The 255,282-nt window shown below is 46.7% G+C and overlaps 6 protein-coding genes and 1 non-coding gene across 35 annotated transcripts; 5 read left to right on the top strand and 2 right to left on the bottom strand.

Annotated features, from left to right (window-relative positions):
- Positions 1–2,496: 2,496 nt before the first annotated feature.
- OGA (O-GlcNAcase) lies at positions 2,497–36,465 on the top strand. 2 transcript variants are annotated; one of them, XM_003825499.5, is made up of 16 exons: positions 2,497–3,120; positions 7,324–7,375; positions 7,803–7,900; positions 10,595–10,725; positions 13,001–13,172; positions 14,752–14,850; positions 16,861–17,145; positions 20,492–20,650; positions 21,437–22,050; positions 22,741–22,915; positions 26,872–26,957; positions 27,920–28,024; positions 29,449–29,534; positions 29,800–29,992; positions 33,372–33,531; positions 34,320–36,465. In XM_003825499.5, exons 1-16 carry the CDS (start codon positions 2,922–2,924, stop codon positions 34,454–34,456), a joined length of 2,751 nt encoding a protein of 916 aa, XP_003825547.1. In that variant the 5' UTR covers positions 2,497–2,921; the 3' UTR covers positions 34,457–36,465. The 2 variants fall into 2 exon arrangements, with proteins under 2 accessions (XP_003825547.1, XP_034787236.1); XM_034931345.3 differs by lacking the exons at positions 29,449–29,534; positions 29,800–29,992.
- A 996-nt stretch (positions 36,466–37,461) lies between these two features.
- On the top strand, positions 37,462–39,585 carry NPM3 (nucleophosmin/nucleoplasmin 3). Its single transcript, XM_003825508.7, has 6 exons — positions 37,462–37,636; positions 37,985–38,070; positions 38,312–38,431; positions 38,558–38,651; positions 39,055–39,182; positions 39,277–39,585. Exons 1-5 carry the CDS (start codon positions 37,519–37,521, stop codon positions 39,171–39,173), a joined length of 537 nt encoding a protein of 178 aa, XP_003825556.3. The 5' UTR covers positions 37,462–37,518; the 3' UTR covers positions 39,174–39,182; positions 39,277–39,585.
- Positions 39,586–44,809: 5,224 nt separating this feature from the next.
- On the top strand, positions 44,810–51,364 carry FGF8 (fibroblast growth factor 8). 4 transcript variants are annotated; one of them, XM_034931341.4, is made up of 6 exons: positions 44,810–45,056; positions 45,149–45,185; positions 45,709–45,795; positions 46,013–46,193; positions 49,359–49,465; positions 50,308–51,364. In XM_034931341.4, the coding sequence occupies exons 1-6, from the start codon at positions 45,025–45,027 to the stop codon at positions 50,596–50,598; spliced, it is 735 nt and encodes a 244-aa protein (XP_034787232.1). In that variant the 5' UTR covers positions 44,810–45,024; the 3' UTR covers positions 50,599–51,364. The 4 variants fall into 4 exon arrangements, with proteins under 4 accessions (XP_034787232.1, XP_034787233.1, XP_034787235.1 ...); XM_034931342.4 differs by having other exon boundaries at positions 46,046–46,193; positions 50,308–51,363; XM_034931344.4 differs by lacking the exon at positions 45,709–45,795 and having other exon boundaries at positions 46,046–46,193; positions 50,308–51,362.
- Positions 51,365–126,484: 75,120 nt separating this feature from the next.
- Positions 126,485–211,051, top strand: FBXW4 (F-box and WD repeat domain containing 4). Of its 2 annotated transcripts, none has more exons than XM_003825689.6 (9): positions 126,485–127,361; positions 145,252–145,347; positions 148,010–148,195; positions 148,636–148,768; positions 153,696–153,790; positions 196,931–196,996; positions 209,237–209,377; positions 209,948–210,089; positions 210,307–211,051. In XM_003825689.6, exons 1-9 carry the CDS (start codon positions 126,562–126,564, stop codon positions 210,424–210,426), a joined length of 1,779 nt encoding a protein of 592 aa, XP_003825737.4. In that variant the 5' UTR covers positions 126,485–126,561; the 3' UTR covers positions 210,427–211,051. The 2 variants fall into 2 exon arrangements, with proteins under 2 accessions (XP_003825737.4, XP_054949274.2); XM_055093299.2 differs by having other exon boundaries at positions 126,802–127,361; positions 145,252–145,351; positions 148,014–148,195.
- Positions 198,765–198,871, bottom strand: LOC112441052 (U6 spliceosomal RNA). The gene has a single exon (XR_003029034.1). It is a non-coding gene; the product is annotated as a U6 spliceosomal RNA (small nuclear RNA).
- Positions 211,052–212,046: 995 nt separating the features above from the next.
- On the bottom strand, positions 212,047–233,544 carry DPCD (deleted in primary ciliary dyskinesia homolog (mouse)). Of its 9 annotated transcripts, XR_008620022.1 has the most exons (7): positions 233,395–233,544; positions 226,980–227,060; positions 220,856–220,980; positions 220,382–220,515; positions 216,503–216,575; positions 212,772–212,874; positions 212,047–212,342 (listed from the first exon to the last, which is right to left on the bottom strand). XR_008620022.1 is itself a non-coding variant. In XM_055093308.1 (6 exons), exons 1-5 carry the CDS (start codon positions 233,456–233,458, stop codon positions 212,679–212,681), a joined length of 600 nt encoding a protein of 199 aa, XP_054949283.1. In that variant the 5' UTR covers positions 233,459–233,544; the 3' UTR covers positions 212,047–212,456; positions 212,665–212,678. The 9 variants fall into 9 exon arrangements, 8 of the variants coding, with proteins under 8 accessions (XP_054949283.1, XP_003825545.3, XP_054949284.1 ...); XM_055093308.1 differs by lacking the exon at positions 216,503–216,575 and having other exon boundaries at positions 212,047–212,456; positions 212,665–212,874; XM_003825497.4 differs by lacking the exon at positions 216,503–216,575 and having other exon boundaries at positions 233,395–233,543.
- Positions 233,502–242,911, top strand: POLL (DNA polymerase lambda). 16 transcript variants are annotated; one of them, XM_008950825.3, is made up of 9 exons: positions 233,502–233,593; positions 234,398–234,558; positions 235,644–235,938; positions 236,321–236,483; positions 236,881–237,198; positions 238,108–238,281; positions 238,898–239,026; positions 241,377–241,545; positions 241,976–242,911. In XM_008950825.3, the coding sequence occupies exons 2-9, from the start codon at positions 234,444–234,446 to the stop codon at positions 242,338–242,340; spliced, it is 1,728 nt and encodes a 575-aa protein (XP_008949073.1). In that variant the 5' UTR covers positions 233,502–233,593; positions 234,398–234,443; the 3' UTR covers positions 242,341–242,911. The 16 variants fall into 16 exon arrangements, with proteins under 16 accessions (XP_008949073.1, XP_003825542.1, XP_054949280.1 ...); XM_003825494.5 differs by having other exon boundaries at positions 233,523–233,593; positions 234,422–234,558; XM_055093305.1 differs by having other exon boundaries at positions 233,529–233,593; positions 234,422–234,558; positions 236,881–236,922.
- The last annotated feature ends 12,371 nt before the right edge of the window (positions 242,912–255,282 follow it).

Raw genomic sequence — 255,282 nt, 5'->3', positions numbered from 1 at the left:
CGTGAGCCACTGAGCCCGGCTGATTCTGTCATTTTAATGCCTCGCTGGGCCTATTTATTTATTTTTAATTTTTAAAGATTTATTTATTTTTTAATTTTTTTTTTTCTTTTAGAGGCAGGGTCTTGTTCTGTGGCTCAGGCTGGAGTGCAGTGGTGAGATCCTAGCACTACAGGTGCAAACCACTACGCCTGGCTTTTTTTTTTTTTTTTTTTTTTTTGAGATGGAGTTTAGCTTTTGTTGCCCAGGTTGGAGTGCAATGGCACGATCTCGGCTCACGCAACCCGGGTTCAAGTGATTCTCCTGCCTCAGCCTCCTGAGTAGCTGGGATTACAGGCATCTGCCACCATGCCCAGCTAATTTTGTATTTTTAGTAGAAACGGGGTTTCTCCATGTTGGTCAGGCTGGTCTCGAACTCCCGACCTCAGGTGATCCATCTGCCTCGGCCTCCCAAAGTGCTGGGATTACAGGCGTGAGCCACCACGCCCGGCCTATTTTTATTTTTTTTATAAAGACTGGGTCTGGCAATATTGCCCAGGCTGGTTGCAAACACCAACACTGCGCCCAGCCATCTGGGCCTGATAATTTAAAAGGACTCTCATTCCTCAGATAAAAGTTCTTTTCGGCCAGGTGAGGTGGCACGTGTCTGTAATCCCAGCACTTTGGGAGGCTGAGACTGGAGGATCACCTGAGCCCAAGAGTTCGAGACCAGCTTGGGCAAGATGTTGAGACCCCCCGTCTCTACCAAAAATGAACAAATTAAAAGAGTGTGGTGGCGGGCACTCGCCTATAGTCCCAGCTACTCGGGATGGCTAAGGTGGGAAGATCCCTTGAGAGCCCAGGAATTCGATACTTAAGCTATGATTGCACTAGCCTGTGTGGCAAAATGAGACCTCTTCTCTTACAAAAAAAAAAAAAAATTGTGTTCTCAACCCCAACGGACCACAATATCCAGTAAAGCTGCTATGGCCCCTAACTCTCAGCACAGGAGGTCCCTTAAGAAAATGCTTGTCCCGCCGGGCGCGGTGGCTCACACCTGTAATCCCAGCACTTTGGGAGGCCGAGGCAGGTGGATCACCTGAGGTCAGGAGTTCAAGACTAGCCTAGTCAACGTGGCGAAACCCCGTCTCTATTAAAAACACAAAATTAGCCGGGTGTGGTGGCGGGTGCCTGTAATCTCAGCTACTCGAGAGGTTGAGGCAGGAGAATAGCCTGAGCCCAGGAGGTGGAGGCTGCAGTGAGCCGAGATTGCGCCACTGCGCTCCTGCGCTCCAGCCTGGGCGACAGAGTGAAACACCGTCTCAAAAAAAAAAAAAAGTTTGTTCCTAACCCCCATCTCAACAATCCAGGACTGAAAAGAAGAGGGACCATGAAAGTCCCTGAAACTACAAGTTGGGCTACGGCTAAAGAAGGTAAATATCAGACTGAAGTGTAAGATGGACATTACTAAGTCTTAATCATCATTTCATGTTTATACCTCACAGGTTGAGACAGATTTCTCAAGCATCATAAATGTAAAGTGCATTAGGGTAGGTCTACAAGAGAGCTCTGAGAACATACAGCAAGGAGACCCAAACCCATCTAGGGCTCAGGGAAGGCTTCCCAAGGAAGCGATGCCCATGCCGAGGCCGAAGGGATCTCATGCCCCACTGCACACACCGCGCGCTCCCCATTCCCAAACAAGGCAGGCTTTTCATGCCTCCCTACCTTTGGACTCTGTTGTTCGTTCCACTTTCCTGGAGTGCTGTCTTCCCTCCCCTTCTGCTCAGTCAGGCTAACTTCACATCCTTTATAATCCAGCTGAAAAGTGAAGCCATGCCCACGGCCTCTCCCCAAAGGAGGAGTGAGTATCACCTGTTCTGAGCTCCGAAGTTCTTGGGGACACCTTGTGGGAACTGCGTGTGTGGTGGCTTGTCTCCACCACCGTACTGTGAGCTCATAGTGTTCTAGAGCCCAGCACGAGGCAAGCTCTATAGATGTCTACTGAATGAAGGAATGAACGAATGATTACATTTTAAATGGGATTAGGGGAAAATGATTCAAGGCAGAGGGGTGAGCTGAGCTCCTTGGAATGGTGTCTTTACCGAACCAAGCCTGGGTTAGGCAGATGTAATGAGCCCACCTATTACAAGAATCTCCATAGAAAGTAGGTCAGTTCTTTCCTATCTCTTTAAGAACGAGAGGCCGCGGCTCCGCGCCTGCGCACTGAGAGAATAAACACCTTTTCACCTTCCCCCCTTCTCCCTATTGCCCCAACCGGCCGCAGCCTCCTCCCATATTCCCCTCCTTCGGGGCGGGTAATGGTCTGTCCCAGGGTGCCAGGCTTGTTTCGGAGGGTGGTAAGCAGAAATGGTACATTCCACTGCCTTCATTACCTTCTGCTTTTCGCGTCTCCTGTTCTATTTCCCCCTACCTAAAGAAGCTTAATAGGCTAGCCCCAAAGAAGGCGGGTGAGCCGGGCGGAGGGGACCGGTCTGAGCCGGTCTGCAGCGCAAGCGCAGTGCGGATAAACAGGAAGCGGGCGGTGGAGGCAGCAGCAGAGGCAGAGCTCGGGGCTTGGAGGGGAAACAGCGGAAGACCTAAGATTATCGGGAGGGCAGCAGAGGCAGAGAACGAGGACAGGACCCTTGGCCGTCTTCTTCCAGGGAACGAGAGGTCACAGCCTCGCTCTCTCCTTAGGCTTCTGGCGCCCCAGCTTAAAGCTGAGGCTGCGGCTGACAAAGGGCTCGCGCCGGTGCCGCCGCCCTTCTCATCCGGGCATTCGGGTCCTTGCGGAGAGGGAGGGGGAAGGGCAGAGGGGGAGGGGAAGGAGCCGGAGGGGCGCACACTTGGAGCTGAAGCCCTCTCCAGGGCTCCGGGCCGGTGGCCCAACGGACGGAGGTCGAGGAGGACCCGCAGAGGTGGCGGCTGCCGGGGGCAGGAGGATGGTGCAGAAGGAGAGTCAAGCGACGTTGGAGGAGCGGGAGAGCGAGCTCAGCTCCAACCCTGCCGCCTCTGCGGGGGCATCGCTGGAGCCGCCGGCAGCTCCGGCACCCGGAGAAGACAACCCCGCCGGGGCTGGTGGAGCGGCGGTGGCCGGGGCTGCAGGAGGGGCTCGGCGGTTCCTGTGCGGTGTGGTGGAAGGTGAGCGCCCTCCTTCCCTCCCCGCTTTGGCACTAACACGTTCTGTCCTCGGGAGGAGGGTGGTGGCGGGGATTTTGGAGACTCTAAAAGGCCGGAAAGCCTCTGGGTCTGAAATGTGGCCCTCCTAAAGCGAGGGGAGAGACGAGATGTTGGGCGAATCTCCTTGCACGTCCTAAGACGGCGTCGAATTCCCCCCTGGCCACTCACAAGTCTGACCCCACCCGTCTTGGGCTTGGAGCCAGGCCACCTCCTAAGGAGGCGGTGGTTAAGAGCCTGGTTCTGTTAGCCTCTGAGTTCTACTTCTTTGTACCTTGGGATCTTATTCCCTAGGGTTGTCTGCGTTCCAGTGAAAAAATATGTGTAGTGCTTCTGTCACCACCCTTTGTGGAAAATCGGCCCACACTGACGTGCTTGTACTTCTGGAGTGAAGAGAAGCACGTTTGGCCTATAGTATTTCAAGTTCCACTAGGCTTAGAATATTTTTGTTGCTTCCCCCCACCCCCGCAAAGATTCATTTGCAACTTAGAAAATTGCCCTCTTTCCCAGCTACTGTACTTTGCTCTCGAGGGATGAAGCTTTGGCTTTAATCACAGATTCTCAAAGTATCTGAGATGCGTAATTTGAATTTAGTGACCGCAGAAGCGGCTTTAAAAATGCCCTTCTCGCCTTTTTTCCCATTTACAGTCGAAAAGAACGATGGACTTTTTGGTAGTGAGGGAAAATTACCAGATGCTTGTTTCAGTTTCTGGATGAGAATGGACAGATAGTCCACCTTGCAGCTCTATAGAGGCACGAATCGGTTACATTATTAGTCTTTCCGCAGTTACAGCATATATTTGAATTTTCTGAAGTATTTTGGCCGATTCAGAGTTTCCTAGATGTCTGTTTTATATCTCTCTCGTATGTAATGGCGTGGATAAGGGTAAAAAATATATATATTTAAAAAACCAAAAAGGTATGGAAAAAGGATTGCTCTCGACGTTGAGAACATCAGCTTTTCTATTTTTTTTCACCGCATAAATTAGAGTATTCTTTCGAAAAATGGGTGGTGGTTATGGTACAGACCTTAACAGGCTACTTTGCTGCTACAGTAAGGCATGAAAGAGTTCAGCGAAGTTAACTGTCTTGCAGAATTTGGGGGATTACAGAATGGAAAACTGCTATATAGTATTCATCAAAAATGATTGCATTGTGTGACTTATATCGTTGTATTTATTGGCTTGAGTGCAGGGAGATTTTAGAAAAAGAATCTGGTTTTTGTTATCAAAGATCTTGGAGTGGGGATGAGAGAGTGCTGGGAAATTTCGGAGCTAGACTGGAATGAGTCTAAGGAAACTTGCCAGTCCATTATACCTTCAGTTATAAAAGGAGAAAACTCATTTGGTTTAACATTAAAAGGCGATTCTTCCTATTTAAAGAACAGAGTTGTCTGCCATTCTCTCGTTTATTCCTCCTCCCTCCCGTGCCCTTGTATATTTTCTTAGTGACTGAGCACCTGAGCCAGCACTGATTTTTTGTGTGTTTTGTTGTTTTTGTTTTGGGAGACGGAGTCTCGCTCTGTCGCCCAGGCTGGAGTGCAGTGGCGTGATCGCGGCTCACTGCAACCTCCGCCTCCCGGGTTCAAGCAATTCTCCTCCCTCACCCTCCCAAGTAGCTGGGACTGCAGACGCGGGCCCGGCTAATTTTTTGTATTTTAGTAGAAACGGGTTTCACCGTGTTGCCCAGGCAGGTTTCCACCTACGGAGCTCAGGCAGTCCGCCCGCCTCGGTCTTCCAAAGTGCTAAGATTACAGGCGTGAACTACCGCGCCTGGCTTTTTTTTTTCTTTTTTTTTTTTTTCTTCTCTTTTTGATACCTCTTGGTTGGCACCAGCCGTAAAATGAATGAGCATAGAAATACTATAGTTACTGCTAGGATTTCTTTTTTGTTTCCTTTCCATCACAAAACTTTCTTGGTTTTTAACTTACATTAACAGCATTGCTTCCTCTTTGTGGTGCCAGTCAACCGAAACCATGAACCTGACTCTCAAAAGAGCCAAGGTAGGGTTTCTAAAGATTAAAATGTTTAATTAAGCTAGACATTTGAAAAGTCTTTTTTATATTGGAGCAACTCTGAAAGGATGTTTAATGCCTACTCCTTAAAAAAAAAATGATAATGCTAAGTGCCGTAGGGATGCTAAAGACTTGTATAGGTCTGCCTGATCAAGAATATTTTATGTTGGCCGGGCGCGGTGGCTCACGCCTGTAATCCCAGCACTTTGGGAGGCCGAGGCGGGCAGATCATGAGGTCAGGAGATCGAGACTAGCCTGGCCAACATGGCGAAACCCTGTCTCTACTAAAAATAGAAAAAATTAGCCGGGCGTGGTGGCGGGCTCCTGTAATCCCAACTACTCGGGAAGCTGAGACAGGAGAATCGCTTGAACCCGGGAGTTGGAGGCGTAGATTGCATTGAGCCGAGATAGTGCCACTGCACTCCAGCCTGGGCGACAGAGTGAGATTCCGCCTGAGAAAAAAAAAAAAAGAATATTTTGTATCACTTGTGAGAGGCTAACATTAGATTGTCCAGATGAAAGTGCTACAGTTATATACATTGGTTTGTAATGAATTTTAATTTGGTCTGTCATTGTCCTTTTTGTGGTGCAGAGGAGTCATTCTGCCTAGAGATTGGAGCTAAAATACATTGCAGAAATTTGTTTTAGACTAGTCTCTTATGTAGATTGTGTGGGTTTATGTAGAACATTTTGTGTTCAGAATGCTTTTATTAACCTTCTTCATGGTACTCTTGAGAGGCTGTCCTTATCTCTTACTGATGATTAGACTGAGACAAGTGGAAAGTAAAGGTTAGACAAGATGTAAAGTGTGTGGTTTGAGCTGTGATGAGCACACTAGGGAGTTCCAGATACCAGTTTGATGCTTATTCAACCATTTAGGTTATCGGTCTGCAAGTTTGTTTTCTGCAGTGTGTGCATAACTAGTGTTTTGTCCTCTTAGAGGATACTCTGGGGCAGGTCACATTCTTGAGTTTTCTTTGTTTATTCCTTTCCGTTTAGGACCAGAAGTAATATTCTTGAATTTTCATTTGTTCAGATCTTTGCTCTGTAATTAAGATTGCGTGAGAGTTTGTTGTTTGGGCCAGTTAGGCTGTTGAATTTCTTGGGAATGTGGTTTCAGGCATTTTTTGGTCCCTTTGATTATATCATTGTATCTGGAACTTTTTTTGAGAGAGAGAGTTTTGCTCTGTCACCTAGGCTGGAATGCAATGGCGCGGATCTTGGCTCACTGCAACCTCCGCCTCCTGGATTCAAGCAGTTCTCCTGCCCTAGCCTCCCAAGTAACTGGAATTCCAGTCCTGGCCAGGAACTTTTTTTAAAAAAGAGGAGCACGATCATAAAATTAAGTCAGATTCTTTCCTAATCCTATCTCTGATTTGTTTTTAATTGCTTTACCTGTTTATCTCCACTCACCCTTTTGTTGTTGTTGTTTGAGATGGAGTCTTGCTCTGTAGCCCAGGCTGTAGTGCAGTGATGCAGTCTCGGCTCACTGCAAGTCCGTCTCCCAGGTTCAAGTGATTGTTGTTTCTCAGCCTCCCAAATAGCTGGGATTACAGGCATTTGCCACCATACCTGGCTAATTTTTGTATTTTTAGTAGAGACATGGTTTCACCATGTTGGCCAGGCTGGGTCTGGAACTCCTGACCTCAAGTGATCTACCTGCCTCAGCCTCCCAAAGTGCTGGGATTACGGCCGTGGGTCACCTCACCCGGCCTCCCCTCACCCTTTCTAAAGCAGTTTTACTATCATTCTAGGAAGTAATTGTTACTGTTGGCAGCTTGTATTACATTGCTGCCGTTCCCCATTATAAGATTGAGATCTCTTAAAAAATTGGAATTAAATATATTTGGACTTTATCAACAGTGGAAAGATGATAGATGCTTGTTTTAAAATAACTATCACCTAAGTAACTAATGTCATGGTAGAAAAAATAAAAAAATTTACCTAAGCAAAAATGGAATAAAAGTCACCTTGTAACGTCACCACCCAAAGATTAAAGGAACCTTAGTATTTTATTAAATATCCTTCCGATTTGGTGTATTTTATGCTTTTTACAAAATAGGATTGTATTGTATGTTTTGTAACTTGCTTTTCTCAATAAAGCTTACCACATTTTAGAACTGAATATAATTTCATTCTTACTTTGAATCTAGGATTTTATGGAAGACCTTGGGTTATGGAACAGAGAAAAGAACTCTTTAGAAGGTAAATCTTCATTATATGAAGGAGAGAGGAGAACCTTAAACTCTTAACATTTTATTTTGTTTGAAGAAATACTAACAGTGAATAGCCCAGGTGCATTTTGATGGTTTCTCAATTGCAGCAGTTATTTTACCTTGGTCCCTTTTTTCTTCACCTAGGCCTTTGGTTTTCAAACTTTTCCTGGGGAGCTGAATAAGTTTTGGGCTTCACCTTACCCAGAGCTGTTGTGTTTTTTAAGAGTGTTTTATATGTTGGCATACATTGTAATACTTAATTTTTTTAAATTCCACTGATTACAAAAAGGTTAAAAGCTACTGTCATAGAATATTAGCTTTGTATGAGATGGAGATGCTCCAAGAAGAGGGAAATGGAGATTGACAGCCTATGAATGTTGCATGTTTATACATATGTAATTTTCTTTCTCCTTAAGGCTCCAGAAATGGGAATTAAATACATACTTGTATGCCCCAAAAGATGACTACAAACATAGGATGTTTTGGCGAGAGATGTATTCAGTGGAGGAAGCTGGTAATCTTTTTCTTTTTTATCCATAAATTCAAAATCTGTGAAGAAAACGGTTATATTTTAAATGTAGTTGTACAAGAATTTTATGACATATTTTATTTTTATTTTGTAGGTAGTTTCCTTTTCTTCTATCTGGTAACTATTCAGTTAGCTGAGATTGAAGGAGTGCTCTGCGCTAGCAAGGTCATGACCATATGTGTGATATCATGGGCGTGCTAGGCTGACTCCATCTGTTCTGTGGTCATAGATTGTGCTGCTTACTTCTGCCAGTGGATTAAACAGTGGGCCACTGGGCAAAGAAGTGCTGGAGCTGGGCTAGGCCCAGGGCAAGGCAAGTGAGGCACGTACCTTGGGTGCAAATTTTAAGGGACCCCCAAAAAGTAATCAAGATAAATAATATTTTATGCAATATTTTTTAAAAAACCAAAATTAATGCAGAAATTCATGATGTACACAATGCTAAAATTTTAGGTAAAGACAGGATCAGCACTACTGATTGTTCCTTTTGCTTCAGGCTCTAGTATGGCTTGGCCTTATCAGCAGTTACTGGTCCTTAAACCCTAGTCCAGGAAAGTGGGAAGCCATTAATAGGCTGTCTTTGGGTTTTGTTTTGTTTTGTTTTTTGAGACAGAGTCTTGCTCTGTCCCCCAGGCTGGAGTGCAGTGGTGCGATCTCGGCTAACTGCAAACCTCGCCCTCCCGAGTTCAAGAGATTCTGCTGCCTCAGCCTCCCAAAGTGCTGGGATTACAGGCTTGAGCTCCTGTGCCCGGCCGGCCTGCTATGGGTATACTTAACGTTGAGTTGGTTACATAAAATTGATAAAAAGTAGTATAGCATTGAACCGCCAAATTAGAGAGGTGCTTTTCTTTGGGAACTTGTAAATGGTGAAACATTTTTGTACTTGAAATTAAATGGTATACGCATATAGCTAACAAGATATTTGGTTACAGAGCCCAGCCAAGGCACGGAAGGCTGAAAGTTTTCTTGAATTACAAAGAAGCAATTACAGCTTACCCCATCTCCATCTAGTGTTGTGGTTTACTACTCTATTTAAGTGTGCCTTCAACTTAATTACTTTCTGGTGGTGCTGGTAATGAAACTTAATGTGATCAATAATCAAAATAGAGTAAAAATGACTATCTTGAGATACTACTGAAAATTATTCAAAAATATGTCTTATGGTATATACTAGTAGAGTAGTTAAGTTGATTTAGGAAAATTGTCAATTGATAATTTTAAAAGGTTAAAATCTATAATTAATGTTTTTCCCATAGATAGAAACAGGTCAAGATTGTTAAGGCCTTGACTTAACTCTGGTTCTTTTTCTTTTTCTTTTTTTGGAGACAGCGTTTGTCACTTTGTTACCCAGGCTGGAGTGCAGTGACTCACTGCAATTTCGATCTCCCCGGCTCAAGCAATCCTCCCGCCTCAGTCCCCCAAGTAGCTGGGACTACAAGCGCAGGTCACCACGCCCAGCTAATTTTTGTATATTTTGTAGAGAGAGGGGTTTGCCATGTTGCCTGTGCTGGTCTCAAACTCCTGAACTCAAGCAGTCAACTTGCCGTGGCCTCTCAAAGTGCTGGGATTACAGGCGTGATTCTTTTTTTTTTTTTTTTTTTTTAATTTTTTGAGATGGAGTCTTGCTGTGTCGTCCATACTGGAGTGCAGTGGTGCGATCTTGGCTCACTGCAACCTCTGCCTCCAGGGTTCAAGCAATTCTCCTGCCTCAGCCTCCCTAGTAGTTGGGATTACAAGTATGTGCCACCACGCCTGGCTAATTTTTGTATTTTTAGTAGAGATGGGGTTTCACAATGTTGACCAGGCTGGTCTCAAACTCCTGACCTCAGGCAGTCCTCCTGCCTGGCCTCCCAAAGTCCTGGGGTTACAGGCATGAGCCGTTGGGCCTGGCCTACCCTGATTCTTAAGAAAGCATTTTCTTTCTTTCATATTATAAAGTAGTTATGTGTAGGTTTATTTAGTTAGGAATTCCAGTTGTTCAGAGATGGCAAAACAAAAAAAAAAGCAAGATCCAGTACCATGGCTCATGCCTGCAATCCCAACACTGTAAGAGGCTAAGGCAGGCGGATCACTTGAGGCCAGGAGTTCGAGACCAGCCTGGGCAATATGGCAAAACCCTCATCTCTACTAAACAAAAATTAGCCGGGTATGCCTGTAATCTCACCTACTCAGGAGGTGGAGGTTGCAGTGAGTCAGGATCGTGCCACTGCACTCCAGCCTTGGGCAACAGAGCAAGGCTCTCAAAAAAGCAGCGGCTGCATTTTATGCCTTTCAAATGCTGCAGGAAATAGAAATGGCTTAAGTTCAGTAAGAGAATTGACAATTCAGTGTTTTTGAGAAGTGGCAATGAAAGGGAGGAAAATGTTTATTGATTTTAGTCTGTTTCCCCAAAAGGATAAGAAACTATTTGGAAGTGAAAAAGAAGGGCCTCTTATTTTCTGTTGGTTCAGATTTCAAAGGTGTGAAAACTATTCTTTTTCCCTTACTGTGACATTAAATCACTTCAGGCTTGTACCATTTTGTATGGCCTGTTGTTAAGTTGGACATGACAATTTGTAAAATGTGAGGATCTTTTCCTTTCTTGTAAGTTAGAAGAAATAACCTCTTCAGTTAAACCTTCAGTGAAGGTTCTTTTAGTTTTCTGTTCTGCTTTCTAAAAACATAGACTCTGTTCTTTAGAGCAACTTATGACTCTCATCTCTGCTGCACGAGAATATGAGATAGAGTTCATCTATGCGATCTCACCTGGATTGGATATCACTTTTTCTAACCCCAAGGAAGTATCCACATTGAAACGTAAATTGGACCAGGTAACTCCTTACTTTTTATTCATTTTTCCTGACTATGTACTTGAAACTAGAAGTTTACTCAGTTGCTTTTACGATGTTAAAAGGAAATCAAATTCCTATTTCTTTGTTTTCTTTTTTTGTTTGTTTGTTTTGTTTTTTGAGACAGAGTCTTGCTCTGTCGCCCAGACTGGAGTGCAGTGGCACAATCTCGGCTCACTGCAACCTCCTCCGCCTCCCGGGTTCAAGTGATTCTCCTGCCTCAGCTTCCCGAGTAGCTGGGACTATAGGTGCGTGCCATCATGCCTGGCTAATTTTTGTATTTTTAGTAGAGACAGGGCCTTCACCATGCCAGCCAGGCTGGTCTCGAACTGCTCACCTCATGATCTTCCCAAAGTGCTGGGATTACAGGTGTGAGTCACCATGCCTGGTTTTTTATTTCTTTGTTTCTATAAGAATTTTTTTACTTTGAATGCTTTTTTTTTCTTTCCTTTTTTTTTTGAGACAGAGTCTTGCCCTGTTGCCTGGAGTGCAGTGGCCCAATCTCGGCTCACTGCAACCTCCACCTCCCAAGTTCAAGCGATTCTCATGCCTCAGCCTCCTGAGTAGCTGTTACAGGCACACCACCATGCCTGGCTAATTTTTATATTTTTAGTAGAGACAGGGTTTTGCCACGTTGGCCAGGCTGGTCTCGAACTCCTGACTTTAGGTGATTCACCCACTTCAGCCTCCCAAAGTGCCGGGATTACAGTCGTGCGCCAGTGCACCCAGCCTTGAATCCTTCTGATAGAGGAATATTTTCCAAATTAAGTAAAAAGAGCTTTACTGGAGGTACTAGTTCTTCTCAAATTTCAATTTGCATAAGAACTGCCTTAAAAGAATGATTAGAAGTGAAGCTTGGAAGAATGCTGACTACTGGACTTTATTTCCCAAATGGATAAGGTGGGGACCGGGAATCTAGGTGATTGGTGGTCAAGAACCACATTCCGAGAAATTATATATACCCTAGGCTGCTTGGCTTGAATTTACAACTGAGATTATAGAAACAGGGTTTTACCTATTAGACATCAGTTTCTTGAATTATATGGACAAAGAGATGTCTGGAAATGGCTAGTTTCCCAAGATGAGAAGAAAAACAGACTAGGTGAACCTAATTGAGTGTAAAGTCTGCTTAATGTAAAAGCTGCAGACTTCCTTTGGTCCAATGTAGGGGGTTTCCATTTTCCTTTTTTTTTTTTGAAACTGAGTCTTGCTGTGTCGCCCAGGCTGGAGTGCAGTGGCGCGATCTCAGCTCATTGCAACCTCTGCCTCCTGGGTTCAAGCGATTCTCTGGCCTCAGCCTCCTGAGTAACGGGGATTACAGGCATGTGCTACCACACCTGGCTAATTTTTTTGTATTTTTAGTAGAGATGGGGTTTCACCATGTTTGCCAGGCTGGTCTCGAACTCCTAACCTCATGATTTGCCCGCCTCGGCCTCCCAAAGTGCTGGGATTACAAGCGTGAGCCACTGCGCCCGGCCCCATTTTTCTGTTATTTTAGTTTGCTGGTTTTTCTATATACATGTCTTATTTCTTTAGGCAAAGATTTATATGGGTGGCATTAAAATGTCTGGTAAAAAATTTAAGGCAGTTGAAATTTTCATGAATGAAGTTATTTTACTATTTGATAAAATTCTATTCTTTCTGATTCATACCTGGTTAGGTTTATCTGCAAAGGGATCAGTGTGCCTTTTGGGTCTAGGACACAGCCTGGCTTTTTCATGTCTTAAGGTTACTTACTCATGTTTCTGTATTTTTCTGACTTTGTTGGGTCTTCTACAATCAGCAGCAGCCCATGAGGACTAGGAGGCTAGGCCACTTTGTTGGATCATATTGTCATATAAGTTGAGTATCCCTAATTCAGAAATCTGAAATGTTCCAAAATATGAAACTCTCTGAGCTCCATAAAATTCAAAGGAAATGCTCATTGGAGCATTTCAGATTTTGGATTTTCAGGTTAGGGATGCTGAATATAATACAGATATTCCAAAATCCAGGAAAAAAAAAAATCAAAATCCATAACATTTTTGGTCCCAAGCATTTCAGATAAGGAATACTCAGCCTGTAGTGCATTCAAACCCAAATGAGAAATGGGTCCCAAAACTATTTAACTTACGATTTTTTAATTGAAAATGTAAAAACAATAAATCTGTCTTTGAACATTCTAGTAAGGAAAATACTGGATTTTAAGTATAACTGTTAACGCTGTAATGTTTGGAATTCTTAATTTTTTTACTCTTGATTCTTTTTTTTCTCCTAGGTTTCTCAGTTTGGGTGCAGATCATTTGCTTTGCTTTTTGATGATATAGACCATAATATGTGTGCAGCAGACAAAGAGGTATTCAGTTCTTTTGCTCATGCCCAGGTCTCCATCACAAATGAAATCTATCAGTACCTAGGAGAGCCAGAAACTTTCCTCTTCTGTCCCACAGGTATTGTATATAATGGCTTTACATTTAACTAGTCTTCTTGGAATATATAACTTATAAAGGACCATGGGCCCCATTCTCTCTCCACTTCCCTCCTCCCTTGGTGTGTAAAAGTAGGAATCTTTTTTTAGAAGACATTTTTCAAGATCCTAAATTGGAGAAATTTTAGGAACTAATAAATGACAACTGACTAGGCAAAAGATTTTTATGTATTTTTAAGTACTGGAAGTATATGAACATTACATTGTCAATATTAAAAGAGGGATAGTATTGAAATGAAAACTGGAGAAAAACCAAATTACATTGCTTTTACCTTAGTCACTTCTCATTTCCTCCTACTTGTCCCCTTTTTCTGCCCATGCATATCTGTCCCTTTTTGCACTCCTCCCACTCCCATCTGGGCTCTTATTTCAAGTAGTCAGCATAGAAAGCTTAACAGTTTTTCCCATTTTCCTTTCTTTTTGCCCCTCTGGTTTCTTTCATTGAAAATATTTTAGTCTCTTAGTTGCTTCTCAAAATTCAACTTACAGGAAGTTTTCCCCACACTTCCCTGTTCAGGAAGAATTTTAGATTAAATTATTTAACTTTCTTTGTGTGTATTGTGAGCCGAGAACCTTATTTTAGTTGAGTACTACATTAGTACCCAAAAGTTTTAAGATTATACTGGGAATTAATTAGCTGCAAGTTACAGTTTAAGTTGCAGTTGAGTACTAATAGCCATTGGTATATGCCTTTAAAAAAATTTTTTTTAAATTTTACTTTTAAGTTTGTATTATTTATTTAGAGACCGAGCTATAAAACTGGCTAATTTTTATATTTTTGGTAGAGATGGGGTTTCGCCATATTGCCCAGGCTAGCGTCGAACTCTTGGGCTCAAGCGATCCACCCGCTTCAGCCTCCCAAAATGCTGGGATTGCAGGTGTGAGCCACTGTGCCCAGCTGCCATTGGCATATTCTTGTATTAGTTCTATTATGATGTTATCAATTCATTCTGTTTGGCGTTTAATTGTAACTGAGAAAAGTAGGCAATTCAGAATTCTGTAGAAAATGCTACAGTTCTTGTTTTTTTAGTAAACTTGTATTTCTAGTAACTGTAGTATCATAAGAATTGATCTGTACTACTGTTGGAGGAAAAATATCAGATTTTATGAATTTCTTAAATGAACTGCCCACTTTAGTTCCTTGTAGGAGGCCTTTTATCATTTAGATGAAAATAATTTAGAATTGGCAGACATTTTTTCCACATTCAAAAACCCATGGGCCTTTTGGGAGGCCAAGGCGGGCGGATTGCCTGAGCTCAGGAGTTTGCGACCAGCCTGGGCAGCGTGGTGAAACCCCGTCTCTACTAAAATACAAAAAAAATTAGCCGGGCGTGGCGGCGTGCGCCTGTAGTCCCAGCTGCTTGGGAGGCTGAGGCAGGAGAATTGCTTGAGCCCAGGAGGCGGAGGTTGCAGTGAGCCGAGATCGCGCCACTGCACTCTAGCCTGGGCATCAAGAGTGAGACTCCGTCTCAAAGAAAACAAACAGAGAAAACCCATGAGCATTTTAATTCTGACTTTTTTACTTTTCTCCCTACATTTAGAATACTGTGGCACTTTCTGTTATCCAAATGTGTCTCAGTCTCCATATTTAAGGACTGTGGGTGAAAAGCTTCTACCTGGAATTGAAGTGCTTTGGACAGGTAAGTCTTTTAAGATTTATACAGTCAAACTTGAATTAACTAGGACTTACAGAAATTGCTTGTTCTTGTTAATTGAATACTTTTTTTTTTTGAGACAGAGTCTCACTCTGTCGCCCAGGATGGAGTCCAGTGGCATGATCTCGGCTCACTGCACGCTCCGCCTCCCGGGTTCACACCATTCTCCTGCCTCAGCCTCCCGAGTAGCTGGGACTACAGGCACCCGCCACCACGCCTGGCTAATTTTTTGTATTTTTAGTAGAGACAGGGTTTCACCGTGTTAGCCAGGATGGTCTCGATCTCCTGACCTCGTGATCCACCCGCCTTGGCCTCCCAAAGTGCTGGGATTACAGGCGTGAGCCACCACGCCTGGCCTTTTTTTTTTTTTTTTTTTTTTGAGACAGAGCATTGCTCTTGTTGCCCAGGCTGGAGTGCAGTGGCACAATCTCAGCTCACTGCAAACTCCGCCTCCCGGGTTCAAGCGATTCTCCTGACTCAGCCTCCCAAGTAGCTGGGATTACAGGCACACGCCACCACGCCCAGCTAATTTTTGTATTTCTAGTAGAGACGGGGTTTCTCCATGTTAGCCAGGCTGGTCTCAAACTCCCGATCTCAGGTGATCTGCCCGCTTCGGCCTCCCAAAGTGCTGGGATTACATGTGACCCACTGCACCTGGCCCAGAGAACTTGTTAAAATACGCTTTCTTTTACAAAGTTTACATATTCTCTTAATATGAAAAAACATCTATCATGGTTGGGGAGCCTGAGTGGGGAGCCTGAGGTGGAAGCCCCCAGGAGTTCAAGACCAGCTTAGACAACATAGAGAGACTGTAGAAAAAATAAAAAACTTAGCCAGGTGGGCTGGTGCACGCCTGTAGTCCCAGCTACTTAGGGGGCTGAGGTGGAAGGATCACTTGAGCCCGGGAGGTAGAGGCTGCAGTGAGCTGTGATCATGCCACTGCACTCCAGCCTGAGCAACAGAATGAGACCCTGTCTCAAAAAAAATTCAGTTAATAAATAATAAAGATTTATAGGGAATTGGGCTAAAGGGTATTGATCCCATCCTTAAGCAGCGTTAGGAAACTCTTCTATTTTATAAAACGAAAAAACTAAAGCTCAGTAAAAGACATGTTGTGTTTTCAAAAGAAAAATTGTGGCTGGGTGCAGTGGTTTGTGCCTGTAATCCCAGTGCTGTGGGAGGCTTGAGTGAGGCCAGGAATTTAAGATTAGCCTGGGCAACATAGCAAGCCCTTATCTGTACAAAAAAATTTTTAATTACTGTGACATGGTGGGGCACACCTGTAGTCCCAGCTACTTGGGAGGCTGAGGTGAGAGGATTGCTTGAGCTCAGGAGCTCAAGGCTGCAGTGAGCCATGATTACTCCATTGCACTTCAGCCTGGGTAACAGAGGAGACCCTGTCTCAGAAAAAGAAAAGTTGTTATAAAATGTACATGTAAGGGGCCAGGCGCAGTGGCTCACGCCTGTAATCCCAGCACTTTGGGAGGACGAGGCAGGTGGATCACAGGGTGAGGAGATCGAGACCATCCTGGCTAACACAGTGAAACCCCATCTCTACTAAAAAATACAAAAAATTAGCCAGGCGTGGTGGAGGGTGCCTGTAGTCCCAGCTACTCAGGAGGCTGAAGCAGGAGAATGGTGTGAACCCAGGAGGCGGAGCTTACAGTGAGCCGAGATCACACCACTGTACTCCAGCCTGGGCGACACAGCGAGACTCTGTCTCAAAAAAAAAAAAAAAAAGTACATGTAAGGAAAACACAATAAAAAGTTATATATGCAGTATATTTTAAAGAACCATGATTCTTTTTTTTAAATATATTTTTTAATTTAAAATAAAAAAATAGGGTCTCGCTGTGTTGCCCAGGCTGGTCCGAACTCCTGGGCTCAAATGATCTGCCCACCTCTGCCTCCCAGAGTGCTGGGATTACAGTTATGAGCCAATGCATCTAGCCAAGAACCATGATTCTTTTAACAAACGGTTGTCATTATTTCTAGGTCCCAAAGTTGTTTCTAAAGAAATTCCAGTAGAGTCCATCGAAGAGGTTTCTAAGATTATTAAGAGAGCTCCAGTAATCTGGGATAACATTCATGCTAATGATTATGATCAGAAGAGACTGTTTCTGGGCCCGTACAAAGGAAGATCCACAGAACTCATCCCACGGTTAAAAGGAGTCCTCACTAATCCAAATTGTGAATTTGAAGCCAACTATGTTGCTATCCACACCCTTGCCACCTGGTACAAATCAAACATGAATGGAGTGAGAAAAGATGTAGTGATGAGTAAGTAGCCTGTACTTGATCCTTCACCTTGGGAGGAGAGCTGGGGTTAACTAGAGCCAGTGGAAAGTATGCATTCCTTTGTCATCACAACTTAAACAGTTTTATTTATTTTTTAAAAAATGTATTTTGTTTTACTAAGGAGGAAACAAAACCAAGTGGTTTTATTACGGTATGTTGTTTCATTCTGTTGATGAAGATGTATATGATAGAAGAAAGGTTGAGTGTCTTTGGACAAGTCACTTAACCTCTTTGCCTTAGTTTTTTTTTTTTTTTTTTTTTTTTTTTTTTTTTTAGTATGATTCAGAAGCAGCGTGGTGGCTCGCTTATAATCCCAGGAAATGCACTCCAGCCTGGACAACAGATGAAAATCCTATCAAATAAATAAAAATAAAATATGGTTCAGTCTTTGAAGTCTGAGTACTAGAGGAGACAGTCTTTAAGTGTTTCCATTATCTCTAGAATCATTCGGATAAAATGTATTTTCAGGCAATTTTATTGAAAAGGATATTTTAGATAACTAGATACTCTTGAGTCACTTAGATCATTTAGATTCAGCTTACATTTATCTTTTATGGAACATACTCTTTTTTTTTTTGAGATGGAGTTTTGCTCCATCGCCCAGGCTGGAGTGCAGTGGCGCAGTCTCAGCTCACTGCAACCTCTGCTTCCCAGGTTCAAGCGATTCTCCAGCCTCAGCCTCCCGAGTAGCTGGGATTGCAGGCACACCCGGCTTTTTTTTTTTTTTTTTTTTTTTTTTTTTTAAAGTAGAGACAGGGTTTCACCATCTTGGCCAGACTGGTCTTGAGCTCCTGACCTTAGATGATCCACCTGCCTCGGCCTCCCAGAGTGCTGGGATTATAGGCATGAGCCACCCTGCCTGGCCGAATGGAATACAGTCTTATTTTAGACATTGGCTTACTAATTTTTAATTTATGAAAAATCTCTAATTAATAGAGTTCTAAGTAAGGTGCTTGATAATTATTTACATTTAAATAATCTGTCATGGGGCAGATGCATGTTCATGGGCACTGAGGGGGCAAAGAATAAAGTAGTTTTTTTTTTTTCTTTTTGAGATGGAGTCTTGCTCTTGTTGCCCAGGCTGGAGTGCAGTGGCGCAATCTCAGCTCCCTGCAACCTCCGCCTCCCAGGTTCAAGTGATTCTCCTGTCTCAGCCTCCCGAGTAGCTGGGATTACAGGCATGTGCCACCATGCCTGGCTAATTTTGTATTTTTAGTAGAGACGGGGTTTCTCCATGTCAGGCTGGTCTTGAACTCCTGACCTCAGGTGATCCGCCCTCCTGGGCTTCCCAAAGTGCTGGGATTACAGGCGTGAGCCATCGCGCCCAGCCATTCCTACTTTTGAGAAACAGTCTAGTGTTGGGTAAGGCTTATAGGCAATTGTACTATAGTGTGATAAGTGTTGTAATAGTTTAATTTATAAAGTGCTGTGTGAACACGGGAGAGAGTGATTATTTTTGCTAAGAGATTTCACAGACTTTTAAGCTGGATCAAAGTATGAGGAGAGTTTGCTGGGCGTTAAAGGTTTGTGGACTGGAGGTTAAAAACACTGAACACTGAAAATTTTTTTTTTTTCTTTGAGACAGAGTCTTGCTCTGTTGCCCAGGCTGGAGTGCAGTGGCGTGATCTTGGCTCATTGCAACCTCTGCCTCCCTGGTTCAAGCGAGTCTCTGGCCTCAGCCTCCTGAGTAGCTGGGATTACTGGCGCACACCACCCCATCTGGCTGATTTTTATAGTTTTAGTAGAGACAGGGTTTCACCATGTTGGTCAGGCTGGTCTCGAACTCCTGACCTGGTGATCTGCCTGCCTCTGCCTCCCAGAGTTCTGGGATTACAGGCGTGAGCCACTGTGCCCAGCCTGAACACTGAACTTTTGAAGTTCCCTGAATTTTGGCCCATTTTGGCTACTGAAGTGTCATGATAGTATGTAGTAATATTAATAGTTGTCGTCTGTTTCTCAATTCCATACCTCTGCTTTGAATTGTTTATTGAATTAATGTCTCCCTTTTGTTTGGCTCAGTCATTGTCATCCTCCTCCCCTCAATAAAAAACAAATTGGGAATATAATTTAAATGCTGTCAGCGTACATGGCACTTAACTCCTACTTCTTTTAAGGCACAGCATGGAACATATTAAGGGTGGCAGACACTATCCAAACCTGGGACATATGTAGGAAATATTAAGGAAAGCTAAGAATAGAGAGTTTTTAAGTACAAAATCAAAAAATTCAGACTTAATTTTCTCTACCACTATCCTGGCTCAGAGCTTTGTTGCCTTATGTGTGCTAATTTGTGGGTCTCTGTCGATTATCTCTTTTTTTTTTTTTTGTGAGACGGAGTCTTGCTCTTGTTGCCCAGGCTGGAGTACAATGGCCCGATCTCAGCTCACTGCAACCTCTGACACCTGGGTTCAAGCAGTTCTCCTGCCTCAGCCTCCCGAGTAGCTGGGATTACAGGTGCCTGCCACCACGTCTGGCTAATTTTTTGTATTTTTAGTAGAGATGGGGTTTTACCATGTTGGCCAGGCTAGTCTCAAACTGCAGACCTCAGGTGATTTGCCCGCCTCAGCCTTCCAAAGTGCTGAGATTACAGGCATGAGCCACCGTGCCTGGCCTCTTCTTTTTCCCTCAGTGCCTTTATTAATGAAGTTACGGTCGGATGTAGTGGCTCACGCTTGTAATCTCAGCACTTTGGGAGGCCCAGGTGGATAGATCACAAGGTCGAGTTCGAGACCAGTCTGGCCAACATGGTGAAACCCCATCTTCACGAATAATAGAAAAATTAGCTGGGCATGGTGGCATGCGCCTGTAGTCCCAGCTACTGGGGAGGCTCAGGTGGGAGAATTGCTTGAACCTGTGAGGCGGAGTTTGTAGTGAGCCAAGATCCTGCCACTGCACTCCAGCCTGGGTGACGGGGTGAGACTCCATCTCAAAAAAAAAAAAAAAAAAAAAAAAAAGAAGTTACAAGGCCCTGAAGGCTATGCAATGTTTTCTTCATACGAAAAGCATGGTACTTTTGACCTTGACTTCCCAACAATTAGTACGCAGTAGACGGTTAAGATTGACTCTTCCACTGATACTAAAATTTATATTTCTTATTTCAATTGAGATTTTACATTTAGCATTACATTTAGGTTACTATCCTATATGAAATGGTTTGGTGAAGGGTCTTGCTTTTATTTGAATTTTTATGTTTAAGGTTTGTTCTCATTCTGTTCTTTGTTTCTGTGGTTTTACTGTGAAAACTAGTTGCATTTATTCTTCTCACTTGTCAGAAGGCTTTTGTAATCAAAACTATTTTTGTGCTCTTTTTTTATTTTATTTTTTGCAGCTGACAGTGAAGATAGTACTGTGTCCATCCAGATAAAATTAGAAAATGAAGGCAGTGATGAAGATATTGAAACTGATGTACTCTATAGTCCACAGATGGCTCTAAAGCTAGCATTAACAGAATGGTTGCAAGAGTTTGGTGTGCCTCATCAATACAGCAGTGAGTTTGGCCATTCTTTGTTAAGGGGGTTAGATCACATAGTTGAGTCACAAAGTAAAGAACACTGTCTCCCGGGTGCCGTGGCTCACACCTGTAATCTCAGCACTTTGGGAGGCCGAGGCAGGTGGATCACCTGAGGTCAGGAGTTCGAGACCAGCCTGGCCAACATAGTGAAACCTTGTCCCTTCTAAAAATACAAAGACTAGCCGGGCGTGGTGGTATGCGCCTGTCGTCCCACCTACTTGGGAGGCTGAGGCAGGACAGTCGCCTCAACCTGGGAGGCGGAGGTTGCAGTGAGCCAAGATTGAGCCACTGTACTCCAGCCTGGGTGACAGAGCGAGACTCTGTCTCAAAAAAAAGAACACTGTCATGTGCCTTACCTTATGCCCACTAAGCAAAGTGAAATTAAATGAAATTGGGGGATCTAGAGAATAAGGATTTTTAAATCTTACTTTTGGTCTTAAATATTAGCTTTTATTTTGATGGAATGCTAATTTCTCTTAAAAACATATTTTTTGAAGTAATTTAAGGGTTTTTAGACACAAATTTTCAAAAGAGAATGTAATAGTAGATGTTGGCATGTTTACCTCCCAACGCCCTTCCATTCCTGCATCCCTAGTAGTATAGAGAAATCTCATTTTTCTTAGAGGTCAAATTAATTTGGATCTAAAATTGAGGTTCCACTTAACAAATATGATAAAGCATCTTTCTGAATCTAATGTGTTCTATCTCTAATTCTGATTATCTCTGTGACCATTTTATTTATACATTTATTTATTTTTGTAGGTAGGCAAGTTGCACACAGTGGAGCTAAAGCAAGTGTAGTTGATGGGACTCCTTTAGTTGCAGCACCCTCTTTAAATGCCACAACTGTAGTAACAACAGTTTATCAGGAGCCCATTATGAGCCAGGGAGCAGCCTTGAGTGGTGAGCCTACTACTCTGACCAAGGAAGAAGAAAAGAAACAGCCTGATGAAGAACCCATGGACATGGTAGTGGAAAAACAAGAAGAAACGGACCACAAGAATGACAATCAAATACTGAGTGAAATTGTTGAAGCGAAAATGGCAGAGGAATTGAAACCAATGGACACTGATAAAGAGAGCATAGCTGAATCAAAATCCCCAGAGATGTCCATGCAAGAAGATTGTATTAGTGACATTGCCCCCATGCAAACTGATGAACAGACAAACAAGGAGCAGTTTGTGCCAGGTCCAAATGAAAAGCCTTTGTACACTGCGGAACCAGTGACCCTGGAGGATTTGCAGTTACTTGCTGATCTATTCTACCTTCCTTATGAGCATGGACCCAAAGGAGCACAGATGTTACGGGAATTTCAATGGCTTCGAGCAAATAGTAGTGTTGTCAGTGTCAATTGCAAAGGAAAAGACTCTGAAAAAGTGAGTATGTTTAATGTACCTGCTGCTGAAGCCTGGGTGGTTCCCCATACTGGTAATGTGGAAAAGGTTCTTAAATGAGTACACTGTAACTGACAGAAAATTGACCATGTTTTAGAATATGTTCTTTAGGCCGGGTATGATGGCTCATGCCTGTAGTCCCAGAACTTTGGGAGGCAGAGGCGGGCAGATCACCTGAGGTCAGGAGTTTGAGATCAGCCTGGCCAACATGGTGAAACCCCATCTGTACTAAAAATACAAAAATTAGCCGGGCATGGTGACGGGCACCTGTAATCCCAGCTACTCAGGAGGCTGAGGCAGGAGAATCGCTTGAAGAACCCGGGAGGCGGAGTTTGCAGTGAGCTGAGATCGTGCCATTGTACTCCAGCCTGGGTGACGAGAGGGAAACTGTCTCAAAAAAAAAAAAAAAAAAAAAAAAGTATGTTCTTTACAGTGGATGTGGACTCTACTAAATCTGGTACCTTCAGTTTCATAGTTTGCCCTTCTAGTTAAGAATGAGGAAAGGTCATTATTTTAGGAATATTTGTCAGTTTGGGGAGACACAAAATGATACTTTAATGGTTAAGATAAATTGCCAGTACCTGACAACATAAGCAGCTTAATGTGTAACTGTGTCTCAGATTATTTTGTTAAGCTTACAATTTTTTGAGTCTTTTTATTGATCTTCAATAGATTGAAGAATGGCGGTCACGAGCAGCCAAGTTTGAAGAGATGTGTGGACTAGTGATGGGAATGTTCACTCGGCTCTCCAATTGTGCCAACAGGACAATTCTTTATGACATGTACTCCTATGTTTGGGATATCAAGAGTATAATGTCTATGGTGAAGTCTTTTGTACAGTGGTTAGGTAGGTGCACCAGGAATAATCTCTTCTCCTCAAATATATTGTCCCTTTAAAAAAAATTATCCCACAGGGAGAAAAACATTTAGGGAATTGGCACATTTCCAAGTCTCTTCAATTCGTTGCCTAGGTTTCTTTCAAAAATAGGCATTATTGAAGACTTGAGATGCAAGTCTTAGTAAATACATCAAGCACATTAATTTTTCTCCCTTGGGCTAATTCAGCATAAGTATCTTAAAAGTATGTTAGAAAGTACTGACTTTAACTTGCTCTGACTGAATGCTTTCTGGATGGAACCCTGTATACCACTTTTATCTGATTTGGAGATGAGACACTATGAAATGTGACTCCACAAGCTTTCTGCTGCTTGCTGTGTCTTGATAACATTAATGCTATGTTTAACAGAACAATTGCTGAAATGACCTAAAGGGCCTGGCAAGAGGAAGCCATCCTCCCAGCCCTGTGCGCATGCGAGCTTTAGTGTAAGGCTATTCTGGTGCTATTCAGTATTATTTCACGTGGCTTTTTCTTTATCCTTCTACCAAGTATTGGTTTTACCAGGGGATAGAAATTGTAATCCCCTAAACATCTCTGCTACATTAAATGGACTTTTGTATGTCTCCTTTGAACACTGATTTTTTTTTTTTTTAATTGTCAAACTTGGTAAAAAGCACCAGCATGGCCAAGTTTCTCTAGGGACTTCATTTCATTTTCAGGTTTTCAATCCAGCTATAAGGAATATGTAATGGACTTATATACAGCACACAGCAGGCAGCAAGGCTGACTGACATGTCATAGTTTTCATAGTAGTCACAAATACTATGATGGGTTTCATGGTCTTGGTTGTGAAATAGATATCTGAAACACCGTGAGCTTAGAATAAAAAGTAGTAGTGAGATTTTCCACTTTCTGCCTGTATACCTTTGAGCTCTTAAATATTAAAAAAAAAAAAAGTTTCCCTGTGATACAACTAATTAGCTACTAAAAGTAGAGTCTCAGATTGTTAATTTGAAAATAGATAACTTTTTTTGGATTGCTGTAATAACAGGTAGAAGAGAGTATTTTGACCTCATGTTAAAAGGCTCTGTATAGCTTCGGGTGCGGTTGCTCACCCCTGTAATCCCAGCGCTCTTGGTGGCTGAGGCGGGTGGATCACTTGAGGTCAGGAGTTCGAGACCAGCCTGGTGAAAACCAGCATGAGACCAGCATGGTGAAACCCTGTCTCTACTAAAAAAATACAAAAATTAGCCAGGCGTGGTGGTGCATGCCTGTAATCCCAGCTACTTGAGAGGCTGAGGCAGGAGAATTGCTTGAACTCAGGAGGCAGAGGTTGCAGTGAGCTGAGATCACACCATTGCACTCCAGCCTGGGCGACAGAGGGAGACTCCATCTCAAAATAAATAAATAAAGGAAATACTGGCCGTGCGCAGCGGCTCAAACCTGTAGTCCCAGCACTTAGGGAGGCCTAGGCGGGCAGACCACGAGGTCAGGAGTTTGAGACCAGCCTGGCTAATATGGTGAAACCCCATTTCTACTAAAAATACAAAAATTAGCTGGGCGTGGTGGCACGTGCTTGTAGTCCCAGCTGCTTGGGAGGCTGAGGCAGAAGAATCACTTGAACCCAGGAGGTGGAGGTTGCAGTGAGCCGAGATTGTGTCACTGCACTCCAGCCTGGGTGACAGAGCGAGACTTCATCTTGTGGGGCTGGGGGTAGGCTCTGTATAGCTCCTGTACATGGGAGACATCTACCCTTAGGCTCAAGAGACCTCAATATTGGTTGCTGGATGACAACATTTGCCTTCCAGCTTTCTGCTCAGGTTCTTATAATTCATTCTTATAGGGATTTAAACTTAAGTTTCTAAGGCCCTTAGGAATTTTGAACCTGAAATCTGGATTATTGAGCTTGAAATGTATTACAGAAAACATTTGATATTCAGTTTTTAATTTAAGAATTATTAAAAGTTAAATTCTTAATGATACACAGTATTGTTTCTTTCTCTTCTCAGGGTTTATCTCTGCACTGAGCATTTATGGTGGTAGCTTTCCAAAATTATATAGATACCTCTTACACAATCTCAAGCTCTTATAGCAAGCTTGTCCAGCCTGTGGCTCAACACAAGTTTGTAAACTTTCTTAAAACATTGTGAGTTTATTTTTTATTTTTTTTAAGCTCATCAACTATCATTAGTGTATTTTATGTGTGGCCCAAGACAGTTCTTCCAGTGTAGCCCAGGGAAGCCAAAAGATTGGACACCCCTTATAACATCTTAGAAGTTTTAAATAATTATCTTTTCGTATCCACATAGCTTTACAAAAGCTCACGACAGGGAGAGTATTTTCTTGGTTCTGTAGTAATTTCAGGGGGTTTACTGATTGGAACCCTTCCTTTTCCTCCTCTCTCCAGTCCAGCTGGCATTCAGTCCTTTAAACAATGTGGCTATGCAGTACTTTTGATTACTAATGACTTCTATTATCTTCTTCCCCATTGTGTACAGATGGGAGAATCCTCAGCACAAGTGTCTACTACTATTGGATGGACAGCGGCAGATGTTCACAGCGCGTCATGATTAATTAGTTTAAATTGCAAGGTTCTATCTGTGAGGTAGCTCAGGTAGATTTAAGGGCGGTAGACATGAACTGAAGTCACGTTTGCGCAGCGACTGAGGCATTAACCATGTTTTCATTTACACAGCTCTTCGTACATGCAGCTTTTTATTGTAATAGTTGGAAGTGCTAGTTATGTTGTAGTCTCAAAGTAGGGGGTAGGGGAAATTGGCTGATCTTAAAGTTTGAGAGGTATAGTTTTTTTCCTGCAGTGTAAATTACACTGAGTTACGGAATGGGACAGGTTCTCGTATAGTCTAAATTTTGACCCTGTTTCATATTTATTTTACAAATACTACATTTTATGTTTTTTAAAAGTACCCCTACCCTTGAAAAATGACAAACCAGATACAAACTCTTAATGGGCCTGAATTGTTAACAAAAAATTGGTTTGCTTTGGGACTGTCTGACTAGCACATTGTACTGATGAGACTGTTAACTTGAACAGGAGGTAGAATGCTGTCTTCCAATGGAAAAGAACTATATTGCGCTGCTTTATCTTGTCAGAAGACTAGGCAAGTGATTTTGATTTGGCCTCCAAACATTTGCCTTTATGTCTTACTGTTAGCTAGTGTTATTGCCTATTAAGTTAGTTAACTGGTGACCTTAAATAGTGACTTCTGTATTCCATGTGTATGTTCAGTGTATTGCAAAGATTATTATAATGGCTGGTCAGAGGAACCAGATACTGTCATACTTTTAAGAAAAGTATATTTAGCTCTGGGCAAAATAACATCAATTGGCTTTCCTTAGTTCTCAGAGTCTGTCAGACTGGTATTATTAGCCAAGTCTGATTTTGAATTGTTTTTGTCCAAAAAAATTTTTCTCATTATGTTTCATTTTGTCAACTTAATTTCTTGTATTTTATTCTACTGACCTTAGTTTTCTGACAAGATTAATCCTTCTCCCCCGCCCTTTTCCCTTACCTGTACCCTTCCTCAAAATGTAAAATGTGACTTCAGACAGGTTGAATTCCTTCATGGGCTGTGATAATAAAGTGTCTAATTATCTATCAGTCATTTTAGTTAATAGTTACTATAATTTTATGACAGCAAGCAGCTAGCTTGATTTGTATAATATATAAAGTTGACTCAGACAAACTTGGGACTTACTTTCCTTCCAGTAATTAAAGAGTAGAACTGATAATACTGATTATTCATTAATTGGAGGAAGGAACATTAGTATTGAAATGCCGTTAACATTTTAAAAAATAATAATTATTATCATAGCCTTGCCCTGAAACCCTGATTATTGTTAGAGAGTTATTTCCACGAAGTGTTTGTCAGTTTGTTGGACATTTGAGACCCCAGGAAATCCCCTTTCTCGTAACGTTCTCCGCTTGGATCTGATCTCAACAGGGTGTCGTAGTCATTCTTCAGCACAATTCTTAATTGGAGACCAAGAACCCTGGGCCTTTAGAGGTGGTCTAGCAGGAGAGTTCCAGGTATCAATATGAATTCACAACTGAATTGACATTTTCTTTGTTTTATGAGAAACCTTATGTTGCGCATCAGATGGCTGGAAGGATTGGTCTGCCGAAGGCTTTCTAGTCCCAAATTCAATTTAGTTACATAGCTGGATTTTTAAATCAAATTTTCCTCCTCTTTCACAGTAATTTCTGAAGGAGATGCTGCCAATCCCCCCCGCGCCTGCGAAGCGCAGCGGCTCTAGGTATACACTTCACATTGTTTCTTTGCAGGTCGCACAGCATTTTAATCTGCGCCCGCAATGCACAATGCGCGCATGCTTGTCTGCCAGTGGAAACTCCATGAACAAAAAATAGTAATTATGCCAATAAATGGTGAAAGAGCTTTTGGATATTTATCCAATTATTTTATAAATATGTGCTTGAAAGAATTGTCCATTGCTGAAAATATGAACAAAATAGGAAGTTTTTTTGCTGCTGGAATTTGTTCATGGACTTTCTAGGTGCTCTACTTTTCTCCCCTCAACAGGTGCTCTGCTGCGCACAGCAAACTGAAGCGCATTGCTTTGGGGATAAAGCGTCTCCTGGACAGATAACCCTCTTCAGACCAAACCTCTCCTCCTGACATTCTGTTCTGCCATCTTATCGTAGGGAGATGGTCTAAGATAGGTTTTTAAAAAAAATAGATTTGTCATAATTGGAATAGGTTTGTTTTTGTTTTTGTTTTTGTTTTTACTGTAAATTTAAATCCCCATTAATATGCCACTAAAGCTGTAACTCAGAGTGGGTAATTTCTATTCAGAAGCACTCCCCTCCCCCAGCAAAGAGGTATTTCTATTAGTAAAGCATAGTACACCCCTCTTCTTTAGGTCTGCCTGCAGTAGCCAGTTAATATAAGTTGGTAATCTGCAGTGCACACCCATTTAAAAAAATGGATACCTTCCCCACACTAATCCATCTCCTTTTTTTTCTTCCCACAGCGTTTGCTGCCAATTGATGGGGCAAATGATCTCTTTTTTCAGCCACCTCCACTGACTCCTACCTCCAAAGTTTATACTATCAGACCTTATTTTCCTAAGGATGAGGTAATTGTCTCTCTACCTACCAACTTGGTGTATGGGTATGGTGCACACTTAAAACTTAACCTTTTAACTCACTGGTTAAAGGAATCCTTCTGTCTTAAAACTGCAAACTTTAGATGGAGAAAGTTCATTAAAACATTCAATGTATCTTGAGAAATTTAAGGAAAAATTTAAGGAGTTTAGACTTTTTACATCTTGTGCCAAGTTCTTTAATTTCTCCCTTGAGAAAGTCAGATGAAATGTATTCAGAGTTGGAGTTACAAAATAGTTAATGTGTCTAAATGATGTGTTGTCCTTAGACTAATTATCTCTAATATATTGGTGTTCTGTAATTTTCTTTCAATTGTGAAGTACCTACAGGCTGTTGACAATCAGCTAAAGAAAAAAAGCAAGACTGTTTAAAGACAGTAACAGGGCCAGGCGCGGTGGCTCACGTCTGTAATCCCAGTACTTTGGGAGGCCGAGGTGGGCAAATCACCTGAGGTCAGGAGTTCGAGACCAGCCTAGGCAACATGGTGAAACCCTTTCTCTATTAAAAATACAAATAGGCCGGGCTTGGTGGCTCATGCCTGTAATCCCAGCACTTTGGGAGGCCGAGACAGGCGGTTCAGGAGGTCAGGAGATCGAGACCATGGTGAAACCTCATCTCTACTAAAAATACAAAAAAAATTAGCTGGGTGCGGTGGTGGGTGCCTGTAGTCCCAGCTACTCGGGAGGCTGAGGCCGGACAATGGCTTGAACCCGGGAGGCAGAGCTTGCAGTGAGCCGAGATCATGCCATTGCACTCCAGCCTGGGGCGACAGAGCGAGACTCCGTCTCAAAAAATAATAATAATAATAAATAATAAAAAATAATACTAAATTAGCTGGGCGTGGTGGCGGGTGCCTGTAATCCCAGCTACTCTGGAGGCTGAGGCCGGAGAATTACTTGAGCCTGAGAGGCGGAGGTTGCAGTGAGCCAAGATCGTGCCATTGCACTCCAGTCTAGGTGACAGTGAGACTCCGTCTCAAAAAAAAAAAAAAAAAAAAATTAGATGAGTATGGTGGCGTATGCCTGTAATCCCAGCGAATTGGGAGGCTGAGGCAGGAGAATCACTTGAACCCAGGAGGTGGAGGCTGCAGTGAGCCGAGATTGCACCACTGCACTCCAGCCTGGTGACAGCAAGACTTTGTCTCAAAAAACAAAAACAAAAACCATCCTCTGCAAAAGCCAATTCTCAGTATTCCTAAAACCTTGCTGTTTTTTGCTGGTTTTACAAATCTGACTCAATGAATAAATCTTTATTTTACAAAGAAGAGGTGATATTTCTGATAGATGTTTCTGACAGGCCATTTTGTTACTCCCTCCCCAGACTGACTTGTGAGTTATATTGTTAGATTCTGCTGCCATTTTTCTTGATGTGTTGCTTAACTAGATTATATTTTCAGGCATCCGTGTACAAGATTTGCAGAGAAATGTATGACGATGGAGTGGGTTTACCCTTTCAAAGTCAGCCTGATCTTATTGGAGACAAGTATGTGATAAGTATTTGGATTTGAGAGTAGACCTTTCATAGCGAGGCTTATCAAGGTTGAGGGGAGGTGATGACTGGAAATATATTTATTTATTTTAAATCCCACTTTGGCTTTAGTAAAATCTGAATATGTGTGCATTTCTAGTTTCTTACACCAAATGTAGCTTCCGTAAGTGCATGCAAGTACAGTGGGTCTTGCATCACTGAAGTCTGAATTTTATATTAGCAACTTAAAAGTTTACTGTGGCCTCTTTCTTCTGAGCAGGTTAGTAGGAGGGCTGCTTTCCCTCAGCCTGGATTACTGCTTTGTCCTAGAAGATGAAGATGGCATATGTGGTTATGCCTTGGGCACTGTAGATGTGACCCCCTTTATTAAAAAATGTAAAATTTCCTGGATCCCCTTCATGCAGGAGAAGTATACCAAGCCAAATGGTGACAAGGAACTCTCTGAGGCTGAGGTAATACACAGGTTAAGAATTATACTATGGTGTAATGGTCTTTTTTATTTATTTATTTTTATTTTTTATTAAAGTACTTACTAAAATGGAAAAGTACATAGATACATCATAAAATCTTAGTGCTTTCTAAATTAATTTTCTTGCAGAAAGAATTCTTATGGCTTATTCTTAGCATGACATTTTTCACTGTTTCCCCAATATTGGGACAGTTTTTTATTTGGGAGTACTATTGTAATATTTCCTCAGGTGAAAACACAATAAAGACAAAGAACATTTTTTTCCTCTTTGTTTTAAAGTTTCATACTTAAAGATGTTATGGTCTTGGTCAGGCACAGTGGCTCGTGCCTGTAATCCCAGCACTTTGGGAGGCCAAGGCGGGTGTATCACCTGAAGTCGGGAGTTCAAGACCAGCCCGGCCAACGTGGTGAAACTCCATCTCTACTAAAAATACAAAAAAAAAATTAGCCGGGTGTGGTGGCGGGTGCCTGTAATCCCAGCTACTCAGGAGGCTGAGGCAGGAGAATTGCTTGAACCCAGGAGGGGGAGGTTGCAGTGAGCTGAGATGGCGCCACTGCACTCCAGCCGGGGCAGCAGAGTGAAACTCTGTCTCAAAAAAAAAAACAAAAAACAAAAAACAAGATATTATGGTCGTTTTGTTGAGTACTCAGGACAATTTAAGTAATTTAAATCTATTTGGTGGTTTCTCAGAAGGTTAATAACTTGCCTTCTGAATAATGCATTCTACATTGTGATTTAAAAATAAGAGTGAGCTTCTCTTGAGAGTCTACTTTGTGATAGGAGCACTTCTTAATAAGTCTGTCCTGTCCCAACTTAAATACATTTTTCATCTCCAAAAAAGTTTTATGCCCCATGTTGGCCAACACATTACATGATTATTTTGGTTTATACATCAGTATATGTTGTTGTTGTTTTGAGACAGTGTCTCACCTTGTCACCCAGGAATGCAATAGCACAAACATGGCTCACTGCAGCCTTGACCTCCCAGGCTCAAGTTATCCTCTTGCATCAGCCCTGCAAGTAGCTGGGACTACAGGTGCAAGCCACTGCGCACCAGCTAACTTTTTTGTATTTTTTTTGTAGAGATGGGGTTTCGCCATATTGCCCAGGCTGGTCTCAAAGTCCTGAGCTCAAGCAGTCCGCCTGCCTCGGCCTCCCATACTGCTAGGATTACAAGCACGTGCCACTGTGCCTGGCCAGTATATGCATTTTTTAGATAGTTCCTTCTTGAGGATAGTTTTTATGCACAGTAAATAAGATATTTGGACCCCTACTTGTGATACTTTTTTCTTTTCTTCTATGTTGTTTCTCTTTTCCTTTTCTAAAATTCTCTATCCCTCTCCACCACACCAAAGTATTCATAGTCTTTTTATTTATTTATTTATTTTTTTGAGACAGAGTCTCACTCTTGTTGCCCAGGCTGGAGTGCAGTGACCCAATCTTGGCTCACCGCAACCTCCACCTCTCAGGCTCAAGCAATTCTCCTGCTTCAGCCTCTCGAGTAGTTGAGATGACAGGCATGTGCCACCACGCCCGGATAATTTTATATTTTTAATAGAGACGGGGTTTCTCCATGTTGGTCAGGCTGGTCTCGAACTCCCGACCTCAGGTGATCCGCCCTCCTCAGCCTCCCAAAGTGCTAGGATTATAGGCGTGAGCCACCGCGCCTGGCCTCATTTTCTTCATAGTTTATTTCTATATTTTACCTTCTGCCCTTAGTCACATGGCTGTGTAACAAAAGGCTGGTTTGGTGTTGCCTCGCTTACTTGGGATTACACTGACACTATGCTGGTGATTGAGCTGCTGATGTATTGCTGTTCCACATCTGACACTTTTCAGCATAAGAACTTTTTAAAAATTGTGGTAAAATATAAATAACATAAAATTTGCACATTTTCATGTAAGGAATACGTTAATTTAAAATATTTTATGTATTTTAAATGATTTTAGATTTACAGAAAAGTTGCAGAGTTAAAACAGAGTTTCTGTATACTCCTTATCCATTTTCTGTATTGGTGAAGTCTAAGTAACCAACATGGGTATATTATTAATCAGACACCAAACTTTATTTACCAGTTTTTTCTGCTAATGTCCTTTTCCTGTTCCAGGATCCAATACCACATAGCATTTAGACAAATTTTTATTTATTTATTTATTTTGAGACAGAGTTTCCCTCTGTCGCCTGGGGTGGAGTGCAATGGTGCGATCTCGGCTCACTGCAACCTCCGCCTCCCAGGTTCAAGCGATTCTCCTGCCTCAGCCTCCCGAGTAGTCGGGATTACAGGCGCCCACCACTAGGCCCAGCCAATTTTTGTATTTTTACTAGAGACGGGGTTTCACGATGTTGGCCAGGCTGGTCTCAAACTCCTGACCTTGTGATTCACCTGTCTCGGCCTCCCAAAGTTCTGGGATTACAAGTGTGAGTGAGCCACCACGCCTGGCCAGACAAACTTTTTTTTTTTTTTTTCCCGCCCAGGCTGGAGTGCAGTGGCAGGATCTCAGCCTACTGCAACCTCTGCCTCCCGGGTTCAAGCAATTCTCCTGCCTCAGCTTCCCGAGTTGCTGGGACTACAGGCGCACGCCGCCATGACTGGCTAATTTTTTATGTTTTTAGTAGAGATAGGGTTTTACTTTTTTGCCCAGGCTGGTCACAAACTCCTGAGCTCAGGCAGTCTGCCTGCCTCGCCTCCTAAAGTGCTAGGATTACAGGCGTGAACTACTAGACCCGACCCAAACTTTTTTTTTTTTTTTTTTTTGAGACAGAGTCTCGCTCTGTTGCCCAGGCTGGAGTGCAGTGGCGCCATCTCAGCTCACTGCAAGCTCCGCCTCCTGGGTTCACGCCATTCTCCTGCCTCAGCCTCCCGAGTAGCTGGGACTACAGGCACCCGCCAACACGACCTAATTTTTTGTATTTTTTTTTAGTAGAGACAGGGTTTCACTGTGTTAGCCAGGATGGTCTTGATCTCTGGCCCAAGCTTTTAAAAGTGAAAACGGTGGCCAGGCACAGCAGCACACACCTGTAATTCTAGCACTTCAGGAGGCCGAGATAGAAGGATCACTCGAGCCCAGGAATTCGAGACCAGCCCTGACGATATAAATAGGGAAAGAGAGAGAGAGAGAGCGCGCGCGTGCACGCGAGAGAGAATGCCTGCCCCTCTCCAGCCTGGCCAACAGAAGGAGATCCTGTCTCAAAGAAAGTGAAAATGCTTCAGCTAGAATTATAGGATAATCCTGTGTGAGATAATTTACATAGTGACTGGAAGAGTTATTAAATACTGCTTTCTTGTTGCTAAGTTCTGTAGTTGGGTTAGATATCTAATGCGTAACTATTGTGAAAGTCAAGAGATTCTAATTTTTCCAGAAAATAATGTTGAGTTTCCATGAAGAACAGGAAGTACTGCCAGAAACTTTCCTTGCTAATTTCCCTTCTCTGATAAAGATGGACATTCACAAAAAAGTAACTGACCCAAGTGTGGCCAAAAGCATGATGGCTTGCCTCCTGTCTTCACTGAAGGCTAATGGTGAGTACATATTTGTGGAGTTGGTGGTATTTGGGCAAGATAGGGAAAGAACTATATATTTTTGGATATAAAAGGAAAAAAGTGAATTGTAAATTTATACTGCTTTTCCCACCTTTTATGATTTGGTTTCTGAATTAATTAGTGGTGAAGAATCGCATGTGTATTAATAATTGAGAAATGCTGGTTGGGCTTAGTGGCTCATGCTTGTAATCCTAGCACTTCGGGAGGCCGAAGTGGGAGGATCACTTGAGTCCAGGAGTTTGAGACCAGCCTGAGCAATATGGCTGAGACCCCATCTCTACCTAATTAAAAAAAAAAAAAAAAAAGGCTGGGCGCGGTGGCTCACGCAGCACTTTGGGAGGCCGAGGTGGGCGGATCATGAGGTCAAGAGATCGAGACCAGCCTGGCCAACATGATGAAACCCTGTCTCCACTAAGAGTGGTGGCAGGCGCCTGTAATCCCAGCTACTCGGGAGGCTGAGGCGGGAGGCTGAGGCAGGAGACTTGCTTGAAGCCGGGAGGCGGAGGTTGCAGTGAGCCGTGATCTTGCCACTGGACTCCAACAGAGCAAGATTCTGTCTCAGGTGGGGGGGAAGCTGGGTGCAGTGGCTCACGCCACTCATTATTGAATTTTTTGAATATGAATTTTTTTAATTGTGTGAAATGTAGGAGCTGGTATAGACAGACAAGCCCTGTTTATATTAACCATCTCGAAGATTATAGTTTTATATCTATAATTATACTAATTAAGTGACTTATTTATGTTTTGAATATTTGTTTTATTTCTAGGTTCCCGGGGAGCTTTCTGTGAAGTGAGACCAGATGATAAAAGAATTCTGGAATTTTACAGCAAGTTAGGATGTTTTGAAATTGCAAAAATGGAAGGATTTCCGAAGGATGTGGTTATACTTGGTCGGAGCCTGTGACATTTGTTGACACTGTGAACTGTCCAAAAGTCTCTTAACTGCACCTTGTGAGTGGTAGTTGAGGTCTTCATACAGTTCAGCCTCTAGAATGGTAACAAATCAGCCAATTGGATTCGAAACAAAGACGACTATGTAAAACTCACCCATCACACTTTCAGACTACTCACTGGTTGGAAGAATATAGTATTGCAGCAAATCCTGTATGAAAGAGAGATGTGGGTTTCCTTTTTGAGTCTTGTGTTAGGTGCTGAGACCTTTTACATGGGCTTATACAGGGAGAGAGTCTTCAATAAATGTAGTCAGCACTATTTTCTGCATCCAGTGTGGTTGCGTTTCTCACCTGAGAGTAATCAAGATAACATCTGTCATCTTCCTTGGTTTATTGAGTGAAATGCCTCTCAGTCTTAGGGGACATGGCAGAGATGAAAGAAAGATAAGAGTGGGTTTCAGAAGTGTCAGGGTGGAGTGATTCCAAGTGGGATGGTTGTGGCATTAGTTTAAGCTGAATAAATAATTTCAATTTGGGGCAGTTATTCTGCTTTTTGTAAAGCCGTGGCCAATTGTCTCCTGTAATGACTGTTGGTTCAGGCATGTTGTACTTTGTAGGGACAAATGTGCATTTGTTTGTGGCAAAAGCCTACAATTGACAAACTTGTAAATTTCTTTGTATATAAACTAGCTGTAACCTGACTATCCTTTGTGTTTACTGTTTTTGTAAATTTTTTTCCTCTATAAATGAAAGGGTGTTGGTTCAGAATGGCACTTTGAATAATGTAAACCAGTGAAAAGTGGATTTTCTTTACTTTTGTCTTTGGGTTTGGGGTTGTTTTTGTTCTTTTTGAAGTTTTATTATTTTTAAAGTGCCTCCCACCTAGGCGTAGGCCATGACCATTTGGGGTACGAGAGCCTAATTTTGTAGGACTTAATCTGTTGAAAAGTGCAGTTACTTCTGGAAATTAACCTCAATATTAGGTCAGCATGTGAAATGTTGGATTTGACATGTCAGGTAGGGTTCAGGGACTGATTGGTCCCATTTGCCCTCAGGTCAGTTGTTGTTTAATCTCAAGACCTGTTACTACTGATTTTATTAAATCAGAGTCTTTAATTCTTGCATGTTTGTATCTAATTTCTGAAAGAATGAGCACACTTTAACCAGTTATTTACAGTTACCTTTTTCCTTTAACCGGATTGTGAAAGCTTCATGTATTTTAATTTAGATTCTGTGTTTTTAAGGGTTCTGAGCATGAAGCTGGCAGATAGTCTGCAGGACTCATTTTTTCATCATGGCTGGCTGATTTCTCCATAGATTGATAACAGTATTTTGTTATCTTGCTTCGCTGTAGTTTTGCATCAGCTGTTTAACTTTGAGCTGAGTGAGGGGAGAGGGGTAAAGAGAAAGAAACTTAAGTTTTCTTTCACAGAACTCCACCAGTGTGGGCTTTGAGAGAGCCCTAAAGCATTGTACCTAGTGGTACCTAGTGACTTCCAACCAAAGCCTTTGAGTATGCACTAAATAGGTGAGAAGAAAGGAGAGAAGGTTTTTAGGTTAGAAACCTTTAACCGATAGAAGGATATGGTATGTTGTAAAGCTGGAACCAAGTTTGCATTTTTGAGGGCTTGAGATGAAGGGAAGATTCTTACCAGATAGTAAGACAGCTGAGTTTTCCTCAGTTTTCTCGTCTTAACACTAGTGGACAATTCTAGCATTTTGTTTGGAGGATTTCAGAGTTAACCTCATGGAATCAGGATTTTTTAGCAAGTTTACTTTTGGTTTTATCTTGGCTTTTAGTAATCATGTTGGCTGGTCTGGTCACAGGTGACTGTGAAACAGATGCCCTGGTCTTGCTTTCATCACTCTAGGATCATGAAGTGCTATGCTATTTCCTGGTTATGAATATTAAGGTTGGAATGACATTTTTATTGATTGTTTGGATCAGAGCTCAGTTCCTGTAGAAAACGAACTGTAAAAGACCATGCAAGAGGCAAAATAAAACTTGAAGTGAATGCTTGTCGTGTTGTATTGTGTGAATCTATTTCCTGTCTGCCCCCTACCTTTTCTCCTCTTTCGTGCCTCACCTACAAGCAGGTATTCTCTCCTCTCCACAGCTGTTCCAAGTTAAAGATTGGATCTTGAAGGCAGCCCTCCCCTACCTCCATCACCAGTAAGACTTCCAGATTTTCATTAAGACAAGAGCTAAGAAAAGTAGACTAGTTCTTAGCCAAGCCACCCCACCTTCTTGCCACAGTTATAACCTGGATGTGAAATAGGGCCTCTAGTTTGAGTTTTGCCATCTATTAGGATAGAAAGCACACAGTTTGCCTGATTCTTAAAAGGCGAAAGATGGCGCGAGTAGCATAAACTGACAAAATAATCCACGGCGCAAAGATACTCCTGGATGATTTGGAATTAAAAGCTCAAAAAGCGTGGGTGGGCCAGGAACAGCCAACACACATGAGCTAACTAGTCCTCTGCTAGCAAGTGCCAGCCGCTAAGTCTCAGTGAAGGCATAGCAAGTTGCGGGGTCTTTAGAGCAGGAAGAATAAGAGAGGCTTAGCCGAGAGGACAGACAGGACAGACGTGTTGGGATGGAAATTCCTAAGGCTCCTCGGCTCTCTTGAGGCAAAGACAATCTGAGTGCATTTCCTTTGCTTGTAGCAGAAAAGCACTGCCCTGAACCCCACCTTTGCTGGGAGGAGTAAGAAGGGTTTACATTTTTGTATCTATAACTCCTTTAACGAAAGCTTACCCTGGGTTGGAAGAGTGGGAGACACTCTTCCGACACAGAGCGAGGAGCTTGGGGAAGTGGACACCCTCATGGTCGTGGAAATGAGCAAGGATGTTAACATAAACCCCAAATCCATTCTTCTGTGATGTTACTTCCTTTCTCTTCGGTCTTGATAAAATATGAGCAGAAGCTGCGGGCTCCGGGTAGGGCTGCGGGGTCTCGGCGCCTTTTCTTTTCCAGGACTGTGCGTCTCCTTTAATGGGCGGGGCCGGAACTGGCCGAGGGTCCCCGGCTTTGTGCGTGTCGGGGGCGGAGTTTGAAGAAGGCCCTTACAGCATGGCCGCCGGTACTGCAGCTGCCTTAGCGTTTTTGAGTCAGGAGAGCCGAACGCGGGCCGGGGGTGTCGGGGGCCTACGGGTCCCGGCCCCGGTCACTATGGACAGTTTTTTCTTCGGTATTAGTGAAGGGAGAGGCTGAGGGTGGTACTAGGGCGGTAAGAGGTAGGGATGTGAGGCGGAAATGCGGAGGGTTTCACGGCGTGGGTGTGGGCGGAGGGCTGCTTCGCTGTTCCCGCAGGAGAGGGGGCCTCGCACGCACAGCCAAAGGGGGCGGCGAGATCCCTGCCCCAGATGTGTTGGGCGGGGCCCACGGCAGAGCGTCCCAGGTGTTCTGAGAGAAGAGACGGAGGTGGACGTGTAAATGACCCGTCCGCCCAAGGTTACACGTGACGGCGGGTTGGTGACATCCCCCGCTGCCCAGCCCCGTACACACGCTCAGGCATACTCACTGTTATTTCTACCAGGCTGTGAGCTCTCCGGCCACACCCGCTCCTTCACCTTTAAGGTAGAGGAAGAGGATGATGCGGAGCACGTGCTGGCACTAACCATGGTGAGGGGCAGGGGAGTGGGGTTTTAATGAATAAGCCCAGGCAGGCAATATAGGTCTCTACCCAACCTCCGGATCCCCTTTACTTGGAGACACATCCTCAGCCTAACCCCCCGGCATGGGCGGCTCCCCTGGCCAGGTGAACCGGGACCTCTGAGGCTGGGCAGGTGCTAGGGTAGATGCCTTTAGTTGTGGTGTCAACCCTCACTTGAGGAGACCCTGAGGCCCTGTGTACCGTTCCCAGCTCTGCCTCACCGAGGGAGCCAAAGACGAGTGTAATGTGGTAGAAGTTGTGGCCCGGAACCATGACCATCAGGAGATCGCAGTCCCTGTGGCCAACCTCAAGCTGTCCTGCCAACCCATGGTGAGTTCCCCAGCTCTGCCTTGGTGGTGGTGGTGGTGGTGGTGAGGGGATTGAGGACGTTAGCACTCATTACAGTGTGGGGTGGGCTAGGAGTGGGCCAGGCCTTCATCCTTGTCTTCCTCCCAGCTCAGTCTGGATGACTTCCAGCTCCAACCACCTGTAACCTTCCGCCTGAAGTCGGGCTCTGGCCCTGTGCGGATCACTGGGCGGCACCAGATTGGTGAGAAGAGGGGAGGGCCCTCTCCTTTGCTTCCAGTGGACTCTCCCATCAGGCTTCCCCCGCTCCGCACTCCTGCCCCATCCCACCCTCATCTCCTAGTGCAGCCCTGTACAGGTCTGCGTGCCTTCCACGCTGTGCCCTGTGCATGACATGCCCTCTCCTTTCCGTCTACTCAAGCCTACCTCCTCCATGGAACATGGCCCAACTTCTCCAGCTCCAGTAATGAAGACTCCTTTGGCTCTTTGTGACCCAGTTTAGGGTCTGAGGTTCTTCCCACCTAGCCCATAAGCACTGGGAGGTCATGGTCCCTGTAAGCCTAACACCACGGCGTGAAGAAATGGCATGCAGTGTGAAACGGTCTGGTCTTAACACCCCATCCTTCTACTGCTTGTGTGTCCACCAGTTACGATGAGCAATGATGTTTCTGAGGAGGAGAGCGAGGAAGAGGAAGAGGACAGTGATGAGGAAGAAGTTGAGCTGTGCCCCATCCTTCCTGCCAAAAAGCAGGGGGGCAGGCCCTAGCCCTCCTTGGTGAGTTGCGGGGAGAAGTGCCCAGCAGGCTCTGGGAAGGGGCAGGAGAAGCAGGTGAGGGCCTAAATGCTGATTCCTTGTTTCCTCTTTTCAGGTCAGCTCCATGCGCCATGCACCGCCACGCACCCTGTTCGCTGACAAGTTTCAACAATTGTAAATATTTCTTCCTTGAAGAGGAGAGCTTGGGTGGGGGTTGGGTGGGAGGGACTTGGGTCTTTGGTGCTAGGAGAGGGCCTGTGCTCCACACAGCCCTGGTTTTCTGATTTTGCATCATGCCCAGGGCCTCCCTTCCCACCTGCCTGTGAGAATTGGAGGTTAGTGCCTGAAGCTCAGAACTACACATTTTTAATAGTTTTTACATTTTTGGATAAAGGTTGAAATAAAGTGGTGTGGAGTTTTTGCAGCTCTTGTGTGGCTTCTTCCTGTGCTGGGTGATGTTTCCCTAGGGACCGCCAGGTGGCACTGTGGCAGCACCCAGGGTGGCCCTGGGCCTGGGGGAGGGTGGAGAACTGTGGGATCCTCTACCCTCATGGCCCTGGGCTAGGACCTGGGGCCTGGGCCCCAGTTGCCTTGCTGGAAGGGGACCTCCCAACACTCAGCCCATTCCCAGTCTCTGCAGGTGGGAGAGGGTCATCGCAGGAGGTTATCAGCATCCAAACAAGGGGTCTGGGCCTCTGTCAGCACTCGGCTGATGGGCAGGGGGCAGATAAGCAGGCTTAGGCAGCCTGAGGAATGCGCGTCCCTAGCCCCACGAGGGTCTCTGGCCCAGAGAGGGCCTGTGAGGGCAGGGCGGGACCAGGCTTCGCTCCTCCTTTGAGCCTTGCAGGCTGTCTCTGAGCAGGGCTGGGCCCTTAGAGAAACCTGACTCCGGGGGCCAGATGGAGGGGACTGGCCAGATTGGGTGACAGGGAAACCAGAATCCGGGTGGCCTGGCATATGGGGGCAGAAAGGGGCCCCAGGGAATTGGCCTCCTGGACTAAGGGATTCTTGTCCCCCACACACCGTGGGGTCTGGGGGTCTTTGGTGCCTGGAATCAGGTAGTTCTGGCACTTGGCTGCCTTTGTGCCAGGAAGAACTGACACACCTGGTTTGAGGATGAGTGTATGTGACCAGCTCTGGGGTCAGCAGTTCAGCAGCAGTGTTGGTTGTGGGGGGAGGGTTGTCAATGCCCACAAACAAACAAACAAACAAAACATTGCCTCCCCAGACAACCTGGGGCCAGACAGGCTGAGGATAGACAGAGAACAGGGCCTGATGGGGGTCAGGCCAACTCCCACTCCCAGCCTCTAGTCAAGGGGGAGGGGCCCCAGGATATCGCGGGCTGGTGGTTCTGGGGCAGGTGAGGTCAGCTTTGAAGACCTTGCGTCCGCAGTACCGACCCGCACACTCTTCAGCGCATCCCTAGTGAAGGAGGTTCTCCCCCAGCCCGTGGTGAGGAACTAGGGGTCCAGTTTCCAACCTCCCTCTTCCTCAAGTTGAGGACAAAGGGAGATGACGCCCGTCTGTGTTGCGGTGATCTGGGTCGCAGGCGCCTTTCTCCGATCCAGGAGGACGCTGCTAAAAATGCTTCCCTGGAGAGCCCGGCGGAGGGGCGGCCTGGCTGGGAACCATGGGTCTCGCTGCGGAGCGCGGTCGGCAGGGAGAGGGAAGTCGGGGCTGGCGCCCTCTGGCGGGCGAAGTTGAAGCCGCTCGTGGTCGTACCGCTCCCCTGGCCTCTAGAGGCTCCGGGCGGGCGCCGTGGGGCCGGGGCCTCCGAGTCCCGCCACTGCTCTGGGCGGCCGAATCTTGGGCGGAAGGCGGGGGAATGCCACTGAGGCTTGCTTGCATGCATGCGTGCATACGTTCATTCATTCATTCGAACGACTGGAGTTGGAGCGGGGAAGTCTGGCTGTGGCCCTCACTCCTCTTTCCCTTCCTCTTCTTGGCCCCAGCCTCCAAAGTCCTCGGCACGTGCTTGGCAGGAGGAGCGGGAGACTGGCTGAGTCCTCTCTCCTGGGAGGCCTCCCTAGCTGACCCATCTACCCCCTGCGCGGCTCCGCCCCAATATTTACCCCACCCACCCCCCGCGATGCCACTGATCGCTCCTTGCATTTCTCGCCGGTTTTCCGGGTAGGTCTCCCGGTGGGCGCGGGCCTGCGCCGAGCACGCTCCTGCCCGCAGTGGGGGCCCAATCCACATCAGCCTCTCGGCCCAAGAGTTTCTCGGCCGGTTGGGGCGCCCCGCGGACACAGCTGGGTAAGGTTTATTCCTCTCTCCTCGCCCCAGCCTCTCCTCGAGCCCTCTTCTTTGCCCTTCAGCGCACAGTAGGAGCGCTGCCGGCTCACTGTGGCCTCAGACCCCTGGGGGATGAAGGCATACGCCGGGGTTTGCCGACTGCTGGAGGAAGGGCAGGCTTCTATTTGGGGGCCGAGGGAGACGACTCCCAGACAGCGGCCGAAGTGCTTAACGTAGTCTCGGCGATTTGCATTTGAACGGTCGGCAGTGAGTCCGCGGCGCTTTGAACGCCCGGCGCAGGAAGCGCGCGTCGAAGCGAGCTGCAGTCTCCGGCGGGTGTGGATTGGAGGGGCCGGGGGATGGGCTGGGATCGAGGGGTGCGTTTGGAAATAGGCTGAAGTAGTGTGTCTGGGTGCAGGCGAGGGCGTGTCTGCGGAGATGGGCCGTTTGTGTTGGCGAGGAGTGTGTGTTTGTGTTTGCAGGCGAGGGAGTTTGTGTCTGTGCGTGTGTGTGTTTGTGTTTGCGGAGTGTGGGGGCGACCAGGAAAGGTGGCCGGGCTGTCACTCAGCGATCAGGTTGACAGGCGCTCCCTCATCTGGGCCAGGGAGCTCTGATTGCAGATTCGAGGAAACAAAATAGCAATTGTAATTACCGGGCTTTGATAAGATAAAGGAGGGAGGGAGCTGGCCGGGAGGCGGGCGAGCCAGCAAGGGAGGGAGCGGCCTGCGGGGGCCCGGCGGGACATTTGCATCTGTCAGTCACGGGGCGTGCCGGGGCAGAGCCAGGTGCTTGCTCCCGGGGTGTCCCCATCTGCTCCTCTCCCCCAGAGAAACGGACTTTTGGGGAGATGAGAATTTCAACGAACTAGGTGAGGGTCCGCTTCTCAGGAGGGTCTCCAAATCCAAATGTAAAGGAATCCTGGTCCAGCACAGGCTCCCTGGCAGAGGCTGGGACAGGACTGAAACTTGACCTCGGACCCTTCAGATCCCAGGACGCCCATCTTCTCTGGGGCAGAGGAAGAAGGGTGGCTGAAGACCACTGAGGGTCAACCCAGGGCCCTCAGAATCTTCTGGGGGTTCCACAGCTGGAGCTGAATGCTGGTCTCAGCCAGGGGCTCTGCCCCTACCCCCATTCCAGGGAGGGGCAGGTACCCAGAGTGGCTCTGGCTGTGACCCCAGGACCATGCAAACACTGTTGGATGGGCGGGTCACCCTCACCCCTGCCTGGGGCCTACTCCCTGCTCTGCTTATCTCACTGATGTTCAGAGAGTCCATGGTGGGAGAAAGCCCATTTCTTATAGGAAGTGCCTGCTCTCCATCTCTCCATTCAATCATTTTTTCATCGACATACACAACTAAACATGCTTGAGGGCCTACTATGTACAAGGATGAGGGTAAGACCACAAGCAAACAGACATCACCTTTGCCCACTTGAAGCAGTGCAGAGAGGGAAACAGACACTCAATGAATTGTGACTCAGGCCTTACACAGAACACAGGGAAGGCAAGGGCTGGCCTGGGCTGTGGCCACTTGTGTCCACCTGACTTGTCTCCGCCTGATGGACCCACCTCCCCATGGGCTTTAGAGGAGACAGTGCCTGCCAAGCCTGTAGCAGATACAAGTGCTCACTAACTGGTGGTGTTCCTGGTGATAATCTGTTGGGAGGAGGTGAAGGCAGGTCTTCCTGGGGAAGTTGCAAATAGGCTGAAGTCTAAAGACTCAGCCACTTTCCCCATCATTCATTCCATTCATTCAAGGAACTCTTAACTGCAGAACAGCTCTGCCCAGCCTTGTGCCACGAGCTGTGATTTCTGAGCTCATAAGACATGGTCCTTGCCACAAGGTCTGTGTGGGCAAGAGCCCACTGAACAGACTCCTGGAGGAGGATGGCAGGTGTGCTCTGGAAGTCTACTTCTCTGAGAAGGGATAAGATCTTGGAATGCACCCTCTAACTGTTTTCCCATCTCTCCATTGCTCAGTGTTTGCATTTATGGCTGGGAGTTGGAAAGATGGGGCACAGGGAAAGGTGGGACACAGAGCAGGGAGGGAGGCAGGGCCTGGCTGTGCTGCTGGACTAGGGCTGCCGCTAATTTTGGCCTAATGGCTTCCTAGGACCACACCAAACCCTCCAGCCCTACCCCCAGGGGAATGGAGGGTCACTGGGGAAGGGGAGGTTGTCAGTGAAGACAGCAGTCTGGTAGGGCATCACCTGCTCCTCACAAGGCACCTGTCCCAGAGCATCTCTGTCCACCCAGGCTGCTCCCACAGAAGCAGCATGGGGGCTCAGGGTTTCCAGAAACCTCAGGGGGGAAGCCACAAGGTGAGGGGCTAGGAAAGGCTTAGACAAGTGCCTACCTTCTCCTATGCCCCAGGCCCAGCTGACCAGCCCCTGCCTAGAATACAGTAGGTGTGTAAATACCTGTGAAATGAAAAACGAGTGGGGCTTTGAGGGAGAAAGGGCTGGGTGGCCTGGATGGAAGTCCCTTCCCCCAGTAAAAGCTACTGAGAGTTTTTTTGCCCCTGCTGCCTACTGAGGTACGGGGACAGTGGGTCCTGCCAGGGACCTCCGGACTCTCTCTTCCACACAGGTGGCTCGGGGTGCTCCTCAAGCTTCAGGCTAGTGTGTGTGTGTGTGTGTGTGTGTGTGTGTGTGTGTGTGTGTGTGTGTGTGTGTGGTGAGGGGCACAGGGGAAGGGGTGATGGTGATAATGGGATGGGGGGAGGGGGAGGCATTTCTGGCTCCCAGGGCCTCCTCGGGAGAGTGAAGGAGACTGGAGAGACCGACAGGACGGGGCACGCGGCCGAAACAGGGGAGCGGGGTCCGGGTGGCACCGGCACGCACTGCGCGAGGGCCGGGTGCGCAGCCATTCGCTGCATGGTTAGCGGCCGCTCCCGGGGGCCCGGCGGGACACACAGTAGGTGGCTCGGAGACCACTGCGTAGCCGGCGGCGGAAGCGGCTGGGCCCGGAGGCGGAGACCCAGACCCGCCAGACTCGGGCGCTCCAGGCGGTCGGGGAAGCCCAGGCTCGGGGTCTCCCGGCCCGCAGAGCTTGCAGCCCTAGGCGCCCCCATCCCCGCGCGTCCGGGCCCGGGGAGCGCGCGAGGGGACAGGCCGGGGATAGGGGGAGGCGCCCAGACCGGCCGCCCCCGCCCCTCCCGCGGGTCCCCAGACCCCTCCCCTAGCCCAGACCCTCAATCCCGAACCCGTCGGCCGCCCCGCCCCGGCCGCCCCGCCCCCGCCCCGGGCTGCATCCAGGCCCCAGTTCCCAGCCGGGGGCTGCGGGCTCCCGCCGCCCGCCCCGCGCTCCCCCCTCGCGCCCGGTGCGGCGCCCCCCGCCCCCACCCCTCCCCGCCCTCCCACCTCCCCACCCACCCCGCCAGCCCGTGACCCTCCCGCCCGCTCCGGCTCCCGAGCAGCCAGCGGCCACCGGCTCCGGCAGCGGCGCACAGCGATTCGGTGCGGCGCGGCGAGCACGACGTTCCACGGGACCCGCGGAGCCGCGTCGTGATCGCCGCCGGCCTCCCGCACCCGCACCCTCTCCGCTCGTGCCCTGCTCAGCGCGTCCTCCCGCGGCGGCCCGCGGGACGGCGTGACCCGCCGGGCTCTCGGTGCCCCGGGGCCGCGCGCCATGGGCAGCCCCCGCTCCGCGCTGAGCTGCCTGTGAGTACCGCGCCGCCCTGCCCCGCCGCCCGCCCCCCGCGCCCCTCGCCTCACCCGCGCCTCTCTCTCCCGCCCGCTTTTGTCTCCCACAGGCTGTTGCACTTGCTGGTCCTCTGCCTCCAAGCCCAGGTGAGGAGGGGTGCGCGGAGGCGGGGGCCGGGCGCGCCGGTGGGAGACCCGGGTGGGCAGCGCCGGTCGGGGGCACCGGGACCGACTCTGCGGCCGGCGCGGGAGGGCTGAGGGCACCTTAGAAACCCAGCCCCGAGCCACCCCGAGGAGGGAGCTGAGGGACAGAGAGGTAGCACCCCGCCTGAGGTCACACAGCGAGTGAGTGGCCAGGATAGAAACGAAGGTCTCGGAGCCCAGCACTGTCCCCCATGCATCCTCGCCGGCTGGGGGCATAGGGAACACCCAGCCGCCGAGGAAGGGGGCAGCCGCGGCCAGGGGATGGATGTTCGATGCCAGGGGAAGCCGGGTGACTGCAGCAGAGACCCTCTCAGCGCCCCTCGGGGGAGGCTTGTGGCCGGTTTGGCCCAATGATCGGGTGCCCAGGTTCCCCGCACTCTCAACATTTGCTCCGTAAATTTGTCTTTATAAATGTCAGGGGTCGGGGAGGGCTGCCTCCCTACTTAAAAGCGCCCTGCTCCTCTAGGAAGGCCCGGGCAGGGGCCCTGCGCTGGGCAGGGAGCTCGCTTCCCTGTTCCGGGCTGGCCGGGAGCCCCAGGGTGTCTCCCAACAGGTGGGTCCAGCTTCTCCCTGGGGCTCGTTCATCCTGGGCTGGGTCTGCCCGACTTGCGTGGGTGGGGGATGGTGGCCTGGGCTGGCATGTTGGGGGAACCCCCAGCACCTGCTGGCGGCTTGGGGCAGTGAGGGGGACGCAGGGTGATGGGGCCACTCGGGCCCCTGGGCGGAGTAGCATTATAATGGTGTATTGTGTATTTTTCAATTTCCTAAAGGTAACTGTTCAGTCCTCACCTAATTTTACACAGCATGTGAGGGAGCAGAGCCTGGTGACGGATCAGCTCAGCCGCCGCCTCATCCGGACCTACCAACTCTACAGCCGCACCAGCGGGAAGCACGTGCAGGTCCTGGCCAACAAGCGCATCAACGCCATGGCAGAGGACGGCGACCCCTTCGGTAAGGCGCGCTGAAGGTAGCTTGTGGGATGCGCGGCGCCTGGACCGCCAGTCCCAACTGCACTGGCCGGGGGCCTGCAGGGTCCCCAGCTCAGAAGGGAAGGAGTTAAGGCAGAAAGGTGTCTTGAGGGTCAGCTGGGGAAGAGAGGGCTAGGGAAGGGGCCTCGGGGAGTACTTGGCCACAGGTGCCCCCTTCCCTGCCCAGCAAATGAATGAATCTAGGAATCTCCCTTTACACCTCCCCCCTTCATACACTCCTCCCCAGCTGCAGGTGGAGGCAGGGGGTTCAGGGGGAGGGGGCCTAGGTTTAAGGGAAGCGCTTGAAAGAGGATATGTCGCCAGGGCCCACAAAAGGAGAGTGGGAAAGAGAAAGGAGAGAAATCCCCTCAACTCTCCCAGTTGGAAAAGGGGGTTGCTGGGAACCCTTAAATACTTTAATCGGATGGGTCAATTTACACGTGGAAACTGGGCTTGGAAGGGGGCTCTCCCTGCTCCATTCCCTGGGGAACCCAGGCGGCTGGGGCAGGGCTCCCGGCTCCCTGTGGGGTGGCAAGTGCGGAGAGCTACTGCCGGCAGAGAGGCTGAGGACTGATTGATTTCTAAAACATTCAATATTCCTGCCTTGAAACGGGGCCAATTTCCAGAGTCCTGGATGTACCAAGAGAAAAGCAAGCCCTCTGGGCGGCTGGTGTTGTTTTTAGAGAGCGATTATTGTGAGTTTAAAAACCTTTAAATAATGACCACGTTAAACAAGCATGAAAGGAGAAGGGAAGACTCTATTAAAATGTAATAAAAAGGTGAGGCATTTTAAGAGCTAAGAAGAAAAATGAAGAATGATATAAAACAGAAAAAGAACGAGCTTTTTTTCAGATGTGGAGTTTGAAAGGAGTTGCAAGTCTGTAAATGTTAAAAAAGAGGTTCAAGATTGTTCTCTCTGAATCTCTGGAGAGACCCCTGCGTCTGGCAGAGCGATTAAAACTCTTCTTACTTTCACCTTTTTTAACATTTCCTGAATACTTTCTCCTCTTCTTGAGCCAGTTTGGGGGATCGAGTATGTCTCGCTGCATTTTTTCTGCATCGACGTAGCTGACTTCCCTTCAAAGCTGGAGGAGGAGACATAATTTTCCTGGGATAAATCTGTCACTGGGGTGGAAGAATAGGTTTGAAAATGTTAAGCTTTCCAAAAGCCCGGTCGGGAGAGCTGCCGTAAACTGCGGCCCCAGCTCCCCAGATCGGAGCAGATTCAACCGACATGGGAGAGAGGGGACTCTCTGGGGTGGGGGTGGGGGCGGCCTGCCCGGTGGCCGAGCTCCCCTACTGGGCTGGCAGAGCAGGCCTACCGTCCCTTTGTCCCTCCAAATTAGCTGCTTGCTGCCCTTCTCAGCTTCTAAGGAGAGGAGACGAATGCCTGGCTCTTCCAGGGTTTGCTCTATCAGAGCAAATGGCCCAGCATCCTTGGATTTTGGGGAGGGAAGCAGAAGTCAAGCTGGTGTGGGGGAATTCGTCTTCAGACATCAGAGGAAGCCTGATGTCCACTTCTCTCCGTGGCCATATAAGAGGTTTCCCGCCTTCCCTAGTCCCTGCCCCACAGCAGGATAGGAGCTGGAGGCCCTAAGAACAGAGGCTCAGGGTGTTCAGCCAGGACAGGAGTAGTCCGGGGAGAATAGCAGAGAGGTCTCAATGGCTTCTTTACCGGCCCCAGGAAGATGCAGAGGCACCTACTTCATCCCTGCCTGCCACATCTGGCCAGAATCCCCAGAGTGGCATCCTCTCACTCCTCCAGTCAGCATCCTTCCTGGCCCTTAAAAACAGCTGCCTCTTGCTGTGGAAGGCAGAGCGGGAGAGGGATGAGCAGACTGGCTAGGTCCAGGAGGAGGTGGGCGGGCAGGGAGGTGACAGCTGCATTTCCCTGCTGACTTGGGGCCAAACTGGGGGCTTGGCCACTGGTCCCAGCACTGAGCCTGTGTGAAGCGGGGAACATTACAAGCTGAGCAGTGATGACTGACTTGCTGACCTCGATGCCCCAAACCCCTGCCATGGGTTTCAGGGACAGAGGAGGTGCCATATGTCAATGCAGGCTAAGTCCAAGAACTGCTTTCTCAGGGAGGGGAGAGGCTGGGCTCTGCGGCAGGGACGGCAGGAGAGCCAGCGCCTTCTGTCCCTTCCCAAACAGTGAAGTCACCCTCACTACTTTCTTGAGGACAGCCTATAAGAGATCGTTGCACAGAGAGGTGAACGGGACAGGCTTCTGTGGCAAGTTGGCTGTCTAAGGGGAGGGGAATGGGAAAGGAGGCATAGAATTCAGCCCTGCCTCCTGGCCTCCAGACTAAGAGGCCAGCGGGCAGGATTCTCCCTCCTCCTCACCCACAGAAGCTATTTGGTCACTGGGCTGAGAAGCCCAGCTGTGATGAGGCTGAAAGAGAAAAGACAATTGAGTTGTTGATTTCTAGACACTGGGCTGGGGACCCTGGTGACTGGGAAGCCACAGGGAAGAGGCAGGATCCTCCTGGCAGGTGTCTGAGGTTCTGGGAAAGCAGCCTGCTTTGGGCTGTGTGTTTAGGGAGAGCTGTCCCCATCCCTAGCACCTTCTCAGCAGAGCAGAGCCTGGTGATGTTGAGGGGCTGGGGGTGGCCAAAGCTGTGAGTTAGAACCCAAAGTGGCAGAAACAGGAGACAATGCTTTCATCTTTGGCCTTGGGACTGGAGGTCACCCCTTCACCCAAGTGTTTGTAATGACCTGTGAGACACGCACACATAATATTTGGAGTTGGAAGGATCCTCGGAGATCTTTTGATTAGCTATGGAACTCTGATTCAATTAAATTTTACTTAGATCCTCAATCTAAGAGACATCACTGTCTGGTTTAAAAAGAGGGTGGAAGGAATGGCACTTCAGCCTTTTCAATTTGATGGTCCCAAGACCTCTCTTGAGAACCCAGTTTGAAAACCATAATCCCGTCCACTGCCCTCTGTAAACCCAGGGGTGGGGCCTGAGGTCCAGAAAAGCCCTTTCTCTGGATTGCACAGCATGTTAGTAGCTGGGCTGGAGCTGGAGTCCATGTTTTGGGTTCCTGGTCTTTGGAGCAGTTGCTGCTGGGCTGTGACAAGTGTGTGGGCCAGCTGGGGTCAGGGATCTGCCAATAGCCATCCTGCTACCTTCTCTGACAGCAAAGCTCATCGTGGAGACGGACACCTTTGGAAGCAGAGTTCGAGTCCGAGGAGCCGAGACGGGCCTCTACATCTGCATGAACAAGAAGGGGAAGCTGATCGCCAAGGTGAGGCCCCAGCAGGCAGGTGGGGTCTGCGGGACCTAGGGAGTGGCTTGGGCTGGCTGGACTCCTCCAAGACAGTCCTGGGCTCTGATCCCAACAAGGTAGGCAGAAGGCCACAGGGCCATCTTGGGGTTACCTCATGATTGGGTGCAGGAGTGAGGGAAAAGGAAGCTGTTTGAGAGATGAAAACTATAAAAGGCAAAGGAGGAAGAATGAAGGCTAGGGAAGGGGCTGGGGGGTGGTGGTTGGTAAATTCCATATATCTTTTTAACAAATCGCCAAATTGCTTTGCTATTATGTCCAATTACATGGTACCAGCATTTGGAATGTTCAGTAAGCCGCAGGCCCAGCCCCTCGGCCGAGCTCTGAAATGGCTTCATTAGTCACGGCTCCTCTCCAGCCTCGAGCTCCCCGCTTCCTGGGCTTCTGGGGCTGGGGTCTCAGCATCTCCTCCTAGGCCTCCCCTCCCCCATAGGGTGGCTGCCCTGGGGCCAGGGAACCGAAGTCCTGGGGGGGTGAGAGGGGCAGGTGGGGAGACGGGTGGCCAGACTGGTGGGCAGGAGGCCAGAGCAGGCAGGCTCTGGGCCCCTCTCTCTGTCTTTCTGCGTTGGGGCCCAGCCCCTCCGTAGACAACCATGTGTCACTGCTGCCTGGGAGGACAGGAAGTTGCCGGGTGGGCTGCGAGTTGTGAGGGATTAGAGAGCGGGTGCCCAGGCAGGGGGTGGGGCTGCGGCTCCTGCCCACCTCGCCATCTGCTGGGGTGCCCACCTGCTGTCTGGGGCCGCTCGCCCTCTGCCTCTGCTGGGGGGGCTCTGTAACGTGGTGTCTGGCTCCCCTACCTGCAGAGCAACGGCAAAGGCAAGGACTGCGTCTTCACGGAAATTGTGCTGGAGAACAACTACACAGCGCTGCAGAATGCCAAGTACGAGGGCTGGTACATGGCCTTCACCCGCAAGGGCCGGCCCCGCAAGGGCTCCAAGACGCGGCAGCACCAGCGTGAGGTCCACTTCATGAAGCGGCTGCCCCGGGGCCACCACACCACCGAGCAGAGCCTGCGCTTCGAGTTCCTCAACTACCCGCCCTTCACGCGCAGCCTGCGCGGCAGCCAGAGGACTTGGGCCCCCGAGCCCCGATAGGTGCTGCCTGGCCCTCCCCACAATGCCAGACCGCAGAGAGGCTCATCCTGTAGGGCACCCAAAACTCAAGCAAGATGAGCTGTGCGCTGCTCTGCAGGCTGGGGAGGTGCTGGGGGAGCCCTGGGTTCCGGTTGTTGATATTGTTTGCTGTTGGGTTTTTGCTGTTTTTTTTTTTTTTTTAACAAAAGAGAGGCTCTATTTTTGTATTCCACTTGGCTGTGGTGTCTGTCTTCTTAACTCTCAGAAAGCTCCATTAGTGGCCTAGACTGGGATTCCGGCTGGGGGTTTGCGGGGGTGGGGGGCTTTCTCTAGCCTGTGCTGCTGAGGCCCCAGTACCTCCAGGGCCAGTTGGCTGGGCAGCCAGGGACTCCACTGCACCCCCAGGTGGGGCAGGGAGGAAAGGACTGTGACATAGGGCAGTCCTCTTAGAAGTGGGTATCAGACTGGTGGCTATTAAATGATTGAAATATTTATTTAACTTGCATATTAAAAATGTGTGCTGGAGAGTGAGTCCTGCCGGGGTCAGCCCCTCCCTCCAACCTTGCCCCAGCTGGTGGGCGACTGGGAGACGCAGATGACCAGGTGCCAGCTCTGACCACAGCCTCCCTCCAGCCTAAAGACACCTGCCTGTCAACCATCCCCATCACTGTCACTTGAGGGGTTTTCCTGCAAGGACAGAAGCAGGGAAAGGGGCAAGAAGAGGCTCTTAGCTAGTCCTTGGAGCTCTCAGATGTGTACCTCCTAGCACTTTACAGAGATCATTGCTAACACTTCCCCAGGCCACCTCAGGGCCAGAAATAATGGATGTGCTAGGGCTAGAGCTGTAATCATGGATTTAATCCTCTTAAAAAGTGCTTCTCTGAGTGCCTAGGTCCATGTGGAAGACAGGTTGGAGATTCCAGAACTTGCTCTTTCTGAGACTCAGGCTCCAGAAAATGAAAGAAAAGAGCAGCTGCCAGGGTCCAAGGTGGGGGCATATTGGAGGGGGACCACCAAGACTGGTGTTGACAATGGTGATGTGGGACAAGTGTTAACCTTGGGTGATCTGGTGAGATAGCTGTGGGCAGAAAGCACTGAGCTGAGGTGCGGTGAGGAGCCTGGGGAACTGTCTTCCAGGAAGAGGCTGCCCACCTCGGAGGATGGGCCTGGCGGGAGAGGAGCTGGGCACCGGATGGCACCAGAAGGGAAGCTCATAGGCCTAGCGCAGAACTAAAGGCAGTCATAGCCTTGGGGAGAAGCAGGAGGCCATATGTGGAGGGAGGGAGGGCTGCTGTGGGAGTGGTGGAGCAGGTCATGGTGTGGGCAGAGAAGGGAATGGGCAAGGGTGCGGGTGTGTGTTTGCGTGTGGACTGGTGAGACTGGTGTCCCGCCACACCGAGGGAGAGCCCAGGCCCCACGGCAGTTTCCTGAGTGCAGAGCTGGCCCAGCCTTCATCGCTGAGGCCTCCCATTAGGGCTGCTCCTGCTTCCTTCCTTGTGGATGCCCTGGGCTGGTCCCACAGCCCAGCTACTGAGCCAGTCTAGAAACCTCGCTCCTCTAGGGCTCTGTCCATTGGCATCTCCTGGGGTAGGGAGCAACCCAAGGCTTCCTCCCACAGTTTCAGGCCCAAGTCCCAGGTTTAGCCCACCCCGGCAGATCAGGAATTTCGAGGCTTAGTGGGAAGCCTGGCAGTAAAGGCTGGCCTGTCCAGCCACCTCTCGTGGCCTGCCACAGGCGGTGAGGGGCTCTGGAGAGAGTGGGTTTCTGCTGGTGCGTAGACACGAAGGGGCCCTAGATGTCTCTCTTCCAGTTCCCCCAGCTCTTAGCGCCTCCTCCTCTGCTCCCTTCCCCCTTTAATTAATTCTGGGTAAGCAGCCTGGCTTTATTGTGCAAGGAGCTGGGGTCTCACTGTGGGAAAAGTCACACCTTCTGAGCAGCTTCTGATGCCATGCAAATGAAGGGACCGTCCAGGAAACGCTTTCATCTGCACGGTCTCCTGTCCAGCCCCTAGCCCAGTAATTACCCACATTTCATTTGTTTGAGAGCAATTCCTGGGGGAAGGCACTGAGTAGGAGGGAGTCTGGGGCAGGGGGTGGAATGTCAGGCTCTCTGCCTGTGATCCTGGCCACAACGTGGGGACAGGCTGGGCCAAGGCTGGTCACTGGCTAAAGCTAATCCTCATGCCCCCAGGTTGGGGAGGCCTGAGTCCTCCAGGGTGGTGGCAATGGGATTGTGCCATGTTTACATCTTGGAAGAAGAAGGGAGCTCTCCAGAGAGCCAGACCTGCCTTCTAGAAAGAGACACCTGGATAGGGAAAGGTGAGGTGGAGGGGGACAGAAGGGTGGGACCTGGTCCTTGAGGTTGCCTGCAGCTTTGGGAAGAGGTTGACTCCCAGTAGGACCCCAGGCCAGGGACCCATGGGAGCTGCGCCCAGAGCACTGGGGCTAGGCCGGGCTAGAGCACCCATCAACTTGTTTATCTTTGAGCCGCTGCCTCCACAGAGCCCTCACTAACAGGGTTTTACAGCCCACTCAAGCTGCAACTGGCCAAGAATCAATCATTACCGGCACTTAGTGGTTTGATAGTTAACAGCCTGAACTGAAGCCAAACTGGTTGTTAACTGTGATAACAACTGATTTCAAGGGGTTATTGCCGGCCCAATATGCTCAGCCCATTTATTTCGGGGAAAACAAGCAGGGAGCTGTTGCAAGGCCCAGAAAAGGGAGGAGGACTGGGCTTCTCTCAGCCAAAAGGCCCCGTGCCACTCCGTCCCAGAGTTGGTGCTGGCTGCGAGGGCCTAGGGGCGGGCTGAGGGCTGCTTCAAGGCTTGACCGTGCACACCCACTGAGGGCCTGCGTGTGAGCCCAGCCGATCCACACACTAGGCCCTCTCCAGCCTTCCCTCTCCCCAGTCCTCACTTCAATTCTCCTCCTGCCTCCTCCCCATGATGCCCCAGAAGGACGGTCTCCATGAGGAGGAACCCAGGCCCAGTGGCCAGGCGTCTACTTGTGCCCACTCAGCAGCTGGGGCTGCACCCTCTGGCTCATTCCTTCCTCACCCAGGGCTCCCAGAGTCCTGCCAAGTACAAGCCAGAAATGCCTTTCCTTTCAAAGCCAGCAAAGAGTCCACTTGGGTCTTGACTAGAAAGAATGAGCAAGAGTTCTCTCTTTCCACAGCACTAGGTCCCGCCTCTACCCCTCCCTTCCTCCCTCAGCCAAATGGAAGCAGGTGAGGCCAGGGTCAAGCATCATTCTAGAATGTTGCTGCTACAAAGGGCCTCAGGAGTTCCCCACCCTCCACAGATGACAACTGCAGCCCAGACGACCCATGGCTAGGGTCAAAGCTGGTGCTGTCCTAGAAACTGGGTCTCCCCTCCCAGATCCAGGCTGCCTCCTGCAGGCTGCAGGTCTTTCCCTAATTCCATTCATTCATTCAGTAAATGTTGACTGAGTGCCTATGATGTGCCAGGCTCTGTCCTGGGTGAGGGGACAGAGCAGAAAATAAGACACAAAAATGCCTGTTACTCTGGAGCCCATATTCTAGTGGGGGAGGACACATCAGTCAGTGACAACCGCCACATAGACCAACCCAGATTCAAAAAACACCTTCTTGGATTCTTCCCTGTTTCTAGCCTCTGACATCCAGCCATCTCAATATTCCAGAGAAGAGGATGAGTGTGAAGGGTGGTGGCGATTTTAAACAAGGTGATCAGGAAGACCTTGTGGATAACTTCGGGTCTGAGCACACTCCATCAGGGTAAGACATTCCCCTACCTGGGGGAGGACGATCCAGGTGGAGGGAGCAGCCACTGCAAAGGCACACTGCATTAGGGGGACAGGAAGGAGGCCACCACGGCCACGGCACAGCTACGGGAGGATCTAGGGGGTGTGCAGTTGGGGGTTGGGGGTAGTAGAGAATGACAGAAACTGAGGTGAGGTCACAGAGACAGAAGGGGTGCAGAGACCTTTTGGCAAAGGGCAGATCCTGTGGGGCCATTGAAAAGACTTCAGCTTGACTCTGGATGAGACTGCAAACCACTGAGGATTTTTTTTTTTTTTTTTTAAACAGAGTCCCCCTCTGTCACCCGGGCTGGAGTGCAATGGTGTGATCTCGGCTCACTGCAACCTCTGCCTCCTGGGTTCACGCGATTCTCTTGCCTCAACCTCCCAAGTAGCTGGGATTACAGGCATGGGATTACACACATAGCTAATTTCACTGAGAGTTTTCAACAGTAGAGTGACATGATCTGAATTAAGTTTTCCCAAGGTTGCTTTGGCTGCTGTGTTGAGACTAGAAGGTAGCAGGGCAAGGGAGACCAGTTATGAGGTTACCGCAATAATCAGGTGAGAGATAGTAGTGAATGGAAGATGGTCAGGAGAGAGTGGGGTTTTGGACATTTTTCGCAAGTAGAGATGGCAGGATTTGCTGATGGATTTGGATGTGGCTTGTGCGGAAAGAGAGGAGTCTAGGAGTTTCCCATGGTTTCCGGCTTGAGCAACGAAAAAGATGGAGGTGTCATTCACTGAGATGGGGGAGATTCCAGGATGGGCAGATTTGGAGGGGGAAGGGTAGGAGTTTGGTTTTGCACATGTTACATCTGAGCTGACTACATATGTATTCAAGAGGAGATGAGTAGGCAGTTGTGTGTGAGTCTGGAATTCAGGGGAGAAGTCTAGTGTGAAGATAGCAATCCGGGAGTGTTCAGCACACAGATGATTTTCAAAGCCAGGAGACAGGATGGATTCCTTAGGGAGTGAGCAGAGATGGAGAAGAGGAGCCGGCCAAGCCTCAGTGTGCTCCAAAAATTTAGAGGACAGGTGAAGAGGGAGAACTGGCAAAGAAGACTGAGACCGTGTGGCCCACGAGGTAGGCAGGGGGAAAAGCAGAGAGTGCTGTGGCGTGATGACCTAGGGGAAGGACAGAAGGATTCTGAGTCCGGAGCTTTACCTGGGGCTAGGGAAAATTTCATGTCATCCTGCCTCCCTACTCCTTACCCCCCACTCAACCCCAGGGCTGAGAGGAGGTGGCCAAAAAACGGGGCTGGTTTAACCTGGGAGCATCACCCTTGCCTCTCATCAGCAGTTCCTGCTGGCTTTCCCTCCAGAACATCTCTCCAGTCCAATCCATCCACCACCCACCCTATCTACCTATCTACTGCTACCACCCTGCTCCAAGCCATCATCAGTTCTTGTCTGGTTTATGGCAGTACCCACCCCCAACCTCAATTGCTCTTCCTGGTTCCTGTCTTATCCCCCTACAATCCATTCTGCACTCAGAAGCCAGAATTTTCAAGACGCAAATCTGATTGTGTTACTCCCACCATACCTACACTTGAATTCAAACTCATTTTCAGGCCAGCACAAGCCTCTCCATGCTCTGCCTGTGGAACTCCACTACTTCCCGCCCTCCCTCTTGCCTGCTGCTCCCTGGACACACTTCCTCCAGCTTCTCTAACAAGCCCAGGGAGCCTCAGAGCCTTTGCACTTGCTGTTCTTGCCACTTGGAATGTCTTTCCTCCAAATCACTGGCTGGCCGACTGCGTGATGTGGGTCTCTCCGCTCTCACTGTCTGCCTTTTTTTGAGGGGCGGGGGGATGGAATCTTGCTTTGTCGCCCAGGTTGGAGTGCAGTGACATGATCTTGGCTCACTGCAACCTCCGCCTCCCGGGTTCAAGCGTTTCTCGTGCCTCAGCCTCCTGAGTAGCTAGGACTACAGGCAGGCGCCACCCCACCCGGCTAATTTTTTTTTGTACTTTTATTAGAGACAGAAGTTCACCATGTTGGTCAGGCTGGTCTCAAATTCCAGACTTCAAATGATCTGCCCGCCTCAGCCTCCCAAAGTGCTGGGACTACAGGCAGGCGCCACCATACCCGGCTAATTTTTTGTTTTTTGTACTTTTATTAGAGACAGAATCTCACCATGTTGGTCAGGCTGGTCTCGAATTCCAGATCGCAAATGATCCGCCCGCCTCAGCCTCCCAAAGTGCTGGGACTACAGGCAGGTGCCACCACGTTTGGCTAATTTTTTTTTTTTTTGTATTTTTAGTGGAGATGAGGTTTCACCATATTGGCCAGGCTGGTCTCAAACTCCTGACCTCAGGTGATCCACCTGCCTCGGCCTCCCAAAGTGCTGGGATTACAGGCGTGAGCCACTGTGCCCGGCCTGTGCTTTATTTTCTACGTTACACTTATCACTGTCTGATCTTATCCTGTTTTTTTATTTACTTGCTTTTGGTCTACTCTACCCTTACCTCCCAGGAGAGCAGGAACTTTGTTTGAATCGCTCATTGATGAAAGCCCAGTGCCTATAATGGTGCCCAGCACATGGTGGGTGTTCAGCAAGCATTTGTGCAAGCAATCCACATAGAGCAGGTTCTGAGGCAGCTGCGGAGAAGGCAGGCTGGGAGTCCTCTGTATCCAGGCCATGGGTCAGGCGTTAGGAAATGTCTGAAGGGCAGGGAGACCTGAGGATGGTCCTGGGATGGGTGACTTCTCTTCGCCCATCCGACATGCACTGCTTACTGAAAAAGGTCCAAGGCTGTCTGGCACAGGCCCCCCATCATTTTCTCAAGCTGCAACAAATGTCTCCAAAACCTGGACAGGCAGACATCTAGGCAGGGCCTATTGGGCTGGACATCTCAGAACCTTCCCAAATTCTGCTTTCTTCATCGCCATCAGGTTTCCGTAGCAACCAGAGGACTTCACAGGAGAGAGTGAAGGGGAATTAAGAGCCAGAGAGAGCAGAGGAGAGAGGAGGAGTAAGTGGTAGCAAGACAGATGGGGAGCTGGCAGGAACTCCAGGGGGATCCCCAAGTCCCACGTTGCCATGGAGGGTTGTGCCAATAGGTTCCTTTGGTTGCCCCCTTCCCCATCTGGATCTCTTGCTGACCCTCAAGAAGTAACTCTCCATCTGGGCAGTCCCCAGAGCTGACCCCTCATGCAAAACCCACCCCCTCCCTGCTGGCAGGCCCTGAGCGAGGCTCCGGCTCCCTCTGCGGTCTAGCTCCCTCCCTAGCCCCTCTCTTGGCAATAGTGGAACTGGCTGCAGCCCCTGGGTGGGTTTGGGGAGCATTTCCTGCCATTCCTTCCCTGGCCGTGTATGGAGCAGTGGGTATTGGGGGAGGACAGTCAGCACTCTGCCCTGCTGACCAAGGTCCCCACCATTGGCATTTGGAGATATGGCCAGGTCCCCCAGTCATGAAGACTCAGATGGGCTGTAGGTAAGGGCCTGGCTGGAGGTGCTCAGAACAAGGGCCCAGGCCTGGGCATGGCATTCAGGGAGCACAGAGAAGCCTGAATAGAGCTCTGGCCAGTGTGCTGCCTTGCATTCCCTTGACCCCATAGGTCCGGAAGATGCCTGGCTTGGGACCCGAGAGTGGCAGAATAGCAAAGCCTGCAGCAGCCACAGCACTGTGGTCCTGAGACCCAGGCCAACTTCCTAGAGGACTGGTCGGTGACTTCAGAGGGTAGGGGTGGCCTGGGCCAACACCCAATTCCAGCTGTCCCTCTGACCCCATACATGCAGCCCCCCGAAAACCCAGATTCCAAAACCACCTTCTTGGACTCTTCCCTGTTTCTAGCTTCTGACATTCAATCATTTCAATATGACAGATATCACCAAGTCCTGCAGAATATTTCTTCACAAAGAACTGCCCCCTGTCCCATCATAAAGACACCTGGGCCACCCCATGCTCTTCCAACCCATCTCCCTGCCCAGTCTCTCCCTGGGCTTTTTCTATACCCTCCCCCTCCCACCCTCTGCAAGGAGCCCTTGGTAATGAAGAGCAAACTCATAAAACATTCATCCTGGGTAATACACCATGTAGGAGCTGCCTGATCTCAGTTCTGATAGAACAGGCCAGGTCAGCAGGACGCTGGGGCTTAGGCTTCTGAGGGTTTGGGCTGACTTCTCTACCTTGGGCTCAAGTTCCAGCCACTTCCCTTAAGGCAGGTCTTATCTTCCCTGGGGTGCTGGGGGTGGGGGCTCCTGAGCTGAGTGGCAGAGGAGGTTCCTGAGAAGGGATGAGAGCAGCCCAGGGAGGGAGGGTGGCTGCTAGGGGTGTCCTTAAATGAGGTGTGATGGGTAGCTGGGGCTCTGGGAAAAAGAGCTTGACGACAAGGTGAGCCGAGTGACCAAATGGCTAAAGCCACAGCTTTGTGCTGAGTGTGGGGGGCGGTCAGAGCCTAAGCAGGTGGTGTTTAAAGTTGCTATTTTGGCCTGGGCAACCCTGGTATGAGTGTGTACGAGTGTGTGAGGGATGAGAGAGTCTGGTATTGGTGGCAGGCCCTGTGCAAGAACCTGGCCCCAGGAAGCAGGCCCCCATCTGGGCACTTTCATCAGACCAGCGGGGTAGGTAGACAGAGGGAATGGAAAGAAAAGGGGATTTTCCTTTTTTTCACTCCCCCCCACCCCTGGCATTTGCTCTGACACTGCTGTGGCATCCTCCAGGCCTCAGCAGAGTCAGAGAAGGAAGTCAGAGGAATGGCCACAGGGACAGCCAGAAATCAGAAGTGGCTTGGTGTGAGGGTGAGGGGCAAGGGCTTTGGAGTCCAGCAGCCCTGAGCTTGAACCCTGGCTCTGTCACTGCCTGGTCATTTAACCGGGGCAAGTCAGCTCACTTCTCCCAGCCCCCACTTCCTCACCTGCACAACAGGGAATCACTCCACCATAGGAGTTGCCAGGACTGAGTTAAAATGAGTGTGTCAAGTGTCCAGCGGGTACCTTAACAATGCTTCCTAACAGTGATGGTGGCTACTGCCGGGAGGGAATCTGGGAGACGGGGTGGGCCACCTGAGCCAAGTCCCTGGGAGCCCAGGTTTGCACAGTGGCATCATCAGAGAGCCACCGAGGAGCAGAGTCTGTAAGGAGGCTGCTTCCCTGGGGAAACAGCTCTGGCAGCCGAGGGCCTAAGGCAGCCAGGAGGCTGGGAAAGAGGCTGGGCAAGGTCCCTCATGCACACAGAGACTGACTGGCCTCTCCCCATCCCTTCCACTCATCCAAGCAGGTGTGGCTGCCAAAGGCCCCGGCCCCTGAAGGCCTGGGAGAACTGAGATGGACGGATGATGTGGTGGCTGCAAGGGGGATGGTTTCCCTGCTTATCCTGGGGGCCAGTGTGCACGTTCTTGCCTCTCTATCCCTCAGACCTGGCTTTGCCTCCCGCCCCTCTCACTCCAAATAAGCCCAGGCAAATTGGCGAAAAGTCAAGCCTGAGTTGCTGGAGTTGGGAAAAACAGAACAAGAGAGAAGCACTGAGAACACAGCTGACATTCAAGGCTCTGACCTTTCCTCTAGCCAAATGCGAAGGCTTTCCTTTCCCTAGTGCCTTGCATTGATTCACGAAGGGTTTACTGAGCACTTCCTATATGCCAGGCAGTAGAGTGTTGGGAAGCAATGGTGCACAGCTTGGATAGATCCCTGACTCCTAAGGCCTCCCATGTAGCAGATGGCCATGGTTAGACAGGCCTTCCTGATGAGGAGTGGGAAAGGCTGAGACAGGAAGAGCAGGGTTAGTGTGAAGACGCTGGGGTTTAGGGGATGGGGGCAGGAATGCTGAGTGTGCTGGCCATGGCTGGTTTTCAGGCAGCTGAAAACTGGTGGAAGACAGGACCCTGGGCTGGTTCTGCTGGAGTTCAGCTCCACTTGGCTCAGTCCCAGTTGAATTCCATGCACACTGAGTATTGAATTACTGGAGAGAGCAGGGTGGATGTGGCAAGGTCCCTGCCTTCAGGCTGGCCCATGTATTGGGCTTCCCAGAGTAGTGAACCTGAGTCTACTACACAACATGGCGCAGGTAACACGTGGGTTAGCACCAGGCACTGTGCCTGCGTGGCTCACAAGCGCCTTCACAGAGAAGACAGACGAGAATGGAATTGCTGTAGGATCCTCTGGGAAACTTGTCTTTTCTGAACCTTAATTTCCTCATCTGGAAAGTAAAAGGTTTGAATTAGATTATTTGCTTAAAAATTTTTTTTAGCAACAGAAACTTTTTTCCTGAGCAAAACCTGTATGGAAGCCTATTTTATAAAATAGACTTAAACAATATTTGCTTTGGATGCCTCAGGGATCGGGGTCCCTTCAGCTTCTTGTGCCTGGTATCTCAACTGCAGCAGGTGGTAAAGGAGATGAAGGGTCTGAACCCTTCAGAACTCTCTTGGGCATCCAGGAGAGGATGATGGCCAGGACCTACCAGAGAAGAGATGGGTGGGCTCCCGGCCGGCTGCCCAGGGTCAGCCCCTGGGCCTGGATGGGAAGGTGCTTCCAGGACAAGGAGCCCAGCTCTGCTCCCTCTCAGAGCACCTGGACTAGTGGGGTTGTTCCCACTGCCTCCCAGAGAGGCTCCTGACTCTTCCTGCACTGACCACTCACACCCAGGGATTATCCCAACCAGAAACTTCCATTTGGAACAAAGCTCCCAGGAATGAAACCCGAGCTGCCACTAAGAGGCTCCCAGGCTAACTGGGAAGTGGCTGGGAAAGGGAGGGAAAACTTACAAAGCACTGGGAGCCTCAGGGAGGCTGTGAAACCTGAAGACAAACGACCAGCCAGCGGACTGGTGCTGCGGAGCTGCCACCGCCTTCTGCAGAAAGGTCAGGGCTGAGCAGAGTGGGAAAACGGGGGTGGGGGAGAAGTGAACCCCAGGCTTTCTTTGAGGGGAGAGTAATTGGTGCACCTGTGGCTAGGGCCTATATCCCCTGTGAGGCCCTCAGGGCTGGCCTGCAGTCACTCAAGCTCTCAAGCTGTCCCCTCCCTTCCCCTCTTCCCCCGACCCCTCTCCCAGCTGCTTCCACTTACTCCAATGGACTGCTGGAGCAGTCAGTGATGGGGCCGCCAGCAGCAATGGGGGCCTGCACCCGCTCAGCCAAGGGAGGGCAGAGGAGAGGAATAGCCATGGTGACCATGTACTGAGCACCCACCAGCTGCCAGGCATGCTGAGTGTGTTATTCTGATCCTCACAATAGCCCTGCAAGGTCAGAACTACTAGCCCCATTTGACTGAAGCACTTTGCCTGAAGCGCTAGAGCTAGGCAGTGGCTGACTTTGGACCTGAACCCAGGGCTTTTGCACTCTGAAGTACTCATGCACCTTCTGCCAGGCTGCATTCTGCACACTTGAAATCCTGCAGGAGAGCCCAAGAACCGTGGTTAATTTCAGAATAAATTCTTTCTTCCCCTTCAAGCCATTATGTGAGACAAAGGCTAGGAGTGGTCATTTGTCTAGCTGGGATCCTTGTGACCTTGGGAAAGTTTTTTCACCTCTCTAGGACTCAGTCTCCTCATGTGTAAAATGGGATTCACAATAGTGCCTACTTATAGGTGGAAGGCCAACAAGAAAGCACACCCAGTAGTCAAAACAGTGCTGGGCACAGCATCCGCTCAGTACTTGCTATGAGGGTTGTTGTTTGAAGAATTCCTTTTCCCCTTTTCCCCTTTTCCTAGGCAGCCCAGAGCCCTCAGAGGAAGCCCTCAGCAGGCTGAGTAGATTATCTTAAGCTCAACCCCTTCCCTGCCTGCCTCCAAGGATACAGATGCAGGTTAGAAGGTGTCTCAGAGGGGGTATGGCCTTTGAGGTTTCCAGGGATCCAACAGGGAAACTTCCGCTGCAGAGCAGCTCCAGGCCCTCCAGCGCTGACCCACCAAATTTTGCTGCATCAATGTGCTTGGCTGAGCTGTTATGTGGCCCTGGCGTGGCTCTGAAGGCCGACTGAGAATCCCAATCCATCTAGGAGGATCCTTGGAATTAAGCCAACTGGGGATGAGGGCAAAGAGAGGTGGTTGGGATGGGTCCCAGGGGCAGGGGTCTCCCTGTGCTACTGCTGAGTGGGCAGCAGCTTTGGACTCTGAGAAGGGGTCATTTTGCTGGTGCTAAGGCCGGGAGCTTATTCTGATGCTGCGGGCTCTCTGACTGGCCTTTCACCTGCAGCCCCCAAGCTCAGGCTTCCCAGAATGACCATCCTCTGGGGCTGGCACCAAGAACTGGCTCTGTGCCGCAGTTAGAGAGAGACCCTGCTGGTCCCTGCTCACTTCCTCAACATCTCAGCAGCTCAAGGCCAGGCCTCTGGCTGCCATTCGTGACTGGGGCCTGGGTTAAGAAGCTTAGGACATTATCTTCAAGACAAACGTGAAGTAAATTTGGGTGATGATTACACTTGACCTGTGTAAAGTCAGCAAAAGTAGCAACTGAAAGGGGATAGTGGGCTTGGCTGGAGGCAGCTCCCAGCTTGGGGACTGCTCCAAGTAGAATGTGGGGCTTGTGAATGATTCTTTCCACTCACATGCACAGAGCCCTAGGCTCCATTCCACTTCTCTCTACAGAGAAACCAATGATTCGTTCTTGTTCCCAGGGAGCTTGCAGTCTAGTAAGAGAAACTACATACATAAGTTATGGTTGAATGTCGAAGAGGCAATTACAAATGGGCATATTTTTCAGTTTTATTCCAGCTATTCAGTGCAGTAAGTCAGATAGTATCACTACCCTAAAGATAAGAAAACCAAGGCATAAATGCAGTATCAATACTGACACTAAGTCCACAATATATAAATGTTTTAAGCTAAGTGCTTAGGTACCAAGACTACTACTGTATGTGTGTGTGGTGAGAGGTCTATATTATGTTCACACAAATATTTTTTAGTGAGTGCCTTGGGTTTCAGGCACTGTTTATGTACTTTACTTATTTAATTTAATTTTTTTGAGACAGAGTCTCACTCTGTCTCCCAGGATGGAGTGCAGTGGCGCAATCTCGGCTCACTGAAAACTCTGCCTCCCGGGTTCAAGTGATTCTCCTGCCTCAGCCTCCCGAGTAGCTGGGATTACAGGCGGTCACCACCACGCCCAGCTAATTTTTGTATTTTTAGTAGAGACGGGGTTTCACCAGGTTGGCCAGGCTGGTCTCGAACTCCTGACTTCAGGTGATCCACCCGCCTCAGCCTCCCAAAGTGCTGGGATTACAGGAACGAGCCACCACGCCCAGCCTATACTTTCTTTATTTTTATTTTTATTTTTATTTTTTTTGAGACAGAGTCTTGCTCAGTCAGGCTGGAGTGCAGTGGTACAATCACGGCTCTCTGCAGTCTCCACCTCCCAGGCTCAATCGATCCTCCCACCTCATCCTCCTGAGTAGCTGAGACTACAGGTGCATGCCACCATGCCCAGCTAATTTTTGTATTTTTTGTAGAGACAGTTTCACCACATTGTCCAGGCTGGTCTTGAACTCCTGGACTCAAATGATCTGCCTACCTCGGCCCCCTAAAGTACTAGGGTTACAGGTGTGAGCCACTGCACCCAGCCGCTTTATTTCTTTTTTCTTTTCTTTTCTTTTTTGAGACAGTCTCATTCTTTCGCCCAGGCTGGAGTGCAGTGGCAGGATCACGGCTCACTGCAGCCTTGATCTCTTGGGCTGAAGTAATCCTTCCACCTCAGCCTCTTGAGTAGCTGGGACTGCAGGCATGCACCACCACCTTCAGCTCATTTTTTATTTTTATTTTGTAGAGATGGAGCCTTGCTTTGTTGCCGATGCTGGTCTCAAACTCCTGGCCTCAAGTGATCCTCCTGGCTCCTAAAATGCTAGGGTTGTAGGCATGAGCCACTGGGCCCAGCCATACTTTATTTCAATTATTCCTTCTATTGACCTTCTAATGACCCAATGTGTTAGGTATAAATATTCCAGACTTACAGAAGAGGAAATGAGAGTTCAGATAATTAGATAACTTCTCCAAGCCATACAGTTGGTAAGTGACCAAGCCAGGATTTAAAGCTAGATTTGTTGATGCCAGTCTCTTTCTACTCTGCAAAGCACAACAATAACTAATAATGCAAAGCAGAATGTAATGACAAAAGTGACCCCAGACAGGTGCCAAACGGTGCTAGGGAATTTCTGTCAGGGGAGAGTTCCCACCTGATGAAGGGAAGTGGCACTGAGGAACAGAGATTTACTTGCCCAAGCTCATACAGCCAATTAATTAGGAGTTAGAAGGTTGGGCGCAGTGGCTCACACCTGTAATCCCAGCACTTTGGGAGGCTGAGGCAGGCAGATCACTTGAGGCCAGGAGTTCGAGACCAGCCAGGCCAACATGGTGAAACCCTGTCTCTACTAAAGACAATACAAATATTACCCGGGAGTGGTGGCATGTGCCTGTAATCCCAGTCATTTGGGTGGCTGAGGCACAAGAATTGCTTGAACCCAGGAGGCGGAGGTTGCAGTGAGCTGAGATTACACCACTGCACTCCAGCTTGGGTGACAGAATGAGACTCTGTCTCAAAAACAAACAAACAAACAAACAAACAAAACCCATAATGACATAAGTAGGCTGAAAGTAAAAGGATAAAAAGTAATACAACATGCAAACACTAAGATCCGGGTGTGGGCTCACATATGTAATCCCAGCACTTTGGGAGGCTGAGGCAGGCAGATCACGAGGTCAGGAGATCGAGACCATCCTGGCTAACACGGTGAAACCCCGTCTCTACTAAAAATACAAAAAAAAAAAAAAAAAAAAAAAAAAAAAATTAGCTGGGTGTGGTAGCGGGCGCCTGTGGTCCCAGCTACTGGGGAGGTTGAGGCAGAAGAATGGCGTGAACTCGGGAGGCGGAGTTTGCAGTGAGCCGAGATTGTGCCACTGCACTCTAGCCTGGGTGACAGAGCGAGATTCTGTCTGGAAAAAAAAAAAATACACATATATATATATTTTAAAGTTAAAAACCACAGAGAAAGAAGTTAGAGACACAGAGAAAGAAGTTAGAGATAAAATTCAGATTTCCTGACCCCAAGATCAATACCAGTTTTTTGTAGGGCCAAGAAGAACTTTGAGAGGATGCCACCTCAGCTCTGTTTTGTGAAAGCAAAAATTCTGAAGTCTTTGAAAGTCTCTCAGAACCTTTGTGAAATTTAGATAAACTAAGAGCACATGCAAAAAGTGGAGAGGAAACTGACTTCTCCCTTTGGGAAACCAGAGCAGCAGCAGCACTTTCTCGCCTTTCTAGTGAGGCAGCATCCCCTTCCCTGTCCCAAAAGTTTGGGGGCTCCTTCTGCCATCATTCCACTACAAAGCATCCAGAAGAAAAATTTCTAAACAAAACCAAGGAGCATATCAAGTCACCCGCAGGCTCAAAAATCTCCAGTTTCCCTCTGCCCACAAGGTAAAGTTCAAATTCCTGAGCTGGGCATAGGGAGTCCTCCACAATCTGACCACAACTTCTCAGACTTACCTCCATCCGCATTTTTTTTTTTTTTCAGAGACAGAGTCTTGCTCTGTTGCCCAGGCTGGAGTGCGGCGGTGGCGGTGCGATTTCGGCTCACTGGAACATCCGCCTCCCGGGTTCAAGCAATTCTCCTGCCTCAGCCTCCCAAGTAGCTGAGATTACAGGAACCCACCACCACACTCGGCTAATTTTTGTATTTTTAGTAGAGACGGGGTTTCACTATGTTGGCGAGGCTGCTCCTGAACTCCTGACTTCGTGATCCGCCTGTCTCAGCCTCCCAAAGTGCTGGGATTACAGGCCTGAGCCACCATGCCCGACACCACTTTTTTTTTTTTTTTTTTTTTTTCTGAGACAGAGGCAGCTATATTGCAGGAGCCCAGAACTCCTGGACTCCAGTGATGCTCCCGTCCGGTCTCAACTAGCTGGAATTACAGGTGTGAGCCACAGTGCTTGGCTTCCTTCCTCTTTTGTGGAAGGTTCTAGTGATGCAGAACTTTTTAACATTTCCCAAATGCTACATGCTTTTCCATGCATTTGTTTTTTCATGTGCTGCTCCCCCTGCCTAGTGAACTCCTACATACCCTTTGAGACCTAAACTTTTCTACCCTCTATTATGTCTCCCAGGCAATCCTCTGGGCTTATACATTATTCTATTTACAACAGTGAGTTGTAACTTCTTATTTGTAACTATAATGTTTCAAGTAGCCTTGGAATATAGTAGGTGCTTTATAAATTTTGGTAAATTAATGAATGAAGTCGCCATTATGGGGCAAATAAGAGGGCTGCAAACATTATCTGGGGAAACTTGGCCAACCAGTCCCCAGAGTTCTGGACCCTTCTAAGATTAGAGATAGTTTGAGAAAAGATAACATCAACAAAAGCTACATACCATTTATTAAGTGCTTACTGTCTACTAGAGTTGTTCTAAGCCTTGGTACACTTCATCTCATCTCATCCTCATAATAGTACTATGAGGTAGTTATTACCTTCATGAGGGTTTTTTCCCCTGAATACATTATCTTCATTTTACATTGGGGAGACTGAGGTTCAGAAAAGCAAAGGAATTTCTTCCTTCCAAAGTTTTACAGCTAGGATTTAAATCCAGATCTGGGCCAGGCACAGTGGCTCACACTTGCAGTCCCAGCATTTTGGGAGGCCAAGGTGGGAGAATCACTTGAGGCCTGGAGTTCAAGACCACTCTGGGCAACAAAGTGAGACCCCGTCTCTACAAAAAATAAAAAATTACCTGGGAGAGGTGGTGTGCACCTGTAGTCCCAGCTACTTGGGAGACTCAGGTGAGAGGATCACTTGAGTCCACTGGATGACAGAGCGAGACCTTGTCTCTAAATAAATAAATCCAGATCTGTTGGCCTTTCAAATCCAGGTTTTTAACCCCTAAGCTTTTCTGACTCTGAATTGTCAAAGTGTGAACTTTTTCTTCTTTATCATGGGAGAACCGAATCCCATTGCTCCTTCTGCCCAGTCTTGGAAACTCCATTGTCAGATGGGTCCCAAACTGTATGGCAGGGGGACTGGGATTACCCAGACAGGCTGGGAGAGATCAGAAGTTCCAACCTGATCTTTGTGCTGAGATCTTGACCTGCACCCTTGGTGGGGTGTGGGGGGGTTACTAATCATTTACTTACTACTTATGAACTCTGCCACCCCTGGAATGGCCTAGGCTGTGGCTAAATTAGCAAAAAAAAAAAAAAGTGGGTCTGAGATTGGCTGGGGTTCACCTCTTCAGGTTACAAGGCACTTTGTTAGGAAAATAAAACCCTTCATTGGAAGCTTAGAAGGACTTCACTTTGAGGGTTGAACCCAGGTTCTAGCCTGGCTTTTGTTACTAACCAGCTGTGACCTTGGGCAAAGGGCTTAACCTTATAAGCCTTTGTAAGTGGGCAGGAAAATGGGCAAGAACACAATGCACTTAGGAAGAAAAGGGCCAGACAACACCCAGAGGATGGGAATCTGAGCCTCCAGGAAAGAGGCTCCAGAGATGCCAGTCAGTGGCAGCGTCCCAGTGTGCTGGGGGGAGTGAGAGGCCACTTAAGAGCAGCCACCAAATGGGAGAGGAGCATGGGAACGGGAGAGGCAACCAAAGACAGAGAAAGCAGTCTCCTCTCCTCTTGTGGGATGCCAAATTAGGTCCTATCAATCTCTCTGGAATGTCCAGAGGTGGGCATGGGGAAAGTCTCACCTTCAGGAAAAGCTGACCTCCCCCTTTTTTGGGCCTTCTTGTGCCCAATACATACTTCTAGCTCGGAAGTGTCTTCACTGCCTTCTATTTAAAATGTCGATCTTCTTAATAGAAAGTGAATTTCTTGAGGGAAGAAAACGTAACTTATTCATCTGTATTCCTCAGCTGCTACACTGCCCGACTGCCTGGTACCAGTAGAGACCACATAATTGACTGATGGAAGAATGAAAGAATGAAGGAAGGAAGGAAGGAAGGAAGGAAGGAAGGAAAATCCGATGATTAGGCAGAGGTCCAATGTATGTCAGAGTAGAGTAAATCTTTAAAGCTCATAACAAAAAAGGAGGTCCTATTTGGGAAGTAGAATCCCAAATGACATAGGGAATTTGGGAGCAGAAGAGCCAAGGAGAGCTGAGAGTACCAATACACGTGGTCCCTAGGGCCACCAGTGGCCACAGAATTCTTGGCTGGGTAGGCTCTTGCTTAAGCTCCTTAGAGAAGATGTAAAGACAGGTGGCACACAGAGATTGCACACAGAGCTCTCATTCATTGTCCTTAGCTAGAGTCACCATATGGTTTATACATATTTTCCCAGGGTAATTATTAATACTTCAAAAGTGTCAAAGTGGGAGGACTGCCTGAGTCTCAGAGGTCGAGGCTGCAGTGCGCCATGTTTGGGTCACTGTACTCCAGCCTAGGGAGCAGAGTGAGACCCTGTCTCAAAAAAAAACAGTGCCTCAGTCCTGGTTTGGATGACAAACTTTTTTTTAGGTGGTATTTTTTTCCTCCATCTTTTCCATTTTTGTTGTTGAGATATAATTCACATACCACAAAATTTACCCCTTTAAAGTACATAATTCGTACTTTTAGTATACTGAGAAACTTTTACAATCAACAGTATTATTTAATTCCAGAACATTTTCATTTATTTATTTATTTATTTATTTATTTATTTATTTATTTATTTATTTTTGAGACGGGGTTACTCTGTTGCCCAGGTGAGAGTACAGTGGCGTGATCATGGCTCACTGCAGTCTCTACCTCCCAGGCTCAAATGATCCTCCCACCTTGGCGCAAGCTAATTTTTTTTTTTTTTAATTTTTAGGAGAGTCGAGGTCTCACTATGTTGTCTAGGCTGATCTTGAACTCCTGAGCTCAAGCGATCCTCTCATCTCAGCCTCCCAAGGTGCTAGGATGACAGGCGTGAGCCGCCACGCCGGGCCAGAACATTTTCTTTACCCTACAAGAAACCCTGTATCCATTAGTAGTCACTCCCTATTCCCTGGCTCCCCAGCCCCTGGCAACTGCTATTTTCTGTCTTTATGGATTTACTTATTCTAGACATACAAATAAAATTATACAACATGCAGCCTTTTGAGTCAGGCTTCTTTCACTCAGCATAATGTTTTCAAGGTTCATCCATGTTGTAGCATGAATCAGTACACAGGACAATAAATTTTTCAGCCACTCTGTGTATAGACCTTAATATTTTATCTGTTGTATTGTGGGTGTTTCCCTGGAGCCAAGGAGGAATTGAGATAGGGAAGCCAGGCTGAGATTCTCTTACTGGAGAGGCCATTCTGTTGACTCAAGGCACAGAAACACTGGTGTGGGGATGAGGCCAAGGAGCCTGATTTAGGATTCTAGACTCTTGTGTTGGAATTTTGTATTAGCTTTGAGGTCTTGTCTTCCTGATAGTAGTTACAGACAAATGACAACAGTCTAATCTACTGCCAGCTTCTTGGAGCAAAGGAGCAGTCAATGAATTAATAGAATGAACCAGGAGAAAAATGAATCAGAGACTCTACATTTGAGCCTTTGCTCAGCTAGTGGCTTTGAGTGATTTAGGTCCCTTTACCTTTTCTAGTCTCTGTAAAATGAACACAGGAGGCTGGGTGTGGTGGCTCACGCTTGTAATCCTAGCACTTTGGGAGGCCAAGGTGGGTGGATCACCTGAAGTCGGGAGTTCGAGACCAGCCTGACCAACATGGAGAAACCCTGTCTCTACTAAAAATGCAAAAAAATTAGCTGGGCGTGGTGGTGCATGCCTGTAAGCCCAGCTACTCGGGAGGCTGAGGTAGGAGAATCGCTTGAACCCAGGAGGCAGAGGTTGCAGTGAGCCAAGATCGCGCCATTGCACTCTAGCCTGGGCAACAAGAGCGAAACTCCATCTCAAAAAAAAAAAAAAAAAAAAAAAGAACACAGGGACAAAGAGAAAAATCCCAATGCCATCATTAGGTGTTAAGACACTTCAAAGAATCACTCAGTATTAAAATGTTATGGATGTTTCTACAGATTCATGTCTACTTGTTTCATTTCTTTTTTTTGTTTGTTTTTGAGACGGAGTCTCGCTCTGTCGCCCAGGCTGGAGTGCAGTGGCGCGATCTCGGCTCACTGCAAGCTCCGCCTCCCGGGTTCAAGCCATTCTCCTGCCTCAGCCTCCCGAGTAGCTGCGACTACAGGCGCCCGCCACCACACCCGGCTAATTTTTTGTATTTTTAGTAGAGGCGGGGTTTCACTGTGTTAGCCAGGGTGGTCTCGATCTCCTGACCTCATGATCCGCCCGCCTCTGCCTCCCAAAGTGCTGGGATTACAGGCGTGAGCCACCATGCCCAGCCTACTTGTTTCATTTCTTCTAATGGATGGAGTTCCTAGGGCCAAGGGCCAATTTTTATACAATTCTGTCTGTCCTACAATACCTGACACAAGGCCTTACACATATAGGGGCCCAGTGTGTATTGCAAAAAAGAAAGAAGCCTGACTAAGTAACATTCATTAGTGTGTGGAAGTATTTCCTCATTTCCAGAACGATCTGGCAAGGACTCTGAGGCTAGGGTGAGGGGCCTCACACTTCTACCTCAGGCAATCAGAAATGGTTTTGAGGTGCCACTAGATTCCATACCAGGAGGGAGGCCACCGAGCAGCAGGGCCTGGGAGTTGGCAGTGCTGGAAGGCTGTCCTCAGGGGAAAACCGAGGAGGACAGGCGTGCTAGCCAGGCCTGCTGCGCTGAAAGCAGCAGACGGGTAATTTCCAAATGACCATTTCAAAGGAAGGTTGAATTTCTCCAAGATAAGAGGGAGAGCAGAGAGCATGCCTATATCTCTAACCCCCTGAGCTCACGGCCGTGATAACAGCTGTGGGGTTGGAAACTTAATGCTGATGAAAGAGTTAAAGGGTGGCTGCGGGCAGCTATCGGTGACACTGCTAGGAATTGAGCATGCTCCTGGAGCGCGGCTGGGGACTGGTGTTACTCCATGAATAGAGGCCACTCTCAGGGAGTTTTTCCAGGAACAGAATGGGGTCAGGGAGCCGCTTGGGGAACAATGGTTGCCACCGACTAGCTGAATTTCTTACAATCACACACCATACCCCCTGATCAAATAGCTCCTTTGTCCGGCTGATATAAAAACATGTCATACAATGATGATTTGGAAGAATGACACGGGTTTGCCTTTCACAGAGATCAGAAGGGCTTGTTGTGCAGCAGGGGGAAAAACATCAGAGTCAAGGAAAACCTGGAGAATAAAAGGAGCAAATGGAAACAGACAGCAACAATAAGAAAAGGGCTGGGTTGCTGGAAAGACAGACAAGGGCTTGGTTACCAGCAGGGAAACCAAGCAGCCAGGCAGCTCCAAGGAAAGGCCTGCTGGCTGCCCAGTAACCAGTTTCACAGCGCCCCCTTGAAACTCATGAGAAACTCAAGGAGGTAAAGAAATAACAAGAAGAATGGCCTCAATTGGCTAGTGAACGCAGGGCGGTATACACAGCCCATAGGAAACATAAAGGGACCTGAGAGATCATCCTATCCAAACCATTATTTTATAGATGGGGACACTGAGGCCTGGGGAAGGACGGTGGCTTAGTCATCTACCCAGATTGTCTAGGTTCAGGTCTTGTTTTACAACTGCTTCTCCTATTTCTTGACTTTGAAGATGGAAATGCTGGAACTTCTCAAGCACTCTCTGTTCAGAGAACAGAAGAGATGAACATTAGGAGTTGAAATGAGACTCCTGCCTGAACCAGGGATTCCAACAAGGAACTCAAGCAAAGTACTGCACTTCTGTGTGCCTCTGTTTCCCCATCTATAAAGCGAGGCCACTCCTGAAAGCAGGCAGGTAGCCAGCCACAGGCTCAGTCATCATTTATTAAATGCCTTCTGTGCATCCCACCCTGGAAGAGGGCACTGGAGAGAGGAAGCAGGGAGCCTCGCTGAAAGATAAGACACAGTCACTGGACCCAGCCAGCCAGGCAATCTAGAGAGACTGTGTGGACACCAAACCCTGATTCTCAGCTGAGGCCTGTAATTGAGGTGGGCAGCTTTCTTGTCTGTTTCAGGAAGGTCAGACTGAGACTTTGTTGTTCAAAGACAGAAGGCTCATATAGCAAGATTCCTGCAGCTTCCAGTCACCAAGTAGGTTTACAGAGAAAATGACGATTGTCAATGTCACTAATTAACATTCACCTCTAGTACAGCAACTGTAAGTGGATCCCAAGCCTTTATATTAGATTTCCTTAGAACTATGTGGGGTTAAAAAGCAAGAGTATTTTGTGTTAATATATTCCCTTTTATTCACAGATCCGGAAATCCTTTACCAGCAGATAGCCAGTTCTCAATGCTACCCCTGTGGGGAATGTGGCAAGTGCCACTCTCCTCGTTTTCCAGCTGGGAGGCCTGGGTCACAGAAAGGTTCTAAGTCCTGCAGTGGGGGAGGGAATGCAAGTCTGTCACCCTTTCCTTCACCACTCTGGCTTTGGACCAAAGAACAAGGTGCTGGAAGGCAAAACTGAAGAGTAAACCAACAATGGATGTGGTAAACTTCTGTTACTGGAAAGCAAAAATGCTTTCATATATATTATATACATATTGTATATATAATACATATACACATATTGTATATATAATACATATACACATATTGTATATATAATACATATACACATATTGTATATATAATACATATACACATATTGTATATATAATACATATACACATATTGTATATATAATACATATACACATATTGTATATATAATACATATACACATATTGTATATATAATACATATACACATATTGTATATATAATACATATACACATATTGTATATATAATACATATACACATATTGTATATATAATACATATACACATATTGTATATATAATACATATACACATATTGTATATATAATACATATACACATATTGTATATTATATACATATCATATATTATATACATATCACATAATATATTATATACATATATAATATATACATATTACATATTGCATACATATTATATATAATGTATATTATGTGATATGTATATTGTATATCATGTATACGTATATGTATATGTATATATGTATATGTATATCATATATATCATACATGATATATAATATATATTTTATATATTATATACTATATTATATAATATAGTATATATTTATATAATATATAATATATTACATATATTATATAATATATATTATATATTACATACATATATATTTTATATATATATTTTTTGAGATGGAGTTTCACTTTTATTGCCCAAGCTGGAGTGCAGTGGTGTGATCTCAGCCCATTGCAATCTCCACCTCCTGGGTTCAAGTGATTCTCCTGCCTCGGCCTCATGAGTAGCTGGGATTACAGGCATGCACCACCACGCCTAGTTAATTTTTGTATTTTTAGTAGAGATGAGGTTTCACTATGTTGGCCAGGCTGGTTTCGAACTTCTGACTTCAAGTGATCCACCCGCCTTGGCCTCCCAAAGTGCTGGGATTACAGGCATGAGCCACCGCGCCCAGCCATGCTTTCATATTTTAAAAATTTTGTTTAAATAGATCATATGTTTACATGGTACTTCAAAGGGTACAACAGAATATTGTACCCCTCGCAATCTCCCTGCAACCTCTGTCTCTACACACAGCATTTCCTACCCTGGAGAAGACCCAGTTATCAGGTTCTAAGAACAATTCTATGTAAAGTCATATGATGTTCAGTCAACGACAGCTGCATATCGGATGGTGGTCCCATAAGACTATAATACTGTATTTTTTACTGTATACCCTTTCTGTTTCCATATATTTAGATACACACATATTTGTCATTGTGTTACAGCTGCCTACAGTATCCAGTACAGTCACATGCTGTATAGGTTTGTAGCCTAGGAGCAATAGGCTCTACCATATAGGCTATGTATGTAGGAGGCTGTACCACCTACGTTTGTGGAAGCACACTCTGTGATGTTTACACAACAAGGAAATCACTAATGATGCATTTCTCAGAACATATCCCCCTTATTAAGTGACACATAATGATATTTATAAATACAAACATAAAATACTTTTTCTTGCTCACATATGATATATAAACTATTCTGCACATACAGAACATTTTAAGATGCATATGAAATGAACAGACACTCAGGGTTGAGAGGACTATGGGAGCCCAAAGTTTGGCCCCAGGTTGAGGAGAGAATGTCCGCCACACTCAAAATGAGTTGCTGGCTTGCTGTGCTCTCCTTTACAGAAAGCCACTCATAATACCAGAGGTGTGGTGTATGAGTTCCTCTGAGCTCCTCTGTTTTGAGACAGGGTCTTGCTCTGTGGCCCAAGCTAAAGTGCAGTGGTGTGATCACAGCTCACTGCAGCCTCGACCTCCCCAGGTCAAGCAATCCTCCCACTTCAGCCTCCCAGAGTGCTGGTATTACAGGTGCCCACTGTGGAGGGCTCCTGTGAGTTTCTTAAAGAGAACTACCCCCAAATGAGGGTGGTTGTGGTCTCACACAATTATTTTCTACATAAAAAATAGAAACTCAGGCCAGGCGCAGTGGCTCACACCTGTAATCCCAGCACTTTGGGAGGCCGAGGTGGGTGGATCACCTAAGGTGGGGAGTTCGAGACCAGCCTGACCAACATGGAGAAACCCCGTCTCTACTGAAAATACAAAATTAGCTGGGCGTGGTGGTGCATGCCTGTAATCCCAGCTGCTAGGGAGGCTGAGGCATGAGAATGGCTTGAACCTGGGAGGCAGAGGTTACAGTGAGCTGAGATCACGCCATTGCACTCCAGCCTGGGCAGCAAGAGTGAAACTCCGTCTCAAAAAAAAAAAGGAAACTTAGCCAGAGTTTAAAAATAAGAGGTCAGTGGCATCCCACCCCAGAGTCTTCCCTGCAGCAGAATCTCCTGTGATCTTCATGTAGGAATTGACAGCCCTTGGATGTGATGTGTCCTATATAGGTTTCAGAGGTAACATTTGAGTGCTTACTGTATGTTGAGCTTTTAAAAAGTGATAAGCTCTTTTCATACATTATTTTGCTTAATCCTCATGGCTGTTATCTCCATTGTACCTCTGTGGAAACGAAGGCTTAACTAATAAATGGCAGAGCTAGGAAAACTTGACCTTTGGTCTGTGTCCTACCTTCACACTGAGTCCCATGAGGTTCTTGCCTCTGTCTAGTACCCGAAGAATTAAATCCAAACTCCTGAGCCTGGAATTTCAGCCCCTCGACCATCTGTACACATTTCCCTCCCAGGCTTCTGTCTTCTTGCTCCTCGCCATGCATTGCATGCTTGAGTCACACCAGATCACTCGCTGTCATTGGTCCTTGTGTTCTTCCAGCCTTTTGCACGGGCTGTTCTTTCCCCATGGAATCTTTTTCTCTCCTCTCTGCCTGGCAAGCTGCCAATGTGATTTTTTCCTAAAACTCAATCTGACTGTTACTTCCCTGTTTAAAGCCTCTCTGTGTTTCCTCACCACTTTCCGTGATCAGAATGAAGTTTCTTAACTTCACACAGAAGATCTTCAAGTTGTGGGTCCTGCTGACATTGCAGGCTCACCTCTCCCACTTTTGGCTCCTGCTTAATCCTCCACACCATGATCTACTTGGAGTTCCCTGAGTGTTTGGGGCACTCGCTGTTCCAGGCCTTTGCACAAGCTATTTCTTTCCTAGAACACTCTTCACACCTCCTTCACTTGGTTAATTTTTACCTGTTCTTATCATAGCTTGGGCGACATCTCCTCAGAGATTTTTTTCCCTTACCCTTCCAGCATACCTGTGCCCTCCCTCCTCCCCCAAGGTATCTGTTTTAAAATATATTTTTTCTATACTATGACTTCCTCAACATCAGTGACCAAATCTAATTAATGTCTGGTTTTCCAGAGCCTCCCATAGGGCCTGGTATCCAGACAGTCTCAAGAAATAAGTGATGGGCCGGGCATGGTGGCTTACGCCTGTAATCCCAGCACTTTAGAAGGCCGAGGCGGGCAGATAGCTTGAGCTCAGGAGTTCAAGACCAGCCTGGGCAACAAAGCAAGACCCCGTCTCTACTAAATAAAAATAAAAAATTAGCTCGGTGTGGTGGCATGTGCCTATAGTCCCAGCTACTCAGGAGGCTGAGGTGGGAGGATGGCTTGAGCCCAGGAGATCGAGGCTGCAGTGAGTCATGATTGCACCACTACACTCCAGCCTGGCTGACAGAACAAGACCCTGTCTCTAAAAATAAAATAAAGTTAAAAGAAAGGAAAAGAAATAAAATGGGCACGGTGGCTCCTGCCTGTAATCCCACCACTTTGGGAGGCTGAGGTGGGTGGATCACTTGAGCCCAAGAGTTCATGACCAGCCCAGGCAACATAGTGAAACCCTGTCACTACAAAAAATACAAAAATTAGCCAGTCGTGGTGGTTGCATGCCTGTGGTCTAGCTACTCAGGAGGCTGAGGCAGAGGATCACTTGAGCCTAGGAAACAGAGTTTACAGTGAGCCAAGATCACACCACTCTACTCCAGCCTGGACAACAGAGTGAGACTTTTGTCTCAAAAGACAAAAAATAAAATAAAATGAATAAGTGGTAAATGAAAGAATTAATGAATGAATGGAAGGATGAGCTAGAATTTGGAGCCCCTAAATGGAGCCTGGGTACTCAGTCTAACTTCAGACCCTTCCTTTTTTGCCAGCTGCCGGATAGTCTCACCATTACTCCCGTTATTTGGAACCTCTTCACTGCAATGTGACCTTGTTTATGTGAGTTTAGCTCTCTGAGACTCAGTTTCCTCAAATGCAATATGATAAGGTAGGAGTATCTGATCCCTACTGTCCCTTCCAGATAAAATATTATGCAAATCCATGCTGTTTGTAAAAAGGAAGGAATTTTCCAAGCACTGTATGGTGGTGTGTGGGGAGAGCACCAATGGTATTGGTGGTTGAAAGAGATTTTCAGAGACTCCAGCTCAACTCTAACTTGTGGGTTAGTAAACTATGGCCTGGAGGCCAAATCCCATTCACCACCTGTTTTCATATAGCCCACAAATTAAGAATGGCTTTTACACTTTTAAGTGATTGGGAAAAAATCAAAAGAAGAACAATATTTCATAATGTGAAAATTATATGAGATTCATATTTCAGTGTCCATAAAGTTGCACTGGAACAAAGCTATACTAATTGTTTACGTTATTGTCTATAGCTGCTTTTTTACTACAACAGCAGAGTTGAATAGTTGCAACAGAGACTGTATGGCCCTCAAGCCGTAAAATACTTACCATCTGGCCCTTTACAGAAAACATTTGCCAACCCTTGTTCTAATTCGAGAATCCTTAATGGCTTCCCACTATCTACAATGGCACTATCCAATAGAAATATAACGTGAGTCACACAAGCAATTTTAAATTTCCTTTCTTTTTTTTTTTTTTTAAGAGATGGAGTCTCACTGTGTTGCCCAGGCTGATCTGGCACTCAGCAATCCTGTTGCCTTGGCCTCCCAAACTGCTGGGATTACAGGTATGAGCCACCACGCCCAGTTCATTTTATAGACTTTTATTTTATTTTGAGTTGGGTCTTGCTATGTTGTCTGGCTGACCTCAAACTCCTGGGCTCAAGTGATCCTCCTACCTCAGCCTCCTGAGTAGCGGGGAATACATGCATGTGCTACTATGCCCTGCAAATAAACATGATTTTAAAAAGTAACACTAATAATACATTTTATTTAACCCAATAAACCCCAAATGTTATCATTTCAAAAGTAATCACCACAAAAGTTATTAATGAGATATTTTACATTCTTTTTTTCACCATGTCTTTAAAATCTGGTATTTCATGCCTACAGCACACCTCAATTTGGGCTAGCCATATTTTAAGTGCTCAGTAGACACATATGGCTTGTGACTATTATCTTTGACAGCTCAGAGCTATAAGATGAAGTCCAAACTCTTTGACGTGAAATTCTTTGGCCCTTTGTTGTTTGGTTTCAGCTTCATTCTTAACTGCTTCTTTAAATGCCAGCCAGACTGACCCATTCTATGCTCCCTAAATTAGATATGATACCACCTCTACTTCTTTGCTCCCTCCTTTCTTTCTTTGCTTTCTTTTTTTTTTTTTTTGGTAACAGCTTTATTTGGATATAATTCACATATTTGGCTGGGTACATTGGCTCACACTTGTAATCCCCAGCACTTTGGGAGGCTGAGGCGGGTGGATCACTTGAGGCCAGGAGTTTGAGACCTGTCTGGGCAACATGGTGAAACCTTGTCTCTACAAAAAATACAAAAATTAGCTGTGCATGGTGGTGTGCGCCTGTAGTCCCAGCTACCCAGAAGGCTGAGGTGGGAGGACTGCTTGAGCCTGAGAAGCAGAGGTTGCAGTGAGCCGAGATTGTGCCACTGCATTCCAGCCTGGGCAACAGAGCCTGGGCAACCCTGCCTCCAATAATAATAGTTCCATACAATTCACCCATTTAAGGTGGGTTTTTTGTGTATCCACAGCTGTGCAACCATCACCACAAGAATTTTAGGAATATTTTCATCATCCCCCAAAGAAACCCTGGACCTTTTTAACAGTCACCCTCATTCCCCTCAATGTCCCCCAGCCCTAGGCAACCGCTAATCTATCTTCTGTCTCTATGAATTTTCCTATTCTGAACAGTTCACATGAATGGAATCCTACAATATATGGTCTTTTGTGACTGGCTTCTTTCTCTTAGCATAATTTTTTCAAGGTTTCTCCATGTTGTAGAATGCATCAGTTCTTCATTCCTTTTTACTGCTGAATACTATTCCATTGCTACTTCCTTTCTGATATGTTCATGTCTTCCAATAACATTCCTTCAAGAAATTGAACTCCAGGGCCCCAGCAAAAACCCAAGAAGGAAAAAAAAAAAAAAAACCTGCCCTTCCTAGTCCACAATGTCTAAGATCAAACACAGGATCTGATCAGATTTTTTAGAGGAAAAAAGATAAAGACTGTGAAACAATTACATTAGTAACAAAATACATCTTTTTTTTTTAACCAAAATCCTACAAACCACAACATGATTCAAAGGGAAAAGAACTTTAGATGAAACTGTTGATGACTCTGCAAAGATGTGCCAGGTGAGCCCATTCAGTGCACCAATAATCTGAATATGGCAATCCCGCCTCAACTGTAAGCTGAGACCGACACGGTTCAAGCCATAAGGAGTCAGAGCTCAGTACCAGCTTCCCTGGGGCAGACATTCTTGCCATGCTGAGTAGTTGGCTGATAGCTCCATGTATAATAATCCCCATGGTCCATGCTTTCACAGCAAGAAAATAAATCACAAACACCAACTACACTCCAACCCTTGCTCCTCAGCGCCTAGGATCACAGTCCAGCTGATTCTGACTCTTCAGAGACCCCACTCCATTTCCTTCTCAGTCTTCTCCAGGCTCACCCTCAGGTCCCACCAAGGCTCCATCCTGTCTTCTTCTCAACGGACTCCTCTTTTCCTATGGCTCCCCCTCAACGCTTCTTTGTCCTCCTCACTCTCCATCCTTTTTCAGTCTCGTCGCCATTTCCTATCTCTCTCAACCTCTTCCATTCTCTTACCTTTTTTTTTTTTTTTTTCTGAGACGGAGTCTCGCTCTGTCGCCCAGGCTGGAGTGCAGTGGCACGATCTCGGCTCACTGCAACCTCCGCCTCCCGGGTTCAAGTGATTCTCCTGCCTTAGCCTCCCGAGTAGCTGGGATTACAGGCGCGTGCCACCACACCTAGCTAATGTTTTATTTTTAGTAGAGACGGGGTTTCACTATGTTGGCCAGGCTGGTCTCCAATTCCTGACCTCAGGTGATCCGCCTTCCTCGGCCTCCCCAAGTGCTGGGATTACAGGCTTGAGCCACTGCACCAGGCCTCTCTTCCCTGTCTTGATTGCTCCCTCCTTATCTCTCCCGCCGCCATCACCTTTCCTTCTGTTCGTATTTTCCCTCAGAGCGTTCCAAGCGCTCGTGTGGAGCTGGGGAGGCCTTCGGGGCACCTCCCGGGAGACAGCCAAGGATCTAGGAGTCAGGCCCAAGGTTGAATTTGGCTCCGTCACTTAACAGCTGTGGAACGATGAGCAAATTGACTCAACCTCCCTTAGGATTAAATGCACGTAAAGCGGCATACAGCGAGCACTCGCTAACCATTCCTCATCCTTTTCAAGGCCACATTTTCCAAGGAGAGCGTTTTCCACAGGTCCCAGAACCGCCAGTCATCTCTGGGGTCTTTTCTTCAGGTCCTGTCCTCATCTTGGTCCTCCCCAGCCCTGCACGCATTCATTCTCTCAGCCTCTGGGGCCGTCTTACAATTTCCCACCCTTTCCACAGCTCTGCCCCTCTCCCCTTCTCCTCCCACTTTCCCAACGATTTCGGGGGCCCTCCCAACCAAGAGCCTTGGGGGCAGGCACGGGTGGTACCCGGAGCCGAAGTCCTTTAGGTTACGTGGTTCCTCAGTGACCAAGGTCGCCCCAGCAACAGAGAGACCCGACTCCCCTGAGCGCCTTCTGATTGACTGTCCTTTCAGAGGAGATTTCCTAGTCCCGCTGCTCCCTGCCGCGCAAGCGCACGAGTCACACGGCCCAGTGGTTTGAGCCCCAGGATGTGTGGTTTCTCCTGGGTCCGGAGCTCAGTTTCAGTGTTTTGGGATTTTTGTTGTTGTTGTTTTCTAGACGGAGTCTCGCTCTGTCACCTAGGCTGGAGTGCAGTGGCATGATCTCAGCTCACTGCAACCTCCGCCTCCCGGGTTCAAGCGATTCTCTTGCCTCAGCCTCCTGAGTAGCTGGGATTACAGGCGCCTGCCACCACGCCAGGCTAATTTTTGTAGTTTTAGTAGAGACGGGATTTTGCCATTTTGGCCAGGCTGGTCTCGAACTCCTGACCTCAGGTTATCCACCCACCTCGACCTCCCAAAGTGCTGAGATTACAGGCATGAACCACCGCATCTGGCCTCAGCTTGAGTTTTTAAATTTCTCCCTCTCCCCTTGCTTCTCTGTTCCTCCTTTCTCATCCCTTACCCCCGACTCCTCTCCCTTCTCCTCCTCCCTCTCCTCTCCCTCTTTTGAAAGTTTTCTATATTACCTAGTCCCCAGTGCTTGCTAAAGAAACCTTTGAAAGTACATGAAAGTGAAAATAAGCAATTTTTTTCCACAGCCATGCTGCTCCTTCCTGAGTATGTCTAGGTAGGAATGTGAGCTATATATGGATTATTGTGAAAACATTGGTATCTGGCTGTAAAAATAATAGAAGTAGTGATAATAATAGATAAAATGTATCTATATTTTCTGTGTGCCAGGTACTATGCTAAGAGCTTTTCACATTCAGCACTAGTACTGTCATTGTTCCCAATTACAGATGAGAAAGTGGGCTTACAAAGGCCAAGTAATTTGCCCTATGTCTTGCAGTTAGTACAGAAATGGGAGAGCCAAGATTTGAATTTGAGTCTGACTCCAGAGCCCCCGTGCAGCCTCTCCTCTGTGTGGAGTTAAGTGTTTACACACAGTGTCCATTCTCCCTCTGCTTTGGGAACAGTTCCTCTGGGCATTAACGCCACTATCATTGATGGCCTCTGTGCAATATTTGGAGACAGGGGAACTGGTGAATATTTGGAAATGGGAAATCCCAAGTGAGGACTCGATTCACTCCTTTGGAAAAGGCCTCACTGAAGCCTGAGAGCCAGCCATCCTAACCTGTGTCCAGGGACCAAGGGCTAGCCCCCAAAGAGGCTGCCCTTGGGGATGAGGGGTTTCCCTGTAGCCCTGGATGCAAATGGTCGGTTGTAACCGTGGCCATCTGTAAGACATGGGCTAGATACCAGGTGATTTATAGGCATTATTTCAATCACCTCACAATAACTGTACAAGGTGGGTGAAGTGATTTGCCCAAAGCCAGTGTTGTTAGGATTCAAACCCAGGCCTGTCTAATGCTGGAAGCTGTGGTACATTTCCATTTTGCCCTTTGATTTTCTGTAAAAGTATAACAGGCATTAAAAGTGAGCCTCTGTTACATGCCAGGTACTCTACTGGGCTTCTTACATATATTATTGAATTGAATCTATGCAGTAATCCTTTCGGAAGGATATTATGAGCTGGACACAGTGGCGCACATCTGTAATCCCAGTTACTCAGGAGGGGAAGATGGGAGGATCCCTTGAGCCCAGGAGTTGGAGGCTGCAGTGCACTATGACTTGCCTGGGAAACAGAGCGAGATCCCATTTCTCTCTCTCACTTTTTAGAGATGGAGTCTTGCTCTGTTGCTCAGGCTGGAGTGCAGTGGTGTGACCGTGGCTCAATGTAATCCTCCTACCTTGGCTTCCCAAGTAGCTGGGACCACACGTGTGTGAACCACACCTAGCTAATTTTTTTCTTTTTCTTTTTCTTTTTTTTTAGAGATGTGATCTTGCTGTGTTGCCCAGGCTAGTTTTATTTATTTATTTATTTTGAGATGGAGTCTCGCTCTGTCGCCCAGGCCAGAGTGCAGTGGCATCATCTCAGCTCACTGCAAGCTCCGCCTCCGAGGTTCATGTCATTCTCCTGCCTCACCCTCTCGAGTAGCTGGGACTACAGGTGCCTGCCACCACGCCCAGCTAATTTATATTTTTAGTGGAGACGGGGTTTTACCATGTTAGCCAGGATGGTCTCGATCTCCTGACCTCGTGATCTGCCAACCTCGGCCTCCCAAAGTTTTGGGATTACAGGCGTGAGCCACCGCGCCGCCTGGCCTGCCCAGGCTAGTTTTAAACTCCTAGCCTCAAGCAATCCTCCCACCTGAGCCTCCCAAAGTGCTGGGATTACAGGCATGAGCTACTGTACCTGACATTTAAAAGACTTTTTTTTTTTGTATTTTTTGTAGAGACAGGGTCCCACTATGTTGCCCAGGCTGGTCTCAAACTGCTGGTCTCAAGTGGGCGTCCCTCCTCAGCCTCCCAAAACGCTGCAATTACAGGCATGAGCCGCCATGCCCAGAGCCATCTCTTTTTAAAAAATAAAGAGAAGCCGGGGGCGGTGGCTCACGCCTGTAATCCCAGCACCTTGGGAGGCCAAAGTGGGCAGATCACCTGAGGTCAGGTGTTCAAGACCAGCCTGGTATACGTGGTGAATCCCCGTCTCTACTAAAAATACAAAAATTAGCCAGGCGTGCTAGTGCATACCTGTAATCGCAGCTATTCAGGAGGCTGAGGCAGGAAAATCACTTCAACCCGGGAGGCAGAGGTTGCAGTGAGCTGAGATTGTGCCACTGCATTCCAGCTTGGCGACAGAGCGAGACTCCATCTCAGCAATAAATAAATAAATAAAGAGAAAAAAATAAGGATATTATGATTTCCCTTTTACAGATGAAGAAGCTGAGGTTTAGAAAAGTCCAGTAATGAGGTTGGGCGCGGTGGCTCACGCCTGTAATCCCAGCACTTTGGGAGGCCAAGGTGGGTGGATTACCTGAGAACCTGAGGTCAGGAGCTCGAGACCAGTCTGACCAACATGGTGAAACCCCGTCTCTACTAAAAATACAAAAATTAGCTGGGCCTGGTTGTGGGCACCTGTAATTCCAGCTACTCAGGAGGCTGAGGCAGGAGAAATGCTTGAACCTGAGAGGTGGAGGTTGCAGTGAGCCAAGATCTCGCCATTGCACTCCAGCCTGGGAGGCAGAGCGAGACTCCGTCTCAAAAAAAAAAAAAAAAAAAAAAAAGAAAGAAAGAAAGAGAGAGAAAAGGCCAGTAATTTACCCAAGGTTGCATACTCTGTAAAAAGGAGTAACAAAATTCACATTGGAATTTATTGACTCCTAAATGCATGCACTGTCTTCTACCCCATGTCAGGGGCCAAAGTTTTCAATTTGGATTGAGGATTTGGACCAGTGCTGGCTTTAACCCAGCAAGCACTTGTTTAGGGAACAGGTAAGAGCTCAGATTTGTCTGAACTTCCCTCAGGACCCCAGGTTCTTGCTTTGACACCCACTATGGGGTAAACCAGAGCAAAGCCCTGAGAGGAGGCAGCTGTTCCTCTTTCTGCAAGAGGGTCACAAGGAATCTCTGTGATGTTTCCATTGTTGTGCTTTAGTCCCCCCATCCTGTGCATCTAGGTCCTGCTGAGTCTTTGGCTCTCTTGATTTTGTTTAAAAGAAAAATACCCCATGCCACAGACTCACAGGGGTGGAAAGGACTTTGAAGGAGAGTTATTAGTACAACCTTCCATCTGATGCTTCACGGTGCCCCAGTTTCTTCCTCTGTCTCTCAAGATTTCACAAGGTAGGAGAGGTAAAATAGTGGGGGTGGCAGCATAAGAACTGGAATAAATAGTTTATGGTCCTGAACACTTTAGATCAGTAGTTCTTTTTTATTTTTATTTTTTTTGAGACAGGATCTTGTTCTGTTGCCCAGGCTGGAGTGCAGTGACACAATCATGGCTTACTGCATCTTCGACTTCCTGGGCTCAAGCAATCCTCCCACCTTAGCCTCCCAAGTAGCTGGGACCACAGCACACACAACCACACCCAGCTAATTTTTGTATTTTTTGTAGAGATGGAGTTTTGCCACGGAGATTTGCCCAGGCTGATCTCGAACTCCTGAGCTCAAGCAATCTGCCCGCCTCAGCCTTCTAAAATGCTGGGACTGAGCCACAGTCATGAGCCACCACACTTGGCCCCTAGCAGTTCTTCAAGTGTGGTTCGGGGACCCCTGTGAATCTCCAAGATCTTTTCAGGGGTCTGCAAGGTTAAAACTATTTTCTTATTAATACTAAGATGTTATTTACCTTTTTCATTTTCATTCTTTCACAAGTAGACAGTGGAATTTTCCAGATGCTACACAATATGTGACGTTGCAACAGATTGAAGAAGCAAATATGAGAATCATATCTTCTATGGAATCAGAAACTCAATTTGCAAAAATGAAAAACAATGTGACTCTTCTCACTATTCTTTTGGGATATACAATTATGTTCAATTAAAATGTTATTTATGTCATATATAATGGTTTATTATTTTTAAAAATGAATTAACTGTCTTTAAAAGTTCTCAGCTTTAATTTCTGAGCAAATACTGATAGATATTATCCACAATAAACAAAAGCTTTGTGGTGTCCTCAATACTTTTCATGAGTGTGAAAGGATCCTTACACCAAAAAATTTGAGAACTGCTGGTTTAAATAATCATTAGCATCACATTGACATTATAGGAGACCTAACTGTGAGTGCTGAAAAAGAATTTCTAGAATCATAGGCCTCACTAATTGGAATTTCCAGTGAGAAAAACCAGTAACAGCTAGGTCCTCTCACCCCAACAGGACCCAGAGACAACAGCATAAAAGTCTAAACCTGGCTGGGTATGGTGGCTCATGCCTGTAATCCTAGCACTTTGGGAGGCCGAGGCAGGCGGATCACTTGAGGCCAGGAGTTTGAAACCAGCCTGGCCAACATGAAGAAACTATGTATTTTGTATTTCTACTAAAAATACAAAATTAGCCAGGCATGGTGGTGCATACCTGTAGTCCCTGCTACTTGGGAGGCTGAGGCAGAGAATTGCTTGAACCCAGGAAGTGGAGGTTGCAGTGAGCTGAGATCGCACCACTGCATTCCACCTGGGCAACAGAGTGAGACTGTCTCAAAAATAATAATGGTAAAATAAAATAAAAGTCTGAACCAGAGCCTGGCTAAGCCCTATGATATCGAACATAACAAAGAGTACATGCATTTCTAGAAATGATTAGGGATGGGATATTTTATGCTTTTTTGGGGGAATGATTTCATTTAGAACATGATAAGGATCTGTACATTTATTCAATGTCCCAAGGATTTGCATGTAAACCAGATTCACATCACAAAGAAGATTGATAAAGTTACTCCTATGCTTTTTTTTTATTTTTTGAAATGGAGTTTCACTCTTTTTGCCCAGGCTGGAGTGCAATGGTGCCATCTCGGCTTGCCGCAACCTCTGCCTCCCGGGTTCAAGCGATTCTCATGCTTCAGCCTCCTGAGTAGCTGGGGTTACAGGCATGCACCACCACGCCCAGCTAATTTTGTATTTTTAGTAGAGATGGGGTTTCTCCATGTTGGTCAGGCTGATCTCGAACTCCCGACCTCAGGTAATTGGCCAGCCTTGGCCTCCCAAAATGCTGTGATTACAGGTGTGACCCACTGCGCCCGGCCCCACATGCTTTTTAAAAAATTAACAAATAATAATTTAGATATTAATTTAAATAATTTACATATTTATGAGGTACATATTATAGTGATCAGATCAGGGTAATGTTCAGCTTTTTTTTTTTTTTTTTTCCTGAGATGGAGTCTCACTAAGTTGACCAGGCTGGTCTTGAACTCCTAGGCTCAAATGAGCCTCCTGCCTCAGCCTCAGTTGCTGGGATTACAGGCAGGCACCACTGCATCCAGCTTTTTTTGTACCTTGTTTCAATCTTATCAAGATATACTTGAGGCATATTAACTTGCATATATATAACATGTACAATTTGGTCAGTTTTGACGTACGCCTAGACCTGCAAAACCATTATAACAATCTTATAACAATCAAGATTATCAGCATTTCCATCATACCCTAAAGTTTCTTCGTGCTCCTTTATAATCCATCTCCCCTCTGTTCCATCCCTAGGTAACCACTGGTCTGCTTTCTATCACTATTGATTAATTTGCATTTTCTATCATATTATATACACGAAACCATACAGTACATACTCTTGTTGTCTGGCTTCTTTTGCTCTGCATGATGATTTTAAGATTCACTCATGTTATTGTTGGAATGAGATTTGAACTGAGTGACTTTGGGGAAATTGCTTAACCTGTCTGTGCCTTAGAAAAGAAACAATAAGGCCAGGCGCAGTGGCTCACACCTGTAATCCCAGCACTCTGGGAGACCAAGGCGGGCAGATCACAAGGTCAGGAGATCGAGACCATCCTGGCTAACATGGTGAAACCCCGTCTCACAAAAATTATTAGCCGGGCGTGGTGGTGGGCGCCTGTAGTCCCAGCTACTCGGGAGGCTGAGGCAGGAGAATGGCGTGAACCTGGAAGGTGGAGCTTGCAGTGAGCCAAGATTGCTCCACTGCACTCCAGCCTGGGAGACAGAGCAAAAAAAGAAAAGGAAAGAAAAGAAAAGAAACAATAAATAATTTCTACCTTGCATAGTTGTGAAGATAAAATGAGTAATGTAAGTAAATAAAACATGTAGCTCAGTTCCTGGTACTTACTGGGTGTTTGACAAATAGCTATTTTTGAATATATGTTTGGGGTAGGAATTGAGGAGGGTAACTAGTACAGCATGGGGTTAGGGGAGAATCTTGTTTAGACTAATTTGATTCATAGCTCAGGTTTAACTATTTGTTCAGCATTTCTCACCTGCTGCACACCTAAAACTTCCACACATGCCAGCCTAACCAGGAAATTTTTCTTCAGTGAGGCCTGGGGACATGGAAATTTGTAGCTTTGAAAGCCCTGCCAATTTGGAGTTACCCTGTTGGAAAAAAAACAAAATCCCACTAGGCTGCTTTGAAAAGGGAAAATGTGTATTCCTCCTTCATACTCATTGATTTCAAGTCCAACGGGCCAGATTTGCTCAAGCTTGGAATGAAAACTCTTTGCTTGGGGATGGGGCGAACTTCAGAAGGTTCCTGGCCAGAGGAAGTAGGAAAGCAAGGTTTTCTGTGTGACTCCTTGCAGCCAAACCTTGAGACAGACGTGGTCAAGCTGAGAAGTTTCTCAGAGAATCCAAACAGGATCCCCTGCTTGTCCACCTTTCCATGCATCAAGGGCCATGGGGACCTGTTACAATCACGTTGTGTTTGCTACAGGCAACTGCAGCTTCTTGCATCTTCATGCTACTGGGAGGTATCTGCTTTTTCCTAAGCCTGAAGACACAGCCTGAGAGAAAAAAAAACAAAAACACAAAGAGGACATGAGAGAAGAAGAGAGAAGGGAGGGTGAGAGAGGGTTGAATTGATCGCCGTCTGTTCAGGTCTAGCTGGAAAACACAATGAAGTGAAAAGGCTTCTTGGTTGGTGTGCTTCTCTTCATTTTTTTTTCCCAGGGTTTGAAGTGGGGAGGGAGGGATGGGAAAAAAAAAAGAAAGGAAGAGGAGGAGGACTGGCATGGCCTGAGCCCAAGCAGAAGCAGCACGGAGCCTTCAGCCTTAGGAAGGGGAAAGTCATTTGGGGATTCTGGTACCCCCTTGGGTCATCCCTTATTGACCAATCCCTTCCTTCTATAAGCGACTGTGGCTGAAGGTGATGCTGCCAATAGTGCATTTTAAATGAAGAAAAACCAAGTGGCTGAAGCCTACTCATCTCTGCCTTAGGAAAAAACAAAACAAAACAAAACACCATACAATTTTTCTTCCACTTGGTGGTGGGATGAGTGTTTATTCTGGTTTTATTTTTTTCCAGCATAGAGTATTTGCCAACTTTTATCATGTTCTTAGTTTGTGTTAAACATTATCCTAAGTGTTTTACATGTGTTATCTCCATTAATCCTTGCAACAACCTTGTGAGGTGTTGGTTCTATTATTAGTCCCATTTTACAGATAAAGAAACAGAGGCTCAGAAAGATTAAGGAAAGACCCCAAGGTCATGTAACTAGTAAGTGGCAGAAAAGGCTTCTTCCCCGTCAGTCTGGTCTCTTAAGCCTGCACTCTTAGGTGCTGCACCATGTGGATATTTAGATATAGTCTCTCAAATAGCTCACAGTTTATTATTACTAGGGGAGGAGGGTTGGAGCTAGGGAGGAGGGAGATGGATAGTCACACATGGAAGCAGCCACAGTACAATGTGTTATAGGCAATCCTAGCAAGTTGAAATAAGTTCTTGAAATAAAGACCAAAGAAGAGAATGATTTTTCTAGAGGCCTGGGATGATAGGGAAAACTGTCTTTTTACTTTTTAAAAGGTTAATAGGTGACTTTTATTTTCTTATTTACTTATTTTTTTAGAGACAGGGCACTACACTGTCACCCAGGCTGGAGTGCAGTGATATGATCATAGCTCACTGCAGCCTAAACTCCTAGGCTCAAGTGATCCTCCTGCCTCAGCCTCCTGGGTAGCTGGGACTATAGGTGCATGTGCCACCAAGCCCTAATAATTTTTTTTTTTGGTAGAGAATGGGCCTTGCTATGTTGGTCAAGCTGGTCTTGAACTCCTGGGCTCAAAAGTCCAAAGTGCCTTGTCCTTCCAAAGTGCTGGGACTATAGGCATGAGCCACCACACCTGGCCAATATGTGACTTTTTAGAAGGCTAAAAGTGCCAGAGAAGATCTGGGGAAGAAAAAGGGGTTCGGGGGGTGGTTAAAAGTTCAAGCTGTAGAGCTTACTGCCTGGCATCCAGCTCAGCTCTGCCACTTAGTAGCTCTGTCAAGTTACTTGCCCCCTCTGAGATTCATCTACAAAATGAGGACACATGCCCATGCCCAGTGGCTCAAACTTGTAATCCCAGCACTCTGGGAGGCTGAGGCGGGCGGATCACCTGAGGTGATTTGGGAGGCCGAGGGGGACGGATCACCTGAGGTGATAACTCAACAACAAAAAGACAAACAATTCAATTTAAAAATGGGCAAAGCAAAGCCAGGCATGGTGGCTCACACCTGTAATCCCAGCACTTTGGGAGGCTGGGGTGGGCAGATCACGAGGTCAGGAGTTTGAGACCATCCTGGCCAATATGGTGAAACCCCGTCTCTACTAAAAATACAAAAATTAGCTGGGTATGGTGGCGTGCGCCTGTAATCCCAGCTACTCTGGAGGCTGAGGCAGGAGAATTGCTTGAACCCGGGAGGCAGAGGTTGTGGTGAGCCGAGATCGCGCCACTGCACTCCAGCCTGGGCAACAGAATGAGACTCTGTCTCAAAAAAAAAAAAAAAAAAAGGGCAAAGGGGCTGGGCATGGTGGCTCACACCTGTAATCCCAGCACTTTGGGAGGCTGAGGTGGGTGGATCACTAGGTCATTAGTTCGAGACCAGCCTGGCCAATATGGTGAAACCCCATCTGTACTAAAAATACAAAAATTAGTGGGTGTGGTGGCACGCGCCTGTAGTCCCAGCTACTCGGGAGGCTGAGACAGAAGAATTACTTTAACCCAGGAGGCGGAGATTTCAGAGAGCCAAGATTGTGCCATTGCACTCCAGCCTGGGTGACAGAGTGACACTCTGTCTCAAAAAAAAAAAAAAAAAAAAAATGGGCAAAGGACTTGAATAGACATTTCTCCAAAGAAGATATTCAAGTAGCCAGTAAGCACATAAAAAGATGCTCAAGGCCAAGCGCAGTGGCTCACATCTGTAATCTTAATACCTTGAAAGGCCAAGGCACAAGGATGAGACCAGAAGTTTGAGACCAGCCTGGGCAACATACCAAGACCCCATGTCTACAAAGAATATATTAGCGGGGCCTGGAGGCACATGCCTATAGTACCAGCTACTTGGGAAGCTGAGACGGGTGGATTGCTTGAGCCCAGTGAGCTATGATTGTGCCACTGCATGCCAGCCTGGCTAGAGTGGTTACTATTTAACAAACAAACAAGCAAACAAACAACTCAGTGATATGGTTTGGCTATGTCCCCATCCAAATTTAATCTTGAATTGTAGTTCTCATAATCTCCATGTATCATGGGAGGGACCCGGCGGGAGGTAATTGAATCATGGGGGCGGTTACCCCCATGCTGTTCTCATGATAGTGAGTGAGTTCTCGCGAGATCTGATGGGTTTTTTTTTTTTTTTTTTTTGAGACGGAGTCTCGCTCTGTCGCCCAGACTGGAGTGCAGTGGCGCAATCTCGGCTCACTGCAAGCTCTGTCTTCCGGGTTCATGCCATTCTCCTGCCTCAGCCTCCTGAGTAGCTGGGACTACAGGCGCCCGCCATTACGCCCGGCTAATTTTTTTTTATTTTATTTTTAGTAGAGACAGGGTTTCACTGTGTTAGCCAGGATGGTCTGTGTCTCCTGACCTCGTGATCCGCCCGCCTCGGCCTCCCAAAGTGCTGGGATTACAAAATGCGTGAGCCACCACGCCCGGCTGATGGTTTTATTAATATAAGGGACTTTAACCCTTTGCTCAGGACTTCTACTTGCTGCTGCCATGTGAAGAAGGACATATTTGCTTCCCCTTTCACCATGATTGTAAGTTTCCTGAGGCCTCCCCAGCCCTGCAGAACTGTAAGTCAATTAAACCTCTTTCCTTAATAAATTACCCAGTCTTGGGCAGTTCTTTATAGCAGCGTGAGAAGGGACTAATACACCCAGAAAATAACAAGTGTTGGTGAGCATGTGGAGGAATTGGAGCCCTTGTGCACTGTTGGTGGGAATTTAACATGGTATATATTATATGCTATGGAAAATAGTATTTTATTTATTTATTCCTCAAAAAATAAAAAATAGCCATATGGGTACCATGTGACCTAGCAATTCCACTTCTGGGTATATACACAAACAAATTGGAAGCAGGGTAACAAGCAGCCATTTGTACACCCATGACCATAGCAGCATCATCTACAGTAGCCAGAAGGTGAGAGTGACCCACATGTCCATCGATGGATGAATAGATAAATAAAATGGGATATATTCATACAATGGAATATTATTCAGCCTTTAAAAGGAAGGAAATTCTGATACATGCTACATCATGGTTTGAGGCTTTTCCTATCCAATTCTGCTTCCTTCCTCATTTGTCTTTCACAGGGGTTACTGCCCCCAACCACCAAAATCTTATTTTGTCTCTGCATCTGCTGCCCAGAGGACCCAACTGACACAAAGTTCAATAATGACTCCTTTTGCAGGATTTGTCCAGCCTGTCTGAAAATAGAAGGCCTAATTTCTCCGTCTTGTCATTCTACATCTTTCTCTCTCTCTCTTTTTTTTTTTTTTTTTGAGATGGAGTTTCACTCTTATTGCCCAGGCTGGAGTGCAGTGGCACCATCTCGGCTCACCTCGACCTCTGCCTTCCGAGTTCAAGCAATTCTCCTGCCTTAGCCTCCCGAGTAGCTGGGATTACAGGCATGCGCCACCATGCCCTACCAATTTTTGTATTTTTAGTAGAGATGAGGTTTCTCCATGTTGGTCAGGCTGGTCTCGAACTCCCGACCTCGGGTGATCCCCTGCCTCAGCCTCCTTTGTATATGTATGTAAATCTATGTATGCATATCCCAAAGTGCTGGGATTACAGGCATGAGCCACTGCTCCCAGCCCATTCTACATCTTTCTAAACATATTCCTAATATCTTAAATGATAGATTAGTAGCACTCTATTATTATTTTTTTAATTAAAAAAAACTTTTGGCGGGACGCAGTGGCTCTCGTCTGTAATCCCAACACTTTGGGAGGCCGAGGCAGGTGGATCACTTGAGGTCAGGAGTTCAAGACCATCCTGGCCAACATGGTGAAAGCGTCTCTACTAAAAATACAAAAATTAGTTGGGTGTGGTGGCATGTGCCTGTAATCCCAGCTACTTAGGAGGCTGAGGCAGGAGAATCGCTTGAACCCGGGAGGCAGAGGTTGCAGAGGCACCATCCCGGTTCATTGCAACCTCCACCTCCCAGATTCAAGCAATCCTCCCACCACAGCCTCCTGAGTGTCTGGGATTACAGGTATGCACCACCACACCCCACTTTTTTGTATTTTTGGTAGAGATGAGTTTTCACCATGTTGGCCAGACTGGTCTCAAACTCCTGACCTCAAGTGATCCACCTGCCTCGGTCTCCCAAAGTGCTGGGATTACAAGCATGAGCCACTGCACCCGGACTGTTAAAAAAAACTTCTGACTTTCGTTCTTGATTAAAGCACTCGATTACACCCCACTAACTTTTTTGTATTTTTGGTAGAGATGGGTTTTCACCATGTTGGCCAGACTGGTCTCAAACTCCTGACCTCAAGTGATCCACCTGCCTCGGTCTCCCAAAGTGCTGGGATTACAAGCATGAGCCACTGCACCCGGACTGTTAAAAAAAACTTCTGACTTTCGTTCTTGATTAAAGCACTCGATTATTTAGCATTTATTAAATATTCACTGTTTAACATTATTCACGCTAACCTGTATTAGGAGGGCTTCCATTTCTTATCTCATTTAATTCTCAGGTGAGTCCTGTGAGATGAGGTGAAAGGAGAGTCTTGAAAGGTTAGGTGATGTATCCAAGGTCACATTGTCAGAGGGTGACAGGTAGTTTATTCAGATCTGGTTTTCACCCCCTTAGAGAGCCCTGCCTTCCTGTCTAGAACCTTCCCTGCCTCCATTATTCTCTATTCCTCTGCCAAATTTTCTATTTCACCATAGCATTTACCGCTGTCTGAAGTCACCATTCTCTGTGTTTATGGAGGACAGAGGGTCTGTCTTACTGACTGCTGTATTCCCAGAACCTAGAACAGAATCTGGCAAAGAGTCATTGAAAGGATGCTTAAACTCACCTTTTTTTTTTTGAGACAGTCTCACTCTGTCGCTCAGGCTGGAGTGCAGTGGTGTGATCTTGGCTCACTGCAACCTCTGCCTCCCAGGTTCAAGTGATTCTCCTACCTCAGCCTCCCGAGTAGCCAGAACTACAGGCGCCCACCCCCACGCCTGGCTAATTTTTTTTTGTACTTTTAGTAGAGATGGGGTTTCACCATGTTGGCCAGGCTGGTCTCGAACTCCTGACTTCAGGTGATACACCCTCTTCGGCCTCCCCAGGTGCTGGGATTACAGGCATGAGCCATCCACCGGCTAAGCTCACCTTTAAGGCATGTTTATATTCATTGTTTTAAATAATAGGTCACATTTGAATAACACTCTACAGTTTACAGAAACTGTGTTTCTGCTGGCTGTCACCTCCCTTGGTCATCCTCACAGAAGCCTTTGGGGCAGGCCCAGCACAGGTTACTCCTTCTTCAGGGTCTGCTCAGACTTGCTGGTTCTTCAGCCGGGGATGCCCCCAGTTCTTTGCCTGCATCACTCTCTGCCTCCTTCTATGTCCATTCCTCAGGAAGGCTGGCCCTGGTCTTGCAGCCCAGGTCAGGAACCCTGCGACATACTCTCTTCTCCCTTTGTAAGTCTATTTGTGGCCCTAATCACAATGGCAGTGAAATCATTATGCCAGTATTTTATGATAGGCTCCCTGACTAGCCAGTGCTCCACGGGGACAGGGCCTTGTCATGCCTATATACCTCACACACCCCTCACTGTGCCTGACACAGAGTAGGTGCTCATTAGATGCATGTGTATTTGTATATGTATGTATATCTATGTATGCATATAAAATGAATTATTTCCAACAAATAGACTAGAGATCGAAGCTCTATGGTCTCAGCCAGGGGTCCCCAACCCCCTAGGCCATGGACTGGTATCAGTCCATGGCCTGTTAGGAACCTGGCTGCACAGCAGGAGGTGAACATCAGGCATAACTGCCTGAGGTGTACCTCCCATCAGATCAGTGGCGGCATTAGATTCTCATAGGAATGCGATCCCCATTGTGAACTGTGCGTGTGACGGATCTAGGTTGCCCACTCCTTATGAGAATCTAACTAATGATCTGAGGTGGAAGAGTTTAATCCCGAAACCAGCTCCTCCACCCCATCCAAGGAAAAACTGTCTTCCGTGAAACCTGTTCCTGGTGCCAAAAAGGTTGGGGACCACTGGGCTAAGCCACTGGCTTGAAAACTTTTTGTTAGTTACCTATAGTAGAACGTTTATTGTTCATTATGACCCCAGGAATCATACATACACACGTGTACTTCCCCTTACTGTGGACTAAGCCCTGGTATTTTCTATTCTACTCAATTTATTTTATTAAAACATTTTTTAGAGCCTGGCGCCATGGCTCACACCTGTAATCCCAGCACTCTGGGAGGCCGAGGAGGGCAGATCACCTAAGGTCAGGAGTTCGGACCAACCTGGCCAACATGGTGAAACCCTGTGCCTACTAAAAATACAAAAATTAGCCGGGCTTGGTGGCAGGAATCTGTAATCCCAGCTTCCGGAAGGCTGAGGCAGGAGAATCGCTTGAACCTGGGAGGTGGAGTTTGCAGTCAGCCGAGATTGAGCCGCTGCACTCCAACCTGGGCAACAGAGCAAGACTCCATCTCGAAAAAAATTTTTTTTTTAGTTCCAATCTATTTCATTGATTTCATCACCCACTAACATCTATGGAAGCTTAGCCAATGTGACTTGTTCAAGGTCACTTAACTAGTAGAGTGGTGGAAGCCAGTATTCTCCTGCCTATTACATTCTGGTGGGTTTCTTGCCCTAAGGCAAAACTAAGTTTTGTGTCAGTTTTGATAACAAAGGAAAAAATTCATTCTTTTACTTCTCAGTCACAGTTCAGGCAAGGCTGGTCTCACCATCTGCAGGCATTTCAATTAGGTTCATCGAGGTACTTCAGCTTTCTGCAATGTAGCTATCCAGAAGGTTCCTCCTAGAAGCTCCAAAGGGAAAGCTTTAGTCCTAATGGGTGGCACACCCAGACTTGCTGGAATTCTCATCCGAATTACACAAAACATTAACATATGGACAAAGGCACACTGCATATTAAATGATTTACTGGGGTCAAAGATCAAGTCAATGGCAGGCTTAACGTTAACCTGCCGCAGATCCTCAGAGTCTGCTGGGCTAAGACACAGGGAAGCCTTGGCTAGGCTGGGCCCAGCAGCCCGGACCTGGTCAGTCATCAGCAAGTTAATCTACAACGGCACCTTCTTTTCCTACCAGAGGGAGGTTTGACTTGAACTTTTGGAAGACCTGCCTTCTTGGAATCCAGATTCCTCTGCTTCAGAGGCTAATTTAGCTGGTGTTGGATGCAGAAGCCTAGAGAAAGCCGAAACTTGTTTATTTGTTCTTTTATTCCTGGATTTATAATTTGACCTAATATACTGTACGTCTGTACATATGTTGATCTCAGAAAATGTTTGAGCTTGCCTGCTGCTCAGGCCACGTTGGCAGACAGCTGTTAAAGCCATCAGCAATGTTTGCTTCCAGTTACAAAAGAAAACATTCTCTATTTGGGGCTATGTTGTTGTTTTTTTCTTTCCTGATTTAAAAGGGGAAGTATGTTTCCCAGTAGAGATGTGGGGCTGCCCCCATCCCCTTCTAGGGTTAAGAATGACTAAGAAAACTTTTCAGCACACCTGGCTCATCATCTTTCTAATATTCATACTCTTTTTCTCTCCCTGTGGAAGTATCCTCAGGGGCTTTGGTTTGAAATTATTTGAGCAACTGAGCAGGTTTCTCTCCTTTCCCTGGGGACACCAGTTTATGGTTCAACATCTCCCTCAAACACCGGTGTGTTTTTAGCTAAGAAAGACTCAGGTTTTGTCCCATTATCAGGTGCACTGACAAAATAACTGCTGATGGGAGTAAGAAAACACGAGTAATTCTAACTCCTGCCCAGAACCTTTGAAGGAATGCACAAACTCTGACCTTGCTTTGGTGCTTTGGAGAGACCATCTGGGGAAAACTTCATTTCCAAAAACATATATGAATTTGAGAGTTCCTCTGGCTGAGATGGAGGAAAAGCCATATGGTAAATGGCGGGGCGGGGGAGGGTCACATATGCAAATATTTGTTTCAGAGAAAACAACTCAAATCAGAGTTGTCCATGATACATCCACCCTTGAATGCCTGACCTGTGCACTGGGGAGGAGGAGGGAAGGAGTAGAGATAAAGGGGAATGAAGAACAGAGAAGCCAGACAATGGCCGGGAAACAGGCCACAAAGGCAGGACACTTGCTGTAGGCTGGAGGTACTGTTGGAAATGTCAGACCGAAGTTCAGGAACCAGCTGGAAGCAAAAGAGGCAGGAAGGTTTGAAAATGAGGAATGGAAGTCTCTGAGGAAAATTTGGCTGCCTAAATGAAAGAGGCTTGGAGAAAAAAAAAATGTCAACAAATAGTACCTCAGAGGAATCCAGTGACTATTAGGACCGCTCAAAAATCCATTTTGACTCAAAATTGAAGATATCTGGGCTACTACATGGAAAGGTCTCAACAACCCCAGGATTTCTGGTTAAAGGGCACAGTCAAGTTGAAACTGCAAATCACCAAGCTAAGGTGTTCACTTGAACCACATGACGCCAAGAAATAAGGCTTATAAATGTTATCTTTTTTTTTTTAAATTTCAAATCCCAGCCAGGCACAGTGGCTCACACCTCTAATTCCACTTTGGGAGGCCAAAACAGGAGGAATCCCTTGAGCTCAGGTGTTCAAGACCAGCCTGGGCAACATAACAAGACCCCATCTCTATAAAAAAAAAAAAATTTTTTTTCCCAATGAGCCAGGCATGGTGGCATGCACCTGTAGTCCTAGCTACTTGTGAGGCTAAGGTGAGGATTGTTTGAGCTCAGGAGGTGGGGCCTGCATTGAGCTATGATCATGCCACCGCACTCCATCCTGGGTGACAGAGCAAGACCCTGTCTCAAAATAATAATAATAATAAATAAAATAAAATTCAAATCCCAATTGTTCATTGCTGGTATTTAGTATATGACAGAAACTGGCTTTTGTATATTGATCTTGTAACATGGACTCTCTCTCCATTTATTTAGATCTCTGATTTTCTTCACCAGTGTTATGTAGTTTTTCTCATATAGATCCTGTATTTATTTTGTTAGATTTGGGCCTAAGTGTTTTTTGTTTTGTTTTGATTTTTGTTGGTGCTATTGTAAATGGTATTTTTTTTACATTTCAAATTCCAATTGTTCCTTGCTGGTCTTTAGGAAAGCATAAAAAACAAGGCTTTTTTCTTCTTAACTGCCATTCTGAGTTTGTACCCAAAACTACTCCTAGTGAGGGAAAGCTGGGGCAGGATGGGTCAGTAATCACAGCTGTTCCCTTCCCATCTTTCCCTCCCCTTCACTCTGTAAATGTTTGTTTATTTCATTTGACTGAATTGATGTTATGCTAAAGAACAGCCAGGGAGGAGAGGTACTGTTAAGAAACAGGGGAAAATTCTAAGTCCAAGTTTAAGATCACTGGAGAAGAGATGTTTGAACTCTTAGTGTTTGAGACAGAATGGAGGGTGTGGGAAAATTAATAGGAATAGCACAGTGAGAGAGAGAGGGTGTTTCACCAAATGAGGTGGGCACGCTGGGCGAGGTGGCTCATGCCTGTCATCCTAGCACTTCAGGAGGCTGAAATGGGCAGATGGCTTGAGCCTAGGAGTTTGAAACCAGCCTGGGCAACATGGTGACACCTCACCTCTACAAAAAAATACAAAATTAGCTGGGTGTGGTGGTGCGTAACTGTAGTCCCAGTTACTCGGGAGGCTGAGGTGAGAGGATTGCTGAAGTCCAGGAGGCAGATGTTGCAGTGAGCTGAGATTGCACCACTGCACTCCAACCTGGGTGACAAACCCTGTCTCAAAAAAAAAGATGGGGAAATAGACACCTGGTAAATATGATACCTAGGGTTACATGTAACAATCTACAAAAATAGTATATGAATTGAGTTCAAACTCCCATTTTTGGCCCAGAATAATTAGAGTATAAATAAGGTTTTTGTTTTTTATTTTTATTTTTTTAAATAGAGATGGGGGTCTCACTATGTTGCCCAGGCTTGTCCCAAACTCCTGAGCTCAAGCAATCCTCCTGCCTTGGCCTCCCAAAGTGCTAGCATTATAGGCAAGAGCATGGCCTAAGTCATTGCTGTTACTGTTTATGCCAATGCTTGTTTCAGAAAAACAAGAAGATTGCAAATGTGATAGTCTCTGTGCAACTTGGAGTTTGCTGTTGATATGAGGCTTATTGGTTGTGAGAAAGTAGGACTTTCTGTGGGATGAGAAAAAAATGAGAAGATTCACCCTTTTACTCAAGTGCCTGGCAAGTTACCTAGGAAGTAGTGTTCAATAAATGCATATTGAACGAATCTGGAAGCAACTAGGCAACTTTGATCTTAGCATCCAAGTGTGTGATGGTGGGGACAGAGTTGAGTTTAAGCAACTGTTATCAACAGAATCTACAGTAACAGCTAATTCAGGATTCATTTGGCTTCCAAGAGTTGTTTGTTTGTTTGTTTTTAAGACACTTTTGGCCTGGCATGGTGGCTCAGCCTGTAATCCCAGCACTTCTTTGGTGGGGCAAGGCAGGAGGATTGCTTGAGCCCAGGGGTTCAAGACTAGCCTGGGCAACATAGCAAGATCTCATCACTAAAAAAATAAAAAATTAGCTGGGTATGATGGCACATGCCTGTAGTCCCAGCTACTCAGGAAGCTAAGGTGGGAGGATTGCTTTAGCCCAGGAGGTTGAGATTACAGAGAGCTGTGATCATGCCACTGTACTTCAGCTTGGTTGACAGAGCGAGACCCTGCCTCAAAACAAAAACAAAAACAAAAAATGAAACACACACACAAAGTAAAGAAAAGAAAATAATTTTTTTTTAGAGATAGGGTCTCGCCATATTGCCCAGGCTGGCCTTCAACTCCTGGCCTCATGCATTCCTCCCACATTGGCCTCCCAAAAAAGTGCTGGGATTGCAGCCTGAACCACCATGCCAGGCTGGCTTCTAAGAGTTTTTAATGAGACAAAGGGTAGAGCTATACTCTGTACAAAAAGGGTGTTGCTTACTCAGTGACCAAGGAAGCTGAGAGACATGGTTCTGCCTTGGATTGCAGGTGAACTATCTGTGGATTCGCACCTTCCCTAAGTCTGAAGAATGTCTGCTGAGCTGTCAGGATGAAATGTGTAGCTGGGAGGTATGCGGGTGTGCTAGAGAACCGGGTAGTGATAGGATGTCCCTCAGAATCTCTTCTAATCAGAATCACCTGTGATTCTTTTGGATCGTGTACAGCTGTACTCCAAGATGCCCTTGAGCTGTGGTGAGAGTTGTGCCCTTTGCTGGAGGGAGTCTAGTTCATGGTGACCACAGGGGGACACCTCCTGGCGTGCCAGAGCCACGGCTTGGAGGAGAAGTCCCTGAGCCTTAAGGGGTAGGGACAGAAGGTCACCAAAGAGATAATAAGTATAGCAGGGGAACCATTTCTAAAAGATCTGCTCTGAGTCACAATTAATTAAGGTGTAGGGGAAAGGGTACCTTCTTACCAAATGCCCAGGTGTCATTCTGGGCCCCAAGAAAATAATTTACACAAGTTTCTCACCTGGAGCGTTTCCCCCAAGAACTGGCATATTGTTTTTGTTCCTTTCATGCCTCCAAAAACACTGAAGAGGTTTCTTTAGGTGGTTACTATACCCAAGAACACCGGCATTTTCTTCTTAGGCAAGGACCTCAAATTCAACCATAATACTACTTTAGAGACTAACAAATGTTCATGAACAGTTAAATACAGAAGGAGGTTTTATGATGTGAAGCCATGAGCATGAACTTTGCAAGCAGTAGATCTGAGTTCAGTTTCCAGTTTTCCTGTACATTAGCCTTGTGTCCTTGGACAAATCACTTGACCTTTCTTAGTCTTCGAGAAATAGGGATGATGAGAATAATAATATCCTTTCTGTTAACTTTACAGGCTACTGTTGTAAGCTAGGAGGTGCTGTGCATTCATTTTAATTATTGTTGGGACAAACTGATATCAGGGCTCTCTGAAAACTGCCTCAGGAGAGAGTCCATTTAGAAGGACTGATGCAAGCCTTATGGACCTACTGACACAGGTAGGTCATGAAGCACAGGGAAAGTGAAAAGGGTCAGCATAAATACTTAGGGCCCGCACAGTGGCTCACGCCAGTAATCCCAGCAATTTGGGAGGCCGAGGCAGGCAGATCACTTGAGGTCAGGAGTCTGAGACTAGCCTGGCCAACATGGTGAAACCCTGTCTCTACTAAAAATACAAAAACAAGCCAGGTGTGGTGGTGTGCTTCTGTAATCTCAGCTACTTGGGAGCCTGAGGCAGGAGAATCCCTTGAATCCGGGAGGCGGATTGCAGTGAGCTGAGATCACACCACTGCACTCAAGCCTGAGCAATAGAGTGAGACTCCGTCTCAAAAATAAATAAATACATAAATACTTAGCATTTACTATGTGGGAAACATTCTTGATATGGAGGTGGAAAAGTGGGGTTGGGGGAAGAAATAGTAGATAGTAGATAGTTAGCCGGGCGCGGTGTGGCTCACGCCTGTAATCCTACCACTTTGGGAGGCTGAGGCGGGCGGATCACGAGGTCAGGAGTTCGAGACCAGCCTGGCCAACATAGTGAAACCCTGTCTCTACTAAAAATACAAAAAATTAGCCGGTCATAGTGGCGCGTGCCTGTCATCCCAGGCACTTGGGAGGCTGAGGCAGGGAATCGTTTGAATCCGGGAGTTGGAGGTTGTAGTCAGCCAAGATCTGCCATTGCACTCCAGCCCGGGTGACAGTGTGAGAATCCGTCTTTAAAAAAAAAAAAAATAGATAGTAGAAAGTTTGGCTCCTTGACAGGTCACTTGGAGAAGAAAAATACACTGTAAAAAGTATAACCAATACTAGGTAGTACTGACCAATGCCAAATCAACGGAATAGCCAGGGAGTGCTTAGGACTGGTGTGGGAAGGCTTTCAAGAGGGATAAAACATATCTGCTTTGATGGATGGGCAGGATTCAGATAAAAGAAGACTTTTCCAGAAAGAGAACAGTTTGGAGCAAAGGTTCAGAGGCCAAACAAGACCTTTGTGTTACCTATCAAACACTCAGTATATATCTGACATTGTGCTAGCTTCTTTTACATTCTGTTGTCCAGTTTAACATATACATAATAGTACAACAAATTAGGCTTTGTTATCCCTATTTTACAAATGAGGAAACCGAAGCTCAGCAAGATTCAGTATTTTCCCCAGGGTCCTAATAAAGCAATGGCAGACCCAGGGTTCAAATCCACATTGTCTAACTCCAAGTCCAAAGATTTTTCCAGAATATATGCTGCTTGTTTGGCAAAAAGGAAATAGGTCAGTTTGGATGGAATGGAAGGCTTCATGCTGGGGCAGTCAGGATGCAGAGAGGTCAGGGGAAACCAGAATACTGAGTGCTAGGCAAGACGGTTTGGATTGACCAGGAAGCCCTTGGGTGGCTCAAGCTATCTGAGTAATAGAATGACATAACTGAAGTTTGTCCAGGATTCCCAGGTCTAAGGCTTTGTCAGGGCATAAGCTATACCAATTAATAATTAGTTCTGGGCCGGGCATGGTGGCTCACACCTGAAATCCCAGCACTCTGGGAGGCAGAGGTGGAGGCTGGTGGATCATTTGAGGTCAGGAGTTTGAGACCAGCCTTGCCAAAATGGCAAAACCCCATCTTCACTAAAGATACAAAAATTAGCGGGGTGTGGTGGCGCACTCCTGTAGTCCCAGTGCATGCCTGTAGTCCCAGCTACTTGGGAGGCTGAGGCGGGAGAATCACTTGAACCCGGGAGACAGAGGTTGCATTGAGCCGAGATCGCACCACTATACTCCAGCCCGGGTGACAGAGGGAGACTCCGTCTCAAAAAAAAAAAAAAAAATATTAGTTCCAAAAGGAGAAAGCTACTACCCTGTCATTTATTCTTGGATGTTTCCTCCTATCGAACTTATTTTTCAGTTTATTTTCTCATTTGTGTTATTCTTGGGTACTCTTAAATACTTCTGCAACTTCCAGCACAGAGATAGCATCATATTTCAGTAGTGGACAAAGTAAGAAGGATTTAGATTGGTCCTGGATCCAGTAGTGAACTGCAGAGATGAAAGTACTCACACACAGACTATTTTAGCACCCCAAGTACCACTGAATCTAGCCTTCCATTAAGAGGCTCCTACATTCTTTTCCTAAGCTGAAGGTTTCAATGTAGGTCAATGGTGAAAGACAAATTGTTGGAGGACTAACAGACAATGCTCACTCTTTACATTGTGTGTGGGAATTTCTCAGCTGATTCAATAGATGTTTGCTTGGGTGTTAAGCATGTAACAGCAGTAGCAATTCCTTCTGTCCTCCCATCCCTCTTTTAAACTTCATTTTAAAATGGACATTGATTTCAAAACTTTAAAAAAGTTTATGTGCGACGACGCAGCAATATCACTGTTAGGAATTTATAAGCAAATGTAAAGCAAAGTCTAAAATGTGAATATGCAGCACTCTTATAATGCCAAACATTTGGAAACACCTAAGTTTCTAATGATAGGGAATTGGTTAAGTTATGGTACATCTTATCCAGTGGAATGCTGCACAGCCAATAAAATGACATTGTTGAAGAACATTTTTTTTTTTTGAGACAGAATTTCGCTATTTTTGCCCAGGTTGGAGTGCAATGGCGCCATCTCAGCTCACTGCAACCTCTGCCTCCCCGGTTCAAGCGATTCTCCTGCCTCAGCCTCTTGAGTAGCTGGGATTACAGGCGTGCACCACCATGGCCGGCTAATTTTTGTATTTTTAGTAGAGACGAGGTTTCTCCATGTTGGTCAGGCTGGTCTCAAACTCCCGACCTCAGGTGATCCCCCGCCTCAGCTTCCCAAAGTGCTGGGATCACAGGCTAAAGCCACCGCGCCCAGCCCTGAAGAACACTTAATGATGCAGAAAAATGTTAACATTACGTTAGTCACAGTTTAGGCCATTGTTTGTTTATTTATTTATTTATTTATTTTGAGACAGGGTCTTGCTCTGTTACCCAGGCTGGAGTGCAGCGGCGCAATCTCAGCTCACTGCAACCTCCACCTCCCGGGTTTGAGTGATTCTCCCTCCTCAGCATCCCGTGTAGCTGGGATTACAAGCATGCGCCACCATGACCTGGCTAATTTTTGTATTTTTAGTAGACACTAAGTTTCACCATATTGGCCAGGCTGGTCTCGAACTCCTGACCTCAGGTGATCCACCAGCCTTGGCCTCCCCAAGTGCTGGGATTACAGGCGTGAGCCACTGTGCCCAGCCTCATTGTTTAATTTTTAAAAGTATATAACCACTTCACATACATTATTATAAAAACAAAACATGTGGGCAGGGGGCTCACACCTGTAATCCCAGCACTTTGGAAGGCCAAGGCAGGAGGAGAACTTGAGCTCAGGAGTTTGAGACTAGCCTGGGCAACAAAGTGAGACCTCATCTCTACAAAAAACACAAACATTAGCCAGGTGTGGTGGTGTGTGCCAGTGGTCCCAGCTACATGGGAGGCTGAGGCAGGAGGATCACTTGAGCCCAGGAGGCCGATGCTACAGTGAGACATATATTGCACCACTGCACTCCAGCCTTGGCAATAGAGCGATACCTTGTCTCAAAAACAAAAAACAAAAAAACACAGGGCTTGGTTTGTGACTCACATCTGTAATCCTAGCACTTTGGGAGGCTGAGGCCGGTGAGACCAGCTTGGGCAACATGGCAAAAACACATCTCTACAAAAAATTAAAAAAATTAGCCAGGTGTGGTGGTGCGCACCTGTAGTCCCAGCTACAGGAGGCTGTGGTGGGAGGATCGTTTGAGCCCAGGAAGTTGAGGCTGCAGTGAGCCGTGATCATGCCACTGCACTCCAGCCTGGGTGAGTGAGACCCTGTCTCAAAACAAAACAGGAAAACAGCGTGTTGGCATGGATACGGAGAAATAGAAACCCTTGTATAATGCTGGTGGAAATGTAAAATGGTGCCTCTGCTGTGGAAAACCGTATGGTGGTTTCTCAGAAAATTAAACATATAATTACCATATGATTCAGCAATTCCACTTCTGAGTATGTACACAAAAGAACTGAAAGCAGGGACTCGAACAGCTGTTTGTACGCCAATATTCATAGCAGCATACTTCACAGTAGGCAAAAGGTGGAAAAACCTGAATGTCCATTAACAGATGAATGGATAAACAAAATGTGCTAAATGCATACAATGGGGTATTGTTTAGCCTTTAAAGGGATTGATCAGATACATGCTACAACATGGATGAACCTTGAAGACATTATGCTAAGTAAAATAAGCCAAACACAAAAAGACAAACATTGTATGATTTCACTTAAATGAGGTGTCTAAAATAGTCAAATACATAGATACAGAAAGTAGAACAGTGGTTACCAGGGATTGTGGGGTGTGGGGTGGAATAGGGAGTCATTGTTTACTGTGTATAGAACTTCTATCCGGGAGGATGAAAAAGTCCTGGAGACAGATATTAGTGATGGTCATACTAACAATGTGGATGTATTTAATGCTACTGAGCTGTATACTTACAAATGGTGAGAAGGGTAAATTTTATGTTATGTATATTTTACCACAATAAAAAAAATTAATTTTTGTTGTTGTTGAGACAGGGTCTCCCAGGCTGGAGTGCAGTGGCACAATCATGGCCCACTGCAGCCTTGACCTCCTGGGCTCAAGTGATCCTCCCATCTCAGTCACTCGAATATCTGGGACTACAGGTGCATGCCACCACACCCAGCTAATTTTTGTATTTTCTATAAAGACGGGGTTTAGCCATGTTGCCCAGGCTGGTCTTGAACTCCTGGTCTCCACTGGGTCTGGCTTCCTAAAGTGTTGGGATTACAGGCATGAGCCACCACGCCATTCCTTAATTTTTATAGTACATTTTAAATTTAATGTAGTACACTGAAGACTATAAAACATTAATGAAAGAAATTGAAGAAGGTGGCTGGGCACAGTGGCTCATGCCTGTAATCCCAGCATATTGGGAGGCCGAGGAGGGCGGATCACTTGAGGTCAGGAGTTCAAGACCATCCTGCCCAACATGGCGAAACCCTGTCTCTACTAAAAATACAAAAATCAGCCAGGCGTGGTGATGTGCACCTGTAATCCCAGCTGCTCGGGAGGGGAGAATTGCTTGAGCCCAGGAGGCAGAGGTTGCAGTGAGCCGAGATCGCACCACTGCGCTCCAGCCTGGACGACAGAGCAAGACTCTGTCTCAAAAAAAAGAAATTGAAGAAGACACGAGTAAATGGAAAGATATCCTGTGTTCACAGATTAGAAGAATTAATGTTGTTAAAATGTCCATTTTGGGGCCAGGTGTGGTGGCTCAAGCCTGTAATCACAGCACTTTTGGAGGCCGAGGCGGGCAGATCACGAAGTCAGGAGTTCGAGACCAGCCTGGCCAGCGTGGTGAAACCCTGTCTCTACTAAAAATACAAAAAGTTAGTTGGGCATGGTGGCGTGTGCCTGTAGTCCCAGCTACTCAGGAGCCTGAGGCAGGAAAATTGCTTAAACCTGGCAGGCAGAGGTTGCAGTGAGCCGAGATCGCACCACTGCACTCCATCCTGGCAACAGAGCAAGACTCCATCTCAAAAAAAAAAAGTCCATACTACCCAAGTGATCTACAGATTCAACGTAATCCCTATCAATATTCCAATGACATTTTTTACAGAAATAGAACAATCCTGAAATTCATATGGAACCACAAAAGACCCTGAATAACTAAAGCAATCTTGAGCAAAAAGAACAAAGCTGGAGGCACCACCCTACCAGATTTCAAAATCTACTGAAAAGCTATAGTAATCAGCCGGGTGGGGTGGCTCACATCTGGAATCCCAACAATTTGAGAGGCTGAAGCAGAAGGATCGCTTGAGGCCAGGAGTTCGAGACCAGCCTGGGCAACATAGGGAGACCTTGTCTCTACCAAAATAAATAAATAAGATAAATAAAATAAAATAAAATAAAATAAAATAAAAATTAGCCAGGCATGGTGGCACATGCCTGTGGACCCAGCTACTTGGGAAGCTGAAATGGGAGGATCACTTATGCCTGGGAGGTTGAGGCTACAGTGAGCCATGATTTTGCCACTGCACTCCAGCCTGGTCAAAAGAGTGAGACCCTGTTTTAAAACAAAACAAAACAAAACAAACAAACAAAACAGACACATAGACCAATGGAACAGAATAGAGAGCCCAGAAAGAATTCTATACATTTACGGTGAATTGATTTTTATTTATTTATTTACTTACTTATTTTTATACAGATGAGGTCTCACTATGTTGTCCAGGCTAGTCCCGAACTCCTGGGCTCAAGTGTTCCTGCCTTGGCCTCCCAAAGTGTTGGGATTACAGGCACGGGCCACTGAACCCGGTTCAGTTGATTTTTGACAAAAATGCTAAGAACCACACAATTGGGAAAGGGCAGTCTTTTCAAATAAATGGTGGTGGGAAAACTGAATATCCATATGCAGAAGGATGTAATTAGACCCTCATCTCACACCCTATACAAAAATTAACTCAAAATGGATAAAAGACTTAAACATAAGACTGGAAACTGTAAAACTACTAGAAAAAAATGGGAAAAGCTTTGTGACATGGGTCCGAGCAGTGATTTTTTTGGATATGACCCCAAAAGCACAGGCAATGAAAGCAAAAATGGACAAATTGGATTACATGAGACTAAAAAGCTTCTGCACAGCAAAGAAAACAATCACCAGAGTGATGAAAGACTGTATTTGCAAGCCACACTTCTGATAAAGGGTTAATATCCAAAACATATAAGGAATTTGGCCAGGTGTAGTGGCTCATGGCTGTAATCCCAGCACTTTGAGAGGCCAAGGTAGAAAGATTGCTTGAGCCCAGGAGTTTGAGGCTATAGTAAGCCATGATCATGCCACTGCATTCCAGCCTGGGCAACCCTGTCTCTAAAAAAAAAATTAAACAATTTAAACAAATAAATAAAATATAAAGGAATTCAAATAACTCAATAGTAAGAAAACAAATAACTTGATTCAAAAATGGGAAAATAAGCCCCAATAGACATTTCTCAACAGAAGACATACAAATGGCCAACAGGTATATGAAAAAATGTTCAGCATCACTAATCATCAGGGAAATGCAAATTGAAACCACAATGAGATACCACCTCACACCAGTCAGAATGGCCATTATAAGAAAATGAAAGATAATTGTTGGTGAGGATGTAGAAAAGGGAATCTTTGTACACTGTTGGTGGGAATGTAAATTAGTACAACCATTATGGAAAACAGTATGGAGGCTCCTCCTCAGAATTAAAATTGGAACTACCAGCCAGGTGCAGTAGTTGTAATCCCAGTACTTTGGGAGGCCAAGGCAGGAGGATCACCTGAGGTCGGGAGTTCGAGACCAGCCTGACCAACGTGGAGAAACCCTGTCTGTACTAAAAATACAAAAATTAGCCCGGTGTGATAACACTCATCTGTAATCCCAGCTACTCGGGAGGCTGAGGCAGGAGAATCGCTTGAACCCAGGAGGCGGAGGTTGCGGTGAGCCAAGATCACACCATTGCACTCCAGTCTGGGCAAGAAGAGCAAAAACTCCGTCTCAAAAAAAAAAAAAAAATTGAAACTACCATATATCTAGCAACCCCACTACTGGGTATACATCCAAAGGATATAAAATCAGCATGTTGAAGAGATATCTGCACCCCCTTCCCGCCCCTGCCCTGTTCACTGAAGCACTATTCACAATAGCCAAGATATGGAATCAACCAAAGTGTCCATCAAACGATAAATGGATAAAGAAAACGTGGCATATATACACAATGGAATACTATTCAGCCTTAAAAAAGAAGGAAATCCCATCTTTACAGCAACATGGATGAACCTGGATGGCACTATGTTAAGTGAAATAAGCCAGGCACAGAAAGACAAATAACACATGGTCTTACCTATATGTGGAGTCTCCATGAACTCTGAAACAGAGAGTAAAATGGTAGCTTCCAGTGGCAGGGGTTGGGGTGATTGGGGAGATGTTGGTCAAAGGACACAAAATTTCAGTTTGACAGGAGAAATAAGTTCAAGAAATCTATCATACATCATGGTGATTATAGTTAATAACAATATATTGTATACTTGAAAATTACTGGCAGGTGCCTGTAGTCCCAGCTCCTCAGGAGGTTGTGCCACCCACCAAAAAATGGTAAGTATGTAAGGTGATAACACCTGTTAAGTAGCTTGATTTAGCCCTTCTGCAATGAATACAGCAATTAAGACATGTTGTACACCATAAATGTTATAATTTTTACTTGCCAAATAAAGTATATATACAAAAGACTATATGGGAGGCTGGATAGTAGTTTTTTTTTTCTTTTTACTTATCTTCTGTGTGTTGGTTTTTAAAATCTTTTAAAAATTGTGTTTTGGCAGGGCACGGTGGCTCACGCCTGTAATCCCAGCACTTTGGGAGGCCACGGTAGGCAGACTGCTTGAGCTCAGGAGTTTGAGACCAGTCTGGGCAATATGGTGAAATCTTGTCTCTACAAAAAATAAAAAATTAGCCAGGTGTGGTGGTGTGTGCCTGTAATCCCAGCTACTCAAGAGGCTGAGTTTGGAGTTTCACCTGGGCCCAGGGAGGTCGAGGCTGCAAGTGAGCCATGATTGCACCACTGCACTCCAGCCTTACAGAGCGAGACCCTGTCTCAAAAAAAAAAAAAAAAAAAGTATGTTTTAATTACATTACATGAGAATTACATAAATACATTTGCCTTATAAAAAATAAAACATTACTGATAAAATTAAAGTCCTCTTAAATACCTCCCTCAATCCTGTATATCCCTGCATATATATATATCTGAACCCATGAAAATTATGATTCATTTGTACATATCATTTTAGTAATATTATTTTCAACTTTTTGTTTCTCTCAACGCTATTTATTTTTTCTCTTTCTTTTTTTTTTTTTTTTTTTTTTGAGACAGGGTCTCATTGTGTCACCTAGGCTGGAGTGCAGTGGTGTGATCTTGGCTCAGTGTAACCTCCACTTCAGGGCTCAAGTGATCCTTCTGACTCAGCCTCCCTAGTAGCTGGGACTACAGGTGCATGCCACCATGCCAGGCTAATTTTTGTATTTTTTTTATAGAGACAGGGTTTCACCATGTTGGCCAGGCTGGTCTCAAACTCCTGGGCTCAAGCAATCTGCCCACCCAGGCCTCCCAAAGTGCTGAGGTTACAGGCATGAGCCACCGTGCCCGGCCTCAACGCTATTTCTTAGACATGTTTTCATGTCATTATTTTCCACTTTTGTGTTCTCTCTTTTTTTTTTTTTTTTTTTTTGAGACAGAGTCTCGCTCTGTTGCGCAGCCTGGAGTGCAATGGCATGATCTCATCTCACTACAACCTCCGCCTCCCAGGTTCAAGTGATTCTCCTGCCTCAGCCTCCTGAGTAGCTGCGATTACAGGCGCCTGCCACCACGCCCAGCTGATTTTTGTATTCTTAGTAGAGACGAGGTTTCACCATGTTGGCCAGGTTAGTCTCGAACTCCTGACCTCAGGTAATCCGCCCGCCTCAGCCTCCCAAAGTGCTGGGATTACAGGCATGAGCCACTGCACCCAGCTTTTGTGCTCTCTTTTTAATTATTATATTCTTTTAAATTATTACATGTTATTCCATAGATAAATACATTGTCGTTTATTTAGCCAGTTTCCTGCTGATGGGCATTTAGGCTGTTTGCAGTTTTATGCTATTATAAATAATGCTGCATGGACACCATTTGTATTTTTTACATTTATCTGAATAAAGTGTGTTACATTTATAGAGAGAAAAAATATTTGTAAATATTTAAAAATATTTGTTTTAATTTGAACTGGAACAAAGGCCATGACTTTAGGTTTAATTCAGCGTGTGTCCCCATCTTTCAAGTGGCCAAGGTTGTCCAAGACACACATAATGCCTTTACACTGTTTATGTGTTAGAACTAAGTGATAACACTTGCCTTCCATCTATTATTTTTTCCCTCACAGAATTCAGAGCAGTATAAATCTTTCAGCTCCCCAACTTTCAGGATCCATAGGAGAACTGAAAAGACCAACCACTGCTACAGATAAGGGATTGAATCTCATTCCTTCTAAAACCTCAAGTCATAGAAACTGAGACCTGGAGAGAGATTTTTCAACCCACAGAGGGACAGGAGGTGATAAAATAGATATCTCAACCCCCATGGCAGATCAGAATTCATAGCTAGAATTGATATAATTTGATCCCTTGGATACACAATCACATTCGTTCCTGTCATCACTTGATCTTCAACTGTTATCCTTACACTTGGGATGCTGGAGACAGAATTAATGAGGAAATCAGCAAATTCCCAGCTACTTCTACTTGGTGCCATGTCATCCTTAACCAAAGGTGCAACTGAGTGTAAAATAAATAAAGTTCTTGTATTTGGTAAAATTAGTTACAACACAAAGGCTCTCTGGTAAAAAAAAAAAAAAAAAAAAAAAGAGAGAGAGAGAAAGAAAAAAGGGAAAGAAAACACTCCCCTCCCTTCAGCCTCCCCTCAAGCCTCTAATCTCATCTGTGAAAAAGAACTGTACTTTACTGTCCACAAAACAGTCTATTTTCAAAGTGAGAGGAGAATGGCCCTGTGAGGAAAGCCATCAGTAACTGCAGTTCCCGAATTCCTGCTTGTTTATAGAAAGTAGTGGCGGAGGATAGACACTTTGAAACCACCTGTGAAAGAATTAAAGACCAAGGGGGGCAAACCCCCATCACAAACAGAATCTCACTGATCAAGTGTGAAAGAAAAGGAAGAAAGAAAAAGCCAAGTAGATCTTTGCAGGCAACCACTAGATGGACATAGAATTCAAAAACATTCTTTAGCGAGATCAAGGATGGCAGGCTTTGAAGCCTGGAGAGCTGGCGAGTCTCAGAACGGCCTGGCCGTGGCAAGCCCCGCACCGAAGCGCCCGCAGTCTTGCACTTGCTGGAGTAAAGCATTTAAATTGGAACAATGTCAAATTTCACAGCTATCTTATGTCTAGTGACCTTACGGGACCCCAAGGGGAAGACAGATAAAAAATGATTGTTCTCGACAAGTTCCTGAAAGCAAAGAAGTCAAATAGGCAACCTCTCGAAATGAAATCGCCCACAAACTGTTGCATGCAGGGTGGCCAGCAAACAGGGCTTATTTATTTATTCATCTATTTATTCATTTTACCAAGGACTCATAGCGTGTCCCTTTCTTCATAGAACACACACAAAGATAAAGTCCCATCATCATAGTATATTAATTTAGAAAGAAGGTTATTGTGGGCAAAGAGGAGGTAACAACTATTCTGAATTATTCAATCAATTTGAAACAGGTTTTACTGTTGTTTCAAGAAAGCGAGATATAACTAGTGTCTGACACACAAAAAAACTATACATTACGTGAAAGAACAGTTTATGAGGACAAAGACGAGATCTCAAACTTCTGCTGTGTTTTTTAGACAAGAATTTCAATGACACTTCACATCCCCTAACTATGCCTAAGTGAGTCATCTTAGCTTAATGGCTTTTTTTCTTTTTTAAAAAAATAAACATTACAGAGGTAGCTAAAATTCCCTTTTACTACTACCCTAAATCTCATTTGCCTGCTTCCTTTCCAGAGGCAGCCACTACCATGAGTTTGAGGTGCATAATTCTATTTTTTGTACTTCTACGTATATATATATATATATACACACATATACATATCCTTAAAGAATTACAATATTGTTTTGTGTTAAATATTTTTGTATATATTGCTCTGAATGTATTTTGCTTATGTCGCTCAACTTGATGTTTTTGCCACCTATCCACATATATGTTTTGTTCCTCTTTTGGACTTAATGTTTTAAAGGAAGAAACCAAGGAGGAAGAGGTTTATTCACACAAGAACAGCTATCTGTACCTATATGTTTCCGCCTGTCTCTGATTGGAGACTAAAGTCAGGAGGACTTCTTGGAAGAAGCAAGGAACTGAATTTGGTTTTTGAAAGAGACTGAGAAAATGCTGAGTGAGAATGTTGTGGGGGCATTTCAGAGATACCCCTTACAATAATTCCATAGACTAGGAATTGTGAGATTTGTTGTATGATCTTTCTTTCATTATTTAGTTATAGATTCTATGGCTTTTTAAATATTTAGGTTAGACAAATGTTTTGACTGCGGAAGATACATTTAAAAAGGGATGCTAAACAAATCAAGATTTACTAAAACTGAACAACAGAAATCCTGTAAAACACTATCATTTAAGCCCAACAGGTGGACACACAAACCAATTACAAATCAAAGAGGCTTTGATCCATGGAGTCTTTGGTGTATGCCGAATAAAATACATTCAAAATGTATTTGTAGTGTGAGATAAAGATATAAAGGTCACTTTGTAAGTGCTGCCTATGTTAGTAGTTTTAATTTTACCTTGTCAGTGCCTCTGTGTACAAAACTGAAGAAAGCAAGACTTTGATTTGTTCAGGTTTCCTTAAGGAGGGACACAGAATCCTTGAAGCATGATTTGAAAAAGATGGATAAGATATTCTACCCAAAATTCAACATCACCTTTAATCTTGCCCTCTCCTCCTCTAATCCCTAGGTAATGTTTTGTGCTTCTTTTGCAGAAAAGCAATTTTGTTAATCACTTTAGCACCAATTCTTGCATCCCTGGCAATACTCAGAACTGCTTCCATCCAAGTCTTTGATGTGGGAAAGAAACACATACACACTCTTTCGCATGTAATCTGAAAACAATTCACCTCTTGCCAATGAATGCACAGCACTCCACTTTAATAGAGAGCAAGTTCTGTGGAGGTTTCTAATCCTTTCTGCCAAAGAAGAGAAGAGAGAGAATCACTCAGGTAGCCCAACCTCATTCAGGAGTTAAAATCACTTGGAATGTTTTGTGGTGTGTTTGGGGGTTTTTAGAAATATCACTTGCTGAAGATTACTGCTCTCAGGGGAAATCAAAACAACTCAAGATCAAAAAAAATAAATAAAAAATAAAAATAAAAAAAGATTTCCCAACTTAAACAGGATATTCTTCTCAACTTAGATAACTTAATCTAAGTGTATTACAATAAACCTACTTTAATCCCTCAAAGCAATGGTGTTATAGATAAGCGGTAACTGAGGTGGCTTAAATTCCAGAGATGTACAAAAGATTTGGTTAGAAACAAAACTAAAAAAGAAAAAAGCTCAATCAGCATTGCTGTGACTTAAAGAGGTAAATTTAGGGCAGTAAAAATGCAAAGAATGACCGTTATTAAAGAAATAGTCATAAAAGTCCAGAATTATCTCAATGCTCTCATTGGCTTTTTATAGTGTCTGTATGTGTGTGTATGTGTTTTGGGTGTGCATGTGTTTGCGTGTGTGTCAGGGTTCTATGAAATTGAAATTTTTTTTACTGATATGTACATATGATAGGGTTCATTTGAAAATTTATTTATTCATTATACTGTGATGTTACAACATGCTGAAGCTTTACTCCATAATTTTTTGTTCTTTTTATAATTTTTGGTTGAGTTATAGTATTTTCTTCCTGTTTAGTCCATTTCCTAACATATCATTGCTTACTTAAATGCACTGAATGAATTTTGTTCTGTTTCCTTCTGTCAATAATTATCCTATTTTCACAATCTGGGTATTAATTTTGATCTACCTTCAGATATCCCAGTTAACACACTGCAAATCCCCACTCTCCCTTCTGCACTATAGCTCTCTATTGCAAAATAAGGGCAATTTCTTTCATTATGGACTCTTCCATTTACCCAAAACATGCTCTAAAAATGCCCTTTCACTTTTTGGAGAGTCCCCTTAGAGATGAAACGCTTTTCAATAGGTAATACATGCAAATAGTTAATAAACATTTAAAAGGCATAAAATAGTATACAATTGACAAGAAATTCTGTCTCCCATCCACCCAAATTCCCCTCCTTACAGGCAAACACTGGTACTAGGTTTTTGTGTATCTTTATGGAGATATTTGGTGTACATGAGTCAAAGCACACAAATACAGTTTTCCCCTCCACAAATGGCAATATATTATACACACTGTTCTGAATTTTGTTTTTTTCTTCACTTACTGTATATTAGAGATCCTTCTCTAGTGATACATACAGTCTTTCTCATTTTTTTTCACAGCTGCTTATTATTCTGTTCTACGGATATTCCATGATTTATTTAAACAGTTTGGGAGACATTTGTTCCCAACACTTCTATTCTCTGTCAGTGTCTTGTTCCTTCTCAGGTTGTTTCTATGACTCTATCTTGGATACTGTTGAATATGTGATTTTATTTATAACATGGAAGACTACTGAAAAATAATTTAAATTTTATTTTCTAAATGTTTTAAAACTTCAAAAAATTGCCAAGAGTGATGTGGGTTTATAGTTTTTAAAAACCAGCATTGTGAAAGCTGTATGATACCAAGACTTTTTTTTTTTTTTTTTTTTGAGACAGGATCTCACTCTGTCACCCACGCTGGAGGGCAATGACACCATCTCTGCTCACTGTAACTTCTGCCTCCCAGGCTCAGACAATCCTCCTACCTTAGCCTCCCAAGTAGCTGGGACTACAGGCTTGGGCCACCATGCCCAGCTAATGTTTGAATTTTTTTTTTTTTTTTTGAGACAGAGTCTCGCTCTGTCACCTGGCTGGAGTGCAGTGGCTCGATCTCGGCTCACTGCAATCCACTTCCTGGGTTCAAGCGATTCTCCTGCCTCAGCCTCCCGAGTAGCTGGGACTACAGGCGTGCACCACCATGCCCAGATGATTTTTGTATTTTTAGTAGAGACTGGGTTTCACCATGTTGGTCAGGATGGTCTCGATCTCTTGACCTTGTGATCTGCCTGCCTCGGCCTCCCAAAATGCTGGGATTACAGGTGTGAGCTACCGTGCCCGGCCTAATTTTTGTATTTTTAGTAGAGATGGGGTTTTGCCATGTTGCCCAGGCTAGTCTTGAACTCCTGGGCTCAAGTGATCCACCCGCCTTGGCCTCTCAAAGGGCTGGGATTATAGATGTGAGCCACCATGTGCAGCCCAAGACTTTCAATTACTTCTTCTCAGTCTCCTCATAGATCCCACTTAGATTGGGTCATGACATAACTGCTTAAACACTTAAAATTCTGTTGTTCATTTATTTCTTATGTGGGCTAACATAAGACACACATAGCATCAATAATTTTCTTCTAATAGCTGATATTAACTTTAATTCTCTTACCCCTGCAAAATATCATTAAATATTACTTTACACATCTTTAATTAAACTCCAACATGCTATCTCATACGTGACTAAAGACTCAAATCAGAAAAATTGCAACATCTGGTTGACCTCAATTCTTTTACAGGAGTTAAGCAAGCTATTGGGTCTGACCATTGTGGTTCCTCTCCTATTGTTGTATGGTCCAAGAGATGGAGGTTTCTTTTGTTTGTTTGTTTGTTTGTTTTTTGAGATTTAGTCTCGCTCCATTGCCCAGGCTGGAGTGCAGTGGTGTGATCTAGACTCACTGCAACCTCCGCCTTCCGGGTTTAAGCAATTCTCCTGTCTCAGCCTCCCAAGTAGCTGGGACTACAGGAGCCTGCCACTATGCCCAGCTAATTTTTGTTTTTTTGTTTATTTTTGAGATGGAGTCTTACTCTGTCGCCCAGGCTAGAGTGCAGTGGCGTGATCTCAGCTCACTGCAGACTCCACCTCCCTGGTTCAAGCAATTCTCCTGCCTCAGTCTCCCAAGTAGCTGGGATTACAGGCGCTCACCACCGCACCTGGCTAATTTTTGTATCTTTTAGTAGAGACGGGGTTTCACCATCTTGGCCAGGCTGGTCTCGAACTCCTGACCTCATGATCCACCCACCTCGACCTCCTAAAGTGCTGGGATTACAGGCATAAGCCACCGCACCCGGCCTAATTTTTGTATTTTTAGTAGAGATGGGGTTTCACCTTGTTGGTCAGGCTGGTCTTGAACCCCTGACCTCAGGTGATCCACCCGCCTTGGCCTCCCAAAGTGCTGGGATTACAGGTGCGAGTCACCAAGCCCGGCCAGAGATGGAGATCTTGAGAGATTATAAAGGTGCTGGGTTGTGCCACATATCTGCTGAGCTTGGTGCAGTGTAGGGAATGCATGAGCACCTGGTCAAAAATTCCTCTCTACTCATTAGTTGCTGCATAGCATTTACAGACCCACACCCTTGCCAAGAGATAATTTGAGCTTTTAGCTCTGTCTTGCCAGGGCTGATATCGATGTAATTATTGTTTGATTCTACTATAAGACTGAATTCAGTTTCAGCTTTTTAATTTGTCCATTTCACTTCTCATTTATCGGCTTCTATTGCAGATGTGAAGTTTAGCATTTCTTTGCTCACTCTTTTACTGGGAAACTCTTCTAGCGGAAAGCCTGTCATCTGTTGTGAAGGAGAGCTGGTGTTGACTTGAAGCAACAGAGTTGGTGGTCCAGTGGCCATTGTCCTGTGTTAGGAGCAGGTGGTCTCGCTAAGCTCCATGTGTTTGGAAATTTCTCTGACCAGTGCTTGTTCTGCTAAAGGAAGAAGAGCTCAAGCTGCACTCCTTGTTTCCAGGTCAATCTACTGAACCTGGGAAAATCCCCAGGGGCTAGCTTGAACTTCTTCCTGCTTTTCTCTTCATGGTGGATTTTAAACATAGGGGATTTTCCTCATTCATCTATTTGTATTTCAAACAGCTGCTATAAGAAAGGGGAAAAGGCACATTTTATAGTACATATTTTTAGAAGCAGTGACATAGTTTCTCAAAGGATAACAGTTAAATTTTGGTCCAAAGACTATAATTGCTCTTTACTTGGTGGGTGGGTGTGTGTGTATTTTATATATATATATATACATATGTGTGTGTGTGTTATGTTTTTGAGTATGTGTGTATACATTTTTTACTAAAGTAAAAAACAAAAAAATTAAGATTTATTCTTATTCCATTCACATTAAAACTTGTGTTTATATTTAACAACTTAACACAATCCACCATCTGTTGAAGATACTGTATGAATGATACTCCAGAAAAGTTGTCCTGTGTGTTTTTCACATTTTTTTCCACATTTTTAACAGGACTTGAAACCTAGGACAATATAAATAAATGATATCCTGTGGTTTCATTCAGTGTAATAAATGTCTCAAATGAAAAAAATTTACTTAAACTTTGGCATTGTTAAATAGTAGTAATAACAATAGAATCAGAAATAAGAATTTTGTATTTAACCTGGCACTTTCTTCCAGAAAAACTAAAGATGCTTGGGAGCAAATTTTTTCTAGAACTTAATTCTCATTATTTTTTTGGAAAAGAACTCATAAGGTCATATTTGTACATATTCTATCTTAGTGGTGACTGATTATTTACTTATACTTTTAAAAAGAACCTAGAATCTGAAGGCAAGGTAAGAAATCCCCAGTGATCATGAAAATTTCACAAGGTTTTGTGGTTCCCTTCATCTTCAAGTTTTTTTTTATCTTCTATCGTCTGTTACCAAATGACTCAGTCTTCTGACTGGCAGAGACCAGAAAAATCACACAACCTTTTTTTTTTTTTTTTTGGAGAGGGTCTGTCTCCCAGGCTGGAGTGCAGTGGCATGATCTCAACTCACTGCAACCTCCACCTCCCAAGGGTCAAGCGATTCTCCTGCCTCAGCCTCCTGAGTAGCTGGAATTACAGGCGCCTATCACCATGCCCAGATAATTTTTATATTTTTAGTAGAGACGGGGTTTCACCATGTTGGCCAGGCTGGTCTCAAACTCCTGACCTCAAGTGATCTGCCTGCCTTGGCCTCCCAAAGTGCTTGGATTACAGGTGTGAGTCACCACGCCCGGCTTAGAAAAATCACAAAATCTGATGTCACATGGCAATGGCAATACAAGAATTTAATCTTAGATCTGAATGCTGATGGTATGCTCTATATTTTATTCAAAATCTCTTGGAATGTACACTGTTGACACAAAGAAGGCCATTGCATACTAATAACAGCATTACTAACTGGCAAAACCCCTGGAGATCTGTTTTTTTTTCCCCCCAAAAAATTACATTGTATATTTCTATCCTGCCCACCTGCCCACCTCCTTACTTACTCTACTGTTCATTATAGACATATGGTCCTTAACTTTTGTAGACAAGCTATGCATTTACATACCATATATTTAAATGCATACACATTTATAATTTATATAAAAATTAGTGATGGGAAATGTCTGTTTTTCTCAGTTATAAAATTAGGACAGTGTCTTGGAATGATGTTATGTGACCCTTTGGAAAACATCTTACAGCTGTTGTCCAGGCTGGAGCATAGTGGCGGGATCATAGCTCATGTAACCTCCAACTCCTGGGCTCCAGTAATCCTCCAGCCTCAGCCTCCTGAGTAGCTGGGATTACAGGTGCCCACTACCACACCTGGCTAATTTTTGTATTTTTTGTAGAGATGGGGTTTCACCATGTTGGCCAGGGTGGTTTTGAACTCCTGACCTCAAGTGATATGCCCTCCTCAGCCCCACAACGTGCTGGGATTACAGGTGTGAGCCACCACGCCCATTCTAAGATGAAACTTTAAAAAACTTTTTTAGGACAGTTTTAGATTTACAGAAAAATTGTGAAGATAGTAGAGAGTTTCCATAGACCCCTATTATCACATTTTACAATATTATGATTGTTATTATTAACAAACCAATCCAATTTCCTTAGTTTTTATCTAATGTCCTTTTTCTTTTCTGTTCCAGGATCCCATCCAGAATACATTACCTTTAGTCATCATGTCTCCTGTGGCTCTTCTTGGCTGTGACAGTTTCTCAGCTTTCCCAGTTTTAATGAACTTGCCATTTTCATCAGATTGTACCAAGACCTACTATCAATATGACTTATGACTAGTGGTGCTGACCTTGATCACCTGGCTGAGGTAGTTCTTGTCAGGCTTCTCCACTGTCGAGTTGCCCTCCCCAACCCCCTTTCCATATTGTAATCTTTGAAAGAAAGTCACTATATGCAGCCCTTCCTTAAAAATATTAAAATGAACTAGCTTAATTAAGTTCTTTCTTACATTTAGGTGTAAATACCTCTGAGGTTTTTTTCTTTTAAAAAATGATTATCTATGTAATACATACTCACTGCACAAGACTTTAAAAATGCAAGAAAAGTATAAAGCAGCAGCAAATAGAACTACCCATAATTCCATCTCTCACAAGCAACCATTTCTAGCTTTTTGTCATATTTCCTTCCAGTTTTTTTTCTTCTGCATAAAATAACTATTTTTATTTCTATTTATTTATTTTTTTGAGACAGAGTTTCACTCTGTCACCAGGCTGGAGTGCAGTGGCACAATCTCGGTTCTCTACAACCTCCACCTCCCAGGTTCAAGGGATTCTCCTGCCTCAGCCTCCTGAGTAGCTGGGACTACAGGCGCGCACCACCATGCCCAGCTAATTTTTGTATTTTTAGTAGAGATGGGGTTTCACCATGTTGGCCAGGATGGTCTTGATCTCTTGACCTTGTGATCCACCCGCCTCGGCCTCCCAAAGTGCTGGGATTACAGGCATGAGCCATCGCACCTGGCCAAAATAACTATTTTTAAATAGCACTTGCTTGAAATTATTTCATAGGTGGTAAAAATATTTTATCTTTGAATATGGCAAAGAAGATGGATTCATATAAAACCAGAGCAGATCTTGGTGGTACTTCAAGATATAAACTACCAACCCAATAGATAATTTCTGAAAATAACATTTTAGAGTCTCTTCCTCTATTTTTGAGAAGCTTGAATATTTACAAATACAGCATTCACTGTGAGACTTCTTGTTTCTTTTCCTTTCTAAGACTTTTAACTTGTTGTTTATTTTACTATTACATGAAACACATTTTATTTTAATTTTTAAAGTTTTAGTGTTTTTTGAGACAAGGTCTCATTCTGTTGCCCAGTTTGGAGTGCAGTGGCATGAACATGGCTCACTGCAGCCTCAACTTTTTGGGCTCAAGTAATCCTCTAGCTTCAGCTTCACGAGTAGCTGGGACTACAGGTATACACCACCACATCTACCTAATTTATTCTTACAGTTTTTAGAGACGGGGGGTCTCGCTGTGTTGCCCAGGCTGGTCTTGAACTCCTGGGCTCAAGCAATCTTCCTGCCTCAGCCTCCCAAAGTGCTGGGATTACAGGGATGAGTCACCACACCCAGCCTTATTTAAATAAGGTTTGAGGAAACTTGGGTAGCTGGTTAAAACTCTGGCAATGATCTAGGTTTCAAATCACCAAATTCCTTTTTGCATGGTGTATAGACTCATGACAACTCTTATTTTTTTAAAGACTTTATTTTGTACATGCTTCTTATTAAAAAATTAATACAGAAAAGTACAAAGTAAAATCCCAAAATTCTATCACCTAAAAAAACCATTATTAACATTATTCCACAAACCTTCCCTTTACATATATACACAGAGAGATAAATTTACACAAAAGGCTCACACATACCGTACATAGTTACTAAATGAGGATGAAGCAAAATGAAGAAATTGAAGAAAATGAAGCTGAAACAAAATGAAGGAATTACCAAATTTTAGCTAAATGTTCTTTTGCAAGACACTTTAGTTCCTAACAATCCCTTTGAAGTTTTGAAAAAAGATTATGAAAAGCATTAAGAGTTTGAAAGTCTACATAATTAACTTTTTTTTTTTTTTTTTTTTTTTGAGACAGGGTCTTGCTCTGTTGCCCATGCTGGAGTGCCTTGGTGTGATCATGGCTCACTGCAGCCTTGACCTCCCAGGCTCAACTGGTCCTCCCACTTCAGCCTCCGAAGTAGCTGGGACCACAGATGTGTGTCACCAAGCCCGGCTAATTTTTTAAAATTCTTTTGTAGAGACAGGATCTTCCAGTGTTGCCCAGGCTGGTCTTGAACTCCTGGAGGCTGGTCTTGAACTCCTGGGCTCAAAAATAATCCTCCTACCTCAGCCTTCCAAAGTGCCAGGATTACAGGTGTGAGCCACCGTGGCTGGCTGGAAAACTCTTCTAATAGTGGCTGGCATGTAGTAAGTGCTTATAGTAAATGTAAGCCAATGCTATTATAGAGGAATAATGGTGAGCATCTGGGCCCACGTATGATATTGAAATCTGTCACTCACAAAATAATCTCTTTGTCTCTCATTCATCTCAGAATAATTTTCCTGTTAAATCTACCAGCTCCTGAGGGGCCCTGAGGGTATAACCAATGAGTATGTGGGCACCAATGTAATGAATGTGTGAATAGGTGATTCTGTCATCTGTTTATAAGAATGACCAGAATACAAAATTCTAGCCTTTTTACAATCCTAAACATATACTATGTGCTACCAATAACAGCAACAATCACCATCATGCATGTCACTTACATGTACACACTAACATAAAGAACTTTATATCTCTGCTTTAAAATCCTCTTTAAAAGTAAACTATTAGCCTGGGTAACATGGTGAGACCTTGTCAATGAAATAAAAAAATTAGCCAGGCACCTGTAGGCCCAGCTGCTCTGGGGCTGAAATGGGAGGATTGCTTGAGCCCAGGAGGTCAAGGCTGCAGTGAGCCAAGATCATGCTACTGCACTCCAGCCTAGGTGACAGAGTGAGACGCTGTCTCAAAAAAAAAAAAAAGGTAAATTAATGTTAGTGTTTCTAAATACCGACAAAATTATGAAATTTATATTATGTCTTAGGTTTTTTTTTTGTTTGTTCGTTTTTGGGATGGAATCTCGCTCTGTCACTCAGGCTGATGTGAAGTGGTGCAATCTCAGCTCACTGCAACCTCCGCCTCCTAGGTTTAAATGATTCTCTGGCCTCAGCCTCCTTAGTAGCTGGGACTACAGGTGTGCGGCACCACGCCTGGCTAATTTTGTACTTTTAGTAGAGACAGGGTTTCACCATGTTGGCTAGGCAGACAAGCCTGACCTCAGGTGATCTGCCTGCCTCGGCCACCCAAAGTGCTGGGATTACAGGCATGAGCCACCACACCCAGCCAATATTGTGTCCACTGTTTTCAGTTTATTAATCTATAAATTAATTTTTTTAAATAAAAAAGCTTTATGAAAACAAAGGTAGATTTCACCTCCCTGCCTTATTTCATGATGATTCCTGAATCTGAACTTCAAGGGAGTTGATGACTTTTACTTAAAGATGTTCTGGGCCGGGCGGGGTGGCTCATGCCTGTAATCCCAGCACTTTCAGAGGCCAAGGCGGGTGGATGGTCTGAGATTGGTAGTTCAAGACCAGCCTGGCCAGCATGGTGAAACCTCGTCTGTACTAAAAATACAAAAATTAGCTGGTCGTGGTGGCAGGTGCCTGTAATCCCAGCTACACAGGAAGCTGAGGCAGGAGAATCACTTGAACCCAGGAGGCGGAGGTTTCAGTGAGCCGAGATCTCGCCATTGCACTACAGCCTGGGCAACAGAGTGAGACTCTGTCTCAAAAAAAAAAAGATGGTCAAGTCCACCAAAGTCTTTCTACCTTCCTCTTTTCTGAGTATTAATATATTTATTTTCTTTGATAGAAAAATGCTATTCAGGTCCTTCATGAAGACATGCATTTACTTTTATTACAAACTCATCTTTTCAGCCACATCTTTTCAGTTGCTTTTTTATTTTTGACACTCTATCCCGAAAAAGAATTTTAAAAGTAAATTTTATGATACAATTTTTAAGTTTGGTTACATCCCAAATTGGATTTTTCTTTGTTGGCAGGGAAAGGGAGAGTTGATGAAAAATTCTAGCTGCTTCTCTGAGCTAAGGCTAAAGGTTTTCTTCTTTGTTGTTTTCTTTATCACATGTTTGGTAATTTAGGGACACACATCACCACCAAATAACAGATTATATGCCAATTTTCCATTTTGGCTTTGCTTTTTTTCCTGCATAGTGAGTATGTTTTCTTTTTTGGAAATCATTACATTACAAATTCTAGGCTAAGAGTTTACCTGATCTCTAGTTTGAATGTGAAAGAGGATGATTTGATGTTTTTTTGTTTTTTTCTCTCACCCAGGCTGGAGTGCAGTAGCGCGATCTCGGTTCACTGCAACCTCCGCCTCCCGAGTTCAAGCAATTCTCCTTCCTCAGCCTTCCCAGTAGCTGGGACTACAGGCGCCTGTCGCCACGCCCGGCTAATTTTTTTGTATTTTTTAGTAGAGACGGGTTTTCACAGTGTTGTCCAGGCTGGTTTCGAACTCCTGAGCTCAGGCAATCTGCCCGCCTCGGCCTCCCAAAGTGCTAGGATTACAGGCGTGAGCCACCGCGCCCGGCCGCTTTAATGATGCTCCCGGCCGCTTTAACGATGCTCCCGGCCGCTTTAATGATGACCGCTAAATGATGCTTTAATTTCTCCATTAATGAGGGCCGGGGGCAGTGGCTCACTTCTGTAATCCCAGCACTTTGGGAGGCTGAGGCGGGCGGATCACGAGGTCAGGAGATCGAGACCATCCTGGCTAACATGGTGAAACCCCGTCTCTACTAAAAATACAAAAAATTAGCTGGGCGTGGTGGCGGGTGCCTGTAGTCCCAGCTACTCGGGAGGCTGAGGCAGGAGAATGGCGTGAACCCGGAAGGCGGAGCTTGCAGTGAGCCGAGATCGCGCCACTGCACTCCAGCCCGGGCAACAGAGTGAGACTTCGTCTCAAAAAAAAAAAAAAAAGGTGGCTCATGCCTGTAATCCCAGCACTTTGGGAGGCCGAGACAGGCGGATCACGAGGTCAGGAGATCGAGGCCATCCTGGCTAACACTGTGAAACCCCGTCTCTACTAAAAATACAAAACAATTAGCCGGGCATAGTGGCGGGCGCCTGTAGTCCCAGCTACTCGGGAGGCTGAGGCAGGAGAATGGCGTAAACCCGGGTGGTGGAGCTTGCAGTGAGCCGAGATTGCGCCACTGCACTCCAGCCTGCGCGACAGAGCCAGACTCTGTCTCAAAAAAAAATTCTCCATTAATGAAAATAAAGTAAATTACACTTGCATGATTATGGATTTTAATCCTGATTTATGTTGGGTTAAAGGAGTTTTAGTGCCTCCACTAAAAATGAGATAGAATATAGATGAACTACTCAGCTTTACTATGTATCCTGAATGAGTTAAGTACTCAAACAGTAAGAAATTACAAACATCTCTAACACAAATCTAAACACAAAATGCAGGAACCATATTCCTGCTATATCATTTGTCTTCCTTCTTGATTCGCTCATAGTACACAAATGTAGCAAAATCAATAAATATTGAACTCATGACATCACCTAAATGTGAAGTATTCCTGCCTTAGTAGTCTTCTAACAGTATGGTACCTGTGAATAAGTAAATTTCTTTATAATGATCTCTAAAACATGGCTTAAATTCTTTGGCCGCATTGAAATCTATAAAATAGTGCTTTCAATAAACCACTGCCTTGAGTTTGGAAATCGTTTTCTACACAAAGTCTTTGTTGCATTTGGAGGGGGGGAGGGATGGCATTTTTTGGTAACAGGATTTGACCTGTAACTATTATTAAGAATTTTCTTAGAGGAGTTCAAAGCATTTTACAGGGATCATCTCATTTATCCCTCGAAAGTAAGGCAGAGGCATTATCTCCACTACAGATTGAGAACACTAAAAGGCCAAGATAGGTGGGGCTTTTTGTTGTTGTTTTGCTAAGATCAAAAAGTAATTCTAGGGCAAAGCCAGATTCCGGTCTGACCTTGTTACATGATGCTTCTTGCAGCACCATAATACAATGTAGTTGCTTCCCTAGGTTTCTCTTTGGCTATGCTAGGTGTTGAATAATTTTCGGGGTCAATTTTTATTCTTCCCCTGCTCCCTGAAAATGAGTGTTAAGATGTAGATAAGTACAAAAGAAAACTCTCCAATCCTTCCTACCTGGATTTGGAGTACAGGATAAACAGACAGAAATTGGCATCTTCCTCCCCTCCTCCAAGTTTTACTGCCTAGCCCAATGCTAATAGAAAAATAACCCGAGCCACAAATGCAAGTCCCATGTATAATTTTAAATTTTCTACTAGTTACATTAAAATATATTGTATTTAGCCCAATACAGTGTATCCAAAATATTAACACTTCAACACGTAATCAATATAAAATTATTAATGAGATATTTTGCATTCTTTTTTTTGTATGGCTTCAAAATCTGGTGTGCATTTCTCACTTATAGCTCATTTCAATTTGTATTAGCCACATTTCAAATGCTCAGCAGCCACATGTGACGAGGGAGGACACTGTTGGACAGCACAGGTCTAGACCTCAGTAGCTCTCCCTTCAGATTAATGCCATGTGAATCGAATGGGTGGTATGAAGAATGGATGCTGAGTCCTTGGAGAATCCACTTGCACTTGGGTGGTGACTGATAAGCCCTAGCTGTGCCATTTCCTGATACATGACTGTTTTTGAAGTTATGGACTCAGGCTCTAGAAGACTGCAAATCCCCAAATACGTCTAACACCCAAGCTCACGCCAGGACCGTGCTTCCCGGCCTGTGTGAGAACCTAAGCTATGGAACCTGTCAACTTCTAGGGCTGCAGATTCGTTGGGCCCTCACATGTGGCCCGTGGAAAGGAGGCATCACTCGAGGAAGAGGAGGGCTTCTAGAGGGGCAAGGCCACCCAACTAGGGGCTTCTTGAGGGCAGGTGCTCCAAATGGCCGCTTCCTGAGGGCAGCGGGTCCTCTTGTGGCCTCAGGCAGGGCCCTGAAACCGGCCTCACGTGTTTGCAGCGCGAACTCCTGCGCTTCCACCAAGCGCTCTCGGGGATGCGGGGGTGGTGTCAGCGCCCCGGCCCCAGCCCGCACCCCGAAGTGGCTCCAAGGCCGCAGGTGTGAGGGGCGTGCCCAGGGCTCGGCCCGCGCCGCCCCATGTGACCCGGTCCGACATGGTGTCGCCTCCTCCCGGGGCGGCGGCGGTGGCGGCTCGGGCTGGGCTCCGCGTCGGGCCGGCCCCGCGGCCGCTCATGGGCAGCCAGGGCCGCTCGGGGCCCCCCGGGAACGGCGGGCCCGGCGAGGGCGAGGGCGGAGAGGCGAGGAAGCTGCAGGAAGGGAGGGTGGCGAGGGGGAAGCGAAGGAAGGGGAAGGGGAAGGGAAAAGCGAGAGCGGGGCAAGGCGGAAGAGGAAGCGGGGCGGAAGGGAAGCCCGGGCCGCAGACGGCGAAGGAGGCAGCCGGGCCGGGGGCTGACGCGGGAGCGAGGGCATGCCCAAGGGAGGAAGCAGAGGGAGGCAGAAGCGTGGAGGAAGGGGCGAGAGGCATCGTCAAGGGAGTCGAGGGGAGCGCAGGGGCCGGGAAGGAGGCACAAGGAAGAGAGTATGGGAAGAAGGAGGAATGGAGGGTCAGGGCTAGGCGGCGGGAGGGCGCCAGGCCGGGAAGAGCACAGGGACGAGGGGGTCAGGCTTGGGCCGACATCGCGGGGGCAGGGGTGGCCATGGCGGCGGCGGCCGGGGAGGAGGAGGAGGAGGAGGCGGCTCGGGAGTCGGCTGCCCGCCCGGCCGCGGGGCCTGCGCTCTGGCGCCTGCCGGAGGAGCTGCTGCTGCTCATCTGCTCCTACCTGGACATGCGGGCCCTCGGCCGCCTGGCCCAGGTGTGCCGCTGGCTGCGGCGCTTCACCAGCTGCGATCTGCTCTGGCGCCGGATAGCCCGGGCCTCGCTCAACTCCGGCTTCACGCGGCTCGGCACCGACCTGTAAGCGTCCGCTCGCCCGCCCGCTCCCCGCCCCGAGCCGGCCCCGCGTCCCGGGAAAGGGCGGGGCGCCGCGGCCTGGTCGGCCCAGGGTCGTGTCGCACCCCGAGTTTTTAGGCCTACACCTGACCTCCGCTTACACCCTTTCCCGAGCACTCTCGGGGACCCCTTTGCCCCTCCTCCCCAAGGCCTCCATCTGAGGCAGCCTCCCGAGAGCATCCCTCTCAGTAGGCACCCTCCCGGGTGGGCCGCTCCTCACAATTAGCCATCTTAGGCACTCCCTACAGCTTTCGATTGTGTGTTTTTGCAGAGGTTTAGCTGCCCCGGTTCCTTCGCCCCAGAGGAGCCAGTCTGGTACGGTGCTTTGGACGATTCCTTGAGTCCAGGTCTAGGACTCAGGTTCCTTAAGTGGTCTATCATAAATTTCTGTGGACTTTCATCTTTCATCCTCCCTACCCTTTTCTAAAGGTTGTTAAGCTTCAGGGCTCGGACCTTAAGGGAAGGCCCTCGGTCCCAGTGTTCAGCCATAGTTTATGACTTCATATAGGCAGAGCGACACGAAAAAGGGGGCCTGCTTGAGACAGGAGGCTGGAGTCTGTCCAGGATGTGTACAAGACATGGTATTGCAATTTGGCCTGTTTTTGGTAGGGTCTGAGACCTGTGAATGAAAAACTTTTCTGAACCACTTAAACTGTTAAATAGGAAGGAAAAAACATGTAGGGAATTGGGGGAATAAGAGCTTTCAGATTGCCCCCTATTCCACCCATTTTTTAAAAAGTAGTTCTTTCTAGTACATTATGACAACATTAAAGAACGTTTTTAAAAACATAAAAAGCCATAATACCATCACCTCTAGACAATTATTTTCATTTAAAAACCTTTTCAGTTGCACATATAATTGCTATCTTACTGATCCTAACAGAATAGGTACATAGTAAATGTTTGTGGGCTGTCGCATAATGAGATTAAAGAACATCCCTCTACTATTAAACTTACATGTTGTGTTCAGCTTTTTGTTATTATAGATAATAATGAAATAATGCATTTTTGAGTAACAGCTTTACTGAAATATAAGTCACATGTCATTACCATACATATTTTTAAAAAATCACTTCCTTAGGATAAAGTCTCAAGGTGGCATTATAGCAAAGGTTATGGTTTGCAGAGGTGCTGTACCAAATTATAGTGGGACCAGCACAGAGTGAACAAATTTTATGTGAGAATTTAGAAAATCTTTGCTATTTTAGTGGTCATTTAAGGTACCAAAGTTGTGTTATTTTGCATCTCTTTTACCACTGGCTGGGATAAATATATTCCCATGTGTTTGTTTCACCTGCGAGACTGTCTCTTCCCACTCTTTGCCCATTTATTACTGGGGTCTTCTTGTTTTTCCTATAAATTTGGAATCTTTGTGGGTCTTAGATGTTAGAATCTAGTCTGTCATCTTTGATCCAGATATTTTTCCCAGTCAATTCATTTTACTTTACTGTTTTACACTTTATTAGGCTCTGCCAGTCTTTTGTGATTTTTTTCTCTTTTTCTCCCCAAAGCTGAGAAATTTATAATTCCTCCACAGACCTGATAAATCTGTTTCCCACTGGTTTTCTTACAAATTTGATTTTTTTTTTTTTTTTTTTTTTTTGAGACAGAGTTTCACTCTTGTTGCCCGGGCTGGAGTGCAGTGGTGTGATATTGGCTCACTGCAACCACCTCCTGGGTTCAAGCGGTTCTCCTGCCTCAGCCTCTTGCATAGCTGGGATTACAGGCATGCACCACCACACCCAGCTAATTTTGTATTTTTGGTAGAGATAGGGTTTCTCCATCTTGGTCAGGTTGGTCTCGAACTGCCGACCTCAGGTTATCTGCCCACCTCGGCCTCCCAAAGTGCTGGGATTACAGGCATGAGCCATGGTGCCTGGCCTAATTTAATTTTTTAATAGTTAACACTTTCATCAATATCACTTTTGGTGCAAGAGGTGAATTCAACTTACTATTGTTGTCTACAACTTTGTTAAGTAATTCTCTTTTCCTTTGTTTTGGAAAGCTTCTTTTGCCATATAATAAGGTTATATATATATATAATATATAATATACACATGTATATACACATAGACATATATGTGTGTATATTGGATCTATATCTGAACTCTTCATTGTGTGTCACTGATACAGTTTTCCATTTCCATACTATTTTAAATATTGTTACTTTTTGATAGAGTCTAGTAATCTGTCAGGGTAAGATTATCCTGTTGGATTTATGTGTGTGTGTGTCACTTCTACACTTCTCTTCAACTCTCTGTCAAAAAAAAAAAATTCTGTACTTTTTCAAGGACTTTTGTGGTTTTCATGATAAAGTTCTTACATATCTGTTGTTGCACTTACTCCTATGTATTTCCGAAAATGTTATGCATTTCGTTTTTATTGCAAATACACTCTCTTCAGTATGTTTTCTGGCTGGGTATTACTGAATGTAGAAGATTACTCTACTCTTGTAAATTTTGAATTTGATGGTTTTTTATTCTAGGATGATTTTATTCATGATAATGGTTCCTTGGGACTTCTTGGGCATGCAGTCTTGTCACCTGCAGAAATAGTTTTTTATTCTCTTCCTTTCTTATGAGAATAACTCTTTCAAAGAATATTATCAGTTGACCTATAAGAGAAGTCTAAAGTGACTGTAACACAAGCTAGCTAAGGCAAAGTTTGGCTTTCTCTCTCTTCATATAGAGATTGAGTGAATGAATGAAAGAATTGATGTTTATTTTCAAATGCTCTAAAAGAGAGATATTGGGAATGAATCTACATTCTGTAGCAGTAATAACAACAAAAAAAAAGAAAGCGAATTTATGGTGTAAAATGCTTTGAGATTGCCAAATGATATGGCTTTATTATTTATTAGACATGTGTGTTTTGATTTCTCGCCCGTGTCCTAGGGTAAGGTGTCCTGGCCTTCTAGGGAAGTTATTTTGCCATAGCACTTGATAAAGAGCAGGGTCACTGCTCGGGTTTTCTGGATTGAGGGAAGAAGTTATGCGTGTTACAGCAGGTGGAGAGAATGTTTACCAGTGTGGTCCATTTCTGGACAGCTGCAGAGACTTAATAAGCCACTGAGAGAGGTGGTTGTCATCCCTGGAGGGAGAAGGCATGCACCCCAGTCCACTTAGGGAGTCAGCGAACCCGGGCCCAAAGTACAGCAAGAGTATGGCTGCTTGGATAGTGGCAGGGCTGTCGTTCATTGCTTTGGGCTAATTAACTGCAGACTAGATAAGTGAGATGAGTTTTTATCAGCATTACACAAAACTTGATTTGACCAGAAGCCACATAACCTCACTGGCCCTAGGTTTTATTACCTATAAAGAATGGGAATAACCTTGCCTGGTAAAATGAGGCTTAAATGTAGAATGCTGGCTAGTATAGCATTAAGCACATAGTAAGCACACAATAAATTGTAAAACGGAACTTTTTAATTGTTTGGGTTCTCCTCTAGTTAGTCTGTATATAGCAAAAGTGGGGATGGTTTGACTTAGAGGTGCTGACTAAAGACAAAGGGGAGAACACGCACACACACGCACTGTGCTTCGTTTCTCTCACCTGTCCTGAATGTTTTTGGAAACATGACAGCAGAACCTGTGGACTTATGGCCTGCACTCCGGGACGAAGAGCCTCTTGATTCTCAGAAACACAAACTGCTAAGGTTTACTGACCTTCCGGCCCAGGGCAAGTCCCATTCAGTTTGGCTGTTCCTAACTGATCATAGCTTTGTTGAGTAAGATGAACTGCTTTGGTTCCTTGTGATTTGCTAATGGTCTTATACTTGTGCTTGAAGGCATTCTGGCCACTTTAAAACCACAAACAAATAATTTGCTTCCCTTTAGGCCTCTTGCCCGAACAGTGAACACTAATAGATATCCTAAGCTTTCTTTTCTTTTTTTTTTAAAGGGACACAAAGATAGTTGGAGTCAGTCATCTGATTTAAAATCAGTTTTGTTTGGAGATTTTATGAAGCCTGTTGGAATAGAAATATCCTGAATATAACAATAAAAATCAAAGAAATGTTTCATATAGCAGTCTTTCAAATTTTCCCTAAAGAGTAAGAGGACAAACTAACCTAGTTCCATTTACAAGAACAAGACATTTACAAGAACAATTCAGCTGTCACTTGATAATGTAGACTGAATGCAAGAAGTAGACATTATGACAGGGGAAGAACAGGAGCGCTATCTGCAAATTCTGATACTGAAAATTAACAAACGCAAATAATGGAAAGAAAAAGTACATCTGTGTATGTAAAGCTATTTTTAAAAGATTCTATTGCCAGTCTTATGTTAAAGAAAGCTTACTTGATCCTCTTCCTCCCGAATTAAGTGCTACATATTCTCAAATAGGAATTTTATTTTAAATAGCCTTTGAGCAGTACCTGGGTGCTGTCTTGCATTTGCCTATGATAGATTTGCCTGGAATTAACAATAGGTGTTTAGGGAGTGAGGCTCCTGAGGTGTTTGTCCTGGCATGTACATTCATTTCTGTGGAGGGGTCCTGTAGCCTTGGAGCTCTTTGAGGCTGGGGGCCTGGGGTATCTATTTCAGTGATGATTAACGTCCAGAGTGGTGAGATAGACACAGATAAGCAGAGTGTGTTTATTTGTTTTAAAATGATTGTGCCTAAGAGCATTTTCTTGACCCAGAAAGCATATAGTTTCCTAACTAGTTTCCTAACTCTGAATGGAGATGGTATTGCTAACTGGTTACATTTCAGGCCTAAACTGTGATCTTCAGAAAACAATTAACAACTCAAAGTAGCTTAGGCTTTCTCCAGTTTTCTGCCTTACCCAGGGAGGACAGTCACTTATTTGTTCTGTAATTCACGGAATGATTTTGAATATGGATGTATTTATTGTCTTCGGCGTTTGGAAAGGCCTTATTTTTAATGGTTTCTATGAGTTAATAAAATAGAGTTTAGTTTACAGGTTCAAAATAAAACAGTACACCTGTGGAAGCAGGACATGGTCTAGTGCAATCACTACCTCCAAATGCGAACTGGAAGAATGGAAGAAGCCTTCTCTAAGACCATGAGAATACAGAAGCTGTTTATATGCTTTCCAGTCTTGTAAAACTTGAATGGTAGGGGCTGAATTTTCTAGCTTTCAAGGCAGAAACATGGAGAAACCCAATGTCTTCACAGTCTGTGACATGAGCAATCTGTAGTATGAGTTCATACTGGAATGAGAGCTCTGAAAATATTTCGGTACTCCATACTTTCATTTTTTTTTTTTGCACCTGGAACCTTCATCTAAGGTAAAGATTGTGCTTGAGCTGCTGAAATCCCCAACTGACAGTGAGGTCACTGAGGAAGTATACAGGTTTTTTAAAAAATTATTTTTGAATGTGTGACTTAGAAAAGAATTACGTGTGTGTGACAACTTAACCTTAGCTCTGGGTTGACCCTGGCACTGGATTAGTTTCTGGTCCTGACTTGTAACCATGGAACTGGGAGAAATTTAGGCAGATTCTTATTGAGACCAGGCTCCAAAAATATTTGAAAATTAAGATGAGATCAACTGTTTGAAAAAAAGAGGAGAAAATTGGGTTTTGAATTTTCAGTGAAAATTGGCAGACTCCCTTCTTTGATCTGCAGAAACTGACTTTTGCTAAGCTTCAGAATTTACCTCAGGTGTGTCAACCATGAGTCAAGGTTGAGAATCCAAAGATTTGGTTTACCCTTGAGGAAAGTCCTTCCTATTCAGTAGTCTTGCTCAGATGGAACTCCAATTGTAATCAATTGAATCAAAATGGTTATGGTAATTAAGAATATGTTTATGTACCCTGAATCATGTAAATATTTGAGCTTTCTCTAAAAATGAGTATGAGACTATCTGGAGAAAGAATTTATCTCCTGTTAGAGGTTTGGCTGCCTTGTCTCAATTTTGAGTCAGTTCTTCATTTTATCCAAACTGTCCACATTGCCCTCCCTGGAAGTCTGGGCCACCCAATGGGCCCCTGTGCCTGCCGCCCCTCTTTAGCCCACAATTAATTGCCAGCACATTCTTTCTTCTTCCTCTTCTTTTTTGGTATTTGACATGAGCTCAAATTGCTGAGAAAGGTGACAACTGTGAAATGAAGACAGGGCTTGGAGACACCTTAAAAAATACATGCAAAGGCCACTAAATGACAAGAGCAGACTGCCAGGCTCTTTCAAAACATCACCACGTCTGTTGACTTTCCATTCCTTGTCCACAGCACAAAATTGGAGGTCAAAGAATCATAGGAGTTAGAGATGGAAAAGACATTTGGGGTCAGCCAGTTCATCCCTCCGCCTTCTCCTGCCCCGATTCCAAATCATTCCTTACATTATATTTTCTCCCCCAGCCCTTGTACAGTTTTCACGGTCTTCACTCAACCCTGGCTGTCACCTTTGGGGAATGATGCTGGAGGTTCTCTCCAGTTTCTCCTCAGCAAAGAGAGATATTGCCTGTGCCCCCAGTTGACATTCATGGACTTCTTTGTTGGTGGTCTCAGCTGAGAGGCTAAAGGATAACTGGATGCTTCTCTGTTGCCTGGTGATGGGGCGTTTTTAGACAGAATTGAAGAGCATTTAGTGTATGATGATATTGGGCAAGGGATATTGGGCAAGGGCTGGGGTGTAGGGTAGCCATTGATGAATTTGTTCCTAGACTTTTGTTGTTCAAGTCTCTTGACCTGGAGGGGGATTCGTATTTGTATGAAGTGTGTGGTATTGGGACAGGTGGGCAGGGATGGGAAATTATAGTGAATAGGAGTTTGATAGGAACCCTAACTTGGAGATTGGTAGATTAAACAAATAAGAAATACTGGTCTTGTGAGGTGGTAGAGGATTGTTTTAATAGTTACATGTTAGGGGAGAAATAGAGTGGTGGTTACTGTACAGAAGCTTCAGTTTGGAGTCATATTGAGGAGAACAGATGGGCCGGAAGCAAGTATTTTGGATTAGGGTACGCTGTTGATTTTGTGGTCTCCCCTTGCTTTAAGAAAGCAGAGAAAGAGAAGTCTTATGCTCACTGGCTGTGTGGGTTGGAAGGGGGAATGGTCATTTTTAGAGGCAGCTTTGGAGGGATACCCCCAGCTCTCCCGTCTTTTTCCAGCAGCTGTTGGGAGCAGTCCGAAGGGGGTATTATATTTCTTCTGGTAACTCTGCCAAGAATGAGAGGAAATCCACAATCTGTGGGTTTTGTAGGGGGGATGAGGATGGGGTGGCAGGTGATGGGACAGGGAAATTAAATTGTTTTATAGTAAATATGTTGAGATACTTTTCCTGGAAAGCTGTTTCACTGAAAGGAATGATATTTCCCCTGCTCACTAACCCTGTAATGAGTTCATTCTCCTTAAAGAAAAGGAAATAGTCTTTGAGTACTTCTTTTCCTTTTTCCCCTGTAGTTCCAGCTTTGACCTCCCATGTTTCTTTGAGTTTCCTTTAGAAAGTCTACGTCAAAAAGTTGAATCAAGGTTCAGATATGGGTGGTATGTGTGTTTGTCCCCTCCAGAAGTGAGTTGCTAAGGGAGAACTTCATCCCTTATCTTGGATGCAGTTTGACTTTATCATAATGGCCTAGAAGCTGGAGATGTAAAAACTTGCTGGGTGACGTCTGGTTCATATTCTCCTCATCCCTTCATTCAGGCTGGAAGGTCACCAGGGATTTTGAAGTCTGGTCAGTTGGGTTGAGAACCTGTTTTGATGATTAATATAGAACACAGTTTCATGATTAAAAACAATAAAAAACAACCCTGGGAAGCAGAGCAGTGTAATTATTTCTCACATTTCAGATGAGTCTAGGGAAAAGTCATTTTGAAGGTATGAGAACAAAGTCTACCTCTTAGTCTGCTAGTGCCTAATTCATGACTCACTTAGAGGAAGGCCTGTTCACCGCTCCCTGCCCCCCAAAAATCGGCATCTTTCTTGCCATTGTTCATTTTTAGAAAGTACTAGATCAGCCTTTCCAAAAGTTGTATTGTGGGATTCTTGAAAAACTAATTCTGTAATCAAATGAGTGGGGAAAATGCCGTGCACCACATTCCCTCTCTTGGGGATCACAATGTCCATTGGGGATTAAAGGCACTGACAAGTCCTGTGATAGAGGGACCTGTTTACTTTTGTTTTCAGCCAGCATCGTGCAAAATGTTTTGACCATAAAATTCTTTTTTTCACTGCTAAATATCTCTTTAACATCTTGCAGAACACACATACTGGTCAAGTGCCGTGCAAATACAGAACCTAACCAATGCCAGGAGGAAAAGGATGTGAACACAGCCAAGTTCTGAATCTTAAGCTCATGCACATAAAGGACCCAGGGTTATGCTTAGTGCTTCTGAAACTGTTTAGACATTTTTGACATGTGGGTGCCAAGTTAAGATACTTTATCTGCTCAGATTTCTTCCCTTGAGCCTCTCTAGAATAAGAATTTAGAGGCTTTGGTTGAATTCTTGAAGATGTGGTATGTTACACATTTTAAGGAAGGGCCTTTGGAGCTACGGGTGTTGTTCAAAGTGTGACTTGCCAAAGGGAGGACCATGTTTTTGGAAACTCTTGCTTGAGCAGTTCCTAAGCAATGTCTATCAAAATACCTATTATGCTAGGACCATGGTTCTCACTTTTTGTGTTAAAGACATAGTTTTGTATAATGTTAGAATTTTTGATAGTACATTAAAGAATTAAAGGTAAATGTCATTTTTTTTTTTAAAAAAGCAAGTTTCAGAAAATTGAAGAACCTGTTCATGATTATTTACACTATTGTTCACCCTCTGGTGTGTTACTGTTTGAACAGTATTGTTTGCAGCCCTGACCTTGTTCTCTTATATCCTTTGAGGTAAAGTTCATATATGTTCCTCTGAACATGCAATCTTTATTTTATTTTCAGCAAATTGTATCATGGGCAATATTTTGGCTTAGTGTCTGATAGAAATCCCTGTAAAATTGTGGATTGTTAGTTGAACAAAAATAAATTCTATATATTGTTTAAAATTTGATGGTGCACTTATTCAGGGTTACTGCTATACCACTTGTCTGCACAGTGATGGTTGAGAGCCACTTTTAGAAGCACAAAGTGGTTTAAGACTTGATCCTGTGGAATTTATGACTAAATTAGCCAAAAAAGATGATGTATAGCTGTGAAAAGCTAGCAATGCCTAGGTGTATGGTAGGTTCCATCTAACAGTTCAGATGGCATGTTTGGAAGAGTCACAGAAGTAGAGGCTTTATCTAGATTTTAAAGAATGGATGAATTTGACTAGTCCCCAGAAGTAGCAGTCAGGGGCAAAGGTAGGCTGGGGCTGGCAGTATAGGTGAAAGTGTGGGTATATGAATGAACGTGGAAGAGATTGGCTTGGTGGGAGTCCAGTTGCATAGTGTGAAGCATGAAAAGTGAGTTGAATGGGTAAAGTGGGTTGACAGCTGGGGGTCTTTCAAGGGAGCTGTGGGTCAGTTCAGTCAGTTCCATGCCCTCTTTGTGCATGGTCTTGTCCTCATGCTGGCATGTTTCCTACAGTTTCTCTTCACTCTGAATTTTGGGGCTATTCTCTGTTCCTTGGCCAAAAGGATAAGCAATTTAACATGATATAAAGATTTTTTATTAATTTTGTTTGAACCTTAATTATAAACCTCTGCTACTGAAGCTATTGGAAGATTCAGGCTAATGCAAGTATAAATGAAAAGTTAGAAGGTTCTTATCTTTGGCTGCTTAAATACTTTACACTAAAGCCAAGTTCTTAGCATTGATAGAAGAACTGGTGAGAACAGGCAATCTGGGGAAAAATCTGGAGAGAAAGAAGATAAGAGAAATCAAGAGATAGTGTTAATATAAAATTCCAAGCCCCAAGGCCTGGTGCTGTGGCTCACACCAGCACTTTGGGAGGCCGAGGCAGGTGGATCATTTGAGGTCAGAAGTTCAAGACCAGCCTGGCCAACATGGTGAAACCCCATCTCTATTAAACATACAAAAATTAGCTGGGTAGGCCAGGCGCAGTGGCTCACGCCTGTAATCCCAGCACTTTGGGAGGCTAAGGCGGGTGGATCACAAGGTCAGGAGATCGAGACTATCCTGGCTAACATGGTGAAACTCTGTCTCTACTAAAAATACAAAAATAAAGTAGCCGGGCATGGTGGCGGGCGCCTGTAGTCCCAGCTCCTTGGGAGGCTGAGGCAGGAGAATGGCGTGAACCTGGGAGGTGGAGGTTGCAGTGAGCCGAGATTGCGCCATTGCACTCCAGCCTGGGCAACAGAGCAAGACTCCATCTAAAAAAAAAATTAGCTGGGTAGGAGTGGCATGTGCCTGTAATCCCAGCTACTTGGGAGGCTGAGGCAGGAGAATCACTTGAGTCTGGGAGGTGGAGGTTGCATTGAGCCCAGATTGTGCTACTGCACTCCAGTCTGGGTGACACAGTGAGACCCTGTCTCAAAAAAATTAATTAAAATAAAATAAAATTCCAAGCCCCAAGCATTTTGTGTAACCCTGTTTTCCCCTCCTTGGCCTGGTGCCCCTTGAAATGGCCTTGTTGTACACTTGGAGACACTTTCCTTTCCTGAGTTTCCTTCCAAATCAGCAGGATGTTATGCTTATGGAAATCATGCCATCCGTGCAGTTGGTCAGCATTGGTGGCTTCCAGGGGAATCAAGCTGTGAGATGGGACAGAGAGGGAAATTGATCTGTGTTCCAGGAGTTTTCTGATCTCAGAGATTATATTGTTTAAGACCTCTTCGATATACCTACACTTCCCCTTCCTTCCCCCCAGCCATTTTTCTTCAGACTAGGTTTATTTATTTGCTTTTGGTTTTGGGGTGTGAGCAAGGAGAGGGGAAATGAAAGGTCATTCTAGATAACTGCCTAGATTAATTTCTGTCCCTCTGGACTCACTTGCCAAGATTTGAAGGGGCCAGATAGCTTACTGTGGGTGCACGTTGTGTTGTTTTTGTTTAAAATAGGTCATATGCCCAGGAATGCAAACTCTAATGGTTACTAAGTGCCGGAAAGCTGAGAGAGAAGGGGCCTAGTGGAAAAATGAGCCTGAGGCAAGAGAAGGAGGGCTGGGAAAATGGCAGTTCAGCCAGGCCCACGGGGCCAGGTCCTCTGTGCATTAACATCCACGGAGAGATTTATTTACAGGGCACTAATCATTTTTTTGAGAGGAGCACCCTCACTTTACATTAGTAACCATATGGAGAAATGGCTGGCCAGAGGCCGCTTCAAGGATGGGAGCAAGGGTCCCTGGTGAATTCCAAGGGGTACCTGCTCCTGTCTTCTCAGGTACTTTTCTTCTGCTGCCTTGTTCTCCTGACCCCCTTTGACTGGCAGTGACACGTTCCCACAGGGATGGAGGGATACCTGTTTTCAGAGAAAGGAGATATATTAAAAATTTCTTTGGATTTTTCAGGTGCTGAAGCCAATAAAAATATAGATATGATTTGGCCAACAGCTAGGGAAACTGTAACCATCCAAGATGGTTAGACAAAAGATATGAAAAAGCTGAGTTGTTAAATTGTTTTTAACAAAGTAGAGCTTTTTCAAGTCAAAGCCAAATTGAACTTTTTTTTTTTTTCAAAGTCTAAATTTGAAGGACTACAGCTAAGTGTTTTGATTATGGTATTCTTCTTGGGAGGGGATGCCTGCACCTGCTGTTTGGTAGCAGCTTCTAAAGTTCAACTTTGAAAGTTTCTTGGTGCTATGATCAAACCCTCAGGGGAGTATTTTGACCCCTAGTAAAGTGTCACATGGCAGTTAAGTGACCAGGGAGGTGAGAGAAGTGCTGTCTTTATTCCAATTCAGGAAATATATCCATTCTTTTACTTTCGTTTTCTTCCTGCTATGATCCAGAGTACTCCCTTTTTAGTTTCATCACCACTCATTAATTTTAGACCTAATTCAAGAGAAGAGATACAACTGTAAACAGTTTCTTCCTTTATATCTGGGAGGGATTTGCAGATACGAGGAGCAGACAGGGAAGTCTATTTTTTTTTTTCATTTAGATTTCAGTTCCTTTGGCCCATCCTGTTAAGTATCTTTTACTGTCCTCAGTAGTAGTCTGGTAGTGTAGGTGGCTCTATAGTGATTTAAAACCAGGGACTACATTCACCCAACAGAATAATTCAGTAAAAGATTTTAGCCTTAACATGTGTATAGCCAAGTCCTAATTGTTCAGCCTGAAAAATAACAAATGTTTGATATTGGAGGAACAATTTCTAATAGTTATAACTAAACTAATTAGAAGAAAAACGAATGATTATTAGAGTCACATTAGTGACAACACCATTAATGGATATTATCTACTACCTATACTTATGTAAAGATAATCAACTTTTTTTGTAGTGATTTATAACATGTATTGTACTTCGTTTTAGGTGTCATTTTAAAAAACAATTGTGTGAAATATTATCCTCATTTTATAGGTGAAGAAATGGATAATTGGAGAAGTTAGTTACCTGGGTTGTATAATTAGTAAGCGGTAGAATTGGGATATAGATCCCAGTTTCCTAAGTCTGCCTTCTGTGCTTTTTCAGTTTTATTTAATCTGCTCTTTAGTTAAAGGTAAATAGGAAGACATAACTGTCAACAATTATGTGATATATTTTCAACAATTGATCACTTAATAAAGCACCATCTATTAACATCTTTAGACCTGTTATTATTATTATTATTATTATTATTATTATTATTTTGAGATGGAGTCTTGCTCTGTCGCCCAGGCTGGAGTGCAGTGGCGCGATCTCAGCTCACTGCAAGCGCTGCCTCCCGGGTTCATGCCATTCTCCTACCTCAGCCTTCCGAGTAGCTGGGACTACAGGCGCCCGCCACCACGCCTGGCTAATTTTTTGTATTTTTAGTAGAGACGGGGTTTCACTGTGTTAGCCAGGATGGTCTCTGTCTCCTGACCTCGTGATCCGCCCGCCTCGGCCTCCCAAAGTGCTGGGATTACAGGCGTGAGCCACCGCGCCCAGCCTAGACCTGTTAGTATTATTATTATTATTATTATTATTTTTTTTGAGACGGAGTTTCGCTCTTGTCGCCCAGGCTGGAGTGCAATGGTGTAATCTCGGCTTACTGCAACCTCCACCTGTCAGGTTCAAGCAATTCTCTTGCCTTAGCCTCCCGAGTAGCTGGGATTGCAGACGCCCACTACAACGCCTGGCTAATTTTTGTATTTTTAGTAGAGACAGGGTTTCACCATGTTGGCCAGGCTGGTCTCAAACTCCTGACCTCAGGTGGTCCACCCTCCTTGGCCTCCCAAAGTGCTGGGATCACAGTTGTGAGCCACCAAGCCCAGCCTAGACCTGTTATTTATGGAGACATAATTTTATGTAGTGTCTCCCCACCTCTACCTTTATAAATTTAACTTAGTTTTAAAAATACCATTACTTGCTATAGTTGTTGCCAAAATGTTTTGCAATCCTCACATTTGTCATTTCTAGTGGCAGTATATTCCATTGCATTAGTATACTATTCTCCTCCACAGACAGACCTTCGGGCTATTTCCAGATTTTAGCTCTAATATATAGCTGCAGCTATAAATATCTTTGTAAAAATTTTTTCTTTTGAATTATTTCTTCATGATACAGTGCTCAAAGTAGAAATGCTAGATCATAAGCTGTCATTTAATGACTTTTGTCTTAACAGAATTCCTTTCTGAAAGACTGTACCTGCTGAATGTGCTATAAGCAACATGTAACCAAATCCACACTCTTATATCAAATTAAAGCTAGTGTCAGTTTTTTCTACTTAATAGATGTGAGGTGTACTTTAAAAATTGTTTTAATGTACATGCCTGTAAACTATTCTTGGGGGATGTTTCCTCCAATGTTTTACATTGTGAACACTGTGACTGTCCTTATCCTCTGTCGGACATGGATGATATGGTATTGGAGACAGGGTGTTATCTTGATAGATTTTTATCAGCTCCCTAAAAGTTTTAGAGAGAAAACTTATATCTACAGTGTTAGTTAAAATTTTTCCCCTACTCTGTTGCTTTTAATCTTTTTTCCCTTCCTGTAGCATTTCAAATTTAATAGCATTAAACTCAAATACTTTATAATTGATACATTTCTATTGCTTCAATAGAATAATTTCTATTATCCCCATTTCAATTGGGAAATTATCTCTGCTCTTCATTGAAATATGTATATATTTTGTTTTCTTTTAGTTAAACTTTTAAATTCACCCTCATATTTTTGGAATTTATTATATTGTGGTATGAGATGGCAATCTAAATCAGTTTTTTTCTCTATTGATATTCAACAAGTTTTATCAACAGCATTTATTATTACTATTTTAATCAGTATTTGAATATTACTCAGCCATAAAAAGGAATGAAATAATGACTTTTGTGCAACTTGGATGGAATTGGAGGCCATTATCCTAAATGAAGTAATGCAGGAGTGAAAACCAAATACTGCATGTTCTCACTTATAAGTGGGAGCTGAGGCATGGGTACACACAGGCGTACAGAGTGGTGTAATGGACATTGGAGATTCAGAAGGGAGGAAGGTGGGGGGGTAAGTGATAGAAAAATTACCTACTGGGTACAGTGTACGCTATTCAGGTGACTGGCATACTAAAAGTCCAGACTTCATCATTGTACAATTCATCCATGTAACCAAAAACCATTTGTACCCCTAAAGCTATTGAAAGTAAAAAAATTTTAAAAAGGAAAAAGAAAAATTAGAAAATATGTAAAAGCATAAAGGAGAAAATAAAAACACCCAAAGTTGACTATCCACAGTTAACTATGGGTGTTTTATCCTTCCAGTGTTCTTTCTAGCCATGCATATTCTTATTCCCTCTCTCCTTTCCTTCTCATAAAGTCAACATGCTATACAAACCCAATAGCACTAATTAAAGTGATTTATTTCCTTAGTTTACAATTTTCTGTTTGTTATATATTAAATTCATATCAGTTTGGGCCATTTCTTGCTTTCTTTTTTTAAAATCAAAGACAGTTGCTTATTGCTTATTTCCAATTGAAAAGAATATACTTTCTAGAAATATAAGAATTATAATTGCTCTTTATGAGCACTTACTGATATGCGTAAGGCATTGGGCAAATGAAAACAGTGCCTGGCATATTGTGAACACCACATTAAATGTTGGTTAAATAAATTACAATTGGAATAATGATCCAGAGAGATTTATAACATTCTGTATAATTTAAAAATAGTATTCAGCTGGCCAGATGCAGGAGGATTGCTTGAGGCCAGGTGTTGGAGACCAGCCTGGGCAACATGCATATATACTTATCTACAGTGAATACATAGTTGCCTCTAGAGAGGGAGAGTCTTGGCTAGGGGTTTCGAGAAAGACTCACTTTTCATTGTTAACCTTTCATACTATCTGTGTGTGTGTGTTTTTTTATCCTGTGCATTTACTACTTTATTAACCAAAAATAATTATTCTATATGAATAAATAAGTGAAATAACACCAGGAGGCAGAATATTATTTAGCTAAAAGTGAATTAGGTATCTTCTTTCTGCCTGCCAAAACCATTCTTTCTAACCTGTGTCCATTAGAATCTTGAAAGCTGGACTTGCTTGCTGGCTTTTAGTAAAATTTGGTAAATGTGACGGTATAAGTAGAGGCTGGAAGAAATGAGTGTATCTCGCTGGGCGCGGTGGCTCATGCCTGTAATCCCAGCACTTTGGGAGGCTGAGGTGGGCGGATCACGAGGTCAGGAGATCGAGACCATCCTGGCTAACACGGTGAAACTCCGTCTCTACTAAAAACAGTAAAAAAAATTAGCCGGGTGTGGTAGTGGGCACCTGTAATCCCAGCTTCTTAGGAGGCTGAGGCAGGAGAGTGATGTGAACCCAAGAGGCGGAGCTTGCAGTGAGCTGAGATCGTGCCACTGCACTCCAGCCTCGGTGACAGAGCGAGACTCTGTCTCAAAAAAACAAACAAACAAAAAAGAAATTAGTGTATCTCTCCCTGGCCAGCAAATTTTCAGGCAGACATGGCAGTTATCACTCTTGTCCCAAGCAGTGTACCTTGTATGGGCAGTGGAGCAAGCTAAGGAGACACAGGAGATATATGGGAACCTAAAGTGGAATTTTCAAATTCTTGCTCATGATTTCAAAATTCTCTTCAAAGGCGTACTCTGTAAGGGGCTTAGAGCTCTTCTCCCTATTGCCTATTAACCCATCCCCAAACAGTGCCATTCCTGTAGCTTGTGTGCTCTCTTCTCTTATTGCTGTTAACTCAGCTCACCCAGAAAGTACTATTGACACTCGCCCTCCAATGTTTTGAAGAATTTAAAACTCAGAAAAGTTGAATGAATTGTACCATGAACACTCATATATGCACCACCTAGGTTCTACAATTAATATTTGGCTGTATTTGCTTTATCATGCATTTTAAAATAAGTTACAGATATCAGTACATTTATCCCTAAAGGCTTCAGTGTGCATACATATCATTGACTAGAGTATATTAGTTTATGGGGTTTTTTTTTTAAGAAAAAAGTATATACAGTGAATTTATATTTGAGTAAACCGCACAAATCTTGTGTATCATTTGATGTATTTCTTTTCTCTTTTTTTTTTTTTAGAGAGGGAGTCTTTTTCTGTTGCCTAGGCTGGAGTGCAGTGGTGGAATCACTGCTCACTGTAACCTCGAATTCCTGGGCTCAAGGGATCCTCCCATCTTGGCCTCCCAAAGTGTTGAGATTACAGTTGTGAGCCACTACATCCTGCACATTTGGTCCATTTCTGACAAATGCATATAAACTTGTATAACCCAAACCCCCTCAAGACTTAAATATAGACTATTACCTCAAAGTTTCCATATGTTCTTTCCTAGTCAGTCTCCATCCCTATCCTGGTAGTAATGACTGTTCTGATTTTTTCATCATAGGTTAGTTGTCTCTCTTCTCAAGCTTCATGTAAATGAAATCATACACTACTATTTCTTTTGTGTAAGATTTATTTCATTCAACATAATGTTTCTGTGATTCATCCACATTATGATGTGTATCAGTACTTCTTTCCTTTTTTTTGCTGAGTAGTATTCCATTATATGAACCTACTCTAGTGTGTTTATCCACTTTCCTGTTGATGGATGCCTGGGCTGTTTACCACTTTTGGCTGTTATGACTGAAATTCCTATGAACATTCTTGTGTAAGTCTTTTTGTTTCTCTAAGGTTATTGCTAGGTCATAGAGTACATATATGTTTAGATTTATAATAAACTGCCAGACCTTTTCCCAAAATGGCTGTACCATTTTGCTTTCCCACCAACAATGTAGGAGAGTTTCTTATTGGTCTTCTAAAAATATATGAACAAATACAAAGAGGACTTCCTCATCACGGTACAAATTCCTGTCAGATATACATTCTGTGAATCTTTTCTCCCAGACGACGGCTTGTGTATTCATTTTGGTGAGCAGATGTTTTGGATTTGATGAAGTCTGATTTACTGGATTTTTATTTTCTGTTATTGCTTTCTGTGTCCTAAGAAATCTATGTCTACCTTCTTAGTCTGAGAGATGTTTTTATATATTTTCTTCTGACAGCTTTATAGTTTTAGATTTTAAGTTTATGATCTGTTTTGAATTACTTTTCCTGTATGGTGTGAGGTAGGGGTCAGGATTCATTTCATTTTTTTTTTTTTTCCCCCAATCTGGACATCCAGTGGTTCCAGGATTGTCATCCATTCTCCATTAGATTGCTTTGGCATCACTGTGAACATTTTTGATAGTTTAAAGGACAGGCTTTTCTCCTTGGCTTTCTTAGTCAAGTATGGAGAGAGAACAGTTACTCCTTCCTGGTCTCCTAATCTCTTTACTTGTATTCTGGATGCTCCTGAATCCTGACTCAGTAAGCCCATGAAATTTTCTGTGGTTGGCAATAAGTTGTAGTGATTGGATTATCTGTTCTGTCTGGACATAGGATGACCAGTGTCCCAGTGAAGGAACGAGTGAAGGTGTCTCAGAACTGGAGACTGGGGCGCTGCCGAGAGGGGATTCTGCTGAAGTGGAGATGCAGGCAAGTAGCCTCTTGACTTTTTAAAAGCTACTTGGGACATAAAAGCATAATGGAAAGTAAAAAATCTGGTCCTACATAGAGGCTAATGGGGCTATCTTGGGTGGGTGGGCACTGGTGAGCCTTTGAATAACACAAAGGGGGCATCAGAAGGACAACTTTTTCACATTTAAAGAAGGGAATACAAGAAATGTACTTTAACAAATGACTTTTTTTATGATTATAAAGAAATCAATGCTTATTTTAGAAATTTGAAGAAAAAGAAAATTCTAAAGAAGAAAATAAAACTAACCTGTAACTCCACCACTCAGAGGTAACCTCTGTTAACATATGCCATCAAAGGAAATAAATCAAGGTTTCAATTCATCTTATTTTACAAGTATTTTTATTTAAATCTTCTACTCTATGGAGTTACTTCTTCATTCTTGGCTTCCCTGAGTCCTCTCCCCTACTTTATTAAAAGGCAGGGTAGGATCTAAAGGTTTGGATACATATGTTACAGGAGTTAGAGCTTAGAGCAAGTATAAGGAAATTTAGAAAATGCCTGTGGCACTGCTAATGCTACCAATTTTTATGCTTCATTGGTGCTAAATGATTTCATAGTTATTATTTGACTCTCTACCAAAAAATTGCTCCTTGTTGATTGGTTGCAATGGATAGGGAACATCATGATTCCACATTCCAGAGTGACCTGTACCTGTGCTGAAGACACAGGCGGCCCTCTTCATCTGATGAACCTTTCTTTCCTGCTTGCGTCCAGTTTGCACTGGTTTCACTGGCATCAGATGCTGTGAATAATGTGGTATTGGGTAGTGGTGGTGGTGATGGTAAAGAAACTACAGGAGAGAAAGACGGATTTTTATGATGAAGGACTTTACCCTCTGCTTCCCACATTTGCCTTTTGGGGCTAGTTTCAAGCAGTTTGGCAAATAAACACACAGAACAGTTACCAGGCTGCCCTGGGATTCTCCACTGTTCACCTGGCATGAACCTGGTTTCTTGTCCTAGGCAAATGGCTGTTTACCAGATGGCTCTAAGCACAAAAATTCCCACCCTCTCTGTTTGCTGCCTACTTGAGTGTGCCACACACTCACGCAAGGGGATATTGAAGAGGAATGTGCATAATGAGTGAGAGAGCAGGCATCTGTACACACTCTACACATGTTCCATGTAATATATGCACACACTTGTAAAAACCTCATGAGCAGAAACTCAGTTACTACAAAGTCCTAAGCTGCATTTAATGGCCCGTCAAGTCAATTTGCAGAACTTTTCCACATTCCCATGACACTTGTACGAGTCTGGGGAAGAAACACAGCCCAGTTTACTCAGACAGGCTTGGGAATAGGAGATGGTGGCTGTTCTTGGGGATGAGTCAGCTGTCCCTGTGCTTTTCTTGGGACCTGGTAACTCCAGAACCCCTATGTAGAATAGGACAGGTGGGATGTCCACCTTGGGAAAGGGGCTTAGTTTCCACCAGAGAGCCTAGTATCTGACAGTCTTCTTTCTTCTTAAGTCTCATTCCCTGCCACAGGACTTGTCTGTGGCTTCTAGCCTTTCTTCCTCCTGTCAGATTGCAGAGGGAATCTAACTATTTGTGGATTTCTCTTATCAGTTGCCTGTGAGAGCTGACTTTCTCTGTAGCCCCTGAACTGTAGCAGAATGCTCTGGGGCTGTGTTTTTCCATTGCCACACTTACCCTCTAATACAGAAATGTAGATATCCCTGTGAGGATCTAGGTATCTAATCAGTACATTAGCATCCTTTCCTAAATGGCTTCATTCCTTTCACTTATAAATGACCCCTTAGCTCTAACAGAATAAGGGAATGGGGCTTCCCTAGGTTTATTCTTCTCTTTTCTCCATCACACCTTAACTGATCTATTGCAGAAGAGGTATGTAAGGGAATCCTAGAACCTTGAAACTTCCCACTTACACTTCAAATTCATGAGGATGCAGAATGAAAGAAAGTTATTTCACCTGGCTAGAAGATTTCTTTCTTTTTTTTTTTTGAGACAGAGTCTCCCTCTGTCGCCCAGGCTGGAGTGCAGTGGCGCGATCTCGGCTCACTGCAACCTCCGCCTCCCAGGTTCAAGCGATCTCCTGCCTCAGCCTCTGGAGTAGCTGGGATTACAGGCGTGTACCACTATGCCTGTCTAATTTTGTATTTTTAGTAGAGACGGGGTTTTATCATGTTGGTCAGGCTGGTCTCGAACTCCTGGCCTCAGGTGATCCACCCACCTTGGCCTCCCAGAGTGCTAGGATTACAGGTGTGAGCCACTGTGCCTGGCTGAAGATTTCTTTTTGACCCTTCTCACCCCTTGACCGTTGAATTTTGTAAGCTCTGCGTACCCATGAGAAGTCTAGGTAGCCAGTAATTGAAATATTAAATATTCTTCAATTAAAAGTGGTATTTAGTTGGTCTTTTAATTTTGAGTCTCTTTTACAAAGTCCAGGGAAGTTTAGATCACCACAAGGCTCAGTTACTCTAGTTTTCTGAGGATAGCTGATGGGCAGGTAATTTTGAAGGAGGGTATCAAGTATAGATAATAAGCCTTGTTGGTTATCCTTACTAAGTTGGGGATTGGTCAGCTTCTTCAAAGATTGGAGTTGAGTTTTCATACTGTATCTTGATGACTTCTAAATTTTCTTTTCCATCATTTCAGTCAGATGCCCTGGATGCAGCTAGAGGATGATTCTCTGTACATATCCCAGGCTAATTTCATCCTGGCCTACCAGTTCCGTCCAGATGGTGCCAGCTTGAATCGTCGGCCTCTGGGAGTCTTTGCTGGGCATGATGAGGACGTTTGCCACTTTGTGCTGGCCAACTCGCATATTATTAGTGCAGGAGGGTAAGTGCTATAGGTTTCTCCTTCCACCCTTTTCCATCTTATACTTAGGGGACATTCTGCCTGCCTCTGACTTTTCTGTCTTAACTCCAAAGGGATGAGGAGGGAGACCAGAAGCGTTTTCCATTTAAAGCAGAGAGATTTTACCAAAAGGAGTTAATAGGGTTAGCTGGAGAAGGAAAACAGGAAGAGCTTCTAATGAAAAGTGAAGCTGGTTTTGATATTCTCCAGGGGAAAATATATTTTTTCTCTCAGCTCTGTTCAACCCCAGGTGTGCTGAAGAAGTAAAGGTATCTAGAAAGTCAGCACCTTACTGGGCTGAATTGTCTAACGCTTAGCAAATTTGGATGTCACTGGAGACTTGGGCTGTTTCTGGAGAGTTGTTCTCTTTCCACAGAAAGAATAATTGGTTCTTGGGGGTCGGCTCCTTATTTCTCTCCTAGAGATGGGAAGATTGGCATTCATAAGATTCACAGCACCTTCACTGTCAAGTACTCGGCTCATGAACAGGAGGTGAACTGTGTGGATTGCAAAGGGGGCATCATTGTGAGTGGCTCCAGGGACAGGACGGCCAAGGTGAGGTGGTCTCCCCCTTACATACTATTACTCCCTCCTGTCTATAGGGAGGGGGTGGATAGATCCCTGAGTCTCAGGATTGGCTGAGAGTATCGTCTGGGGACCGGGGAGAAAACGACACAATAAAGGACTCACTTATGTGCCTCTGGAATGCAGCTTGCCATGCCAGGCGTTGTCCCTGCCAGCTGGACTGGGAAAGGAGTGGACAGTGGCTGGGAAGGTTGCCACTCACTTGCAATGTGGCGTGAACTCAAAAACAGAGGACCTGGCAGCCTTTCCTCCCTGAGTTGCGTTTCCTCAAGTTTGTGGGTTGAGTTCTGACCCTAATATTTTATTTTAAAATCTCCCTCCTTTTGCCTGCTCTCTGTTTAGGGAGGTTAATTTTTCACCACCTTGTTTATAAGCAATCAGGCTGATAATTAAAATGTGTTTTCACTGCTTCTCTGGAGAGTGATGTGGTCAGTAAGCAGCAGAGATGATGAGAGAGGGGTGTTGTTTGTTGCATCTTTGCCAAATTGCCCGGTCCACAGATATCCACCAAGGCATAAAAGAAAGTAAGGCTGATAAATAGCATGACACTGGCTTCATGGACTCATCCACATCTGGATCAAATAGGCTTCCACCTGTGAGCAGAGAAGTCTTTCTCCAGGCTTGTGCCCAACAGCCCTAGCCAGGGCCTGCACAGGCCTGGTCCTTTAGGGTTGCTGTGGGAACTTTGCTGACAATTCAGTTGGTGGTGCAGGAGGCCCAATAGTGTCTTGTTATGTATTTCCTAGCATCTAGGTTCCATAGTGCTAACAGGAAAAAAATGCTTGCTGGTGTGTCAGCAAATGGGCCTCTAAAACACATAGGGAGAGGACTCAGGAGAGGGAAATTGCAATCTTAGTAACTTCTCTGACTGCATGTACCCTCTGGTGATTACACCTCCATATAGAAATATTGCTAATTTATGTAAAAAGAAGGGCTAAATATGTTCCCTTCTTTTTATGGAAGTTTCTCCTCCCTTTACTCTTTTCTGCCTTACTTTGTACTCACACCAGCACAGGAAGCTTGAGAAAAATCCAGCATATCTTTTGAACCAACACGGAAACTGAATTTCCTGTCACTTGCTTCCTATTACCCTACTTCATACTTACTTCAGGCTTCTGATTGGTCACTGTCTTTGTACCATTCCTTGAAAAGATTCTGGCCTAAACCTGTTATACTGCTCAAAAGTAAATTTGCATAGAAACCTTTTGTGGCATGTGTGACCTAGGTACTCCTGTCTTATTCTAGCCATCTTCCTGTCATGGCTTCAGGCTTACTCAAGTCCTCCTTTTCAGTGACACCTCTTTCTTCTATTCTCTGTGGTCTGACACCCAGAACAGTATAAAACTAAGCTTTATAACCACAGGTAGCAATCTGAGGGCATGGATTACTTACAGTTGAAGAAGAATAGCAAGTTTATTTGAGATATTGGGTTAATTTCATGTTTAAGTACTGATTTAGCCCTATTTAGTATCTTAGATTTTTAAAAAGATCTAAAATAAGTGCTTCCTTCTAAAATTGTCACCACAGTCCATCTTCTTCCTTCTGAGGATTTCTTTTAGGTCAGTGACAGAATTCTCTTCTCTGGTCCTGCAAGCTGGTCAGCTGGTTTGCAGCTCCCCTGTGACTTCTCTGCCAACTCTTCTTTCCTGGCTTTCCGGATGCTGCCTGGGTTTCCCTCCTTTCTGTTGTTGTCTTTGCATCCAGCCACCTTTGTTATCCTGAGCCATTTCTACATTACTGTTGTATTCAGTTTGTCTTTTATAACTGAAACATCATTTCTTTTCAGTGGCATCTGAAATTCTACAGCTGCTTCTCCAGGCTTCTAATACACCTGAACCTTCATAAGAATTTGCAGTGATATTTGCCTGTAACCATCTATTTTTGGGGAGTTTCCCAAATATGTACTGTATTTTAGGAAAGAGATTTATTTTATGGGGTAAAGGGAAGTAAAACAATCTCTTTGCAAGACATCTGAGCTAGGGACTGTCCAAAGAACCCTCTTCCTTCCCCTCCCCACAAGCCCAGTTTCAGGTTTATTGTGACTTAGCTTGGATTGTGTCTCTGGGCTTTAGTGGGGCCAGCCCCATCCTGAGATGTGAACAGCTGGTAGCTTATGTTCTCAATGAGCCTGGGCTGGTACTAACCATTCCTTCATTTCCTTCTTTATTTCTCTATTCTTTCTTATGAGTGCCTACTGTGTGTGAGGCTTGGTACAGAGGCACCTGGGCTCTTCAGAAGTAAGGGAGATAAAGCCTCTTATCCTTAGGATGAGAAGAGATGTGCGTACCTGGCCAGGGAACTGATTGGAAGTGGCTAGGACTGTGGAGTATAAAGCTCTAGGGCAAGAGCCAGAAAGTGTAGAGGGTGGAGAGATCAGATCACATCTGGCTTAGAAGGGAAGATTTATTGTAATAAGAATCACCATTATTGTTTGCCTGATACCTGCCAAATACTTTGCTGCTGTGCTAGATGCCTTATACTTATCTCCACTTTTCCACACTATAACCCTGAGATAGGCATCATTTCCCATTTAACACATGTGGACACGGAAGCTAAGAAGTTACCATTAAGATCAAAGATAATAAGTAGCAACTGGGGTTCAAATCCAGATTGATCAGATGCCAAAGCCTATGCATGCTTTCTCTGCAATTGCATGCTGCAGGGAATATTTTACCATTTAGGTTTTTCTTTTGTTTTAGGATTATTTTCTTTAGGATAGATTTTCAGCAACAAAATTACTGAATTAAAGGCTGTGGTCATTTTAAAAGTCGTGATGCATATCACCAGTCTGCTTTTTAAAAGAACTGTATAAATGTCCACTCCCGGCCGGGCGCGGTGGCTCACACCTGTAATCCCAGGACTTTGGGAGGCTGAGGCGGGTGGATCATGAGGTCAGGAGATCGAGACCATCCTGGCTAACACAGCAAAACCCCGTGTCTACTAAAAATACAAAAAAATTAGCCAGGCATGGTGGCAGGCGCCTGTAGACCCAGCTACTCGGGAGGCTGAGGCAGGAGAATGGCATGAACCCAGGAGGCGGAGCTTGCAGTGAGCTGATATTGCGCCACTGCACTCCAGCCTGGGCAACAGAGCAAGACTCCATCTCAAAAAAAAAAAAAGTCCACTCCCACTGAATCTATTCCAGGGATGGATCTGTTTTGAATTTGGCCATGGAGGGCAAAGATAGGATCAGCATATTGTTGTCAACTCTTGTCCCTCAGGTGCCAGGATGGAATCTCATGTTTCTGGAGGGTGATGTGCTGCTGGGCCAAGCCAGGAGGGCCACTTTCCTAAGATCTTGCTCAGAATTGGTGGCATGCTTCCTCAGCCGCTCCTGGAGACCAAGAACCTTGTTCTGTGGTTTGCAGAATCTAGGAATCAACCTTCCCTTTCCGTGGAGGACATTAGTGAATTCAGGCCTAGGCCTTCCCCATAGATTTTGTAATCAGAGTCCTTAGTGTTTCCTCACCCCCTAAGAAAGAATCTGCCTCCCAGGGAGTTTGTGTCAGGGAAAAGGCAAAGCTGTCTTTTTAGCCGGGCTGCCTAAAAGAGTACATTGGAAATGTATCTAGTTATTGCCAAAGAGGACTGACTATGGAGTCCAAAGAGTAGGCCAGAATCATGGCACTCAGGAAGAGTTGTGGTGTTTACCTTTGTTTTCTGCCCCTCCTCATTTAGGATCCTCTTAGTATGTTTATTTTCTTTTCACTGTGTTGGGAAAAGTAACTCACACAATCATCCCATCCCCCACCCCCATCATACACACAAACTCTAAAAAACACTTTCTCCTTTTATAGGGAAGAGTTATCATGTGACTCTAAGAAGGCAGGACCACCCCTACTCCATCACCTACCCTTTAAACTCAAGGAATGTTTCCTTTAAAGTTCTTCCATCTAAGGTCCTGCCTGAGTTTTGTGTGTTCCCCTTATAGCACTGCTGGGACCTTAAGAGGTCACTGATCCATCTGGCTGCCTCTGGATCCCTCTGTTGCTGCTGTCTTGGGATAGCCCTGTACGTCTGATATTTCCTTTCTGTTTGGTTAGGGGCTTATGTCCCTGTGTGTGTCATCTAGGGTAGGGTGAAGTGAGGGGGGAGCCCTGTGCTTAATGGGAGATGTCTAAATGCACTGACTGCTGAGAGGGCTCTGTGAGTGTTGATTAGAGTTAAGCCCAGAGTGGCTGCTAATGTACATTCCTGACTGATAGAGACCAGATAATGTGCTCCAAGCAATATTTTTAACCTGTAGGAGATATGGAAGCTTAAAAGAGTTAAGCTTTTCTGCTACTTTTGGTGACACTAGGTGCTAAATTCCCTGCTGACGTGAATAGTATTGGATCCTGGGCATTATCAACAAACAAACAACAACACACCACCTTCCCACTTGGAAGTCTCTCTTTTTCTTCCATTCTTTCCTTCCCTTGCATGTTTCTTTTTACTTCTCTCCCTAATTCTGTTGCTGTCCCCCTATACTATGCCTTGATCTTCTTCCCTCTCCCTACTTCTCCAAAGTAAAATCTTGGTGAGAGATGGGAGAAAGGAAAATCCACAAATACAGGAAAGCTGTCAAAAGAGGCAAGCCCCACCCACCCACTTCTTCTCAGTCAAGTCTCCGCTGAGGAATGTGGAACTTCTGATTCCCCAATGTAAAGTTGGCTGGTAAGTAAGGGCTGTCAGTGGAAGTAAAAGAGGGTAGTTAGGATGGAGAGCTAGGGCCTATCTGCGGGGGTAGGTGAGCCAGAAGCTGCAGGGGCCCCTCTGCTGATACCTGAGCTCTGTGTGTGCAGGGCATAAAGGATTCCCCATTTCTCCACCTCCAACAGTCACCTCTCCCGGAGCACCTCTCCTCCCCACTGATCCCAGGCAATGCCAACGAGAGCATCTCCTCTCCTGTTTCTAGGTGTGGCCTTTGGCCTCAGGCCGGCTGGGGCAGTGCTTACACACCATCCAGACTGAAGACCGAGTCTGGTCCATTGCTATCAGCCCATTACTCAGGTAAGGGAGACATATTTGGATGTGGTTTTGTCCTGTATAATAATGCTTTTATTTTACTAGATCAGGTGAGCTAGAAAATCTTCCTGTTGTGTATTCTAGGTTGCTTTGAGTCACTGTCTTGGAGATTTTTTAATCCTCCAGAGATTTGAGTTATTTAGGCCACTTCATATATGCGTGGGATTGAGATAACCTTCTAAATGTGAATTTCCTAAGCATCTAACCTCAGAAATGTTAAGGAAAGAGTACTATATGAGAATATAACTAAGAGTCCAGCTGTTAGCCAGAAGTGTCCCTTCTGAAACAGTTGTCCTCTGGGGTCATTCTCAAAGCAGAGGCCTCTCACCACCTCTCGGAGGTGACAGCACCAGCCAACCTGCTCTTACAACTCACATGTCTGCTTTGTTCCCCTTGGAAAATGTCCTCTGGAGTATCCCTTACAGTCTTAAGTCATCAGGAGAGGCTTGGGGCCCAGATCCAGCTGGGTCCTCAAACAAAGACATGTATGTGAAGTAGTAACATTGATTATTGTAGCAAAAGTGTGAAATTTTGATGATGGCTTTACTGTACCTTTTGGTCTGATTGTTACTTCTCTTTTTTATTATTATTTATTTTATTTTATATTTAGAAATGGGGTGTTTGGTTTTTTTTTTTTTTTTTTTGAGACGGAGTCTCGCTCTGTCACCCAGCCTGGAGTGCAGTGGCGCCATCTCAGCTCACTGCAAGCTCTGCCTCCCAGGTTCACACCATTCCCCTGCCTCAGCCTCCCGAGTAGCTGGGACTACAGGCACCTGCCACCACGCCCAGCTAATTTTTTGTATTTTTAGTAGAGACGGAGTTTCACTGTGTTAGCCAGGATGGTCTCGATCACCTGACCTTGTGATCCACCTGCCTCGGCCTCCCAAAGTGCTGGGATTACAGTTGTGAGCCACCGTGCCCAGCCCTAGAAATGGGGTGGTTTTTTTTTTTCATTCTTTTTTTGTTTCTGTTGTTTGTTTGTTTGTTTGTTTTAGAAATGGGGTGTTTCTATATTGACCAGGCTGGTTTCAAACTCCTGGCCTCAAGTGATCCTCCCATCTTGGCCTCCCAAAGTGCATGAGCCACTGCACCTGGCCCTGACTGTTATATCTCTAACTTTACCTATGGACAAGTGAGGTTTGCATCCCGACTTCTGCTTTCGAGGCTCTCTGGAACCAAGACAGAATCCCTCTCCTCCCCAGCAGAGTACATAGACTCTCCTGTACCTGTTCTATCACAACATTTTCCTAGGATCTTCGTCCACTTCCTTCACCCTACTCACATGGAAATGTGAAAGCTGTAGGGCTGCCACCCTCCAACATTAGGTTTAAGTCAGTTGCTTATTTTATAAGAGACTTGGTCCTACCCACTTCGTTTAGGCCCTTCAGCTTCTTTCTTCTCACCCCATGGAGCCTGCACCCCTCCTCCTACTCCCTTCCACAACTCCCTTTCAATTTTTTTTCTTTCTAAGAATTAGAGCTGATTAGCCACGTCATTAATTCTTCAATTTGACGGCTGATATAGCAGGACCTGAAACACATTGCTGACCCCGGAGAATGGAGACCCCGTTCCTTAGCATATTGACGATGAGAGAAGTTAATTAAAATTCCACAGAGCAGAGGTGTCGGCTAACCTATAAACCTGTCGCTGTTCAAAACAAATCATTCTAGCAATCGTAGGAAAGAGGGAAGGAAAGACCAGCAGGGAGTGGAGAGGCTAAGTGTGTGGGAGCGGAGAGTGGAAAATGGAGCCATTGAGCTTTGTCTCCTCCTCAGTTTCTTCCTAATGCTGCCCTTTTTAAAGCCAGTTAGCCAGACCTGGGTATCCGTGGGCTGAATAGAAGGAAAGTGCTATGGCCAGTGAGAAATGACAAGTGTGCTGGTGACTTTGCCTTAATGGTTGCTTGTGGACTTCTGCTGGTTTTGGGAGACTGGAGTGGAGGTGGTGGTAGAGAGAAGCTCTCAGGGCCGGAGATGGTCTGTGCGCTTCCTGCATATGGATTGAAGCCAAAGAACACAAACAGGCTCTGCCCTGCATCCCTACCCCACATTTCTCTATTCCAGCCTCCTCCTCTGGAATGTGTTAGGCTACCTCTTAACAGAATAGGGCACAACAACTATTGAAGATGGTGTCAATAAAAGAGGTTGAGGACAGAGTCTGCCCTCATCATTAAGAAGCATTTAAGATTACAGTAAACTGATTTTGGGTTTTTTGGCCACAACTTGGAGACTGACTTTGGGGAAGGGCCTAGCTTTCTGGCATTATTACTGCTACTACATGACTGCCACTACTACTAGCAGCTAACATTTAGTAGTCATCTGCTCTGTGCCAGACCCTCTGCTAAGGCCTCGATGTGTCTCATCTTTGGTGAAGACCTAGGCCTTATGTTTTCTTCCCATTCATCTTCAGGGTCTTCCTGTCCTCTTCTTGGCCCTGGGATGATTTTTTGAGAGGGGTCTCACAGTGTTACCCAGGCTGGTCTTGAACTCCTGGGCTCAAGCCATCTTCCCACCTCAGCCTTGGGATGATTCTTTCACTCTGTCAGCTCCTGACCAACAGTTTTTAAGATGGTCTTCCCCTAACTCCAGAATTGAGGTCTTGGAGTCTTTTAAAAAATAGTTTGTGTTTGAGATTCTGTCTTTACACTAGATGACCAGAGTGTATGCCGGTGTTATCTCTGCCTCTTTTTCTCTTACCCAAAGAATATACTGGGATAGGGTCTTTTTACCTCATTATTAGATCCATTTCTTCTCAATGTGACCTTGAATTTGAACCTTTCAATAAACTCAGCCATTTTCTCAGTCTTGAGAGACACTGCCTCCCAGCCTCAGGGTCTGTTCTTCAAAGCAGTCTGGGAGATGAGTTCTGTTTTGCCTTCAACTAGCAGTGTGGCCTCAGGCAAGTCATTCCCGCTCCCAGCCTCAGTTTCCTCATATTAAATATGAATACTATTTCCTTTACAGACCTTACTAGATTATTGTGAAGATGACCTGAAATAATCTATATGAAAATATTAATACTCTGAAAAGCTAAAAGGGCTGTAATATATGTGTTATGCATATTGAGACAGGGTTTCACTTTATCACCCATGCTGATTATGAACTCCTGGCCTCAAGTGATCCTCAAAAAGGGCTATAATGTAATGTCAACGAGAATCCTTTCTTGCCTGGTGTAGCATTTGCTTAGTGGCTTCAACTGCTGTCAAGTCTGTACCCTTTTCCTGGGCTCCTTCTGGCCCCAGGAAGTTTCCCTGCTCTTTTGCAGTCTTCTTGAGGTGGGGACTCAGTAGGAATCTCTCTTCCCCCTGTAGTGTTCCTGCCCTCAATGACCACCTTCAGTTCCCCTCCCTGCCACCATTCCTGTTGAGTATGGTTGTCAGTGTCACTAATATGATATGACCCTGGACTCCTCATGGAGAATATGAGGGGATGTGGCAGCCAGTGTACTGGCCCTAGGGCAAGTACTCCTGGTTTACCTGCCAATTTCTCAACCCTTTGTTGCTCCCTTATGCAGTTAGGAGGAACCTGGACAGTTAGGAGACCTAGCACAGCTCTTTTCTCAATTTATCTCTTTCTTCTATTTAAAATAATTTGTCAGATATATTAATCTTATTTATCTCTGATGCTGGGACTTTTCTACCTTCTCTTCTTATGTATGTACTCAGGCACTTGTATGAAACATGAAACCTCAATCCAGAGGCTTAATTTGAGGTCCTCACGACTGAGAGAAAGCAAGTATCTGTCTGTGTTCAAATGTCTTCTTTCCTTTCTTCCTTTACTTTGAGTTCTTGATTTGTGAAGAGTCATGGAGGATCATATTTAGTACTGGTTATGTGCTTAGAGCCATGTGTAGTCAGTCAAAAAACACAGAAGGAGAACCAGCAGGCTCCAAAGGAAAGTGGCAGGCAAGGACCATTTCTTCTGCCTCTCTCATACCCTTCTACCCATCTTATTGTTCAACACCGGTAATCCTGTTTTTAAGATTCATGACTTGGAAAAGAAGCCCTTCTCCTGTAGAGGAGGTCTCACCTGGAGTTGTTGGATGATTGATAGAAGGACAGGTTAAGATGGCCCAGGAATGAGATGCTGGAGGCGTGCCTGGGGTGGAGGGGCATATGTCTGAGTATAATTATGGGGCAGGAATACCTTCAGCTCACAGGCCTCAGAGATACAACCTCCTGAGGTCACATGGAATTCTGAGCAACTTCCCAAGAGTAACACAGAAGAGCAGACTCTTTCTTTTTTTTTTTGAGACAGGGTCTTGCCTGGAGTGCAGTGGCACAATTATATATCACTTGAACTATTGGGTTCAAGTGATCCTCCCACCTTGGCCTTCTGAAGTTCTGAGATTACAGGTGTGAGCAGCTATGCCTGGCCAAAAAGCAGATTTAAAAAAATGTGTAATATGTTTTATTGCCATTTAAAAATTATTTCCAGCTGAATACAGTAAATACTAAAGTATGAGGAAATGTAGAAATACTAAACACTTAACTTCATTCCTTTTGACTTTCCATCTCTTCCCTTCTCACCCTTTCACCTCACTCCTTGTGTATTTACTGAACACTTGATACGTGTCAGCTTCCCCAAGGATCTTATTCAGTGGTGGGGAGATGATAGGCACATGGCTGTAATGATTGCCAGATTATACTAAGTGCCTTAACCTAGTCTGTCCCTGGTTGGGGAGGAAGGGGGAGTGTCATTCTCTTCTGGGGAAAGGCAAAAATTGAGGCCCAGGGAAGATCAATGCAGGGCCATATGTGGAATGGGGCAGAAGAGGAGTAGTTTGTACCCAGTTCCCTAGCCTGTTCCCATGTCCTGTGTGCTGAGGGACAAGCAGGCCTTTGGTCATTGCTGTGCCTTATTCACCAGCATCTTGGATGGTAGCTGTGGCCCATAAAAGGCTCTGTGGGGACCTGTGAACATTCTCTCTTCCTGAAGGCCAGAGTTGAGACAGGGAGTGGTGGGAGAAGGCAGCATATGATTGAGGCTTGGGCTCACTCAGGTAGCTGTGAATGCTTGCACCATTCCAGGAGTGTGAATGCATATAGATCTTCAGCTTTCAGGGTCCCCTCCAAGCCACCCATGGGGGGCATGTGGTGAAGTGAATCTATAGATCTACATACCCTGTTTGCCTGGGAGGGGAAGGGAGAGGCGCCCACAGCTCCTCGTCCCTCTGCAGACACCATATGTATTGCCCTCCAAGAAAAAAAAGGTGCTTAGCAAAACCCTTTCCCTGTCTCCAAAGGACACTTGCTATCGTGTGAGAGAGTGTGGTCAGGAAGGCTTCCCATGACACTTGGGTTTTAATCCCTTCTCTCCCGCTTCTGTCATTAGGGAAATATATGAGTGGTATAGGTGTAGAAACTTGACTTAGCTGTGTTATTAAATATACAATATAATTTTGTGTAACTTTGCTTGCTGTGGTGGCCTGTTTGTTTTTGGGGGGATTAGTCCAAGTCTGCATGAAATGTACCGATTCAAATTTGTAAAGTGAGTTGCAGCCTCTGGGGGGTTTTGATGGAGGAGCTGCCCCTTCTTGCTTCATTTCTCCCAGAGGTGAGGGAGCGTCTGGAAGGAAAGCAATCACTGTGTACTGTTCGGTAAGCGGGTGGGTTTTGGGGAAAGGAGGGTGTTTGTTCCCAGTAGCTACAGGGTTTACTGTGTGTTGTGTGTGTGGTAGATGCATATTCAGCGGCCTGTTGAAATACATCTTTCTTTAGTGAAAGGTAATTGCATCTGGAGTTTTCTCTGACAGAGAGGTTTGAAAGATTGGAAAAGGAGGCAGCCAACTTGCAGTTCAGATTCTTTTGGTTGCCAGTGGTGCCGCAGTCCTTTGGCCCTGGACTTCATAACTCGCTGAGTACTTCTAGGGGAAGAAAAATCAAAAGTAAAGATTGTGCCTCTGAGTTTTTCTTTTTCTGGCTGGCTGTGGACAGCTGGGTGTAAAGGGGATGCTTGACCTTGATAACTTGAGGAAAAACTCAGGTGGATGACTATAGTGCTCTGCATTGTAGCTGGTCCTCCTGATGGCGTGGACTGTAGCTGACTTGGGGACCTCTCTCTTCTCCTTTCCCAGGGTCAGGGGCAGAGTGGGTAGTTTCTTCTGGGTCTTGTCTAGGGAAAGAAGACCTGAAGAGCTAGTCAAAGAGTGGCTTGGTGTCCCCCTTTGCGAAACTGCAGAGTAGAGAAGGGAGCTTCTTGCCTGTGGTGCCCTGGATGAGAGAGTTGCAGGGACAAAGACACCATGGAGGGCCCAGGGCTGGCATGGCTAGAAGGGGCGTCATGACACCCAGAGAAACATGGAAGCTCCAGGTAATTCTAGGTGGGCCCACTGGTTCAACTGGCAGCAAGCTAAAATTGGAAAGGGATCAGTGTGGGGATGTCATTGATTTGGAGTCAGGTCCTGCTAAATCTCAGTACAGTGCCCTCCACCCTGGAGTTCATTGCCCATGCATATGCAAGCCTCTCAGACAGTCATATCCATCAGTAGCAAGGACCAAATACCACAGGGGTGGGTTTCAATTCCTCAAGACCCTGGATTTCTGCCATTACCCAGGGCAGGATAGGCACAGGGAGGCTCATGTGCTGAGCTGCTGGGCTGAGACCAGCACTCTCCGAGCCCTGGCTGGCCCAGAACCCATTTGTGGGAGCAGCTCCTTCCTTGGCCAGCACGATTGGCCCACTTGTCAAGAGCCGACTTACATGAAACCCTACAAGTAGAAGCAGAGGCTGCTGCAGACGGCTGAATACTGTGGATACAGAGTTGATGTGTCCAGACTTGGCCCCCTGCTAACAGGGATGCATTTCTATCGCTCAGTCTAGTGTTTAAATTCTTTCTTTCTCCATCTCTGTCTCTGTCTTTCTTTCTCTCTCCCTTCCTCCTCAATACCCACCTTCCACTCTCTGTCTTTCTCTCTTCAGATACTCCTTAAGCATTACCATGTTCTGGTCACTAGAGAGACAACAGTGAACTAGACAGCATAGTCTGATGGGAGAGACCGACAAGTAAAATAGGTAGTAGAGTGTGGTAAGTTCTCAGATGAGGTTGAGACAGGGCCTTGGGAGCACGCTGGACGGATCAGTCGTCTTTCTCTTCCTCCTACTGCCTACACCTCCTGGCTCCAGTCCCTACCTGCACCACTCTTTCTTCCACTCTGCTCATCAGGAAGGGAAATGGGAATTTTCCTGCTTTAGCTGCTGCTGACTTTTCTGGGTTGTGTGTGCAACGTGCCTGTGTTTTTCCACCTTTGATCACTGTTCTGCCAACAGATAATTTAGCAATCACATCCCAAGGTGGAAGCATGGAGTTAATGTTAAAATTAGTTTTCTTTTTTTTCTGTCTTTAAATTTCAGTGGGTGATGAGGCAGAGAGGGAGGCGGGAGGGTGAAGGGGAGCCATAAATTCTGTGGCTGGTGTAGCTGTTCTCTGAGCAGCCGGGAAGCCTCTGATGTCTCCACAGCACTTTCATTAACATTTAAATTAAGGGTTTGTTTTTCAGTCTGTTTTATAGGCAGGGACCTTTCATGGCCTGTCACATGCAGCACCCATCCCCCCTCCCACCCCAACTTCCCAAGCAAGTGTGTAATTGTAGCCACTGCTGTATCCTAACTCTGGGTTGCAGTCGGAGGTTCAAAGGGAATTCCTGGAGCTGGAGTTTTGGAGGTACAAGATGTAATAGTCAGGATGTCGGTGTTACTCCTCAAATGAAGGTGCTGTGTAGGAGCTCTTTCTCCTCTTATCTGACCTGTGCTTTCTCAGCTTTTCAAGGGACACACACTTCAATCTGACTCCGACCCCTCCCACCCTTCCTTCCTTTGGGCCATGGGGCAGGTAGGAAAGGGTGCAGTCCATTCAAGTGATTTCTCCTTATATTACAAGTTAGGGCCGGGGACAGACTATTCTAAGATACAGATTTCCATGCTTATCTTCCTCCTTTTGATTATTATTATTATATTTTAGCCTCACAAATACTTCCACCTACCCCACTGACTCTTGGAGAAGTAATAAAATAAATGGGATTACCATCTGAGAATTTGTAATTACAGTAGGGTCCTTTGGTCCTAAAAAGTGTATTCTAACATGGATATGTGTATGCATACCATACTTAGTCACTAGCTCTGCATGTACCTTGTTGGAAATAGCTTACTGATTGAATTTGATAAAGCTATTCTTCCAGATCTATGCATTCAGAAGAAACTCTACTACAACCTTAGGTTTCTGAGCTTCCTTTCACACAGAAATATTTGGCAGCATTTGGGGAGGTTTTGAAAAGACATCCCTGCTCTGGTCTCCTTCCCATCAGCACCCTGTTGATCTGTAGATGACAAGAATGTGTACTAGACACACATGAAGCATCTCATTGCTTCATAACCTCTGAGGGCTTAGTTTTCCCACCACTGGTCTCTAGGTAGCTTTCTTCTCTGGACAGTGAAGAGAGGAGCATTGGGATCTTTCTCTCTTTCTGTTCAGAGACTGAGAGTTTCCTTTCCCTTGGAGCCTGGACTTTACTGCACGAGTCACTGCATCTTTCCTCCTTCCTCCACTAAGCCACTCAAACCATCCATGACTTATCTGCAGGGTTCAAGATGGCTGAGTGTTTTGCCCTTCTATGTCAGGTAACCTTGTGAACAGGTGGACACCCTCATGCCCTGGGGTCTTGCCGAAGGGGAGTGAGGGAGGTGCTGGGGCAACCCCTCTGCAGGTGCTGCTTGGGCTCAGATTGCAGGCTGGTGTCCAGGCCCCTCCTGGTGGTGATTAATCTGGGACACGGGCCGACAGAGGCCCAGCCAGGGCTGCTTTGGTCCCTCACTGTGAAGACCTTTGGCTTGGAGACTGAACTGATCTCTATAGCCTGCTTCGGCTTGGGGTTTGATCTGTCAAGGCTAAAGAGGAACCTGATGGTAGAGCGGAAACTTGTAGCCCTGTCTGACTTATGGCACTGATCCGTTCCAGTGGCCTTGTCATGATAATACTCGTATATTTAAGAAGATTTCCCCACCTGTTAGCTGTAACACTCAGATCAGTCAAAAGAGGGATCTTCATGAAAAATCTGTGCTTTTAGTTTTTTGAGCCAATGGAGCTTACTCTTGTAAGTAGACTAGGGGCTGGGTAGGGGTTTCTAATGAGAATGAGTAAAAAAGGCAATAATGAGGTTGTGGCTGGATTAGTAACAGAATGTATGTTTTTATGTGGAGGGGGGTCATATCACAGGTAGAAGGATCACTCCATCCTCCTGCAATTAGGTGGCTCTCAGGCCACTTGGAGCAGATTTTCAGATTTCAGTATCTAGAATCAAGTCTTACCTTCCTCATTTTCTTTTTCATTTCAAACCATTCCCCCCTGCCACCCAGACGAAGTCTTGCACTGTTGCCCAGGCTGGAGTGCAGTGGCGCGATCTCGGCTCACTGCAACTTCCGCCTCCTGGGTTCAAGCAATTGTCCTGCCTCAGCCTCCTGAGTAGCTGGGATTACAGGCGCATGCCACCACGCCTGGCTAATTTTTGTGTTTTTAGTAGAGACGGGGTTTCACCATGTTGGGCAGGCTGGTCTTGAACTCCTGACCTTATGATCCACCTGCCTTGGCCTCCCAAAGTGCTGGGATTATAGATGTGCGCCACCATGCCCGGCCTCAAACCATTTTTTTAATTTTTAAATAGGCCTCCCTCTCCCTTTCTATGTACCAGAGTCCTGGTCCCCAGGACTTCCAAGCGGCAGTACATGGTGCCAGCTATATTTCTTCTCTGAGTTCAGGACAATCACACATGGCTCCACTTGATAATGGGCTTAAGGCCCAAGAATAGGAATTCTGTTGCCCATGACAGTTTCTCTAAATCAGTGAGTCTTAGTGAGTTTCATCGTTACGGTAGTGCCATTTGGCAGTTAGAAGCTTGGGATTAAGAGCTAGGGAATTTTCCTCATACCATGGAGAAAGAGAATAGGCACCATGTTGTACACTAGTAGAATATGTTGACACTGTTGATGTGGGAAGCTGGCTATAGAGACCCTATGAATCATAAAGGTTGTGTTGATACTGAATTTTGCTTTGCTGACTAGAATTTTACACATGATGACAATAAAGAATACATGCATCAGCAGATCAATGAATATTTTTGGCTCTTCCTTCAGACTAGTACTAAAAGATCTCTGACTACAGATTGGACATCTGCTAATCCCTGTGCCTCTCTAGCAGTTTCTTGAACAAGACTCTTTAGAAGTTTCAGATAGTGAGCTTTTTTTTTTTTTTTTTTTTTGAGACAGAGTCTCGCTGTGTTGCCCAGGCTGGACTACAGTGGCGTGATGATGATCTCAGCTCACTGCAACTTCCACCTCCCGGGTTCAAGTGATTCTCTTGCCTCAGCCCCCCAAGTAGCTGGTACTACAGGCAAGCATCACCACACCCAGCTAATTTTTGTATTTTTAATAGAGATGGGGTTTCACCATGTTGGCCAGGCTGGTTTCGAACTCCTGACCTCAGGTGATCCATCCACCTTGGCCTCCCAAAGTGTTGGGATTACAGGCATGAGCCACCGTGCCTGGCCAGATAGTGAGCTTTTGGAAGCAGGCGTTTTATTTCTTGTCTCATGTAAGAGTTGTGTGCTTGTGTGCCTCAGATGAAATCCCTCTGCCTCTGGGGTGCCCTAGTAAAATGATTACCCAAGACCCTTGCCTCATTTCCAAGCTTGTTCTTACTCCTCTCTTGGGCCAGGACATTTTCCACAGGGAGTAATGGGTAACATGGTCTGTGGGATCCTGTCATATAGGCTTGGCTCAGGCCTATCTGAGGTGCTGACAAGGGCGGGAGGATTGGAGGGAGGAGGGAAGTGACTATGTGCATGCAGAAGCCATGGTAATTGCAAAGGGAATATTAGTCCAGGAGCTGCTGGCCCAGGAAATTGCTTTCTGTAGAAGCTTTCCTTTTCATGGTTTTCAATGCAAATTGAAAACATAAATGGGCACAGAAAAGTGTAGGGGGGACAGGTGGGGTGCCAGTTGGGATGTGATAACATCCAAAATCTTCAGCAGGGTCTTAATTTGCAGAAGAGAATTTCAAGTAACAAGAGAGAACCTTATAGGATATTAAAATAATGTTAGAGCATGTTTTGCTGTGACCTTCCCACCCCCATGTTTTCCATGTACTTGTGTTCAGGCTCGTCTCTGGGCCTGCTTAGCTTGCCCTGCTGCCTCTTCCTCCGCTCTTTCCCACAGCAAAGCCATAATCCAGCTTTTAGAACAATGGCCATGGTAGTCATGGCATAGTATTTTGGTTTTCACAGCAGGCTGGGAAACAGTAGCCCCATCCAAAGTCAGTGTGCTTTAGAAAATGTACACATTGGTCCTGGGGACTGGAGCCTCCACATGTGGGCTAAAGAACATGCCTCTTGAAGGCAGGAGCTTGCCTGCTTTGAGAAGGTGTTAAAGCCAAGGCTCATTTATGTGTTCTCTCTTAAGATCAGCGGGTAGGCTTGATGAAGTAGAATGTGAGGCCACCAGGCCTTTTTCCTCTCTCAATTTCCCACACCTCTAGAGAGGTGTGACTTTCTGGTTCCAGGCTGGAGACACTTATGTCTGTGTTGCCTCTGGATGCTTTGGGGATACTGGCCAATAGGATAAGCATGGGGTGACCACCACTTTGATTATGTTGGCATAGCAAGTGATCAGGTGAGAAGCTTCAGACTGGTTTCTTTCTAGCTGCTGAGCTAGACAAGAAGACACAAAAACAGGCCAAAAGGCAGTGTGGAGGGTGAGCTTTTCCAGTGTAAATATACCCAAGTAGTAGAGAATACTATGGAACTGTGGGGGCTTCTTCGCTTCCTTTGTGTGGGGTTTCAGTGCGCAGGTGACATGCATTGGCTGAAGAAAAAGCTGAGATGTGTGAGGTAAAGTGAAATGTACCCTTTCTGCCTGTCCCCACCATGAGTGTTCCTTCCTCACTTCTTCATTGATTGGGGAATTTTGAAAGAGAAATTAGCTTGATTCTTGCCCTGGGTCCAAGCTGTGGTGCCTGGTCAGAACTTGAGTTTCAGGAGCAGTCTCCCACTAGGATGCTGTCCAGATGTAATCAGCCACTGCTTAGCACATGCTCCTCATCCCAGACTTACGGCATCATGGCCCTTCCGGGCTGGAGAGGGTCCAGTCCAGAGCACGAGACTCACTGTCTCTTTCTCCCAAGGACTCGACTCATGCAGGGTGTTTCCTTCTCCTGCTATTTTCCGCCTTGTTGCAGCTGCAGCTTTAGCTGTCCTAGAGAAACGTGGGTCTTTCCTCCTGTGCCTGAATGAGAAGAGAACAAGTGAGTGATTAGGGTGGGGTCCTATGGTAAATGACCTAAGAGAAGGGTCAGCTGGGCATGATGGTGAGATTTGTAACATTTGGCAAAGAGGAAGACACACATGTGTTAATGCCTCTGAAGTGTTCTTTCCCTGCCAGTTGGACTCTTACTAGTATCCAGGGTGAGCTGTGGTTGAGAATTTACAAAAATTAATAGGAAAAAAAACCCAAATTATTCAAAGGATTCTTCCAGTTGTTAGAAGTCTTTGGTCCGGAAAATCCTTCTTTGCAGGCTGGTAAGGATGAGTTCAAGAATAAAAAGAGGAAAAGTTAGAGTTTTTAAATTGCATTAGGTTGTCAATGAGTATCAAAATTAAAACATGAAAACCTTTTGACACAGAAATTCCACTTCTAGGAATTCATTGTAAGGCAATAACCAGACAATTCTGCAAGATATATGTACAAAGACTTATATTAAGAACACATAAATAGGCCAGGCATGGTGGCACACACCTGTCATCCCAGCACTTTGGGAGGCTGAGGTAGGAGGTTCACTTGAACCCAAGAGTTCAAGACCAGCTTGGGCAACAGAGTGAGACCCCATTTCCACAAAAAAATCTAAAAACAAAATTAGCCAGGCATGGTGACATGCTCCTGTAGTCCCAGCTACTCAAGAGGCTGAGGTGGGGGGACTGCTTGAGCCCAGGAGATCGAGGCTGCAGTCAGCTGAGATCGTGCCACTGCACTCTAGCCTTGGTGACAGAGCAAGAGTCTGTCTCAAAAAAGTAACAAAACCAAAAGAAACCATAAATATCCATTAGTAGGGTTCTGATAAAATATTTTATACTACGTTCCCTCAATAAAATGCTATGTAGCCATTAAAAGGATGATACAGATGTACATTTATGGACCCAAAAGATGTCATAGCAGATTGTGGAATGAAAAAAGGTCAGAAAATAGTGTGACAGTTTATTTAAATATCTCTTCAGGGTTTTTTCTTATATGGTGGATTTCTGTTGATATTTACTTACTTTTTACTTTTAATGTATTTAAATTTTTTATAATGGTCCTATTTTATAATTAGAAAAAACAAATTACATTTAAATGTCTATTTTAATATCAGGCAGCTATGGAGAGAATACTCCCTTTTTTTCTTACGTAATTTTTAAAATTAAGGATGTATAGACCTACATTTACTTTCTATTTTTAAATAGCCTTATTGAAGTAGAATTTATATATCATAAAATTTACCCATTTAAAATGTACAATTTAAGTGTACAATTCCATGATTTTTAGAAAATTTATAAAGTTGTGCAACTATCACCACAATTCCATTTGAGAACATTTCTAACACTTTCAGAAGATCTTCCCTTACATTTGCTTTTGTATCATTAAACATGGTTTCATGCTTGGGACCTTTTTTGGGGAAAGAAATAAGTAAACATACTAGAATTTTTTAAAAGGATAATATAAGCTTTGGATTTTTTTTTTTTTTTTTTTTTTAAGACGGAGCCTCGCTCTGTCGCCGGTCTGGAGTGCAGTGGTGCAATCTCGGCTCACTGCAACTTCCGCCTCCAGGGTTCAAGTGATTCTCCTGCCTCAGCCTCCCAAGTAGCTGGGATTACAGATGCATGCCACCACACCTGGCTAATTTTTGCATTTTTAGTAGAGATGGGGTTCGACCATGTTGGCCAGGATGGTCTCGATCTCTTGACCTCGTGATCCACCTGCCTTGGCCTCCTAAAGTGCTGGGATTACAGTCGTGAGCCACTGCGCCTGGCCCCGAGTGCCTGTCTTATGGATGTATTGAATGCTGCTGTGTGCAAGATCACATGGGAAGTATGAAACACAAGAGACTGTTTGTTTTTACCGTGTAGGAGCTTATAGTGCAATTGCGGAAACAATGCATGTACTGAAACGATAATTTATTTGGTTATATATGCAGTGTAAGTGCTAGCAACTACTGGGGTTATTGACAGGAAATCAGAGGAAAGCTGTAGCCTTGTTATTAAGTCAGAAGAGCTTCATGGATGACATGGAAGTTGAAGTGGGACTTACATGATGCCTGTATTGAAATTGCATAAGGGAACTTCAAGCAAGGGGACTGGTCTGAGCAAAGGCATACAAAGAGATGGGGAAGCTAAAGGTAGGTTTGGGAGTTCAGAGTGGACAAGTCTGGCTCGCTGGAGGGGAAATTTGGAGTCTAGTTTTGGAGGGTGTTGAAGAGCAGAGTTTGACTTTAACTTGAGGAAAATAGGGAACTTTGGACTGTTTTGGGCCAGATTGAAGCAGTTAAATGGTTTATGTTGTGCTACAGCATATAGGATTCTTTGGAGGAGAGAGACAGGCTGTTCTTTTCCAGGAATACACTTTGTTAGCAGGAAGGGACCAGACTCGTAGGGACAGTGGGAAGACAACTTTCATTCAGGAAAACTATGTAGGAAAAAATCAGTAGTCAGACATGACTGCACGTCAGGGAGAGAGGGAAGAGACGAGTACCTCTCTGAGCCTGATGATGGAGGAGGCACTGGGTTTGAGAAGACTGAATTTTGTTTTATGGGACAGTCAGGTGGCAATGGCCAGAGACAGCCCAGGAATGGTTGCCTGGAACTCACACATGGGGTTGAGATGTAGAAGGCCTCAGCTTAGGGACAACAGTTGAAATAATGTGAGGGATTAGCACCAAAGGACAATTCAGAAATAAAGACAGTGGAGCAAGGAGAAACAAAGAGCCAACATGTCCAATCAGAGGCAGGAGGAAAACTAGGAGCCTGGAGAAGAGTAGATCAGCCAGCCAGAGTAGATGGTGGACAAATGAGTAATTCGGGGGCAACTTACATAAATGAATTTATCTCTGCCTTGCTTATTATGCCTTTTCCCTATTCTGATTGATAGATACCACCAATAAGGTAAAAATGTATACCCCTAATGTTGATGCATGGAGATTTATAAGCATTTTCTTTTCCTTGCTTGATTTTAGCATTTTGTTTTCAAACTATAATAAATTTGCCTTTTTTTTCTAGTTCTTTCCTCTGGCTCTTGTTGTGTTTTTTATTGTTCTACCCTGTCATTATTATTATTTTTTTCTTCTTGAGGGTTGCCTACTTTGGGCTTGGTAATTTTTCCCCCCTCAGCTCACAAAACCAGGCAGTGGGATTTGGAGGGTCAGCAACTGAGCTAGAGATGGTAAGTGACAAAGTGAGGGAATATTGTGGATCCCAGTTGTTCCTCCATGTGTACTGGTATCCAGGGCGAAGCAAGAGAGACTGATTTAGAATCAAGAAAAAAGCTACTGACCACGGATGTTGCCATTTGGAGAGGTTTAGCATCAGAGCCATAGGAGCTGCTCAGGTTCAGGGCTTGCTTGGGCAGCTATGGCTGTCTGAAAACTTTTTTTTTTTTTTTAAAGAGATATAACTAAAAACTTTCAAGTCCTCGGATTTTGGGGATAGTAATTCCACAGGGCTTGTCATTTGTGTTTGAAGCTGGTGGTGAGGAGGGCGGAGTGAGGAGAAGCGAGGGGGTGGAGATGGGAAGCAAAGAAGGAATCAGAGAGAGAAATTTTATTGAGGGAGAGTTTGCTGGGTTTATGGGAGGGAATCTCTCCCCTCCTCCCCATTCGGATTTGAAAGGGCCGGTGAATCTTTGATTAGGTGCAGGTCAAAAGAATTTACACATTGTGACCTTAATAACTAGAGGTGATTGGCAGGCGGGCTGCAGGGAGAGGGCCGCGGCCCCCTTTCATCTCACTTAGCACAGAGGAGAGACAATGGGCCAGCCGATTTTCCTTGTTGTCCCTTGTTTGAAAAGGTCTGGTGTCTCTACTAGGTACCTGTGACATGGGGGTCTTGATTGGGGTCTCATAAAGGCCCCTGTCAGTATGTCCAAAGGCCAAGAGTACAAAAGCAAGCAGTGGGTGGGGGTCTCAGCTGACCACTGAAGAAGGGAGGGGAGGGCCCGGGAGGCAGTGGAGGGAGAAGCAACCCCCGATGGGAGCCCTTATAGAGGGAGGGAAGGAGGGGGGCAGAGAAGGGCCATTTTTGTCCCTAACTCATCAAGCACATCTGCAGAATTGTCCAAGCTGCTGCCTCCTGGTTTCAAAAGAAAAAAATGATTGTTTGATAAACCGTCCCTGATTCACCACTTTCTCACAACGGTGGGAGACCCAGCCCTGACCTCTGTATGATTTCACGTCAGGACCAGGCTTTCTTTTCCCACCCCCAAATTGCTAGAGAAACTTTGAAATGTATCCTGTGGCTTTCTCTCCCTTCTTTCACCCCCCACCCATTTCCCACCCTCTCCACCCCACTGGCCTCTGTTTTCTCTCTGGGCGCTCCAGAGTGTAGGCGAGTAATTAGTCCCCTCTTTCTGGGGCACAATGAAGCCAGGGTGTTTGGCGGGCCCCTTCCCACCGCTCACAGAGCTGGGGCCTGGGGGGAAGGACCAGGTGGCATGTGCAGTGTGTTCCAGGCCTGTACAATCCCTGGGGGACAGAGCTGGGGGCTCAGAGACTGGTGTGCTCCTGTTTCTCGAAGGAATGTGCAGAGGCGCATGCATTAATGGTCCCCACACAATGCTTGCATTTTTTTCCAGGCAGAGGCATCTTCCCCGTGAAAAGGCTGCCGAACTCAGGGCCCAGGCGGGAGATTTGCCGGCATAGTGGCGTTATTTCCCACCCTGCGCTTAGTCACTTGGAGCTAACATGGGAGACCAACAGGCCGCGTCTCTCGAGAGCCCGATCTTTGTATCCGATGTGTGCTCCCCCTCTGCCCTGTCAGTTTTGTGTGTTCACGGAGTGTTGATTTTAATGCGGGCCTGTGTTGGGCTGGGAGGCCAGGCTGGGGGGCCTCAAGTCTTTGTCTTGCAGGGCTTTTTCTTCTTGGAGGGTCTTCGGCCCTAGAGGCTGGTGGCAGATTTGAGAGGTAGGATGAGATGCCAACTCTGGCTGGCAAAGGATTCCCCCATCCATGTGTCTGTCACAGACCACTGTAGGGTGCCTAGAAAACAAGACACCTTGGGATGCTCGAGCACACACTTGCTTGGCACCCCACCACCCCTTGAGGGGGGCGGTTAGTTCTACCCCATAGGGCTGCCAGCTTGAAGTGAGTTAAACCCCCCTTGTGACTGGGTCTGGCAGGAGCACAGATTGTGAGCCTCAGGGAGCCAAAGCAGGGCCTTGCTTGCAGGGCTCTGGGGGAGGTGGGGGCAGGCAGGAGGGGTGCTAGAGCACAGATCAGCTGCAGAGACTACTCTGCAATCATTAAGGGTCAGGAGAGAATAGAGACCAGACAGAAAAGAGGCAGAGTGTCTGGGGGAGCTTCAGGAAATTACAAATGCTCATCTCAGGCAGTTGAAGGGGAATGTCCCTAGGAACTAGGGCCTAAGTGGAGGCATTTTCCCCAGTGAGGAGAACTGGACATGGTCACAGGTAGAGCCACCAAGGACCAATGAGCAGGCTGTCTTCTGTCTTTACCACTCACCTTGCTGCAGTATAGCCTTGTGCCAGGAGCCTGGGGATGGGTTCTGGGTGGGTACCTTATCTCAAACCCTGAGTCTTGCGGCGAGACAAGATGCCTATGCATGACTCAAGGAGAAGGAGACTCTGGGGAGCCTCAGCCTGGGTGTGGTCTGCTCTGCTTCTGGGGAGAGCAAAACTTCGAGTACCTGGAGTCAGGAAGTCAGTGGATGAAGGCCTCCAGGCCCCCAACCATGGCCAGGCTGTAGCTCTGGCATCCGTGTGGTCCTGGGGCTGGGGGCCATCATCTGGAATCAGGCTTTTAGAAAGGGGCTGTGTCTTCACTTTCCATATGGATCGGAAGGCAGAGATGCAGGCTGGCCGCTGAGATGAGGTGGCCCTGGGGAGGCATTCTGCCAAGGTTCACCAAGCACAGGGGCTCCTCTGTGCTGCTGTTGGCATCCTTCAGACTGTCTTGGGAATTGGCGCCAGTCACACTGCCAGGCCTGACAAGGAGAAAGAAGCTGGAGCTCCAAGGTCTTTGAGGGGCCTAAATCCCAAAGGAACCCATCAGTAAGAAGCAGCTCCTGCTTTGGGTCACTCTGTTTCAGAGGACATTTCTTTCATTGGGAAATAGGCACTCCCAGCAATACCCACCCCTCCTTTTTCCTTTTACTGTTTTTTTTTTTTCCTTAATATTTCCAAATGTTGTTCCTCCCTTTCCTTCTCTTCCATTTTGTGGACAGCTCATAAAAAGCCTGAGAGAAACAGAGTTTATGTGTATGGATGTGATAATGGTGGGTGGGGCATGTCAGAGATGGTTAGGCTGGGGCTCCCGGATTGTAGAAAGCACTGTGACTTCCCTGGGCTGCCCTGCCAAGGCCTGGCTGGGAGGGCAATGGCACATCATAACCTTTAAATGCAAACTTGATGGAGGAGAGAGATGAAATCATAGAAACAAATTAGATGTATCTATAGGGGGTGTTCAACTGGAGAAAATGAGCATTTCTTACTAATTGGAGTTCAGCATGCTTCATTATTAGCTTCATTACAAGAGGAAGAGTACAGCAGCCTCTTTGGGGATTCCCTGGGCTGCCTTTTTCCTTTAAAAATATAATTGTATTTATGGTGGAGGAAGAAGCAGGAATTGCTCTTGGTAACTTTGTGGAGCACCCAGGGATTTAAAGCAGAATTTGGAGCACGGTAGAGGAGAGGGAGAGATGGACTAGTGAGAGGGCACTTAGAAGCCTCATTCCTTGATGATAAAAAGGAGGTGGGAAGAGCTCTGGTGGGGATGGGAACCTCCCTTCTCAGACTAAGATTGAGGAATTGGGAATGACAGGAACAATACTGATCAGAAAACCTGACTTTCTGGGAGATCTGATATTTGACTATTTTAACTTATGTATTAAAAGGGTAAAATGGTAGAATGCAGACACAGGGTAAAGGTCTGACAAAACTTGTTTTCCAGCATACACAGGATCTTCTCCTCATGGGCCGGGGAAAGGCTGGGGTGAGTGTGGCCTTAATTGGGCCTGGTTGGATGCACATTAACTTCTGTCCAGGCAAGGCGCTGGTTCTGTCCATGAAAGATTATCGACTGAGATAATGAACTTGGCTGTACAGTTCTGACTCCTTTTCCTGTTGCCACTGCTGCAGCCCCGGAGCTCATGTCCAAAGTATAATCAGTCCCCAGAAAACTCTGATCCAGGGTGCTTGCTCAAGGAAGTGACTTACCTAAGTTCTGTCTAGTCAATCAAATTATCTGGTATTTAGTGTTCTCAGGAAAGCTGAGAAAAGATACTGTTTTGTGATGGGAGAGTTTATACCCAAGAGCAGGGGGTAGAAAATCTCAATCATCTCAAATCAATGCTTGTTGTGACTTCATCAAAGGCCCAGAATTTTTGCTTTTTTCCTCCCAGCCTGTCCTTTGCTTTCACTACAAGTCTATGCTTAGTCCAACCTTCCTGGGGTACCTAGGACTTTAAATATACAGGATAAAAACAGGAAAAAACAAACAAACAAAAAAACCCAAATCGCAGGATATCTTCTTCTGGTTGGTAGACCTCATCCCTAATGGAGGCCTAATCCCTTTGCCTAGTGGACAGGGACCTCCCTGGTGATTGGGTGACCTGTGATTTATGAACTCACTGAGCACCTATAGGAGGCAGCTCATTTTTATCTCCCTCCCTGCAGATTCCGAGCAAGTTATCATCAGGGTCTAAGCTCTTTGGCTTTTCCACAGAGGGATAGCAGAATATTGGGGGTGGGATGGGAAGTTGGTTTTCTCTAGTAACTGGACTTGCAGGTACCTCAAGTCAGCAGCTAGCAGTTGTCTAGCACCTGGCACAGGTACTGTGGAGAAATGAAAGCCTGAAGTAAGATGGGTCACCCAGCCATTAAATCAGGAATATATACCACTGTCAAGTGTATTTGCAAATTTGTGACCTTTCTTATCATTCTTCTGAAAGGTTTGTATCCCATCCCAAGTGGCTTAGTGGGAAAGAAAGGAAGCTTCCAATGAAATGACTTTTTGGTCATTTTTTGGTGTCCTACTATTTTTCCAAAGAGAAAAATCTTCATGGTTTTACAGTTTGGGATTTCAGAAATGCAAGACAAAAACATGCCATTGGGGGAAAAAAAATCGATTCCAAAGCAAGTGTTGGTGTGGTGTGAGTGGGTGGAACTACACTTGAGGTTGGATGGGATGGGCAGGCAGCTGCCTAGGGAAGGGATTCCCAGGCTTTAGCAACTCCTTAAGTGCCTCTGTGTAAAACTCTCCTACTTCAAAGAACTACCCAGCAAGTAGTTCCTCCCCTCATCTCTCTAAGGTGGTAGTCACCCAAGGAAGGTGCAGGGTCAGCACTCTGAGGCCTGGTGGAAAGGAGCTGATGGGGGCAGAACGACCTGTGGGTGAGAGATCCATTCCCTAGAACTAATGAGAGGAACAGATAAATTAAGGTCACCATTGGAATCTCCTCACATTGTAGGCATCCCTGCCCAGGCCTGGGACCCAGAAAACATGATTCTTGAGAATACGTGGGTTCTGGCAGCCTCCATTGGGAAAGCCAGACATACACATGACTAGCAGTACTGCATGGGTGTGTGAAGACTTGGGGAACTTGAGGTCCTAGAGTTTTGTGGTATCGCTGACTGAAGCCATGCTTGCACCCCATTCCTAACCACCACCACCCACCCCGCCAGGCGATAGAAAACCTCCCTCCAGCCTCTTGAGACCAACTCCGGTTCCACTGGGACTTTAAATCTCAGAAGAGGAATAATGGGTATTAGAAGCTGTGGGATCACTGTAGGCTATTTATGATCTAAGTCCTGGGTTTGAAATTAATTGGATTGGAAAACAACTTCCTTTTATTATTTTTTCAAACCAACTAAATACCCCAAAACCAAAATGTAAAACCCCCAAACCTTTCATCCTTCTCCCTCTCCCTGTGGCTTTATTTGCTGGGTAGTGAAAAGTGCTCTCTCCAACCTCCTTTGGGTTACTGTGCTGAACAAAGTGAGAAACCCAGGGAAGAAGGAAGCTGGTGCCAAAAGGGCTGGCCGCTGCCCCTCCCAGCTCTGCGTCCCCTGGCCTTCCCGGCTGCCTCACAGTCTGGGCCCCAGCCCAAGCAAGCAAAGGCGCCTTGACCAGCAACAAGCCCCGGCTTTGTTGCTCCTGTGGGGGAAATGCTTTCTGGAGCCCAGGGATCTCCTCTGAGAACCACCTGTGCCTCTCGGCCTCCTGCCTAGCCTGGGCCTTCTGGCACAGGGACCCCTGCATTTCAGCCAGCAGGCTAATGGTAGGGAGTGAGGGTTGGGAGACAGCTAAGGGGGCTGTGGTCAGTTTGAGGGGGCTCAAATTCCAGTCTGCCCCTTTAAGGCCCCTGGTTGGCTCAGAATCTCCTGAGGCCCTGGCCAGGTTAAATTTGTCCTGTCTGTCGTTAGCCTTGACTGTAGCTTTCTAAAGTGGTCTACAGAATAGAATAGGGACAGGGGACCCAAGGCCTCACTTCTGACCCCATACTGCAGGGGAACAGTATAGGTTCCCTTTACTAGGCCATTTCCTTGATCAAGAATCCCAACTGATGCTCTATGGCCTGGCCAGTGATGATCACAATAATGACAAGAGTGATTAGCACTTGTAGAGTGCTGATGAAGTGCCAGGCACTATGCTGACCACTTTATACCTTATTTAATCCCCCCAGATAGGTACCATCATCATCCTCAGTTTACAAAAGGAAACTGAGACCCAAGAGAGGCTAACTAAACAGCCAGAGTCACATCTCTCATAGCCAACACAGCCAGTGTTGGAGTCCTGGCATCTGACTCCAGAGGTCATGCTTTTTCACTTCCGTGCTACACTGTCTGCTTGCCTGTCCTGTGCTGAGCTCTCTCATTTGGAATTAGAACTTGTTGATTATCTTGAATTGTTTCCAACTTTAAAAAAAATGAATTCAAGACTTGATTCTCTGGTTGGACCTTAAGCTGCCTAAGGGCAAGCCTATATGAATTTGGTTTTTCTTGAACACCCCAGCATCTATCACAAGGCTGGCTTGGGGAACCCCTGGGTACTTATTGAAGGAATGAAGCCCTGTCTTTGTCTGTTCCCCGCTCAGGGATTGCCCAGGCAAAATCTTGTTTTGTGAAAGGGGTGGTGAGTCCCAGAGCAGGACCTTCCGTTTGTCCCAGGGAGGCAGCCTGTGTGTGTCTGAGGAAAAGGTGACGGGGAGAGGGTGTCCTGTACAAGTGAGACACAGGACTGACACAGGGGCACAGGAAGATGGGAAGACAGAATCCAGGCCAAATGGGACTGGGGAGCCAAGCCAGTTGTTCTGAGCAAACCGTTTCATGAATCTTCATGGGCCTCTCATCTTGTAGGCCTGCTTGTCTCAGGCAGGTTGTTGGACTGGGCTGCCCCCCAAAAAGAAGAGGCTGTTCCATGCCGCAGGGGTGTCAGGGCAGGGTCTGGCTTCACATCTGAACTGTGGGTATTGAGACTAGCCACCCTTTTCTTTGTAGATTCTGCTATAGAGAATGACTCTGAAACTCTTGCAAAGGCTTGAGGTGGGGGTGAGGGTGTGGACAGTAGTTCTTAGCAGCCAGCCCAGGCCATTGAAGGAGCAGGCTGGGGTAGCACATCATAGTGCAGTAGTTTTCATGGCTAGATCTCAATGCCGAGCAAACAGGCAAAAAGTGTGACCTGACCACCACCTACAAACCATGTGCCAAACTGCTCCTACAGCCCATGGCCATGATTGCCCCTGAATATAGCTCACCTAGGCTGTCAGAGACTCCTCTGTATGTGGTGAGGTTTTGGGTGGCAAATGGGGGTATGATCTCATTTTTGTTGGCATGACTGGAGGGCAGGGCTGTAGAGCAGTGGCCTGTGCTATGGGCAGCTCAGCTGTGTACCTTTTCATCAGTCCTGGGTTCTGCTGGATCATAATGTTATTAGCAGAGTAGCATTGGAGAGTGCCTGGTTTTGGAGTTTCTAGACAGGGCTCTGAAAGGTCTGTGGCATTTCTGGGAGAATCTTTTTCCCTGAAGCTTCCTGACTGAGTTGCCCATGAAGGCCCAAAATATGATGTGAGCTCCAGCCCCAGGCCCTCTGGAGAGAGCAGAGCAGATCCAGCACTGTGGCCACCCTGCTGCATAGCCACCTCCCTTGGCCCATGGCTGCTCAGGTTCAGTTTGCCATCTTTTTCCTATTCCTTGCTTCATAAATGCAGGGCTGTGGTGCTAAGTATAAGTCAATTGTCTTGAGCGTCTCCACTTCCCAGAAAGCTATTTGGCCTACTGACCCTGTTTGGGAGATGCAGATTGGGAGGATGACAATGTAGGTAATAGATGGCAGCACCTTCTTTCCCTTGCCCAGGCCCCAGTCCCAGCTGCCCCCACCAGTCCTGCTCTGGCTCACCACGGGGCCCAATTCAGAGTCCTCTTTTGTTTGGCTTGCACAGAGCAGCTCCAGCTCACCGTTCCCACATGCCAAAGTTTCCCCACCATTCACTGGAAAGGCTGAAAAGCCCTCAGCTAATTGAGTTGGGCTGAAAATTACCATTTCCCTGTGTTCCCCTGCTGCTGAGGACATTTGTGTCACTGCTGTATTTAGGGGGAACAAAGGCCCCCTGTGGGGAGAGCCCAGGTACGAATGTGGGATGGGGGGAATAATTGCAGTCTCTCCAGGTGAAAGCCCCTGTTAAACTTCAGTAAGTCAATTAGGCTTTGCGGGGAGGGCAGAGACCCCCACAATAAACTGTTCCCACCAAGCAATTAAAGAAAATCATTTTAGCTTTGAGGAGAGAAACTGCTTATTAGAAATTTTGTGGGCCCCCCCACTTCCCTACCCCAGGCCCCCTTAGGGATGAAACAACAAAACGCCTTCCTCAATAGAAGTGTTTCTCCTCCTTCCACTCATTGTGTGGCCTGAAAGCACTTACCGTGGGAGGGAAGAGGGAGGGACAGAGACTGGCCTAAGGGGGAGAAAACTGCAGGGGCTTAACACCTGGGCTAGTGCAAAATCACAACTGCCCAGTAAGTTTAGGTAAAGAGACCCCTGTGGGCACAGTGTGTCTACAGGATCTGTGTGGAGTTTCCTTGTGTGGGACATGTGTGCCCACAGACCGCTATCTGCTCCTTAGCACAAGTGGAGATGTAATGCAAAGCGTGCATATGCCTGCGGCATCCTGGGTGCCCTCTTACCGAAGGGAGCAAACGCGGCTGCATGTATGTGTGTGTGTGCCTTCTCAGCAAAGGATGGCAAGGTCAGGACAACCCAGAGGGCATGTACCTCTTCCCAAGGCTGTGACTAGGCCCATGTTCTCTCTCTTCCCAGGGGCCAAATCCCAGCACCTGGGAGTTGAGCCACAGCACAGCTTTCCACCTTGGACAGTTGGCAACTGAAGGCTCAATGGCCAGCAGCCACCTACTGGGCCTGGGCTAGGAGTGATGTGTGGGGAATTGAAGGGTAGATACGCTAATCATTACAATCTTGCTCCCATGTTGTTTGAATGAGGTGAGGTGTGGAGACTCAGCAGTAAAGGAATCAGTGGCCTGGGCGGACACATGCTTTCTTGGTCTCTAGTTTGGCTGATGTGGCTCATGAGAGTCTCCTGTTGGCAAAGCCCTGCCTTCTCCTATTTCTGAGGAGTAGCACAAGTTGGAAAGATAAGGTGACCTTATTTTATATTATTTGGGGAGGATGGCAGGGAGGGAAGTTGACCTGTGCATCAGTAGTCTATAATTTGGTAGTTTACAGGTATGTATGTATGTGCGTACCCCCAGATCACAGGTAGTGTAGGCATCACGCCCAGCCCTGCCCTAAATCTTGGCACTTTAAAGGAGGGCCTGGTGGCGCTGATGGTGGGCATGGCATTGATTCAGGCACTGCCCTGGTCCCAGTGCTTCCCTGTGGCTCATGATGTGTTTGGCCTTTATTCCAATGTTCCAAAGAGGTGAAATTAAACATCGAGGGGCAGACTTTTCCCAGAAAGCAAATATGCTGTGTTATTTGCCTACCAAAGAGGCTTAGGAGGTAGAATTTGGTGCCTACAGACTGGCAGTGGGGAGGTGTGTGGGCTGTTGACAAAGTCCTGAGCAGGAGGATGGAGGGGAGGTTTTATAGAGAGTAAGAGCTGCTTGGAACTTGGAAGTCCCAGAGGGGTGTTGTAGCTTGGAGAGGAGCAGGAAGGGGCAGCTCACTGTGGCAGGCTCTGCATAGTGGCTGCCTGTAAGGAGATGGGACTTCAGAGGAACCTGAGGCTCAGATACTTGTCATGTTTTTTTTTTAATTAAAAAAAAAATAGAGATAGGGTCCCGCTATGTTGGCCAGGTTGGTCTTGAACTCTTGGCCTCAAGCAATCCTCCCGCCTCGGCTTCCCAAAGTGCTAGGATTACAGATGTGAGCCACTGTGCCTGGCCACTTGTCATGTTTTGCTTCAATTTTTAAATGTGTATATATTCGTAGACATATATCCTAAACACATACACGTGTGGACTATTTTATTTTATTTTACTTTTTTGAGATAGAGTCTCACTCTGTTGCCCAAGCTGGAGTGCAATGGCACAGTCTCGGCTCACTGCAACCTCTGCCTCTCAGGTTCAAGCAATTCTCCTGCCTCAGCCTCCCAAGCAGTTGAGATCACAGGCGTGTGCCACCACTTATGGCTAATTTTGTAATTTTAGTAGAGACGGGGTTTCACCATGTTGATAAGGCTGGTCTCAAACTCCTGACCTCAGGTGACCCACCCGCCTCAGCCTCCCAAAGTGCTGAGATTACTAGTGTGAACCACTGTGCCTGTGCCTGGCCACATGTGTGTCTATTGATATACTATACAGTGATATGTTTATAGAGTTCTTATGTAACATCTCATATATTATTTTGATACACAATAATGTGATTTTCCATAAATAAGCTTTGGTTTCCTCGTACCTGATTTCTGATTTACAACTTCAAATGTCTTTCTGATCTGGGGCCAGGTTCATTAAAAAAAAAAAGAGAGTGAGAGAGTTTGGGGGGACACACTTAAGGTGTATGTGTATTGTTTTGTTTTGTTTTTTTTTTTGAGAAAAAATCTTACATGCACTATGTGAATTTTCTGCTTGGTTTCTCTTGTGTTTTGTGTTTGTGTGCACATGTCACTCAGAGGCATTCAGAAGTAGAATATTTGAGTTTGCTCCTATAGTCAGATTTATTTTTCCCTTAGTTTTTGGGTCATTTGTACCAGGTCATGGTGGAGAAGAGATAAAAGAAGTTGTAACAAAGGAGTTGCTTGGGGTTACAAAGAAAGATCACAGTCAATTGGTTTTGATTGTGGATGTGTATTTTTAAACTTTAATTCTGAAAATTTTCAAAGATAAAGAGAAAAATAGTAAAATTAACCCCTGTGTTTTCCATCACCATCTTAATTATTTTATGCATGCTTTTTTCCTTTTTTTCCCCTCAAAGATTCTCCTATCCAATTGTGCATGCTTTTAATTAAAATTAGATGAATACGTGGAAAATATATTTAAATTATCTATCTCTTAAATGCCTGGCACTATGGTTGTTGAAAATGGAAGGGTTGGCTGGGCGCGGTGGCTCATGCCTGTAATCCCAGCACTTTGGGAGGCCGAGGTGGGTGGATCACCTGAAGTCAGGAGTTCGACACCAGCCTGGCCAACATGGTGAAACCCCATCTCTACTAAAAATACAAAAATTAGCTGGGTGTGGTGGCGGGTGCCAGTAATCCCAGCTACTCGGGAGGCTGAGGCAGAAGAATTGCTTGAACCTGGGAGGTGGAGGTTGCAGTGAGCCAAGATCACACCATTGTACTCCAGCCTGAGCGACAGAGTGAGACTTGGTCTCAAAAAAGGGGGAGGGGGGGAAAGAAAAGGAAGAGTCTAGGTTGGGCAGGGTGGCTCATACCTGTAATCCCAACACTTTGGGAGGCCGAGGCAGGTGGATCACTTGAGGCCAGGAGTGTGAGACCAGCCAGGAGTTTGAGACCATTTGAGACCAATACAGCAAAACCCAATCTCTACTTAAAAAAAAAAAAAAAAAATTAGCTGGGCATGGTAGCACATGCCTGTAATCCCATCTATTTGGGAGGCTAAGACACAAGAATCGCTTGAACCCAGGAAGCAGAGGTTGCAGTGAGCCAAGATCATGCCACTGCACTCCAGCCTGGGCAACAGAGTGAGACTCTCTCTCTCAAAAAAAAAAAAAAAAAAAAAGAGAAAGAAAGAAAGAAAAGAAAAGAAAATGGAAGGGTTTGAGAGTAAACCAAACTCTGCCCCATTAGAATGAGTCATGTGGTTTCCAGTAGAACATTCAGTCTCATCAGTCCATAAAAAGGGATTCAAGGGACCAAATCTCTGAAGATCAGGGCCTTGTCCCTTGAAGACTAGACTCCCATCCCTCAAGCAGCATCCTTGTTATTTTCTGTTGTCCAGACCATCTCCTCACCCCCTACTGGGAGTGGGCAGGTAGATTTTTCCTGGCACTGTTCTTAGGCATTGGTATAAGAGAACACCTCATCTCCTTTCTGAAGTTCCAGGCCAGCCTGTGTGGTTCTGTTTCATCTGCTCTCCTAGAAGACCTACCAGGTATTAATTTTGTGGTTGAAGTATCTTCTTAGGCCCCAAGGTGTCCAGTAGAGGCCTGGCAAAGCCCTTTGCTCATCTCTCAGTGAGGACATTCAGTTGGGTGAGAAGCCGAGCAGTTACTGAACAGAGGCTCTATATTACTCAGGACACATTTATTGTAAGTGACAGAAACCAAATTCAAATTCACATAAATAAAACAGAATATTTGGCTCATGAAATCCAAGGGAAAAGGTGAAAAACCAAGCCAAAGGCAGAACTGAAATACACCCTTGCGACTAGCTGAACCAGAGGCCATAGTGCTGCCATGGCTTTATCCTTCTGGGGTGCTCATCTCTTTCTTTATGGTTCTTAGCTCCTTCCTTTCTCCAAGCTGACCAGCTTATTCCATGAGGCTGCCAAGTGCTCCTGAGTTTGGCAGCTCATGGCTTAAATCAGAGAGAGTGACTGGCTTCCAAAAATCCCAGGCCGGTTTTGGGTCAGCTGCGCATCTCTTGATTAATTAACTGTGGCCAGGGAGGGAAACTCATGTAAGAACATGGTGGATCTCTCAGGAATCACATATATGGAGGGAGAATGTGGGCACACAGAACAATAGGTGTCTACTAGTTGGATAAAGGCCAAATGACTCCATGATGTCCAATCCCAAAGTGTCTATGTGAATGGTGACTGAGCTCAGAGACCTTGGCTACCAACTCTTAAACAAAGTGAAGAGTCTGATAGGAACTGTTGTACAGCCTTTGACCTCCTCCCCCTCACATTATTACTAGTCAGCAAATAAGGATTCCTCCTTTGTAAGCTGTTGATGGTGTCCTTAGCAAAACCCGCCATATTCTAATGTGACATGCACAGAGAAAGAACCTGGTTGCAGACACCTGAGGTTGTATGAATGAGCAGTGGCCTAGCACCCTCCCTGAGGGGCAGAGAGAGACTGGAACCAAGTCCTGGGATGGCACAGGTCTGGCCTGCCCAGGCTTCCTCCAAAGGAAAATGATTAGCAAGCTGCATGATTTGGGATTAAACTGCAGGGAGTTGACACGTGCACCAGGGCTTGCTGCTGGCACTCCTCTACAAATGGAGCACTCCTTTCTTGTGAGGGATAGGCTTTACCTATTGTGTACATAGATACAGTAGCTCTTATTGTCATGGATCCTACTTCTGTAGTCCTACTGTGTATAATTCATGACGCATAGCATCTCTTTACAAACAGAGTGGTTATGAAGCAGAAGTTTGGGGAAAAGCACTGTCAGAGCTGCCGGAAAACTGGAGTTCTCATAGGCAGCTGTTCCCAGGCTTTCACCACTCAGAAAGCCATCCAGGTAAAGGGTCTCTGTCAAGTCCCGGATGGAGCCAAGATATCATGTGGTTTGTGCAATAATCAGAATCACATTTAATTCAGTGTGCTACTAATATGCAACACATCTTTCAGGTAACTTCAAAATGAGTATTTTAATTACCATTCTTTTAATTTCTTAATTTCTGTTTTGTTGTTTTATACATAAGTGATATATAAATATGTTCTAATTGTAAAAATTCAAACAATTTAAAATATATAGAATAGAAAGGAAAAATCTCCTTCAGTGACCTGTGTCCCCTCCCGTTATCCTACTCTTTTTTTTTTTTTTTTTTGGCAGGACATCCAGTATGTGTCATTCCAGATCTTTTCATTTGAAGCAAATAGCAGATATCATATAGTTTCATCAATATGTGTACATATATAGATATATGGTTCTGCTTTGTTTTAGGCTCACATTATACATTTGTTCTGCAGCTTGAATTTCTCATCTCCCTACAAGGCTTGGAGGTGCTTTCATGTCAGAGCACCCCATCCTACCATGTTCTTTTTGACTGCAGCATTCTAGTTCCATGCCTTACAAACCACAGTTTGTAGCCATCCTTCTACTGATGGACACGTAGGTTGTTTCCAGTGTCTTGCTGTTACAAACAGTCCTTTGGGAAACATCTGTGTACTTGCTTATTTTTACATATGGTCAGGTATCTTTCCAGGAAAGACACTTAGAAAGAACATGCTGGATTGAGGAGGAAGCGCACCAAAAAGTTTTTAGACACCACCACATTGCCTTCCAGTTAGACCGTATCAGGTTCTATACCCGCAAACAGTGTGTACAATTACCCATTTCCTCTTATCAGTACTGGGTAATATCCGTTTTTTGAAAAATTTTGCCACTCTGATAGGTAAAAAATGATATTTAATTTGGGGAGTGAGTATAAAATAGTGATTAAGGGGTCGACTTTGCAGCCCACATGGCTGGGGTCAAATCATCAGTCCCTTTCCTACTAGCTGTGTAATGTTGGTGAGTTACCTCTCTATTCCTCATTTTCCTTATCTCTAAAAGGAGGAGGATAATTTTGGCTATACAAACCTCATAGTGACCTTTTTTTTTTTTTTTTTTTTGAGACAGGGTCTTGCTTTGTCGCCCAGGCTGGAGTACAGTGCCATGATCTTGGCTCACTGCAACCTCTGCCTCCCACAATTCTCATGCCTCAGCCTCCCAAGTAGATGGGATTACAGGCATGCACCACCACACCTGGCTAATTTTTGTATTTTTAGTAGAGATGGGGTTTCACCATGTTGGCCACGCTGGTCTTGAACTCCTAGTCTCAAGTGATCTGCCCGCCTTGGCCTCCCAAAGTGCTGGGATTACAGGCATGAGCCACTATGCCTGGCTCATGGTGGCTTTTTTTTTTTTTGAGACGGAGTCTCACTCTGTCGCCCAGGCTGGAGTGCAGTGGCACGATCTCGGCTCACTGCAAGCTCCGCCTCCCAGGTTCACACCATTCTCCTGCCTCAGCCTCCCAAGTAGCTGGGACTACAGGTGCCCACCACCACGCCCAGCTAATTTTTTTTTTTTTGTATTTTTAGTAGAGATGGGGTTTCACCATGTTAGCCAGGATGGTCTTGATCTCCTGACCTCGTGATCCGCCCGCCTCAGCCTCCCAAAGTGCTGGGATTGCAGATGTGAGCCACCGTGCCCGGCCCATGGTGGCTTTTTAAAAATGTTTTTATAACGGAAATTTTCAAAATATACAAAAGTAGAATAATTACCAACTCTTGGCTAACCTTGCTCCATTAACCCCTACACACTTTCCCGTCCCATATTATTTTGAAGCAAATATCAGACATACAATTTCATCTATAAATATTTCAGTCTGTACTCTAAAAGATAGTGATACTTTTTAAATGTAATCCTAGGCTGGGTGCAGTGGCTCATGCCTGTAATCCCAGCACTTTGGGAGGCCGAAGCAGGTGGATCACCTGAGGTCAGGAGTTCAGGACCAGCCTGACCAACATGGTGAAACCCCGTCTCTACTAAAAACACAAAAAATTAGCCAGGTGTGGTGGCGGGCACCTGTAATCCCAGCTATTCAGGAGGCTGGGGCAGAAGAATTGCTTGATTCCGGGAGGCGGAGGTTGCAGAGAGCCGAGATTGCACCATTACACTCCAGCCTGGGCAACAAGAGCGAGACTCCATCTTTAAAAAAAAAAAAACAGATAGTAATCATAATACCATTATCATACCTAGAAAAATATTATCAAATATGTAGGAATGTCTTGAGGGTTAAGTGAACTAATTGATAGAAAGTACTTAGAACAGCACTTGGGCACACACTAAATACTATATGTGTTTGTAATTATCTGTGTTTTTTCTCTAATTTGCAATTCTTTTTTGGTTTTTTTTTTTCCGTTGTTTTGTTTTGTTTTTGTTTTTTGGTTCTTTTTTTGAGATGGAGTCTTGCTCTCTCACCCAGGCTGGAGTGCAGTGGCTCAATCTCAATCTTGGCTCACCACAACCTTTGCCTCCTGGGTTCAAGCAATTCTCCTGTCTCAGCCTCCTGAGTAGTTAGGTGGTGCACGCCACCACCCCCAGCTAATTTTCTTTTTTTGTATTTTTAGCAGAGATGGGGTTTCACCATGTTGGCCAGGCTGGTCTCGAACTCCTGACCTCAACTGATCCGCCCACCTCAGCCTCCCAAAATGCTGGGATTACAGGTGTGAACCACCACGCCTGGCCTAATTTGCAATTCTTACTAGAGGCTTAACATTATTTCATATGTATTTGGCCATGTATATTTTTTCATAAATTACTTGTTCAAGTTTTCACTCATTTATCTACCTTTTTGCCTGTGATTTATAAGATCGCTCTTCCCTCTGCCCGCCCCCCCAGGGTGCTGGAGGGGTGCCCCTCCATCTCTCTTTTTTTTTTTTTTTCTGAGACCGGGTCTTGCTCTGTTGCCCAGGTTGGAGTACAGTGGTGTAATCATAACTCACTGCAGCCTTGACCTCCTGGGCTCAAGGGATCAGATCCTCCCACCTCACCCTCCTGTGTAATTGGAACTAAAGGTGCATGCCACCACACTCAGCTAATTTTTTTCATATTTTGTAAAGACAGGGTCTTACTTTGTTGCCCAGGCTGGTCTTGAACTCCTGGGCTCAAGCAATCTGCCTGCCTTGGCCTCCCAAAATGCTGAGATTACAGGCATGAGCCACCACTTCTGGCCTCCCATCACCTCTTTTAATATTCTCAGTATTAATCTTTTGACTATATATCAGCAGTCCCCAACATATTTGGCACCAGGGACTGGTTTCATGGAAGACAGTTTTCAATTTTTCCATAGCCTCGGGGGTGGGAGGGGGGTGAGTCAGGGTTTGGGATGATTCAAGTGCATTACATTTATTGTGTACTTTATTTCTATTATATTGTAATATATAATGAAATAATTATACAACTCACCATAATGTAGAATCAGTGGGAGCCTTGAGCTTGTTTTCATGCAACTAAATGGTCCCATCTGGGGGTGATGAGAGACAGTGACAGATCCTCAGGCATTAGATTTTCAAAAGGAGCCACAATCTAGATCCCTTGCATGTGCAGTTCACAATAGGGTTTGTGCTCCTATGAGAATCTAATGCTACCCCTGATCTAACAGGAGGTGGAACTCAAGGTGGTAATGCCAGTGATGGGAAGTGTCTGTAAATTCAGTTGAAGTTTGCTTGCCCACCACTTACCTCCTGCTGTGCGTCCTGGTTGCTAACAGGCCATGGACTGGTACAGGTCTGTGGCCTGGGGGTTGGAGACCCCTGCTGTATATGGTAATTCCTTTCAGCTTGTTGTTTTTGATGTCTTCTGTTGTGTAGAAGTTTTTGTTATTTGTAGGTTAGGTCTGTCTGATCACTACCTTCATGGCTTCAGAATTTTGTGTTTATCTTAAGAATGTCTTTCCAAGATTATAAAACTATTTTCCTATATTTTTTTCTTAGACCTTTATGGGTTTTCATACAGTTTAAAAATGTTTATCTCCTTAATCCATCTGAGATTGATATCTGCTGGGAGGTAGGCTTCTAATTTTTTTTTTCAAATGTGTATTCAGTGGACCCTATACCATTTATTGATTAGTTCATTCTTTACTCTCTTAAAGACCACACTTAGGATCTATTGATTTTCTACAAGTAGATAGGTGTGGCTTTGGATTCGTTATTCTGATCCACTGATCTATTCACCTATTTCAGCATGAATATCATACAAAGTATGTTTTGATCCGGTAGAACAACTTCTTTCTTATTGTTCTTTTTCAGATATTTCTGGGTTATTCTTGTGGTTTTCCTCTTCTAGATGAATTTTAGAATCAATTGATTAAGTAAAAATCTTGTGTAGATGGGACTGTATTGAATTTATAGATTAATTGGGGGAGAACTGACAGTTTTATAATCAGGATTTCACATCTGGGAATATGATGTTTCCAAACTTATTCAACAATTCTATCTTCTTTAGTAAAGTTTTATATTTTTATATGGATCTTTTCTAGTGATTTTTGTTTATTTGTTCATTTTTCTCTTGTTTTTTTTTTTTGTTAGATTTATTCTTAGATATTCTACAGTTTTTAAATTCTTTTCATGAATGGATTTTTATTTTATTTTTATTTTATTTATTTATTTTTTGAGACGGAGTCTCGCTCTGTTACCCAGGCTGGAGTGCAGTGGTGCGATCTTGGCTCACTGCAACCTCCCTCTCCCAGTTTCAAGTGATTCTCCTGCCTCAGCCTCCTGAGTAGCTGAGATTACAGGTGCCCACCACCACACCTGGCTAATTTATATATATATATATATATATATATATATATATATATATATATATATATATATTTTTAGTAGAGACAGGGTTTCACCATGTTGGACCAGGCTGAACTCCTGAACTTGGGTGATCCACCCCCCTCAGCCTCCTAAAGTGCTGGGATTACAGGTGTAAGCCACCACGCCCAGCCTGGATTTTTAATTACATTTTGGTTGCAATTGGTTATTGCTAGTATATAATAACACTTGGTTATTGCTGATATATAATAACACTTGGTTATTGCTGGTATATAATAACACTTGGTTATTGCTGGTATATAATAACACTTGGTTATTGCTGGTATATAATAATAACTAACATCCGTGGGTGTGTGCTATGTGTATATACTGTTCTAAGCATCTTTTCCCATATAATCTTTTTTTATTATACTTTAAGTTCTGGGGTACATGTACAGAACGTGCGGGTTTGTTACATAGGTATACATGTGCCATGATGGTTTGCTGTACCCATCCACCCATCATCTACATTAGGTATTTCTCCTAATGCTATCCCTCCCCTAACCCACTACCCCCTAACAGGCCCTGGTGTGTGATGTTCCCCTCCCTGTGTCCATGTGTTCTCATTGTTCAGCTCCCAGTTATGAGAACATGCAGTGTTTGGTTTTCTGTTCTTGTGTTAGTTTGCTGAGAATGATGGTTTCCAGCTTCATTGATGTCCCCTTTATAGTAGAATGATTTATAATCCTTTGGGTATATACCCAGTAATGGGATTGCTAGGTCAAATGGTATTTCTGGTTCTAGATCCTTGAGGAATCGCCACACTGTCTTCCACAATGGTTGAACTAATTTACACTTCCCATATAATCTTTATAACAAGCCAATGCCTAGGTACTATTATTATTTCTGTCTTATGAAGAAGAAACAGGGCTGTAGAGAGGTTGAATAACTCACTCTGGATCACATGATTACTAGGTGGCAGAGCCAGGGGTGCATACCTGCACCCCTTTCTACTGTTGTATGCAACATGCCAGCTACCTCATCTGACCCTGGTATTAATTGTGATAGTTTTTTGGTTGAGTCTTTTGGATTTTCTAGGCAGACAATTATATTGTCTGCAAGTAATTACCGTGTATAGCTTGTCTTTTTGCATGCTTCTTGTTGGGTACCTCATTTTGTGAATATTGTATCATCATTTCTCAGGAAGTCTGAACCGGTCAGTTTTTGCTTTAGTACAGGGACACCTTGCCATTTCTTTCTTTTAGGAGCACATGGAGCAGTTGTTTAAGGGGCCATGTAGATGGAAATCCAGTTTAGAAACTCTTCTCCCTGCAGCTCCCAACACCTTATTAAATTCAATAGGATTAATGAACTTATGTTATTCCACTGTACTGAGAGTTTTTGTTTTTTATTTCCTTATTTTTTCCCCTCTCTATTAATTCTGTGCTCCCATTGCTCAAGTTTATAAGTTTCTGATTCTTGAGTGAATCAGAAACCTCAGGCTTCCTTTTGTCTAGCCTGGGCTAGGCTCTCCTATCCTTGGTTAGGCTGACCTTGTACCCTTCGTTAAAATAGAGAATAATCATTTTGTGTTTCTCTGTAGGCATTCTCTGGCTGTAGGAATGCACTCCTCCACAGAAACCCTGCTTTGCTGGCCCTTATTTGTTGGAGTTGCAGTTGGGGGGCAGGGAGCAAGCAGTAAGAGCTCCAGCCTCTGGACACTATCCAGAGCCTGACCTAGGCACCTACTTGCACCATCCTGTCCTGATGCACTTGGGTTGAGAGAGGGGTGCGTGTGTGTGTGTGTGTGTGTGTGTGTGTAGAGAATATGTGTGGTATGTGTACTGGGAGAGGTGTCCCAGACCTCTGCCAGCTGTGGCCTAATTGGGAGAAAGAGGCCAGTGGGGCACCTCCCTTCTGATCTGGAGCTTCTTGGCCTAACCTTAAGCTACTGATCAGTCCCATCACTTCAGGGCAAGGTGTACCAGGGCCATGGTTGCTAACACTAGCTGTACCAGGTTGCTCACCTTCAGGTCTGCCTGCCCTTGGCCCTGAGTCATGGACAGGAGTGTTATGTTGTCTTTTCTCTTATAAAATGTAAATAATGGCTGGGCACGGTGGCTCACGCCTATAATCCCAGCACTTTGGGAGGCCAAGGTGGATGGATCACAAGGTCAGGAGATCAAGACCATCCTGGCTAACATGGCGAAACCCCATCTCTACTAAAAATACAAAAAATTAGCCAGGCGTGGTGGCATGCGCCTGTATTCCCAGCTACTTGGGAGGCTGAGGCAGAAGAATTGCTTGAACCTGGGAGACAGAAGTTGCAGTGAGCCGAGATTGCGCCACTGCACTCCAGCCTGGGCGACAGAGCGAGACTCTGTCTCAAAAAAAAAAAAAAACAAAAAAGTAAATAATGTGTTTTTCCCTTTAAAACACAGCACATGCTCATTAAATAATATTTGGAAAATGAAGAAAATTTAAAAGAAGAAAGAATTGCTTATCATTCTACTGCCCAGACACAATCACTTTTAACATTTTAGTTTTCTTCCACTCTTTCCTTTTCTCTGCATAGGCTCTTTGTTTTAGTAGTTGTAACAGTGCTGTTTGTACCCTGCTTTTTTCTCTTATAATAGTATGTCATAAGTATCTTGCTTGTATTATTTGGGAACATCATTTAAAAGGACTGTATAATATTCCATTAAGTAGATGGACCATCATTTATTTAACATGCTTTGGTCTTTATCCCTTGAAGGCAAGGCATATCCTCCTTTCCCTATTAACCCATTATGGTTCAGTCATCCGTGAAGTTGGCTAAGCTTTTGAATTTAAATTTTCTATCTGCACCGTCTCTTTGAGGTAATGGTATGCCAGTTGCTGTGTGAAATGAAACTTCTTTTTATTTGCTTTAAACTTTATTAATTCAAGCTTTAGCTAGGCATCTTGTTCTTATTCGGCTTTAGTTTGATAAAAAAAAAAGTTGTGTTTATCTTCCCCTGCCTGGTCTTGCAGCTTTGGTCCTAGGGCCTCCCTTCCTTCTTTCGAAACAGATGCCACTGTGGATGGTAGGTTCCACAAGCATGGCCCTGTCCACTCATCACAGATGTGACTCGAGCAGCTTCTGGAGCTGCGCTCTAGAGGGCATTCAGGTGGATGTTTCCCTACCTGCAAGGTGGGATGTTTGCTGGACAGGTAACAAGATTTGCCTGTTTTTTTCCCCTTCCCATCACACCTATTTCCTTATCCCTTTGGTGACCCAGGGTGCCCTGTTGGCTGGATCTTAGGAACTGGTTGTCTCACACTTTCACCTGCCCCCTGCCTGTGTCTTTCCCCTTCCTGACTTCTGTTGACCTCCTGTTCCCACTCTACTGGTCTCTCCCTCACAGTGCTGTCACTGCAGCTATGCTCCTGGCTTCCCCTCACCAAGTGAGTTTTTGTGACCTTCGCACTGTATTCATGCTTTGGGACTTACTGCTGTAATGATGTCAGTGGCGGAGGTTAGCAGATGGCGGCAGCAGCAATGAGACCTGACATGTTCTAATGACTCCCTCCTTCCTACCCTTGCTGGCTGAGCCAATGGAGGGACAGAGGTTTCCTTGAGGTATTTAAGGAGGGGGCCAAGGGAAATCGGGGGGCCCCCAGGTGCCGATGAGGCCTGTGACCTTTGCTGCTATAATATCAGTGTTTCACAAGCAGGGCGGTTCGGGAGCCCACTTGCAGCCCATCAAAAATTGATTTAATTGCAATTTTTCCTCCAATTAGGAGCACTGGAGCCTGACTAATTGGAGTAATAGAGAGTAATAAGGCTCAGATAAAAAGCCTTCCTCGGCTGCCTTTGTATCTCGTGTCAGTGCCTGTCAGAGGTCAGAGAGCTTGCATATTCTATTAGGCAGCCTGGCCTTCATTTGTACAAATTAGTTTACCCAACAGTAATTAAAATGCCAATGCGGGTTGAAGAGAACTGAATACACTTGATGGGCATGTTGGTGAATGATGTGACAGCTCTGGTGGCCTCCCTTGCCAAAGTGTGTCAGCCCAGGCTCAGAGGCTGCTGGGGCCTGGGCCAGCTGGGCGGCTCTAGGCCAGCCACGGGGCACAGCTGCTGAGCACGCCACTTGTGCTGCCCTGCCTCAGAGCCACTCAGTTGCTTCTTTCTTCTTCCAGGTGGAGTCATTTGTTCATTTGTCCATTCATTCATTCATTCATTCATTCAATCAATAAGCATTTGAGTTTTCAATATGTGTCAGGCATTATACTAGATGCTAGAGATTCAAACAAGACTAACTCTTGAAGTGTAGCCCACATGAGAACTTCTGGGCGAGGGGTGGTATAATAACTTGGGTCTGGAATCAAGACTGACTGGGTTCCAATTCCAGTCCACTAGTTGCTACCTGTGTGAGCTAGAGCAAATTAATTACCTCCCAGAGCCTCAGTCTCCTCATGTGTACAATAGGGAAAGTGGGGCTGGGTGCGGTGGCTCATGCGTGTAATCCCAGAACTTTGCGAGGCCAAGGTAGGTGGATCACCTGAGGTCAGGAGTTCGAGACCAGCCTGGCCAACCTGGGGAAACCCTCTCTCTACTAAAAATACAAAAATTAGCCAGGCGTGGTGGTGCGCACCTGTTAACTCACCTACTGGGGGTGCTGAGGCAGGAGAATGGCATGAACCTGGGAGATAGAGGTTGCATGAGCTGAGATTGCACCACTGCACTCCAGCCTGGGCGACAGAGCAAGACTCTGTCTCAAAAAAAAAAAAAAGGGAAAGTGGTACCTACTGCATAGTGTTATGAGGATTACATAGGATAATGCTTTTGAAACACGTGCTCAGCACCTGGCACATAGTAAGTGCTCAGTAAATTACTAGTGTTATTAAGAGGGCCTAAGCTAATGCAGAAGCAGCAGGAATCTACCTGCCTTTCAGACTGTCCGTGCCCAACTAATTTCCCTTCTTACCTTGCTTTCCTCTTTTCTATGTCTTGTTATTTTTAATCTCTCAACTTGAATACACAAACTCTAACTCCCTGGCATCTTCCTCTGGTGAGACAGGCCCCTATGTCTACTTCTGGAGCCTGATGATAGTCTGCATGATGCCAGGTTTGCCTGAGCTAGGGCCAGGGGACGAGTAAGGCAGGTTGAAGATCTGGTTAATGTCTGGGACAGTGTGAGAAATTATAGAAGGCTGGCTTCTGGTAAGGGCTTTCTGTTCCAAAAAGAGCTTATGGAGTCAAAATGACTTTTAGACCCTCTAGCTAAGAGGGGATATGTGTACTTGCATGAGTGTGCCTGACTGTGTGTGTTTTGATGTTAATTTTTAGGTGTTGGTACCTCTCATCTCTTACCTGATTGTGGTGCTTATGAGGGACTTCTCACTCCCCTGATACTGTATGCCTGTGTCATGTGTCATTCAAGTTTGAGCCTTTGGTATTTGGGAATCATTCCTTTAGGAAGCAGAGGGACCAACTTCACAGTGCACATGACTAGCTTTCCCAGCTGTGTAGGCTTTGGGCTCTGGAAGGCCCTCTTAGTTCAGTTCCACAAATTTTTATTGAGTGCCTTCTCTGGGCCAGGCACTGTGCTAGACAGTACAGTACCCAAGAGCCTCTAAAGGATTCTGATCTCAAAGGGGAGATGGGAAGATAAACCAGAAATGCCATTTGTCCCATGAGTATGGAAAGGACTAGGAGGATGGTCAGCCTACCTGGGGAGCCACCAGCTCTTGCCTCTGTCTTTTTAGCACAGATTTGATGTCCTTGTCCCTGGAATACCCTTGAGGGAAGAGATGGGACTGAGGGCAAAAGCCGTTTGAATTTTCTTTCTTTTCTGAGCCGAGCTGGGTTTTTCATCACTTTCAAACCCAAAATTGAAGTTATAGCAAAGGCCTTTAGTGGGGAAAAGTCACTGAGCAATCCCTTGGGAGGAGCCACGGAGGGAATGATACACGTTTTCTTTTCATTGATCTCCAAGTATTTATTGAGAGCCTTTGACACGCCTAGCACAGGAGCCAGCACCGTGAGGGATGTGATGAGAATCTGGTTGAAGACATCTTGCGGATTCAAATCGAACAGGTTATCAGAGCACAGCATTTTGTTTGGGTTAAATCACCTGGGTTAGAGAACTGAGGCCAGTGAGACTGCCTGTGATGCACAGATCCCACCCCACCAGCCCCTTTTCAAAGCACTTTATCCCGTGAGTCTCAAGGGAGGAGTCTGAGTGTGGGGGTAACAGGTCCTGTGTGCAGCCACAGTATTTTAAGTCCATTCATGGAAGCTTGGCCTTTGCTTCATATTTACTTTCTGCACAATGGGAATAATAATATCTATCTTGTGGACTCATTGTGAGATGTGACGCACCCTTTGGGTGTTGGAGAGTAGTGAATTCCTTTTCTTCCTCTGCTCCGTGTATCTGTTGTACCCTGAGATTGCATGTGCGCACACCCTTTCTAATCTTCTGACTTTGAGTGTGGCTGGTCTGTAGCTTTTGCTCATTCTTCCTAATGACCATGGGAATAAGGGAGTGGGGTGGGGGGCAAGAATGGCTGCAGGTAGTGGGGAGTAGTTGAAGGTGTGCAAAACTGTGTCTGCACCCAGCCTGACCCCCAAGAGTCCTGGGCAGGCCCCATGGTTTGGGTGTGAGTCCTGGTGAGTGTTTGCTCAAAATCTGCTTGACTATTGATGGTTTTTTACTGAGTGTTAAATTTGATTAAACTCTTAAGTCCTCCTAAGTGCCAGGAAGACACTCTGCTTTCTCTCCCTCTTTTTTCTCCTTGATTCATAGTGGTTAGGTGAGAGAAAAGGGCAGCTTTTGGAAAGAAACATTTATAGATGTCACATCTAGGCAGTTAAGAAAGCACTTCACAGGAGGCTGAGCGCCAGTGGTTCACACCTGTAATCCTAGCACTTTGGGAGGCTGAGGCAGGTGGATCAACTTGAGCCCAGGAGCTCAAGACCAGCCTGGGCAACATAGTGAGACCCCTGTCCCTATTAAAAAAAAAAAAAAAAGGCCCTGTACAGGGTATGAAGGTGAGGGGCACTCCTCCTGGTGGCAGATGATCAGGGCCAGATGTGGGTGGGCCAGAATAGAGGAGAATAGGAGTCCCTGGGAAGGGGATTTACATCCCCACCCCACCCTCATCCCTGCCACTCCCACAACTCTGATCTCCAGCAGGATTAAAGTTGCTTCCCTCTCTATTGATTTACCTTGATGCTAATTTAGGCCTGTGGCCAGTCAGAGGCCTGCCATAGGCCTTAAGAGATGCCTGGCCGGGCGCGTTGGCTCACGCCTGTAATTCCAGCACTTTGGGAGGCCAAGGTGGGCGGATCACGAGGTCAAGAAATCGAGACCAGACTGGCCAGCATGGTGAAACCCTGTCTCTACTAAATATACAAAAATTAGCTGGGTGTGGTGGTGCATGCCCGTAGTCCCAGCAACTCGGGAGGCTGAGGCAGGGGAACTGCTTGAACCCAGGAGGTGGAGGCTGCAGTGAGCCAAGATTGCACCACTGCACTCCAGCCTGGTGACAGAGGGAGATTCCTCTCAAAAAAAAAAGAGATTCCTGTGTCTGTGCTGGCGCCCTTCACCTGGCCCCCACTCCTCAAATCTGGAGAGTCCAATTGCCTGCTCGAATGATTTCCAAGTGGCTATTATGTTTCCAGCCCAAGGTAATTGGCTTTACCAGTTATTAATGGATTACCCTAAATAGAAAAATGTTGGGGGAGGGAGGAGAGGGCAACACCTCCTGACTTTGTAGTTTGGTTCTTCAGTATCCACTGGCTGCTTCCCAGGCTGGCAGTCACTTGGGGCATGGCACAGTGACTGTTTTGGCACTCCCACTCTATAGTTTAGTGGCTGCTGGCAGCCTTGAAGAAGCTAGGATGATGGGGCATGTCCCTGGAGGAAGTCTTGGCTTGAGTCATGAAAGCCCCAGGATAGCTCGTATGGCCTTTTTATCAGCCTAGGGCTGAAGAGCAGACACCTGCCCTGCAATTTTTATTGTAAATCAGTGGTTTGGCCAGTGCCTGCCCTAACATCTCCCCCATCAGCAACTGGCAGGCCAACCTCCCCACCCCAGCCAAAGCCACTGGCTTCTCCAGGGCCCTCTCTGTGGAAATCCATCTCCTCACTGACATGCTTGGGATCAGAGGAGCCACAGGTGCTGGGCTGGGCCACAGCAGATGGGCTGTTGCCCCCACATTGCTAATGTGTTATTAGTATGTCCAGTCTTCCTTCCCCCCCATGAAAGACATGTAGGGACATGGCCCATTCCTAACACCACTGCTTTCAACTTGCTTGCTTGCTGTTTAAGTTTCAAGCCCAGGTTTCCTGAAGGCTTCCCCTCTCCACCCTACCAAATCCTCTAACAAGAGTTGTCTGGCTCATAGGTTCAAGTGCTAGGCCAGCACTACAGCCAGCCTGGCCCACTGCGTGGATCCTTTATACCAGGCTTGTGCCTCCATTTAAAGTGAGACTCTGCAGATTGTATATGTTGAGGTTTTTAGGGCTCTAAAGGGACACTCTGGGCAACAGGGTCAGCCTGCTCCTTCTCGTGTGCCTCTCGGCGTTGTTTGTTATTGGCCTCAGAGGACTCTGGCGGACTCCCATCCCACTCTCCAGAAGCCCTGGCTGCCTGGCTTCTGGGGACTCCGCCCCACTTATGTAGTGGCATATACCCATCCAAGGGATTCACTCATCTTTCATATTTTTTCCTTTTCTCATTTTGGTGCCTTTATACCTGCCCTGTGCTTATACCACATTACCAGATTCCCCCAGCTCTTAAAACCTTCAGGAATGCCCCTCAGCTGCTCCTACTTCTGACCACGGGCAGCACCTTCCAGCCCCAGCAACCTGTTCCCTGGAGCCCTTTTCTGTGCCCTGCCATTGTGCTCTTGGGATTCCTAAACAGGAGCCCGACAGGCTCGCTCTCTCCTGGGCTCAAACTTGTCACGTCTAGAGATCTGTTTTTGTGGTGCGCAGAGACCACTCAACCTAGTCTGTGCAGCAGGCCCAGCTGTGGCTGAGCTCGTGGGTCTTCTGGCCAGGCACCACTGGGGGCTACACCCCTCACAGTGCTCCAAGATGTCTTCCCACAGCTCCTCTGATGGCTCCCTTGGCCACTTCTCTCATTCTGGCTTAACCCACAATCCCCTAGGGAATGAGCACGGCATTTCCCATTGTTAGCCATTTCCACCACAGGTTCTGACAAGCCAGATCTGACTTTGTTCTCCTTTTGTTTGGCAGCTCTTTTGTGACAGGGACGGCTTGTTGCGGGCACTTCTCACCCCTGAGAATCTGGGACCTCAACAGGTAAGAGATTCATGAGCCCATGCTGGCTTCCAGTCCAGGAGGTGAAGGAAAGCTTGCTGAGCCAGCCTCTGCCTCAGTTGGCTGAGTGGTCCAGGAGAAGGCTGGGAAGTGGTCTAGTAGGAGGCCTCTGCTGTGGTGCCTTCTCACATGGAATCATTCAGGGTTAGCTGGAGGAGACTGCTGAAGTAATTTATGATAGGTAAATAGTTTCATGTAGAATTTATGATAATAACAACAATTTGGATTTATGATACTCTTTCTCTGAGGAATGCCTATGTGGCTATATAAAATCCCATCTATCCCCAGAGATGATTTTGCTAAAATAAAGAAATTTTGAAGGTGGCCTACGGACCTATAAAAAGAATTATACAGAACAGTGAAAATACATGCAGGTTTTATTCACAATTCTCTGCCTTGGCAGGCTTGACATATTCCCATCTGATTATCTGCCATTCTGTTTTTTTTTTTTTTTTTTAACTTTCTAATTTTGAAATAATTATAGATTCACAGGAAGTTACAAAAATAAGATGGAAAGGTGTTTGTGTAACATCTTACATAATATGTAATAATCAAACCAGGAAATAGACTCTGGTACCATCCATGGACCTTTATTCAGATTGCACTCTGTGTGTGTGTGTGTGTCTGTCTGTGTCTGTGTGTGTCTAGTCCTTTGCAATTGTATCACGTGTAGATTCAGATAACCATCACCACAACTGAGGTACAGAACTGTTTGTTCCATCAGCACAAAAATTCCTCATTTACCCCTTGGTAGTCACACCCATCCTTCTCCCCTCCTCCTCTTCCCATTGTCCCTGATTCCTGGCAACTTCTTATGTGTTCTCCATCTCTATAATTTTGTCATTTTGCAAATGTTACATAAATGGAATAATACAATATGTCACTTTTTGAAACTGGCTTTTTAAAAACTCAGCATAATTCCCTTGAGACCCACAGATGTTGTTGCATATATCAATAGTGCATTCCTCTTTATTGCTGAGTAGTATTCCATGGTATGGATATACCAAAGTTTCTTTTCCCCATTGAAGGATGTTTGGGCTGTTTTCAATTTTTTGACTATTGCAACTAAAGCTATTACAACACGTACAGGTTTTTGTGTGGGCATACATTTTCATTTCTCTGGGATAAATGCCAAGGAGTACAAATGCTGGGTTGTTTGGTAAGTGTATGCTTAGTTTTTTTACCTGCCAAGCTATTTTTTGGAGTATCTTTATCATTTTACATTCCCACCACCAATGTATGAGAGATCCAATTTCTTCACATCCTCACCAGCATTTGGTATTTCACTATTTTTTTTTCTTTTTTAAAATCTGTATTTATTTATGTTTTTTAGAGATACAGGTTCTCATTATATTGCCGAGGCTGGTCTTGAACTTCTGGCCTCAAGCAATCCTCCCATCTCAGCCTCCCTAGTAGCTGGGACTACAGGCGTGTGCCACCATGCCCAGCTAATTTTTTGTGTGTTTTTTGGAGATGGGTTTGCCATCGTGCCCAGGCTAGTCCTGGGCTCAAGCGATCTGTCTGCCTAGGCCTCCCAAAGTGCTAGGATTACAGGCATGAGCCATGATGCCTGGATTCACTATTTTTAAACTATTCTAAAGGTGTTATATTTCATCATGTTTTAATTTGAATTTCCCTAATAGCTAATTATGTTAATATATTGTCATGTGTTTATTTGCCATATATTTCATATATGAATATTCTCTTTGGCGAAACGTCTGTTCATGTCTTTTGCCTGCTGGATTGTTTTCTTTTAATGGAACACTTCATGTATTTGCATGTCATTCTTGCATAAGAGCCATGCCAGTCTTCTCTGTATCATTTCCATTTTGGTATATGTGCTGCCGAGGCAAGCAGTTTGCTTTTTTTTACCATTGAGTTTTGACAGTTCTTTCTGTATTCTAGATATTAGTCCTTTGTCAAATATGTGATTTGCAAATATCTACCCCCAATCTGTAGCTTGTCTTTTTTTTTTTTTTTTTTTTTTGAGATGAAGTCTCACTATGTCGCCCAGGCTGGAGTGCAGTGGCGTGATCTCAGCTCACTGCAAGCTCTGCCTCCTGAGTTCACGCCATTCTCCTGCCTCAGACTCCCAAGTAGCTGGGACTACAGGTACCTGCCACCACACCTGGCTAATTTTTTGTATTTTTTAGTAGAGACAGGATTTCACTGTGTTAGCCAGGATGGTCTCGATCTCCTGACCTCGTGATCCGCCTGCCTCGGCCTCCCAAAGTGCTGGGATTACAGGCGTGAGCCACCGCACCCGGCTGCTTGTCTTTTTATCCTCTTAACAGGGTCTTTTGAAGAGCAAATGTTTAAAATTTTGATGGAATCTAAATTATTGACTTTTTCTTTTATTGACTGTGCCTTTGGTGTCAAGTCTAAGAACTCTTCACCTTGCCCTAGGCCCCACATGTGGTCTGTGTCTTAAATGCCACATTTGACAGCACTAGTGAAGATGCTCTTCTCACCTGCTTCCTCAGTTGCTATAGCTTTGTCTTCTCCATTTTTCTCCATCTCCCTAGGAAAGCATTAGCCATAGCTTTTTTTTTTTTGAAAAATCCATTCTATAGTCAGTCTTTTCAAAATTTTTAAAACAACATGAGATGTTTTAATCAATGAATCATGTTTTTTTTCCTTCAACATTCTCTTTTGATAGTCATCCAAGAACAGGGATGGGAAACTCCCTACTTCCCCAAACAACCATTCCGTCTTTCGGTAGCTCTGTGAGTGAGAATGCCCACCCTTTATCATGGATTGATTTGCTCCCTGAAGCTGTGATCCTAGACAAGAGACAAGCAAGTTGAACCTCTCTCCTGAAGAACAGACTTTTAAATATCTGAAAACCTTGGTTCTGCTCTTCCAGGGCCTCCTCTTCTTCAGGCCAAAAGTTCTAGGTCCTTCAGTTGTTTCTCATTAACATAGTAGATAAGTTAGCCATAACTTATCTGTGCCTCTTGCTGTGATCTGGGGCCCTCTGAGCTTCAGTTTCCTCATTTGTAAAGTGGAAATTAATTATCCCTACCTAACAGAACTGGTATGAACAAAGTTATCGTGAAAGAGTTTCCCATACAGTGCCTGTCACCTTGGAGGCATTCAACTAATGCAAGCTGTCTCTTTCCTGCTCTTCCTTCCCACCCAAACTAGTACCTCGGAGTTTGTGGAAGCTTCTTTTTTTTCTTGAGAGACAGGGACTTGCTCTGTCACCCAGGCTGGAGTGCAGTGGCATCATCACGGCTCACCGCAGCCTTGAACTCCTGGGCTCAAATGGTCCTTCTGCCTCAGCCTCCCAAGTAGTTAGGACTATAGACATGCCCCACCATGCTTGGCTAATTTTTAAATTTTTTTGTAGAGACAAGGTCTCGCTATGTTGCCCAGGCTGGTCTCGAACTCATTGGCTCAAGTGATCCTCCCACCTTGGCCTCCCAAAGTGCTGGGATTATAGGTGTAAGCCACTGTGCCTGGCTTGTGGAGGCTTTTAATTCTCAAAATATCCGTGTCTTAGTGACTAGTGGAGGCGGAGGTGAACCTGCTGAACTCCTGGCACAGGGAAGGCTCTTGACAATGGGCTGTGGGTCACAAAGATGGGCATTCTGATGAAAGTTTTTACTTGGTTACATAGCTGGGCCTTGTGTTTGGCATCATCACCTGCCTGGGCCCAGGATGACACACAAGCCGGGTGGCGGGCTGGGTACACCACTGTGACCCAGCATCATCTCAAATGTTGGGTAATCTTTGAATGGCCTCTTCTGCCTATGGTTGCCTTGGTGAAGGGTACTCTTCGGTACAGATTTATGGTCAGGATGGAGTTCTAAGGCACCATTTATTTGACTGTTATTCTCTTATGAAACCCCTAGATCTCATTAACCCCAAACACTGGGTCTTTATTGAAACCAGAATGGACTCTAATGAGAATAGGTATGAGACAGTGATTAGCCAGGCATGGTGGCTCATGCCTGGAATCCCAGCACTTTGAGAGACTGAGGCAGGAGGATCGCTTGAGCTCAGGAGTTTGAGAGTAGCCTGGGCAATATGGTGAGACCTTGTTTCTTACCAAAAAAAATTAAAAACAGAACAAAACAAACAACTATGGCCTCAGTTCTTCCTGGAGCCTGAGAAGAAACAACCCTGCCCGCTCTGGCCAGCCTGTGGGCTCTGCTGCTTGTGGCAGGGTTGCCCTGGGCACCACTTGGCAGTGCCTTCTCTCCAGCCCAAGGTTCATCCACTGGGAGGAACCAGGCTTTGTTTAAACATCTGTCCTGTCCCCAGAGAAGCTTGGAGGACCAAATGGTACAGCGATTGAGGAAAGATGCCCTGGTGGAGGCATTTGCTTTTGGTGGGAGGAAATGGATGGACAGGATGACTCTCTAGAGCTGTCTTTCCCAGAGAAGCCCAAGTAGATAATAAAGCCATGTAGAAAATAGGATTAAGGTAATGAACAGGCAGGACAAAGTTTGATCTTTCAGTAACACCAAAGCCTGACTGACAGGCCAATCCGAGAGGTGGAGCAGCATTGCCGGCAGGACTTGGGGTTGGGCAGTGAGCGGTGCTGGATGGATTCTTTGCTTTTAACCTGTCACTGCTGAAACTTGAGGAGCGCCTGGATTTTCTCTTTTATGTATGTGCTGGGGCTTGGGCAGAGAGCGGGGAGTACTGGAGGGGCAGTTTGCCCTAAGCATTGCTATACCCTGGATGATGGTGGGGGCTGGGACACATTTAAAGCTGTAGCCACCCACTGGGCACCAGCGCTCCCATCAGGGGAGCCATCACCCACGTCTATGTGTGTCTCTCAGCTACTCACCCTCAGGCAGCCAATGCTGCTTCTCACAGAACCTGGACCCCTTTCAGGGTCACCACTGTTCCCTCAGCCCCTCATTCCATCAAGACCACTAGAGACTGTTCTCCTTGCAGGCTGGGCTGGAACAGGGATGGAGGGGCAGTTGCTAGCTGGAGCACACAGGTCAGAAGGCAGCCACAGGCACACAGCCGTTGCCTAAGTGGCAAGGAGCTTGGCTGTCCCCTTCCCCCTTCCTCTTCTTTTCTTTTTTTTTTTTTTTTTGAGACAGTCTCGCTCTATTACCCAGGGTGGAGTACAGTGGTGCTATCTCGGCTCACTGCAAACTCCGCCTCCCGGGTTCACGCCATCCTCCTGCCTCAGCCTCCCGAGTAGCTGGGACTACAGGCGCCTGCCACCGCGCCCAGCTAATTTTTTGTATTTTTAGTAGAGACAGGGTTTACACCGTCTTAGCCAGGATGGTCTCGATCTCCTGACCTCGTGATCCACCTGCCTCGGCCTCCCAAAGTGCTGGGATTACAGGTGTGAGCCACTGCGCCTGGACTTTTTCTGCTTTTCTGTCTTCTGGAACTGGGTACCATGGGATTAGGCCCAAGGACAGAGGATTACTATCTAAATGAGAAAGAGTCCTTCACCCAACCTCAAAGTGCCAGAATATTTCTGCTTCTGATGGTAGGTGGTCTTCAAGCCCATTCCCTAACTCCCAAGTGCCAGGAATTCCGGTATCTTCATCTTGATTGACCAACCACTGAAGTATCCCTAGCTAGGCCCTGTGATCCCATCAGGCCCTGAGGAACTATGCCAAAGCCATCCTGCCCGAGCCTGGGGTTTGGAGGAATCAAGGCTCATCTTGTGTTCTCTGTCTATGTTTGAGCAGGACCCTTCCTTGGCTAGGCCCCAGGGAAGGTGCCATGTGTTGACTGTGTGGGGCCCAGCTCCTGGCAGCTGGAAGGCCCAAGTGGGTCTGACTGGCCTGACATCACAAATACCCCCTTCCTCCATAGGCTTCCTCTTGCTGTGGGTTTTATTTTTTTCTGCCAAGGGGCATTTGAGATGGACCTAGCACTGGTGCCCTGAGCACAGGGCACAGCTGGGCCCCTGATAGCCTGTGGGCAGGTGGGCTTCAGGATGGAGAGCCCTTTAATCCCAGACCTGAAGGTGTCATAGTAGGTCCAGCCACAGTCACAGCCCTAAGCCCCACTGGGATTGTGGGGTGGGGAAAGGGGTGGGGAGGTGGTTGGTGACCTGGCTGCTCCTAGGGTATTGAGTCCTTGGCCAGGTCCTGTGCTGCCCTGTGTGTGTGGCAAGCCCTGCACACATCCCATTGATTCCCCTTCCCCTTTGGGCCAGGGTCATCCCTGGTCCCCTGTTACACCTCCACTTCCACCTCAAAGCTCCCAAGTTCCCCTTTTCTCAACAAAGGCAGGGGCAGAATAGGCTTCTCACCCATCCTAACAGATGCCCTAGATTTTTCTCCTCTGAGCCTGTGCTCAAGCCAACCCCATGCCCAGAATACCCCCTCTGTGCCTAATGAAACCCTGCTTGCTCTTCAGTATAAACAGCACCTCCACCACGAAGCTCTCCTTGATCCTGACCCCTGTGGCTGGAGTTGGTGGCCCTTTCCACTGAACACAGTGTTGGAACACTGATAAGGGCCACCTGGTCAGCCATGGCTGTGGCCTGGTAGAACTCTCCCTCTGAGCTGGGAACTGACCTTGGTATCCTGAACTGAGCACAGGATATGAGTGAGTATCAGGGCATCTAATGACATTTGGAATAAATGGTAAGGGACATCTGGCTGGAGCCCCTTCTGTCTGGAGAAGGAAGCCGTGTCCTGCACACAGGCTGGGCCACTCTGAGAGCACTGTTAGTGCCCATCCTGCCCAGGTGTGGCTTTGTCTGCCCTGGCCCTCTGCCCCCACCTTGTGCAGGGGCCTGGCCCACAGTCAGGGTGATTACGGGAACTGCCCCTCTTTAAAGTACCTCCCTTCTCCTTTGAAAGCATTACTGATAGCTTTTTTTCATTCTCTTTTTTCTTTACCTCTTTAAGGAACCCTGTAATTTCTTTCTCTTTCTTTCTCCCCCCTTAACTTTTTCTTTCTTGTCTCCTCTGTCCCCCTGAACTCTTTGAAATTGGCTCTCTGCCTGCTGACACCAAACTGATACTCTGCGTTTCACTTCTCCTTATCCCTTTATGGCAACAGATGTTGAAATTTTGTATCCTTTTATCTACCCGGCTGCCCCTTCCTGTAATTATGGCCCCCTTGTTAGCAGTACAAAGTGGGCTGCCTGGCCTTTGAGCCATTGTGTCTGAACACATGTGCGTGGGCGGGTGCTGGGGGTGTGTGCACACAGACACATGCATGTGAGAGGCTGTATGCTTGAGAAGGCCCTTCCTTCTCACCTGATGGGGCTGAGGCAAGTGAAGCTTCCATAGCTCCTCCATTGTTAATGTTTAGAACCTATCTGTCCCCTTGATTCTCTCACTACCTCCACCAGAGGGCAAGCCTCTGGGCATCTGTGAGGTGGAAAAGCCTGCAAAGAGCTGGAAAGGGCTGGAGGTGACCCTGGGTAACTCTTGGGGCAAGTCCTGAGGATGTTGAGGGGCCAGTGATGGAGTGGCTGCATTGTCTGTGAAGGTGGGGAGTGCCACCACCCTGAAGCATATAGATCTAAGATTTACTAGGTGCGTGACCCCTGCACCTTCATTTTCTCATCTGTAAAATGGGGTTAAGAAACTTACCTCCAAAGCCTGTTGTGAGGATTAAATGGGCTGATACGAGTAAAACACTCAGCACGTTGCCTGGTACACAGTATGGACTCAGGATATGTGAGCTGTTGCTGCGGTGGCTACTCTGCCACCAGGTAACCTAAGCAGCCGTCTCATCTGGCTCCAGCAGACACAAAGAGAACAACAGGCCCTTCAGCTTACTTCCCTCTGTTCCCGTCATCCTGAAAGCTGCTACCAGACGGGATTTCCAGGAGCTCTGCCTTTATCATGGATTCAGGCTCTGCCTTTCCTTGCTATACGACATTGTCACTTTTTGTCTGTGACTCTTGGTTTCCTTATCTACAATCGGGGCCTGGACTAGGACAATCACTGTTTGTTCAAAAGCCTCATGGCTGTCTGCCACTCACGGAGTTTGTGCCAGGTGAGGGATGTGCACCCTAAGGCCCACTGTGGCCTGGAGGCCAGACCCTGCCAGCACACTCCCAAGCCTCCAACCAAACCAGATTGCCAGCTGCCGCCAAAACAGCCTGGTTGCCCTAGTGCTGCACCTTTGTTGTTGCTGCTCCTGCCACCTGGGCCATCTCCCTATCTTGTCATTGCCTATGACAGCCCTGTCTGTCAGTGAAGAATCAGTCAACACCCCCAGTCAGAAATGCTTGCTTTTCTTAGCTGCCCCCTTGTAGAACTTTCCGTTGTTCTCTGTGGTACCTACCAACTCACATTTTGATTTGTTAGTTGGATATATGTTGCAGACTTCTTTCTCTCCCTGGATTGAATACTCCTTGAAGGCAGGGACAAAGTCTTCTTGATCAAGTCACAGCTTACATCTCCCTGTAGTTTCCATTAAGCACAATGCTTTGTATACAGAAGATGCTCGACTGAAGGAAGGAGACAGAAGGGAGGAAAAACCTCCCATTCTCTTTGCAGCCATGTTGGGCCCAGCTTATACCTTCAAGCCATCTGTCCCCTAGGCAGCAGAGATGGAAGGTGGTCAACTCTTTTGTCACCCTTCCCTCCTCTCTCTCTCTCCAAAAGCCATTGTTGCATTTCAAGGTAGCACATGGCAGACAAGTGCACAGGTAAGCACAGACTCAAACAGATGCAGGAATGAGCATCCATAGGGTCTCCAGAGAACAGCATCAGGAATTCAGTATGTTAAAAATGACTGAAAAATGGTGTGGGAGCCACGGACATGCTGAGCTGTGGGTTGCGAGGTGGAGGAGGTGGTGACTCAGGAGTGCTCTAGTACAGGCGGCTGTTGGGGAGGCTGGGAGAAGTGCAGCAGGGCACCAGGCTTCCTAGCTCTGCAGACTTGGTGGGCAGGGGTAGGGTGCCAGGGACTGCCCCCTGTGCCCAGTCCAGCTTAGCACTCAGGGCCTGTCCCTGGCGGGCTATCCAGGTTTTTAGGGCCAGCCCCTACCATCAGTTAGCTGCCCCCACAAAGATGGTGATGGGTGTCAGCATTTCATGTAAATGTCCCTCCTCTCTGACTGGCAGGAAGTTCTCTCCCTCCAGCTGCAGTAGAGTCACCTGGGCAGCAGGATGGTTTGGGCCAGGGGGCCCTGACCTCTCAGGGGTGTGGCCGCACTCTGCTTGCTTCTTCTTGTCCAGGTAGTGGGGTTCCCAGGAGCAGCCTGCACACGGTCAGAGCCAAGGAAACAGGTCTCCCCCAGGTTGCCCCTCCTCAGCCTGCGTCTCATTCATCAGGCTCACACAGATGGCCCCATCTGTCTTTATGTTTCCCTGGGTGGAGAGAGAATTGCTGGACTTGACTCAGGGGAGGCTAGGGTGTGGAGGCCCCCAGCCCTTAGTGGCTCCTGGAGGCCTGGGCTTTGTCCACGGGAGTTGGAAGGGAATGGACTTTTTGTCTGGCCCTCTATAGTGACAGGCTGGCCCTTGCTCCCATCTTGGCCTGGGGCTCTGAGCAGCAGCCCTGTTCCCACACAAGCTGTGCAACAGCCAAGGCTCTGCACCCCCCTCTCGCCCCCCACAGTGAGAGGCCGAGAAGCATTCTTAACATTCTTTCCAGAGAAAAGGGGTGAAATGTCTGAATTTGGGGGGTCACCACGTTATACAAATTGCAATCTAATCGTTTTTATAAGAACACACTTGCAGTAAGAAAAGGAGCCCAGGAGGAGGGGATGAGGAGACAGACAGCTTGTTTTGTCCCCTTTTCCCCCAAAGTTTGGGGCTATTGTCGGGCCAATCTCTCCCTCTACCAGCGCAGTTGAGCTAGAGTTTTCTAGTTAAATAGGTCTTGGGGTGGGGGCCGAGAAGGGCCCACAGTGCCATTTCTGTTTGTTTTCCCAAATCAAAGCCCCAGCAGGGCTCCTGTGGCACTGCTGGGTTGCTATTAGAAGAGATGGGCCTTTTCCCAGAGCCTGGTGTGTCAGTTTATGCTCTGAACTTAACCTCACGGGCACCACACAACAGAGCCTTGAGGGTCCTGGGCCCAGGGGCAAAAGAAATTGTATCTTTTTATTGGCCCATTTAAAGTGTGTGTGGCCATTTTAGAGAACCAGAGAACAGCACAGCAGAAAGAAACTTCTCAGCCCCTGCCAGGCTGTGCGGGCAGACCAGGGGCTCTCAGGACTTGTGCTGGCCCCCAGGGCCTGGTGCTCATTGGGCCCTTGGCTCTCCCCCTGAGGGTAGGGACCCCTTGGGCTGTCCTGTATTTCTGACTGCAGATACTTATGGCCATGACATTTTCCAGTGGTGGCATGAATGCTGGGGTAGGGGCCCAGCTTGGCAGCCCAGTCTGGGTGGGCCTTTTATACTGCTGTCCCTGTGCAGCCCCATGAGTGCCCAGCTCTCCTTCCCTCTGAACCCAGGGACCAGGGTGGGCAGGTAGAGCCATGCTGGGCTTCAGTCCTCCCAACCCCCACTGCCTTTCATCTTCTATTTCAAACAAACATGAAATTACTTCTATAGATTAAAGGGGAGAGCTCCTCAATCATTCCTTAAGGCCTCACTAATGGAGGGGGCAGGGCCCCCAAATCTGGAAGAGGGAGGAGAACTGTGGAGCCAAACAGCCCCTACCCAGCATGCACCCAGTATACCTGTGAAAGAGAGAGAATGACTCCCCTACAGGGGCTCTGGCCTGCCCAGGGTGGCTGAATCTTGGCTGGTGGCCCATCTGGGAAGGCAGGGCTTCTCTGGGAGCCAAGGTTAGCAGTCTCTATGGGATGCTGATCTGGGGAGAAGGCCTTCTGCCTGATCCCTCTCAGGAGCCCCCCAACAGACAGAGGCTTGCCATCTTCTCCCCGCAGGCCCAGCTCTGGGCTACTGAGAGGAAGACCAGAACTTCCCTGAGGAGGCTGGTAGCAGGGGTGCTGTCTTGGGGATTAATTCCCCACTGGCAGCAGCAGTGCTCCTGGCCAGGGCCCACTGCCCAGGGCTCAAAGGGGGAAAGGTGGAAGGGGCAGAAAGGAACCCCCAGTCTCCTCCTTTGATTCCTTCGGCCTTCGGGAAGATGGCAGCTCTGTCGGGGAGAAGGGAGGTTGTGGGTCAGGGTCTCAATGAGGTGGAAGGACGAGAGCTGACATCTGCATTCAGACATGTGGCTGGCTGCCTTGTCTGCCTCAAGCCCTTTGCTGACATGCTACTTGGGCCAAAAGGGCTGGTGAGCCATGAAGTCCCCTCACTCCATGCCAGGGCCTCTTACCTGGACATCCCTGTGAAGTGTCCATGGCCTTGTTTCTCCTGTCATGGCATGGGGAAAGCCCAGCGTCTCACGGGTAAAGGAAGCTAAGGCATCAGGCCTGGAGGGCGCCCCTTTTCCTTCATTTCCCCCTGTCATTCTGTGGAAACTCCATACTTCTACCCATCCCCTGGCTGCAGGGATTAGCGGGTGCACTTGATGTTGAGGGGTAGTTGCTAGGGACAGGAGGCCCCCCTACATAGTTGCTAGGGGTCTGGCATCAGGGCAAAGGGTCTGCCCACTGCCGCGGTCACGGAGGGAATTACACAGTCACAAAGAAATTGTTCTTCTCAGTAATCTGCTCTCGGCCACCGGGTGGGGTGAGGGTGGGGGGAGCAGGCTGGAGCCCCACAGGCTGGGGGCTGTGATCACAGAGGCGTGCTAGCCCCGGGCTGGGGGCCAGCTAGACCAGGAACACCAGGGACAGCTCGCTAAGCTGCTTTCTCAGCGATTTTTCTCCCCAGACACAAAGGTGTTTACTTGTTTTAACATCTCCTGGGACTCCCCTTCTCCCTTTGTGTGGTCTTTATCCCCAATGAGGTTTGAGCCCCAGATTACAGGCAGGAATTAAGGCATTGGACTCAGGCAGCTCAGAACTGCATGACCTGCAGGATCAAGAAGTATAAAGTAACCAAGTGTGTGTGTGTGTGCATGTGCATGTGAATGTGAGGGGGGCCGACCCCTTCAGCAAGCCCCCCCATTCATTGTCCTGAGGAGGAGTGGCTGGGTGGGTGGCAGCCGGCACACAGGTGTGATGGAGGGGCTGCTGAGGGCTGGGATGCTGGGGGAGGGGTGGGGCCTGGGACTGGTTGCAGAGGCCTCATGGCAGGGGTGAGGTGGGTAGGAATTGGGCATCTCCTCCCTGAGCCCCCTTCCTTGAGTCTCATTCTAGCTGAGGAAAGAGAACATTTCCCCAAGGTCTGATGCCCTCTGAAGGTGGAACGAACGTGTATGACCCACGTGGAGCAGCCTCTCACTCCGTCCTTCCCTTCCCAGTGGGCAGCTGATGACACACTTGGGCAGTGACTTTCCCCCAGGGGCTGGGGTGCTGGATGTCATGTATGAATCCCCTTTCACACTGCTGTCCTGTGGCTATGACACCTATGTTCGCTACTGGGACCTCCGCACCAGTGTCCGGTGAGTGTGCTGGGCAGGGAGGACAGGTGGTGGGGGCCCTGCACCAATCCTGGTCCTTCCTCCAGTCCTGGGTTGGCCCATGGGAGAGGGCACAGAGACTCCATGTCAGGGCTGGGAAGGAAGAGGCCTGCAAGGTCACTAGACTTCCTACATTTGAGCAGCCCTGGTCCCAGTGGCTTGGCTATAGCCAACAGGCCTTGGCAAAGGCAGGCGTTTCCCAGAGCCTCTGGAGCCGTCAGGGTACTGTCGTCACTCAATATTCTCTCCCAGCCTTTCTTGAGGCCTGTGTTACTTCAACCTTTCTTGAGTCCAGTGACAAGTAGCTGGCCATGTGAAAACAGAAGTGCAGGTATAATCTGCTGTGTCGTCTGGGCCATGGCGAGAGCCCTCTACAGAAGATGCTTTCTCCCATGAAGTTCGGTTTTTGATGAATCTGATGATTTAGGCTTCTTTCTCTTCCATCCCGGAATGGCTCCTTAATGCTCCCCTCAGCCACTCTAGGCCCAGGAAAGCTGGGGTAGAGGTGGAGGGTACCCTAAACCTCCCTCTGCTTCTCCTCTTCCTGGACAGGAAATGTGTCATGGAGTGGGAGGAGCCCCACGACAGCACCCTGTACTGCCTGCAGACAGATGGCAACCACCTTCTGGCCACAGGTTCCTCCTACTACGGTGTTGTACGGCTGTGGGACCGGCGTCAAAGGGCCTGCCTGCACGTAAGTGTCCTGCCCACCTCTTCTCCAGCATGCCAGGACTCATGATTATGGGCTGCATTTGGGAGAGGGTGAGGTAGCCAAGGACGTGCCTAGAAAGGGTTGGAAGAAGCCTACAATGGCACATGTCCCTCTTCCCCTGGGCCTGGGGATCCTGGGTTAGGGCACACCCATGTCCCACTTGGAAAGCTCTTACCACTTCCTGTGCCCTCCCTTCCAGGCCTTCCCGCTGACGTCGACTCCCCTCAGCAGCCCTGTGTACTGCCTGCGTCTCACCACCAAGCATCTCTATGCTGCACTGTCTTACAACCTCCACGTCCTGGATTTTCAAAACCCATGACCGTCAGGGCCACCCCTGCCTCTGGGCCAGGGAAACCAGCTACTCAGGGACTTCTCTTGCCTGGAGGGTACAGTGATAGCTCCTCCTCACTGCCCCACTGTGCTCCTGGGCCTGTGACCCCAGTGCTCAGGCACCTTGCACTAGAGGCTTCTGACTCCTGGGACTTTGGAGCTTACCAGAGATGCAGTCCCTCCCAGGAACCTGTTGGAGAGGCAGGACCTGCTGCTTTAGAGTGTGGCTGAACCCGGGCCTTGCGTCCCTGTTTGGCCAGAGCAAGGATCTGGCCTGGAGAGGCCCACCCTATACCCCTTATTAGAGCCATGACAGCCTACAGAGTGAGGTGAGGTGCTCCCACCTTCCCAGATGGTTTCTTTCTGCCCCTTCCTGGAAGGAAAGGTGAGGCTGCCAATAGCCTCCTGGCACCAGCCAGACCTCACCCTTGACCAACCTCTTGGGGCTGGGGGTTCATTCCTGGGGCACTGTGGCCTGGTTTTGCTTTGAAACCAAGAAAGAGCAAAGGGAACCCAGCAGTTCTGAGTGAGTTCTGAGCCAGCCCTACCTCAGGCTGGCTGTTGAGACATGCTACAATTTTCATTTTTGTAAAAATAAAGCTTGATTGTTCACAGATCTGGTTCCTCACTGGCTGAGTAGTCCTAGGAGGCTCCAGGAGAAGGGAACAGCAGACCCAAGCTCAGGGTTGTATGTGCTGCTGAAACGACAAGAGCAGCCTCATGGCTCTGTGTCCCAAAGAACAAAGGTTTCTTTTTTTCAGGAAGAGTTCCCATTGACGACCTATCCCTTAGCCTTTGGGGTGTGGAGGGTCACCTGTGGGTTTGGAGAGGGGACTGTGGAAAGGGTACAGGCTGCTGGAAGCTCAGTTGTTACCTGTGGTGACCCCTACCCCAACACACACCCTTGGCAAAATTATGACCCTTATTCTGGCTTTTTAACCACAATGCCTTAACATCCTGTGTTCTATTTCCAAGGTTTCTGTTTTGTTTTTTGTTTTTGTTTTGTTTTGTTTTGAGACGGAGTCTTGCTCTGTTGCCGAAGCTAGAGTGCAGTGGCATGATCTTGGCTCACTGCAACCTCCGCCTCCCAGGTTGAAGCGATTCTCCTGCCTCAGCCTCCCGAGTAGCTGGAATTACAGGCATGCGCCACCATGGCCGGCTAATTTTTGTGTTTTTAGTAGAGACAGGGTTTCACCATGTTGGCCAGGCTGGTCTTGAACTATTGACCTCAGGTGAGCCGCCCGTCTCGTCCTCCCAAAGTGCTGGGATTAAGACGTGAGCCACTGCACCTGGCCGGTTTCTGCATTTTTAAAACTTTTCCCTTGCCCACACATCTTCAGGAGTTTCCTCTGAGCCACTTCTGCAAGCTATGGTAGCACAGGGTCCCTCCAGCCTGGTCTTCCTCTGAGTTTGTGTAAACAGGTTGCGGGGAAAGGCCAGCCCTGCCCTGCTAGGGCCATGTGCTCCCACCCTATTCTCCCTTTTTGTGGAAAGCTTTATGTTGTAGGTCTCCGGGATAGAGAAAGGAATGTCATCACACCCTCCCGAGGGAGGCCAGTGGGGTCTGGGGCCAGGCAGCATACAGAGGGGAACAAGAGGGCAGTCCCTGTGCAGTAAGTAACTCAGAATGACTTTACTCAGGAAATATGACCATGACTCACTGGCTAGGAGTGCCCCATGCCCAGTTCTTAGAGACCCTTGATAGCTCCTAGAAGACAGGAGGCTGCCGTGGTCAAGAAGGGCCAAGCCTTGAAGTCTCACGGCACCCCCTGTGGTGGAGGTATAAGGCTCAGGGGCCAACTACTGGGTCTTGCAGTCCCCATCGTTGCCGTGGGCTGTCTTTACCTTCTTTAGTTCCTTCTGTAGCTCAGACTCGGCCACCATAACCTCCTTTGGCTTCTGGTACTGTGGATGCAGCCAGGAATAAGAAAATAATTCAGTCACTGTCCCATCTCCTTCCACACACGCTTGGGGCCCCTTCTCCTTCTGATCCCCTTATTTGCACGAGAAAATTGAGGCCTGTAGGATTGAATGATTTGCTCAAGGTCATGTGACTGAGTAGGAGCAGACCTTGGACCAGAAGAACCCAAGTTCAGCAATTTCCACCGCTTCCCTTTCATCCTCTACCCTCTTCTAGCTGTGAATTATATGGTCAGGCTCCTCCCTGAGCCCCCTCCCTGCTCTCCCCCATGCTGAATTAGAGATGCCTATTCTCCCACAAGCATACCCTAGGGCTTGGGGCTAGAACTGAGGACTCTGATGGGATGGGAAGTGGGCAGGGAAAGAGGAAGACTCTCCCTGATGCAGTGTCCAAGAAGTCTGGGTGAATCTTACAGAGATGATCAGGGTGCAGTTGGCGTGGGCAAAGCTCAGCAAGGCGTCATCCAGAGGTAGCTGGTGTCTATCTAGATCAGGAATGGAGAACTTCTTGTAGTACCTGTGGGGACACCGAGAGGCCATTGGGGCACTCGGCAAGGTGACCCAACAGCCAGGCGTCAGGCCCTCTGCTGCCTAGCTTCTACCTAGTTCTCCCACACCTTCCACACACGCAGAGAGGGAGAAGGGAAACCAGTTAGAACACCAGTATTTCAGAGCTCAGTGGCCCTGGAAAGCATAGAATGCAAGCCTTATGTCCAGTCCAGTGGCAGAAGAGCAGAACCTAGTTATAATTCTGTGATTAGACCAGGGGTTGTAGTGACTCACATCTCAGAGCTGGGTCTCCCAAAGACAGGCAGAAGAAGCCTGGAACACACAAATAACTCAAGCAGCTTGGGACTCCTCTACCCCCAAAGCCTCATGGAGACACCAGAAAAATGGGACGTGTTCTAACAAAGGACAGAGTAAGGACATTCAGATCTGTCTCCCAAAGCTGGGGCCCTACTGTTACCATTTACATGGGAGGTCCACTGAAGGCCTCAACTACCTCTTCCTCTTCTGGGGCCTTTCAAGGCCTTGTTAGCCTGGCTCTACTTGTAGGCCAGAGGGAAAAGTATATCTACTAGGAGAAATCTCTTTGAGAGGACGAACCATGTTACTCATCACGGAAGCTGGACCTCTGGACTACTTGGCTGGCCCCAAGTCCCTACTCCTCCATTTTTACATATCACACATGGTCCTTATCATCTGCAGGTGCCGTTTCAGCGATTAATGATGCCTTTTAATTAAAAAAAAAAAAATAGAACAGATGGCAACACCCAGTCTGTAATGTGTATAACTAGACTTTGCAGGAAATTTGACCCCCCTTACCAAAAACGGAACTCGGGCTCAGAGAGATGAAATATCTTGCCTTGTTTCACGGCCAGTTGTCGGTAGGGATGGGAGTCAAGATTAGAGTAAGATTCCTTGTCCTTGGTCTGATCCTTACTACACCAAAGCACAATGAATGGCCTCCTCATCTCTAACAATACACCAATTTGGCATTTTCCTTGGTGGAAATGTGGCTTAGGCTCTGGCCAGGGGCTGCTAGACCTGTCACTTGGGCAAGGCATCACTTTCTGCTGCAGAGGTTGTATGGGCTGTGAAGGGAAACACCTCAGGCAGGTACAAACAAACTCAAGTGAGAGGCCTGGGGAGGATGGGGCTTTTAGTACTTCAGAGAGGCCTGGTCCTTGTGGTGACAGCTACCCTGAGTCCACTTCAAAAGCCCCTATGCCCTGGGGACTCAGAGAGTTGACATCAATGCAGCACTTCTGCCCCCGTCCTCCCTGCCCAAATCCCTCCGTTCAACAGAGGCTCTCGGGGCCCCTCTCCTCCCAGGTTCCCCACTCCCCACCAAGGTACTGGGACCCATGGCAGGAAAAGAATGTTTACTTAAAGGCTGACAGTTCAAAAGGAGTGGGGGCTGGGGGATCCTAATGGCATTGCAAGTTGCTTTATTTTCCAAAGCTCTGCCCCAGGGAAAGGCGATCCATCTGCCTGCAAACCGGGGATGGAATGCCTGCCTCATCCTCTTCCTAGCCAGCTCAGGCTGAGGGCTCTTCCTGGGGCCTTTGGTCTGGCCAGCAAAGGTGGCAGACACTGATAATAGGGGAGAGTCAAAGGTTAAACAGCAGAGATTAGATGAACACAAAGACTTGTTAGGAAGTGTTAACATCTTCCCTGCAAATATACACAAAAAGCAGAACCAGGAGGGAAGTAGCCCAGCAGAACCATTCCCCCAGGCTGGGGCAGTGGGACCGGAAAATGAATCCCAGGGCTTGGCCACAACAGCAAGGACAGGATCAGAGGGAACTTTAGGTGCATAGCTTGCACCTGCTTTCCTTGAACTACTCCTACCACCAGGCAAGAGGAATGGAGGCAGAGCAGGTGGAGGCTCAGCTTGGTTTTGAGTCTCTTGTAATAGATTTAGTTTATTGGTCGAGGTTAACCAACTTCTTAGAAGCTCCCGATAGGCTCAAGGGAGTAGGGAGCATCTGCCTTTTCTCCTCCTGGGGAAGCCCACCCCCTTCTCACACCCATTCCCCCAGACATAGGGTTTTTCCATGATAGGTACTGTACTTGACTTTCTCACCAGCACCTGGACAAGAGAGAGACCCACTGTGCTTCTGGAAGGGTCATAACGTTCAGCCTCAGGCAGCTGTAGGTAGGCAGCAAACATTTATTGGGCATCAACTGTGTCCCAGGCCTTGAGCTGTGAGCTGGGGATTTAAGGATGAAGAAGAGGGCGGGCCTGGTGACTCATGCCTGTAATCCCAGCACTTTGGGAGGCTGAGGTGGGAGGATCACTTGAGGCCAGGAGTTCAAGACCAGCCTGGGCAATATAGCGAGACCCTGTCTCTACAAAAAATTAAAAGAAAAGGATGAAGAAGAAACAAGGCCTCCAGATGCAGTGGCTCACTTCTGTAATCCCAGCATTTTGGGAGGCCGAGGTGGGCAGATCACTTGAGGCCAGGAGTTCAAGACCAGCCTGGCCAACATGGTGAAACCCTGTCTCTACTAAAAGCACAAAACTTAGCCAGGCGTGGTAGCGGCACCTGTAGTCCTAGCTACTTGGGAGGCTGAGGCAGGAGAATCACTTGAACCCAGGGGGCGGAGGTTGCAGTGAGCCAAGATCGTGCCACTGCACTCCAGCCTGGGCAACAGAGCCAGACTCAATCTCAAAAAAAGGAACAAGGCCATATGCCTGCTGATCAGACCTTGTTTTGTTTCTGCTAAAAGATGAACCCTTACAGCAGGATAGTTCCCTGGCCTCCTGCAGATGCCCCGCTCTCCCCCATTCCCACCTCCCTTCAATGTTCTATTTCAGCCATACAATGAAAGATGACATTTTAAAAGCTTATTCTGTGCCAGGTTCTAAACACATTTAATTGTCAAAACAACTCTCTCAGGTTGGTTACTTCTATTATCCACTTTTAAACAAAAGGAAACTGAGGCCCAGAAAAGTTAGATATCTTGCCCAACTCACAAAGCTGGTAAACAGAGAAGCCCGTATTAAAGTGAGAATTCCCCAAATCTCCTGACACCTCCATGTCTCCACATTCTCACCACAAAGTAATAGCCCTCCATAGTCTAGATTATTTGCATTTGTCCAATGATGGGGCAGATATTGAGGTGGGAGGTGGGGATGTTCAACAATGAACAGGTTGTCTCCCCTGGGGTCTGAACACTCTGCGGGTCCCCTGGGTACTCTCTCCAACACATCAGCGGCCTTCCTTTCTGAATGTCAAAAGTCTTCAAAAGATGTATGTGGAAGTAAAGGCTTGTAGCAGAACTCCTGGCCCTGCCTTGTGACCCCGGACAGGTCACTTAATTTCTGGGCCTCAGTTTCCACATTCCTGCTTCGAATAAAAGAGCTGCACTAGATGAACTTGAAGTCAATGTCAAAGGGCCCAGAACAGGCCAACTCTGTACCTGTCTTCTCCCTGTTTGACAGACGACTCCTCCATTTTGACTATTTCAGAAATGATCTATTGCCTCCCACCACTCTCTACTGTATCCCCTCCCCAATCCAGCCTTTCAACCCAAAAGGGCACCAGAGGCCAGGCCCTCAGAGGGAGAGAGACTCTGGAGGCTGAAGGCAGGAGCAGGGCTGCTGTGGACAATCACTTGGGTCATGCCTCACATACCTCAGAGGGGGTGCCATGCACACCTGCACACCGCATGGCCAGAGGGGTCCAGAGAAGCCTCCAACCAGTCCGCCTTTAGAAAAGCAGCAAGCAAATCTTCTTAAACATCAAGGCTCTGGGCAAACTTGGCACCCCCACCCACAGTCGCCCCCTGCTAGACAGTCACAATCACACACACATACTAAAGGCTCTCGGCCCCACCAAAGAGAAGCCTGTTTAATCCAGAGTTTCTTAAACTTATTTAACCACAGAATCCTTTTTTCTAGTGAAGCCTATTAACACCTCCCACAGTGTTACTATCACCGATGTCAAATCAGCCAAGCTCTCCTCAGATTCCAATTTCCAAAGAACTGTTGAGGACCTGCTTCAGGCCAGCCATTGTGCTGGCCTGTACATATATGATTTCATCAAATTCCCCAAAATCTGTGAAGTAGCTGTGAGTCTTCTCTGATAGATGAGGAAACCTTGCCTAAATTCTACAGCTAACACTGGCAGAGGCCAGATTTAACCCAACAACTTCTCACTCCTGCACCCTGGCTCATTCCACTTACAGCGGCCAACTTCCAGGCTGAGGCTAGGAGCCCTCTTTCTGCACAAACGTTATCAGGAATAGATGGTCCAACACTGGGAGCCTGGAAAAGCACTTTTTTCCTTCCCTGATTCATCCCTCACTAATATGTGAGGCCAAGGACATGATACACTGCAATCAATTCCTTCAAGTAAAGTCACCAACCCAGCTCTTCAGAGACAAGGCAAGTATGGGTAAAGAAACTCTGGCTTTGGTTAGTAACCACATTCCAGAATATTAGAACTGGGGCAGGTATGGAACCTCCAGGTGAAGGAAGAGGTCAAATCAGAGAGAAATGCCATGATGTGGTGGAAAGTGCAGATGTCTGGGTATCAGGAGAGACAGTCACTAACTTTCAGCAAGCTGGTTCATCATGCTGACTTTATATATACATTTATATAATCATCTATAACACAAGAATAAAAGTATGGATCCTGTCCACCTCCCGATAGAATGATGATCAGAAAACAGATTTTAAATGTACTATATCCTTAAAAAGCTAAACACTGTGGAAGGGAGTAGCCATTAAGTTTTTGGCTTCTGGCCAGAGGCCACACTTCCCCGCCTACCAGAATGGCCACCCTGGTCTGGGTGTGGTGGTTCATGCTTGTAATCTCAGCACTTCAGGAGGCCAAGGCAGGAGGATCACTTGAGCCCAGGATTTTGAGAGCAGCTTGGGCAAAATGGAGAGACCCTCAACGCTACAAAAAATTGTTTAAACTTGGCCAGATTGGGTGGTATGCGCCTATAGTCCCAGCTTCTCAGGAGGATGAGGCGGGAGGATCCCTTGAGCCCAGGAGTTCAAAGCTACAGTGAGCTATGATTGTGCAAGAAGTGGACTCTAGCCTGGGCAATAGGGCAAGACTCCATCTCTTTTTTTTTTTTTTGAGATGGAGTCTCACTCTGTCACCCAGGCTGGAGTGCAATGGCATGATCTTGGCTCACTGCAACCTCTACCTCCTGGGTTCAAGCGATTCTCCTTCCTCAGCCTCCCGAGTAGCTGGGACTACAGGCATGCACCACCACGCCTGGCTAATTTTTGTATTTTTAGAGAGACAGGGTTTCGCCATGTTGGCCAGGCTGGTCTCAAACTCCTGACCTCAGATGATCCACCTGCCTTGGCCTCCCAGAGTGCTGGGATTACAGGCGTGAGCCACCGCGCCCGGCCGAGACTCCATCTCTTAAAAAAAAAAATAAATAAATAAAAATAAAAATAAAAAAGAATGTCTATGCAGGCTGTAACCCCTGATGAGAAATAAATCTCTCCCTTCCAAATTAATAATAATAATAATAAAGGAATACCCATTGAGTTCTATATAATTAATGGGAGTAAAGGTATAAAACACATTCTTCCAGGTAGAAGGTAAAAATGCCACTAGGTTCGGGAACGATCTGGCTAAGGGTTCAGCGGCCTCTAGGTTACCTCCCAACAGAGAGACCTGAGGGCAGGGATGAGCCAGGCTGGGACACTGGACCAGAGGCTCAGTGTGGGTTCCAAAGTGGGCCCTGAAACACTCCTCTGTCCTCTATGGGAATCCAACCCTCAGCCCTGCCCCTCCAGGGGCATCACTCCCATCCCACCTGGCCTCACCCATCATTTCAAAAATGTCCAACAACCCCTGCTTGCCTTGAGAGCTAGCCTGGGCCTCCAGCCATGGAGCTCCTGGCCAACAGCGCCACCTATGGCTGGATGTGCGCAGGAGATGGGACCCAGAGGATATGCTGGCAGATGAATTTTTTGGTGAGCTAGCTAGCCTCTTTCCTCACTCCCTGGTAATCACATTTCTGTCTGATATCTGTATTCGACAGTGACCTCTGGGGGACAAAAAAGAGGCAGCAGCCAGCTTCACAAAGTGCTGGGCTGCAGATTCAAGTGCTATCAGAAGCACTTTTGTTCCCAGTTTGGACCCAAGGCCTCTTCCACCAGGGAATGCTTGCTGAAGCATGGAGTTTGTTCTCCTACAGGCAATTTCTCTGTTGTCTGAAATTGCTAAATTCCACTTTAGGCAGTGACTCCTGTTAATGATGAGAACAATAACGGGAATAAACTGCCTCTTATCTGAGGGCTTCAAAGTGCTTTATAAACACAAACCCTTATTATTATGACTTTATATTTATAGACAAGGCCCACTACAGGGGCTGCTGGCTGCATGTACAGCAATAATCCTGAAATTAATTCATCCATCTCCACCCTTTCCCCTGTCCTCTTAACCCTGCCAAAGCAATGGGATATGGGGGTCACAAGAGGATGGCAGCACCCAGGGCTGCGATGGGGGAGTCTGGGAGCTACCCTGCTTCCCTGTGGGCCTCGTGAGCCTGAGGGAGATGGAAGGGGAGACTGGCACCACATCACCTGAGGAGATGCACAAGGAGCTGCGTCCCCATTACTGCATGTAAAGCAAGAGATGGGTGGGGGCATCCCCATGAGGCATGTTGAATGGCTTCACAGCTTGCAGACAGGTAACTTATAAAACCTCCCATCTCGATGCCCAAATCTATTTTGTGGGAGTTGTCCCTAGACTGTATTCTCTCTAGCCCAGGTCAAGATTGATTCATTTCAGGGCCATTCCCTTCAGGCCTCACACAGGGCATTGTTCTTCTCCTGTGATCAGTCAGGGCTCCAGAAACCTAAATGAGATCAATGCATTTCCAAAATGGAAATGCACTGTGGCCACCTTCTGTCCTTTCAACCCCTGCAGTTTGCCTCCCCTCTAGGGGACCACAAAGGGAAGCTGAGTACCCCTTTTGAGGCATTATGCAAGAGACTTCCAAGCGGCCCAAGCATCTGCCCCACTGTCAGTCTGGGGAGGGATTAGGTTTACTGCTGCCCAGTCTGCTTTAAACTGCTGTCAAGTACTGCTTTAAAGGACTGTCACTGCCACTTCAGACAGGGGTGCCTTCCAAGCTATGGCTCCCTGCCAGCTCTGACAGTGATGTCACCAGGCCACCCTTACCAAGGCCTGGATCCAGTCAGGAGACCAAGGTCATAATAACCTTTCAGCAGAACCACCTGAGACCACAAGTTAATGGTCGTGTGATTTCCCTCATCATCTCATTCATTCAACAAATATTTACTGAGCCCCTATCTATGCCAGGTACTATACTAGATACTCATTCAAGTTTCTCTTCCCCGATGGAGCTGATTACATTATTCAGGCCGGTCCTGCAGAGAGGAAGCCCTTCCAATACCTGTAAGCAGAAGGGCTTCCTCTCTGCAGGACCGGCCTGAATAATGATCCTAACGCCAGATCAAACCCCACCCTACACCCTGCTCATACACAAGCACACAGGGTGCCTTCCACGCTACTCACTTCTTGTTGGTTGTTCTGACAATGATGCAGCGCTCCTTCTGGTCCACACAGACACTATAGACATCCTTAGGATAGGGGAGGTTTCGAATCCGCCACTGGAAACTCATCTTGGTGTCCTTGCGCATGAAGATAGGCTGCAGAAGGCAAATCCAACTGGAGGACTGTTCCTGGGGAAGGGAAGGCTCCACCCTCATCAGAGCTCTACCCCGGGGCACAACAAGACCCTCAGCTCTTCTCCACTGCTCCCCTCTGACGCTGCTATTGCTACAACACTCCAGGCCCTGAGCCCCCGCCCTGGGACGATCAAGCCAAAATGTCTGTATTCATTCAAACAAACATTTATAGAGTGCTGTGTCCAGGTGGCACACTGGAGGCGAGGAGGTGAACAAGACATGGTCCCTGCCCTCAAGAGCCAGCAGCCCACAGCCCACCCCCACCTCAGTCCGTGCAAGACACCTGGACAGATGGACGTACATTGGTATTGCTTTCCTTGATGAGTTCAGGCCCCAGGTTCCCTGCTCCTAGGGGCGCTGGGTCTCCTACTTCAAGCTGCCACTGGCCCATGGCTCCCAGGGCACTTTTCACACGCCACTTTCTCACTGGGGAGAGAAGCAAGCATCGGGATGAGAAGCAAGCATCGGGATGAGAGTGAAGAGAGGGTCTCTGCTCTTTTCTGCTGAATCACCGGCACCACACTAGGTAACCAGCACAAGATGAAAGTGGGAGTGTTGGGCCTTTACTCTCAGCTTTGTTAATCTAAGGAGGGACCTCACAACTTCTGAAATTTCAGTAGAGCATTTCAACATTAGACAACCCTCAAAGCGCATCTCATGGGTGCTCAGGCAAAAGGAACTGGAATGAAGCTCTGAGAAGAGCCAAGTGGAGTCAAGAAACCCTCAGGCGTGGCTTCAAGCAAGGAGAAGATGTGAAGATTAGGAAAAGGGTTGTTTCTGGTAATGGAGAAAATTTGGAACCCAAAAAGGAGTTGAAGCACACTTTTTCCCTCAAAAACATGCAGAGGAAAAAATAATTAAGAGGGTGAAAGCTGTTCTGCAGGTCTGTATCATGATTCAGAAAGTCCAAATATAGAAATTCACTCTTTTCAGGTATACCTTGCTTAAAAAAAAAGAAAAAAGCAAAAACAAAAAAACGCTCCAAAGCTGCATTTAAACAAAATCGTAGGCACATGCCATATTTTAAATGCACGGTTTATAAAAGATCTAATGTGAATTTTTTGTAAAAGGGAATCCTTCTAGAATGCAAATAACCATCTCTATTTTACCTTGTTTCATAACCCAGATGCTTGCATAAGATTTTAAGGCACATATATTATGAAAATTATAAATCAAGAAACTAGTTGAATGGACTACCTGAAAACCCCTGCTGAGATTTTCATTTTCAGGAACCATGCGGTCCATCACTGCAGGGGGATCTTTTCTGAGCCATGACCTCCTATCCCCCAGTTCCTTTCCCTTCCTGCTGCATTTGGAATCCGGGGCTGCCCACTATGGTATCCTCCAGCCTGAGGAGCCCAGTTGGTGCTAAAGACCAACAGCCTCTGTAGCTGTTTAAGGAGCTAAACAACTCAAAAAGTGCATAGTACTCAGTTACAGTTGTTTCTGTTTGTGTCTTTTTCCAGGTAGGAGTTGAGAGCTACAGTCAGGTTCTCAGCACTAGGCAGCCGGCGGTTTTACTTTAGACCTTTTGAGCAGCTGTGTCAAATCCAAACGCCGTCACCGCTATAAGTAAGGCACACAAGCTGAACACAAAAGTGTGCTGTAAAATTAGAATTTTCCCTTAAATATGTGCTTTTATAAGGTCTGCTGCATTCTGCAGTGTGATTTTATTACCTCTTAGGGCCAAAAATTCTCCCTAGAAACACATTTCCAAGTTTATAATGAAAATTAATAAGGAAGAGTAAAACTTGGAAATATGCTTTATAGGCAACTTTTTTCCCCCCACAAATACTTCTCTCTTAAGTGAACGGACTGTGACCAGGAGTATATCCAAATCTATTCAGTGTTAATACCTCACTTCACTGGAAGCAGCCTTCTGGGGGCCTCTGTCACAGTCGCAAACTCAGAAGTGACAAATGCCTCCGAGCAGCAGCTTATTGTGAAAAGATCCATGTACCCTACTCTATACTATAGGAAAGATCACTCTCAGATTCTCGCTCAGACTAGGTATAAAATGCTGTGTGTAGAATAAGGCAGGAAATTACTTTTTTTCTCAGGCATATTGACAATGGTATCGGGGACAACTCACACTGGACAGCAGTGTCAGAACCACATAAACACTTGGGACCATTTTAGTGTAAGGGCAAACATGCACCCTTAGACTCCAATGGTGCCACTTTATAATAGAACACAACCATCACAGATTTTAAAGGTGGAAGTTCCTTTAGAAAGCATCTACTCCAGGCCGGGCGTGGTGGCTCATGCCTGTAATCCCAGCACTTTGGGAGGCCAAGGTGGGCGGATCACCTGAGGGAGTTCGAGACCAGCCTGGCCAACATGGAGAAACCCCGTCTCTACTAAAAATAAAACATTAGCTGGGTGTGGTGGCACACGCCTGTAGTCCCAGCTACTGGGGAGGCTGAGGCAGGAGAATCGCTCGAACCTGGGAGGTGGAGGCTGTGGTGAGCTGAGATCGTGCCATTGCACTCCAGCCTGGGCAACAAGAGTGAAACTCCGTCTCAAAAAAAAAAAAAAAAAAAAAAAAAGAAAGCATCTACCCAATGTCTGTATTTTTAAAATGAGAAATAGCATTTTTTCCCTGACTGCTCTCTTTCAACCCTTGCCACTACTCTCTAGGAAACAGACTATGAAGAATTACTGAGGCTCAAGGAGACAATCTTACAAATGCCACGGCTAAACTCCAGGTCTCCTAACTCCAAATCCAGAATTTGAATTATTAATAAAACTATTCTGAAAGTGTTCAATAAGCACATGTAATATTTTGAAAGGTTTCTGTTTTTTTTTAAGTAGCTCAATTTATTTTTTATATTTGGCCTTTAAAGGGTAAGCTTTGATTATCTGAAAAAGTAAATTATGAGGACTACCTCACTACCTAGGGCTGGATAAGTGAGGTGCCCCTGTAAGTCATGGGCCTTGCTAAAATGGGTGTCCTAATGCATAATAATGCACCAAGGTGGCCTGGAGGGACGACAACCACCCCAGGGTTTTCTGTGCACTTTTACTCCAAAAAATTTTGAGTTTTACACAGAAAACTTCCCAAGAAGTACTCAAAGAAGGAAGAAAGTCAGCTGCTGATTTCCTTACTTCTGACCTTAAAAACCACTCAGGGAACTTGACACCTCTGGCTGCTTCACCTTTATTTTTTGTTTAAACACCTTTAGAATTAAATTCTTTGTTAGAATGTAGAAGAAAGTCTCCTTTCCCATTCCCTCTAGAGATAAGACCCAATAAAAGATTTTGGGGAAGTCCTTCTTATTTTTCCTATGCACAAGTGCATGGGTGTGAACACACATGTACAAATGCACACTTTGTCTTGTCTTTCTTGCCCCCGTCTTTGTTTCTGAACTCAAGGACGGCTCCTGCGGCAACAGAAGACTGTTTCCACCTGCTGTCACTCTGATTTGATTATATGTTAAACCCAAACTGGTGTGTGTGAGGCAGCTTCCCGGGACGCTATCATATCTTCCCAGCTGAGCCCCAGCCAGACCTTGGAAAAGAGACTTTCCACCCCGGTGAAGGGTCTGATGGGGAATATATAAAGGAGGTGGCGCCTGGGGGCTTTTTCCTAAGTCAGCAGGAAGCAGGCTGATGTCCCAGACTGCTGAAAGGAGGCCCCATCTTTCAGGTGGGCTGGAAAGTAGAAGTCCTAAAGGCCTCTTTCCCCAAAGCTCCAAACCCTGGCCCACTTCCAATGTGGATAATTACATTCCCCTTCCCTAAATACTCCCTGCAGCTTCAACTGGATGCAGGATTCTTCTTTTCTGCCTTAAAACACTGCAACATTGCTATGTGGCAATTAAACAGCTGCCATGTCCCATCCCAGAGGAGGCCGAATGGAATCGAGTGGGTCATTTATAAAGCCAGTGAAGTGCTTGGGGATGAAAGTGCTCAATATCCTCCAAATGCAGCCTGGGGTGGTTAGGCTGGCGGTCAAATACCAAAGCAGATTAAGTCGGTAATCCGAATGTAATCGCTGGGGGATGGCCTGCCCTTCAGCCTCAGAACCCCTTGGACATGCTGTGTTCTTCTCAGGCTGGTTTGATGTTCCGATCATTGTTGTGGGGCCTTCAGTTTTTTCCTCTATGAATACATGCAGCAATCATTGTGGGGGGTGGGAATGAATAGCACTGAGAGGGTAGGAAAAAAACAGGACACTAACATGCTTATTAACACCGACGGGAGGAACTCTGTCCCAGACTGACGCACACCTATTGGCAATTCTTCCTCTGTAAATTACTTTGAATTTTTCTAACAGAAAACCGGTTTGGCTAATTATCAAATTTGTATACTTAGCTAGAAAAATGGAAACTATTCCTATTTATTGCCACAAAAACCATGTCCCTACTTTACTTCATAGAATGCACAAGCAAAAGCCAGCTCAACCCCTGGGATTATTTATACTTAAAAATTAATAATGGAGAGTATTTTGCCAGGGCAGCAGTGGTGGATAGGAAGAAGAGTAAGAAAAAGATCTGCTGTTCTAGAGCTGGGCCCAGTGGCTCAAGTGAGGTCCTCCTGTCTGCCCATCAGTCCACACTCAGGCCTTTCTGGGGAAAGAAAAACAGTAAGAAGAAAAGAAAGTTGGATTTAAGTATTCTCAACTCCCAGCACTATGTTGTTGAGGACTAAAGCATGGGCTCTTAATTGGACAGAACTAGGCTTAAATCCTGGCTTAGAAACTAGCTACATAATTCTCAACAAGGTGCTTAACCTCTTTGAGCTTCCATTTTTTCCAAATGTAAAATGGAGACAAGAGTATCTACCTCATAGGGCTTTAATGAGGACGAGTAAATGAGGTAATTCACGTAGAGCACTTAGCATGGTGCCCAGTAAGAGTCACGCTATTAATATCATTATTAGGTCAACTTTAGCCAAACAGTGTTCTCCTGTGAACAGTCTTCTCCATTTCTGCTTTTAAGAAAGAGGAGTTTGGAAGCCATGGTCTATTCCCCACCTGCCACTAGGAGAAGTGACAGGTTAATGAGGGATATCAGGGCACACGGTGCTACAAATGAAGAAACCTGAACTTGTTTTTAATTTCAGTTTCATGTCCAAGCACAACAAAGAGGCCTGGGCTTTATTTGTTTGTTTTTACAGCCGCAGCAGCTATAGCTGTTTTATTTGCTCTGTGTGGAGGAGTAGAGAAGTGGCACGGGGGGCTGGGAGTGAGGAGCTGCGGCTATTCTCTGGCCTGGTTATGGTGGTGGCTAGTCCACGTGACCTCTGCTTTCATAAGTTCTCCCCTGTTAGGCATTCCAAGGCTGTCATCCCCTGGGAGCACTATAAATTACAATGCATTGTGAGGATATTACTACTGTATTGGTTTCCACCGAATCAGTGTCATATGCTAAACACATCAAGATTTTTAATAGCACCAGACTAAACCAACTGGGACTGGAGCCCAAGCAGCTCATAATAAGGAGGGATCAACACTTCACTGTGCGACTGAACATGCGCAGGACAAACATTTTAAGACTGGAGACTGAGGGAATGCAAGCCCGTGTAATCCATGTTGTCGGTTCAAGACATTTATGAGCTGTCAGAAAAAAGGAAAAAGAAATTCCCTCACCAATACTACCTGTCGATCAGGCCCAGGAAGAAATTAAAGCCAAGAATAATGACAAGAAAATAAACCAGCCTGTGATTCCATCATTGGTCTTAGCATTTCAGATGGAACTTAATAAAGAGACCAACTCCCACTGCTGACAGCCTTGGGCCCTGGGTCAAAGAGCCAGCCACCTAGCTCTGGGAAGCTGGTTAATGCTGATGTGCACACCTGGGAACAGAGTGGACAAATCAAATAATTCCCAGAAATCTGAGCTGGAGCCCCTACCCATGAGCCTGTTCTTAGAGGAAAGGCGCTGCAGGAATGAAAGTGACCACGCTGCAAAATCACTGTTTTGACCCTCTTTGACTGAGATGTTCTTCAAAATAAGGACCATATTTTATAGTGTTGCCTTTGAGGCAAGCTCAGAAGCTCTGCCTCTGATACTCGCTTGCTCCTGGTGTGGCTTTAGAAAGCAAAACAAACAAACAAAAAAACAAGGAAAAACAAATTGTGAAAGTCTGCCCTTATCCCTCCTAAACCTACAAGGCTCACTTCCAATACCACCTCCTCTGTAAAGTTTTTTCCCAACTGTTTCTCTGCATCTTAGAATTACTCACTCGCTCATTTGTCTGGGGTGAGGGGTGGGGATGAATTTTACTGGTCAAAAGGACTCGCACTCCACTTTTGGTGCCCAGATTATGCTCAGGAACATTGTTGTCTCGAGGGCTTCAGTCTCGCCCAGCCTCTACATTTGATCTGGGCTCCTACCTCAAGCCTAAGGCTAGGAGTGTTCACTGTGCTTATGTCAGCCCCAAGTATTACTAAAGGCCCACTGGGAGCCTCTGTCACTTACCAAGTAGTTCACTCGTCTTCTCGTCATATTCTTCAGCCATTTCCTTGCCGTCTGGGAATAAATAGTGAACCTTCCTTCTCCCTATGCACAAAACAGAGAATGCCTTACCTCAAAGTCTCCCCTTGCCCTGTCCCTTGCAGATCAAGGGGCCTACCTGGGAAACAGTGCCAGCCTTGGGAGTACTGAGGAACCCAGCCAGGACCTCCCCAAACTCCTTGCCAACCACCACCCACCATTACTTTAAAACATGTCCTGAGACTCTCTCCCTTTCTGAAGCTTTCCTTGAACATCTTTGCCCTGCTGTTTCCTCTACCAGCAACAGCTCCATATTTTTTCCTATCTGTGGAACTCTTCTTTGCCCTTCAAAATCCAGCTCAAATGTCACTTCCACTGGGAAGTCTTTCTCCACTATCACCCTCCAGCCACGTTGGTAGGATTAATCACATCCTCATGTGTGCCTCCCTAATGTTTTACTCATATCCATAGTGGAGCATTTACTACATACCATGATACTTTTAAAAGCATTTGTCTTCCCATGAATGACATCGTATTTATCTCTCTCCCCACTTCCTAAAACCAAACCTATGTGTTCAGGACATTGAATTGGGTTTCCTGACCAAGCACTCCCTCTAGCCATGCCAGTGCCCTGCCTTCTTCTGCATATCTCCAGGCCATTCCTATCACACAGTAACACAATGTTAAGTCCCCATGTATTTTCTTCATGGCACTTAATTTGGTTATGATTTTACATCTATTTATGTGACTCTTTGATTGTTGCCTATCTCTTCTACTAGATAGGAGGGGTTTTATCCCCATGCTACGGTTTCCTAAAGACCAAGTGTGGCTCCTGGCATATACTAGGAGCTCAACTAAATACTGATTGAAAGGATGAATAAACACTGATGCACTATCCGTTGAAAGAACAGAAGAAACTAAGGGAGGCCAGGAGTTCAAGACCAGCCTGGCCAACATGGTGAAACCCCATCTCTACTAAAAATACAAAAAAGTTAGCTGGGCATGGTGGTAGGTGCCTGTAGTCCCAGCTACTCAGGAGTCTGAGGCAGGAGAATTGCTTGAACCCGGGAGGTGGAGGTTTCAGTGAGCTGAGATTGTGCCACTGCACTCCAGCCTGGGCAACAGAGTGAGACTCTGTCTAAAAAAAAAGAAGAAGAAGAAACTAAGGGAGTCTCCTAGCCCAATTCCTCTACCCCTGGAGCATTTGCTTAAGAGTGGCTATGTAATTTCCCCTTTCTTTTTATAGGTAGGGAAGTAGATACAGGCAGACTCCTCAGTAAAACTAGTAACAGAGCACTAACATCCAGTAGACAAGTACCCTATGTATGCTTGATGAATAAGAGCCCCAAGGTGCCTTTTTCCTGTCCAATTCACTTCTCTGGGATACAGTTCCCTTGAGCCATTCCTAATCTGTATTCTGCATAAACTCACCCCTAAATTTGCAGGGCCTCTAGCAGAGCCCTAGGTTATACCACCCTTAATCATTTGGATGGCTCACAGGCATTAGAAAGGCTCTCCTGTCAGAAGCGGGATCCAAGGTACTGCCTGGGAGGAGCTGAGGCGGTCTTGCCTGACCATCTTCTCCCCTTGGCATCCAGCCTTGAGTCCAGGCAGGATGCAGCGCTTACTAAATCCAGGTATTTCACATGTCTTATCAAATTTAATTCTCACAGTAATCCTATGTGTTTTCATTACCTGTATTTCATAGATGAGGAAAAGTGAGGGTTTTTTTGTTTTTGTTTTTTTGTTTTGACAGAGTCTCGCTCTGTCGCCAGGCTGGAGTGCAGTGGTGTGATCTCGGCTCACTGCAACCTCTGCCTCCCGGGTTTAAGCAATTCTCCTGCCTCAGCCTCCTGAGTAGCTGGGACTACAGGTGAATGCTACCACACCCAGCTAATTTTTGTATTTTTAGTAGACACAGGGCTTCACCATTTTGGCTAGGATGGTTTCAATCTCCTGAGCTCATGATCTGCCCATCTCAGCCTCCCAAAGGGCTGGGATTACAGGCGTGAGCCACCACGCCCGGCCAACTGAGGCTTTTTTTTAGAGAGTCTTGCTCTGTTGCCGAGGCTGGAGTGCAGTGGTGTGATCTCGGCTCACTGCAACCTCTGCCTCCTGGGCTCAAGTGATCCTCCACCTCAGACTTGCACACCACCATGCCCAGCTAATTTTTAAATTTCTTTGTAGAGATGGGGTCTTACTATGTTACCCAGACTGATCTCAAACTCCTGAGCTCAAGTGATCCTCCTGCCTTGGCCTCTCAAAGTGTTGAGAATACAGGTGTGAGCCACCATGCCTGGCCCTTAACTTTGTTTAAAGTGGGTTTTCCCAAACAAGTGTTTTTGTTTTTTAAGAGTGTCTGGCTATGTTCCCTAAGCTGGAGTGCAGTGGCTATTCACAGGCATGATTATAGCACACTATAGCCTCAAACTTCTGGCCTCAAGTGAGCTTCCTGCCTCAGTTTCCCCAGTAGCTGGGATTACAGGTGCCCAACACAGGTGTTTAGTTTTTATAAAGCCAACTATATATTTTCTTTCTTTGTGGTTACTGCCTTAGAAGTTGCACTCAGAGCATCTTCCCTTACCCAATGATTATTCGATACTTATCTATAGTTTGTTTTAATAGTATATTTATTCTAGAAATAAATGTATATATAAATTATTAAGTATATTAGTATATTTTTGTAAAAGAAAAATACCTGTGAGTGTATGCATGAAATAATATAGAAGTTTATGTATAAAAATATAAATTATGGGCTGGGCGAGGCGGCTCACGCCTGTAATCTCAGCCCTTTGGGAAGCCGATGCAGGCGGATCACCTAAGGTCTGGAGTTTGAGACCAGCCTGGTTAACATGGTGAAACCCCGTCTCTACTAAAAATTAAAAAAAAAATTAGCCGGGCTTGGTGGCGGGCGTCTATAATCCCAGCTACTCAGGAGACTGAGATAGGAGAATCGCTTGAACCCAGCAGGCAAAGGTTGCAGTGCGCCGAGATTGCGCCATTGCACTCCAGTTTGGGCAACAAGAGTGAAACTTGTCTCAAAAAAAAAAAGTAAATTATGATTATCTGGGTGGTAATATTATATTTGACTTCTTTATTTTTCATATTTCCACAATGAATGTAATTATTTCTTAAAAAAACAAAAGTAAAATGGAGTCTCATTATCCAGTCCAAGATATCAATAGCCATGATTCTTGGTGGAAGGGAGTAACCTCCCCCCTACTCCCCACACCCCTCCTACACACCCAGGGGTAAATCTGCAGGTTTGACAAGGCTTAACCACATATGCAATACTGAGTTGTTTTTCAGTCTGGGGATAGGGTAGAATCTTAACAATATCATTTTGTGATGCTACTAACAAAAGAACTTAACAAAATCCTGGCTGATAAAATATTTGTTCAAAAACTTCTGTGACCAAAAAGAGTGAAAGCAGGGACTCAAGTGGATATTTGTATACTCATGTTCAGAGCAGCATTATCCACAATACCCAAAAGGTGGAAGCAACCCAGGTGTCCATCAATAGATGAATAAATAAACAGAATGCAGTGTAGACATACAATGGGATATCACTCAGCCTTAAAAAGGAGCAAAATTTTGACACATGCTACAATATCCATACCTCTGTGCCCACCTCTTCCAGGCACAGCCCTTGGTCCTTGCTCTATCTCCCCTAAAAACACAGGGAACATTTAGAGGTTTACTTTATGAACGATATTACAGCTGGAAAGGACCTCAGACATAACAATCGTAGCCCATCCACTTCATTTTACAGATGAGGAAAGTGAGATCCAAACAAGTAAAGGGGCCAACTAGAGATCCTGTGGTGAATTAATGGCACAGCTGGAAGCATCCAACTGTGGCAACATGGATGAACCTTGAAGCGTTACACTAAGTGAAATACACCAGTTACAGAAAGACAAATATTGTATGATTCCACTTAGACGAGGTTCCTAGAGCAGTCAAATTCATAGACAGAAAGTAGAATGGTGGTTGCCAGGGGATGGGAGGAGGAGGGAATGAGGAGTTGGCATTTGGTGGGTACAGAATTTCACTTGAGCTGAGTGTAGTGGCACATGCCTGTAGTCCCAGCTATTCAAGAGGCTGAGGTGGGAGGACTACATGAGCCTAGGAGTTCAAGGCTGCAGTGAGCTATGATCGTACCCCACAGCCTGGGTGACAGAGCAAGACCCTGTCTCTAAAAAAAAAAAAAAAAAAAAAAAAGAATTTCCGTTGAGAGAGATTAAAAAGTTCTGAAGATGGTGGTGATAGTTGCACAACAATGTGAATGTACTTAATGCCACAGAACTGTACACTTAAAAATGATTAAAATGCTAAATTCTGTTATGTATTTATTACCACAATAAAAACAAAAACCACTGTCCTATGAGAAAATGTCCTAAATCTTTAGCAAGGCATAAGAGATCTATCACAATATGTCCCAACTTATCTGTCATCTCTCTTCATTTTCCACAACTTCCCCTCATTGCTCCTTGAGAAAAGGGACCTTTTTATTCTCCCTTCCATCCTGGCACCTAGAATAGTACCTGACATAGTTATAGGTGGTTTGTTCTGACTGAGTGACTGCTTTAACATTACTAAACATTTTGTTATTCCTCTAGTAATCAGGCACGTACCTTCACACCTTCACATAGGGTCCTTATATGTGAGTCGTTCTTTGAATAGCTATCCCCTCTTCTTCACTCAGCAAACGCCTATTAATTCTTTTTTTTTTTTTTTTTTTCAGTTTTTTTGAGACAGGGTCTCGCTCTGTCGCCCAAGCTGGAGTGCACTGGCATGATCTCGGCTCACTGCTGCGTCTACCTCGCTGGCTCAAGCGATCCTCTGGCCTCAGCCACCACAAGTAGCTGGGACTACAGGCATGTGCCATGATGCACGGCTTATTTATTTTTTTGTCTGAGACACAGTCTCACTCACTCTGTCACCCAGGCTGGAATGCAGTGGTGCGATCTCAGTTCACTGCAACCTCCATCTCCCGGGTTCAAGCGATTCTCCTGCCTCAGCCTCCAGAGTAGCTGGAATTACGGGTGCGCACCACCACACCTGGCTAATTTTTTTGTATTTTTAGTAGAGATGGGGTTTCATCATGTTGGCTAGGCTGGTCTCGAACTCCTGGCCTCAAGGGATCCGCCCACTCGGCCTCCCAACATGCTGGGATTACAGGCGTGAACCACCACATCCGGCCATAATTTCCGTATTTTTTGTAGAGATGAGGTTTGGCCATGTTGCCCAAGCTGGTCTCGAACTCCTGAGCTCAAATGATCCGCCCACTTTGGCCTCCCAGAGTGCTGGAATTATGGGCGTGAGCCACTGTGCCTGACCTTATTAATTCTTTAGGACCCAGAAACATCATCACTTCTGTTGGGTCTTCCTCCAAAGAGATGTCACTTACACCTTCACTCTTTCCTACCATTTTATACAAGACTCCAACCTCTATTTAACGCTTCTTATTATTTAAGTACATGTTTTTCCCAACCACTCTGAGTCCTGGGACAACATATTTTTTTCTTTCTGTTCTAGTTTAGAGCTTGGCACATAGTAAAAGCCTTCCTAAATGTTGCACGAACGAGTAAATGATTTTAATTTCCACAAACTCCAGGCTTCCCTGATTGGCCTCTGCCTGTGAACATGAGTCACCAGCTGTTATCTTGAAAGCCTCAGGAACTTCAGACGCAATTCATCCTGGCTACCCAGTGGGTCCAGAAAGGACCCAAGTGCACAAAGGGGCCGGCATCGGCCAATCCTAGGGTGGGGAAAAGTTAGGTATCCATGCCCCTGTGCCCACTTCTTCCAGGCACAGCCCTTGGTTCTTGCTCTAGCTCCCCTAAAGACACAGAAAATATTTAGAAGTTCACTTAACAAAAATATTACAGCTGGAAAGGACCTCAGAGATAACAATGGTAGTCCATCCACTTCATTTTACAGATGAGGAAAGTGAGGCCCAAACAAGTAAAGGAGCCGACTGGAGCGCCCGTGGTGAATTAATGGCACAGTCGGAACTAGAGCCCAGGCCTCTCTCCTCTCTAAAGCCTAAAACATTCTTGGATTTCAGTTTCCTCTTCTGTAAAACGGGGTGAAAATTAGCCTCTCAGGACAGTGGTGAGGAGCAAATGAGATAATGAATGTAAAAGAAATTACTATATTAGCAACAGAACTCAGAGCGGAGCGAGATGGTGTAGAGGAATCTAAGGGGTGTCTGGAGACATGTGTTCCAGTCATGTCATCTCTGTGAACCTCAGTCTCCTCATCTGCAAATGCAGGACCTGGCCCGGCTGACCGCCGAGACCCTTCCAGCTCTGCCGACCCAGGCCCTGAGGCCCTTCCCGGAGGGCCGGACCCTGAGGGAAAAAAACGAAGGAGCCCGTGGGGACCCTCGAGTTACCGTCCTGCAGCAGCGCAGTCTTCTGGGCTGTCCGCAGACTCTCCAACCAGCCCGTCACCGCCATCTTTCCCCTGCTAAGCAGCACGCCCAGCCGCTGCCATGGCAACCGTTCCACAGAGGGTCACTTCCGGCTGACTCGGAAGCTATTCTGGCCATTTGCCCTCCTTCCCCCCTTCGTCCGCTCTCATTGGCTCTGCTGGTAAGTGGTCTATTCCTGCCCACCCCCGGGTGACTAGCTTGGCCAGTAGTCGACCCCACCCGGGGACCGACTCTGGGGGTTGGAGAGACTCTTGGGGCCGGGGTCGGGCACTCCAGCTTTCTTCTAGCCCCGAGCTGGGACTCCCTGGCCTGCGCCAGCTGCGTACACGGCGAGTACACCGCACCTGCCCGGGACTTCACCCGCAGCTGCGAGACTCCTCCATTCCCGGAGGGCTCCCCACACCTGCTGCGGCCGTGCCCCATCTCCCCGCAGCTGCGGCGCTGAGCACCCCCATGTCGAGAGGCTGAGACCAGGACAGGTGCAGGGCGTTCCCACTCACCCCCGAAAGTCCTCCTCCTCAGGTTTTCCTCTGCGAGTCTGTGTTGGAGGTAGAGAAATAGTATGTGGGGTTTATGTGCAGGTCCTCCCCAGGCTCCGCTCCATCCCCTAAAGCTCCATTTCCTAGCCCAGCATCCCATTTGGTAAAGCCCTTCGAAGTGGGCCGCAGCAGGGCTGTGCTGAATCTTTAGCGCAATCCCTCTGAGGAATGGTGTCGTTTCCTACTCCTCAAAAGTACCCCCGATGGCCCCAGCCTTCCCGTCATTTCCCGTAATACTCCAACTTCGAAAGGCTGGGGAGTGTGAAGCTAGGCTAAACCACTGAAGTTTAACCGGGTTTGAAGAGACCCCCTCCTCCCACCCGCTTCCCCAAACTGGGCTGCTACCCCCAAAGCCTGGTCAGGAAAGACCCTACCTCCATAGGCAAAGGGGTTGGAGGGCCTCAATTCTGGATTTCCACGTGCAGCAGCCCTGACCAACCCTCCAATAGGCCGGGATCCAGCCATACTTCAATGGATCCCAGGGGTATCTTGAAGGCATTTCCCAAGCGGAAGAAAATTCATGCTGATGCATCATCAAAAGTACTTGCAAAGATTCCCAGGAGGGAAGAGGGAGAAGAAGCAGAAGGTGAGCTGACCCAGTCTCAGAACCCTCGTGTGCTTGAACCCTCAGCCTTCATGTGCTTCAGCCCTACGTTGTTTATGTCCAGAATCAGATATTGGAGCTGACTCTGCCTGTCCAGGGCCTGCAGGTCTGTTTGTATCTACCTTGTACTAAGCTTGGTCCTGGGTCTTGGACAGGCTATTTGCTGTGTTACCTTCTTTTCTACCCGAAGACCTCTATCCATCAGAAAAGACTCCCTGGGCCCTCAGGGAATGACCAGTATAATTTTTGCCCTGAGGACTGGGACAGAAACCCCCCTCCATTACCCAGGCTTGTTGTTAGTTGTTTTGCAGCCAAATTGGCAAATAAATGGCAGAGGCTTTGGAGGCAGGGTTGTCGGGTCTGTCAGACTGTAAGGGCAAGAAACGCGCTTTGTTGAAAGAATAAATGATAAAGGATTCAAAGTATGGAGAGAGGCTGGGCGCGGTGGCTCATGCCTGTAATCTCAGCACTTTGGGAGGCCGAGGCAGGCAGATCACCTGTGCTCAGGAGTTCGAGACCAGCTTGGGCAACATGGCGAAACCCTGTCTCTACTAAAAATACAAAAAATTAGCCAGGCGTGGTGGCACACGCCGGTAATCCCAGCTACTTGGGAGGCTGAGGCATGAGAATCGCTTGAACTCGGGAGATGGAGGTTGCAGTGAGCCAAGATGATGCCACTGTACTCCAGCCTGGGCGACAGAGTGAGACTGTCTCCAAACAAAAACAAAACAAAAGAAAACAAAACAAACAAAAAACAAAGTAAGAAGGGAGGAGGCATTCATTCAACAAATATTTACAGGTTACTTACAATGTGCCAGACACTTCTAGATTGCACCAAGGAACAGGACGTATGAAAATCCTTGTCCCTTACATTCAAGTGCTGGCCTGTGAGAAAATTTGCTATGTGTAGAAGGAAAGCTGTCTGGATGGAAGGGAAATGCTTATTTTCAGGGTAGGGGACTGTGAACACGTCATTCAGATCATGTTAGAAGTTATGTCGTGGCCAGGGGGTGGCAGATAAAAATTAAAAAGTTACAACAGTAGTCATCTGGATGTTCCTTCCACAGAGTGGCTGAGCTCCCTTCGGGCCCATGTTGTGCGCACTGGCATTGGACGAGCCCGGGCAGAACTCTTTGAGAAGCAGATTGTTCAGCATGGCGGCCAGCTATGCCCTGCCCAGGGCCCAGGTGTCACTCACATTGTGGTGGATGAAGGCATGGACTATGAGCGAGCCCTCCGCCTTCTCAGACTACCCCAGTTGCCCCCAGGTGCTCAGCTGGTGAAGTCAGCCTGGCTGAGCTTGTGCCTTCAGGAGAGGAGGCTGGTGGATGTAGCTGGATTCAGCATCTTCATCCCCAGTAGGTGGGCTGATCCCAGTCTTTTTTTCAAATGTTTTCTAGTAGCATCTTGAGCTCTTTTCTTGAATATTAAAAATAACTATCATTAATTAAAAAATTAGCCAGGCATGGTGGGGTGTGCCTGTAGTCCCAGCTGTAAGAGGTTTAGGTGGGAGGATTGATTGAGCCAGGGAGGTTAAGGCTGCAGGGAGCCTTGATCGTACCACTGTACTCCAGCCTGGGTGACAGAGCAAGACCCTGTCTCAAGAGAAACTCCAAAAACCTCAAAAAACTCGTTTTCTTAATTGGACACACTGGGAAACCAAGTATTTCAGAGTACAGAAGGACTGGGGACAGATAGAGGGTGAGACCTTTGGTGTCTTAACCTCCCATCACCATCCCCACAGGTACTTGGACCATCCACAGCCCAGCAAGGCAGGGCAGGATGCTTCTATTCCTCCTGGCACCCATGAGGCCCTGCTTCAGACAGCCCTTTCTCCTCCTCCTCCTCCCACCAGGCCTGTGTCTCCTCCCCAGAAGGCAAAAGAGGCACCAAACACCCAAGCCCAGGTCAGGAGCCTCCCATTCCCTCAGAACTCCCTTCCCCTAGGAAGCAGATCACAGAAATGGGGTGGGCCTGGTGGCTGTTCAGAAAGTCCCAGGCCCCTGAGAGAGGAGGGCTCTATTGTGAAGCCATTTAGCTCTTCCCAACACTCATCACTGCTGCATTTATCTAGGCCATATCTAACACATACCACTGGGGATCCTAGGGCTAGGCACTGCGTAGAGCCAAAGGGAACGTGGCCTCACACCCAAGGAGATCCAAGTCTGATGCAGAAGGCCCCGCCTCATTCTTAGGTCTGACTAGAAGACCCTCCCCCCGCACAAAGAAGATGACCCCCACCTTTAAGGATCCCTTCTCTTGGAGGACAAGAATTTATTGTTTTCTTTTCTTCTCTACCCCAAGCCCATCTCTGATGATGAAGCCAGTGATGGGGAAGAAACCCAGGTTAGTGCAGCTGATCTGGAAGCCCTCATCAGTGGCCACTACCCCACCTCCCTTGAGGGAGATTGTGAGCCTAGCCCAGCCCCTGCTGTCCTGGATAAGTGGGTCTGTGCACAGCCCTCAAGCCAGAAGGCGACCAATCACAACCTCCATATCACAGAGAAGCTGGAAGTTCTGGCCAAAGCCTACAGTGTTCAGGGAGACAAGTGGAGGGCCCTGGGCTATGCCAAGGCCATCAATGCCCTCAAGAGCTTCCATAAGCCTGTCACCTCGTACCAGGTACCCAGGGGCTAGAGTGGGAGGAGGGGTCTTTACTAGCCAGTGGTTAGTAACCCCAGTGGGGTTCAGGTACAGTGGTGAAGATTTTATGGGGTCTAGGACTTGCACAAAAGAAAAAAAAGGAAAATTGATGAAAGCAGATTGGCAAAATCTTGATAGTTGTTGAAGCTGGGAGATGTACGATACTTGGGGGTTATACGGATCTCTCTACTTTTGAATTTTTTAACATAATTAAAAGTTTTTAATTTTGTTTATTTATTTATTCATTTATTTAGCAGAGATGGTGTTTTGCCGTGTTACCCAGGCTGGTCTTGAACTCCTGGGCTCAAGCAATCTACCCTCGGCTCAGCCCTGCAAAGTGCTGGGATTACAGCCATGAGCCCTTGTGTCCCGCCTAAAAAGTTGTTTAAAAGAAGTTTGGACTCTGAAGCCTAACAGACCAGGGTTTGAACTCTGGTTCCTGTCATTCACTAACTGTGTGACTCCAGACAAGTTACTTAAACTCTCAAAGCATCAGTTTTCTCATTAGTAAAAAGGGGCTACTATTAAATGAAATGGTCCCTGTAGCACAGGACCTGACATACAGTAAGCCCTCGGTAAATGTTAGCTCTTGCTGTTGGAATGATGATGATGGTGGTGGTGGTGGTGGTGACTAATATCATCGTTATTTTCTACTTCTTACTGCTGGTCTCCATCCTTCTGGGAACCAAAAGACAAATTACCCAGCCCTCATTCTATCCAAAATTCTCATCTTCAACTACACCCAAGCTTTACACAGCCACACAGTTGCCAAGCAGCCAGGCTGGCTTTTATGCCAGCATCTGCTAGAGGAGTCAGCTTCCTTTCCACTGGCTCTACCTCTTCCATCTCCTCACTCTTCTTTCTTGCCTCTGCCTCCTCCTCCTCTAGGAGGCCTGCAGTATCCCTGGGATTGGGAAGCGGATGGCTGAGAAAATCATAGAGATCCTGGAGAGCGGGCATTTGCGGAAGCTGGACCATATCAGTGAGAGCGTGCCTGTCTTGGAGCTCTTCTCCAACATCTGGGGAGCTGGGACCAAGACTGCCCAGATGTGGTACCAACAGGTCACACCCTGGCTCAGCCCCTACTTCAGTTTTGCTGTGTCTCAGAGTTCCTGCCCCAGATGTGTGCTGTGCTCTGCCCCAGATCCCTATGCTGTGCTCTGATGGGAATGCACCCACAGTATAGGGAGACCATTTTTCAAGCGGACCAGGACTCATATAGACCCCTCAGCTCCCAGAACAGCCTTGTTGCTTGGTATCCTTAAGAAGGAGTAGACAGGGACAAGAAGTATGTTTCTCAGTCTCCCCAGACCAGCAAGGGCCTTCCTGAGGAGGCCAGGCCTTGACACTGCGTGTCTAGAGCAGTGGTTCCCAATCCTGGCTCTGCCCACAATCACCAGGGCAGCTTGGTAAGGATGAAGATGACAAGGTCCATCCTCAGACTGATGGAATCATGAACGAGTATCTTAGGATAGTGGCAGGGCTGGATGATGGCATGTTTCCCATGCTCCCTGCCTTTCCCAAGTCCTGCTGAGTACAGACCCAACTGCCCCTAGGTTGGTCCTGCCTCTAGCCTTCCCTAGAGTCTGGGGCGATGGAAGCCTTGTGTGTGTGCTCACTCATGCCTCTTCATTGGTCCTGGATCCTTACAGCTTCCCATCTGGCTGCTTTTTTCCAGGGCTTCCGAAGTCTGGAAGACATCCGCAGCCAGGCCTCCCTGACAACCCAGCAGGCCGTCGGCCTGAAGCATTACAGTGACTTCCTGGAACGTATGCCCAGGGAGGAGGCTACAGAGATTGAGCAGACAGTAAGCAGGTGTCCCAGAGCAGTGAGGACAGCCAGGTCCTGCTCTAAGGTCTTGGGTCAAAGCCAAGAACCCCCAACTCCTCAGCTGGGGAGGACAGCAGGCAGAGGAAACTGTGGATCACCAGAGGTTGAGCACAGAGCAAGTTGAGACTGAAGCTCCAGGCCCAGAGGTGGGGGTGGGGGGCTTTGGGAGGAAAGAGCTGTAACACCAGCCCTCTAGATTCTGGTTCTCAGTAGTCAGGCCTATTAGGATTGGATTCGATTATTCTAGACTGATTGGTGTTAGGATTGGGTTAATGTTAGGGTTAGATTACAGGTGAATTATATCTGTATTGAGGTTAGGGTGGGTCAGGGCAGAGGGTTTTAATATTTTATCTTATTTTTTTTATTTCACCAACTTCTTTGAGAACCTGATGAAAACTGTGGACTGTTTTCTCCCCAAAATGCACAAATGTGCAAAGGTTTATGTCTTTTTCCAGATGTATGGACCTTCTAAAGCCCACGCAAGGCTGGCTCAGGATTTGGGGTAGAGTTGGTGTAAAAGCACAGTGTCAGTAGGATTTGGTTTGGGGTTGAAAGAAAGCTCCATCAAGATGGAGTTAAGACCAGGCACGGTGGCTTATGCCTTTAATCCCAGCACATTGGGAGAACAGGGTGGACAGATCATCTGAGCTCAGGAGCTCAAGACCAGCCTGGCCAACGTGGTGAAACCCTGTCTCTATAAAACATACAAAAATTTCCAGCCTGGCAAACATGGCGAAACCCCGTGTCTACTAAAAATACAAAAAAGTTAGCCGGGTGCCGTGGCTCATGCCTATAATCCCAGTTTCTTGGGAGGCTGAGGTGGGAGATTTGCTTGAACCTGGGAGGCGGAGGTTGCAGCAAGCCAAGATTGTGCCACTGCACTCTAGCCTGGGCAACAGAGCAAGACTCTGTCTGGAAAAAAAAAAAAAAAAGATTGAGTTAAAGTTAGGCTTTAATTAGGCGTAGGATTTTCTTAATGTTGGTTGCTTTTAAGTTAAGATTTGTAGTTGTCCAAGAAATAAGATTTGGGTTTGGTTTAGAGTTGGGTTAGCGATTAGGTTCATGTAAAAGCTAGATTAGAGAGACACTGGACTGCATTTAGGGCTAGATGTATCATTTGTTCAATGGGCATTAGGATTAGGAGCTGCTTGTAATAGGCAAGGTTTGCTCACTTTGGTCAGGGATTCTGATAGAGTGGGATCCCATGGAGACTGGCCCAGTTTGATTGAAATCAGCCTCCAGCTCCATTCCAGGCCACAAGGCTATGAGGCCGGTATGAGATGGATGGACAGGCCTCTTTGTCTGCCCATCACCAGGCCTTGGTGCTAGTGATGACACCGTCACTCAGCCATGGTGTCCGGGCATGGAGAATGCCTCAGTCAGTACCCAGCCCATTGGAACAAAAGAGGCTTCCCACCTGGCCTCCTGTGCCCCCATTTAAGGGCTCCAGCCATAGGAGTTTTGATGGGATTACTCACATGGACCTCCTCCTTCCATTCTCTTGGGAGGCTCAAGAAGGGAGTAAGGGGATTAGCGGAGCCCTCCTGTCAGGATACTTGAGGTGTCCGGGGGCCCCAGAATTCTCAGTGTCCTGGGGTGGAGGCGGGAGGCCATCTGCATATGAAAGAACCTCAGTGTCTCAGGGGTGGAGGCTAATGGGTTTATTTTTCCTCAGAGGGACAATCCTTCAGCTGGCAGTTGCTGTCTCAGCTCCCTCCCCACCAAGAAAGGATGTGGGTGTTGGCTCAGAACTGCCCCCTCTTTGCTTTCTTTCCTCTCCTTTCCCACAGATGCAGCTGTATTTCTGTGCTCCACTTTCTCCTGGGCCTGGGCCTGGCGCGTGCTGCCAGCCACCTGCTCCGGCCTCAAACCCCAGCTCACATATTCCAAACCTTTAGCTCCAAATCAGTAGATATCTGGGGCTGCCTAGACCTGGCTGAGGGCTTTCAGCACCTGGCCCCTTGTCCTAAGTGGAGTTTCACAGACCTGGGCACGTGGGCTGGGGCAGGGGCAGAGAGAGTCTGTGTCTCCCTACTCTTAAAGAGCTCCACGGGGCAAGCTCAGTGCCCACTCTCAGAAGCAGAGCCGGCACCTTCTGCCGTCTCTCCTCAGGCTTGCCTCCTGCACAGTGAGCTTTTTCTTCTCTCCTGTCCTAGCGAAGGGAAAGAACAGCAGCTCCCCAGGGTGGATTCCCCTGGGCTTGCAGTAGGCATCTGGAATGGGCATAAGCTGAGGGTGTGGGCCCGAGTCTGGGAAGGCCCTTGTGCTGCTGTGGGAGAGGAGCTCCCCACGCACGGCCCCTCACCTGTCACCGCTCTCTTTCCCAGGTCCAGAAAGCAGCCCAGGCCTTTAACTCCGGGCTGCTGTGTGTGGCATGTGGTTCATACCGACGGGGAAAGGCGACCTGTGGTGATGTCGACGTGCTCATCACTCACCCAGATGGCCGGTCCCACCGGGGTATCTTCAGCCGCCTCCTTGACAGTCTTCGGCAGGAAGGTATAAGCTCCATCTCTGGGTGAGCAGATTGACAGAGGGCAGCACAGGTCTGGGGGCCCCCTCAGAGGGAGAACCTCAGAAGTTCCAGTCCTGAGGCAGGAAGCAGGGGAACAGTGCTTTGCCAGCATCCCATCTCTCTATCGGGGCCGGAATCCTCTCCAGGGAGAGATGGAACAGCCCCGCCACACCTACGTGGAGGTGCTCAGTGAACCCTGCAGGCCAAGTATCTCATCTGATCTTTCTGTGACACTATGAGGGAGATGGGAATTACTATCCATGTTTTACAGAAAAGGAGAAGGGCCCAGAGAGGGTAGTGTCACCCAGCTAATACCTGGGCAAACCCTAGCTTAGACATCAGCAGAGACCTGGGAGGATGGGACAGCCCAGGCCTGGTTCCCTGCCCTCCCAGCAGTCCCCTCTGTTGGGCCAGGGTTCCTCACAGATGACTTGGTGAGCCAAGAGGAGAATGGTCAGCAACAGAAGTACTTGGGGGTGTGCCGGCTCCCAGGGCCAGGGCGGCGGCACCGGCGCCTGGACATCATCGTGGTGCCCTATAGCGAGTTTGCCTGTGCCCTGCTCTACTTCACCGGCTCTGCACACTTCAACCGCTCCATGCGAGCCCTGGCCAAAACCAAGGGCATGAGTCTGTCAGAACATGCCCTCAGCACTGCTGTGGTCCGGAACACCCATGGCTGCAAGGTGGGGCCTGGCCGAGTGCTGCCCACTCCCACTGAGAAGGATGTCTTCAGGCTCTTAGGCCTCCCCTACCGAGAACCTGCTGAGCGGGACTGGTGACCCATGGCTGGGGGTACTGAGGAGAGCCGAGTTGGACTGGCTACCCCTCCTGGCCACCCAGTACTCCCTCCAGCCTCAGCTGGCTGAACCTCACCGCTCCAACCACCAGCTTCCTCAGCGAGCAGGGCCCAGGGCTCTGGGCCTGAAGCAAGAGCCAGCCCGGCTCCCAGTGTCTGCCCGGCTCCCAGTGTCTGCCCAGCCCTCTCCCAGACAGGAGCAGGCTGCCACCCCTTCTACCTCACCACTGCCCCTCGAAGAATTTTGCAAATGGCCCCTTGTCCCATTTTAAGCAGGAGCAGGTGGCTGGTTTGAAGCCCCAGGTATCCCCCTTCCCTGCTATAGGAAATGCCAAGCTGCTGGGTGGGGACAGAAGCTGCAGGGGAGAGGGAAGCAGCCGTGCTGTCAACATCATCCGGCACCCTCTGGGGTAGGAGAACAGCCATTCCACACGTGTTCCCTCTATCCATCCTGCTTCCTGGGCAGCTGGTGGTGCTGGGAATGGGGTGCGCCAGCCTTGGTGAGGACAGTGTTGGGAGGCTCAGGGGCCCAGTAAAGTGCATTTGACATTGAACCTGCCTGGTGTCTGAGCTGCTGCAGCCTCTGGCTACCTTATTCCACCCAGGCAGGGACGACAGAGATGGGAACTGAAAAGAGGAGCCCAGAAAGGCTGTGTTAACTGCCCTCCAGACAGGACTGGCCTGAGTCAGCTCCTAAACTCACAGCAAGGACAGCAGTGGCTGTGACCAGGGAGAATCTTGGAGCCAGGCACCCAGAGCTCCTATCTAGTCATCAGCATCTTCTGCAGGCCCTGCCTTAGACCAGGCTATCAGGGGACATGAGCAAAAGTGACAAGACTCAGGAAACCATTAGGAACAACTAAATGGTGACCGTGTACACAGGGATGGGTGGCCAGGGAAGGCTTCCCGGAGGAGGAGAGAGGCAGACTGGCAGGGAAATTGCCTCTGAGAGGAGTCAGCAGGCTCTGTTTGGGGACAATTAAGGACCAGCTTTAGAGAGGACACTGTGTGCTGGGAGTCAGGAGCAGGCTGGGCTGGCAGAGGACTGGAAGCAGAGCTTGGTTTGATAGAGCAGACAGGAGCAGGTCCCACTGGGGAGTGCAGGATGTCTTCCTGAGGCTGTTTCACAGGGCAGGAGACTTGGTGGGGGAGTGGAGTCATGGAAGGAGCTTCAGGCAGCCCAGGTATGAGGAGGAGTGGGCACAGAGTCAGAAGGAGACTGTATTGGAGGAGGAGCCTGGAGAGGCCCCATGCTGGGAGTTGGGTGGTGACGCGTGAGGGCAGCTTCAGCTCCACAGGGGGATCCCACCTTGAGTGTGCTGGGTGGGCTACATTTCTGTTGGTAACTTGCAGAGTCCCGGAGCCAGCCTTTGTCTGCCTGGTCTCGATCATGGGATCCTAGCAGCCTGGGAGTAGGCCCCCCAACTCAAGCTCATACCCCTGAAGTGTAAGTCAGGGGGTCTTCCCAGCACTGATCATGTTGGGAAAGGAATCAGAAGCCCACAGGACCTGGAGGGCCCTTTCGCAGCTCAGCACCAACCCAAGAGATGGCCAATCAAAAGCCCAGAAGCCTTCTAGAGGGGCGAGCCTCTCCCCTGAGAGTGTCTACTGCCAGGGACACATGGCTGCCAAGAGCCACAGTGGGGGCCTGGGTAGATAGGAGAGGGGCTGGGGAAAGCCTGGGCCCCCGGGTGTGAAGGCTTGCTTTTGGTCCCACTCTGGACTGGTCCCTCAGTGCCTGCTGCTGTCCCCAGCAAGAGTCGGAGTCAGCAGAAGTCCAAAGATGCGTGTCTGGGTCCAAATGTGGAAGTTGCTTCTCTCCTTTTGCCCCAGCCTGCTCCAGGCCCAAGGAACAGGACCTCCAGGGCTGGGGGTGGAGGGAACCAGTGTGCAGCAGGCCATAGAGTAGCTCGCCCAAGTTTTCCTACACACAGGGAGGTCCCAGAACTGCAGGGAGGGATACCGCTTACTTCTTTGTCTGAAATCAGGGTCTGACCTCCATTCTTGACATCCCTCCCCATCTGCCTTAACTCCTTCACCCAGGAGACTCAGAATTCAGAGACTGCCTTGAAACCATGCAGACTCTTGGTCCCACCTCCTGGCCAGGGCAACACAAAGTCGTGGGATAAAGAGGGAGCATGCCCCACCTCCAGTGACCCATCTGGGTGTCCCTTCAGCTGCCCAGTCTGACACACAAGCCCAGGAGAAGAGCCACTGAGGCAGAGGAGCTAATGGAGGGATTTCTGAGTCTTGAGAAAGGCTGCCCAGTTTGGAGGTAAAATGAGGTGAAATGAGGTTCTCTTGAGTCCAAGTAAGCAAGGAATATGAATATTGGGGGTTCCCAGGCACTTTAGCGCTGAACCAGGTTCTCGAACAGGCTTTCAGCCCAGTCTCCCATTCATCCTGAATGGAGAGAGACTCCATTTCAGCGCCCTGGTGGTAACTGGGGTCCTGTCCAGCAGCTGAGCACCCCACACACCTACCACCCAGTCACCACCTGGCCTGGAGTAGGCAGAGAGAGACCCCACAAGCCTGCTCCCTGCTCCAGCCCAGTTCTTCATCACTGTGTCCCTGAGCCAGGGTTGTCCTTGGACAGGCCACCTGTGGCAGGCAGAATAATGGTCCACTGAAGATGTCCATGTCTTAATCCCTGGAACCTGTGAATATGTCACCTTAGTTGGCTAGAGGGACTTTGCAGTTGTGATGAAGCTTAAGCATTTTGAGATGAGGTGATTATGCTGGGTAATCCTGTGGGCCCAATGTAAACATGAGTTCTTAAGAGCTACAGTCAGGGCCGGGTGTGGTGGCTGACGCCTGTAATCCCAACACTTTGCGAGGCCAAGGCGGGCTGATGGCTTGAGCCTGGGAGTTTGAGACCAGCCTGGCCAACATGGCAAAACCCCATCTCTACAAAAAAAAAAAAACAAAAAAAACCAAAGTTAGCTAGGCATGGCCAGACCTAGTGGTGCCTATAATCCCAGCTACTTGGGAGGCTGAAGTGGGAGGATCACCTGAGCCTGGGAGGCAGAGGTGCAGAGGTTCCAATGAGCTGAGATTACACAACTGCACTCCAGCCTGAGCTGTAACAGAGTGAGACCCTGTCTCAAAAAAAAAAAAAAAAAAAAAAAAAAAAAGCTACAATCTACAATCAGAGAGACTTGACGAGGAAAGGTCAGAGAGATGCAAAGTTTCTGGCTTTGAAGATGGGGAAAGGTCTCCAGCCGAGTGTGAGCAGCCTCTAAGAGTCAGAGAAGCCAAGGAACAGCTTCTACTCTAGAGCCTCCAGAAGGATGGCAGCTCTGCTGATGTCTGGCCTTATCTCAGGGAGCCCTGTTGGATTTTGAGCTGGTGGAACTGTGAGATAATGACTGTGTTGTTTAAGCCAGTGAGTTGGTGTAATTTGTTAATGTGACTGCAGAAACCCAATAGACCGAGTGCGTGTTGGGCTCTCCCTGTACAAAGGCAGAGGGACAGCAAGTGTGAGCAGGCCCTGCTGTGAGGTAGAGGGCATCCTCTGAAGTGTGTGGGGAAGGGGGAGCCTCACATGAGCCCAGGGCTGCCACATGTTCAGTCTGAGCCTCCCTAATTTCAGCTTCTTCTTGACACTGTGCAAGATGCAAGTCCCTGCTGGGCTGCTCTGCCCCACCCCTACTGAGCTTGGAGCTTCATCTTTTCCCAGGGCCTGGGGTGGGGACCTCAGTCTTGACCTTAGACCTACACTAAAAGGGGAGCAAGACAGGCCCCGGCCTTTCCTCCTGGGTTCCAGCTGCTCACAGGGCAGGTGTGGGCATGGGGCAGGGGCTTCCCAGGCATCACCTGGAGTGGGCATGACAAGGTGGGCAAGTCTAGCTGTGTCCCATCCTACAGTTCCAATGGCTGGGAAAGGCAAACCCAGGCCCATTGTCTTGCTTCTCCAGGAGAATCATGGAATTACTCTCCCTTTAAATGGAATGGGATGCCTCTTGCCAGGATGGAGGACTGTGGCTTGGAGAAGACTTGGGCTCCCCAAACAGGGGCGCCCCTTTCCAGGCCCTCCCCTGTTATCTGAGGGAGTGGCCTCCCATGCAAGTTACTGCTGTTGGGGCACCTGCTGCTACCAGGCTTGTAGGCCTTGATGGGCTCAGCTGCAGGTGCCTTTGGCCCTATGTCTGCTCTGCCCTTAGTTTTCCAGAACTCTTGAGCCACTGGGGAGTACTGCTTCTGAGCTCTGGAACTGGGGAGTCCTCAGGGATGAAGTCCCAAACTGGCCTGAGGCTCTGTTCGGCAAGACCTGGTCCCCACACTGCAGGGAACATCCCTGAAGAAGGCCCCAGGCCTGGAGATGAAGCGAGGCCCCAGGGGCTGAGGGGCCATGGGTAGGGGCCCGAGGTTGCCCCTGGAGGGCAGTACGGACCCCAGGGAAGGCAGGCTACTGGCCGTTGCTTGAGTGGAGCCTCTTAGCAATGGTGGCACCTTTGCCCTGCTGGACTCAGCCTGGCCCTGACGGAGCAGGCCCAGAGCCCCAGACACAGCGCACCTCCCCCATCCCTTGCTCCGGTTCCCTCAGCTGGGTGGTTGTTGTTGTGTGTGTAGTGCCCCTGCATGTGTGTGTTCATGTTCCACTGCAGGGGCATGTGTGTGCCTAATGCACATTCCCGGCCCCTGCGTCTGTGCTGTATGTTCATGATTTTGTATCTGAGTGTGTGTGTGTGCTCAGCCCTGGGCATGTGTCCGTGTGGCCCTGTCTGTTTAGGTCTTGGTGGAGGCCCTGCGTTGTTAAGGGCTCAGGCAAGGCCTTGGGTAGAAGGAGGTGGGGGGTCCCTGGAAGTCCCCAGTGGTGCTGGAGTCCCTACTGCAGGTGGAGCCCTGGCTGGGCCCCCAGACCCTGTGTCCTCGTGTCCATGGAGGAGGCCGCAGGGTGGGCCGCCTGCGTCAGCCTTGAGCGGCCATCAATAGCGCGCGGTTAATTAATTTGATGGGAACAGCAGGGACCGCCGTTTCCATTTAGTGAAGTTCCAGGAACTTCCAACCTCATCTTCATAATTGGCCTCATAAATTGTAAGAAAGAGAGAGATCAGCAAAGCGGGAGGGAGGAGGGGCTGCCCGTCCGTCCTTATTTAATTTTATTGCTGAAATTCATCTTTTTAGCCTCCTCCGCCGGAATCGGCTCTCCCTGCCGGATTTGCCTAATCATGATAAATTAATATTCATTTCCCCGCCTCTTACCCAGCTCCCGCGCTTGGATGGAGTTGGGGAGGGTCTCCTTCCAGCCCCCTCTGCTGGGCCTTGGTGGGAGCCTGGGGGAATGGGGACCCCTGAAGGGCAGCTTGTAGGCAGAACTGAAAGTGGCACCTGGGGAGGGTAGGAGGGGCCTGGGAGAAAGATGGGGAGTGAAGCAGGTGGGGCTGGATGATTGGGACTCTCAGAGGGCCTAGGATGCTGAAGTCAATGCCCCTTGTCCAGCTAGGGCCAGGTGGGAGGGGCAGGAGGAGCCTGAGAAGGCCCTTTTGGAGATGCAGAAGCTGAGATCAGGACTGATGAGATGGATCTGGGAGAGGAGCCTGGAAACCAGCTTGAGTGGAGAGGTAGGAGGGTTGTTGCCCACCCAACATGGACTTTGCCCCACCCCACTCCCAAGTAGATCCAGCCCACCTTGCCCTGTGCAGGCTCCATAATGGACCCATCATGGTCTATGGGGCCTCACAGGCACTGTGGTCTCTGGCTACAGAAGCAGCCTCTCCACTTGCCCACAGCTCAGTCAGCGGGGGAGCTGGCCGCCTTATGCTGGGCACCTTCGCTGTGCTGTGTGGCTGTCACCGATCCTGCTGTCCCTAGCAAGGCCCTGTGGGAGGTCGGGATGGGGGTGCTGCTGGAGGGCAACACAGTCCTGCTCTTCCATGGTCAGTGGGGCCCCCAGTCAAGGGATCTGAATTCCCCATCCCCTGTGTCACAGTTAGTATTTGGGACCTGGGAGGAATTTTAGATGCCATCCAGCCCCCTTACCCCATTTATAAAAGAGGAAACTGAGGCCCAGAGATGGGATATGCCCTGGTTCAAGGTCTCTCAGAGGTCAGGAGGGCTGGACCTAGGAGTAAGGCATGCTTCCACCCCACACCAGAAGCTAAGTGTGCTGGGCAGGATTCAAAGGATCACCCCCAGTTATCTTTGCCTTTGGATTATCTCCCGTTTGAGTGTGGGTATGACTGTGATGAGGTGTCACTCATGTGGTCATGTCACATTATATGGCAAAAGGACCTAGTCTAATCACATGAACTCTTTAAAAGCAAAGAGCTTTCTCTGGCTGGTAGCAGAAGGGCAGTCAGAGAGATTTGAAGCAGGAGAAAGGCCAGAGAGGGTCCTTGAAAAGCAGCCCTGGCTGACAGCCAGCAAGGAAACAGTCCTACAGCCACAAGGAACTGAATTCCACCAGCAACAAGAATGTGTGTGGACGCAGCCTTTCCCAGAGCCACCAGTGAAGAGCCCAGGCTGGCAACACCTGGATTTCAGCCTTGTGGGACCCTAAGCGAGAACTGGGCTAAGCCTGCTCAGACTGCTGACCTACAGCACTGTGAGATCATAAGTTGGTGTTGGTTTAAGGGGCAGAGTTTGTGATAATCTGTTATGCAGCAGTAGGAAACAGACTCACAGGGCCTAGGGGAAGAGTGTCTTAGGAAGCTCCTAGGAGGTGGGCAGGGGATGAAGTTGGGAGAGGGCTGGGTGCTCTGTCCTAATGCCATCCTTCCCCTATATTCCCACATGGTAGTAACTGACTGGACCCAAAGTCCTCACCACTCCCTACTGCTGTAACTGGGACCGAACCCTGTAAGCATTTACATTTGTGACTCTTGCCCAGGTGGAGTCTGGGCCCCTGCGTGGTGAGCAATGAGCTTCCCTCTCACAGGAGTGGGTCCTTGACAAGAGGAGTTTCTGTGGCATTGGCTCAGGTAGAGCCTTCTAGGTTATGGGCACTCCAGGCAGGCTAATCTGATGCCCTTTCAAACCAGAGTTCCCTTCCTCCTCCCAAACCAGAGTTTTTCAAATGTATATATTCATGGTGCCTGGATTGGTGCCAGTAAAAGATGTTTTTTGTTTGTTTGTTTTGAGATGGCGTTTCGCTCTTGTTGCCCAGGCTGGAGTGTGCAATGGCGCGATCTCAGCTGACTACAACCTCCATCTCCCGGGTTCAAGCGATTCTCCTGCCTCAGCCTCCTGTGTAGCTGGGATTACAGGTGCATGCCACCATGCCCAGCTAATTTTTGTATTTTTAGTAGAGACAGGGTTTCACCATGTTGGTCAGGCTGGTCTCGAACTCCTGACCTCATGATCTGCCCGCCTCGGCCTCCCAAAGTGCTGGGATTACAGGTGTGAGCCACCGCACCCGGCCAAAGATGTTTTTGATTCCTACTAGATAGAAGGCAACAGCTTCTATGGAGGTTGGAGAAGACCAAGGCACATTTTTCAGGTTATGAAAGGAGCCTCCAGTGAGGAGTTAGCTGTACCCTATTTCTGGTTTGTTTCAGCAGAGTTTCACCGTCATTTATTGACTCCTGAGCCTGGCCAGTCCACCCTTAACCCATTCTGCACATGGATTATATCATGTAGGCTTCCCAACAGCCCTCTGGTAGTTGTATTATCCCCATTTTGCAGATGATGAAAGTGAGGCCCAGAGAGGTTCATTTACTAGTCCTAAGTCACACACCATATGAAGAACAGAGCTGGGTTTCAGCTCAGATCTGTGTGACCTGGGAAGCCCAGCTGGTTTCCCTGGCTCCTCTCTGGGACTGGTTCGATCCATCCCAGATGTAACTGGGCTTTCTGTCCTAACCTCTTTCCCTCCTTTCCCCTTATCTGAAGCAAGGAGCCTCAGCTTTTCAGTCTGTGGAGGGTTGCTGTGCTGATGTTGAAGGACACAGTCCCCGGCCCTGAAGCCTGGGGTTTGGAATCAGCAGTCACCCGCTTGCCCTGAGTTGGGGTCTCCTGACCTCTCCACCTCCATTTGGGAATTAGTGGTGTCGAGGGCTCCAATGCCTGAGCACTCCTTAGTCCAGCCCTGCTGGAGGCAGGGGTCCGGGCTCTGTAGCTCACAGACATCCCTACGTGTCTGCCCTGTCCCCCATGGCCCAGCGGGCCTGCACACACCTGACCCTTTCCCCTCAGCCCTTGGCCTCATGTCCCTGCACACACCCGGCCCGGCCCCACAGCCCACACATGCCTCACTTGTCCCCATGCCAACTCCACCTCAGGGCCTGATGGGGGCCTCGCCTGGCCTGAGACGTCGCCTCCCCACAGCTCCAGGCGTCCGCTGAGGAATCCTCCCTCATCATCCTGACCTTGGACCCAGCATTCTGTGGAGCACTTTGGGGCCAGTTTGAGCATAGCCTCTGGTCGACGTACCCTCCCTACCTGTCAGCCAGACAGCACCTTGTAAGGGGATCATCCCCCGGCCTGTTCCCCTTCCTCCCGAGCTGCCTAACGGGGAGGGAGCCGAGGGCCCTCGGGCGTGGCCCCAGAGGAGAACCCAGAGGCCATGCTCTTCGTCTTCCTGCTGGCAACAGTCCTGAGCGCCAGCTTCCCACCTCAGAGACTCTGAGAACCAGGGTCCACCCACCTGAGGGCCTCCTTGGCTCTCCCTTACCTTGTGCCCACGGGAGCCTCAGGACCACCAAGCGGAGGGGCGGTCTGCAAGGAGATGTCCCCTCTCTACCTCCCTGCGAAGAATAAATTCGGGCTGCAGATGCCCCTCGGGCTCCGCAGGGAGGAGCCTCACTCGCCACTCTAGCTTCAGGCTCTGCCTTCCTGATCCTAACACCCTCCACCCTCTGGGAAAAAACGGGCCTCTGGGATCCGAAATGGGAGCGGCCTCACTGAAACGGGGATGGCGGGATGGGGAGTGCTCCGTGGGGCGTCCTTGGGGACGGGTGCGGGGCCTGCCGGGCTGCGGGGCCTGGCTGGGGGCGGGGCGGGTATTGGGGGCCACGGGCGCGCTTCCTGGAAGCCGCCAGCAGAGGGCGCGCGAGGACCGGCGAAGAGGTCCGGCCGCGCGGGAAGGCCTGGGTGGGGTGTGGTTGAGGGTGCGGTGGGTGCGGGGCAAGAGACCCGCGGCCGGGCTTCTCTCCGATCTCGGGCGTGAGAGTGGAGTGGGGTGGAGTGGGGTGGGGCGGAAGGGTCCCCACTGCGCTGCTGCAGCGCGAGCCCCCGCTCCTCTCTGCAGGAGGTGGCCCGATGGGGCCTGGCGTGCCCTTCGAAGAGGGTAGAGCCTCCCCGTCACCCCGCCGGGACCTGAGACAGCGGAGCTGGGACTGGTGACTTTGGTGCTGAATCCGGTGGGACCCCATTCCCCACACTCAACCCTGGTCAGGGCTCTGTGCCTCAGTTTCCCCGTGGGTGTGTTCTGTCCTTGATCCTGGATGTTCTAAACTGGGAGATCAGGTGGGGTGAGAACACCGAGTGGGCGGGAACCAGCACCTCCCCAGGTCCCCACCCCATCCCTCTTTCCCCGCCCACCTTGAAGGCAGAGCCTGAGAGAAGAAAGAGATGGGGAGAGGAGAAAGGCGTGAGAGACGGAGGGAGGGGCTGCCTGGAGCACCGTGGGGAAGTTGAGAAGGTTCGCGGAGGAGGTCCGGGATGCGTGGACACGAAAGCGGGCCCAACTCCCCCGGGGAAGCTCTTCCGAGACTTGCTGAGGCCGTCTGTGCCTCCTCCCGGGCTGAGCTGGGGGCTGAGCTCTGGACTGCATCCCAGGGACCATCGCTCCGCCTGTAGCCCACCTCCAGCCGCCGTGATTTATGGCTGGGCCAGGCCCGTCGACCTTGGACGGATAACTAATGACAGGTCAATAACGCTACAGAAGAAGTGAACTGGTGAGGGGAGGAGGGACGAGGCCCATTAGCCGGCCCATCCCCTGCCTGCCGGCATCTCCCCTCTCATTCTGGTGCCTTTCACTGCAGTCCCCTTGCTGGGGGCTTCCCAAGGACCTCCTGACAGGTCTGAGAGGTGATGGTTAACACCGCTGCAATGGGGGTGGGGGTTGGGGTAGAGGCGGGACCAGAACACATTGGAGAGACCCAAAATGGGTCACAGGAAGGTGAAGGAGACAGGTGGGGGTGGTGGGGGTTCCTGGGAACACACACCTTTTCCATTCTCATATTGGGAAGCCAGCATTGATTGAGGGGGGAGGGAGCAGTCCTTGCCGTTGGAAGGCAGGGTACCCTGGCAGAGGAACCCTGGTGCCCCCCACCCCCCTCCACCGGGCTCCCTCCCCAGGCCCCTCTCTCTGGTGTCCTCTGCCTCCTCCCACCCCAAGCTACCTGAGGTCAGAGTGTTTACTGTAGTCTTTGGGGGCCACCTCATTTCTGTGCCTGCTTGTATGTGGGTTGTACAAGGCACTGGCTGGGGTCTCAGTTCCTGTATCATCTGGTTTCTACTGGGAGTGGACCACTCCTCCTCTCAGGAGTGCCAGCCTCCCTCCCCTTGTTTGAGATCACCTGGGTCATCCCCTGGGCCCCTCATCCACTTTCAACACCGCAGGGAACCCAGAGTTGGGGGTAGGGAAGCAGCCTTCTCAAAGCCTGCCTCGATTTACTCTGTCTCGGTGTCAGCAGCCAGGTGTCCGTGTGAATGTCTTTCTGCCTGCCATCCCCATTTTGCAGATGAAGAAGTTTGAGCTGAGAGAAGCCAGGGAGGAGCTGAGACTGGAATTCAGTCATAGCCTCTATTCTGTCCCACCTTCCCCCGGGGCCTGGGCTTCTCCCGCTCTCTGCTCCTCCTTAACTCCTGCCCAACTCTGCCTGCAAAGGAGACACCCAATGAGAGGGCCACTGAGGCAAGGGCATTCCGCCCCCAGGTTAGACACAGGGTAACAGAAAAGTCTTGGAGGAAGTGTGGGGCAGTGACAGTGGGATAGGGGAAGATATTCGGTCGTGCAGGTACCCTTCGTGGTGGGGACAATGGATGCCCCGTGAGTATGTATGTGGATTCATATGTGCACATGTATTCATGAATACAGTTATTCATTCAACAAACAGGTACTGAGTGGCTACCATGTGTCAGGCCCTGAGAATGTAGGGGCAACACTGGGAGCTTGCGAGTGCTGTATTCTAGCAAGGGGCGCGCGCACAGGATAGGTATGTCTGAGGGCTCTGGTGGGGCGCGGACTCACTGCAGAATAGAAGTGGACTTGGGCGCTGGCAGATGCGAGGCAGCAATTCTCACTTTGTGGACGGAGACATGGAATCTTCCCCCGTCTCCTCAACCCCCATTCCACTTCCAGCATCTCACATACCCCCGTCCCAAATCAAACTCACCAGCTCCTCTCCCAAACCTACTCCTGCTGGCCTGTCTTACTAGCTCCGCCTGGAAACCTCAGGATCCAGGATGGGCAACATAATCTTCAAGGCCTGGTGCAAAATGAAAACAAGGAGCTTCTTAATAAAAAATTAGAATTTCAAGACAGAGACAGTAGAATGTACAATCAGGCATGGGGCTCGTGTAAGTGCAGGGTCCTGTCAAGTCAGCCTGCCTGGTGCCTCCCGCCCACTTACTCTCTGGTTCATTGACTTCCTGATCCTCTCCTTTCCTTTCTAGGCTAGCCCAGGCCTCACGGGTCTTAGGCTAGCCCAGGCCTCATGGGTCTCTCAGGTGGACAGGCTCCACCCTCCTCGATTGCCTCCTGGCTTCCAGCCTCCCAGTCCCAGTCTGTCTGAGAAGTCTCATTCCCACCACACTCAACCAATGCCATTCACCTGGATTCCTGTCCTCTTAGACTTCTTGTCCTCAAACACTCCCTACATTTCCCCGTTTCCATACCTTTTGTTCAGAATTCAGTTCCTCTAAAAAATTCACTCCTCCTTTAGCCACCTCCTCCAGGAAGACTGTCCTGATTTTCCAGTTGTAAATCTTATATCACAAACTATTTGGGTCAAAGCACATAGCAACTTTCTGCCTTCACTCACAGCCACTCATCTGCCCACTCCCATAAACTTAAGATTCTAGAAGACAGGGATGGTGTTACCTTCATCATTATAACTGCCCCAGCACCTAACTGACAGGCGCATGGTATGACTCAGTCAATACTTGTTGATGCAGCTGTGGGCATCTTTTACATCTGTGTGGGTGTTTAGACACCCTGAATTGTGTGCACAGAGCAGTGTGTAGGGCTTGTGTTCATGTGCAAGCATTTCTGCTTATATGTATACATATTTCCATATCTATGCATGAGCAATCATGTTAGGCGCATACATGTGTATGGACATAGTGGTTTCTGTAGGCTTGTGTAAGAATTGAAGGTACACGGGTGTGCACGGTGGTGTGTGCACGGTGGTGTGTGCATGGATTTACATTGGCAGGTGTATACCCAGGTCTGGTGGCAGATGTATGTGTGTGCGTGACACAAAAGGATGTGTGCATGGTCCCATGAGGTCAGGGTTGTGCCTGAACAAGTGCTGCGGGTGCACCGTACAAGGATATAGGCGCCTGGCGCGTGTGCAGGCCATGTGTGTGCACAGCTGCATGTCCTGGCCGCAGGCAGGCCAGACGCCCGGTGAGCCCCCTGCGGCCGCTGAGCGCAGGGCTTTGTTCCTCCGCCGAGGAGGGCCGCGTGGTTTCACGGCTCCTCGGTCTGGGCGTCTTGGGCCCCGCCGTGATTGGCGGCCCGGCGGCAGCGGCTGGGCTCCCTCCCGGAGCGGGCGGAGCAGGATCGGCTCCCGTTACCGGCACGGGGTGGGGGTGGGGGGGCGCCAGGCCATCCATCTTTTGTTATTACAGCGTAATGGGGCTGCTCGGGCGCCCGCCCATTTGTCATCGGCCTCGTTCGCTGATAACGGGCATTTGTCATCACTTTCCTCTGAGCCAATGTCATCAGCGCGGCTGACAGCGGGAGGGGGGGCGTGCATGAGCACAGGCGCGCACACATGCACATGGGCCTGCTGGATACATGCTCGCGCACACA

Source organism: Pan paniscus, chromosome 8, assembly GCF_029289425.2.
Source record: "Pan paniscus chromosome 8, NHGRI_mPanPan1-v2.0_pri, whole genome shotgun sequence".
NCBI lineage: Eukaryota > Metazoa > Chordata > Mammalia > Primates > Hominidae > Pan > Pan paniscus.
The sequence above is the reverse complement of the archived record's forward strand: the minus strand, read 5'-3'. Positions and strand labels throughout refer to the sequence as shown.

Coding starts and splice junctions, on each gene's coding strand:
- OGA (XM_003825499.5), top strand. CDS start 2,922: ATGGTGCAGAAGGAGAGTCAAGCGACGTTGGAGGAGCGGGAGAGCGAG. Junction 7,901..10,594: donor GTATTCAGTGGAGGAAGCTG/GTAATCTTTTTC, acceptor TCTGTTCTTTAG/AGCAACTTATGACTCTCATC. Junction 33,532..34,319: donor GTCTTCACTGAAGGCTAATG/GTGAGTACATAT, acceptor TTTTATTTCTAG/GTTCCCGGGGAGCTTTCTGT.
- NPM3 (XM_003825508.7), top strand. CDS start 37,519: ATGGCCGCCGGTACTGCAGCTGCCTTAGCGTTTTTGAGTCAGGAGAGC. Junction 37,637..37,984: donor TATGGACAGTTTTTTCTTCG/GTATTAGTGAAG, acceptor TATTTCTACCAG/GCTGTGAGCTCTCCGGCCAC. Junction 38,071..38,311: donor ACGTGCTGGCACTAACCATG/GTGAGGGGCAGG, acceptor TACCGTTCCCAG/CTCTGCCTCACCGAGGGAGC.
- FGF8 (XM_034931341.4), top strand. CDS start 45,025: ATGGGCAGCCCCCGCTCCGCGCTGAGCTGCCT. Junction 45,057..45,148: donor CGCTCCGCGCTGAGCTGCCT/GTGAGTACCGCG, acceptor TGTCTCCCACAG/GCTGTTGCACTTGCTGGTCC. Junction 45,796..46,012: donor CCCAGGGTGTCTCCCAACAG/GTGGGTCCAGCT, acceptor AATTTCCTAAAG/GTAACTGTTCAGTCCTCACC.
- FBXW4 (XM_003825689.6), top strand. CDS start 126,562: ATGGTGTCGCCTCCTCCCGGGGCGGCGGCGGTGGCGGCTCGGGCTGGG. Junction 148,769..153,695: donor CCAGGGACAGGACGGCCAAG/GTGAGGTGGTCT, acceptor TCCTGTTTCTAG/GTGTGGCCTTTGGCCTCAGG. Junction 209,378..209,947: donor GACCTCCGCACCAGTGTCCG/GTGAGTGTGCTG, acceptor CTTCCTGGACAG/GAAATGTGTCATGGAGTGGG.
- DPCD (XM_003825497.4), bottom strand. CDS start 233,458: ATGGCGGTGACGGGCTGGTTGGAGAGTCTGCGGACAGCCCAGAAGACT. Junction 220,981..226,979: donor GAAGACGAGTGAACTACTTG/GTAAGTGACAGA, acceptor TTCTCTCCCCAG/TGAGAAAGTGGCGTGTGAAA. Junction 212,343..212,771: donor ACTGCACCCTGATCATCTCT/GTAAGATTCACC, acceptor CTGCATCCACAG/TACCAGAAGCCAAAGGAGGT.
- POLL (XM_008950825.3), top strand. CDS start 234,444: ATGGATCCCAGGGGTATCTTGAAGGCATTTCCCAAGCGGAAGAAAATT. Junction 235,939..236,320: donor AGCATCTTCATCCCCAGTAG/GTGGGCTGATCC, acceptor CCATCCCCACAG/GTACTTGGACCATCCACAGC. Junction 237,199..238,107: donor AGCCTGTCACCTCGTACCAG/GTACCCAGGGGC, acceptor CTCCTCCTCTAG/GAGGCCTGCAGTATCCCTGG.